At 41.4% G+C, this 284035-nt stretch overlaps 11 protein-coding genes across 18 annotated transcripts; 7 read left to right on the forward strand and 4 right to left on the reverse strand.

The window, feature by feature from the left end:
• The first annotated feature begins 42201 nt into the window (after positions 1–42201).
• Positions 42202–56742, forward strand: b3gat1a (beta-1,3-glucuronyltransferase 1 (glucuronosyltransferase P) a). The gene is made up of 4 exons (XM_061073565.1): positions 42202–42313; positions 44671–45182; positions 50963–51259; positions 56656–56742. The coding sequence occupies exons 1-4, from the start codon at positions 42202–42204 to the stop codon at positions 56740–56742; spliced, it is 1008 nt and encodes a 335-aa protein (XP_060929548.1).
• Positions 56743–60821: 4079 nt separating this feature from the next.
• Positions 60822–85229, reverse strand: LOC133003251 (beta-galactosidase-1-like protein 2). Its single transcript, XM_061072920.1, has 19 exons — positions 84900–85229; positions 81340–81528; positions 80328–80396; positions 79894–79989; positions 78999–79107; positions 78041–78133; positions 77861–77942; positions 76657–76721; positions 75863–75947; positions 71914–72057; positions 71113–71193; positions 68141–68247; positions 65366–65512; positions 65004–65075; positions 64533–64611; positions 64291–64378; positions 63518–63632; positions 63130–63246; positions 60822–62270 (listed from the first exon to the last, which is right to left on the reverse strand). Exons 1-19 carry the CDS (start codon positions 84974–84976, stop codon positions 62187–62189), a joined length of 1899 nt encoding a protein of 632 aa, XP_060928903.1. The 5' UTR covers positions 84977–85229; the 3' UTR covers positions 60822–62186.
• A 1178-nt stretch (positions 85230–86407) lies between these two features.
• LOC133003665 (beta-galactosidase-1-like protein 2) lies at positions 86408–91940 on the forward strand. The gene is made up of 19 exons (XM_061073455.1): positions 86408–86436; positions 86635–86823; positions 86968–87036; positions 87112–87207; positions 87299–87407; positions 87509–87601; positions 87717–87798; positions 87918–87982; positions 88131–88215; positions 88981–89118; positions 89255–89335; positions 89476–89582; positions 90020–90166; positions 90285–90356; positions 90584–90662; positions 91020–91107; positions 91340–91454; positions 91598–91714; positions 91830–91940. Exons 1-19 carry the CDS (start codon positions 86408–86410, stop codon positions 91938–91940), a joined length of 1872 nt encoding a protein of 623 aa, XP_060929438.1.
• Positions 91941–92732: 792 nt separating this feature from the next.
• Positions 92733–101240, forward strand: ilvbl (ilvB (bacterial acetolactate synthase)-like). Its single transcript, XM_061072865.1, has 14 exons — positions 92733–93059; positions 95067–95268; positions 95465–95592; positions 95770–96020; positions 96209–96308; positions 96433–96530; positions 96720–96856; positions 97075–97209; positions 97491–97605; positions 98081–98250; positions 98466–98536; positions 98629–98700; positions 99491–99596; positions 99667–101240. The coding sequence occupies exons 1-14, from the start codon at positions 92955–92957 to the stop codon at positions 99843–99845; spliced, it is 1869 nt and encodes a 622-aa protein (XP_060928848.1). The 5' UTR covers positions 92733–92954; the 3' UTR covers positions 99846–101240.
• Positions 101241–103730: 2490 nt separating this feature from the next.
• fam118b (family with sequence similarity 118 member B) lies at positions 103731–115071 on the forward strand. Its single transcript, XM_061072707.1, has 8 exons — positions 103731–104134; positions 105048–105137; positions 105395–105647; positions 109997–110224; positions 110996–111124; positions 112734–113031; positions 113915–113980; positions 114262–115071. Exons 2-8 carry the CDS (start codon positions 105055–105057, stop codon positions 114273–114275), a joined length of 1071 nt encoding a protein of 356 aa, XP_060928690.1. The 5' UTR covers positions 103731–104134; positions 105048–105054; the 3' UTR covers positions 114276–115071.
• A 150-nt stretch (positions 115072–115221) lies between these two features.
• On the reverse strand, positions 115222–126084 carry srpra (SRP receptor subunit alpha). 2 transcript variants are annotated; one of them, XM_061072706.1, is made up of 15 exons: positions 126011–126084; positions 125747–125884; positions 125398–125481; positions 124577–124740; positions 123856–124016; positions 123606–123768; positions 123044–123203; positions 122810–122928; positions 122589–122710; positions 122409–122495; positions 120870–121042; positions 119743–119956; positions 119412–119575; positions 117105–117203; positions 115222–117019 (listed from the first exon to the last, which is right to left on the reverse strand). In XM_061072706.1, exons 2-15 carry the CDS (start codon positions 125867–125869, stop codon positions 116891–116893), a joined length of 1962 nt encoding a protein of 653 aa, XP_060928689.1. In that variant the 5' UTR covers positions 125870–125884; positions 126011–126084; the 3' UTR covers positions 115222–116890. The 2 variants fall into 2 exon arrangements, with proteins under 2 accessions (XP_060928689.1, XP_060928688.1); XM_061072705.1 differs by having other exon boundaries at positions 123606–123771.
• Positions 126085–127244: 1160 nt separating this feature from the next.
• Positions 127245–128868, forward strand: LOC133003788 (toll/interleukin-1 receptor domain-containing adapter protein-like). Its single transcript, XM_061073602.1, has 3 exons — positions 127245–127343; positions 127674–128243; positions 128573–128868. Exons 1-3 carry the CDS (start codon positions 127268–127270, stop codon positions 128707–128709), a joined length of 783 nt encoding a protein of 260 aa, XP_060929585.1. The 5' UTR covers positions 127245–127267; the 3' UTR covers positions 128710–128868.
• Positions 128869–134830: 5962 nt separating this feature from the next.
• st3gal4 (ST3 beta-galactoside alpha-2,3-sialyltransferase 4) lies at positions 134831–164831 on the forward strand. The gene is made up of 12 exons (XM_061073150.1): positions 134831–135071; positions 141581–141648; positions 146481–146552; positions 148088–148169; positions 148506–148595; positions 149861–149958; positions 150422–150485; positions 152632–152727; positions 154663–154852; positions 155297–155434; positions 163511–163663; positions 163747–164831. Exons 3-12 carry the CDS (start codon positions 146531–146533, stop codon positions 163834–163836), a joined length of 1023 nt encoding a protein of 340 aa, XP_060929133.1. The 5' UTR covers positions 134831–135071; positions 141581–141648; positions 146481–146530; the 3' UTR covers positions 163837–164831.
• A 29787-nt stretch (positions 164832–194618) lies between these two features.
• Positions 194619–210089, reverse strand: kcnj5 (potassium inwardly rectifying channel subfamily J member 5). The gene is made up of 3 exons (XM_061073241.1): positions 210027–210089; positions 207190–208063; positions 194619–195004 (listed from the first exon to the last, which is right to left on the reverse strand). Exons 1-3 carry the CDS (start codon positions 210087–210089, stop codon positions 194619–194621), a joined length of 1323 nt encoding a protein of 440 aa, XP_060929224.1.
• A 24915-nt stretch (positions 210090–235004) lies between these two features.
• kcnj1a.1 (potassium inwardly rectifying channel subfamily J member 1a, tandem duplicate 1) lies at positions 235005–236126 on the forward strand. The gene has a single exon (XM_061073711.1). It carries the CDS (start codon positions 235005–235007, stop codon positions 236124–236126), a length of 1122 nt encoding a protein of 373 aa, XP_060929694.1.
• A 2558-nt stretch (positions 236127–238684) lies between these two features.
• fli1 (Fli-1 proto-oncogene, ETS transcription factor) lies at positions 238685–269325 on the reverse strand. Of its 7 annotated transcripts, none has more exons than XM_061073090.1 (10): positions 269200–269325; positions 267506–267590; positions 258301–258512; positions 257884–258035; positions 257079–257282; positions 249783–249851; positions 242976–243035; positions 242475–242534; positions 242295–242342; positions 238685–242042 (listed from the first exon to the last, which is right to left on the reverse strand). In XM_061073090.1, the coding sequence occupies exons 2-10, from the start codon at positions 267542–267544 to the stop codon at positions 241513–241515; spliced, it is 1374 nt and encodes a 457-aa protein (XP_060929073.1). In that variant the 5' UTR covers positions 267545–267590; positions 269200–269325; the 3' UTR covers positions 238685–241512. The 7 variants fall into 7 exon arrangements, with proteins under 7 accessions (XP_060929073.1, XP_060929072.1, XP_060929071.1 ...); XM_061073089.1 differs by having other exon boundaries at positions 257884–258038; XM_061073088.1 differs by having other exon boundaries at positions 267476–267590.
• Positions 269326–284035: the final 14710 nt, after the last annotated feature.

A 284035-nucleotide genomic window follows, 5' to 3' on the forward strand; every position in this document is an offset into this window, starting at 1 on the left:
TGTCTTTAATTCTGTACACCCACGGAAAGATGGATGGCAGAGTGAAGACAGAAGCCCTCACTCCATTAATCAAAATCAGACAACCTATTTGGGCTTGGTGGCCCCTGTGACAAATGAGGACGAAAGTCCCTGCTGGGTGGGGGGTTAGGGTCTAGGAGCTTTGGGAGAAGTCCCTGCTCGGCCAAACAAGACGGAGACTTCTCATTTTTTTATCTACATGTGCTCCCTGGCTACTTATTATGCGCAGGGATCAATTTTTTTCTTGAGCAATGGATTGCATGACAAATCGCTCCTTGCACTTTAAGCTGGGCTCAATAAGGCCCCAAATTGGTACTTTAAAGTGTGCAGCGAGTATGAGACAGATGCGGCTGAAGCAGGCTGTGGAGACTTCTGTCGACGTAAATCACATTTTGCATTAGGAGCTGAGAGGAGGCAGGCAGCAGGGAGAAAAGGATTCTATTTGAAGCCCCGTATCAACCGAAGGCTTCAATGCATATTGTTAGAAGTCTGTTGAAAAGGGAGGAGAGTGTGTTGGTCGAAGAGGAGAAAAGACACATTAACTTGAGGTGTTGGCAAAGGAAAGCGGAATAATGCACATTCCTTTCAAAACGCTGAGAAAAGACTGCATCTCTAAACAACTTAATTCACCTATTATGTGGATGTTCGCTGGAGGATTACTTATTTAAACTGCAGTGGTCCCTACCTTCAATCAAAAATAATAATAGTATACATATGTGTCTAGACCCTTAGAAGAGAGCGTTCTCCATTGAATTAACTGCTAAAAGCAGTAAAAACGCTTTTCTTCCACCTTTGTGTAAGAGCGTCACAAAGCCTATAACTACATCTGAGGGAAAAAGGCGATCGTTCCAGGGATATTATGGCATTCTTCACTGCCAGACAAAGGTGGCTTCAGAGATTCGAGTGTAGTGTACAGTATAATGGAAGATTTGCAGTAGAAGGAGTTGAGATGTTTCACTTTTCTTATTTCTCCTTTACACCGGAATTAGTGGGTGTACGATAACCCTCAAAGAAAGGCAATCGTTAGGTTAAGGGTCTGACTCTTGGATTCTTTTCTCCGTGAGTCGTGTTCGACGTCACGGACGCAAACTGAGAAGCTCTCTCACCTTGCTGTCTTGCCAGTTAACTAAAAATTAATAATCACCGTTGCACGTTGCTCCCAAGAAAAAATGAGAGTCTACTGCAGGACTGAATGCCAAATGTAATCATTCCCATTACAGAGAAAAGTTTGATGTTTGTGAGTGTTAGTGAGTTTTTTGCCCTGAGGAAAAGGGGCGTTATTGTTTCAAACTACAGAGCTTTGTCCTTCATGGAGAGGCAGGCTGATGGAAAGAATATCACTCACAGCTACTTCGTTTGGTGATCTCATCAGTATTTGAATTACGTACTGAGGGATACAGCAGAATAGAAATAGAGCAACACCTCTCTTCATTATCCTTTGGGTTACATATCATATTCAAGGGCACCTTGGATGTGATTGATGAGGGAGCAGCCTGCTTATTTGTCTTCCTCTGTTATTAGTAGAGATACTGTAAGGTGACATGTTCCCTTTTTCTATTCATGTCTTTACCAAGCGAAGGTTTCCGCTGTTGACTGCTTAACATGCTGCTCTTGTCTGTTGCTTGCTGGTTGTCCTTAAAGGCGTTCCTGACTGCATCTCCATTATGTTCCTGGACAGCTAATCTCTCATCTTACGAACCTGCACCCATGACAGTTATAAGTGTTTCATGTTTCTCATTTTAATCACTCAACTCAGGAAGTCTTTTATTTATAGGAAAGTTGCGGTTGACCTTAGGGATCTGTAGTTACTTTACATCAATCAATGCATATAAGCTTGTAGTTTTCACAGTTCAGCTGTATTCACCAGCTGGTTCATAGCTTTGTCTGATAAATGCAGTTCATAGACTGTATATAAAGATGGACGACATAATAACTCGCTTAAAGGGAAGCCAAAGTTTCTCAATCACCACCTGCTGGCTGGCTGCAGAATAGGTAAATAATCCAGCCTTCGCCATGTTGGTAGAAGGGGCGTCTTGCAGCCAATGAGTTATTGTATTAGCTACAGGGGCTTCTAAGTAGCCTCTAACCTACATAAGAGAGGCTAACAAGCTCAATAGTCCTCCTGTCATATATATAATTACTTTGGCAAAATGAGGAACTATTTTACTCTTTTTATGCCATGTGAATCTTTAAATTGTTGATTATTGTAAAATTTAATTTACATTTAAAAGAGTCAGTATCCTTGCTTAAAAAGTCTGAGTTGACAAACACACACACATCATACTGGCATAATTATGAACTGACCTTGACTCTGACTTTCATTTTGCAGCTTAAACCATCCATGCCCCAAATGCAAAGGAATCCATAAAAACTCTTAACCTTCCCAGGATAATTCGTATCACCAGTGACTGAGAGATGGGTCTCAGAGTACTTCAGAGGACTTTTTTCTCTCGTCTCTGCATTTGTTTTATAAGACTAATTTGAAAAACATGTTTTGTTTGATGTTTGCACATGTTTATTGATTTTTGCTGAGTGCTTAGGGTGCTAATCACAGAGGATATACTGCCTTGATGCATGTTTAGCTTTGTTTACCGAGGCAGAACTGTTAAATCACACTTTGTGCTTGGAGCTCAAAGCCGTGTGGCTCCACATGGAAATGCATTAGTTTTAAGAAATTAGTTTAGTTTAATTTAATTTATTGCTTGGCTTTCGTTGAAAAGGGTTTACATCTACATCATTAAAATGCATTGCACCCCATTTACACCACACAATCTCTCGGAGCATAATTATTCACTTCGCTTTCCAAGTAAAGTGGAACCAATAGCGAACATGATTACTCTGTGAATAAACCTTGGGCCTTAAACATGGTTAGATGTTTACAAAACATTGCAATTTTCAAATTTTCACAGTTTTTAGTGACTATAAACATTCTCAAGTTGTGAGAGTACACTGTTCAGGAATGTTGAATCAGTATAAGAAAGCCAAGGTTTTTTATATGGTATTTTTTAAATACAGCTCCACCCCCGAAAACAAGGAAATTGATGTGTTTCCCAATGCCAATAAAGGGGTTTGCCCTTTGTTTTTTACCCCCTTGGTGAGTGATGTTCAATGCCATGAACATGCTGTAAACAAAAGTGTCAGGAACCAACAAATCTTACGAAGAAAGGTTGCATGTACACGGATGTTTCTGGCTATTTACATGCCATCACATAAAGGTTCAATGTGTGCCATCACTTCAGGCCATGCAGAAAAGGTGCAGCATCAGCGTCTTGACCACCAAAAATAATAAAGGGAGAATTGTTTCCATCACCGCTGAGTAAATTCATTCCCATTGCAGACAAGAGCAAGATGTTAGTGGGCATTAGTGATCAGTGGTAATCATTCTTAAGTGTCTTAAAATTGAATATGATGCAAGTTGTCATCTTCATTTATCAGGTTAACTTTGTCTGCTGGAGGGCAGCAACAAGAAGTCAATGGACATGACTATACATTGGCTGCAGTTAGCAAACACCAAGCAATGACACTATGAAGAGAGGGTGCCTGTGTTAACTGAACGGGAAACTTCAGAAGATATGTCTCATTTGCAGACACATTCATTTCCACTCATGTAGTCTGATATCATCACTATGACTTGCAATCATTTCATTTTGCCGTTGATTCTTCTTTGCACCCAGTCTGGAAACACCCTTGGAAATCTCAGTTTGAAATCTCAATCCACAACTAAGCTAACCTTGCAAATGCCTTGTGTCAACTGCGTTCAAAAACTGTCTAGGCGAAATATTCAAATTAATACAGGAGATAGTGCTGTATTATGTAGGTGGTGATAAATGTTTCTGCATTGTGTGCAGGGACATCAAATGTCAGAAACGCAGGCCCGTACATCACGCTTGAGATGTGTTTACAGAATAAGCCTCGGACCTCTGGACCCTGTTATTCAATGCCAGTCCCACCGAGGCCAGTTTTCCTGTGGTAACACTGTGAAGAATTTTAGACCTCATGCCCACCATTGCATTGCATAGAATCAGACACTATATAAAGCAGTTTTGAGCAAGTGTTACGCATGAGTGAGTGTCCACAGGGAACTGTAGTGTAGTTCCAGTCTCAGTGTGACAGGTTGGTTCCCGAAGTGCTTAAAGTATAGCTCGAAATAAAAACACCAATACACATTTTCAGACACTTTGAGATGACGCTATATACACAGTGGGAAGTGCAGAGCGTACAGGTAATTGGATTCTGCAAGATAATCACAATTGAAATCTCTCCTGTCATTAATCTGTTCAGTGAAACATGAAGATCAGAGGATCTTTCCTTTTTTAAATTGTACACCTCTGAAATACATCCAACACCTTCATTTTTTCTATCCTAGTCAGCAATCAGACCACCATACTCCTTCTAATGTTTGTAATGTGATCTGCTTTGTCGGCATATCCCTCCCTTCATTAGAGCGGTTGTCTCACAACATACACGCAATCAGAACGGGGATCTTCTTCATGGCAGTAAAATCCACCTTGCAAGCGAGACTGAAGCAGTTTCTTCCCCGTGAACCAGGATGACATGTTTCTTCTCTGAAGCAATTAAGTGGAAGGAACAAAGAAACCGATACACAGTCATTTTCCCCTGCAGGCTCCCCAGGAATCTGGCAGAGGAAAGATGCTTTTAGGCGCCAAATGATGGTCTGTGTCGTGGGTTTGATCACTTTGTACTTGGGCTGTGATGGTTCGCCGTCCTGAAATCTCCCATCCAATAAAAACCTTTATGTTGATGCCAAGAGCAAAGGTCTATACTGGCAGTCCCAGGAGTGTATCCAATCAATTAACAGATCTTTCAACAACCACTGCAGGATGCATTTTTATAATTTATTTTAAGGTTTAGCAAGAGTGGAAGCTTTGTTTGGAAATGATAGAATCCATTTGACAGTTTTGCAAAAGGCTTGTTAAAAGACTTTCAGCAACTCGAGTCTGGTGGGAGCATACAATGTGCTGGACTGTGCATTTTAAAAAGTTTCGAGGGTGAAACAGATATTGTTAGCATCTCTCAATGATGAATCAGCTATCAGATAAACTGACCCGTGCTCTGCCTTCAAATCTTTAAGAACCATCACACTCATTCATTCTGCCGAATGTGATGATTTCCCTGCTCCTCCATTAATGGCCAGCAAAATGCGCCCTCAGTCAGTCAAGCGTCTTTTTATCAAATCAAGATGAAACACTGCTGTAATTCTCAGCAACTTCAACTCATCACACCCTCGACTGCAGTCACAGGCCATGGACGCTGCAATGTTGTGACTGGAGGAAGCATGGCGTAATAGCAATGCAGAGGTCAAAATCCCCTTGATCGAATGTGAAGTTTTGCCTGAGAGAGCTCTGAGTGAACCAGACAGAGCTCTGTCAGGCTCGCTGACGGCAGATGGGGGGAGACGTCTCGTCATTTGTCTCCGCTCTGATCAGACCTGTCAGTGGAGATTCATCTAGTGGAAAGTACGCTGTACGCTCATACAGCTTCTGTCACTAAGTGCTAGCTCTGTCTAAAAAACTTAGAATTAATAGAGAGAGAGAGAGAGAGAGAGAGAGAGAGAGAGAGAGAGAGAGAGAGAGAGAGAGAGAGATTATGCCGCTAAGTGTTCAGAAAACTTCAAATTAATATAATCAAAAAGATAGATAGATAGATAGCTTGAGAGGGAGAGCGAGAGAGAGAGAGTGACAGAGAGAGAGAGAGAGAGAGAGAGATATGTTGTGCGGCTAAGTGTTAGGAAAACTTCAAATTAATAATCAAAACGATAGATAGATAGATAGCTTGAGAGGGAGAGAGATAGATAGAGAGAGATAGAGAGATGTTACGCGGCTTAGTGTTATATAAATCCCATCGTTATATTTAAACCTGGTGTAGGAGTCATCATGCTGCTCACACCACTCCTTGTCACACGCTGCCGTGAGGGAACTGTAAACTACGTCTTTATCCGAACGTGGCAGGTTGTCCAAGCTCTGTAGCAGCAGCGATCCAACAAGGACATCCATGTTCTCCTTAGTGCCTCCCCTCTCAATAATATTACTTAAGCCGCCAGTTTTATGGGTAGTGGAGCCCTTCAATTTCCCCAAGCCCTCTGCAATTATGCAGACTGGGTGTACGAACCATGTGATTGTGTTCTACAGCAGAGGGTATATTACCTTTTTTAGGGTGTCAAGGAGAGCACCTCAGGGAGCAACATATAATTGTGTCTCGTGCAGGATTCAATTGTCGGAGCATGTTGGAGGGATTTTCTTATTGTTTGCCTGACTGCACCAGCGGTCACACTGGTGTTCAGACTTCTAGTGTGCTGCCGGGGAGCGAAACATGGAGCTAATATGAAACATGATTAGACGTCAGCTCTAATGCTGAGGCATTCACTGCAGTGCACCGGCCCTGCAGTAGCCAACACATTTGGGGTATTTCATGCACCTGTTAAAATATGCAGAGTTTGGACTGCACTTTTGTGGGGAAAAGGGAAAGTGAAATGTTGTTGAAGTCTTGCAGGCACAACCCAAAACTTTTTTCACTGACTTTGTTTTGCCAGTTTTGACTCTGTGGATGGGAATCTACTGTTGTTTTGTTTAACATTTACATATTCATGGTGACCAGAGGATGAACCCTTAGGACTTAGTGATTATCAGATTTTCCCTAACTCCACCATACGTTTGACATTTGTTGCACTCTGGATTTCTAACCTATCAAATTTACTATTTTCATTTAGAGGTGGGGTTAGGATTTGTGGGGAAACTGAAGTGTTTAAGGGCCAATTTATGCTTTTACGTATTTTGTAAAACGGACAGATAAGACCGCCCTATCCGTCGTGAAACGCCCTCTCCGAGCGCCTCGGAGAGCTTTGCGTACACCTCTGATTTTTCTAACTTCTCCGTGTTTATGTCGGAGAGCCACGGACAGCTCTTGGCTGTGATTGGTCCGCGAACGACATAATTTCCGTATGACGTCATTTACGTACGACGTCATTTCTGTTCGACGTCATTTCCGGCCTCAAACGTCCTGCTTGACAGCTAAGCCAAACACAACTATGATTATACGATTAATGTGACGTGTGTGTTAAGCAAGCGGAGTTGTCCGGCTGACGGTGGCTCGTTAGAGCACTGACGGCATGTGTGCACGGTCACATACGGTTATAACGAGCTTTCAAAACGGCGCTAGCAGGCTAGGCTAGCGGGCTAGCCACCATGCTAACTGCGGTGGTAACAGTGCAAAAACCCGCCGTCACGACTTTAATTCCACTTCTATCATGACACTGTTTCTATAATACCGTCAGGTTAGAAGCAAACACTGGATAGTAGTAGTTGTGCCGGGAGTCCCTGCTGACTGTGTGTGGAAGCTGGGCTTGAAGCTAGCTGGGAGGGGAGCTAGCTAGCTACACGTAGCCTCAAGCAGATTCAAGCTGTGGAATCAGCAACACAGTTCGGAAACAAGACCGGGGAACCGCTGCGCTAAGAAACGATTACATCAGCATTTTGACCCGCTGGGTGTCACTTTATTTAGTTCTGTTAGTTGCCATGGTTCAGTGTGTGGGAGACAAGCTAACATGTAAACAGAGACACGTGGACTTCTTCTTCCCAAATGGGGTAGGCTTCTCTGAGCTCGTCTTCCGTTGCGCCACCTATGGGTTTGGCGGTGAATTTTTTTCGACGTACAGTGGTCGGATTAGTAAAAATCAAAAAGACTCTTCGCCCCCCCTGGAGCCCTCTCCGAGAAACGGAGAAGCTGGCAAAAACACATATTCATTAATCTCTAATGCTTATTAATCTGTTATTAAATGATATATCAAATTAGCAAAGAGCATTACACTAAACACTAAAGTATAGGCTTCAAAGGGTAAGGCAATTTTTTCAGGAGCACTCTAGTTCAATCTCATCTAAATTCTGATAATGTCTAATCAGACTGGGAATTAAGGATCTGGATCAGGCAGTGTCACTGTGAAGGTGCTGGTATTAGCATTTAGCTAAACCTGTGTACACAGAAAGCATCGCTTGGCTGCCTGGATAGACTCTTGGTCTTGTTGCAGCCATGGAAAAGTTATGAAGTATGATTTACCCAGAATCCTTTACTCAAGTGTTATAAGTAGGAGTGATGAATGTAAATACATCATTAAAACATTATTTGTTCATGCTGGTGAGTGACCTGCAGTCCTTTTAGTCTGTATGATGTTTCCAGAGGCGCTGAGGTCAGCAGAGGAACAATATTCACAGAGTGCGATGCTGTGAAAGGACAAGCCAGATGAGATAAAGTGATAAATATTGCAGGCAGCATAAGCTTGTTGTCGGTCTGCAGTGGCTGCCACACTTGTGATTTTAGCAGCTCATAAACATTCAGGGCAGGAGGACGAATGAGCTCAGAGCCTGGTGCATGTCATCACCTTCAAAGTGTCTCAGAACGACCGGGGCCGCCTGCTGCCTCTTGCAACATTCTGCCGTTGTAATGCATCGGACCAAACATCAGAGGCAAAGCGGTAGAGGACAAACAATGGCAGTCAGCTAGCGCCATAGCCCAGAGAAAATGACCTCTCCTCCTTCACTATCTCCCAGGGATCAATTGAGCCCTCGCCGAAGCTGAAAATGACCCGGGAGGTTGAGCGACAGCTGTGCAGATGAAAGCCGTCAATAGTGAAAGGTTGTGACTGCTTCACTTTGGGAGTGAGTGTGCTATTAGTGTAATGATCCTCAAAACATCATCACTGGTCCGTCATATCGGCCACTCCAAGGTTAAAAGACTATGGGGATTCAGTGAAGCACACAGTGGCCACAAGCCACATTTGTGAAGTCACACAAGCTTGGTGAGGGGGTTTGACATTAAAAGCTATTTTTCTTATAAGAAAATGTGAATAAATACATAGAGAACAGAGGTAGCTGTTGGAAGAATTTGAAATCATGTTTTAGATGGTGCTGCGTTCCAACAGGACAGCACCAGCAGCTATTATCTATTTATACCCCAGAGACCAACAGAGATCCTGGCTGTTTCACCCAGCAGCACCTTCAGGCTGCCAGTGTTATTCTTGTACAGCTCCGCAGCTCTGGCTCCGGCTAGAAATTCTTCAGAGGGATCAGTGTATTCCAGAAGTGGTGTGTGTTTGTGTGTGTGTGTGGTTTCTACTTGTTTTTATATCCTGGCGAAGACTTAAGACTGAATACACACCAATCCACAAGGACTCATGTCACTCACAAAATGTAAGGGTCCCTACGGGTCCAGACTGCCAGACTGTTTGTGTGGTTAAATGTTTGTGTGTGTGTGTGTGTGTGTGTGTGTGTGTGTGTGTGTGTGTGTGTGTGTGTGTGGCAGGGGGAAAGAGAGGTAATATTACGGGGGGATTTGCCTGTAATGTCACAACCTTCTCCTGTCCTCTTTCTCTGTCAGAAGTTCTCCCTTAGGGGTTCAGAGGGTAATATCAACGGCAGGCTGTTCTGAAGTATATGCCAAACTACTGGAGAACCATAGAGTCTAAAATAAAAATAGCCTTTTGTATAAAATATCCAAATGGCATCTTTATTATTATGTTATATAGAATAGACAGAGACATTTTTTAATGATCATATTTACTATATTTATAGTAGAAAAATCTTATTTAGCTAATTAAAATAAGTTGACCTCATGTTTCATTTATTGAAATATAGCTATTTTTAAAGGAGATTTTAGCTGTATTTCGTCAACATGGGGAGGGGGTATTCATTGGGGTATGTTGAAAGCCGGTCCAAGTATTTAAGATGCGGTATCGGAAAATGTGCTGACTTCTGGGTCAGTCAATAATTGATGAAAAAGAAGCATGAAAGTTCAGTATTTTTCCTGATGTTGTGGAAATGACTTGGAAACAGCATTTAGGTCAAAGAGTGACAAAAATAAAATAGCCAGAAGACATTTAAGAGGCTATATTGATTTAGTTTTCTGAAGGTATGTGTGTGTGTTACAGGAGACTCAGGCTAGTGACCACAGTACATGAAAATCGTTGCTACGGCCTTGCCATGTGTGTCCATTATTTTATATTTTGGCAGTTGGCAATGCATGATATCACTGTGGCCATTACAGGGCAGGTTGAATAGCTGTGGCTAGGAGCCAGGACATTGAGGCGGTTCGGTTACAGGCGGAGCCACATGGATCGATGCAGCTACAATACTGCTGGTCACAAGGGTGACACCCTGCAACAAGGTCTGATTTTGTCCAAGGAGCTGAAAGAGCCGATATTCAGAGCATTGATATGTATTATTGGCAAAACTATCACTGTGCGTTGGAATCTACACTGGACAACGCCCATTTTTATGGAGTAAGTGGAATATTAAGAATAAGAATGAGTAGCAAAGGAAAGAAGGAAAATATTAATATTAGCTATAACAAAAAAAGTGTGTGGAACAATCTTATGCAGAGATTTGTATTGATTTAATCAATCTGATATTGATAAATAATAAATTGGACAAAATATTTTAAAGCTGCAGTGACTGTTTTTTAAAATTTTGTTATTGTTATAGGTCCCAGTAAGTTCTATACAGAGCGTCTCTTAATACATGTGTTAACATGAGGTCTGACAGTGGGGTAATATAACAGAGATTGGAAAATAACTAGTTCCTCTGATTTATACTGCGCTATGCATTTTCTAACACGCCACCAGTCCCAGCTGCCGTGTGTCGCCATGGTAACCGGTTGTCGTGCTGAGCTCAGCACAGTTGACTTTTCGGTCTTGAAGAAAAAAAACAAAACATAAACAGGGAACAAACCAAGACCGCAATGAGACAACAACGCAGCTCGGCACAGACACCCACAGACAAATCATCCGGGCTTGTGTGACGTCTCCGGTGCCACTATCATCTGCATCTCGTGCTATTTTATGGTGTCAGAGCAGTTAAATTGTATACCTCACGGAATGAGAGTGTCTAGAGATCACAGCTGTAAAATCTTTCAAAAAAATCACCTCGGAGATAATTACATCACATCATCGCCATTAAGCCTCTGACATTTCTTTAAATCCTATATGTGAGTATAATAAAAGGCTAACATTAAACTCAACGTGCTTCTGCCATGCTGATATTTGACTAAATGGATGATTATGATTTAACTGAATGCCATGATTTCTGGGGGCTTGAGGTTGACCTGCACCCCTGAGGACTGTTCTCATAACGAGGCTTCCTGGGCTCATGCAGCTTCACCTTCACTGAGCTGTGGGGGGCTTGTGGGGGAGGATGCACCGCTGTCTGCCTGATAGCCACCTCCACCATCCATGGGATCGATCACTCCCAGAGAAACCCAACCACCACAGCTCCTCCAATTACCGCTGACGGGGCACATCTTCCTGACAGAGCAGGCGTCAGAGCCACACTGCAACTTTCAGAGCCAGGGAGAGAGGGGATGGAGTGGAGTGGAAAAGAGAGAAAGAATGAAAGAACGAGTGAGAAGGGACGTGGTGACAAGCGTGTGCAGCTGGTGAAACCGTCCATGTTGAACTTTGCCAAGACGGATGCTGAACCGCAACCCGCCTGTGCATTATTAATATTGACCACTTACACGAGAATAAAGAAGCATTTACTCACCAACTGACGTGCCTGAATTAATCATTGAGCCATACTCAAAGGCACGATGAAGTCTCTTTCATGACAAACCTGGCAATTTTCACTCAAATGACAGATGTCTTCAGAATGGAAAAGGCCACCAGCTCGGCCATTATCTCTGCTATTATCTGATACAACATCAAAGATTCAGCCGAGGACAGACCTGTGAGGTTTTTACCTCAGCAGGTCATATTCCACATTCAAATACCTTCACAGAGGACTATCACTATTACACACAGTGTAAACGGGATGTATGAGAGGAGAGATGGGATTATTGTGTGTCTGAGGAATTTCTGCAAAGGTGTAACACTCCAAGGATATTTAAGAAAGCAGTTACCATAGTGAATTGTGCAGAAATAAGCAGGAGGTTGCCTTTCTTGCTCTGGGCAATGAGCCTGCATGTTATATTGCTGTGGCATATAGTTAAAGTGTGTGAGCGTGTGTGTGTGTGTGTGTGTGTGTGTGTTATACTTGTGCCTTGGACATTGAATTTGGCAGGTGGAAAGAGAATTAGAAAGAATTATTCCTATGAGGCTCAAATAGCTTCTCAGCTTCTCCTCAAATATTATAAAAACATAAAAGCCCACGCAGCAGTCAGTATATATAGGGTTAGGATTTAATGAATCATATAATGGAAGAAATGTTTATATATAATCCCACCTGACATTATGAATTGTGGGCAACACCCTGGACAGGAGAGGAGACCAGCCAACATTAAAGGAGCAACCAGTAACCACCGTGGTCCGAGTCCTTTATTAAGCTCAATCAGAACACAACGCAGAGTAAAGAAGAGTTAATGGATGTGCACACTGCACACATTCAGCCAACACACTATTTAAGACATGCACACATTCCTTCACACAGAGAGAATGTGTGAAAGTGAGTCCAACTCTATATGTGATGTCTTATATTCGCAGGTTTCAAGTGAATCAATATTCACACCAGCCTGTCTCCTCTCTCTCTCCATACAGTCCTCGGGCTTCTTCGTGTTTTATCCTCCATCCGTCTCTGTCAGATGCACAGACTGCCGTGGTCAACCTCCGTTAGAGTCAGCACAGCCCGCTGCACAGTGTGAGCTTGTTGAAAAGTGTGTGAAATTGTGTCTACACCTACGCACATACACCAGATAGGCAGTTGAACATTGTTGGAGACAGCAACCGTTATGTAGGGGATTGTGCCGTTCCTCCATCGAGTCCTAAGGGAGTTTGTTGGGAGTGTGATGCAGTCGTTAATAACACAGGAAATGCATCACTCTGTTGCTAGGTGACCTTATTTGGAACGCAATCTTTCCAAGACCTAGGAACACCACTGATTTATACACTACACTCCTGGTGAAGGACAGTCAACAGATCTTTTAAATTTGACTTAACAATGCATTCTTCATGCAAAGTGTCCACAGTGTTTTGTGGTTGGGCTCACTAACAAAGTGAGCAATTGAAAACAAAGTTATTTGATGCACATTAACATTAAAGAGTAATTGTAAAGAAGCACACAGCAGTGAGTGTATGTAATCAACAGCCCTGAACCTCCTTTCAGTCAGAGGTTGTGTTTTTTTTTTACTTTAATCCCAGAATTTACATAAACATTGCAGCTGCCAAATCACCGTTGCAAAAACACTTACATGGTTACTTTAAAGGGTATTTAAGAAAATTTGATTTGCTTTCACCTTGGGTGATGAATTTAGTTATTTTCATGATTTACTTTCCTTTTAGATAAATGTGTTTCCATCAGCCATTGTTATCAATAAAAGGGGGTTTGGACACCAAATCTGTCCAATCCAATAACAGTTAGAACTCATGAACAATGATGTCCTATGAATGAACATCAAACAGTATGTGTAGCATAGCAGAGAATTAGTCCTGTAGTTACTAAGGAGATGTCCAAAAACCACTTATATGACTTGTATGACATGAGTCTTTCTTGAAACCCTTTGCTCTTACTATGTCCCTCCTGAGCAGACAGATTATATTCAGTGTAGTAACCAAACAGCTACACAACTATCGCATAAAAGACATATTTTGGGTTTTATCTCTGAGCTTTTAACCCCCTCTGAGCACTGGCACAGCTTGAGCCCCTCTGCCTCCTTTGGTCACTACAGTCTAGAGGCTGACAGTTATTCCAGTTTGAGCTTTTCCCATCAGTCTGCACAGAATGACTTGCTGGGCAACTCTGTGTCAAAAAATAAAAACAAATGTTTTGAGTCTTTTTAGAGTCAAAAGACTCAAGCACTGTTCTATTTACATCTTACATACATTCATCATAGCTCTTTTTTACTTATTTCATACGTTCTTGCTCTGTTGTATTCAGTTTTTTAATTTTTACCACATTATTATTCATCCTATACATCTTCAAAACTCTTTTTAACATGATGTAGTTGTGGGGTTGTAAAATTGATGATACATGAACACTTCCGCCATGAGACCTTGAGACTTGAATCACAACATGCAATAGCACTGGTGTTAGCGTGTAGGTTTGAACAGGTCTTTCAATCTACATCATGTCAAAGTAGAACAAGACAGTGTGATGGAGGAGGGTGCATCTGTGTGTGTGTGTGTGTGTGTGTGCGTGCGAGCGTGCTTGTGTGTGTGTGTGTGTGTGTGTGTGTGTGTGTGTGTGTGTGTGTGTGTGTTTGTGTGTGTGTGTGTGTGTGTCTTTCAACCTTTCTACAGTAATAAATTGGACTAGAAACCTATAAGCTAGGATAATAATGTGGATACAGCAGTGGTTTTAGAATTATATATCCAAATGAACATGAAGGATATGGTGCAGTATTCATGGGGACTGTTGTGCCCTGGCAGAGCTATGCACTCCACTGGGTGCAACTGTGTCTAAATTTGACATTTGGCCATTTCTTCCAGAATGCCCTTTAAAATTACAGTAGCTATATTTTCAATTAGACGTGTAATACCTAATACCCACGCTGACATTTGAGATATATTTCAAGATCATCTGAGTATAATTTACATATTAAGATATATATATATATATATATATATATATATATATATATATATATATATATATATATATATATATATATATATATATATAATATTATATAATATTTCAAACAGCATATTATGTTTGGTTATTAAAAATGTTGGTTTTGCTCTGAATTTAGCATTAATTAAGAATATAGGGGATACATCAACATTATACATGTTACAGGAGCAATTTATTTGACATGGATACAGTGCATTCAGAATAAGCACAGTTTGTAGCACATAGCCTCTTGCCTGTTTTTGGAAAGACACCTATTGTTTAAGATTGTAAAATACCTGGATATAAACTGGGTTTTTTATAAACACAAATCTCATTAGAGAGGGCATAGCGTTAGACTGGACGGTTGTAATGGGAGTATGCAAAGCTGCATGTAAGAATATTGATCTTCCATATGTAAACAGCTTAGTAGAAGTACTTTCCTTCTCAGAGCAAGGGCAAAAACTAGAATACCTTGAGCATGTAATCATATAGTGCATTTTCCCGGCTAGGTTGTGTTATTGTTGTTTGGCACCACAGAGCATGTTTTAAATCCTACGGCTCAGGTTGACAATCTGCGAGTCAGCTGGATCTACAGAGGCGTCCATTCCCCATGGATTTGAGATAATTACTTTCTTTCCATAGGACAACCCTATTGAATTTAGATTGGCCAATAACCTGCCACGCTGCGTGCCCTCTGCATCGCTCCTTGTCAATAGGCTGTTAATGTGCCCGACCTGTGTCTCATTTTTCCTTGCGTGGCATCAGCTGGTCCCTCTCCAAAACCGCCCCGGCTGCCCACAGGCCAGTACGACCGGCACTGTGGCATATGAGGCACACAGAGGAAGTCTCATCAATAATGGAGAGTTGTAGCTGCGGGAGTCGTGCAAAGGAATTGTGGTGGAGTGAGTGAGAAGAGCAGCTGGTGTGTTTGTTCTTCTTCTTCTTCTTCCTTTGAATGGACATTTTGAAATGATGCCCCCCGGAAGGCATACGTATGAGGGAGATGGCTATTAATAGCTGTGAGGCTGAATAAGTTGTCAAACTGCTGCCATATTTTAGCATTTAAGCACATTTTTCTTCAATGTCAGTTCGTCCCTAGGGAGCCGGACGAAAACACTAATTAATAATAAAATAAAATATATAAATATATATTTTATTTTTAGAATTTTAAAGGCCGAGCAGGTGGTTGTCAACTGTATGATGAAAATATGAAATCAACTCTCCAGCTGACTTCACCCTGGGTGTAGTCCTATAAGGCACACCCTGAAAAGGGCAAAAATAAATACCTCATCAATTTCCTGTCTGTCAAGCAGCATTAGACTTCACCTCACTGTGCTCAGAGGAATAGATTCACATGATGATTGTGTCTCTTGACAACTGTCCAGATGTAAACACAAATTCCATCACCAAGGCACACAGAATGACCCAGAGGCTGTCATAGAATGGCAGCGTCTCCTCCCAGCTGCCATGCTGCTCATTCCCTTTCTTCAATGCCCCTCATTGTGTCAGGAAGAGGAGGCTCATTCTTTCACTCACATCTCTCGTGCTCTTGTTTCTCCAGGGGCTGAGCCTGAGGACGTGAAACTTGTTTGGAGAGTTGGGATGCCACCAGCGACGCTGTATTCGCATTTTTGACCACCTCGAGTCGCACGTGTCTCAGCCCTCCAGACGGGCGCCAAAGAGTTGTGACCGTACACGACAACACAGACGCAAAAAAGGAATACACTGGAGGCGGGGCCTGCGCTTGCTGCAGACGAGCAGAGGACTGCTTGTGAGTATCCTATTGTTCTCATTGTTGTTGAGGGGAAAACATTTCCATACAACTGACCAGTGTGATGCTACACATTCTCATACCTAGTTTTGCAGAACGACAAATAAGAAAGTCCAGAACTGGAAGGGAGGATAAAACCTGTGTTATGAGCAGTATATTTCTATACCCAGAGATAGTTTAATGTATATATCTGGTTACATTTTAAACTGAAAACACTAAACTGACAGCTGGGATGACCTCGATGGCCTTGCTTCGTTTGTTTCTCTTTAACTGACAACGTCACTGAGCCAACACTCCGCCTTATTCATATATTTTTTTACACGGCAGCTAAATATATAACTCCCCCGAGCATCAAAGGACGCGGTTAGAGGTAAAAGTAGGATGCTGGTGATATAGCACCTCCGCCCACCATCTATCCCAGCTCCTCTCTGTCTCCCTCCATCACGGCTGCCTTCCTGCTCTCTGTCCAACGGTCGTTCAATTTTCACCAGGAAATTCCAGCAGAGGAATTAGACGGAGGACAGGTGCAAAATGATCTGACACATCCACTTAACCGTGCTGTCTGTGAACCCCCTGGCCTCTGATAGGATTGGAGGTTGATATATCTATATATATAAAGATATCTATAAATGATGAGATACTGTGGTGGGGGGAGATCAGAGAAATTGCTTTAGAGATCAAAGACTCAAGGTTCCCGAATTAAAAATCCTATTAATTTCGTAAAAGAGATCATGATTATTGGCCATACTATTTTAACCATCCAAGGTAGATTTACCACCTTTAGTGACCAGGACAAGAGTCTGAAGGTGACACTCACTACAACAAGGATAAATTCAAGAGGAAGTGTGCTGGAAGTCCCTGGGAAGGGATCATTTACAATGCTTAATGGGATATGTAGTTCCTTGACTATTCAAATATATAACATACGTACACAGTTTTGTCTTTATGCTCCGAACCAGAGTTCTGGTCCTGAATCATCTCGTAGCTGGTCAACCTGAATCCAGACCTAAAACTCTTTCTGAAATGTCAATGGAGAAACTGTTACTCTCTATAGGCTATATTGTATCCTCACTAAATCCTCACTGAATCTTCAATCTACCAAAACTGATAAAGGTTAGGACGCAGCTCTACACGACTTACATAAACCACACTGCACATGGATGACATCACCGCTTCAACTTTTGAATGCCCACGCCTGTTATTCACATGAATGATACCATTCTAAATAGAGATATTCACTCTCGGAAAAGGATTAATAATATGTAGACTCCCATGTTCGAAGACATGTTCAAAATGTTGTGACATTATATTACATTTCCTGAATTAGATTCACGGTTATTTCATGCAATATACTTACAGTCAGCTGTGGGTTGGAAAGGCATGATATTTACAGTCTCACCACCAAGCTCCCAGCACGGAGCATATGTTATGTAAAGATTTATATAGCACCACCAACATCTTTAATTGGCGTGAGCTGAATTAACACCGACTAATCAACATAGCGGCGTCTCATCATAGATTTATAGACAGCCAGGATCGCTGTCAGGGTGAAATTAACTCTTTCAGGGTCTTGGCAAATGTTGAAAGATGGCTGGCTGAAACACACTCACCCTGTCACACAAATACACACACACACACACCCACACATACACACGTATATGCAGATGAGACTTGTCTGTTCCCTCAGGCAGTCTCTGCAGAGCTGTCACACATGCTGCGTCTTGGAGCACCGGGAGACCGGGGTTGACTTGAATTAAACTGAGAGGATGTCCTTTCCAGATCTGCAGAGGGCCACAGAGACACATCCGCCCCCAGAGAGATCCAGTCAAAAAGACAGAGAGAGAGAGAGAGAGAGAGAGAGAGAGAGAGAGAGAGAGAGAGAGAGAGAGAGAGAGAGAGAGAGGACAAATAAAAGAGGTTGGAGTTGGGGTGGAGAAGAATTTTCTGTGAGAAAGAGGGATGAAAGATGGGATGAGGAAGGAGGGGGACATGATAATAAGAGGTAGAGAGGGATATAAAATTGTATGTGTGTGTGTGCGCGCGTATGTGTGGGTGCGTGTGACACAGTTTGACAGAGAAAAAAGAGGGAGGATAAGAGAGAAAGCTCAGAGACCACCAGACACACCTAGACAATAATTCCTCTCTTTCCTTCTGCTCTCAGAGGGAAAGAGAGTCATACAGATAATATATATATACATCCCTTATCTATACGCTTATCCTCACAGGGTGGTGAGAAAGGTTTAATACATGTGTTCAAAATTATTAGTGCTTTGAATTACAATGTAAATACTATATTATGTCATCATTTGAGAAAGGTGTTGCTGTGAGGCCAAATCTTTTCAAAATTAAACTGATAAATGAGAAATGTTTTGAATTCATACAAACCTAAATAAATGAAGCAATCAAGAAATTGTCAAACAATCAATTTTGAATTTTTGTTATACTTAATGATTAACATTGTGATGAAATGAAATACAAAATAAATTTTCCTGTTGTTACCTAATGCTATAGGAAATGTGAATAACTATTTCAATGTTTCTATATTGCACAAGACAAGTAAAGAATCAGTTCATTTGAATTACAAAAATAATAAACACATTATTATAAATAATGAATCAATTAAGAAAAATAATACTCACTTAGATGAAAATGACCTGCAATGATATCATATGGTTCTAGCAGGGTAAATTATAGGATTTAAACTATTTTTAGCTTATTATTGTCTGTATTTTTCATATTTAGTTTTATTTTTTAACACTTTGGTTTCCATAGGTATCAGCTATGTTTTATCTGCAGGCGGACTGTGATGCACACGACTCCTTCACTATAGGCTACAGTTATTAGCACATAATACAATTACAGGGATTTGTTCAATAGTTTGAGGAAAGAAAAATGAAGTAACAACACAACTTGGTGTTAATTTGCCTCAGTCTTTCTTATCCGTAGCCTTCAGACTATAGCACCCATTAAACAGCCATGCACATACAATGCAGTGCATATTTAAAACAGATTACAGTCATGTATATCCTGACCTGAGGCTGTTGAGCAGATTTAGAATAGACCACTGTTTTCTCAATCCCACCTACAGGCATTGTTATGAACAATAAGTGCATTCACCATGCTGTTCTCGCACAGCGTGCCTCTCTCTTGCCCTCAATGATAAACATACTCAAGACTTAGGATTTTGTAGAACACGAAACTGGAACATAAATTATTAAGTGAGAATCCGCCTCCCCCCCAAAAAACTACCATTTTATTTTCCCTTTATGCCTGTAAACTTAGGTAATCCTTGAACTTCCCTGCCTGGATATCAGCTCTTTCTTTAGCATCTCTGTCACACAAGCTCTTTGTTCTGTAATGACACAAACCTGCGATGCAGAAATTCTACTGGCGGAGAAGTTATCTCATTTCAATTTCAGGGCATTAGCTGCTGAATCATTCTCAGATGATGAAATTCCAAGCATTACGCATAATGATTGTGTATGATTACTTACACAGAGGGGAAATGAGCAGTTCAAAGATAATGCACACATTTGGTGGTTTTAGGAAGCGCTTCAAAGCATCAGTATTTACTTTTTTTTTTCATCTACACTATAATTACATTTGTGCCCCTAGTAGTTTTCTGTGGTAATCCTCAAACGCAAGCAAGCATAAAAAACGCTGAGCTAAATGTCTGTGGTGAAAAAGTGGATGCCATGTAAGTGTTTCATGATTGAGTTGTTATGCCCAGTCATTTCTGAATGGTTTTCAGACCAAGGCAGACCTTTGAACTTGTAATTAAACCAACTACTGACTTGTAACATAGAAAACCATCTGCTACGATGTGAAGATGTGAACAAAAACATGGACATTTAGCCATTTCAGTTATTTTGAACCCTCTTAAAAGAGCTGATGAAATATACTGTGCAACACCAGCTCTGAGCTGGGATGCAAAATCCAGGGCCACTGTGCAAGGGCAGATATTTCTCGGACATGGATATTTTCATATTTGTATGGTTAAAAGAGAAAAGGTGTTGTGCCATGATGCAACAGTTTGCAATCAAAAAAATGCCGAGTTGAAGTTGAATTATTCAGTGCGCAGCAACCTGGTTTTGGAGTGTAAACCATTCACAGAGGAGTTGTATGGCACATTTACTGTAACAAACACACCAGACGCAGGATGTATGCAGACAGTTTGCCAAATCATGTTGGGAAAAACAACTCTTTTTTTAGCACACAAAAAACAAAATCAGCCGATCATTGAAAGTTCAGTGTTTGAACAATTCCATGACCCAAATAAGTGGATCAGTCTCACAGACATTTTGGGATTTATCCATGTGCCAGCTGGCTGCAGCGCCTTATGGTACCTGCACACACTGAGCTCCTGCAGAATTAGATAACTAGGACTTCTCTCAGACTCAGCCAGGTCCTGGGGAATTGTGAAAAAGTTGGCGTTGAAATCTGATGAAACCTCCACAAGCACAGGCAACACGCAGCCATATAGTGTGCACACAAAAACAAAAGCAACACGAAGGAAAGCACACACACTACATAAACTGAGAGTTCCTGAAGGCTTTTAAAGAACTGAGATTACCCCTGAAGCCCATCAGAGCACATCAGTGTGCGAACGTGCGTACATGTGTGTCATTGAACAGCCCTTGGCCAGCCACAAGTAGCACCAGTTAACAGCCCCAGATTTGCACCAAGTCCACTGGGAGGGGAAGAGGGATACGCCAATGCTGTCTTGCCCTGGAGCGATACAGCCCCAGCAAACCCCTGTGAGGCAATCCTGGTGCTCCACTTTGCAGCCGAGCATATGGCAACTGTGTATAATGTTTATAAAGTTTCAGAGACAAAAACACATTTCTTTCTTTCAATCCCCATGATTGTGTCGAGCTGTACGTGCAATAGTCTGTTGAAATCGGAAGCAGAATTATGTGTAACAGTATGAAGCAGATGATGAACGTTGTCACCTTATTAACTGCTTTATTTCGATGAGTCGTTGTTAATATCAAACTGCAAGGACTAAACTTTAGAAACAAATACATCAGTATTGCTGGTGGCAAAGTAAAAGCACAATATAATGTTTATCAGTGAAATCCAAACTGGTGGTTCAATTAATCAATCAAATTTTTGATGGCCCATATTAACAAGCATTTGTCCCATAGAGGTTTACAAAGTGCGACATCCTCTGCCCTTAACCCTCAACAAGAGTAAGGAAAAACTACAGCAAAGAACTATTAACAGGGGAAAACGTAAAAAACCTCAGGAAGAGCCGCATGTGGGGGATCCCTCTCTCAGGACGGACAGAAGTGCAATAGATGCCGCCTGTAATAAGTATATTTTGTCAGGTAGTCCTCAACACTATCGGGATCCATCATTGTGATCCATGATCGGCTGCTAACACGATACAGGATTATAAATCGGATCCCGATCGGTTGAGGTCGGGGAGCTGGATGAGGTGATGATGGTTCTGCTGAAGACTGGAGGAGAATTGGGTGGAGAACGGTTATGCGCGTCATTGAATGACGGCTGACTGCGGAGGAGAGGAAAGGGGATTTAAAGTTGGACGACTGCTGAATGATTGGCTGAAAGAGACCGTGGCAGATCTGATTGGCCATTTAGGAACGGCCACAATCAGCTGATCAATGAGCAGGCTATGTCTTCCTCACTGAACTTACGCTGAGCTTCATCACAACAGACTTGTTTCACACATCCAGCCATGGGCCTCACCTCTGGGGACACCAGGGGAGCGAGCCAGTGGGAGAGCTGGGTCCTCTGATGTGAGAAGCTTCACTTTCAACAGCAGCCTTTTTGCAACAGATACAAACATTTTCAGATAGTTTCTGTATGCGAAAAATCTCTTGCTAATTTGTCGTCCTGGTAATATTCACCATTCAAAAGAGAATCTGAATAAAAGTGAAAACATGAACCATTTCTAATGTGGTGAAATTGAGTTGTCAGTTATAAATGTTTATCCTTTCACTGCCTCTAAAGAGTTTGCCACGCGACCCTAGGCTTACTGAAAGCTAAGACTTGTTTCCATGGTAACAATCAGTGACCTGCTGACCAGTGGCAGCAATGATTTAGTTCAAAGTTTGTACTTTGCGCGAGCATGTTAGAAATATGATGCAATCTTTCAAAAGCTGTATTTGCATTTGCGTCACAGGGGCACGATAAGTCCCATTTCGAAGTCTCCTTTAAAATGCATCCATCCATCGCTGAGCAACAAAGGCTCCAGTGTTTGGATTCCTTTTAGGCCAAACTGTTTCATTGATGAACTGGTTTTCAAAGAGATACAGCGGCGATAAGACCAAAAAGTCAGACATCTACACTTTTAAATCAGGCTTGAACTCAAACAAACTGCTACATATACAAATGTTAAAAACAAGGGGCGCTGGAACTTTCTTGTTGTGGCCAATTGAACCACAATAAGGGTGGCACCAGCTGGTGATGCAGGACCAGACCATTTCATTTTGGTTTGGCCTTGACTGTCTATGCGGCCCACGAAGCTGTGTCCCTGCATTATTGGGACACAGCTTTCACTTTTTGTAAACATATAGTGGATGTAGTAAAGCACCTCTTTTCTTTCAGAGGAAATTGACGCCCTGTTGTTTTCTCGTCACAGTCACTGTCTCAGTGAAGGAGGAACTTTTCAGGCATCTATAGCCAACAAAAATGAATGAAAACTGTGTGTTGATCCTGTTAATCAGAAATTGTGGTAAGGTTTTGTGATGCTTAATTGTACTCAAGGAGCTTGATTTCTGTTCCTGGCAGCATCCAACATTCATCCACCAGGTGTAGTGCTTCTGGCAACGAAACAAACCAAGTAGTAGATGAAGATTAGTAGTTGTTCTCTGATTTCATCCTAGAACATGAGCAAAGCAGCGGGCCTGATAATGAAGAGCATGATTTCAAGGTTCCGAACTCGCCAACTGTGACAACACACACGCGTGAACACACTCGCCTGCTTTGTGGAGTGGTTAAGATATACACAGGCACACACACTTACCCCTGATATGTGTTGAAGGAGACTGTATGGAGCTGCCTCCTCATGGAGGATTACCATCTGGATGCAGGGATGTGCTGTGCCAGCTGCCCTGAGTTCTCGGATCTGCCTCGACTCAAAGCTGCATGAAAATGTATCTGCCTTGGCCTGAATTGGACCCAAAGGCTAATCGATAGTGAGTAGGTGAAAATCCTCTCTACATGCTCAGCAAGAGGTTATTCCATAATGCAGCAGCGTTAGACAGAGAAGGGGTCATTTCCCTGCCCACTGGCTTCTTTAAATGCTCAAGACAAATTGAGCATGGTAAAAGCAAGGAAAGCTCAGAATCTAACTGAAGCTCTTTCTACAAAATTTGCAAAAGAGGACATGATGCATTTCTGTGAAAGATGCTGTTGCCACAACGTTGGCCTAGCACCAAAAAGTGATGTATCACATTTGAGAAAATTTCCCTCTCCAAAATTTTCACTCTAAAGATATAATACGTTTGGCCTGGCCAAGAATGTTGGGAGCAGACACATACTGCATTTGAAATAAAGTAATTGCAGTCTGTATAAAATAAAGGGTCTGACAAACATCATAGCGATGCCAAAACAAAAACTGTGCTTTCAACTTTTATATTCTGCACTGAATATCAACTTTCCATATGCAATACCACAGTACATAAGCAATAACTCAGCCTTGTGAGATTTAATATTTAAACTTCTACTAGTAGTGGCTTTCCAAAAAAAGGGAAATTAAAATACAATAAAAGAATACATCTGTTAATCAGTAATTTAGAGTTATAATAATTTATTCTAAAAGCATTAGTTCACCAGACATACATGAACAAAATATACTCTGAAAACCACTTGGTTGCACAGTTGTTTGGACTTACCATCAGCGTGTTAGAGATATCTTAGCCAAAGCTCAGCAGTCACCTTTTTCTAGGACCCCTTGTCCACCTGGCTACATAGGTGTCAATTCTTCATTTGATATCTAAAATAAGCCAGACCTGTGTTACATATTTTGTTAGCCTGTGTACTTTCATTATCCAATATGTTGCCAACAATGTTCAAACTCAGAGAAATCCCCATTTTTATTCAAAGAAATAGGACATTTAATTCTGGTCACTTGTAAATTGCGTCACATCTGCTTTAACCTGTGGCTTTGCTCGTTTGCTAAAACATCCGGGGGCAAATACATTGGAAGAAACACACACTGCTTGTCAATAGGCCAGTCAGCTGTTCCTTCCTTCCACTGTTGGTAGTGGTGACTTGTAATGGATCCACTTATTCTTCGTTGTTTGCTGCATAACGTGAATAAAACGTACACATTACCTCATCATGGACATGATTTGCGTTTGAGTCCCATCAGCTCTATTTTCATCGGCAATGGTGGCAAAGAAAGTTACTCTCAAAATCACGTAGCAAATTTGTTAGGTTTTGATTGAGAGACAAAATAATAAGCTAATGATTTTTTAATGATCAATCATGTGTGGGAGTTATTATCAATGAATGCTGGAAACCCACTTTTCTAAGCAAACGCAAATGAGAAGCCACAGTAGCTGTTATATGTCAAATCCTGGTGGAAATGTGGCGACATCATTAGACATGATTACAGCTAGATGAATGGTTGTGTTACACCAATGACCTTTCATCGTGCTTAACATTCATACTCCATCCATCCAAATAGAAATCCTTGTGCCACGTTAAAGGTCAAAGGGCTCAGTCAAACATCGGGGGTACATTCATCAAACTCACGATGATGCATCACCTCTAACGGTTCATACAAACATGCCAGTTGTTTAGTAGTTACAGACCAAGAGGGATTTGATCAAAATTTCTGTCCAGTGGAAGTGACGAACAGGAACAAGGCTTCCTTTGAGCCTGATTATGATGCTCAGATTGAGACGTACATAGACTTAACATTAAGATGCACAATATGACAGCTTTCCAAAAGAGATGTCAAATCACCTTGTCCATCCCTGCTGGCTGGCTGCAGTACGGCTGGTAAACCCTGCTTCCTACATGTGAGTAGATGGGACATGGAGCAAACTAAAATGTCAAAGGACATGTTCAATAATTGTTTTCAAAGATGGTTTCAGTCATTTTAGTTTGTTCTTATCGCAATGATTGTACAAGTTGTTATTTCTCCAGTAACAAATTTGATGTTATAAAAAAGTTGCGATTGGTTGTGGCCGTTTTAGTGGTACCTTACCTTGATCACTACTAAGACTATGTAGCAAACTGCGACTGCAATGGTTCTGGATCCAAAGGACATCAAAGTGCAACATCTGAATCCAGAATATTGGCATCTGATGTATGTGGTATCACTGTGCTTTAAAATGAGAAGCTGTTTGGCAGATTTGTTGGGTCTTGAAACTGGATGTTATGTGTGGGTAAAAGTAGTGCAAAGACTCACAGATTTGGAACAGTGTGACTGATTGCAGCTCTGATAGCACCTGATTGTTGCTCAGTCCCATCCACCACCACCACCCCTCTAACTTTGTTATAGTCCAGCTCTCCCTTCCTGTAGACTGTTTGCAGCTGGGTGGCCTAATTGGAGCCATTTTCACATATAACGTGGCTCCCCCATGGGGGCTCATTACAGATACATGGCCGACAGACCCCAGCTACTCTTCAGCCACCAGCTCAGCAGGTTCCCATGGCTCCATCCTGTGACAGATATAGTAGGATTTGAATCAGCCTCAAGGCTATTGATCAACATCATGTGTTTGTGAGAGTGTGTTAGTGTGTGTCTGTGTCACTAGGGCCACAGGACTGGGAACTGTAGGAATGGTTCACCCATCATGAGTCTAAACTAAGGGGAACTTCATAATGGGCTGTTGCAGCGGCCGATGAACAAGGATTGTAGGAAAAATATCTGAGATGTTGATTCAGAAACTATGAAAATTGGAAAATTATGAGAGCATCGGCAAATCCTTCACATCTACCACACACACATATGGATGGTATCTCCCTTTTTTATTTTTAATGTTTGACAAGAAATTAAATAATTATTTGCCCTAAATGTTTTTCCCCATTGAGTTGTTGCTGTGAGAATGAGAGCATGGACCTTTGGGTATTATTATGACGTGTGATTAGACGCACTGTTGGTGCATTGAAGTTAATGGTGCAGTATTTCTCAGTTATACTAAGGGGGGTATTATTAAGGTAGTAATATGTGCATACATAGGCCGGTGCACAACACACACACTGACACACACACACACACAGATGGTCAGCTTGAACACTGTCACTTCATGCATGAGCAGATCGGTTTCACCGGCAGAGGAGCTGTAACACTTACCAAACTAATCTGTCCTTCATCAGCAATCTGCCTATGTGTAAGCACACCTGGCTTTTAAAGTGAGTGGGACTCTGGTTCATTGCATGTTGCGTACTTGAGCCATGTGCCTGAAACAGTTTCCTTTTGTTCTGCAGTTAAAGTAGCAAAAGGGTATTTTAGGACACACCATGAATACACTTGCGACATGTCATTTAGACCATGTGTAAGATGATTAGAGCAGAGCCGTTAATCTTGTTAGATAAAAACATGTCAGTTTAGTCTCATAATGAAAGTGTCTGACGTTAATAGTGGTTTTGATGTATCCAAAGTCCTTGTCCCTTATTATTATAATCACTATGTCATGGTACAGCTATTGCTTCACGGACTCTTGCACAGTATCCACGGAGATGAAAACCGAGTATAGAATCTGTGACAGCCGTGTCTGTGAAGACGTGCCGTCAGTCAACACCGCTCTCTTTATCTCAGCAAAGTCATCGGTCTGTTGAGCCAGCGACACCTCTGTAATGTCGGATCAGCATAAACACAGTAGCTGTGTCAACACTGTTCTGTTGGTGTCCTCTCGCTGTTCTCCGTGAGGGCTCTTTGAATGAGTCCGTGCACAGCTGCATCCTTGCAAAGTAGACGGACAAATAATAATAGAACGTGATAAGCGATGAACTCTGAGGCCGACAGAGAGCAGATTATGGAGGCTTAGATGCAAATGTCAAAGGGGCCATGTTTATACACGGAGCCGGAAACCGTGCTGAACTTCATAAGTCCTGCATTCAAAATCATCACCCATTTGACATTTTATCACAGATCTTTAAATGTCACAGATTTAATGGTGGTTTTCAAGAAATATCGTTTCTGTAAATGTGGAGTAAGCTAATCCCTATTTGAATTAGCATGTTTAACACATTTCATATGTGGAAACAGATACTGACAGTATTTATCTGAAAACATTTTAAAATGCTAGCTGCTATCACATGTAACGTCTTAACAAATTTGGGCATGTTCGTCATGTGCAATGTTTTCATTTAGCTGACGCTGTTAGCTGTCTGACGTGAATTAGTTAATATTTTGTGGCCTCTGGGGTGTAGACAGCAGATATCCGGGCCAAGACTCCGTATTCTGCTCGTCATACAGTGTTTACAATCCAGCTAGTTTATTTAATCACACGATTCAAATATTTGCCCACACAAAATACGGACTGCGATACTTTTTGTAGCTGTCTTAGATCCAGACCAACTTTAGTCTTAGTTCTATTAACAGCTAACTGCATATCAATGCAGACAAATGAAAACGTTGATGGCTGATGCATTTTGGTCAACTGTTTACCTGCAGGCAACCAAAATCTGCTCAAACGTGATTGGTCAATATACAAACTAAAACCAGAAACTTCCTGCCCCCAAAATCATGTTCCTCCCCTTTAGATTCTCCATATGCACATGTAGAACCTGTTTATGGAGATTTCATCATCTGTGACATAAAGTGTTGGCCTGTTAGGATATCATTTGGTCATCAAATACACTGTGTCAGGCATTAGCAAAGGGCGTGACTCACACATGAAGGAAGCATGGCAAATAATAATAGCAATGATGATTTATCCACTAATTACAAAAGCCATTAAATCAGGCTCTATACCACAAATTACTTGTCTCCTGAGTGTCGTGTTTTACTGGCAGGTTCAGAGCTAATGACAGGGAGGGAAATCACATACACCAACACTCTGACTAATTATGTAATTAGGAGAACACCAGAGATGGACATAAGCAAACTGATATCTGTGTTGAGTCTGTAATTGTTACATGTCAAGCTCACCTGCCTTTATCCTAGAGCCTCCACTTATCCAGGGGAAGGCTGTGCACGCTGTCCACTATAGCACGTGCCTGCTCACACTCACACATGTTGCTACAGTATATGAACACTTGACACCTCAGAGCCATGCAGGTTCTCTGGTCACTGCGCTCTGCTTCCTTTCGCCCGCTGGCTTCTCTCTCCAGCTGGAGGCTAGCTCTGTCCTCGTTTGTCATTTTTCATATCATCATCATTTTTATCCCACAAATCTCACTTTATCTTCTTCTGTGTGCACATGATCACGTCTCATTATTTGAACTGACTTCATTCACTTGTGATTTAAATGTCTTGAGTTCCCTCTTTAGCTCGATGCATCTGATTCAGCGTCAAACAAGCAGTCACTTTTCTTGACAGGTACTCTCCTTAAGGAAAGCCTTCACTTATCTTGTGATTTCTCATCTCTATTTACACCAATTATATCCCAGCCCAAACAAAATTCTCAGCTGCAGTGTCACTGCATCAGGACAAATCCCCCAGGCTTAATTAGCGATGATCAGATTCATAATTATATATATTTTCCCTTCACAAGGGCAGATAATTGGGGGACGCATGGGGGAATCTTTCATAGGAGAAATCCATGGTCTGACCTTCATTAAGGAACTCAGAACTCAGCTATAGCGAGAAGTCTGAGAGCGAGGAGGTGCAGCAGCGAGTCGAACACCTTAACTCCCACTCAGGAAGAGGCCTCTAATTAGCTAATGAATCTGGCGACCTTTGACCTCACACTAGGCCATGTGTGTTTAAGATGTGAGGTATGTCACATGCGGCCGAAATCAATGCCCTCTGCTCCAAAACCACATTTTATGCCATAAACGCTGTCCTGTCCATTTAATGGTGAGATGGCATTTAAGTACCAATTCATTAATCAGAGAGACTCTCCAAAGGTTGTAGTGTATTGATTTAGTGTCATTGGCAACAAAAGCCGAAGCATCAAGATTGATGTTGTTCATCATGTTGATGGCACACAAAGGATTCAGAGACATCTCATAATATACTATAGCCATGATGCCTCTGATGGTCGTAGTGAGAAAAAATATAAACCATGAGCGTGTCATTGATATCCATGTCGCTACAGGATAATTATCTTGGTGACCAGACTATTTCAGAGTAGTTATCCAGAAAATGACCGATTCTCAACAACCAACAGGCATCAGTCTAAATGGGCAGAAACATAGTGACTTAACATAACCACACAGCGGAATTATATCTGTCATGGTAGATAGGTTCACATCGAGTGTCCTGTTCTAGGCCCCACATTAGTTGCATCCAATGATTAAGAAAGTCGGTTGTGTTTATATCATTTTCCATGTCCTTCATGGTTCCCCTGTTTCTGACAAACTCCTGTGGTCTGACAAACTGTTTTTACCTCCACCAATAGGTTATATTTGAGTCTGTCAGTGAATTGGATTTTTGAAAAACAACTCAACAGATTTTACTGAAACATACTAGGGTATGTGCCAAGGAAGAACAAAGTAACCTCTGGTGCGGAACTGGGTAAAAGGGGCAGAGACAGGAATTATTTTAATCACTTTTTTAACGTTCCAAGATAATTCTTTTTTCTCAGAAACTATTTATGGATCTTGATTGTTATTTCCAAGTATATGAAATTTGCTGGAGATCCAAATAAAAATCTGGATCTAGTGAATTTAAATGTGGTTAAATAAGGAGACGGTTGGGCCTTGGAGAACGTATAAGCTCTACTGAGTGCCATTTCAGTTGTGCTTTATGTTTATTGGATTGTCCCTATCTTCTCTGCCTGTTTTTGATAAAATATAAATTTTTAGTTTTTCTTAAAGCAGAAATTATTTAGACAGGGCTGTGAAGTTTATCAATATCAAAGTGAGGGGTCTGCTGCATGGTGTCATCCGAAAAAAACTTCAGAAAGAAAAATGAATGGAGGAATTTCAAGACAATTTTAACCTTATCTTTAACCACAGTGCCTCTTGGGAAGAATATGCAAATAAGCTGCCATTGTATCTAAATATCTTGATCCATGAACTTAGTTTATAATTATTTTCAGTCAAGTAACAAAACAAATGAGCAACACAGTTTCTACCACCTGCTCAGCAGTGCACACAGTGACACACGCCAATTGACACAAGGGAAATAGTTTGGAGGCCTATTTTGTGTGTATAACATGACCCCCACTACATAGAGTGGAGCTGTTTATAATGTGTGCACAACATGTGGTCACACACAGAGTCTGTGGTGCTATATTTGGCTTACTGCTCACACTCACTTGTCAAAAGCACAGAGGCCTGACGATTTGTCATAGGTTTTGATGTTAGTAAGGCCAGAAAATGAAGAGATATCCTGAGTATATGTGGTATTTGCTTCGTAGAACAGGCCTCAGCTATCCATTTAACTGTGCTTCATGTGTTTGTGTATTCTGGTGTCACAGTCGGAAAGATTTGTGTGACAGCAGCAGCACTTTGACGGACCGTCTGTGGAGAGAAGCAGTAGTTTAGCTTATCAGGCAGCTGGAGTTGAACCAGCAACTTCCTCCATCCTCCCCTTTTCCACCAACCTACTGCCTAGTCAACTCCCTTGATTAGTAGAAAGATTAATATAATAACTACTAAGAGGAATGGTAGTGAGCAAATGAGTGAATTACACTGTAAAATATCAACCTGCTGTCTATGTATGTTGAAGGTGGACAAGTATGTTTGGCATCTGAGAGCAGTGAGAGAAAGTTTTAGTGATTTTTGCAGTTTATTTTCAGACACAAAGACTGAACTTCTAGATCTGCTCCAGTCACCAGTCTCACCATCACACACCTACTCTCTCTCTCTGTCTTCCTCTCACTCCCTCTCTTTCGCCCACTCACTACACAGACAACTTCTGCCCTGAATTATTGCTTAAAGCAGCTGCACAACTTGGGTAACATTATTCGTCTCAAACTTCTCAATCTTACTGCAGATCTATGAATCAGAGTGTAATTTATTACTTTGCTCAGTCTTTGTCTTGTATGCGAACAATAAACATGAACACAAGAGCATAAATATAAATGGCTGGGGGATATGGCCAGACATTTAATGAAAACACACACATTTGATTTCAGTTCATATTTAGACAAATTATTACACAAAAATATTATAATTGTTAGACATTATTATTATTACAAGCTCAAAGACAGATATTTTCTTTTCTTTTTTCTCTCCAAAGTGAAGGTTGTGCTTTCAAACTTATTCATGAGCAGGGAATGAAACTTGATAAACAACACAAAATTTCCAAATCTGAGTGGGAACATTAAACCAATTATGTACTTTACCGCATCAATGTGTTAATGCAATGCACAAACCATATATTGATAGAGTTAGGAATTTTGTTATATTGCTATTGATGAAAATTATATTCTGATAAGTATTGATATTGTTTTATTGCCCAGAAAATCTGGAGGTGTCATGGCAGGAGCTGATTGAATTAACAAAAATGTTGTAATCTATAATTTACAGGTGCTATGTTAATGATGGTCAGGCATCAGAGCCAAAAACTAAAGTCCCGATATTTTATAATTTTCCACATTTTATTTTATTTTCATTTATTTACTTTATGTCGATCTATTTTCCTTCAGCTAGTTCTATTCTCTCTTAGTACGTCTGTATGTTTGTCTTTGGTAAGTTTCTGTACACGAGGCAGATTCAGAAGGAGGTTACCACAGTCCACTGTGGCCTTTACATTCATCTGTAGCAGTATCCATGGTAACCAAGTTTTCCACAAGGCCCCCTTATAGACAATAAATGTATGTGATGTTCCTATAGGGAACAATTGGAACGTAAGACCCCTAAGACATCCTTCGTCTCCTGACAACTCATTTCTCCTGCTCATAAGATTTCCTTTTCTTAATCGACCCTCCCTGTGTACTTGTCCTTTGGGGTGCCCATGAGAGCATGAGTGTACCAGGACTGGTCTCCCTAGCCAATCACAACCAAGTTAGTTATTGCATGTCAACTGGACTAATGCTATAGCCTGCAAGAGTGAGTACGTAAATCAACCACTCATTGCCGCCACAATGAGGAGAAACTATCGGCCGGTGCTACTATTACATCTCCCTAAGTTGACATTTCCCTTGAATCCAATCTGGTTAGAGCCGAGCTGATGCGCTGACCCAGGTTTCAGTGGCAGGCGCTCTCCGAAATCCTGGCAGAGCTGCTTCAGTCGGCTCAGCCGGCTGTGAGAGGCTACATCGTGTATTGGAAATGTGCCCAGGGTGAGCCCTACCATAAATTAGTCAGGAGAAGTTAAGGGCAGGCTGTGCTGGGCTATCCCCTGCGGTTATCAACAGAGAAGAACCTGCCTGAAGGTTGGTGCTCTTAAATCTTTGATCATTGCTGAGGCAGCCTGATCGTGGCATGGACCAGGGCCATCAATCAGGGCCAATGCTCACAGCTAATGGCTTATTCAAGTTTTGCAGGAAATAAAACAGCTTTCCTCATCGAAATCAAGCATGACGAATTACACTTGCATAAAAACATTTACCACGATTGTCCTAAATAGTGCAGCAAAGAGGGAAAACAGGTTAGAGTGCACTGTGATTATATGATACTGCATTAATTATTATCATTAGTCATTTCCAGACGGCATAATTTAAGGTAAGCTTATGCACATGACTTGATTGTAAACAGCATAGCTTTCTTTAATTTTGTAGGGGCAGTATTCATGCAGAGGCTGCTGCCTTCCCTGCATTGCTATTATTAGCTTGACTCGGAGCAGGCGCTCGTTTCATGAGGAGAGGATCAAATTTTGAAGAGACTTGGTGCATGGCAGGTGTGAATTGGATTGATGGGACAAGTAACACAAAACTAGCAACCTTTCATTGAACTCAAGCCTTGAATCTGAATAGTGTAGCTCATCGAGGCACATGCAGGCGCAGAACTGGAATATATTCATATCTGTATTATATAAAGGAAGAGAAAAGGCCACCCCCCCACCTCACCCCCCATCTGCACAAGGCAAATGAAGATCCTTGATAGTTTCCTAACTGTTTTAATGCCAGGATTTTAGAACACATTGAAAAGTTAAATAATTGCCTGCTCTGCTCAAGATTGCATATTAATATTGGACAGCATCTCGTCGGTTCCTCCTCTGCCCACAGGTGAGTGTAATTAGTTTGTGAGGAAAAGAAGATCCAAACTGATTCAAGCCTCGGTGCACCCCCCTCATTAAGAATCCTCTTGAGGACGCCAACGAAGGAGCGTCTGTTTTTTTGTCGGAGCAGAAAGAGAAGTAATAAATTGAGCGTATAATAAAGATGGAGTTATTAAAGTGTAACTTCCCCCCCTTAGTCTCGGGTGAAGTGTCTCCCCCTGGAAAATGTACTTTATAACCACTGCAGGGAGCAGCCCCCCCCACCACACACTTTTGCCACAGAAATAATGTTTGAAGTCCTGAGCCGATGGAACGACAGACAACCGGGGCTAAACAGGGTCGGGGGAGTATGGTGGTCCCGAGCGGTTCAAAAAGCGTGTATGAGGGAGACACATGGAAAATGAGTGTGGTTTTCCACGTTGCCACTCACGGCGGTGGGCTGCCCACCTTTGAGGGGTGTTAACTGACGTCTATTCTGAAAAAAAAACACAATCCTGTGTGCAGTGTCTCTCTTAGTTCTTCAGAGTGACAGGTATGTCATCTGCGATTTAGTACAAACGTATTGTCGACAACTTGTGATTTCCTATTTTTCAGTATCGTACCTTATGATTTCACAGTGTGGTTCCCTGTAGGTTTATTAAACTTGTTTGACGATGCTGTGCCGTGACTCTGTGAGCAGTGAAACATCAGAGAAAGCATAGACCACCCACTCTTTAATGACACCTCTAAGTGAAGCGTTTTTTTTCAGCGGGTAGTGACAGTAACATCAATAATGATCTATTTCAGGGACTTGTCATCTTAGCTTCCCCACATATCCCTGGAAGGTGTTTTCCCAGCCCTTACCAAGTCAGTCTAAGTCCGATGAAATCGTTAACGAAAAGCGAACGATTGGACATACAAGGACATACTATCTCCACAGTGCCTATCTCTTCCCTGCTGACCGTAGAGTTCATCAAAATGATTCCCCAGAAAAGCAAGCAAGGAAGAGTTGATGTTATTATTGGTCGTCTGGAAATAGGAGCTGGTCAGGGCCAAGGGAGCTCAAAAGTCAGAAGCAAGACTCGATTACAAACTAGGACACCTGCCCCAGTTTCGTCTTCCAAAACTCTGCTTAAAAAAATATGTGTAAGGAGAAAGAGGGAGAGTGTGCGACAGCAGTGCTCACCCGCTGTCTCTGAAATAACAGTCCCAACAGCAACTAAGTCGTAAATTATCAAAGTTTACTGGCTGAGGCCTATTAAGTATTTTATAGCCCAAATAACACTGAGGTACTATTTCAAGATCAAGTTTGTATTTAACAAATTGTATGTTAAAATGCAAAATAGCAAGTATCTCTGGAGACTGATGATAAATGTAGGCTAAATGTTTTCTAAAACATTTTCTGGCCAGTGCTTTCGGTAACATATTGTGCTCTTCATCAGCAGATTATGTTCTGTTATCGTCTCATAGCCTAAATCAGTCATTGAAGGCGATAATAGTAAAGTTGGCCATCGTGTGAAACCCCATAGTGGACAACTGAGCTGTTTCCATGACAACAAAGCAAACTGCAGAGGAGGACTATGAAGTGTAGTTGAAGGTCCTGGAAAAAAGAAGTGATTTATTTTGGTATTTTGGCTACAACCCCTTTCAGTGGCATCATGCATGGTGAAAATTCTGTAAAATCAATCTAAAGGTTTATTAAAAAATAAAAGTTACAGTTCAAAACAGAGAAAGGTTTGGGTCGATTGAAAGAAAAGTTAAACAAGGCTCTGTGTAGCCTCATGTAGGGTTTTTATTGTTTTAAAACTGATGCTAATTCAGGTTAAAATCATCTTGTTTTACGAATTCACGATCTTTAGAATTTTAGATGTTGAAATTTAAACTACAGAATTACTGATGCATGCAAAAGCTGTCATCCAGTTTCATTACAAAACTTCCAACTCCTGAGAAAGACTATGAGTTACGGTTGTGAGAGATCTGAGGAAATAAAACCATACAGGCCCTATACAGAAAAAATATGGGAACAATTACCATCTGAGCTCAGTAAAAGTGTCCATGAATAGGCTGCTGAGATGATAATCATAAAATCAATGTCCATAAAAAGAGGCAGACTGCTGCATGATGTAAAACATGAGTGAGATCATTAGAAATATAGTGTTGTCACATTTCATGTCGTTCAGCAGCAGACAAACTCAAACCTACTCGCAAAACGCACATCGCGTTCACCTTTTCGGGGGGGTAATGGTGTTATCTCAACAATCAGCACAATCCTTTCCACACGTGGCTTTGTTGCTGTGATTCTTTATTAACCAGCGGCAGGTGTTTCCTTCACAGCTGGTTAACTCCTGCTGATGGGAAAGGCTGTCGCGCTTCATTGTTTGCCATTGGCTGCTGCAGTGTGCGGTGTGCCCCTCACTCTCTGTATTCTTGCCACATCGCACAGTGGAAGTGCCGCAGACAAACAGGCCACCTGGGTGCTGGTGGGGACAGAGGCCTCGGCACCAGTCCCTCCGCACACATCTGCTGCTCTCACCAATTTGTTACAAATACACCACCGATGGCAGAAGAGAGGAAACACTGTCTCACATTAGTGGGACAAAGTGGAGTAAAGTTTAATTATAACAAAATAGAAATCAAAATATGGTTTTGATTGTTATCATCCAAATTTGAAAACTCTACAGCCACGCAGCTCTGAGAGGCATGAGCAAAGAACTGCCAAATGCTCATGTTAGCATGGCAGCAAGCTCACAATAAAAATTCAAAGGAATATTTCAACATTTTTGGATATGTTTAGTTGCTTTCTTGCCAATACAAGAAGACAAAGTTTGACTCCATTTCTTATGGATATGCTTGTATGATCTTTGGTTTACCTTAGCGGAACATGCAGAGTTTGCTAAATAGGACTGAACAGGGAGTGAAGCAGAATCTGATGGAACTAATGTCTTAAATTTACAGTGCAGTACTGCTGCTAGCATGAAACCAGAAAGTTAAATACTTTAAATATTACCGTATACAGTTATCGTGCAAAGGGGCAATCAGAATGATTTGGCTTCACTTTTGGGGAGCAGGCATGTCTTTGATCTCTGATACAGTCAATGGCTCATAGCTAATTGAGTGCTTGAGAGCTAAATGCTAATTCTAATATGTCAGCAGGCGCACAATATAATGTGTTGGGTTTTGTTCATTTTTGGAATTGTGCTAATTGAGTTTCTTGCCATAAGTTAGACGAGGATTGACTCCACAGTTATGAATCTATCCAGCTGTTTAGTCTGTGTAATGTTTACCAGTTTTACCCTCATTTAATCTTAGCATGCCATGTTAATTTCAGTAATAAGTGCTAAACATTAAATGCAACGGAGGTTAATGGGAATGTCGTTAAATTTGCAATTCAGTCCAAATGCTGCGAGCATAAAAATGAAAGTAGATGAATATTCTCAAGTGAACAATTTCTTTAAATAAATTACCTCTGTAATTCTTGCATGGATTAATTCACTTGAACATTAAGATGATGAAGATCAAGACTTTTAATAAATTCCCTCATATTAAAAACCACAACTTTTCAGTTGTACCTGTTCTACATCATTCTAGCTTCTCTCAGCACTTAAAGGTTTTAAAGAAGTGCTGAGACTTTACATCGGCCTGTTGGGGGCTCTGGGATTTTGTCGGCTGGTTGTACAACACAGTTTTCTTGTGTTTAGCTCCATCACAGTGTGTAGTAGAGAGGAGGTTGTTCTGCAGAAATCAAAGTGACACTCTGTCATTGCACGCTTGCAAGCACGACAGTACCAGGAAGCAATTGTAAAGCCGTTCTATCTTTGTTGTTTAGTCATTTTTTGGGGTCACAGTTCCTGCTTTTTGCTGTCATAAAACAGCCAATACAGCAGACACAGCACTAACCCATCAAGATGGTTTCTTGTGTTCATCGTTTATATATTTTTCCACACAACTGACGTCAACCCTCAGAAGCACAATCCCTCAGTTTGAGAAATTCTACGGCGAGTCAGGGCAAATCTGAAAATAGATTGTTCTTAAATTTTGTGCACATCAAGCGCAACCAGCCCACCTGCATTACTGGGTCACTGTAAATTTGCCTTTTTATACAACCGCGTGCCTGGCTAAAAAAAGATTCTGGGACTCCTGCTGTTCATTCCCTAAAACATACACAGCTGCAGTTTATATGATTTTTCTATCACAAAGACCCTTAAAAACTGTCTTATATCATCCAGTTCTGGAGATGATGCAGCATGCAGACATCACTCGCTGACTGAAGCATAAGCCTGCATAGAAGCAACCTTCCCTCAGATGTATTTGAATAAGAGATGATGCCAGTTTATTTTTGTAACACCCCCCACCCCAGACTGTTGGCAGGCGGTGGAGTTGTGACTAACCCTCTTCCAGTTTCCACATTAGACATAAAAAACTGAATTTGTCTGTGTGCACTTCAGATTGTTGACAATTAGATAGAATCACATGAATTGAAATGAACATTTCACATGTGAACAGAATTGTACGATACGATACAGCAGTGGTATAACAGCAGGAGAGGGAGTCCTGCTGTGAATGTGAATGATGTGCATCCAAATTAAAGTTATTTACAATATGCCAACGCACTTCTGCTCCGCTGCACTTTGAGGCCCAGCTCTCTGATGTTAAATAATGGATAGACGTCACACACAGCCTCACCCCTAATGAAGGAGTCTGTGGCCAAGAACTGACTCTTAGACCCTGCGCCAACCGCTATGTTAAAAACCTGGCAGTTTGTCCTTGAATCCCACACGCTGGTTAGCGTTAGAGTGAGTGTATTTTTGTTCCTGTACTTATATCTTTGTGAGGACCATTTTAAGCATATACCCAACGAGTGAGAACATTTTTGGAAAGTGAGATTTGGAATGGACCTCGCTTTTTAAATGGACTGTTTGAGGGTTAACACTTGGTTTTAGGGTGAAAATTAGGTTGAAATTAGAGTTAGGGTTAGGCTTTTAGTTTGGATGGTTAAAGTTAGGGTAAGGGGCTAGGGAATGTATTATGTCAATTAGTGTCCTCTCTATGATAGAAGTACAAACGGGTCTGTGTGTGCGCGTGGAGGAGGGGGGCACACAATTAAAGCACTCACAATCTCTCATCACTGAATCATATAAGCTGTAACGTCCTTATCTTACAGGTCTGGACCTGAGGTTACCTGTCAGGAAGACGTACAGGAAATGGCCGGCTGACATGGAGGACGCCACTGCTACGACACTCGTCCAGTTCATAGTGTGGCCTTCCGTGCTGCGCATCAGTGGCACCAGTGGTGCCAAGATCCAGTTATAACTGTGGGTAAGCTTGCAAAGATATTTTTTCACTAATATCGTTGTATTAATCATCAGGAAGCAGTGTTGTTAAAGGGACATTCCACTGACTTCAGAACCAGTTCAGTGGTCACAAAGAGAATGTTACAAACTGGAGCTCAGACGTTTACTCGACAGGGAGGGCCTAACAAATAGATGCATTATGGGAAATGTCGGTCCTGCATTTATGTAGCAGATGATTTAGCTGTTCTTAAGTGCAAGACAAAAATCTTTGAGGAGGCAGGTTATAGCTTTTATGTTCCAAGCCACTTGTAAGGGAATCACATCAGCAAATCCAAAACTGGATTTAGATTAAGTATTTGAACATCATTTTATTGCATATATGGTTTCAATTTTATTCAATATAATCTGTCTGTTACTGTTATTTGTACAAGCGTTTCTATGGCATTTCATTGACTGTTATTTGTGAAAATCGGGGAAATTACTATGGGCTCAAAATTGAAGTATGTATAATCCTGCCTGTGTAAACGACATGTATTTCTAAGTTCAAACAAAGAACATACATTATGTTTTTCCTGTGGTGCTGGAAGATGTATGGACCTTTCAAAAACGTGACTCAAAGGAAGATAACTGTGTTTATCACTGACATTTCCATACCATTAATTCAAGAACTTGGCCTATGGGTAACGTCACTGTATTTCCACAAAAGCAAGCAGGGTTATATTTTCCACAATAATTTCTCTCTGCTTAGAAAAACATAAACACTTCAAAATTCTGGAGAACAAATGTCATTATCAGCAGAAACCACTCTGGTGTATGGAGGGTTTGTGTCACAACTATTCACACTTAAGCCATTCTCACCTGATGGCATAGGAATTAATGGTGTATTTATTTTCAAAGCCTAATAAACATAATTGGCGTGCAGAATTATATTAAGCCTCGAAATATTCTGCCACCTTCCAAAGCAGTGGGAGCAGCATCACTGAGGGGAGCGTAATGACTCGCTTGCTCAGGTGTAAAGCTGAAATGAATACGCCAAACATCTGTGCTCACATTATGTCTGTTTTTTTACTTCCTTTGTTTGAGCTGATCAGTTAATAACTGCATTTTCTTTCAATGAGGGCTCAGCATAATTTATTAAAAATGAGCAACAGCACATTTGAAATGTTAAGTGAAATTGTTAAACACGCTATAAAAATGTTGTGATAATGTCGTTGTGTGCTTATTTATTTAATATCTTAACATGAAGATAATCATAAACTATTAGCTGTATAATCTCTTTGAATTGGTTATAATAATTGTAATATATTTACCCTGTTAAGCTCTTGTGTTTTCATCAGCATTTATTTATTTGAAGAATTACGCAAAACTACTGAGATGATTTCCATGAAACATGTTGCATTAAAAACTGTATGAGTCAAGGAAGAGCCCATTCAATGGGCAGATCATTGCTACAGTGCAAGACTTTTCAGAATTTATGATTGTGTAATATATGGTGGTTTCATAAGGAGACTGGCAGAGGTACACATCACTGAGTTACAACTGGTTGTTATATATTTTCTATATTTCTTGATTTGTACATTTTTCATCCAACCAAATATATTTGAGTACAGTATGTTGGTTAAACAAATGTACTTTTTATAGATATAAACATATTGACATAATTGCAGTATATACATGTCTACACCATTCAGATTATTAGAAAACAACACACATGTAAAATGCAATTGTTTAATGATATTGCGAAATGTTTGCTGGACCTAAAAAACTCAATGCACTCAATATTAAAAACGTGACTGGTGCAAAAGTGGATTACATCAGTTAAACCAAATCTAAACATAACACGAAGAAGAGCTGGTTTATAAGAGGCTGAAGAGTCATGCCATTCCAGTTAATGCCTGCCCTGGCTAATTTCTGTCATGCTGTAATTTAATTTTTCAAAGGGATACAAAGCTGAACCAAGTGATCTGGACTCAGAGGGACGGGCACATTTGCCAAATAGTCAACCCGCAGTCTGGTGACATTGTTTCCTGTTATTTGGCTGATGAACAGTTTCTGCACTGGGCATGAAGTCACGTCCCTGTCCTCTGGGATGGCACCGATGAGCTCACTGGGTTGGCAGAGTGAACTAGCTCCTGCTCTGTGGCCTCCTCCAGTGGCTTTGACCTTCCTTGTGTTGGCTGACATGCTTAGTTACGGCTTTAAACCAAAGCTTTTTTTCATTTAACCTCTAGCTAAAGGTGTAACTTTCACCTGCTCCATTGTATCGTTCATTTAATTTGGTGAGGCTATAATGCATCTGCCTCTGTGAAGGTATAATACTTTATTTTATTTCAACGTCAGAGAGTAGAATGTTGTGTCACAGGTGGTGTGTTATTTCACTCTCATTGCCAGGAGGTCCGAATATGATGTTTCTGAGGCAGTTAATGATGAGTAAGGGCATGAGAATTAGCTTCCCATTATAAGTTTATTGAGATGAGATTCAGTGACACACTGCAACTCTGTGCCTCAGCAAGTTTAAAGAGTTACTTAAACCCTAAAACACTTTTCAGCTGGAAACATATTCAGGTATTTAGTGATATTGGTTGATTCAGGTTTAAATCTTGCCAATTTAGTGTAGAGTGTGTGGATTCAACACTTGTGTGGTAAAAAGCATAAGGACTGCCCTCTACTGGTTTAAACCCAGTTATTGAATTTGCTATTGGCTCATCTGGAAGAAGGTTACGTCACCAACTATAACTTCATCGTATATATACCCACATCTCTGCAGAATGTTGACTTTGAGATTTTATGCAGTGGCTGCAAATCGATTTATGGTTATTACAAGGCTTTACAATTTATCCAAGCAATCGCTAACATTAGTCTTCTTATGAACATTACATTAACCACTTGCACTGCCTCTGCTACTAGAGCTCTGGCTTTGGATGTGACTGGAGCTACAGTCTCGAGCTGATGTGGCTTGGTACCACAATGGTACTCCACACTAATGACCATTCTGACGATTCTGCAGGGGAAAAAGTCCTCCACCTCAGAAGAGCTCCATGTGGATGGATTCATTGTGCTTTGGTGATGCACTGAATTGTACACATGAGCCTCTGTAGACTGGTCTCATTTTGGTTCTTCCCAAAAAGGAGGAAAGCTTCATGGGCCAAGTAGACTGCATAATCTGAAGGAGGCAGCCCCTAAATTGGGACAGTGCTACTCAGTCCCCTGCCCAGTTTTGAGTATTTTCAAAATCATGCAGTGGGTGGAGTTAGGCTAAGACCTGGGGGTGATGTTAACACTTAAAGGATTATGGTCATTATCTTGAAGTCCTGTTTATTATGAAATGCAGAATGATAATAAATTGTTTTTTGTTTTTTCTCTAGGTAATGCCGAGCCAAATAACCAATCCTGGAGATGCCGAAGAGAAGAGATATTCTTGCCATCGTGTTGATCGTTTTACCCTGGACTCTGCTCATCACTGTTTGGCACCAAAGCGCTATAGGCCCTCTCCTCGCCATCCGCAAGGGTACGCAGTGCATCGCACTTCACTGGCAATGTCAAACATAAAGTGGGTCCTCGAACCTTAACACTCCACTTCAGGTTGAGACAACAGGTGGTTAATTTAGAGGCACTCGCTGGCTGTTATCAGCAGCTGTGTCGGCTCTCAATAGCACTTGTCCAGTCATTGCATACCTCATCAGTGTGGACTGTTTAGAATTTACCATCACATACACTCTTTCATATTCTAAGAGGCTGATTCTATATATCATATTCATTCATTAAAGTCATTTGAATTGAACTGTATTCCTTTTGCTGAAAAAAGGGTTATAAATTACCTTCGATATGAATGTGTCTGCTCGATTAGCTTCATGGAATATCTTCGCATCCACTCATGTTTACACACCAGTCATTAATATGCACTTATGAGACCTTCCTCTTATCCCCCAGGACCAAAAACACACGGAATGAAATGTCAAGTATGCTGCAGAGTAAACAAACCAACATCAGAGCGACAGCAAATCAATAGAGTTGTCTAATGCCGTGAGTGCACATACAGGGGTTAACAAACCAAACTGGTTCACAAAAATCACCCTGTGCTTAGTCTGGACTCCTGATCGTTTCCAAATAGTTAAAATAATAATTTCAATAATAATAATAATAATAATATTAAAATAATTTTGTTTTGCAGGTCGTCCAAACACTTAAAATAGTATCTGCTCAGCATCATTCAAATGCACACTGCTCACTGCATATCTAAATTGTATTGGGGAAAGGTTTCTCCAATTAAATGGAGAAAGTCATTTTATATTCTTGTGGTTACAGTAAAATTAAAAAAACATGCTTTTGTGTGCTCTCAAAAGAGAGGCTGGAGGTTTTTTGGCAGCCGGCTCACTGGCAGCCTTTGTTGAACATCTGGCCATCAGCGGATTGTGTTAATCTATGAGCTGCAGAAAGATCCTCTTTTATGTTGGAGGTACAAATGGCGCTTTGGGCAGTAGTTGTGGCAAAAAGAAAGGAAGTTAAGAATATTAATTATTCTATTATAATTGTATATTCATTTAGGACCAAACTACATTGGCCAAATATTATATCTCAAAGAAACTGAAAAGGTTTTAATCACTAGAGTCAATTTAAGTACTTTTCAAAAAGGGCCTTATCCTTTTGTATAAGGAAAAACAAAGTCATGCACAACATTTATCACAATAGAGCCACAGGTGCTGGTGTCTTTCCTCCTGTTCAGTGGCTAAGGCAACATCCATAATAATATTTTTGGAAACGCATCAACTCTGCCACACTTCTTGCCCCGTTTTATTGTAAATGTGGCGTTTTAGTGTGGATGGGTAGAAACAGAGATGTTTGAAAACTCGACATAGACCCTCACATCCTCTTGCTGATTGGGTCGTTTGATCAGGACGTAGCCTTTGCTGATTCATCAGGCTCCTATCACATGACCCCTCTTCAGAAGGAAACAACCAGCCATACAACTAGTAGTATGGATGAGCATCTCTATTAGGCTGCATGGTTTTACGATTTAGGGTTTTTGGAAAATCTACACTTTGGAGGGCGTTTGTTAAATTCTCTCTCATAGTGACTTAAAACGTTGTTTCCGTGTGAAGGAGTGTTATGTTTCGCAAAATATCTGAATTAGTTTGGACAGAGCACAGGTCTGGTGTTCAGTTTTATCTTGAAACAAGATAAGCCGTAAAAGGAAAATAAAGTTGGTGTAGGCCCTGAACCACACACATACTTTATGCAAATGCATGCCCTTGCCTGGAAAAACAACAACAACTTTATGTTAATGCTTCTTCATTACATACGCTTTCATACAGCTAGACCCAGCTCACAGCAATCAGAGCAGTTTCATTCATGCTGAGGCATCTCCGAACCAGAATGCATGGCTATGTTTCCGCAGTAAATTAACACAGCATGTTGTTGAAGTGTTGCGGCAAAGCAGGTATGAGGGAGTCTGAAGTGTGGGGGTCTATACATAAAAAGAGGGCACTTCTACTGGATCCACATACCCACATTTCTTTTTCTTTATAAAGAAAAACCCGAAGGCAACACTGGGGGAATAGCTCATCTCATCTCATCCCTCCTTCATCATACGCTCTCTCTCTCTCTCTCTCTCTCTCTCTCTCTCTCTCTCTCTCTCTCTGTCCATCAGCTGTGTTTCCCTCTCACGGTGCTTGCTTTCACTTTTTGCAGCCTGTCACCACCTAGTAAAAGAGATCTTTATCATTCCAGAGAGGCTTGCAGTCCGCCACCACCGGCTCTCAGGTACACTTTACCCCCATTGGGTTTAAGTCACCTGAGGCAAATATACAAAGGGCGGCAAAGGTTTGCACTAATACCTTACATATGCTCTTATCTCCGAATCTGCAGATGATGGAGTCGAGGGGAAGAGGGAGGCAGGTGGCCAGGGGCAGGACTCCAAAGAATACTGTGCTTCAGATAAGGACATAGTGGAGGTGGTAAGGACAGAATATGTCTATACACGGCCTCCACCCTGGTCCGATGTGCTGCCTACTATCCACATCATCACCCCTACATACAGTCGGCCGGTGCAGAAAGCGGAGCTGACGCGGCTGGCGAACACCTTCCTCCATGTTGCCAACCTGCACTGGATCCTGGTGGAGGACTCGCAAAGGAGAACAACTCTTGTTACGAGGCTCCTTCGAGAAACAGGGCTGAACTACACCCACCTCAATGTAGAGACGCCCAGGAACTATAAGCTGCGGGGTGACACCCGGGACCCCAGAATACCGCGAGGGACAATGCAAAGGAATCTGGCCCTGCGGTGGCTGAGGGAGACATTTAACGCCAACAGTAGTCAAGCTGGAATCGTCTACTTTGCTGATGATGACAACACATACAGCCTGGAGCTGTTTGAGGAGGTTTGTGCTGATATACAACATCACTGCTGCTGCTCTATCAGTCATGTTCATTTCATAAACTATCATTAATCACAGTATAGTATTATTTTCACTAGTAACCAAGACAATTATTGGTAAACATGAAGGGCACTTGGAGAGCACATAGCTCAGCCAAGGCTAACGACCCCTATTTCACCATGTTAAAGAAAAGGAAAAAGAAATCCTTGATCCGCTATGGACACTTTATAGAGATGGATGACATGACAGCTCCCTAAAGTGATTCAAAGTTTGTTGATAGCAACCTGGTGGCTGGCTGCAGTATACGTGATAACTCACGCCTAGTCCATGTTGATGCATGGAAAATGGATCCAAACTATCCAAAAAAAATTGGGTGTTGTGATTAACAGCTAAGACTTATAATTTGTTCAGTGCGTGTATCGACAGGCATTTCGCTACCTTGCCTCTTCCCCCGATCGCTTCTGCACAGACTCTGATGTCACAAGTATCCAGAATATTTTAGCTTCATTTCTGGATAGTGGGAGGAAGTGGAGAAGTGTCCTCCATCTTTATAAACTGACGATGGGATCCACCAATTTATCCAGATTTATTCCCGAATGTAATGGGTTCTTTCTTGGGTCATGCCCCACCCTCCCTTATTTATGGAAATCAGTTCTGTAGTTTCTGAGTAATCCTGCTGACAAACATACAAATATACAACCTATCAATATATCTATCTATCTATCCATCTATCCATGTATCCATCTATCCATCTATCTATCTATCTATCTATCTATCTATCTATCTATCTATCTATCTATCTATCTATCTATCTATCTATCTATCTATCTATCTATCTATCTATCTATCTATCTATCTATCTATCTATCTATCTATCTATCTATCTATCTATCTATCTATCTATCTATCTATCTATCTATCTATCTATCTATCTATCTATCTATCTATCTATCTATCTATCTATCTATCTATCTATCTATCTATCTATCTATCTATCTATCTATCTATCTATCTATCTATCTATCTATCTATCTATCTATCTATCTATCTATCTATCTATCTATCTATCCATCTATCTAGATTTTTGCCTTAATCCAATCAGCTCGCACCTTAAAATGTGCAGGGCAAACTGTAATTAATTAAGAAGCTTTGGGAGGTTGAACCATTTCCCATTTGAGACACTAAGACCTGCTTGTTCTGCCTGTTTGGAAAGCTTGAAAGATCAGCAGCCATTCGTCTTACAGAGGATTGATTAGCATTGACAAATAAACAGGCAAGGATAGGATACATAGAGTAGGGGTCGACAAAATGATGTGTTTTATAAATGTTTTCTTGTGGATCCATCCCTATAAATTAAGTTCTATGTGAAGATACATAGGAGGTGCAATATACCGTATATTACAAGATATAACAAGGCTCTCTACCAGGTAATGTTGAAAAAAATTCTCTGATCGTTTTTTTTAGCTCTTAACAAGCATAGTCGGTGATTTGAAGCAGGAGAGAAGTTTGGGCATGTAATCAGTACAACTCAGGCCATCCATCTTGACATCGCTTGAATTACCTGAGAGGACACGGTCTGGGTCCTCTGAGTATTAGCCTCAAGTCTTGTTAGTAGGGCAGACATGGGCTGTAGTAAACGGAGCGCTGGGTATTGACGCGGCCTGTCATTAACTTTCTCTGGGAATCAGCCGAAGTGCTTCATCTCCCTCAGAGGCCCTCCATCACCTCCAACAGGACTATTTATGGGCTAGTAACAGCCCTGAGGGGGGAGTGAGAGTGAGGGAGAGAGAGCGGGAGATAGAAGGGGAGAGGGAGTGATGGAAAAAGAATGAGAAAAAAGGTAAAGGTGACAGCAAAGTAGATAGAAAGCTGACTGCAACTACAGTATAGTTTGCTGATACCACTGTAGAAATCCAATAGTTTGCTGACACGCTGAACATTCAGAGCAGCCCCATGGCTCGAGAACAGATAGGCGTAGAAGTGATTCCTTCAGTGGAGAGGTACAGGTGAAAGATTGATGCGCACCACTCCAGGTGTTACAAACAGGGTTATAATTTTCTCCAGGTGAATCGAACGTGAGATATGTCTTTGATAAATGTGTCATTATAATGTATTTTCAAATCTTAGTAGATCGTTTCAGCTGCAAACATAATTAACTCACTCTATTTGCTAGAGGAATACTTTGTGTTTATTGGTGTATTTACCACGCTCCACTAGATCTGCCTTGTATATCGTGTATGTGTTCAACCCACCATCTACTGTCTACTATTTGGTCTATCTGTACGCTGTGTACACAAATAGACAATGCTCATCCAAATTACATTGTTACTAAGATCGAAGGACTATAAAAGATAAATGGATTTTTGGAAACATTCTTCTTTTTCTACAATAAGAAAATAGTGAGTATGCTTTTCTTTAAGGGAAAACAGGCAATTTTTGTTTAGTAGTATTGTTTTCATAGACTGAAAGTAATATAAAGTTAAATAAAAAACGTCAAATTTAAGCTTATCCATCAAATAATAACTCATTGTTCACAGTGCAGCTCACAGCCTGTGATAACTGACAATAATGAAGAGATGTACTAAAAGTGTAAAAACAGTTTATATCACTTTCATTTAACAGACTTACAACCGTGTGATATCACCAGCATGTAGTGTAGCACACATAAGGTGATTGCATATATCTAATTCCTATACGAACAACATTGAAAAATCGTAAAAATATTATATATTATACTTACAACCTCTATAATAAGTTTGACGATGATGTTTTATTTTTTCCACCGACACACTAATTAAGCCTGAAAGTGGGCTGCATTATAAAGACTTAATCACTGAGCGTGCTCATCTACAGTTCTTTCAGGACAGCAGCAGTGGTTCACTTAAGTTGTCACAGCCTGACACCAACACAATACATTTCATCTGACAGTTCACATAATAGTTTGCTGCTAAAATAATATTAATTAATGTTGAAATGGAACTTACAACACATTTGGGTACCCGAGACTGTGGAGACTGTAGAGAGGATGTTGCTAGTCATACTTAGAGTGTTTCACAGTCTTTGATTCATTCCAAACAAACTATCTGTGATTTTTATCTTTTTAATAAATACACATTTAAAGTCTGGTAATTTAGATACAGTCCTGTAAAGTAGTATAGGAATTACTGACTCCTCATAAGAAATCTTTCAAAAGCCTAATTAATCAAATTAATTAAATTAAAGTTTTTAAGCTATATCGCAAAAAGTATGACTATCAAAAAGAGTGAATATAATGGAAGGTGAACTGAATGGTTAAGAAAAGTGTTTTCATTATTGATGATTTTTGTATCAATAATCTAATGACTTTTCTGTGATACCTTGACGACGCTGAAACACGGTCACCCTGTCTCTGTAGTCCTCTCTATATAGTAGCAGGAAAAAGAGCTTAACTGGCGCACCGGCATATACCAGAACAATCTGAAGCAACAGGGTACAATAAAATCTCCACACAAACACATCATAGTCCTCAGAATTGGACAAGCGTAACTTTGCTTTGTGTCCGTTTGTTTGGCTGCCAGCAGGAGGAGGCATTTGTGTAGTTTGACTCAGGCTGATTTTCCCTCCTGACTCAACAGGGAGAATCCTAATTTTTCCCATTTTCAGTATAGATGGGAAAGTGACAACACTCTTGACACTGCCTGTGAGGGGCCTGATTTATTTTGATTTAAGTCAAGCCTGTGCGACTAAAAACAACAATACATTTCCAATTCACCTCCAGCTCGCATTGCAAAATGTATAAACTCTTGCAGTCATGATTTCATCCATAGTTTTTTTGGTTTTTCGCTGCAAAATGGAACACACGACATCGGTCCTCATCCATGTTTGTGTTTATTCTGAAGTCACGTACAATCACGCAAGGGTTCCACACTCCAGTTCAGAAGGTGGCGGTAATTCACCTAACAGTTGTTTGCCAACCGCCATTAAAAAATGGAAGAAGATATTTTGTCCTTTTGTTTCTGTGGGATTTCAAGTCTCGGGAATAGCCACTGTGAAATTGTTTGTGTGGTCTGACTTTCTGGCTAAATCAGTTAAATCTGTCATTATGTCTGTGGTCTCCCACGTTTTTAAAATCGGTCAAGAGTTGGAAATCCTCTTGTCTGCAGCAGCCCTTAGAGAAACTCATCCAATTGCAGTTTTTTGAACTAAACCCAAATGTTGATGTATAAAACTTATCAGAAAGAAACTAGAAATATCGTACTGCCGTTGTATGACTCCACCAACCAGGGCAAACTGAAGGCACAGTTACACATATACGCCAATGCCTCCCAATCACTTACAATCCAAGCACGCAAGGAGGCAAATACAACATATGCTTACTGTGGAGCAACAAATTTGACCCACAATATTTGCTTTGCATTTGTGTGTAGTGTGACCGTGTCCTTAATCAAATCAAGTTTTCTCCAGACTCACATGAGGTCGACGTGACCTTTACCTTGACTACTGAAGTCTGTTCATTTTTAAATCCAAGGGAAGCTGGTTTGAAGAAATTCCCTCAATGTGTTCTTGAGATATTGTTATACTATATGTACCAACCTAAATATAAACAGACCTCCCAAAAAAATCTAATGCCTAAGGCAAGTGTCTGTCCAATGTATAAAAACATGTGCTGGGAAAAAGACTGTGATTTGAGATTGTGTTAGCAACAAAAAAAAAAAACAGGGAAAAAAAACACATAGCTGTACAATCTCATGGCCACATGCATATAATCACTTAATCTATTTTCCATTCCATTAACACCCAGCACTTATTAAGATCTACCTTCCTGCCAAATGTTATCTGGATGCCGGGCCCAGTGGTTTTCGCTAACGCTCAAATTTATGGATTCTCATAAGCCCCGATGCAGTCTACCTCCTGCTGCTCCAACTCTGCTCCTCTCTGATCCCCTGAACTGACCACACAGCAGCTTATCAGATCACACACCACTCTTACTCTGCAGCTCATATTCAAAGGGTTATTTGCATTTGATTTGCACAAAAAAATGTGTGATAAACAAATACACGTATGTAAACCAGGGTGCATTTAGATGTAGAAATGTCCTGTTTGCATGCTCCCTATGCATATGAGTACTCTACTTTAGACACGCTGGATACCGCACATTCACTTGCACACGCCTATATTTATAGAAGACCTTCCACCAGAGAGGCACTAGCAACTTATTTCCTTTGCACTGCTCAATTAAATGACTGCTGTTTCTAAACTTTACCCTTCCCTCATTATAAAACTTGGCTTTTATGGCTGCAGCGGCTCTTGAAAATGCCAATCACTTAGAAGCACACGAAGAGTAGGGTTGCAGGATCGTTTGATGCTGGAAGATTAAAGGACAAAAAAAATAGAGGATGGCAGTGCTCTACCTTGAAGAATCTCCTCAGCCAACCAGCAACCAGAGCCACTTGCTCTAATGGTTTGGCTCCTTCAAACCCTCATGGCGCTGTTCGTGTTTACTCCCTTTAAAGGTGGTTGAGTGTAGTATCTCATTGTAGGGCAGCTGTTTAATGGTGTCTGTGGTTGAGATCTGCCTACGTCCAGCAGTGTTTCAGCCACACATGGTGCAATGGCTCAGTCAACATTCACTGTATTCAAAAGGAATGATAGCAGCATCTCTAAAAACCCTCCGTCCGTGCTCTGCTGTAACGCTGGCAGCTGATGCTCAAACACTGTGTCTCACTGTCATGTCATTTTTTCAGATGACTAATCTGCCCTCTTGCCTCCCCCCTCATTTCTCTTCTTGACTCTCCTCTCGCCAGATGAGATCGACTCGGAAAGTTTCAGTGTGGCCTGTGGCCTTTGTGGGCGGCTTGCGGTATGAGTCCCCCAAGGTCAATGCAGCTGGAAAGGTCTACGGCTGGAAGACAGTGTTCGACCCCCATCGGCCCTTTGCCATCGACATGGCCGGCTTTGCCATCAACCTGAGACTCATCCTCTTCAAGCCACAGGCATATTTTAAGCTTCGTGGGGTGAAGGGAGGCTACCAGGAGAGCAGTTTGCTCCGGGAACTAGTCACACTCAACGACCTGGAGCCTAAAGCAGCCAATTGCACTAAGGTAATTTACTTTTTATATTAAATCCTGTTAAGCAGCCTGATTGGAGCAATTTCTAGCTCAGTGACATACTAAACTGTTTGTGTGAATGGTAAGAGTTGGTTTTGAAGGAATCAATCCTTCTGCAGCGACAGATGGAGAAATATTCAGGTACAAATATCAATCGAAGCCCGTCAAGACTTTACAATGGACACAATAACTGATTATTACACAGGACATTATTAGACAGCTCCTGATGGATTGATGCCTCTACATCAATGTATTATAATCATTTAGGAGCTTATTTAAACCTCTTTATATACAATTAAATGGAGGGACACCTGCGAGCTAGTTCAGGCAGCCAACTCGAGCTGCGCTGCGCCAATCATTTGACATACATCATGTGACAAACCTCACTCTCAACAACCATCTATAATACACACCCAACTTATCAGGTGGTCTATTTAAGCAGAGAGAATTTTCCCATCATCCCCTTTGCTCGCACAGCTGCTGCAGTATTGCTACAAGTTGCTTCAACCTCCACCACCCCAGCATCCACCTGTAGGCTCCAATGGGCGGTTACAAGTATTTGCTCATCACTCCCATCATTCCTGTGGAATCATATCTGGGAGTTATAAGTTGGAGCCTGGACTCCAAACACTAAACCTGTTCTACTGCTGCAATAAACGTTTGAACGTGAGTTGTCTGACTGAACTATATTAGTCCAGCGGTGTCCAACCCAAGAAGGAAATGATAAAGGAAAAGTAGCAAAAACAAAGTTCTGATGCACAAATCAGATTTCATTTGTTAGACTTTTCTCTAATCTTGAGTGTTTCTGTCAAAAACATGTTAATTTCACATAATGTTCAGTTTGTACATTACAAACATCTGATGGGTTCTGAAGAAAAATGCAAAGAAGCCACAGTCCTCTGAGATGTCACAAGGAGCCAGATCTAGTCTTTGCTTTTTGTAAGAGGTCACACAGCAGGTTGGGAACCACAGGTTTAATCTAACATAGGTTGTATTTTAGAGTGGCTCAAAATTGCACTTGCACAAAGTAGTCTACTTAGTAAACATACTTACAGTAGTTCCTTTCCACCACCACCTTAAGCATACTAATGACATGACCTGCCTGCCAGGGGATATAATAACCTTGAAAACATCTTGTTGGATATGTTGTAGTTATAAGTGTTGAACCAACTTGTTCAACAGTACACAACCCCATTGATTCAGTAGCAAAGGAAATAAAGTGAAAAGAAACCTGCAGACTATTTTTGCAGAATTTTGAAATCTAGAGGACTAGCTACACCATTTTTTTTTCATTTAATGTTTTGTTTTAGTTTTTCCTGCTAATTTTGTAAAGCAGAATTTTACACTAAGCAACAGAGATAATTATCATGTTTTCATAAGTTATATAATAGAAAGCACGGTGCCTTGCTGATGCAAGAAAGAGAATGACTTGAAATTGTTGTAAAAACGGACTTCCCATGAACAAATAAACCAAGAAAAAGGGAAAACGACTTCCTTCAATTACACACACTTAAGTTGCTAGTTTGGAAATTTTAGATCTGACAGCTGATTCCGTTCGTTTCGAAATTCTGACTGCATCGTCCCACTCACTGAAGTAAAACATGGCTGAGTGGGGGATATTCCTCCAGATCCTTGGGTTCTCAAACCATATATGCTATCTCAGTAAAAAAAAATGTCAATTTGTGTTTGGAATTCTTGATATTTCACAAGTTTTCCTGGTGGATATAAGAGTGAAACACTGGTTTTAAATGAGTCTATCTAACTGATCTACAGTTTGGCATTACTCCTGAACTTGCTGGGCCGGATTCCGGCAGTTTAAGCCAATGACTATTGGCACTGCTGGCACTTCTTGTGAAAAACTGCACCCACCCACAGTTACAAGATCCAAGAACAGGCAATCTGGAAGCGGTGTGGGAATGAAAAAGGCTTATTTCTCCCCATTTAAAGTCAGTGCTCCCTTACCATTACTTCAAGCTATAAAGTAGTTTAACAGGAAGGCAGCATGAAATAGTTCATTTTGTGTTTGTTAAAAGCAATGGTTCTTTCCTTTGGTCACTGGTAAGGTAAACAGGGCACCTTGTAATTTGCCTCAAACTTGATTAAGCTTCAACAGATTTGTGAGGCTACTGGTTTGCACATTCTCACCTGTGATTGTCCTTAACATACACAAAGTGAAAAATCTATTGAAAACACATGGGTGGAGAAAATGAGCCTGGGAATTCTTGATACATTGTCGCAGCCAACAGGTATGATACCGTACAACGGCCTGTTTCTGGTCCTGAACAGGATAGTTTGATGATTGATGTCATTGCTATGTGGACTATGCCCTTGTCTCAAGTGAAGAGCTTGTTGAGCCACACAGAATTGCATGAGACAACAAGCCAATGCACTTTAATGGTGGTAGGTGATATGTTGTTGAGGCTCAATCGCCAGACTCACAAGAGTGTCTCAAACACCGCAGGAGAGTACGAACAGGAATGGGCTATACTGAGGAGGCAGCAGCAATTAGCCCTGCATGTCAAAGCTTAATGCTCAGTCTCTCCAATTATCCAGAACTGCCATTTTATTGGGTCCACCAGATAAACGTCCTAATTGACCAGCCAGGAAGGTTAAGAGCAAGTTTGGAACCATTGCTCCATCCTAAAATACACATCTGATGACCATGCGGCCAATATGCCCAACCAGGTGGACTGTGTGGAAGTCTTATAATAGCACTACCTTGTGATAGGGCTTTATGAGGTGGCATTCCAGCAAAGTAGGACTATGTTAGGCCTCACACTTGCCACTACCGTAATTAAGGAGCTGGAATGCCAAAACTGTCCCTGGTATGTAGGCTGCGGTCGATGCTGTGCATTCTGCTCATTAAGGAAAGAGAAATGATGAGACCTACCTTGCATGTATGATAATGTTGCAACATTGGTTGACTCCACTGGAACCCTTACTCGAGATGACATATTCAAGATACCTAGATGGCAAACAAGTGGATTACATAAGGGCCTTAGTTCTTTGTTAAGAACAGCACCCTGAGCTGAGTAGCTGAGGTCCTCAGTGGCTGCATTGTACAGACAGGGGTTATTTGGTCCGTAGTTCGGTTTTTCATTGAAGTATTTTTTCTGCTTGTAAAACGTTACCTACCTAGAGCTTCATGTTCTTGTAAAATCAGATCATAGAGACATATTTAATGTATACCCAAATGTACAGGAAAAAATTATTAAAGGGTAAATTTATATGAAAATCAAGTATGGACAATGAATGCATGCTCATTGTGGAACCAGTTGAGTTTTTCCATCATTTTGGACCTAACAATGTAAAGTCCCTCAAGATATTGCATGTTTTGATTTGAAACTATAAAAGCAAAAATCTAATTGAAGTACCAAGTACATACACGTTCTAATTAGGTAAACTACACCCATGGTATGCCATTTGTACTTACTGGCCATTCTTGGCATTGCTAGTTAAACATAAACAAAAACTGTGTATAAAACTGGATATCACTGATTATAATATTTCTCATCCTGCCCACACACATTAGCACATTAACTGAGATACACACAAATACACACAAGAGGCTTTCAGCTGTACCATCGTTCTTCTCCATGCCCACTCCACCATTCCTGCGTACAGCCCTTCGTCTGGGTCAATTCACTAAGCCTCTCTCTGGGCAAAGAGGAGTCAGCCAGAGGACTTTGGCTTGTCAGTATCCACACTGCGATAACCCCGACTCACAAACACACATACACAAACACACACACACAGGGAGAGAGCGAGACACTTTCAGCCAGCTTTTTCTCCTGCCCTCCCCTAGCCATTCAGATGGGTAAATGAAAAGAGGGGATTCAGAGAATGGCCAAGGGAGCGGAATTGGAGGCGTTTTTTTGCATGGGGGTGAGTGGGTGGGGGTTAGGGACGTCACACTGATTACAGATGAGTGCAGGGATGGAGAGAAGGGGCAGCAGGGAAAGAGAGGAAATAAAATGGAAAGTCGTGCATGGGCATCTTTCTTCTTTATAATCCACCTCTTCAGATGTCAGCGTGACTATTGACCTCCCCCAACACCTGAGCAAATGGGGAGTGGGCTCCTGGCACATCTCAAACACGCCCTATGCATAATTCATGAACGTCGCTATGGAGAGATGAAAGGAAAGAGGGTTCCAATGCAAAGAAGAGAGGGGAAATGAGCTTGACTCTTGGGTTTCCCCCCTCCCTCCCCTGTATCCCTTGCTGTCCTTTTCCTGGATGTTTGTCTGGTCTTTGGGGCCAAATCAACTCAGTGTGATAGCTTGATGGCACTAGCATACCAAGAAGAACTCTGTAAAAAACTTAATTGCTACTGCAAAAGGCAAAAGTTCATACATACTGTTCTGAAATATTTTCTACTGGCTGTCATTGAAGGAAACTATTATCCTATGACCAGGAGAGGACTTCAGACAGGCTAAAGAGGATTGTGTCATACTATATATAAGATAACACACTCCTGTTTCCATTCTCCCTCGCGCATAGACTCAAGAGCTGTCTTCACAAGGGATGGTGGAATTCAAGTGATTCACCTCAGTTGACAATGAAATAAAAAATGTGTGCTGCAACATTAATGTAAAATATGATTTAATTACATATAATTATTAGTAGAGGCCCTATAGCTTTATTATTTAGAATTATGCCGAATATTTTGACCTCCCCCAAAGTTGATTTATTTTTGCACGTGTCCATTTGTTGGTCGGTTTGTTTCTTTGACTTTCAACATGATTACACAAAAAATACATAACAGATTTCCATGAAGCTCGTGGGAGTTTCCCTATCCTTGAAAATATAACAATGAGCAAATTCATGTTTATTCACTCTCACAGACGGATCCGGTCCCCGTCTCATTCAGATCAATTTCCATCCATCCTGAAGTTGGTCAGGACAACCACAATCATTCATCTAAAATGGGGAGGGTTTGAGAAAATGACAGAAAAGTCCCAGAAGGAGCAGTACTGATGTTTTTTCATTAACCACCAAGATGGCTGTCGCAGATGTGGAGAAGTCGTCTGACTTCACAGTAAAGACAAACTGGAAAAAATATATTCCTAAATATGCGATCCACGTTCTGTTGCTCTGATTGGCTATCAGAGCAACCAATGCTTCAAATGCATCTTTAAAATCAGACCAGTGGCGATGCTTCGAGATGTGTATCCCATCAGCCTCAGTGATGCACATCCCAAACCTACAAATAGAACACAGGCCCCGGGGTCTTTGTGGTGTATGTAATATTGGATCTTTGTCTATAATTGAAGGATTTGAAGAACATGAAGCAGAGCTCAAAGGGAGAGAGCACTGAATGAGTGCATTACGGGAAACGCATTTGCTAATGTTCCTGTTGTTTGTGTTCCCATATGTTTTTTTCCCACCAGATACTTGTTTGGCACACGAGAACGGAGAAACCGGTCCTTGTGAACGAGGGGAAAAAAGGATTCACAGACCCCAATGTGGAGATCTGACTGTTTTCCTTCAGTAAACCATGGTAAATAATTATGATTTCAAAGGTTCCATTACTGAGCTCAATTTCATTCTCAAAAGAAACTAGTCTTATTTTGAAAAGAGGAAATGTTTGGAATATTTCCTAATATTCTGTTTCGTGTGAACACAGCAGATGTTGTCCGTTAATAAATTACGGCAATAAACTGAACAGGTTGGCCATAAATGAAGCCTTTGCCCTCTTTCTCAGCATATCTTAATCCTTTCTGTTGCAGGTGGCTGGCCTTGGACTTACAGAGATGGGAAACGTCAGAGTCTCTTGATAAGTGCAACCAGTGTTCACCTCTTAATCACCAGGAAATTAAAGGAAGTGGGGGCCTTTGAAGGGGGATTTAATCCTCTTTACTGAGACATTCTTTAGAATAAGGACTAAGTCAGTAAAACTGTATCATATCAAAGCACAGATGAGTAGGAGGTGGCAGATGTTTGTCAGGACTGAAGAGCAGAGGACGTAAAAAGGACGCCTCACGGGGGACGGCGTGGACAGTCGTGACCTGCACCTTACGCTGAGGACAACCTAACAAATGAGACAGCACAACGTGAAAAGAAAACAACCAGCGGAAAAAAACAGGTTAAAGAAAATCCTTCAACTCAATAAAAGAAAACATTAAGAAAATGAAACACTTATTGTCTGGATCTGCACATGGTACAGAAGAGAAAATCCTCTTGGATGTACGGACCTGGCCGACGTCATCAGCCTGGATAAAGACTCACCTCCAAGGACAAATGTGTCTCCTGTGGATTTTCCTTTGAGCAAATACAAACATGGAAAGGGAAGGAATGTTCTTTTGATAAATATGAAATGTTTGCTTTAATTTAATTTAATTTAATTTAATTGGACTTGGTGTTTTCCAAACACTTGACTTACTCGCTAGTTCAATACTACTGACTCTTACCGACATTTACTCTTGTGTTGTCATTGTTCATTTATAGTGTCATTAAAACTCATGCATTTAAGCCACCCGTACACTTGAAGAGAGACTGAGACAGTAATGTCAAACAATCCTAACATCCTTCTGAGCAAAAAAACAAGAAGAATAATACAAAGACAATGTTCCTTTTGAATGACGGCATATTACGGCCATTGTAAGTAAAAAGAAAAAAAACAAGACAAAGCCAAGGGAGATGTAATTTTAGGTGATAAACACTTCCATCCCTAAAGTAAAAAATGTACGATAACGTAAAGATATACTTTAAGTCATTAATTTACAAAAATATAAATAGTGTCAACCCTAACCCTTCTGTTGAGGAACGGCCTGCAAAGTAGCAATATGAATTACTCTTGATATTAACCCATGATGTGTCACGTTTGGTTGAATCTGCCAGGCTGTAAAGAGGGAAAGGGACGGAGCCGAAGAAGGCTAGGCTGTGAGCTGGGGATCAGACTGACGAGACAGGGGGTTGAGTGAAGCTGGAAAGTGTCCTGAAGTGTCCCGAAGTGTCATGTACAACGACCACCAAGATTATCCAAAATATTGGTGATTTTTGTTGTAATTTCCAACTTTACTGTCGGATTTCCTTTCCCCTCCGCCTCCCTTGGCTCTGTAATTGATCTCAATTCATTTAATCTTTTACCATATTTAACAATGGCCTTAACGCGCTGTTGTACCTTTGTGGCAACATGTGTAAATAGTAATTAAAAAGGAGAACAACCGCAGGATTAAGGACAAATTTTGGCCGAACCATTGTACTGTATTTATATGTTAAGAAAAGAAGGGGAAAAAAGGTCTCTCCTCTCTCGCCCCGGTGAATTTCTCACAATGATGCACGACAAGGCACAGGTTCACTCTAGGTTCAATGCATGGGAAGAGTAATAGCACATCACCTCTTTCATTTGGTAATAGAAGCTCCAGGTTGTGACACATTCATAAAGCATAGACAAGATCATCCAATCAGCTACACCAGAGGCTCGTGGAACGATGACCTGATCCTCATGATATCTCTAGGATTCAGTGTCATTTGTGATATTGTAGGGAGCCAGTGTGTCCTTTTAGTGAGTTAGTGTTTCTCCTCTTCTATGCACGATCGCATAAGTACACGAGCCACACGATAACAAGGGTCAACAAAAGTCAGGCAGGTGCAATTATTAGAAAGTGCAGGAGCATCAAAGCTCCGACAAATTGGTTTAACACAGTTTTGTCAGTCCCCCTCCTCTCTGAAAAATACACTTAGAACTGTACGTGTAGACACTCAGGATACATCTGCTGACTTTCGACACAACTCACCTTGCAGCAGCTGGTGTAAGTTGCTGATAACTGATATCAATTATTGACCACAATATTTTGTTTTTCATAAAAACTTGAAATTATCAAATTAGATGCTTCTCTGGAGTGACCGCAGAAAAATAAAAGCACAACTAAAGTAGAAATCCTATTATTCCCCCCACGATTTGCCATCTTCAGTATTACAGAGCGTTATCTCCTGGGTTTTTTTTGTGTTAGAATACATCTTTAGTTGCATTAACTGGATCAATGGAACTTGCCGCAGCACTAACGATAGAAATCAGCATGATGCCGTACACGCCCCAGCACTGTAACAAAGTTATTCTACACCTCAAAAAATAGAATCTCTCCTCTACTTGATAAATCGTACGAGTGGTGCAATACACGATGCACAGCGGCTCTTATCTAGCGTTGCCTGGCAGAAGTAGCTGGAGATAACTCAAACGCTGAGCCTCTACTGGTGCCAGATTATCTCCGTGTACCCCCCCCCCCCCCAACCCCCACTTCGACACACACACACACACACACACACAAACTCACACACACTGCTGCGGCATAAAAACGTACAAAGACGTTAACAGCCTCTTGGGCTCATCAGCCAGAGAAACCGTGTTGTTCAGATTTCACTCGGAATACGATAACAAACACATCCAGACAATGGCTGCATGTTATCTCTATCATCAAGCTGGCGGTTTTCATTGACTGCATGATATTACACTGCGCCTTCGGCCACGGAGATCACGCACTATCTTCGGATGAGTTCTATCCTTCAACCCGCCTCCCGTTATTTATTAAAGATCAAATTTTATATATTTATGTATTTATTTCAAGGGTGGATGTGCAATTTAAGACAAGCAGTGTTCGCCCTTATTTTTCCAGCTGCTCGCTACAACAGCATGTGCATCTACATCCCACTGTTCAGATTATCACATAGATCAGTAAAAGGTTCGCACCACCGACAGGCAGATACACACACACACACACACACCATTATAGCACTGCTGTAGATCCAAGTTCTGTTCGAGTGGATATAATCTTCTTTTAATCTAAATGAATGATGAATCCTCCTAAATTGTTCTTCACCCTGAAACAAAGAGATGTAGTCTGAGAGGGGAAAGTACCAATGTGTAAACAACTTAGTGTATAATTTACTTTTAAAGTCAAACTAAATCCCGCTCTCCTCTGTTCCTGAGTGTTGCTTTGCAGGTAAACAAACGTCATGCAGTTTACAGATGAACATGTGTTTGCATTGGTTAAATCACATTCAGAGAGTTTCTCTGGTATATCCCAAAGCAGAACATCAAGTCAGGGCTCAACCTTAAGGGTGATGCTGTTACATTGCAATTTGAAATATCAAGCAATATCTAATTAGTTTAGTAGAACCATCCTACCTTTACATCAGCAGTGCATTTTTATCCAATATTTAATGTCATCTAATGACCATTACCCACTGAGGGCTTCTCTAAGGCACAATACACTTTACACACACACACACGTCCTCTCTTCTTTCCTCATCCCCACTGTCATCTTCCAGCCTCATGTGATTCACATTTTATGCATGTGACTGTTAAGGTTGTTTATTTGCCACAGCAGTTCTGTCTCAGAGAAAGATGTTAGTTGAATCAAGAGAAATAAACAACTGAGATAAAAACAACCTCACACGGTCCAGACTTTTCTGTCCAGTTGAAGTATTTACACTTTGTGTTGTATGATGTATGTCTGCAAACTGAGATCTGACACATTTGGCCTGTGGAGCCAAGTGTCTCACACAAATGCATGATGTACACTGTTTTTGCAACTACATAAAAATGGGAGACAAATTGAACAATTCAACAAATTTAATAAAAATAATAATAACACTCAACAATTACAAAATTGATCCATTTGTACAATTAATTGACAGTTTCTTGCAGTTGTTAAACTTTAAGTAGATGGAACGGATGGATAGATCATACATTCAAAAATTCTTTGTGACAACTAGCTATTTTAACCCTGGGGATTTACAAAATAAGGTTGCAGCATAACCAAATAAGAAATAGCTTATAAATGGAGTGATTTGGCAACAAAAAAAAAATACCCAGCCACCAAGCTACAAAGATTTAAAAACATCAGCTTCAGGAAAAAAAAATATATTAAACCGAAGTGCAAAACCTTTGTTTATACTTTAAACGAGTAAGCCTTGCTTCAGCGTTTGTTGTATTCATGCAGTTAACATGCATATTACTGATGTTTTATAATTTATGTTAAATTTCATTTGAAGTCAGTACATTGTATTTAACAGCATTTCATCACGTGTCAGGTCAGACATGTGGACTGTATATTATTTTTTATAGTATAAGTTACAAGGGCTTTAATTTAACAAGCTTATACTTAAAGATGAGGATAAAGATGGATGACTGCTCCCAAAGGTGAAGCCAAAGTGTCTCAATTGATGAAATCCACTCTAGGATTTCAGCAGCATGGGAAACCTGACCACCTCTTAAATTGTAATTACTCATACATATCATTTCATTAGCCTGCACTGATTAGTTGTCAAATGTGACAGCACAGTATCACCATGGCATCAATCATCAGAGAAAACATTTGCGGCGGTATCCGGGCTGGTAAGAGCCACACACAACAGATGAGAATTCAAAAAAAGATTTCAAACTTGACTCCTCTGCATGAGCTCACAGCATATAATAAGAAAGTAAATTTGAAAAAGCAAACAGGCTCACAGTATGTGGGATAAATAAAGCAGTTCACAGGCTTGGTTGGCCTTGACTGCTGACACAGAGGTCACACCAGTCTTTATTCACACATTCTTTGCATACACTCTGGATGATATGTATAAAATAGGTCTGAGAAAGGAGGAGAGTTTCTAACACTTCATTACAATCGAGATCGTTTCGTGTCCCAGTCCCTTGGTCTCAAATTATGGAGTGTGTAAGTGGACGTTAGTGATACTGTTGCTAAATTGAATAGAAATTATTCAACGGAGTGTCATGAGTAAAGCCTCTAAAATGAGAAGTTGATGTGAGGAAGCCGATTATGGAGATGCGTCTTCTGGCAGAACACCAAATGTCTCGTTTACCGACGTGTCACTTATGGGTGATGCTGGTCTCGGCCAGGTGTCGGGGGCCCGTCCTGACCTTCCCAGCTACTCTCCCATCCTCCTCCTCTCCCCATCTGCCCTCCCGTCCATACTAGACATCGACAGACATGCCATAGTCAGGGGTGCTGGTGAACTGGATCTTACCATCTGTTTCCTGCTCTTCAAACACGAGGACCTGTGATGAAGCAAAAAAAGAAAATGTTAACCAAAGTCGTGAGAGGACAGTGAGAGTGGGTGGTGGAGCACTAATGTCAATATATGAACACTCACAGAAAGACAATCTAAGAAAAGGCAAGAGTGGGGGGGGAAATACAGAATGTTTTAGCTCCAGGTCTTCTGCAGAGGTCAGCAACATTAAAGCTATAGTGTGATGAATATCAGTAGCTATAATACTGTAACTGCTGATCTGAAGAGCTACATAACATGTTAACTTTATTTTTTAATGATACAAAATATAACCAGATGGAACCAGAAGGTTCAATAATAGTCTATTGCCAGTAAGTTAAACCGGCTTTGATTTTGTTCACTGATAAATCATCCAAGTCTTTAATCACACAAACAAAGAGGTGATGTGAATACTTCGTCATGTTTTACTATATCTCACTGCATTTTGGGATTTTAGACTATATATAAGACAAAACTGGACATTTTCAAGATGTCACAATTTGCTCTGTGAAACAGAAACATGCTTATTTAATTATTGTATGACATGTAACTGTCAAAACCCCCAATAGACAACAAATGAATCAATACAAATGTTCATGAGATTAATCTATTATAGATAATAATCATTAGTTGGAGCCTTCATTTTTTATCGTTATTATAAAAAATGTCTTGAGGACTTTGGCGACCATTTTTTTATGGTGAGTCAGGATTGGATTGCCAAACAAATTTGTACAAATCTACATTAGATTATATCTGCACGCTAACATGGGCAGGACCTATATAAATAAAATACTTAATAATGCTACAGTGACTGATTGAAGTATCACTCGAAGGGTAACCACCTGCAGGTTTAGATAATACAGAAGTACCTGGTTGTCTCCCTTGTGAAGCCAGGGACCTGGGACGTAGAGCGTCTGCTGAGGACCGATGGACCAGTAGCGTCCAAGATTCTTGCCGTTGATGAAGATGACTCCTTTACTCCATCCCTGTAAACATAAACAGTCACTGTTTATCATAACGGACTGGTAAGGCCAATTTAATGTAGAAACTGAGAAACACGTTGATAACTATCTCCTACACAAGAAAGTCTTTACTTCAAATGTGATTTGCATCTTGTGACTAATACACACTGACTTGTTGTTAATTACAACTCCTTAGCAGAAAATGTGAGAAAAAAATAACTGCTAATGTAACACTTTGGAAATGATCAATCATGAAGTACATATTTACATAATATTGTCAAAATATATGACTTACAGGGAGTTTGATGAAGGTGTCTTTAGGAGAACGGTTCACATAGAACTTGCCCTGGAAAAACCCTGGGAAGGACAGCGGCTCTCGCATAGACTTCCAGTTGGCCGGATTGGCGATTCTGTAAAATGACAAAGAAAATTGAAGAATACAATCCTTACAGATTTCACCTTTCACAATGAGTTCCATTCTATGAAGCTCAAAGGTCCCTTGTCTTGACTTATAGGAGGCCTGTTATTCATCATGTCAGTCCTACCGTATTCTGGCTACAGTAAATATCAATGTGTCAAATGGGAAAGTTTGGACATGGATAGTACTTGGAAATATTCAGATTCTTTGTTTTATAATTTCAGCAATAGGTTATACTTTCCCTTGAAGTAAATACAAAAGGTTGCCATGATATAAGACAAGATAGTTTCCATCATAGACGCCTTCGAGCCTTGACATTTTCAGGACGGGGATAAACTAAAAGAAATTGAAAATTTGGGTTGCACCTTTCTTCAAGTGGTGTTCTATTGTATTCAGAAAGGTGCAGTGCAGCTCTTGAATGACTCCAGCCCTGTAGTCTACCCACTGTACTGCTTATAATTCAAGATGTTAACCATGGGACACTGAATTGGGAGACTGTGTTCTGACTCCTCAGTTTTCCCATCATATTACCACTGTAATTGTGTTATGCAGGGAGATAATCAGCTGGATTGGATCAGAGGCAAGCGGCTTTAATGACAGAGAAACACAAACATGGAGGGAAAGTGGACCATAATGGAAATGACACAAACCTGTTAAGGAAGCTTGGCTTCATATCCAGACTATGAATAATGAAGTCTCGGAGGAGCTGCTTGTTTAACTCGATATCTCCGACCAGACCTGAAAGGTGAGTCAGAGCGGCTTTTAGCTTTCTAATACATCTTAAGACGCTTAGCTTCACGAATGGTCTCCAATGAAAAAAAAGATCATTTAAAAGGGGACTCAAGCTGACTGAAACATTTAAAAAGTCATCAGTTTGTGAAGCAATTTGTACCTTTGCGCTGCTCATCCAGAGTTTGTCCATAATTCACTCTTCCACAGTTCTCCACCAGTAAACCTAGTGTTCTTCTTCCCTTCAGTAGGAGAATCGCAGTCAGAATCAGCAACTACACTACAAGTCAAGAATGAACTAAATACAAACAGAGGTGGATAATTCTTTCAACTAGTCTGACTTGAGTGAGTGATCAGGGCTGTTCTGTGTCTGAACTGTAAAGCTGAATTTAACTGATGTTAACATAAACTGTTATATTAATACTGAGACCTTGTTGCCAAAGAACATCTAACTGCACCATCTGAAGTTTTAACATGCTGCACATTGTTAAATATTAACAACTTTATCCTCTTTACATAAACAGGAAGATAACTGGTTCTGTGCCAATTAATGAGTGACACCCCCACCCACACCCACACCCACACCCACACTCACACTCACACACACACACTCACACTCACACTCACACAATACCTTCCCATCAGGAAGTGCCAGCTCTAGTGTTTTATAATCCAGGACACCAACAAAATGTTTGTCCACAAAAACCTGGGAAGAAAAAATAAAACTGTATGTAGAAAATCAAAGAATGAACTTGAAACCACCAAAGAAATTTTTTTGTATTTCAACTTTTGAGAATTGTCTGAAAATTGTGTGACGTTAATACCAGAGCAACTGGTCTCAGCCTGAGCTTGTTAATTGCCTTCCACAAGTACAGCGTGTTATTTCTAACAAGCAGATTACAGCTTTCTGGGTGCAAACGTTCACACAAAGGAAAGTGTAAATTGTTAAATGTGATTGTAAAAGCATCACGTCGCTGGGTGTCTTCCTCTCCTTACCAGCGCTCTGTCTCTGACGTTGTTCTTTGAGTTGAGGAGTCCTCCGCTGGTGATGATGGTCTCATACAGCGTGTAGCCGTACGACTGACCATTGTTACGGTTGACAGGGAGATTCTCCATGTTTATCGGCTTCGCTGACTTCAATGGCTAAAAGTAGGAAAAAGATGACCGATGTTTAGGGTTGTTCACATAAAGACCGACTGAAAACAGGTATTGAAGGACGCATTTGTCAGTTTGGTCTTCAAGTTCAGACTATGAAGGTTGCAGCCTCTGACTCAATATGCAGCTAATGTTCTGAGATTATAAATCGGTGAATGCCTTTTGTGTGATCTGGCCTTAAAACAAGGTTTCCAAGATGTATCGTTGTACTAAATGAGACATATTCTGCTCAAATTCCGGTTCATACTTTTAATTTGTGTTAATACTTGAAAATGTTTACATGCTCTAGGGTTCATAAAATACATCACTCTCCTCATATTTTCCATTGCTGCAGCTCCTCTTTTCAGCCTCTGTCTGAAATACTTTAAGCTTTTTAAGTTTTGCACCTGTCTCTTTAAGCCCCCCCTCCTCCTGGCAAGGCTTTTCAGAAGCAATGAGGGAGTGGAGCACCTTTAACAAAGACTTTTTGGAGACCTTTTACATACACACAAAACAAAACTATATAGAACCCACAAGAGGAAAGGGAAATCTCAAAAAGCATTATATGTTTTTGTGAATTTACAGCAAAAACCAACAATCTCACAACCGTTCTCAGAACAGACTTCACAATCTTCTCCTTACAGAACGTGATGCTCTTTTAAACCTAATGAGGCTCGCATGTGTGGCAGTCAGAGCAATCCTTTCATTCAGCCACATTGTTTCTGCATCCCCTTGGGAGGGGCATTACGCACTCTTCACAAGACAATAAACACTCTCTGCTAGGACACGATTAACCATCTTCCCCCTAAACATGCAAATACAATATCAAACTCAGATGTTGTGCTCTGTCAGTCTGAAGCCGCTGAAGAGAGAATGCTCTTTTTAAACAAGGGTGTTTGGCTGGTCAGGGGCAAAGCAATTGTCATCCTATCTAAGAGAGAAGCAAATTGTTGCAACAGGAGGTGAATAATTAATGTTGTCAGCAACTGTCAAATGTGAAACATCTGGTATGAATATCAATGCCACTGGAGAGCTTGGTGTAAATGGCTAAACTACACTGGTGGACATGACAGTAATAAATACAAGATGACACCTCCTGTGCATTTTCTTGAACTTGTCTTATTGTTTGTTTCGTGTTTGCCAAGGGGAGATTTTCTGTGAAAACTTTACACTGAACACAGGGGCACACATGTGATTACTTGTTGTCTGTGAATGGGCCACTGGTGCAATGCTGAGAGAGTGAGAGAACATGGCCTTTGAGCTGCTTTCAGACATGCACTGAAATCCAGACATTTTCCTGAAACCTTCCAGAGTACATAAGAAGCCAAATGTGTGATTCAGATGCCTGGAAATCCTCCTGCCAGCCCCCAAATAAAATGTCAGTGAGCCGGTATGAGAATACATCAGGAAAACGTTAAGAAAATTCACTCCTAACAAGTGGGCTTGTTGCTGGCATTTTGTAACACATGACAGATGGAAATCTAAACAAATAAAAACAATACAAATATCTAAGGATGAAAAAGAGGTGCCATAAACATAGAAGACACCGACAGCAATAGCATTTTCTGCAGCGGGCTTCATGTCCTGCCTCCTGCATCCATCACTCAGGTGCCACTGCTCCTGTTCCTGTTGTTGGTCAACACGTCTGAACCAAACCTCTCCTACTGCGCTCTCCGCATTTGTGAAAGGCAAACTTTAGAAAGAGAACAGACCTAAATGTCTGGACTTTGTGCCTGACAAGAGCGTTACTCAGAGAATTAATCATACTTACTTCTGTTTTGATTTAAGACTGGAGATTATATTACATGAAATGTCTGTTCAAACTCCAGATATGTTCTAGTGCACTGATGATGACGGTGTGGAATGGCTGTTTACTTTTCATACCTAAAAGTTGGCTACCTTTCTAAATCTAGGAAAAAACATCAGTGTGGTTTATATCCTTTGTGTTGTCATTGATGTTGCCATTCTGATTTATGGTTTCTATGATTCTTTTTGTACCTTTTCTGTTACTTAATAATGGTGTCTTGTAAGCCTGTTTAGGCTGCATGTGCACATAATGTGCACGAGACAATAAAAAAACAAAACAATAAATCAATCAGTGAGAATAGGGGTAATGAGTGATGGTGACGACAGAGTTATTATTTGTGCTGGAGTTGTTTTCATCGTTTGCTAATGTTGATTGTTTAAAAAAACTACAACTAGCTACAATAGCTGGAATAATAGCTACTTAGCTGATTTAATATATGATAATAAAGGCAAGCAGAAATTCAGCGGTGAGTAGACAGATGTGATGAAGAAGCTTGTGCTACTGTAACCATGGGTAGAGTAAATATGTCTGTCCTCAGTCTTAGTAAATCACAGCTGGAATCCACATATTTAATATTAGGTTTGCTTAAAAATGACACTACATTTTAAAGCGTACACAGAACACAAGAGCCTTCACATCCACATAATTAACCACTGATTTTCATTGAGGGTAAATGTTGGGATTTTACAAATGGTAATGAATGATGTTTTTTTTTATGAATTACTGATTGTAAACAACTTTGCAGTGAAATGAGCAATGCTACTCAGCTAATGATGTTTTGTCATTTTTGTGCCAAGAATTTCGGCCCTCTCTCTGCGTCTGTTGCTTACCTTGTCAGCGAAATGCAGAGTGTCCCACAGAGACAGGTGCTGCTGGATGACAACAAGCTGGTACGCTCTCCTCTCCTGGGAAGGAGGCAGTTCAGGGAGAGGGTTGCCTGAAAAACCAGGAGGAAACTTTAGGCTAGATAGCAGTTTTTCTGACTATATATCAATTTATGCTCATTTTATCTAACCGCAATTAGGACCCCAAACTAACCTTCCATGTATACAACATTAAGACCCTGAGAATACATGGAAAAAACACATCTTAAAATATACACCTTTGTTGTTCAACACGCTTTCACACCTATCTTGTTTGGTTCAGGCCTTCAGACATTTCATTTTAATCCAAACCTGAATAGCAGGGGTGAAAGGTTCCTCGGAGCATGGTTCGGACCAACTCTCCGACACTTATCCAACCAAAAGAGGTTGTTTCGTCCGGATCAAACTGAAACACGGCTCTTTTCATTTTGCAGCGTAAAAAACACTTTTGTGGATAGATTGGACCAATTGCAACAAGTTAAAACAGCTTTAAAAAAAATTGGGTAAAGAAACAGATGCAGAAGAAGGCTTGCATAGTGCTTGCTGTCTTCCACTTTACTGTATCACCTTTGATGACAGATCATTTGATTCAAATTTGGATACTCATTTGGTGCATTTAAACTAGTTTTGAATACTGCACCTGAAGTTGGTGATATTGATGACGATGTTACAGCAGCAACAAAATTAACAAAATTAACCAGTTCAATTATAGTTGATCCTGCAACACATTTTTCTGAGCTCTTGGTGGAGCCTTTTACCCTCCACAGCAGCATCCAGTTTGTGCTCTATGTTGCAAAAAGTCTCTTTACAGTGGTTACCAGTAGTTGCCCATGCCCCCTAACTGCTTTTAAAAGGTGTTAAAGGGACTCTTACCTTTGTTGCATTTTTACACTTTTTTTGGATAAGGTTAAATTGGTATTAATAAGGTAATGACACTCTAAAATGCAAGACAGACCCACCAGGAGTAAAAACAAACAATTATTTCACTCTCATAATATTTAGTGAAAACTTCAACCAATAAAATTCTTCGGACCGAAGGACCTTATTGGCCGACAGACCTGTCTGTTTGCTGCATGGACATGCAGGTTTTCCGTCTGCTTCTTGTGGCGCATTCGGGCCCGCGTCATCAAGGCATGTGAATGTAAATGTATATAACTTACCGAATCCATTGCTTTGGTAAACAAAAACTCACGTGCGTGCGCGGAGGCAGTAATTGTAAGTCTGCTTGTAAATAAAGTTTCTTCAAAAAAACACCGCGGATTGGAACGAGGGGGTGGGGCATTGGAGGAAGGCGGGATGATTTGAATGTGCTGTAATTCTCAAATGCAACAAAGGTAAGAGTCCCTTTAAGGCATGCAGTCACACCAGTTCTCCCTCTGGAAAAAGGCTTGACAGCATTTCTGTATCACCAAGTGCTAACAGCTGAAACACTTGGGGAAAGCTTGGAGGATAACGGCCAACACCTTTCACCTAGATGGCTTTTTAAATGCTAAAAAGCCAATGCCTTCATAATGTGTGAAAATTTAACAGAGTAAACGTGCAATGAAACACTTACATGGAGTTATGTCACGAATTTGGAATTTTTCCCAGAATAATGCAATATTATCCCAAATTACCCATTCAGTTCTCAGCAGGAGAGACAGTGGCAATGTGATGCAGGGAAGAAGAAACTCGTGCTGCTTTCAGACATGAATGGCACATGACCAAAATGACTTTGCTTTTTTCACATATGAAGAACACAGCAGGGGATTGTCCAGGTCAGAAAAGTTCAGGTGAGGGGTGGTGTCTGGATGGAGCACACAGGAGGCAAGACATAACTTACCCCTTTTCTACACCTAAATAAGCAGATATACACACATTTAAATCTTGTTAAACCCACAACAAGCTGCTGGTTGGGTTTTTTGACCAGTAGAAAAGGGGCTTTTTAAATTCTGTTGCGGAAATAACGTGTTTTAGTTAACAACACACACTGGCGTGGATCCTTACTGTCGACAGTTCTCGAATCTCATTGTCTTTCTAGGTTTACATTCTCTGCTTCATCTACGTGAATGACCCCTCTGTTCTTTTTTTCCAGTTTTGTGTCCTCAAATTTTCCTGCTGTTACATGAGTTCACTCCTGTAAAATGTCAGGAGCAACTGACATAGACATGTCAGAAGATAGTCTGATTATAAGTATATATATTTTTCAATGCTTAAGTACTTCAGGATGAACTGTCATTATTTGCAAGGTTGCTTAATGTTAAGATGCTTGTGCAGCACGTTATATTACAAATGGCAATTTCTGACATATTTGAAATTACAAGAAAACCCCAAAGCATGTAGGACCCAAGTCTATTTTAAGAACCTTGTTGACAAATACAAGTGTTAGACCTTTGACAGATCAGTGTGAATCCTCGCCAAGATATGTAGAAACAACACCGCAGGGCAAAGAGTGCCCTGACACGATGTACATGATTTGGCAACCAAAGAATAATGAACTATCAATCTGATCTAATAAAAAAATTGGGTCATGTGGTAGCTATAGAAACCAGCCTGGCTCTCATATGCAGGCCACTGCTCATTGTTCAGCAGACTACAAAACATAAAGATGAATCACGGACAGGGAGCCTTTCAAACTCATCTTCAATCGCCACAATGCTGGAGGAATCATTATTTTGTTGTGATGGATTCAAACCCAGTTTGCCAAAAAAAAAATCAAAATGTCCTCAATTTAGCAAATAGAGGAAATTGCATGAGGCATACAAATGATAAAAAGCTTAGGATGTCATTTTCGCACTGGTCTGAGACTGAGGGTCTATGACTTTGACAAATCTCACAAAGCCCCCATAAACCCCATGCTTGTAATTATATGCAAAGTTAGGGGGGTTGGTGAAAAGAAATGGACAGAAAGAGAGGTGGAAGGTGTGGGGCCCATCACAGCAACAACATACAACACTCACTGTGGTATTGGCTGAATAAATTCCTCAGAAGATGGTACTTGGTGGTGTAATCCCCAGCCTCGGATAATGGAGCATCGTAATCTGCAAGATAATGCGCTATCAGAACAGCAGGCTCAGGAGCCAGCGAGAGGCAGGCATGCCTCTCACCGTGGCAGATGATTTCACCGTGCTCCCCTATCGAACATTTCAAGACAGCAGCTGGCCGAGACACATTTTGGGTTATCTTGACAGAAATTGGTGCCGTTTTTGAGGTGAAAAGGTAAAAAGGCATTCAGAAGAGTAAACACAAGTGTAAAGAGCGGTCAAAGAAGGCTGTCCCTCCTGTCGAGCACTTTGCAGATTTCAGGTCTTTACTGAAGAATGAGGTTATTGCAATGTTAAGTACCCTAGAGGAGGATATAAAACCCATTGTACCATCTTTAATATACATTCCCAATGCAGTTTATTGTGTAATGAATTAATTAATGTGCACTGCATATTCAAATGTCCAAGCAGCCAAAGGTTAGAGGCTGTGTGTATAGATAGTGCCATCTATGGATAGTTAAAGTGTCCTCATCATGCTTTCATCTTCACATTTCTTTTATTTGGTACATTGCACACTTGCACGTGCAGCATCAGTGGAGTTTACAGATAAGAATTAACACCAGTATAAGTGGCAGTGATCGTAAAAATGTACCTGGCTCTTAAAATGCAGTAATGCGTTAAATATTTGGGGCATAATTCTAGATAAACCCTGAACAATCAACTTTTGTTTAATCATATGTTGCAAACGCTGATTAAAACCAGATTGATCACACGTACCGTAGCTCGTTACCATAGGTTTGGGTGCCGGGATTCCAACAGCAAATGCTCCACTCATGAAGCCAAAATTTGTCCCACCATGGAACATGTAGAGATTGATGGACATGTCCTTTTCAAGGATCTCTGTGACCACAGGTATCATGTCTGAAAGAGAAGAGAAAAAAAGTTAAACAAACAAGTCCAATTTAAAGTTTCAAAACAGCTAATAACTCACCAGTCTGCAATAAACTTTATGAGCTTAGCAACAAACATATTCCTTTACTCACAAAGAGTTTTTCCCTTGGTTTGATTATCTTTCTATCACTGTTATTTTTATAAATTGGATGCATGCTACCAAGCTACCTTCATCCCATCTCATAATACCACTATGCAATGGGGAGACATTGTAGTGTCCAGATCAAGGGAGGATAAAGACAAAGCCGGACAATGCGTCTCCTCTTTCTACCACTATCCTGATATGAAGTAAAAATATTCTTGATAGTAGCGCTGCCAAATTGCATATTTGGAGCCAGAGTCTGCGTAGTAGTGATGGGAATGAAGCAGCAGTAGCAAAGTCCTGCCAATACTCAGTCTCAGCTGTGAATCATGACATTTCACCCCATTTTTATAGCAACAAATAATTAATTAAAACCAAACTTACAGGGGAAAATAACAACACTTGAACAAACATCAGTGTGAGAAGAATTAAAATGACAGACAAGAATGTTACGCATAATTTGTGTGTTAGTTTGGTCCATGTCCCATCTGCTAAAATGGAGGAGACAGTGTATAAACTATACTGCAGCGAGCCACCAGGTAGCAATCCAAATGTTTTGGTTCACTTTTGGGTAAGGGGTCTATTCATCCATGTATATATTCTGTCTATGGTAGCTCTTCTGTGAGGGCACATTATAAAAATCTAATCTTGTAACAGCACAAACTCCCTAAGCTCTAGACAAGTGATGCTTACCATCACCTGCCAGCAACCAGCACGTTTGTTGAAAGAGCAAAGTGACATATAGTACCTTTAAACCATGATGTTTATAAATGACTTAATTATTTAGGTTTGAACAGTGAGCAAAGTTGAACATAATAGAAATAAAGCTACACATTTACACCCATGAGTAACAGGAGGGGGAAAATCCATTTGACTACAGAGCCACTGTTTCAATAATCCTATTGCCCTCAATTCCACTTCAATTAAAACATGGACCGACCTCAGCCACACTTCCTATTACAGGTTATTATAATTCATCACGGGGCTATACTCACACCTACAAAAAAACGGCCAACCTCCCTGTACGAGTTAGCTACCTGTATTTTGAGGGGAACATGGCAGAGCAAATAATTAAGAGTTCAAATTAGACGTTAGCAGACAAATTAAACTGACTTCAATTATTTGAATCAAGGGCATGCGAGTCTTGGTGAATAACAATCTTGCAGGGTGATTGACAGAGCCCGACTCGGCTGGTTTCACGGTGGTGTCGCCGGCTGTGACCGAGTGCCGGGTGTGTGCTGCAGTCTGCAGAGCACTGAACTGTCAAGGACACGAGGCCCCGCTGAATATTCCAGCGTTCATTTCATAGCCATGACACTTCCTGCATGGTGAGGTTCTTTTCTTTCTCCTCGACGAGGAGAAAATAAATAAGTGACGCTGCTGGCCCTTTCATTTATTTTCTTTCTGATGCTGTGAGATGGCTTCAGGCTCTGCACGGTGTGCTCGAAATGAGACGTTTCTGAGAGCACTCCAGATGATGATAGCAGGGTGTGTGGATGCCATTAATCTTTACAATTGCGAAACAGGTGCTATCGCTTATGTCATGACAGTACATTATATTATGAATATCACCCTCCTGGCTGTAGCCTTTGGACCATGTCATATTGCAGAGTACATTTGTGTTAACCACTGGTTACTTTACATGAAGGAGGCTTCATGCTAAAATGCTCAAAATCCGCTGCAGCTTCTTAAAACGAAATAAAATGAAAACATTGGGCGCTAATTTTCCTCCCACGGTAAATATGATTTGATTATGAACAAACAAGCATTCACTCTGCACTCTGGGATATTGTAAAATCATTTTTTGAAGAGTAATTTATTAATAAAGTAATGTTAAAATTCAAGTGTTCAATAGCACTGTCCTCACAAAGTGAACTAATCTACGGTACATCTATGGAAATGTTAAAACTGTGTATTCAGGCTGCTGTATCCTCGTGGCCACCGGGGGCACCATGCCACAATGTTTTAATAGTAGATCCCTGTTTTGTGAGCATATATGAACAAAGATGCCTCATGGACAATGATGGAACCTTTTTAAAAAGGTAAATTGCAGATACTTTACTTAAGTACTTACGGTTTATGCTATTTGATACTTCCGTTCCTCTTCATTTATTTAACAGCTGTAGTTGCTAGTTACGGTAATAATTAAGATTATAAAAAGGTCTCTGTAATCAACTTTTAAATTAAATCTCCTCATTATATTATTACAGTTTATAATTGAGTGAGTTGAGTTTTAACCCTCAATTTGTCCTTATTCAAGAGGGACGACACACGTTGTAGTTCTGGTTTATAGATATGGTAAGTTCTTTATGTGCTTAATTGTAATAAATAAATAATTTGATGCTGTATGGATTCAATTATGGCCAGAATTGTCTTTGGAGACAATACATAAAGTGGTTAAAACATGCTCCACCACATGGACAGGTATCAAAAGTAATATGTTACACATTGATACATCAATAATAATACAATAATACAATACCAATACAGTAAATGATACTTTTAAAACCCTTTTTGCTGAAAATACATTTATTTTGACATGGGTAAGTTTTTGAAATCCAGGACTCCTAATGTTATTTTATTACTTGGTTTATTCACTTGGTTTGAATATTGTTTCTCTCACTGGTGGTGTTATATGCAATCCTGCCAATGGTTTCACACTACTGCACTAATCAACAGTTGGTGCAACATGGAGCCAAGAAATGTAGCAGTGCTCTAACAAAACTGGGAAGAACAAGACTGCTAGCGAGCAATGATGTAACAATGTTGGTGTCAGGAACATGGTGTATAACCTCCGCTTCAACAAAACTCCTCTGGCTTATCTTAAATGTATTTTGTCATGCCAAATGCTCTAGTGCAGGTGGTTAGATACTGCAGTACACATGCAGCCTGTGACTGTAGCATGAGTACATGTAACTAATGGGAAAGCTCACAACTGACAATCATAGTGTGTAGCTGTGTGTGTAGCTGTAGCAGAAAGAGCATGAGATGAATGTGACTCCTACAAAGCACAACCCTTCACACCTGAGTTTAGTACAGTCAGTGAGAATCGTCGGAGAGCATCTTTGAACAATCCTGTACAAGGAAGTGTTTGAAAAACGTGGCTTTTCAACTTCAAATACGGCCAACAGACAAAGTAAAGAGGATGGGACACACGCGCTCTGCTTTGTGGAACTTGGCTCTGAACCTGCTGCCCATGAAAAGTATATAAATCTCTGACAAAGCCACAAAAACAAGGAGGAAATGACCATATGCTAAGCTGTACATCCCCAGCTGCACCCACTGGGCTCCGTGCCGTCTGTATAGGAACCATAGTGTTAGAGCGACTGTTTTACACTCAGCATGAAGAATTTATTTTTTGTCCTTATCCAGCTTTTCCCTGGCAGAGACTATTTTATTCCCAGACCAAAAAAAAAACACGTCTTAAGCCTTTTTCACCCTGAGGCTCGAGAGCTCTGTCTTGCCCTCAAGTCTGTTCTACCTTGAGAAATTCGGTATTGTCTCCATGCACAAAACCTGTCTCACTCCAGTCTGAAATTGGACAGTATTATCAAGACAGAAAGATAGGGCCAAAACAAAGAATCCATCGATAGAAATTCCGTCTTACCCTCATGTGAACACCTATTTTACTCTTATCAGGAATCCAGTTATTCTCGATTTAAAAAATGATTTTAATCCTTCTCAGAGTCTTACCCTCAGCTGTAAACACGTGATGTAGGCCCCCCCAAAGATCGAACCATCCCGACCAGTACTCCATCACCATTTTAGGCCTCTGAGGCTACAAGGGAATAAAGAAATTAAGTGGTGTTACAAAAGTCTTTTGTGTGGATAGTACATTATTGCACAGGCAAAAGATATTTTTCAGGTTAACAACTCCAAAATACACTATATGGAGAGACTTTGTATTGGAAAGAGCAAAGGCTCATAATGATGTGTAGTTTGATTAGATCATAAAACCGGTAATGACTGATACACAAAACAACACATCACTGGAAACACTGGTCCCCATCAAGGACATCTACCCTCAGCGGTGTCTGTGGAGGGCACACAGCATGCAGACGATATTCTACTGTAGACGCAGGGCTTTCATCACAAGGCAGTCAAGTTTCTTAAGTCATAGTCAATTCATGTCCAACAAGCCTCTGACTATCTGTTTATCTGCTGGAAAATGTACAATAACTTATACATACATATTCCATACAGTTCAAAGTTGTCACTACATTTGCATCCTCGAATGTTGCACTGCATCTTTGAATGTATTAAGCTTTTAGTGTATTGGTTTAAGTTTTGTATTTGCCTTTTCTTTTCTTTTTAAATCGAGCTCTAGCTACTTTGCTTTTATTTAATTTAATCATTGCACTAAGTGCACGCCTGAGCTGACCCGTTTCTTCTCATCCAAGTTTTCATTGTGCTGTTGACCTTGTGATAATTTGCACGGGACAAATAAAACTTAAAATCATGTAACGGTGAAAACTATTAAGACTTACCTGTATTTTTTCCAAATACTTAATGTCTTTCAGGTTCAGTTTCTGAAAATTGATGGTTTCAAGGGCTGAAGACAAAAAAAGTTAAATATTATCATCATGTCATATATAATATAAAAATATAAATTACTTTACAGGTTTTTTTGTTGGCTGTATAAAACTATATTGTTTTTTTTATTTTTTTTAATAAATCATTCAAACCTATTCTTCTGTACAAGTTCCATATCACAGCTGTGGTGTCTTTATTCACAAATGTAATTTTCTGTAAATTATTTCAGAGACACATTTAAACATTTTATGAATCCCAAAAGGACTGTTTACTTGATATAAAGAGAATTAAGCCCTGGTGGAGTCTGCACTGTGAATCATGTGAGACATGAGTGTTTGACCTTAAATTGTATTATAGGGCAATTGTGTTTTGTTTTTTTAAACAAAGGCTATTAAGATATATGCATTAAAAGTACACAGGGAGAAAATTAATCAGATATTCTTTTCTCACATCAAAATATCTGTGTCTCAATTCAGGGTACACATCCTTCGGAGGCTGTATTTGACGACCGATTGTGCCACGGTGACACGACTAAACTGTTCCAATTTAAAGGTTTCCTCAAATGAAGCTGACAAACACGTCCTTTCATCCCCTATCAAAGACGGCTCCAACGGATGGATCCCTCTCAGGCAAACCTATCCCACCATTCATTGCACCTCACTGTTTTTGGCCAGCAAGCGACGAGGACAAAATCTCAGACGCTTACGTTAAATGAAAGTATCAGACTCAACTAAACATGTAAAAAAATAAGGGGACATTAAAACTTTCTTGTCTTGTCCAATTGCAGCTCAGTTGCTAGGCAACAGCGGTAAGGGCGGGACAAGTAGGTGACACAAATCATGAAAATTCTCATTTCCAGTTAGGCCTTCGTGGTCAACACAGTCGTAAAAGACCTCCTCCTTCGTGGGCCGTGTTGGCCACGTCTCCTGTATTGGGACACAGCTACAGTTTCTGTTTATGACAGAGTGTGTTCAAAAAGAGACACGTCCTGGTTCTACAGTACACAGACTCCTTTGTGTAAGGAATCTGAACTGCAGCTGCCTGACACTGGGTCACTCTTGGCTCAGAACTGTTGTTGTGTGAAAAAATACACACCAACCACCATATTGAAAGTGTGTGTTTGTTGTCTTGTTTGTCTGATAGCCAATCTGACAATACCTCCTTTCACTCCTCCAAGCTTTAGTCCTTCCTTGTTGTCAGAGGTCATCAGCAGCTCTGTGATGCCCCTTGACAATAACGCCTGGAGAGAAGGGAGATTATGGAGGCAAGGTGTATTCGTGCGCTCTTATCAATGAACATCCAGTTCTAATTAAAAGAATTTACATTTCCGTTTCTTACCTCTTTGATGAATGGCATGTATTCTTTATCCTTAGCATAGGAGCCGTATTCATTCTCCACTTGAACTGCGATAATGGGGCCATCTTTGGAGAACTGTGCATTAAATTAACCAGAAGATAGAGGACACACATTAGGGCTTGGCACCAGCTCTTGATCGTTCCTACCCTGCCCTCAATGCTGTTGACGTTTTAAAAGCCGTGAAATTAAAGTCAGAGCTTGTACAATGATGATAAGTAGACAATAAGGTTGATAGGAAACAATTTGTACAATTGGAGTCAGTACAGTGCATTTTCTTGCTATCACTGATCATATGGTCAGCGGCAGCTAATAATTGCACAATATTTTAGGAGGTGGTAAACTATTCCAAATGAGAAACAATTTGATATGAACAGATGCGAGGATTCAGTCATGAAAATAGTTTTACCACACTGCTATTTGGATTACATTACAACTGCATGAATTATAGTTGCTGAAAATATGAATAGACTATAATGGCACTTAGTAGAGCACATACCTCCGCAGAGGCCCAACAGTCTCCTTTAATACAATCAAACCACTAGATATGCCTGTTTCTTCACCAAGAACAATGAATTATTCCCTGTAAAATTAGTGAAAATGTTCAAAAAGTGATGAAGAATCCTGAATTTTCCTCAGAATTTAAGGAGTTCTTCCTGGGCCCATGTCCCACCATTTCTTTAACCAAGTTTCAAGAAAATCAGTTCAGTCGTATTTGGACCATCTTAGTTAGAGCCAAACAGCATTGCAAACATAACCCACTTGGAGGAATAAAGAGAATCTGTGTGGACAAAACAATAAAAGCTCAAGGGGCTTTAATTAAAATGGCTTTGTACATATTTCATAGTTTTATTTTATATCTTTATTCTACATTTTTTATATTATGTGCTTCAGCTCCAATTATACTTTTTTTTCACTTTGATGGTGCTCAAATGAAGAGTACCTGGTGTGGAACGACTTTGGCAATGAGTTGATCGAAGAAGGAGTTGACTGCGTTGGTGAATCCACGGTATGTCGTTCTCAGTTTCATGTTTTCATCCCGTAGCAACCAGCTGAAAAGAGATCACAACAAAAACCATTGGAATATCCAAAAATGCTACTTATCCAACAAGTTCCTCAAAGTGTTGTGAACTCCTTTAAAAGCATCAAAAGATCAACACACCGCACTTAGCATGATTATCATGAAGTGCTGTGGCAAGGCAGTCATGCTTTGCTGCGTTCCCCTCGAAGCGCTGTTTTGATGATTATCAAATAAATATGACCTCAAACTCACATTCCCTGAAGGCAAAACTACACCGAAAATACCCACTTCCAGTCTTTTTCCACCTCAACAAATCCCAGCCGTGTCCGAAACTATTTAGTTTGAAGATATATGCAATTTATTCTTTCAGGGTCAGATTTTTATTTTGATTCTGTGTAATAAAACAACCGTGACTTTCATCTGGTTAACAGTGGTATTAAATTAATATGATATATCCTTTAAACATAATATGTTTTCTAATGTACGTGAATATGTTAAACTCGAATTATAAAAAGAGCAAATCTTTGCACAATAAGCAGCACATGTATTGAAACTGGCCAAATAGATGACAGCACACTTCAAAATAATTCACATAAGTAGCCCATGAATTATTTCCCATCCTTTAATAGATTTCGCCTGCAGCAAAGATACCGTCAGCTAACAGATTACCTGACCTAACAATTCATTTCAGAGCCGTTTATAAGATTAACTCAGCGCACTACTTTTTAAATAAAGCTTTACAATGTGACTGTGGCTGCGGAACAGGCCCAACATAATCTGTAAAGGTAACGCAGAATCATGGCTCTGTGGTTTTTACCTGGGTAGTCCCCCTAAGTCCCACTCAGCACAGATGTAGGGCCCTGGGCGCAGAATCACCCAGAGGTCAAGGCTGGATGCGAGGCGGAGGAAGGCTCTGAGAGAAGGGGACAAAATGTGAAAAATGGTCTATAGTCTCATCAGGGTCTATTAATCATCTGTATAGCAGATATAAAGCTGTGGCTTATAATAGTTTTCAACTCGAAAAATTCAGCATAGTAAATCACCAATATCATTCAGTTTAAAATACTTTACTTTTATATTACTGCAAAACATATTCATCAGGAGCATTTCGTAAAGGTACACAACCTGTGGTATCAAATTATTCAAGACAGTGGACAGCTCAGGCTCTTTGCAGTGCAACAGTGCCATCTGCTGGAGGTGATCTGACCTCAAACATATACCCTGCATGTTTTACCCTCTATAGATTCTTACTCCAAATCCAGCTGATCCTCAAAGTTGAACAACCCTTGCTCAGGCTCATGGAGGTTCCATGGCACATATCTGGAAAAAAGGACACACAACTTCAATTATATTTTGTGTGGTTTTAGTATTCTAATTTCCTTATGTTTTCTTACATTTAGTTTATAATAATATGACTGTTGTGAGTATTGTGTGCTCTACTCATAATCTAAAAGCAAAGTCAGAGTGTAGTGCTCTGAAGTAGGGCTGGGCAACAAAAACAATATTGCAACATAGTTTTCATCGATAGCAATATATCAAAAGACTTATACGCATATCGATATAAAGCTTTGTTCAAACACAGTGAGAAGGTTAAAGAAATAGCTGATCTACCTCAGATATATATTCACTTGTTTAGCAAGTGTCCTTCTCTCCACAGAAGGAAGCATTTAAAACCACAACCTTCACGCAGGTGCAAAAATCAGCCTTTAAACTTTATCAATGTTGACTGGCATGGAATTATATCTGATATAAAGGGATGAAACGGTTTCAAGGTATACCTTGATAAGATTCCAGACAGTTAGGAGTACCGTTTTAATCATTAATTACCATGGTAATTTAGTTGATCATCAACCAAAGTTATCGATTCTCCAAGACGTTGTCACAGCAATCAACCTGCATTTGTGTATTGTAAAAACATGGTGGAAGGAGCCGCCGACTGTGTCAGAGCTAGAGATTTATTTCAGCTGCTTAACTGAACCAAGTCAGACATGTGACTCAGAGGAGCAGGTGGAGTGGTGGTGTTATACGGCTCTTCTATTTTAAATAGATTTATTGTTTTTACATTACATTTTGCAGATTTTCAACACATTTTATAATGTGAAAATACTGATCTGATATTGTATTGATAATTTCTATCACAATAATCTAGAAACAAAATGTTAACACCATCTTGTCTTACATGATACAGTCTTTGGCCTCGTCACCCAGCCCTACTCTGATGCTCAGTACATTCAACCAGTGATTATTTGCAGTGGGAGCCTACGTTGTGAGGGTGTTGAGGCCACAAGACTTCAGCTTCAGCAGTCTGTCCTTCCAGTAGGCTCTTGGGACACGGAAGTAGTGGATGGAGCCCCCCAAGATGCGGAAGGGGTTTCCCTCCAGAGTGAACTGGGACGTGTTGGCTCTCAGACCCGGCCCCCTGCTAATTCTCTTGATTTCAACAGGGTGTTTCCTAAGGGGGAAATTTATTTTATTTCACAGCCAAAAAGAAGAACTTGACTAAAGGGAATGGAGGAAAGACAATTAAAACACACATTTTCCCCTTGAGGCAAGTCTAGCCAGGAATTACACTATTTAATTGTATTTGTATTGTACCAAATCACAACATATATTATTGAGGCCAAGACCTGAACAAGTTAAAGAGAAACCCAACATTTTCCACTACTCCTTTTTAACGGGAACAAAACCTTGAACAGGACCAGACTCAATGTGAGCAGCTATCTGACTTGCCCGGTTGGGGTGAGAGGGGAAAAAAGGAGTAGAGGAGAGGGTAGGGCAGGAACAGTTATGAAAAATTACTGCCAGACTCGTTAAAATAAAAACAATGAATTTATGTTGGAAAAAGGTGGCGGATATGCTGGGTGATCCTCTCAAAGTGTTTTCACAGTGTTTGAATGAATCGACCTTGCAACAGTGGGATGTGTGAGCCTTCTGGGTAGGGTTGGTCTCCTCTGCTGCACAAACCTGCAGTATGTACATACATCTGCATTGAGCCCAGGCACATGCACAGATGGACCACAGGGGGTGCTAAAGCACCTGCCCATTTGGCCTCTAATAAAGTAATCATGCTTATTTGAGACTTTATTTTCGTCTTCTCAATCCATATCTCAGTTTTTTAACTATGGCCCATGATTGCTTCAATTTTCCATTAAATGCACGTTTGACACCACACAAGCCCCTGTCTGTCCCTCTTTGACTTCACTTGTCACAACCACAACAGTTTACACATGTGATTTGAGAACCCTGCGGATTGGCATCAAGGCTGTTTCCCTGACTTGCCCTCGTTGGTGACTACCAGGTAATGACAGTGTTTGAAAAAGGTAAATTTTCATATCCTGCCGTACAGTGTACTACGTATATCTACCTACTAATTCCTCAAACTGTCATTCTGCATGTGGAACGCATGTCTTGCTAACCATCCACTTCACATCTGGCATGTCTATTGTAAATCGCCTGAGAAAGTGCAGTGCCAAGGTTTGTGGGACTTGGACACGAGATATGCTCAATATTGATAAGAAATGCAATAAACAGGCGACCAGCGGTCTGAAGCAGTCAGTAGGGGCGGGGCATTGTGCCAACAGTCAGTCTGAGGGCCAAGTGTCACATTCAGAATCAGAATTGTTTTTTATTGCAAAGCAGGTTTACAGATACAAAGAAATTGCTCTGATGTATTTGGGGAAATATAAATACAAAAAAACTGGCAATAAAATATAAAAATTACCGTAGGTGGGAGGGATTGTGCAATACCAGCAATATGTTGTAAGAAAGCACTAGTGACTGGATTGTGCAAAGTGCAGTTGGTCGGTTATTTACCACGGGAAGTTAAAGTGTCACGGTCACAGGCATGTTGTCCGGGACATCAGTGTAGTCCAAGTCCCAGGCCTTGTTGCTGAGGCCATCAGCAGTCGGGGGAAAAACTGTTTTTTTGACGCAAGGTTTTGGTCCTGAAGGCCCACAGCCTCGTGCCAGAGGGGAGTGGCTCTTAAAGTCCATGTCTGACATTTCTTCTCCGACTACAACCACGTGGTGCTGATCTCAATCAGGACAACAACATTCATCGAATCGCTTCCGCTTCAGCAATTAGTCTTCAAAGCCAAAGCACAATGTTTGCTCTGTTGCTGCGATGCCTTATATAAAACAGAATTTGTTGTGACTTTGTTCTGATTGTGCCAGCTGCTGAAAAGACATCTGAAATAGTAGTCTTGCAACATATTCAGGAAATCCTTCGTACTTACATACAAGTCACACACGAGAACAGCAATAAGGCAAATTCAGTCAAATTTTATGAAAGACATTTACAGAAAGACTTCTAACTTCACTCTGCACCATTAACTCTATATAGAAAAAGCTCAGCACATGACTTCCCTCAGAATTAGGTCAAACCCTAAAAAACATGAGTTGATGGCTTTCCAGTTGCACAGGAAAAACATTTACTTTAGCCAGCTATCCATTGTTAGCAAAACCAGTTTTAAAAAAAAACAAGTTACACAGCAGTCACACATACCAACATGGTAGTAACACGCCCCAGGCAGTGATTGGATAGCACTATATGTAAGACAAATATAAAGACAGAAGTGCCAATAAACAGAACAAACTACAGCTTCGACTACTGTGTTGATACACTGAGCGGCCATCTTGGATTCTGTATTTGGGGGTTGTGCGGTTTCTCCGACCTTCCGAGTCAAAATTCCGACTTGGGGAGGCCTTCCAGTTCCAACTTCCAACTGGCGAAGCTTGGGTTGGTAATTTCGAGCTCGGAGGTGTCATGGAACAAGGCCTAACACAGGCCAAGGAAACCGGCAGGCTCACAACTGTATCAAGCAAAGAATCAAGTATCCTAATGTGTTTATGAGGACAGGACTCATAGAAATAATTGTGTAATTAAAAGATGCACTACTACCTGCAGCTTTATCTTTATGAATAACATGAATAATTACAGGAGTGCCCTTTTTTCCCCATGTGACAATCTGCCCCCCAAAGAGTCTGTGCACGGCCCTGTTCTCTCTGGTCTGATCTCGAAATGCTCCTGAACAGCAAACAAAAGTGATGTCGAACAAATTGATGATTGGTGTGGTTAGAGTTCTCGACCCCCAGTCAACAGGTGAGCCTGGGGAAAGTTCCCATGCCAGGGTTCATACACATTTAGACAGATGGATTTCCATGACTTTTCCATGACTTTTCAATACATTAAACCAAATTTCCATGACCAAACATTTAGTGAAATCCCGGTGTGTACATGAAAAACTGACAAAATGTAGTATTTAAGCTGACAATGAGAATTCCAAAGCATACATTATACCTTTAAATACACAAATGAATGAGAGATAATAGTTTGACTGAGGTCTTTGTCTGTTGGCATGTACTTTTCCATTTGTAGCCAAGCATGGTTAAATCGACACTTCCCTGGCATAGTTCATTATCCCACCCTAGGCCCCCAAACTTTTCAATTAGTATGAGAGGTTAATTAGTATGATAGAGTATGCCTGCTTCCTAAAAAAATCACCGTAAATGAACGAATATGAATATAACACATTTCCATGACTTCTCCAAAACTTTTGGGATTCAATTTTTTTCAAGCACTTTTCCAGGCCTGGAAATAAACACTTTACAATTCCATGACTTTTCCAGGTTTTTCATGACCGTAGGAACCCTGCCATGCAGCTTTCTCCACAATAAACCAAACGGGAGACAGCAACCCGACCAAGCAAATACAGAAATACACTCAGACCTACAGTAAGTCCAGAGAGGGGACCTTTCTGTGGGGGCTTCACACAGACCTCCACATTGACGGCTCACATATAGAAACACCGCCAGCTGCCTTACCTGGTGAACTTGTGATAAGTGAAGATGGCTCCCACAGCCATGCAGAGCAGCAGACAGTATCTCTGCTTCAGGGACATAACTGGACGCGTCTCCTCCAGACCACACGAAGTGAATCACTCCTCCTCCTGTCTGTCTTCCTGTCGGATCGACCCTCTTAACTTCAGCCTGTCGAGCGTGTCCCACAGGTTCGTGCTACCTGTCAAAACTCTCGACTCGAGCTACCCCATGTTTACACAGCGCCACACTGCTACAACTTCCGGGATTAACGTTCAGGGACGGACGGGAATGAAGGGACTTTCCTGTCGCGGTGTCTCATGTACTCGGCGTGACCACAACTGGGCCAACACTGCGGGTGGGGAGGATGTGCCAAAGTACTTACCACTCTGAGGAGGCGCGTCCACCTAGCAGCGGGAGCGCGCACGCACACCTGAGCGTCATTGTTCTGCAACTACTACCCGCGTTTAGGGACCGTCATCGAGTGAACGCTGCTTAAATAAAACGCAGGAAGTGTAAACTTGTCGTGGACTCTTACTGATGTGTAAATCCGTTTTCAGACATGATCTCCAAACTTTGGAATCCAAAGCACGTCCGGAGAATCGGGTCCGGACTTTGTACCGGAGGGTTACATTTACACATGCACTCCTACACAACCTTTATCCTGATGATGTTTTCCTCTACACTTGACATCTTTGCATTTCTGTCCATCCTGGGAGTGGGATCCATCACATGTGGCTCTCTCTGATGTTTCTACGTATTTTTACCCTGTTAAAAGGGTTTTTAGTAGTTTTTCCTTACTCTTGCTGAGGGTTAAGGACAGAGGATGTCACACCATGTTAGGTTATATACCCCGGGGGGGGGGGAAATCTTAAAAAATGGTTATTTACAGTTTGGGTAGTTCTACACTGATGTATATTCACATTTCTATTAGTTTGACCTTAATTTGATAACACTAAAATGGGGTGACATGTCATGATTGACAGCTGAGATTGACTCGTGCTAGTGTGTATTGGCAAGACATCAAAAGCACAATATGGCGGCATCCTTGCAAATCCTTGCTGACAACACGGAGGAAAGGGGGAGTTGTGGCTGAAGTGAGGTCAGAGGTATGGCAAAAAGGCTTTGTTTTGGTCTGAGAAGCTGGTACTAGTGTGACATCTAATACAGATACACTCTAGTACAAATAGTTAATGTAAATTGTAGAATATATAAGCTGTACGCTACAGTCGCACACGTCCCTTATCTGTAGACTGTGACTTGACCCACTAGATGGCATTAGTACATTATGCAGGAGTTGTATACTATGCCATGAAGCCAACATATAATGCAATACAGTATAATGCAATGTGATGCCTGACTGCCACACAGAGAGAGAGAGAGAGAGCGAGAGAGAGAGAGACAGACAAAGCACTATTATATTTTTGTTCTGAAACAACAATAGTTTCCCTTATCTGTAGAGTTTGAGGCCTCCCAGCACCGTCCTCCTCTACAATGGTACAGCTGTGACAGTAATGCATCTGGACTTTCATGATAACCCTGGGTAAGGCTTTGCTTTCATTTTGCTTCATTTATTTTGTACAATCTTTATACATTTGTATGTACAATATGACAGATTAATGATTGACTGATTGTAAAGATTTACTACATATAGGTTTAAATGTTAAATACTTTACACTTTTGAATATAATCATCTAACTCAGACTTTTTTCAAAGACTGGACCTCTATTTTCTAAAACAGTTTCCATCACCACCCTGAAGTGAGGAGAATGAGTCGTGAGGGTCTGAGAGCGAATTCGGATCAGTTCACTCTGGAGGGAGAGCCCTTTCGCATCCTGGGAGGCTCCATCCATTATTTCCGTGTGCCCAGAGCGTACTGGGGGGACCGGCTGCTGAAGATGAAGGCTTGTGGCCTCAACACTCTCACAACGTAGGCTTCCACTGTATCATGACTCACACAGCAGGATTTTAACTGTTTCAACACAGATCAGATGAAATCGAATGTGTTCGTATTCTAAAATGAAATAGAAACTTTGGCAAAATCAGGATTTTAGACGTTGTTTTTCTTTTTTAGATATGTGCCATGGAACCTGCACGAGCCTGAGAAAGGAACATTCAACTTCCAGGAACAGCTGGATCTCAGGTAACTTACCCTCTATCTTTGTTTATCTCCTCCTTGTATTCAGAATGAAGCAGAGGTTTTCTCTTCTCTTCTCAGGGCCTACATCAGTCTAGCAGCAGAGATGGGTCTCTGGGTCATTCTGCGTCCTGGACCCTATATCTGCGCTGAATGGGACTTGGGTGGGTTGCCTAGGTAACACCATCTGGTCATTATCTAAAAATGCAGCCACATACTGTATGAGCCGTATGCCACTAGAGTTGTTCTCATGTTTGTTTGTTTTCAGCTGGTTGTTGCAAGATAAAGATATGAAGCTGAGGACAACTTACCCTGGATTTGTAGATGCTGTCAAACTCTACTTCGACAAGCTTGTCTCAATTATCAAACCTCTGATGGTAAGTCCATGTGACTGCTTTCCTTATGTTCTTTTTTTTTAATAACCATCCATTTTCATCAATGGTGCAGCAAAATACTTTTCCTTGATTTTGTTTTTAAGTTTGAAGATGGAGGACCAATCATCGCGGTGCAAGTTGAGAATGAGTATGGATCATATGCAAAAGATGAAGAATACATGTCATTTATAATGAATGTGAGTCCATTCATTTCAATTTCTTTGCTGATAAAATGTTTATGTTGATACATAATTCTGCATATATTTTAGCATCCCTCTTGTGTGTGACGTTTTTTTCTTCCTCTGACGGCAGTGTCTCAAGACCAGAGGAATCCGTGAGCTCCTGCTGACATCAGACAACTGGGAGGGCTTGAGATATGGAGGAGTGGAAGGAGGTAGAAGTAACCGTTGACCTACATAAAAAAAAACACCTAATTGCAACATCTAACTTTGAAGCTTTTTAATGTTTATTCCATGAAACTGAACTATGTATTTTACATCTTTCTCATTTCAGTTTTAAAAACAGTAAACCTTCAGAGACTGTCATTCGGAGCAATCCAGCACTTGGCTGAAATGCAGGTAAATGACATTTATTGGTTATTTCTGCTTTTGCATATTTAGATATATCTTCCCATAGAGAAAATAGTCCATTTTGTATTTTTGTGAAAGCCTCTGATAGATGAGTATAATATGTATGTAATGAAGACATGTGTTCTGTTTTTTTTAGCCGCAGAAGCCTCTGATGGTGATGGAGTACTGGTCTGGGTGGTTTGATGTGTGGGGAGAGCATCACCATGTGTTCAATGCTGAGGGTACAGAAACACTTCAATCATCAATAATCACAATAAAGTAATATATAAGTCATTCATAACTGCACATGGCTCTTTGGCCCAGCCTGTATATTACTATATGCTTTGCTTCATTAATTACACCATAATAATTACAAAAGTTGTAAGTTTACTTAAAAAGGTGACTAAATATAAATATTTGTATTAAGTTGTTAACTTTGTATCTACTTGTTAAGTTTATGTAAAACTATTTACCTATTTTTCTCAAGTTTTTTCAACTTAAAAATGGCAAGAGACATTAACTTGCACTGTGTAAGTAAAACAATTTTATCTGACTAAAGTCAGTTGTGAGTATATCTAAATTAGAAATATTCAGACTAAGCAATTAGCTCAACGTTTTAATCTGCAGATAGTCTCTCTATGATGAAAGTAGCTTCCAGTGTAATTTAGTGAGAGATTAAAATTCCAAACAGTCAGTGATCAGAGGTGATTTATCAATTTAATGGGCAGAAACCTTCTCAGTTACTTTTAACTACCTATTTTTCATCTTACTAACTGTGCATAGCTTTACTTAAGTTGAGTTCAAAACTATAGATGCATTCAGACATGCACTGAACTCTGGAGATCCACCGGATTGTCTCCGGAGCGGCTGTATGCATGAACACAAATGTCTGAGCCTCCGGACTTTCTGCAGGCTTTCTCAGAAAACGGGGTTGAGTAAGCAAAGGTATTACATTTCACAGTGAATAGGATAGAACCTATTGGGTGAGTTGTGCTCCCTCTTCACAGACATGCTGGCTGTGGTGTCAGAGATCCTGGAGAGAGGTGTTTCCATCAACCTCTACATGTTTCATGGTGGAACCAGCTTCGGCTTCATGAATGGAGCGATGGACCTCGGTGCTTACAAACCCCAGGTCACCAGTTATGGTCGGTATAGACATAACCCTTTCCCACGACAGCTCTGAGACTGGAGAGCAAAGGCTCACAGATCTCAAAGGCTTACTGATCTCCCCCCAATAAATACATAGCCCTTATACTGTTTTTGTGAATATTTTCCCTCCAGATTATGACGCTCCCTTATCCGAGGCTGGAGATTGCACCCTGAAATATCAGCTGTTGAGGAATTTATTCAGCCAGTACCACTGTAAGCTGAAGCATCCACATGCTCTGATTGAAAGCCGTGTACACCTAGCAATTCAACTTATGAATTCACTACTCTGAGCATCTGAGTCTGTCATAATCAGACTTAATTACTGCAAATGTTTTTGTCAACTCGTGTTCCAGCTGAGCCTCTTTCTGAAGTGCCATCCCCGCGGCGAAGGAGAGCGTACGACTCTGCTGTCATCCAGCAGCACCTGTCACTGTGGGACAGCCTGCACTGCACTGACAAGGTGGGCTGCAGATATACCGAGCAGCTGTCAGGTGTGACAGTTGATTCTATAGTCCACAGGATGGGAAATGTGTTATCCAATCTCCACCACACTGCCCCTGCTGGGATGAGAGCAAGGAGTTGTGGTGAGGCTCAGACAGACAGGATGCTGTTGTTATCAGCCTGTTTGTCCGCTGCTGTGTGTATTTCAAGAGATCTGGCAACCTCCTGCTTGTCTGCTCAGATAATGTCTACTTTTGTGAACACACCAGCTTTTTTTTAAGTTGGTGCACATATGCTGTTTAGACAACTGATTTAATTCCACGTACATTTTAGTGTCATGCATGCATGTACAATTCTGTGAAATTTTAACACAAACAGGTACTTGCCCCACCTGTAAATGACACAAACACGCCGTTATTTCCAGAGGCTAATGTGTTGCACTGTTTGACTGTGCAGCCTCACAGGTCAGAGAGGCCGGTGAACATGGAGAATCTACCTGTCAACAATAACAACGGTCAGTCGTACGGCTACACGCTGTACGAAACCACCATCAGCAATGGAGGTGTCCTCAACTCCAGGAACAACATCAGAGACAGAGCGCTGGTGAGGGCCTGCAGATCAACCCCAGAAACACATACTGTACACAAATAATATAGTTACAAAATATCTACGTAACGTGGTTATAATTAATCCGGTCACTGTGACTGTTAATGTTTTCTAGGTTTTTGTGGACAGACAATTTGTTGGTAATTTGGACTGTAAGACCCATGAGCTGACACTTCCTGATGGAAAGGTAATAATTTTGTCTCATTAAGGACTCTAAGATCCTAGGTACCCAACAGAAGAAGGCTTCGATAGATGATGCAAAACTAGCATGAACTGGGTAAACATCAGTGGTGGAGGAAGCACTTAGTTTTTTACTTTTAAGTAAAAGTAAAAATAAATGAACAAAAATGTACTCAAGTTAAAGTGGTAATAATGTTTATCTTCTTAAATGTCTCTCGGTTTTGTGCAACAAAGCGAGAGAGAACGTTGAGTTTTCTTGTGGAGAACTGTGGACGGGTGAACTATGGGAAAGCTCTGGATGAACAGCGCAAAGGTATTCCACCTTCAATCATGTGCCATGTTAACGCTTTCACACCATTTCTACCATCTGAATCTGCCATTAACCACCGTGCACCTCTGATGTAGTACGGACACAAGTATTATGGCAAAGAAAACATCATAACAGACTAGATGTTGCCTGGACATCGAATTCTCTTATATAAGCTCAAACATGAATAATTACTAATTAGTGTAACTCTCTTGTGTGTAGGCTTTCGTCCTTCCTTTTTCATGTTTTGTTTTATAAGATGCCCATGCAGTACCTTCTATATGTCAGATAGAGCACACACAAATGTGCACAGTGTATCTTCCGCTTGTTTACACTTCCTATGTTTTACCTCATTCTTTACAGGTATTGTGGGAGAAATTCTGTTGAATCATCTCCCTCTGAGAGGATTTACCATCTTCTGTTTGGATATGAAGCCAGACTTTATCAAAAGGTTGGTCAACTGAATTTGAAAGGACAGATTCACCCTAAAACACTTCACAATCTTTTTACTCAGAAACAGGTTATATAGCTTTGACCTTTGACTTTTAAGTGCTGTGCTTATAAATCTATCTTAGTGCAAAGTATACTCAGTTATTTCCCAATTTCTATCATGATTTGTTAAATCTTACCAGATGATGTCCAGATTTATTTTAGTTTCAATTGATTGTTTGATTGTGTTTCAGATTAATAAACTCAGGTTATTGGAAGACTGACTTCAAGTCGCCCTGCATCCCAGGGTTTTTCCAGGCCAGCCTCTTTGTGACTGGGCCTCCCACAGACACCTTTGTCACACTCCCTGTGAGTCAAACCACAATATTTTATAGTTAACTACATATATCGGAAATGGGAATTGTTGTAGTATTAATATGCTATGATGCTTGGTGATGGTGTTGATACTTTTCAAACACACATTCTAATCATTATAGTGCAATAATCCACAGGGTTGGGGTAAAGGACTTGTGTTTGTCAACGGGCAGAACCTCGGACGCCACTGGCTCATCGGTCCTCAGCATTTCCTCTACCTTCCAGGAACGTGGCTCAGAAGTGGAGAGAATCAGGTAAACCTGATCCGATGCAACATTAGGGTGTTTGTCCATTTCTGATTTCTGTTTTGCTGTAATCTGTGACAGATAATGTTCACCCAAAATCAAGCATAATTTTGCTCTCTTTCAGATAATTGTTTTCGAGGAACAAAAACCAGACGACAAAATACTGTTCGCCGAACAACCTGACCATGGAAAGACAATTGATGTTTACAAACTCCCCTTTTGCACACTGCTGTGAAGATAGGGATAACAAACGTGCTATTCACACACACACACACACACACACACAATCACACAATCACACAATCACACACACACACACACACACACACACACACACACACACACACACACACACACACACACACACACACACACACACACACACACACAAACACACACACACACACACACACACACACACACACACACGTAGGGAGTACACTTTATTACCATTTGCCTGTACAATTAATCATTCACCATGACATTCTTGAACAATCTTTCAGTTACAGAAAGTTTTTTTCTCTACAAAGGTTTTGTGAAGTGTTACATTAATTCCGCCTCTTGTTTCCCACAAACCATAACATAAAATAAAAAAGTATTCTCTTCTTTATCTTGTTTTCTCAGTGTGAAGTTTGCTCTGAATCAATGTGACAGTGTGAACTGGTAACAGCATGACCACGCCCCCTCCGGTTTCTGAATGGACAAAGGGCCTGTCCGTCACATTAGATTTCCCATACACTGATTTGTCAATGACAACTGAGATACGCCCAGTAACCGGAAATAAGCTCGTCTTTTTCTTCACAATATAACACCAGGATTTATTATACCGGATAATCTTGACTAAATTCGCAGTCGGTAAAATCTAGGAAGTAGTCACATATTATTTTCTTTGTGAATACATAAATATGGATGCATATGGTCTCTATTGTCGCATGTTTAATGGAGCTGGGGCTTTTATTTTGAAGTTGCACATGTGGTCACCGTGAGCTTCACTAGTGAAGGTTTCCAGTGATGTTCCTGTGTTAACGGTATAAAAAGGTCAAAGCAGCACTCACGGAAGTAGAGTCTTTGCTGAAGAGTCTCCCGGAACTCTTCTACGGGCAAACTGACCTTTCAGTGACAGGGACGGCTTCTAAAAATGGCCGTGTAGCAGTTGTTAGGAGCAGCGTTAGTACCTTAGCTTAGCCTGAATCCTGAAGTGGATGAGTTGAGAGCAGGTTCGAATATCCAGTGAAGCTCAGGTGACAACATGGAGAGCCTGAGCTCCGTCCTCGGGTGCTGTGCTGGCGTCGCGGTGTGTGCCCTCCTGTTGGCAGCCTACAAACTGGGTTTAGTCTACCAGCTGTTCCACAAGGTAGGTCTCCACCCCCTGCTGAACATTACCTGGCTGTTAGCGAGATGTTGTCGGAATTCAGTTCTGTGTCCCCAGCCGCGCGTGACAGGTGGTCACAGGTGAAAGGTGAGACATTGTGCACGAGCATGACCTTTCACCAGCTCTGTGGATTTTATTGCACAAAGGCCAAACTATCAGGGGGATTGCACAAAGGCTGACAATATGGGGTTATTGTGAAATATGAATGACCGGGGGGGGCGAGGAGATAGGGTGTGATAGGCTTTAGACAGGGGCCAGGGGCGTTGCAACAGGCTAGGCAAAGTGGGCAATTTTCCAGGGGGCCCTTTAAAACAACTGATAAAAGGCTGTTTTCAGACATGCACTGAACTCCAGAGACCCCTCGGACATTCTCCAGAGAGGCTGGATGTGTGAACCCAGATGTCCAACTGAGAAGCCCTGGATCTTCTTTCTCTAGCTGGCTCCCTGGTTGAGAGTCCAAAGGAGCTGCAGGCCCGATAGACGCCTGGTTCTTATGTGGCTCTTATGATCCAATAACAAGTGGACAGCTCTGAGTCTGTGCGTTCACACCTGATATTAAAATGTGGCCCAACATGTTTCTCGTGATGGGATCTCACCTCCCTGCTCTATACAAACAAACACGCACATAATTTAGGGAAAGTATCAATCATTATTTTATGATCAGTGTTGATATTGTGGTGGTGAACACACACAAACCAACGAGAAGAGAAATAATGTGTCCGATTCTTAGTGAAACTGCAGCTGGTCAGAGGATGTCAGCTGAGTAGGCGGTCCTTCACATGGGTCCCAGACCACCTCCGAATGTAGTCTGGCGTGATCGTGCGTTCACACCTGTGCTTGGAGCTGTCCACTTGAGATCAGATCACTAAAACCACATGTGAATACCAGATGTGAATGGGGCTGATGTGGGAAAGCAGCAGGAGATCCTCTAGAGCAGAGGTCTTCAACAGGGGGTCCACGGAGGTACTGCAGGGGGGGTCGGGAAATCTTTGGTGATTAGACAATTTTTTAAATTTATTTTCGAACCAATTTTTTTCCCACAAATTTAAATGTCTTTAAATACACATTAACATGCACCCAACATATTGTGAGGCTGATTTGACCCTCTGCCTGACAACCTCCATCCGTCCAAGATTAGATAAGTTGTGTGCTACCATCAGGGTCCGACATCTAACTAATGTGGGAGTATGTGTGCCATCCACAGATGGCTTGAGGATTCACTCTCTCGTCTACATCTATGTTTAAAATAAAAACGTGAATCTGTGAATTACTTGAATAGCTCAGTGTTGTATGCAAGATGTATGTTTATAAATGGCAGTGGCATGGCCACCCTGTATCTTGCACATGTTTAAATTAAAAACATGAATATATGAACCCGTGTAATATATTGAATAGCTTAGTATTGAATGCACAATAACAGGGTAGTTATGTTTATACATGGCACTAGGCCCAGTTTAATATAAAACACAATTTTATACAATATATATATAGTAGGGGGTCCCTGCTCCATCTCTCCACCAGTTTGGGGGTTCTTGGCCTGAAAAACGTTGAAGACCCCTGCTCTAGAAGATTCACCGCAATCGAGTAGGTGTGGTGATGACATTTCTACCATGCAACACCAAAACGAAGCAACAGAAAGAAAACATGTGGATGGAAAAGCAGAGATATGCATGTGGAAGACACCAACAACGATGTCAAGAGGGTTTTTGGTCTAGGCACTATCTACTTGATTTTTTTATAAACTGCACATGCCTGTAACCAGGAAAACATCAGACTCAGTCGGGTTCTTAATATAATGAGAACCAACTTAAATTCTATGATCGGTTATGTGAAATGCTGCTGGAGGGGGCCATACCTTGCATTGTCAGATATTTAACCATGACAAAAGCTATGTTTTTTTTCTGGTTTTCAAAATTGTTAAATAAGTGAAGCATTATCTAAATATTGGGTTTTATCTTAACCTTTCTTCTGTCCCCTGTTGCATTTCAGACTGAAACACAGAGTCCACGACATGGAGGCGAGAGCGTGGCAGAGGTGCTCCGCAGCCACGGGATCAAGTTTGTTTTCACTCTTGTGGGTGGACACATCTCTCCTATCCTGGTGGCTTGCGAGAAGCTCGGCATCCGCATCGTGGACACCAGGCACGAAGCCACCGCTGTCTTTGCTGCCGATGCCGTGGCAAGACTGTCAGGTGCGGTTTTATGTTACAGGGATAAATGTGTTCAAACATCATGATGCGGTTGCGGAGCATAAAATAATTGTCCTGCAGCAGACTTTGGGACGTGTAATCAACAGCATTACTAGAGGCTTGTAGGTGTTTTGGCTGAGACTAGCATAACACTGTTCAGTCGGACTTGTTACTGAGTTATTTTGACTCTTTCCACCAGGCACTGTTGGTGTAGCTGCTGTCACTGCTGGCCCAGGTCTCACTAACACAGTGACGGCGGTGAAGAATGCTCAGATGGCTGAATCCCCATTGCTTCTCATAGGCGGAGCTGCTGGTACACTTCTTCAGGTGAAATACATTTAAACACTGATGCAACTGTGATGAAGGTGACATATAATTGTTTTCATTTTAGGGCATTGTGTTCAGCTCTGGTCAGTCACAGTGTATGACCTAAAACTCAATGACAAATGTACGTGTTCTCAGCTGAAACGTCTAACCTCTCCGTCAACTGTGTTTGTGGAACAGGGCCGAGGAGCGCTGCAAGATATTGACCAGATGTCTCTGTTCAAGCCGCTGTGTAAGTTCTGTGCATCCATCAGGACGATCCGAGAGATCGTACCTACGATGAGGAAGGCCCTGGCCATCGCCCAGTCTGGAACTCCTGGTCCTGTTTTCATAGAGTTCCCCATCGACACGCTGTACCCCTACCACCTGGTATCCAAAGAGTTTGGGGTTAAGAACCCTCCCAAGGGCTTGATGGGAAAAATTGTCTCATGGTATGTTATCAGCTTGTCCTGTCTTGTTGACACTGAACATGTATTGTAAAAAAAGATACATACAATGTGAGAATATAAATTTGACTTCAAAATAATATACAAATACACTTCTACCCATTACAAGAATCAGCAACTTTATTGTTACGAAGACAAACATTTTGCAAGTGCATGATGTGATTTCTCCTCAGGTACCTCAATAACCACCTGATAAACCTGTTTGCTGGAGCCTGGGAGACTAGAGATGCGTCTCCACTTCCTGTTGACATCCCACATGCCACAGAGGATCAGGTACAATTGCTCTTTAATATTGAGATTTTTTATTGTTAGCTAAATACTGTATCTTGTTTGCAGGGTCCGAAGCCAGAGTTTTAAATGTTGTTTTGCCCTTTTAATTATTTTCATTACAATTCAGGTTCAAAGGTGCATAGAGCTAGTGAGTCGAGCCAAGAAACCTGTTATTCTGCTCGGTAGCCAAGCAACACTACCCCCAACGCCGGCTGATGACATTAGGTAAAGGACAAGATCTCACATTGCCCTCCTCTCTACTTTTCTATCCTGTATCTTACTGAATTAGAAGGTTTAGTGGTTGAAGAAGGGCTACTCAAGTTTTTCCTTCAGTCTTCCTATAGCATTTCAAATTTGTTTCATAATGTTTCTCAGCAACACTCATCTGGTCAAAAATGTTTTCCTGCTTTACAGGAAGGCATTGGAGGACCTGGGCATCCCATGCTTCCTTGGGGGCATGTCTCGTGGCATGCTGGGTAAAAACAGTCCCATCCACATTCGTCAGAACAGGAGAGATGCTCTGAAGGACGCTGACTTGGTGCTTTTAGCAGGTCTGGAAAATGGAAAAAAAGAATGGATAGTATTTAAATACATTTTTATTAGGTTTCAAAGAAAAGAAAAGCTGTTTTGGGCTGAAATGACAAACTCAGAAAGATGTTTTATAGTTTTAGTTGATCAGCAGAAGTTGAACTGTATATAAAGTAGCCAGCAGAGTCACAGACTATTCAGAGTTCCTAAAGAAATGTGTTGCTGTTTGTCGTGTTCTCAGGCACCGTGTGTGACTTCCGCCTGAGCTACGGCAGAGTTCTCAACAGACGGAGCAAGATCATCGCCGTCAACAGAGATAAATCACAGCTGCTGAAAAACTCTGATATGTTCTGGAAACCAACTATAGCAATTCAGGGTATGTTCACAAGCCGCCATCATCATCATCATCTTCATCACACAGGTTTATATTTTACAAGTTACTGTGTCGTTCTAAATATGCCATATAAAAGAAAAGAAAACTTTTTCACTGGCTCCGGTGTCTACACTTTACAGCCTTTATCAAATAAGTAGTTTGAGTTGTTTGAGCCTTGTGGCTTTAAACTTGCACTTAAAATATTGATTTGTAGTCTCTAAGGTTGTGACAGATGTGTTCATTAAACGCTACATGTCTAAAATGTAAATTTTGGTGTATTTCAGGTGACGCTGGTTCATTCTTAGTGCAGCTTTCTAAAGGGCTGAAGGGTCACCGCTGTCCAGAAGAATGGCCTCAGAGCCTCAAAACAGGAGATTTGACCAAAGAAAATACAAATCGGTAAGAAGAGGTGAAGATCTCTGGTCTCTGCGTTGCAGTATGTTTTAATAGAAATGTGCCGATTAGTGAGTGATCTTAAAAAAGGGAAAAGAAACAAAATGTCTCTATCACATAATCCTGTTAACGGTATAAAAGTGAAGCCAAAGCATCTTGATCCGGGGGCTGGCTGCATTATAGATCATAAACCCCATCTCCTTGGACCAAACTAAAAAGTAAAAGTACACATCAAGTGCTTTGGTTTCATATTTCCAGTAAATTTGTGTGAAATTAGTTGTTTGGTGTTATCAAAGTAAGGTAGAAACGTCATGACTGACAGCTGAGACTGACTTGAGATTTGTTGATCCTTGTTACGTCAGGCTTTCGCTACTGCACAGAATCTGGCACCTGAGCAAGATGAAGATGGGAGGAAGTGGAGATTTCTTTATACAGTCTATGCATAAAAGAGGTTTATTCTTTTTTCATTCTTTCATTCCAGAGCTAAAGCTGATGAGAAGACAGACCGCCACTTGAATCCACTGAAAGTCCTGCACTGTGTGGATGAGCTGATGTCAGAGGACAGCATCATTGTTGCCGATGGGGGAGATTTTGTTGGAAGTGCTGCTTACATTATGAGACCAAGAGGGCCTATGCGCTGGCTAGATCCAGGTAAGATCCTGTACACGATGTGTGTGTTTGTGAAAACACTTATGTGATTGAAATATTAAATATTATTCCGCAATAATAAATAATCTTTTCAAAATGGCAGTGTTCTGCCTATTTGTCTGCATATAAAGAGGTTGCAGGAGTGCACAAAAAACTACATGTTAATATGATTAGATCTGAGGTCAATAACCCTAGTGTAATGATTTGTAATTGTGTAGGAGCCTTTGGAACGCTGGGAGTTGGAGGAGGATTTGCACTGGGAGCTAAACTGTGCCGGCCGGACTCTGAGGTACAGTCACCATTGAAAGTATTGATCTGATCCTCTGTTGATCAGTGTTGACCTTTTTATAATTTAGATGCTACTTCCTGTGTGCTTTTCAGGTGTGGATAGTGTATGGTGACGGCTCCTTAGGATACAGTGTTGCAGAGTTTGACACGTTTACGAGACACAAGGTAAAGTCACCTACATTTTTATAAGGGACCGTTTGATCCATAAACTATGATTATATTATTTTTATGTTTTTCTTAAGCGTGATATCTTAAGATCCGCTTGAGGGAATCTCTTCAAATTTGCTACGAACATTCACCCACATGCTAACAAGGGTCTGCTTATCCATTAACTCTTTTTTTAATTTGTAAAACCGTATAACAGTTTACACTTGGACACAGAATTGAACTGATTGATTTTGGTAGTCGAAGATCACAAAAGGTCAAGGTCAAAGCAATATATCAGATATCGTTATCAGACATCTGGCACTAAAGTGTGAAGGTTTACGGTCAACGACACTGTGATCTCTCAAGACACATGTTTTTGGCCTCTTGAATGTGATATCTCAAAACCGCTTTGAGGGAGTTTCTGTAACTTTCGATCAGTTGTCACTTGGACTGAAAGATGAACTGATTAGATTTTGAGTGGTCAAAGGCTACAGTGACCTTATATGAATCTGGAAATGTATACATGTATGATAGAAACTGCACTAGTTGGCTGAGGCTTACAACCAGATTGTATAAGTAGCAACTTCTGTCTCGATCACTTTTAATATTAAGTAGTCACAAATTTAAAATACTCATAGTAGCTTTAATGATAAATAAACTTTGATATGTAATGATACCCGCCAAAGGCTTTAAAGGCCTCAGCACAAGATTAACGGAACTGGGCATTTTTTTTGTAGAAGTAACGTGCACAATTCAGTATTTTCTTTTTTCTAATATTCCACATTTTTCTCATTCTTCTCCCCTCCAGACTCCAGTTATTGCTGTGGTGGGAAATGACGCGTGTTGGAGTCAGATCTCTAGAGAGCAGGTTCCCATCCTCGGCAGCAACGTTGCATGTGGCCTTGCATTTACAGGTAAGATGTTCCATGGTTTTTGCATATTTTATGGCTATTGCTAACTGATAAACCTCTTCTTTTTTTGCAGATTATCACACAGTGGCAGACGGTTATGGCGGTAAGGGCTACCTTGTAGGGCGTGAGGATGAGGACAGGCTGAGCGACATCATCAGACGGGTTCAGAAGGAGACCGCGGAGGGCAGGGCCACACTTCTCAATGTTCTGATCGGGAAGACCAACTTTAGAGAGGGCTCGATCTCTGTTTAGAGCTGCACCGCTAGGGCTGAGTTGTACTGTCAGGCTCTGTGACGGATTTTCAGCAAAAGGGAAGGTATTGTTTAGCCAAGCCCTGACCAGACCTCTGCTATTCCTGTGTGCCCTTAAAGCCATATTCCACACATATTTCCACAGTATGCTGCTCTCTCATAACAGCTCAGTTAGTAACACATGAATATTATTATCATGTTACTCTCCATAACCACTTGATTTATGACTATATATTTGCTGCAGATATTAACTGCCAAGTTCTACATAGCCTCAGATCAAATGGAAAATGTCATATTTCGTTGTGTGAGCTACTTTCAGGGCTATGTTGTGCTCTTTGAAGACAACCGATGTATTTCAAGAAGGGAAAGAGAAAAGTAAGAACAACTTGTTTTTACCTGCTCAGGAGCTCTGGGGGTGGGTTGGGGGCGTCAGATTATTTTTGCTCTTCAACCAGCCTGTTATCACTTGGAAAGCAAAACAAATAATTCAGTCACATATAATAAACCAGCAGATAATCCGGTGACAGAAAATCTTTCTGCTCGAGAGAGACCATCGTCTTAAGTCATCAAATATGAAGAATATGCCTTTTCCTGTTTGTTTTTTTACAAGGGTCTGTGGAATCTTTCAGCTGTGATATTTTTTTGTGGGTTTGGATGAAAATGTGTTTAATGGGAAATATTTTTTGAATATTGAAGACTGACAAATGGTATGCCTTTAAATGTCTGATTGTATCTCTGAATACATTGATATGTATCGATTGAAAATATGTTGGTGTTTGAAATTAGTGGTGGACCGATGTGTTTTTTTTAATGGCCAGTGCTGAGGCTAATATTTAGAGAGAGTGGTTGATTGACGATATACAATGTTTTTATTTTTTGCATCTGATAAAAAATAATTATTTAAGACCTCTGGTACAAAATTGTTGAACTTAAATAATCATTTATTTATCACAAATATATTATTCAAAAAACATCTGCATTATCTATTTGTTTTAGCAGATATGCACTCTACTTCTAAATTTCAAAAGACTTCATAGATAAAAGAAAGTGTAACAAAGTGTTTGCAGACACTTATTGACCTTTGCTAGTCCAGGCACCAACACGTGTTTATCTAATATGATATTGCCCTGATCAATCGGCCGACCAATCAATCCGTATGTCACTAATTCAAATTATATTTAATACTAACTTGTATGCAGTGATGCTTGTTAAAATGATGCCTATACATAATATGTATTGCACTATAATTATAACTTATTTACACAGCAGGTGAACATGTATGTGTTCTGTGTTATTTGGTGCTTTGAGGGTTTGTCAACAGTTTGATCATGAAATCTTCATTTTGATTAATTGTCAAATAAATTGAGAAGAAAGTGGTAATCACTGAGCATTCAAAGGGTTATTGCTACTTGTTTGATTTTACATATCCCAAGATATTCACTATTTATCTTTTCTTGTAACATTCAATCATCACAATGAAATCTACCTTTTTATTTGTCATGAGGGACTGTGACCTTTGCCCTTAATACTTCAGAGTGCAGTTCTCATTTTGAACAGGAGGTGACAGGCCAGTCCAGCAAGTACTTTTGACTGAAGTTCTTTATGCTGACGTGTTTCTTTTTAGCACAAGTTATGAGAGAAACCCAAGAACACACATTGGGAGAAAACAAATTATGTTGGAAAGTTTCTGAAACTACCAACTTAACAACAACGATTTGTGAGATTCAAATCTAAATACTATTTGTAGTTTCACTCAGAATTAAGAAAGCTATGATTTGACCAAGTTTCTGATACATTATAACACATACTATGATGATATCAGGCCTTGGGCACAAAGGCAGAGTGTTTAGTTTCTCTGATATATATATTATATAAAACATTTGACTCCACAGTCTTTTGAAACGCTACAATATAATGTGCAACGTGCTTTCTGCTGCAATCTGATCAACCATTTCATAGATTCAACAGCGAGATGTTATGATGTAAACACATTCAGTGTTGACACTGACGGTATATAAACCTATACCTCTCTGACGTCAGACAGCCAGAAAGGATCTGGGTGTTGCTGCATTCGAGTGCACTTTGTAAATCTTAGTTTCGAAATTGTAAAAAATAGTGATTTGTTGTCTAAAACAAAAATATATTATAGTTTTGATAATTGTTGATGCAATGAGTGCAATGAGAAAAACTGTAACTTTACAATGACTGTATCCTGGATATAAAATGCTTAATAGCCCAAGACTTCTTGCAGCTTAACATAGACAAGACCGAGGTCATGACTATCAGGCCTGACACACTCAAGATTCTCTGGCCCAAGGGTAAAAATGTAAAAAAATTCAACTTTAACAATGGCCTCATCTAAAATAATTATGTCAACACAGTTGTCCAGTAGTGTTTTCTGAAGCTCAGGAAACTTGCGAAGATCAGCATGTTTCTAACCAGAAGTAACATAGAGAGATTGTCTTACAGGGCTTTATTTCCTGTCGTTTTGAATTACTGCAATTCTCTCTTGAAATGACTGAGCAAACAGAATCCACAAAAAATATAGCTCGTCCAAAACGCAGCAGCCAGACACCTCTCCAAATCTGCTAAAAGAGAACAAGTGACCAAGACTTTAGCTTCTCTTCATAAGCTTCACAAGATTTTGAGGTGATATTGCAGACTATTAAGATATGTTCTGTACTTATTGCATTAACTTGAAAAAAAAAAAAAGGTCAGTTTTTCTGAGATAATTATCTTGGAAATTCTGAGATAAGTTTTCATTAAAAAAAGACAACAAATTTTGTATTTATTTTTTACTCTGTAAAATAAAGTCCTGCCCTAAGGTTATTAATGTGTGTCCTCTGTATATGGATGTACCTTCACATCAAGTGGAAGTTGTTTATTTGATCTGTTAACAATTTATAAAAAGATTCAGTACCAAAAGTATTCAACAATCTTAATCTGACTAATAAATCAAGTCGATCAAAACAAATCTTTGTACAGTCCCTAAGCTAAAAACAACACATTTTATGTTTATTTCTTGTACTTCATAAAAGTATTACAATTTAAAATCTTTGAATGATTTTATAATGTTGTGTTTTATCTTGTCGTTACCCTTTTCTCATCAGTACATTTTTTTATACCGGCATATCTGCTGCTGTGTGCTCTTCAAAAAAAAGTGGATTATTTAGAATTAAATTAAATCGTTTTTTTTGTTTGCTTTTTAACAGTTTCCTGTGTGTTTTATAAAGCACCTTGTAACTGTGCCGCACACTACTAATAAAAACAATAATACTAATAACAGCAATGATACCATCTAAACAAGGTAACAAAATGCTACACAAAATCCATTGCAAAAAACCTAAATAAAAGTTATTTAATTGAGTTCAATGCCAAATCACAACAGAATAAGGTCAAGACCTTAACCCTTATAGAGAAACCCAACAGTTAACACAAACGCAGGGCCGGGTCTAGACAGGCATGTATGAGGGGGCAGCCACAAATCTTGAGGGGGCATTGTGCTTTATTATATTATTATTATTATAAATTGGGATTTAGTTTGAGGGGGCACAACATTTATTTGAGGGGGCCAGGCCCCCTCTTGCCCCTGCCTAGACCCGGCCCTGCACAAAAGTAGATTGTATCGTCATGATTATTATTTATGATGGATATATTGCGTAGGTTTAATGTATGTGTAATCTTCATCATGGTATCTCAGAATGACTCACACCAAATAACCTTGCTTATATCTATATCAGTGTTTAGTTTTTCTCATGTGGGCCTCACGCAGAACAAAAGAACACTGAGGCCAGTTATGCGGACGGCACCTGAAGGCATCATGGGACCGGGCGCACACACACACACACACACACACACACACACACACTGCAGGCGGTGACTTTAATGTCTGAGTTGAAAACTTCCCAGCACACACACAGCAGCAGCGATGTTCACACGGGTCCACAGGAGTGCGTGGTGAGCAGCTGGGTTCAGGACACAGCAGCACTGTTAGCTAACATCCTGCAGCTACTCCAGAATGAGCAGTGCACCGCTAACTTAGCCCAGAGCCTCGGACTAACTCTTCGCTAGCTTACCGCTAAAGGTGTTAGTGAACGCTAGCTGTGCGTCGTGTCCCGGTGTGGATCCGCCCGGGGGACAGCTGTCCTCAACACCGTCTGGAAGAGACTGTAAGTGGACCTCCAGGAGAATACACGTGGTTCTCCTGAGCATTACGTAGATTTTAGTTGATTTTGAATCCAAGGAATTTCTGCTGGATTAGAAATACGCGTCGCACTCACCTACATCAAGGTAAGAACACGGTGGTGATGTTTGTTAACTTTAGCTTAGAAGTAACTGGTAGTTGTCTACTTTTAAATAATTGTTATTACATGTTACACCGGCCTCAAGCACCAAGTTCCTGTCTATGTATTGCTGTTGTTGCTAGGGAACATTACGGGTTCTTTTTTTTTTTTTTTTTTTGTTTCTTCAGCTGTATATATATATATATATATATATTTAGATATATATATTTTATTTTCTATTTTATACTATTTTATTCAAATTTTGTTTTTGTTTTTTGGTCGTAATTACTTGAGCATTGCTAGAAGAGAGCCTGTGACTCAAGCATTTCATTGCCAGCGACTGTTTAAGGTTATTGTTGTGCACTTGATAATACAATCTTGAATCTGAAGGAAACTGGTAAGGCTGTTTGTCTGCAAAATAAAAGCAAATGGTAGTTGTCTACAAATGAATTCATGTAAATATTGATACATTTACGAGGTTACAGTAACACTCATATCCTGTATATGTAATGCAGGTGTAGCTGTTAGACATTGATTCAACTTGAAGCCAAGAGTTAGGAAAAACAAATATCATAAGCGGTTGAACTATAAATCAACCAGGTGTGTTCAAGTTTCCTGGAACAGCAGCCTCCTTTTCCTGTTTATAGTGGCTACCAGTATGTTATAATCAGACTTCCTGTTTGTGAAGTGATGAGGATGTTGCTAGGCAAGACAACTTTTCAATTGAAATTAGACCTTTTTTTACCTGACACATTATTACTAAATATAATCCCTTGTTTGACATGATTCCAGTGTGATCAGGGTTTAAAGAGTTATTGCTAACTTGGGAGGAATGCTGTGTTGCCTTTTGTTTGCTAAATTAGTCAACATTGAACCTGTATTGCTAAGGTAGCATGTGTTGCATCATCTTTGTGTCTCAGGAGCTGAATGGCCTCTGTTGTAGCAGTGAAAACTGAGAAGCGACCTGCAGTTGATTCTCAGGATGCAGACTCCAATGCCAAAAAGCCCAGGTAAGCTGAATTGCTGCATCGAAGCCAGCTGTACATTATTGTGACCATTCAGTCCTAGGTTTTGTCCACCGGGCTGATTGAAGCCTTTTTTCTGTTTTTTTTCGAATTTCTATTTGTGTCAGCACATCTAAATCAAGGCAAGTTTTAGTTTCACACTGCATGCTAGTATGCTTGACATGGTTTAACCCTCATGCTGTTGGAAGGATTAGGAAAGCTCCTTCTTTGGAATCCTCACTCGATCTCTCCCTGGCCCTTAGGAAACTGCTGCCCAGCCTGAAGACCAAGCGGGCCCCCGAGCTGGTCCTGGTGATTGGCACAGGGGTGAGCTCTGCAGTGGCCCCTCAGGTCCCTGCACTCCGCTCCTGGAAGGGCCTCATCCAGGCCTTGCTCGATGCAGCCAATGACTTCGACCTACTAGAGGAAGAGGAAAGTCGCCGTTTCCAGAAACACATGCAGGAAGACAAGAATTTGGTGCATGTGGCCCATGACCTCATTCAGAAACTTTCCCCGGTAAGACTGCCTGAGCCTTTTTCCACATCAACTTGTTGAAAATGTACCAAGACCTGCTAGACAGACTGGCTGTGCTTTCCTCAGCCAGGGACATTTTGTTTCAACTTGCATGGAATGAGATAAGACATCTTAGTCTTATCTCATTAAAAGCCCTATAGCAAATGACACACGGCTTGTTTGTAGGCTTTGTTCTCAGAAATGTTGGTCAATACAGACTACAGGTTTGGTCAGTGAATATTGAGTTGATCACAAATGCAGAAAGGTCTCTGTTTTCGGTTTCTCATTATCAAGTGTTCATAATCACCGTTGCTGTCTTCAGGGCATCTTGGGAAACATTCACCCTGATAAAGTCAGGCAAGCTGAGCTGAGCCTACTTAGTTTTTATTTTTCCTTTTTTTATTCTCCCTTGCCTTTTTTAATCAAGACTGATTAGATATATTTCCAGCATATGTACAAGCCTATATTCCACTGGTTTGATTCGTGCCAAAACAGTTGCACATGAGCTGCCATTATTGGTAAGTTGGTGAGTCGGGCCAGTGATGTTTCAATTTCATAAACAAACCATAGCCTATTTTGGTAAGAGCTTCCTGAAACTGTATTCAGTGAAGCACTTCCATCTTTAGATGTTACTGTGAATAAGTCGGGTCTTTACTTTGTTCCTTTCATCTGGTGTCAGCAGTAACTTCAGCACCATAACTCAATTGACATTTGTGAGTTTCCAAGTAGAAAGGACAAGCATTTGTTTACATTTGAAATACACTCAACTGGAAGCCACAAACTAGATCTCTCAGGCCTGAAACAGAGGGACTTTGTAGTGTGGACATCCCGTGAATTTGCAGTAATCACCTAAGGTTGCATACTTTATCATATTAAATAGCAGTTAATCATACCCCTCTTCGAATCTATACATATTTGTACAACAAAGGGAACCGTTCCATCACACAGAGGACTTTTTGAGACTGTTTTGCACCATGTGACCCGAAAGAGGCATGAAATAAAAAATAAAAAGTATTTGTAACCTGAGAGACACTAACGCAGTTAAAATAATATAAACAACAAGCACAATAAAGATGATCCAGAATCAAACAAATCTTGCCGCTGGTGGGAAGGAAAAGAAATAGAATTTCTTCAATTCGAATTTGGATAATATAATTTTTGGTTTTCCCAGATGACCCGTGTCTCTTTTAGTGGACAGGTCTGTTCTGGAGCAGGGCTGCCAGATGGGAGCCTTATTACAGTTTGCCTCCTGTGTTAGTCATGTCTCATCGCACCTTTGACATTGATAAAACACTCTTTGTTTCAGGCCTCAGCCTGTTGTCACAAAGGGAACAAACAGCGCTTTTATGGCTTTATCCATCGTGTTTATTTCAATCCACAGTCGTGCAGACACCAGCCCACTGCTGTTGGCTACAGACACAGCAGGATCTAGCATGCAGAGGAAAAAAAACAACCCCCCCCCCCCCACACCAGATTTTCCATTCAGACAGAGTTAACACACCACCCCAACAGCAAGCATATTGCAAGTTGCTGCGAGGTCATGTGCTTGTAGCTGCTATATTCACCCATCTGCAAAAATATTTCCCTCATTGCAGTTAAGCACGCATCTTAGCACGAGACCTGACCTGGTCCTACAAAAAGGATTGTACTAATGTGTTAATCATCCATGATGATATTATTCAAGGTGCGGTGCCGGCCCTAACGTCAAAATACCCTCAGGAAAAAAACGAGTCGTATGAGGTTGTGAGAGACCTGCCCTCAGCTCCACTCAGTTCCCCTAACGGTGAGGTTTTCACCAACACTTCATGGAATTGTGTATCACATGGATTTTGGTAGTCTGCAGCTACACAGTGTCAGGTAATGAGGGTAATCTGAAGTTAAAACTCCAAAGCAAATTAATTTTGTCGTAAATCCTCTCACACCTTTGACCTCAGCAAAACCCCCGCTAATTAATTAAAGCCTGCTGATTAGTTTATTAATCGAGCGAGAAAAATCTAAACGGGGTCAGTGGAGGAAATGGGAAATGAGCCATAACTGTGTGCGTATAAAGATCAAGCGTTCAGGGCGTTATAACAGGAAACTATTGGGATTTTCCTGCAAAAACAGATTTGTGAAAAATTGTTAAGTATATATTTTTTGGGAAAAACATAAATAATTTAAATTAATATTTTAACCAGAGTTGTTTACTGGAACTCCATTTGGTTATAACATAGGTCCTGAAACAGTCCAAGGACACAGTGATCAGGATTGGTGCTGTAGACACTAGATGTGGATAATGAGCTTCTTCCTGTGGAAAGGACTTCTACCGTTAAGCCCGTTAGAGCCCTAATCTCTGGAACTCAGCGGAGCCTTTCCCTATGCAAGGATCACCTTGGTCACTGCATCTAGTGCCACTACTCTGTACTATTCTTGGCTTACCGTCCCTTCCTGCCTTTCTTTCGCCCACATCTTTTCAAAACCCCTCACATGCATTGTCATGGAGAGATTCAGCAGAAACAAACCAGAATGAATCTCGTCATCAAAAGTAGACTTAGACTGTGAGACTTTTTCTCAGAAGTTCAGCATCAGAGGACAAGGTATGACAGGATAGAAAATATTTAAGGACTCGTCGTGGTGTCTGCTTTAATCTGTGAATGATCTTGTACTAACTCTGTCATAGCTTATTTATATTTGCTTATTGCACAGAAAGACTTTTGCTATCGACTGCATTAGACTCTGTCACATTGTTGTTGTTCTTGAGCAGATTTAAAAGCTGACCCACTTGAAGTCTTACTTCAGAGTAAATTAAATAATTTAGGATGCCGAGTAAATAAATCCTGCAAAGGGCTCTGCGAAAGAAAATTAGCATCTTAAAACAGAAATAAAGGTCTAAGATCTAAAAGTCAGATTTCTGTTGTACATGAGTATGTGAGTCGTTTATCAAGCTTTGGGTCTAAGTTCCTGATTAAGCATAAGCAGAGGCCTAATTAATGGGTCTAGAAATGGGAGCACTGATTGGACTTTAGAATGATTCATACTCTTGTATTAACAAAATAAAAACTCACTACTACTACTACTACTACAATAAACAATATGAACAACCTGGGTTCAAATTAGAACCTGACCAGATTTTGGGGGACTGATGCTGAAAAATAGTAAAATATTTCATATATATATATATATATATAATTTATAATATTCTTTGTCAATCCCTTATGAAAAAGGAGTAAAGTAATTGAGGTTTAACATGTTGCTTTTTGAATCAACATAAACTTATGTCAATAACTAAATATGGAAAGAAAATACAACCAGTTAAATAGAACTTGAATTAGTTAAATAATTTGTCCTTTTTTTTAAATATCAAATGTAAACCAATGCTTGTATTTTCTGCATTGTTTATTCGACAAACGATATAAAAGTACCTATTGGCTGATTAACTTGTCAGGCTCTAATTAAAATGCACATTTTAATTAGAGCCTGACAAGCCTGATCATGTGTAAATCGCTTGATTTACACATGATCAGATCACACGATATACTGTCAGTGAAACTGCTCTCAAGACGGTTTGATCCAATTAAAAGGCTGCTTGATAGTGGTTTGTGAAAGTGTAATCCTCATCACAGTTTCTGTAATTTGTCAATGGTTAACTGATACTTTAATTTTTAACACAAGATACTTCCTCAAAAGTAATAAAGTGCTCATGTTCAAGCAAGTTAAACCAGTGAATGAGGAAACACTGACATGAGTCAAATGATCACTCATCAAAAATACACTCAGGGCACATAAAACAAGGAACATATTATTCTTCACACGTGGTGTTTTTTGCTCAAGGAGTCTTTACTTAGCAACTTAGGTTGGACATGTTTTAGCAATATTGAAATCAATTAAAAAAAATTAGGAGAGTTTAATTTTCTATCACATCAGTGTGGGCATTCTGCTGGGAAGAGTTCACCAAGCCTACCAGTTCAGTTCAGTGGTCAGCGCTGTGGCCTCACAGCTAGAAGGGGCCGGGTTCAAACCTGCCAGCTGACCAGGGTTTCTGTGTGTGGAGTCTGCGTGATCTCTTCGTTGCTCTGCGTGATCCTCCACATTCTCTGCCTTCCTTCCAGAGTCCAAAGACAAGTATAATTGATTAATTGGCGATTTTAAATTTGTTGTTGGTGTGACATGTGAGCATGGATGTCTGTCTCCCATGTGTCAGCCCTGTTAGACTGGCGACCTGTCCAAAGTGTGGCTTGCCCAATTTCTGAAGGAATATCACAGGGAATTTAGGTGATTTTGGTATATGCACTTACAAAACAGCAAAAATTGTTCCGTTCTTCAACACAAAACATTATTCCCACAGTCTTCTCTGTTTTGTTTTTGTTGGACAGAGAACGGGCAATGTGCGATCCACATTTTTCAAGGACTGTCTGTACGAGGTATTCGACGACTTGGAGTGCAAGATGGAGCATGCGGGGAAACATCTGCTGCGCTCGGTGCTGCAGCTGATGGAGAGCGGCGCGCTGGTCCTCACCACCAACTTCGACAACCTGCTGGAGATCTACGCCGCTCACCAGGGCACCAAGCTGGAGTCTTTGGACCTGACGGATGAGAAGAAGGTAAACAGATGCTGTTTAGGTGATTGATTGATTTTTTCCTGATCACAAGTCGGCTTTTTCTTTCAAATGAGTGCAAAGGTCTGAAAGCAAGCGCTAAAGCGAGTACCTTATGTTTGACTATGGTCAGATTGTAGGAGGGTTTTTTTTTCAATTCAGGGTGCATCGTAACAATTCTTTGGGTTATGAATCAACCTGAATATTCTCTTGTGCTCTGAGTATTTAGTTGAACTGACTTCCTCCACAGGATTTACATACCTTCTCTTTCAGTGAAGTTCCTGTTTGGTCTGTTTTGGAGAAAAATGACAAAACTCTGGCCTGAAAGAGCCTTTTGTCTCAGACAGGTGGAGGAAGGTTAAAGTTCCAGCGATTACTCAGCCGCTGTTGAATTTTATAGATTGAACAATATTTGCTTGGGTTAAGACTGGGGTGGAGAGCAAGTGTGTTTTTCCCAAGTAAACATAGATTTGTTTCTCAACTCATCCATTCGTGTCACTTATGTCCTGCTTGATTTTAAAAAGTAAGTTTGTTTATTTGTTAGATAAAAAACTAAATTCGAATCGATTGAGTTCTTTGAGAGGCCGGTCGCTGTGCCTCTCAGTCCTGGTATTTATGCCTCGTCTCCATCAGGGCTAATATCCTCTCACTGCTGTTCAGTGATTTTTACACGCTTCCCAGCCAGAACAGGATTGTGAGCAGTGGACTGTGATATATATGTGTGTGTGTGTGTGTGTCTGTGTGTCTGTGTGTCTGTGTGTCTGTGCGCATGTCTAGGTGTTGGAGTGGGCTCAAGAGAAACGGAGGTTAAGTGTGCTGCATATCCACGGTGTTTACACCAACCCCTGTGGGATCGTGCTGCACCCTGCTGGCTACCAGAATGTACTGAGGAACACTGAGGTCATGGTGAGTGCTGAAATCTTTGTCATGTTGGTTTGTTGACGTGAGTCGACGTGATATTTAAATGGTACAACCTTACGGATCACCTATAAAGGACCCTGTGATTCAGCCCCCTGCTACACTGCTGTATTACTGCTCTCCTCAGAGCAGGAGTGCAGCCTCAGATCCTCGGGCAGGGCTCTGCTCGCTGCTCCTGAGTTGTGGAAAACCAGCAGGTTTGTGCGGTCAAGGCTCCTCAGCTCTGGACCTCCCTGCCCAAGGACCTAAGGATATAGAATAAGAGAGATATTTTAAATCACTTCAAGAACATGTCTTTAACCCTTTAACTCTTTTTAATCCTAGAACACCATCTGATGACTTACATGTGTTGTCCATTTTATTATTATTTTATTGCCTCACTTTATTTGCCTCAGTCCTGAAATGTTTTCATCCTGTTAAAACATGTAAAACATTTTGTAACAATGTTTTGAAAAGTGCTGCAAAGGTTCAGTTTATTGCTATTGTTAATTTACTATATTGACTTACAATTTGCACAAATTAGGAAAGGCTGTCTGCACCAAATTGTATCTATTCCTGAACTGGGCAATTTGTAAAATGAAATATAAGGGCCATATTGAAGAAAAATAGGGGAATTATGTAGTAATATTACAAGAATAAAGTTGTAATATTATGAGAATAATGTAGGAATTCAATGAGAACAAAGTTTACAAGAAAAAAGGCAGCACAGATTCTCCAGATCCATGTGGTTCTTTCTTCAGAACAGTTTCTTGCACAATCTGTTATTTTTCCCGATACTATGATAATGTGGCGCTGATGAGCCCAAATTCACTCACACTACTCCGCTCCTCTGCCCAGTGGCTGCCCGTGTCCGTTTCACAACATTAATACTTGTGTACCGTGCTGCGAACGGATCAGGTCCAGTCAACATCAAGGACATGGTCAAACCTTTCACCCCAGCCTTTTCACTATGCTCTGTTCGGCCAATCGGCTTGCTGCTCCCTCACCGCTAGCTAAACACTCAAAGGAATCACGACTGTTTGCTGTCCTGGCTCCTAAATGGTTGAATGAGCTCCCCATTGACATCAGGACAGCAGAAAGTCGTCACATCTTTCGCCACAAACTAAAAACACACCTCTTCAGACTATACCTTGAATAAAAGTTTAAACTAACAATTTAGTAGCACTTAAATGGCACTTACTTACAGCACGTTGTAGTTTGGTTTTCTTGAAGAAATAGTATTTCTTAATTCTTGTCTTTGGGTTTGTAACTTCATGGTTGAATGCACTTATTGTAGGTTGCTTTGGATAAAAGCGTCAGCTAAACGTAATGTAATGTTATTTGTGAAACCTACAGGCAAAGGAAAACTTAACAAGATCCTCATTCTCGTTCCACATTCCTCAATTTAACACAGGCAACAGCCTGATCATCTGATTATCCTCCTAGAATTACGACTGTATTTTCAGAATATTGGATTTAAGCTGTAAACGTTACAATTTTATACTTGTAATATCATGACTTTATACTTTAATTTTAGTTTTTTCTTTCCTAGTGACTCATACTTTTGAAAAAGTAGCATGTCTAAAGAGAACACATGTATTACCCCTTGTTTCAACAGCGTGAGATCCAGAAACTATACGAGACCAAGTCCTTTGTGTTTCTTGGCTGTGGGCGCACAGTGGACGACACCACCTTCCAGGCTCTGTTTCTGGAGGCAGTCAAGCACAAGTCGGACCTGGAGCACTTCATGCTGGTGCGGCGCGAAGACGTGGGCGAGTTCAAGAAGCTGCGCGACAACATGCTGGACAAGGGAATCAAAGTCATCTCCTATGGAGACGAGTATGCCGACCTGCCCGAGTACTTCGAGAGGCTGGCAAATGAGATCTGCAACCGGGACGTGTCCACCAATGGCTGGGGTGAGGAGGATGAAAGCTGGGAACTCTTCACTTTGTGTGACTGAGTTCAAGCTGCCTTGTCTTTTAGAGATCAGTCAATATGTTTGGAAGGAAACTTATTAGCAAACAGATTACGTTTTCTATTGTAAATTTACACATTTGGTAAGTCTCAAAAGTCACAATCGGTTCACAGACGACATATTTGTTTCCGATATAACCACAGCATAACTAAAGTGTTTGGTTTTGTTTGGACTCTTGCAGTTAGCGAAAGTGTGGTCTGGTTTAGCACTGATAATATTGAGGGACGGCAGACACAGTGTGTCCAAATGAGGTTGAAGAATCTTACTTTTTCTTAATTTGCTATGCTCATCAGGTACTCTTTTAAAAATGTTACTAATTAATAAGTGTCATACAGAGAGGGAGTTAAGCAGGACTTAAAACTAAAGAGAAAATTCACTCATCTAGTCATCCCTATGCAAATTGGGGGATGAAATGTTTGAATCCACAAACACTTTTGGAGTTTAGTCCAAACATCATTAACCCCACGTTTCAAATCTAACCACAAGTGGCTAAGCTAGCGTACATTAGCAGTCCCTGAAAGCACCTCATCGGAAGCAAACATTTCCAGTGTGTCCCGACTTGGTTGGAGTTGAATATGAACGTCGGGGCTTGCCGTCACTTCGATGACACCACAGGAGCAGTGTGGAGGCATGTTATGGTTTTTCTGTTTTATTATGTCTGGAGAAGGACTCACCACTGACTTCACTTGTGCTTTAGGGACAAAGCTTTGAAGAGAGCGATGATGGGAGGGGGTGGGGTGTATCACTTCCAACCTGACTTTTAAGTGACCTGCTGAGAGGAATTAAGTTGAGCCTGAATTTTTCTTTCTTATCGCCCTCTACAGGATCCCCCTCCCAAAATGGGGAAGAGCAGCAGAATGGTTTCAACACACAGAAAAGCCTCCTTCAAGGTTAGGACTCAATGCTTCTCTTTGACTTCAGGCAGTGGCCGCTTGCAGGAGACGTGCTCCACAATAATAAAGCCCTGTCTGACACTTGTTTTCTTACTGCATGCTGGATAGACAACCCAGCGAAGGCTTTTCTTGATTTTCAGTATGAAAAGACCTGCTGGTACTTTAAAATACAGAGATACAGCTGACCACAGTATTGCATGCATGGCAGACAGTGACATGTTGCTGCTCCTTGTTATTCAGCTGCTCACCCGAGTCCATTCCTTCTCTTTTTACCCCAGACTTTCATTCCTGACAGGCTCACGGTCGGGATCGCTATCAGTCATTTTCCTCCACAGCTCTGTCGTGAGAGATCGATGTATTTCGAGTAGTGCTCGATTCTGATTTCACTCGGTGGATTTAGGAATCCCTGGAACACTGTGGGCCATAAGAGACCTAAAAACTGTTGTCACTATTTTTGCAGAATGTCCAGGGTTTCCCTTTTTTATTAGTTTTTATTTTTAAAAGGGAAAGGCGAAATTTAAGGTCACAGCCCCTACTATACTACGCCTAAATATTACTGAACCCCTCAACATTTGGATGAACTCCAGTTTTTATGTTGGCAGATGATGCAATGCTAAGCTGCTTCCATTTGGACAAACATTAAACAATAAAACAAATTGCCTCCTCTTGACCTTGGCTGGCCAGATATGAGCGGCTTCAGGTGCAAGCTGTAACGCACATCACATGCTCTTAACTGAAAAAGAAAAAAAAGTCTTGATATGTAAGATATGATTGTATCTGTCATGCTCAACCCTGAAACCAGGAACACTTGATTTGCACATTACTGGATGGGGGAATGGGAATGATGGAAATAATTCTCCGTCATGGATAGTTACAACAATGTAATGGGTCTGTCCTCAGATGTAAATTCAGGAGAGTATCTTTTCTTAGCAGAGAATCTCTGCCAGTTGCAATCACTTTGCCACTCCTGTGCTGAAAATAAAAAAAATGTTCTTTGTAAGCCTTTTTTTGTATTTTTAATACTTGCATGTGTTTTCTGACAGTATTTATAAGTACTATTTTCAAAATAAAGCTTTTGGTATCCCATTTGTCCGTCGTGTTTCATGGTGAAATACACTTATTGTAAGTTGCTTTGGATTAAAGCGTCAGCTAAATGTAATGTAATGTGATACTGAGGTGCTACAGAGCATGTGCCTCTGCAACATATGACAGAACAAGTTCCACTTTACAGGCCGTCGTAGCATATAGAAGCTTTATTTAGAAATGTTTACATTCTCATAAATTAGCTCAAATCTTCTGTATAACTCCTGATTCTCTCATATTGCTCTACCGTATATTAAAGGGGGGAGTAGAGATATTTGAAACGTACATTTCTTCATATGAATCATGAGTGAAAACATAAATATAAAGGCCAAGGAGTCTAAGATCTGACTGGTAAGAAATAAAAAGTTTGTCTGCTTTTAATGAAACTGAGGGAGTCTTTTTCCTCTTTCATAAAACCAGGGGATCAAGTTGTCCATTTTGTGATGAAAATGTTTTCTCAGTGCGATATTTAGGTGGGGAGCTCTGGGAGATAATCCATCTGAAACTAGTACCACAGTTGTTGGTGTGTTTAGCTGTAATTAAACTAATGAGGTTCAGTCTTCCAACTGGTCTTTACCTTTTTTTTTTAACAAGAGAATTACAACATCCACGGACTTGATACTTGATGGATTCTATGGCTACATCCACACTACTACGTTTTAAAATGCCATTATAAAACCAAAGCAATCTCCATCCACACCGGCCTTTGGGCTATCAGTTTTAGTCCCTGTCCAAACTAATACACCAAAACGCATATCACCCAACGCTTATGTGCACTGGGCATACGTTATCCAGTGTGCACAGGAAGCAGATAGTTTACTCTGCAGTCAGTTGTTAGTTGCAGAAAGAGGTTACACACATGATGCAAAAAGTAAGAGCAGGGATTTCTTTTGTTAATAGACAGACAATCAGGTGGAACTGTTACTGGAGTATTAAGCAGCCATGGAAGCAGACAAACACAAGACTGGGAGTCATTGCAAAACAAATACAGCGGAGCGGTATTGAGATTACTCGCCAACAATTTAGCAAAGGCTAAAAGACTCAATCTGCAGGCTGTTAAGTGTCTACTTCATTGTTTCCAAACTTCTTTAGCCCCAGAGTTTTCCAAAATAAAACGGGGACAACAGCGTCTCCAAACTTCTGTATTTTTAAGATCTCTGAATTCAACAGCAGCAGTGCCGTGGTTAAAAAACGCAGCAGTGTGAATGTAGCAAGATTCATACACCTTCACTGGATGAGGAGTGGTTTCCCACCTGAACTGTCTTGGTACTCTTGATGGAAAAACCACCTATGTAGTGACAGTGTTAACTGATAGGACAGGAGACAGATAGGCACTATGGTCACTAAGCTTTCCTCAGACACCGGCAGCTGCTGAAATGTCACATCCAGCCAGCCTTCATGACCTGACCTCATTTACACAAAAAGGGGGAAAAGTGACTGACAAAATGCCAGGTGTGGACTTTGTTGTCAAAGTCTTTTACTGAGTGAACCAGTAAACTAATGACATTTACAGCCTAGATCCATGTAGCAAAAATGTCATTTGGATGCGACTTCATTGATGGAGGTACTTTTCAGTTTGGCCCAATTATTTAACGGTAGGTTCCCGGGGCTTTGATTTGCAAAATGACCAGCTTGGTCAAAGTGCTCACTCGTCCTTTACTGGGAGGATAGAAGTTCTGGTCGTGACACGAGTTCTTCATTGGATGCAAAGTAGAGCAGGGGGGACAGAAGGATGAGAGACAAGGGCTTGCAGGGCTGGAACGTCTCAGGGCAGTGTGACCACATTGTTTGAGACGTTGAACTTACAGCGGCACATGCGGCCGCTCAAGCCTTCATCAGGGCACTGACCACAGCGCGGGCATTGAGGCTGCGCAGGTCGCTGTAGGTCTGCCCCGTGCCCACGAACACAATGGGCTGGCCCGTGATGTAGGTCATGGAGATGGCAGCACCAACCTGTAAAAGATGCAGTGGTGTCAGCTTTCTGCTAATCGGTCATAACTCAGGAAACGGCCTCAAACACTGGAAAACGTGATTGTACCTTGTCGTCGATGGTGTCAAACTTGGTCAGAACAATTCCATCAATGAGCCGAGGCCTGTCAGACATGGAGTGGTCGGCCAGAGCCTGGTTGAACTTCACCTGAGGACACAAGTAAGAGAGGGGACTCAGTAGGGGCTTAATTTGTACAGTGCTGACTTTCACATCTCCCTATTTAGGGGAGCAGGAGTAAAACACCATCTGTACAAGAAAGAGTGCAGAGGTAACTGGAGCAACACTGACCCCTGCTGGAGAGTTTCCTTCACAGAAAACCTTTTTAAATCATACAGCATTTTCTTATTTAATACTGTTAACCCATTAAGATGTCAAATAAAATGCATTCTAAAAACGAAGCACCATTTAAAAACCACCACCTTAAACATGAGTGTTTTCTGAAGAGTTGACAGAAAAGCCAGCGTTTACAAAAACTTTGATTTCTCAGCCTTTGAATCAGAGACAAGCAGCAAATTTCTTTTTGAAAGCTCAAACATTCGGCTTTCATCGTAAATCCGCCTCATCCCTGAACTTTGTGGTCAGTGGTTCAGCAGGAACATCGTCTGGGTCTAACTCTTAATTGTCATTTTCATTGTTATTTGAAAACCTGCTGTCAAATCAAAATCAATCAAATATACTTTATTGTCCCATGGAGGACATTTGTCTTGGGCCAAAGTGCTCCAGCAGCTGCAGAACAGGACAGTATACAACAAACAATGACAGACTGTACACAAGGACATATAATGAAGACCCTGAATAGTAATGCAGTACAAAAGTTAGTTAAACAGTGCATCTGCCCTAAAAACACTTATAATGATAAAACACTAAAAGGATATAACAAGGTGAACAAGATGAATCCAAGAACTGGGATAAAAACTTCAAACCAAAGTGTCAATGTGCCAGACACAGTGCAAAGGTTTTTGAGATACCTGACCGAATGAACACGTCTCCTTATTGAGTCTTGTGATAGACGGGATGAATGAGAGCTTGAGCCGGTTGGTTTTACACTTCTAGGCTCTGTAACGTCTGCCTGATGGTGAACCGTACGTGTGACGGGTCATTGAGGATCCTGTGTGACAGGTCTGACCTCAGAACCTCCGGAGATGGTCTGAAGGGAAGGATAATCCATTTTACCCGTCACCTTCATAGCCGTTTTTTACCATGCTCTCAATTTTTTTATTTTAGCTGCACTGTGAGAGTGCTGAACCATGCGCATATCTAATTATGCTTTCAAGTGGCGTTAAATATCCACATGACGTTGGTGCTCTCACCGAACAGTCGAGTCTGTGTAGGAAGTGCAGCCTTTGAGCTCGCTTCCCACACAGAAAGTCTACATGGGCATTCCGTTTCAGATTACAGTCCAGCTGTGAGCCCAGATAATTCAAAGTGCTCAATAACTTTGTCACAGATTATCCCCTCTCTGTGGTCGAATATCATCTCCTTCCTTTTATTGATGTTACAAATTAGATTGGGACTATCACCCCAGTCTTTAAAAGGTGTCAATCTCATAAGTATCACCAGGGAATTTGATCATGTAATTATTTGGCCAGCAGCTCCTGCAAACGTTGGTGTGCAGCGTGGAGAGGAGAGGAGAGCACACGCAGCCTTGTGGTTCACCTGTGCTACAGTATTTGACCTTGGAAAGTGAGCTATTTACCTTCAGCTGATGGGACCTGTTGTTTAGTAAAGATTCAAACCATTCTGTGATACAAGGGTTTACATGCATGTTGATTTACAGCTGGACCAGTAGGTAAGGTTGGATAGTGTTAAAAGATGAAGTGAAGTCTACAAATAGGACCCGGGTGTAAGTCTTGGGGTTCTCTAGATGCGTCACACTTGGGACCGCATTCTCTGTACTCCGCCCATGTCTGTAGGCAAATTGGAGGGGGGGGTGTCTAAACTTCCACCTGAGGATGGCAGGCAGGCCCTCAGGACCTGTAGATTTCTGGTAACAGACTCTGCTAAAGACACACTGTACTTGCTGTGGTTCAATTATCAGACATTGGGAAGCATTACAGGCGGTTATAGTGTCTAAGGCCTCAGTCCCTTTCTGAGGGAGGTCCTGAGCTTTAAACCTGAGGGAGAAGTTGTTGAGTTCATCAGCTCTGCCTTGATCGTCGATAGTTGAGAGCTGTATCCTATTCGTCAGACCTTTGTATGAAATGCTACTTTAAAATCTTTTTTGCAACACATTTCCTAGAAAACTTGTATTCACGTTACTGAGTCAGAAGATTTCTCCTCAGCGTTACTTTCCTGTTAGTACGTGATGTATCCCAACATAAAGAAAAAGACTGAGTTTGTCAGTGATCGTCCTACCAGCTGGTCGACCGCCTCGTTGCCCACCAGCGCCTCCCCAACAAACAGCACCAGGTCAGGCATGTTGATTGCGATGAGTTTGGCCAGGGCTTGCATTAGGGGGGCGTTGTCCTGCATACGCCCAGCAGTGTCCACCAGCACCACGTCAAAGCCCTGGTTGCGAGCTGGAGTGGAAGAATGACAAAACAGAGAAAACTCATCACTTATCACAGCAGCGTTATGGGTTAAATGAACCAGTTCCAAATCTCTGGATCTCTGAGGTATACACGTGGCATCAACAAGAAAACATTCTTCTTCAAATAATTAGTCGGCTAGAGAGAAAATGTCTTACCAAAGGCAATGGCCTCCATGGCAATTCCAGCCGCATCCTTCCCGTAGCCCTTCTCATAGAGCTGCACTACGGGCCTTCCTCCATGCTTCTCCTGGGGATGCAGGGAGTTCAGGCGCCTCTCGTGAGTGCGGAGCTGCTCCACTGCCCCGGCACGAAAAGTGTCACAGGCTGCGATCAGCACGGTGAAGCCATTCTCTATCAGCCAGTAGGAGATCTGGACCGAGACAGACACATCTAGTTCATAACAACTGACATTTTAAAAGTTACACTCCAAGGTAAGATATCAACAAGTAGTACTGAGCAGATACTGAGTATAGTTCATTATTTTTTTATATTCAAAAATAAATAAAAGCTGTATTTGTTCATGCCGGCACAGTGGGACACCTGGATAGAACAGAGTCGTCTATTCAATATATGAAACATATATAATATTTAGTGGTAATAAAGGATTTGTTTTGGTAACAAAAACATCAAATCATAAGATATTTTATTATTCATAACTTATGTAATATTGTAAAATGTTCTTAATGCTAAAATAATAATTTCCTCCACCAGGTTCTTTGTTGCCCAACCCTTACACTAACTCAATTATTTGACAACTGAACCATCAGCAAGGTAACAATATAACAACAGTTCAGGGTATATCTCACATGCAGGCAGGGTAAGAGGCAGAATGAAAAATTGTTTTTTAATTTTGTACCTCAGTGTTTTTAATTTTTGAAATAGTTTCTTCGACTTCAGGAGGAGAAATAAGTCCCTGAACTTGAAGAAAATTTAAATAATTTGAAATGCATAGTAATAATTAGCTGTATCAACTGATTGAACATTTTATTGTGTTCATGTTGCCCAGTCGTGTTTAATGGTGAAACAAGTTTAGAATATGCATTTCACTTCACTCTAAAACATTGCCCTCAGTGCGGACATTTTAACACAGGAAGCCCGAGAGTGAATTCTATCTCAGAGTTATAACTGACCACAATCTCATAAAACAAGGCCAAACACATTGAGTATGGCCCGAAACTAGGAGTGCCTTCCTGTGTGGAGGAACAGTTCCAAACCACAGGAACTATGCTGGAACTCGCAGGAAAGTGGTAGGATTTTTTGTCCCTCCCCACTCAACACCTCACCTTGGCCAGGTTGGTGGACTTTCCGACCCCATTGACACCACAAAATGTGATGACAAAGGGCCTTCGCTGGCTCTGCGCATCTATGACATCTCTCAGAATATCCACCCTTCGCTTGGGCTGCAGGATCTGCACCAGCGAGTCCTGTAGGGCCTGCTTCACTGTAGAGGCCACAGCTACAAACACACACAAACACACAGGTTTCATGAACATGACGCTAACTTCAATGGTGTCCAGTCTTCAGATCTGAATCAAGAAGCACACCTTTGTGATGTGGTGCAACAGGACATTGGCAGCACGAATGTGCGGCTGAAAGATCTGCAGATCTAAAAAGAAGTTTTCAAAATATTTTGGAATCAATGTCACAGAGAACTGAGGCTGATGGAGGCCAAACGCAATATATGTATATATGTATATGTTTATGTATACAATATTCATAATAAAGTGCTTGCTGAGTGTGAGTTGTAAAAGCTGTATCTGGTCTTTGAAATATATACAATATACGTATGTTGGATGTTTCAGAGTTATTATATCCAAAGGCTGAAAATTCCACATTGTGAATCACATCCTGTGTATAAGATACCAAGGGGGGGGATCATATTCTTACTCATAACTTACTGTAGTAATCATACAAAACCACTTTGGGGAAAATTCATTATGATAATGACATTACTGTTCTTAGTGTGAAAACTGAGCTATCACAGGCGGACAAGTGAAGTCAGAGAAGATCGCTGCATTGCAAGGAATCTCGGCATCGGAAGAAAAAATAAATAAAAAAGGGGGGGGTGAAGATCTTTGTTCTTTAATTAAATTAGTGAAGTGTCTGTTGCTTGTTTGTCCTGTGTTAATGCTCTGGAGCCAATTCAGGATTATTCCTGGTTATAAGCGAGTCCTTCTCAAACAGTTGTATAATATACTTTACATTTTTATTGTTAGTGTGATGTAGTTGTGTGCAGTCTTTGATGCAGAGTGAAGTTAGAAAACTGTTCATCCTACCTGGTTTATCTGCAGTGAAGATTTTATAGTCAATGTTTTTAGCAAAGTGAAACGGTATTTTCTTTATTACTGTTTACATGTGTGGTATATTTACTGATCATTACATGTCTCTTATTTCAGAGGTCTGTTAAGCAGCCAACACAATCTTCAGATCAGAGTTCACAACTTTTCTATCAATATAAAGCATTGCCGCAAAAAAAACAAATGTTGTGGTTTAACTTTGGTGAAATAAAAAATATAAAATTATAAGAGTTATCAGGCGGCTATTTTTGCTTGCCGACTATTTACCATCAACTTCTGTGATTTATCTGAGGACGCAGAAGAAGAAGACTGGTTCAACTCGGTCCACGGACTAACTGTCCCCCTGCCCCCACTGACGGCAAGCCACTCTTCACTATTTATTCAAAATGCGTAATATCCGAATCACGCCACATTTGACACGACAAGCCGACTATATGAACGGTTCTCAAGATATGCGAGTCACATACAGACAGACATTTGCAGGATTGGTAGATAGAGAGAAGATAAATGGTAAAAGTTACTTACTGGTGAATGTGCCCATGACTTTCCCCTCCAGTTTTTTGGCTATGGAGTCACAGAGCTTGGAGGCAATTTCGGCTGCTACATTCTTTGCTACAGGATGATAAAGGAGAAGAATGAATTGCAGAGAATTCCCTCTCACATCTAGCAGACAAGACAGTGGGAGAGGGAGATGTGATATCATACTGATGAGGTGATCCTTCATCTTCTCCAGCACTGGCTCCATGTCATCACTGCTCAGGCTCTTGGAGCCCACCAGGCCCTTCAGCATCCCGAACATGCCCCCAAAGCTGCCACCCTTTTTGGAGCTGAGGAGAACATGCAAAGTTTGGTACTTGGTCAGAGTACAACTGATATTGGAGTAACATTTAAGTTATAAAGTTAAAATATGCTGAACACTTTCTTACCTTGGCTTGCTTGTTCCACTGACAACCACTCTCTCATCCTCTTCCTCAATCTCCCCATCGTCACTGGACTCGTAGTCCACAGGCGGCAGCTCTCCCTCCATGGAGCTCACCTGCATGTCCTGAAACACACCCAGCACATTGAGAACTTCAATTGAGTTGTTATTGATGTGACTATCACTGATGACTCTTTAGCTAGAAACCTCCTAGGGAGCGGAGAGGAGGTGGTGTACATACTGGGTCCATTTTGGTTTCCAGGCTCTGGTCGACACCGTTAGTGGAGCCGTCTCCTTTACTTTTGCTGAAATCGAGCTCCTTGGTGCTAATGCCACCATTGTCCCAAACACGCATTTGTTTCTCTCTTGGTTTCTGGGGCTTTGGAGACTTACTACTACTACTACAAGAGAGAATGATAGAATTAAGCTTTTTTGAAATAAGCAATCAGACATTTACACCAGGAGACTTACAAACCTCAGAGCAATTCTAAAAACACATGTGATCATTTAAATATATATTTCTAGTAATTCTGTTGAAAAACACATAACTACTAAAACTATGGTTCTAACTCTAATAGGGACAAACGACACAATCACATCATAATATGCATTCATTGTAAAATCATTCAGTTTCTGCCCTTAACGCTTTTTAACATCAGGCAATTTCTGCTGAGGATCTACTTGGGGATCTAAACGTTGCAGATGGCTGAAATGTAATTTAACAGTGATGCTTGACAGTGGGACTATGCTGCTGCTGGCGAGATGCACTTTCTTTAAACATATATTACTCTCTTTTCTCTTACACGGGTTTTTCAGTAGTTCCCCCAGTGCGTTTGCGAAAGAATTCCTCTCTCTTCTTCTGCATGTCCTCCTCAGGAGTCAAGCCCTGGTTACCATTCTCAACCGTCTTCTGCCCAGAGGATGTGACCTTGCCCTTGTCACCTTTGGCAGGCTCAGCTGCAGGAGCTGCTGAGGTTGAGAACATCACATCAAGTCAGGATTGAGACTGAAATTAAGTTACATTTTCGAAGAACCACCTCAAAGTGCACATACCCTCCTTTTTGGTATTTTTATTCTTCTTGCCACCCTGTTCCTTGCTTTTGTCCCCACCCTTTGTCTCAATCATGGACTTCACAGTTTTTTGGGATTTCTCGGACTCCTTGAAGGACCGCATGGGGGCGTTGCTCCGAGCTTTGCTGCTCTCTTCCGCCTCTCTGGTGGTAGACATTTGATATGAGCCAGCATGAACAGGACATAAAGGTTTGGTCAGTGAAGAAAGGTTTAAATATGGTCAACGTCCAAATTATCTTAATGTACTTAAAGGGATAGTTCAACAAAATTTGAAATTCTCCTCATTATCTACTCACCAGAAGGCCGATAGGGGGGGTGGGTGAAGTGTTTGAGTCCATAAAACACTTCTGGAGTCTCAGCAGTAAACCATGTTGCACCAGAATCCAATACAACTGAAGTCAATGGTGTCCTCTTCTTCAGACGTAATAAAACAACAGAAAAACCACAATATGCCTCCATACTGCTTGTGTGGTGTCATCCAACTGGCCAAAGCCTTGGAAGAGGACACACCATTGACTTCAATTGCATGGCATTGCTGTTTACCCCTGAGACTCCAGAAGTGTTTTGTGGACTCAAAGACTTCCCCCTCCCCTCCATCGGCACAGTGTAGAGAGTAGATGATGAGACAGTTTCAGTTTACTGAGCTAGTGATGACTGGTTCAATCAAAAGTAAGGCATACAGTGTGATCCTGTCTGTTTTTACCTTAGAAGCATGGTGAAGTCGTCTTGGAACTCAAAGGTATTGTTAAGGAGCTTCAGCGCACTCTTCTGCTCCAGCTCATTCTTATAACGATCTCTAAAGTGAAGCTGAACATCATCTATGAACTTGTCCACATATGTCAGCGTCAGGATCTTTTGAAAACCCACCTAGAGTAATGATCATTTACAAAAACAAATAATTATCAAAAACAACATAAGCAATGAACAGTTTCAACCATTTTAAAATAGGGTTATTCCATGTCAAAATCATCAGACCTTTGGGCTTTGCTGTCTTCATTCTTCAATGTAAATGTTGCACATTTAATATGGCGTGGTGCTACATTATTATTTTGATTGAATATATTATTTGACAGTTTAACGTGGTGAAATCACTTCAGCTGATACTTATTCAGTGTTTTAACAGTACTGCGTTGATGCTGACACTCATTCATACACATATATATCTGTGCAATTCATCGTCTAATATGCAAACTGGGAATATTCTTTAGGTTCTGTTTACACCACAGCATTTATATTCTATTTGTATTTTGACATTTCCTTGTGTATTTCAAGATGACTTATCTATTTATTTCTTTAATGTTGCCTAGGTTTGGACTTCCTCTTTGCAGGTGCCACATAGCCGCTGTTCCTGTTGTGGGACTAAGATTATGTTGTGTGTATTGTGTCGTGATAAAACATGTTCACATCGTTTCATCTCTATTTGAGACACATACCATTTCTTGTTGTATATGTTTGTCTTGTGCCTAAACTGTGATGATCTGACAGGGAATGAGACGTCATTGAGTTTGTAGGTGAGAGACTTACCACGAATATGAGCTCGAACTCATTGTCGAGTTTGTATTTAAGACTCAGGGCCTCGTGAGAGTAGGAATTATTCCCACTTCGCTCCTGTAACAACACACACGTTGGTGACATGTCAGATGGACACACACAACACACACAAGACACACAACACATACAAGACAGGATTTAGTTTCTACATCAACACATTGTGACTTCAGGTTGCTTCACTCTCTAGAAGTTTCTACTGTAGTCCACTGTCGTTGCGCAGTTAGCTTCCAGCTACTACCTGTTAGCTACCAGCTGCTACCTGTTAGCTGTAGCTGCTAACTGAGAGTTAGCCCAACAGCAGGCAGCGGTGGTCGTGTCTCACCTGGAGGATGACGGAGCGGATCAACGCGTTGACGGGCCCCGCGAAGGACTCACTGACCCCGGCTCCCTGGAAGCACCACAGCACTATCCCCCCTTTGCTGAAGATGGTGAAGAAGTCCAGCATCTTGCCCCCACGTATCTGGATTAAAAGCACACAGAGGGGTTGTGAGGGGGGGACAGAGTGAACCGGAAGCACCGAGGATCGTGTCCGGTCCGGGGAATGTGTGCAACACCGGTGACACCTGCTCACACGGTTCACACTTACCAGGTAATTCTTAAAAGATGATAAAATCCACCACCAGTGCGAAACTGCTTCAGACCATAGGCTTTAGACACGTCAGACGCCGAGCCAGGAAGTGACGTACACTTCCGGGGATAGTTTTTCTCAGCTTCGCGCTTGCGCAGTTTGATTCTATAACTTTATTTTATTATTTTGTAAGTCTTTCCTGATTCTAAAGCTTTAATTGTTTTGTCGTTCGTTTATTTTGTTATGAAATATTTAAAAGCTTTTTTATGATTATTTTTGTCAGTCTTTTATTTAGTTATTAAAGATTCCCGAAGCTTTTCTCAAATTAAATTATTGTCTGTCTTTTATTTTGTTATAACAGATCCTCAAGCTTTTTATATTTTCGGTCCTTTTATTTTTTCATATTGTACTATGAGAATAAAGTGAGAATATTGAGATTAAAATACATTTTTAGTTACAGAGAATAAAGCCAAAATGTCAAGAATAAAGTTGAAAACGTCAAGAACAAAGGATTACTTACTTACTCAGAGGAATTTTGTTGTTAAGGCAGCCATTAGTAATTTGTTATAGCCTATTATCAAAAGTTCATTCATGATATTCAAATCATAATTAAGTCATTCTCATTTTTTTCCCCTTAATTCTGGCCCCATACTCTTATACTTTCAGCTGAATTAAAATGAGATAAGATTTAAAAGTACATAACATACAATCATATAGAAGAGTGTTCCATATCTAATGCATAGATCAAACTTACTAAAAAAAAATTCTGGTGTATAATCCACAGTTTTCTGTGCAGGAACAAGATCAGAAAAGTCCTTAAGGAAATTAATTGCCTCTGTTGTTTTTTAAAGGGCTTACTGGCATCAGGTGGGAAGATTCAAATGCATTGTTGTGACATGACACGATGAATAAATGTAGATCCAATTATAACAGTTCTCCAGCTGGCTCCTCTTCACTTCGGTTAACTTCAGTCATAATACCATCCAGATAAGAAAGCAGCAGTGTTCAAGGCTGTGAATGTCCTTTTTATTGAGAAACACCAGTACTAGGTATTAAGGTTAATTTATTTGTCCATATGTTTCCTTTTGACAAAGGGTTAACTGCCTGCTCCATAAACTGTGACAAATGCGTCACTTTGCATGTGAATTCATGCAGAGTTCCTTCCTTATTTTTTTCTGGTGATGTCACTAACGCTCGATAGACTTTTCACTTCGTCTTTGATACTTTCAGTTAGGGAAGACTGTTGCACAGTTCTTAGTTCAGCTACCACGTTTTATGATTTATTTGATATTTTTAGCCAGAAGGATTTTGGAGAGAAGACAGAGGCATGACGATGTTAACAACATGCATGGTAAGTTGTGGTTTCAGACATTTGCACTCATGTGATTTTAACCATCGGGTTCTTTTGTTCAAATGTATTGGGTCATTATCTTTTAACCAGCCTGTCTTCCTTTGTTAACTTGTCATTAAGCATGATAGTGGGGTTGGTTTTTCAATTTAATTTCCAGCAAAAACAAAGAATAATTTGTTTTCACCTCAGTTGTACTGTAGCCACTTTAGCTACTAGCTCATTAGTATTATCTGGTGCTGCTGTTTAACAGATAACGCAGAGCTGATTGTGTTTTGTGTTTAGAGAAGTGTAATTAAGTTAGTAATATGCAGTTAGTCTTTCTCGTTTCAGGTTGGTTCCGAAAACTCTTGAAATCAAGAATATCGTCGGCATCCCAAAATGAAGAAAAAGCTAGCAAGACATTAACATCATTTTCATATACATCAACATCATTGTCATCATCATCATCTGAACCCCAAAATCCGCCGTCTGCTCTGAGCTCACACCTGAGATGGAGACGAAAATATGACTTGCTCGTGTGCCACAGTCTCGCCGACAGTGACATTGAGGAGGCCAAGGACCTGGTCTCTTTCCTGGAGGCTTCGCCACGCAGCCTCAGGTGTTTCCTCTGGCAAAGGGACACCTGTCCAGGGAGTCCAATTTTCACAGAATTCTGCCAGGCTATGCAGGAGAGCCACTTGCAGGCTCTGCTCATCACTCCTGATTTCCTGCAGGAAGAGTGGTGCATGTACATGATGCACCAGGCTCTGGCGGAGGGGCCCATGTCCAAGCGACTGATTCCTCTGATACAGAACCTATCCCACGATAAGTACCCTCAGGAAATCAAGTTCTTCTTCTACATTAACCTGAGCAGGAACATTGACCAAGGATATAGTCTCATCAACAGCACGGTGCTCAACTGTGAGTAATGGTCGAGCTCCGTGCACAAGCTTTCATTCATGATCATATTTTCTTTCTTTTTCTGTCAAGCCCCAAAAGTCACCTGATGAAACCAGAGTCACAAGATCTGGATTTTTATTTGGAACTGCATCAAATTGCACTCACTCACAAATATCAGCTCCCTTAATATGCCTGATTTCTTAAAAATCGTTTTTGCAAAATACTGTTAGCAAACAAACAAATGCAAATGAAAGCATATAAGAATTGTGGTTTATTAAATCTGCAAGAGAAGCAGGCCGATCTAGAGGAGAATCCATGTTTAATACCATCCTCTCATTTTTCCTCTCCAGACCTAGAAGACCAGGTTAAAAATGAGAGGACACAGGACTCCAATGTGGACAGCTCTCACAACGGACTGAGCTGGGAGGGCAGCTCACAAGGAGACGAGCTGATCTCAAACAACGAGCCTACTGAGACTTCACTCTGAAAGTGACGCAGAAAAGAATTGACAGATTTAATGATGTTGGCTGAAATAATCCTCAACAGTAATTTAAGCACACGATGAAGGACAAGAGGCTCAGAGTGATAGAAAACACTGCTGCTGTTGGCTTTAGTTGTGTCTTAATCACATCGTGTTAAGGAAAGTATTGAGTGTCTATAGTGTTTTTTTCTTTGTGTTATATGTAAAGATGTATAATATGTAACAATTCTTCATTAAAATATCTAAAAGTGACTGGACCTGTGTTACATGTTTTCTTTGATGTAATGATACAAAATGTTTCCAACAATCGTTAAACCCAGAAAAATCCCCAACTTATCAGGACGTTTCATTTTGGTCTCCTTTATATTGCGTAATATCTGCTTTACCTGCATTCACATCTCTGCCATAACCTTAAACCACGTATGACAAAGGAAGGTACCTTAATTCCTTAATTGGTTCCTCTTAATGCATCATGATTATTTATCATTGTTTTCTGTGTAACGTAAATCAAACTTTTAAACATTACCTGTTCCTAAATAACCTTTCTTTCCAAAACTCTCGAGTGAGCTATCTTTAATCAATTCTCCTCCTATCTTCACCATAATAACCTCCGTGGCCCTCATCTGTCTGGTTTCAAGGCAGGCCACAGTGCCACTCAACTGAGACTGCCCTCCTTTCTGTCTCTGCGCAGCTTCACACTGCTAGAGCAGCCTCTCTCTCCTCTGTCCTCATCCTTCTAGACCTCCTTGCTGCATTTGACACAGTGAACCACCAGATCCTTATTTCCTCCCTTCTGGCCCTGGGTGTCTCAGGCTCTGCTCTCTCCCTGCTCTCATCCTACCTCAACGACCGTACTTACCGGGTATCTTCGGGAGGAACTGTGTCTGAACCTTGTCCTCTCACTACTGCTCCGTCCTGAGTCCCATCCTCTTCTCTCTTGTCTCAGCTCTGTCATTCACTCACATGGCTTTTTGCTGATGACACACAACTTATCCTCTCTTTTCCCCAATCTGAAAGCAGCACGAATCTCTGCCTGTCTGTCTGATATCTCTAAGTGGATGTCTGCACACCACCTGGAAATTAACCTTGACCAGACTGAACTACTTCTCCTTCCAGGGAAAGGCTCTCCCACCCACGACCTGATTATTACAAATTAAAAAAATAACAAATTTGTGTGTTACAAAATGAATTATATTTTTCAAATTGGATCAACAGTTTTCTGGGTTGCTACTTCTGAAATTAGCTTTTTTTTCTCTCTCTTTTATAGCATAATCAACACTGGATGTGTGGCAAGGATGTTCTAACAGGAATTGTTTTATTTATGGCAGCACTAGCTGGTTTCCCATATCAGCTCTAGAGAAGTAGTTTGCAATTGCAAACGGGAATTGTTGAGAAATGGGAAGTAGAACGCTGTACATGCATGTGATTCTCCTTTTAAAGGTGATATTTGAAAGTGTTACAGATCAAGTTAACCACTAGGTGGTGTATTTACCAGTAAAATTGAATTGAGAGTGTTTACAGTAAGATGCCAGGACCTAAATCCGCACACATTCACATTATGGGAAATTGTCTTTCTGATGGGGACAAAAAAACAGAAAGTAGCTCATCAACCGATAAATACATTATTTTCAAGGTTAGGTTTAGGTTAAGAGAAAGGTTTGGGTGAGTAATAATTACGGTTAAGGTTAGAGAAGTCTCCAAAAAATATATGTAAGTCTATGCAATGTCCTATTGTCATGGAGAAACAACTGTGCATGTGTGTGTATGTATGTGTCTGTTTGTGTGTGTGTCTGTGTGTGTGTGTGTGTGTGTGTGTGTGTGTGTGTGTGTGTGTGTGTGTGTGTGTCTGTGTCTGTGTCTGTGTGTGAGTGGTTGTGTGTGAGAGAGGGAGAAAGTTAAAGGGAAGTCCCCCTCCACCCATGACAAACGGCTGACAGTGATATAACCTTTTACTGAACTGGACTTAAAGAACCAGAGGAGATGATATTTATTGAGACAATTCACTCCTTTGACACAGCTAAATGTGAGACGTCTGCTGGTTGTAATATTTTCCTAGTTCTGAGTGTTGTAAGCACAGCTGGTTGGAACAACGTCTGAACATGCTGAAGAATTCACCTCCGACCAATGAAAAGAAAACCTACAGTTGTGTTAGGTATGGGTTAATGTCCTTGGCAGTACTTTACCCTTTTAATCAAGCTTCCTGGCAGCGCTTCATCTCAGATAGTTGGCATTCGGACCACTCTGTGCACAATATCAGGTGTTCATTCGAATCAACTGGAAAACAACAGTTGTGATCCTTTCATTTTATTATTTTTTTGATGGAAGTTTTTTTCATGAGGCACCATCTGCCTCCAAGAAGTGCTACATGTTCTCTTTTTTCTGACTTTCATTAATGCTGTATCATCCTCCCACTTTACCATCCCCCTTAAACACCAGCAGACATTAAGGACCACAATAAAAGACCCTTGATAATCGCCTCTTTAGTGGCAAGCCAACATTGTAACATACAAATGTAGACTAATCTCTAAAAGGCACAGATGTTCTGCTAGGCTTTTGTTGTTATCATAACAAATCCTCCTCCAGATGACACCGGAACACACACACACACACACACACACACACACACACACACACACACACACTCACACACACACACACACACACACACACACACACAAACACACACACACACACATTCACACACACACACACTCACCACTCACACACACACACACACACACACTCACCACTCACACACACACACACGCACACACACACGCACACACACACACACACACACACACACACACACACACACACACACACTCAAGCGCGATTTTCACATCAAGACGCATTTCACCATTAATAAACAGCTGCTCATATAATGACAATGCATTATATGTACATATAGACAAAATAGAACATTCATTCATGGAAAAAATTGTGCTGAAATATCGACAACCGTCTGTTACTATATCTACAAATAACATTGTTGTTAGGGGAGACTGGCTCTCTCTTACATTCTAAGAGGACAACAATTATACGGTAGCCCTGAAATCCAAATCACAATGACTAATAGGGGAAAACACAACAAAAATATCACAAAACACTACAGCTAATAAGAAGTAAAAAAACAAATTACAAAACACAAATAACAAGACACAATGACAATTCTTGTCGACAAGAATTTTCACTGATTGGACGAACGCACTGTCTGTCTTTGTAACTAGGTGATCAAAGATGGTCACATTTACATCCAGATATTTATTTCAGTTTGCGTGACACCGCACTTTACTGCTGAACGCTGTTTCTCCAGAGTTGCAGTCTTTATGCTAAACTAAGCTAACCAGCTTGACATGAGTGTGTAGGAAAGGCAAAATAAGATAATTAACACATTTCCCAAAATGCTGAACTATTTCTTCAAGTTACAGGTGAACTTCAAACTAAGTGGTGTACAGTTTTGGTCTTTAAATCTTGTATGTGAAAGTCAGTTCCCCAGGCAAAAAAGGATGAAGTCGACTAAATATGACTTAAACACAAATGCAGACTTTTAGGATTAGGACTAAGATTAAATAGCTGACAGAATTAAATTAGTTGAGTCTTGGAAATCCCCCTGAGCAGAAATGCTGTGTCAGCATTCCAGCAATTTGAAAAATAAAATAAAGCAAGCAGTGAAAGAAAAGAAGAGAGAGAGAGAGAGAGAGAGAGAGAGAGAGAGAGAGAGAGAGAGAGAGAGAGAGAGAGAGAGAGAGAGAGAGAGAGAGAGAGAGCGAGCACTGGCCACAGGATGGTGTGCTCGGACCACCAACACTATGGAAAAGCACTTAGCTGTTAGTAGGCACGGTGGTCTCTGGTGGCCGCGGTGGTACTGACCTGGACGTTTCTATCTGTGGTGAGTGAAGTCAGCTCTCATGAAGCTGCAGCGAAACACCAGCTGGGTTAATTAAAGGCGAGTGGCAGATCCAAACATTTTATTGGGTTCCCGGTGAATGTAGGTCAAATGAGACATGAGAGGACTGCATGTTGAAAGCCAGCGCACAATTTTACATACAAAATGGAAGACGAGTGCTCAACCCATGTACGTACACTTACACCAAAACTATGCCATCTAAAACATAACCAAAGAATCCCCTAAAATGGTTTTAATTGTTCGCGACCATGTTCTGCATTTTGTTGAGTCAGACATGCATTTACATGGACGCCACAGCTTGATAATGCTGCTGCATGCATGCTTCAGGCTCTCGTGTTATTTACAGAACCCCAACACTGTCCTTGATCCAGAGCCATGCAAACATTTGTTCAATCTTCATGTTTGAATTTGAGCAAAACAATGTCGTTACCAGCAGATACATTAGAGGAGATATTTAAAAAAACGTGCATTGGAAATAATTTAAAAAATAGTTGTCAATAAAGACAAGATTTAGCATTTCTCTGGTAAATACGTCCTCTGTGTGCAGCGTTATCATGATAGAGGCTCATGTTTAAGCTGTCCCTAGGCTACACATTGTTATCTCCTTTACAAACAGAAATTTACAAAATCACAGCCAACAGGAACGAGGCTCTGCAGATGTCATAAATTATCAGGGGATCACTGACACGGTAAAGTTCATTAACCTGTGTGAGCTTCAACCGTGACTGTCAGCCCCAGGGCTATGGAACTGCGGTATTCGGATGTGTCTGGAACTGCCTGAGCAAAGTTCATTAGATTTAACTTTTGATGCAATAACCACATTACAGCTCAAACCTTTTTCAATCTTGTGGTTAAGGTGTTCTCTACAGCCCACTCAGCGCAATCATGTGACTCCTCCCGGCCAACCAGACCAAGTACTCACAGACTGGGCCTTATATAGGCACATAGCTGGGTAACAACGGGCAACAAGTTTTCAGTGTGAGAGTGAAGACTAGTGAATAATAGTTCGAATTTTAGTCATTTACTTAAACTTAAATAATTTACTGCATTCATCTTTTTGTTTAAAATACACCATTTCTGCCACATGAACAAAACGTCTCAAAATGGCCACATTAGGTGAATATTCCAAAATATTCAACAAAGTCAAATAAAAGCCAAAAACAGGATGGCAGAAGCTGCAGTTAACCCATGTGGTGGAAACTATAGGTACATCTACTAAGTATAGTTTTGAAGTACTTTCCACCAGTAATTACTTTTAAAGCCTCATACTTCTACTCAATTCAAGACTCAAACATTCTTACGTATGTATACTTATATATACAAAATAATAATAATCTGAATATATTATTAAAAATTAAACTGGCCAGGAGTAGTGGAAATAAACCCCCATCTTTCGCTGAAAATTTAGTGATGTTCCTTCTTCCAATACAGTTTATGCTTGTCTCATTGGTCTAACAGTTGCATCCTTGAATGTATAAAGTCTTATAGTATAGTATGGGACTTTCTTTATTGAGCTCTTTTTACTTTGCTTATATCAGGAGATTCTGCCCAATGAGAATTTCTATTTTTGGTCTGTTTTTGATATTCTAATCATATATTTTCAAACTAAACACACATGTCTGCACTTGTACTTTTTTGTACTATATTTACACTTTTATTGTGGGGCCTTTGTCAAGATCTGAGCAGTGTACTTCTTCGACTCCTGTGTTTCACAATGAACAGTCATGTCAAGGCTTAAAAGGAAAAAAAAATCCCAGCCAACATCTAAGCTTTCCAGATGTTGTCCCCTCTGCAATAAAACTCGGACTGAAGACGCATGTATGGGCCAAATAATTACAGATAAGAAGCTGGAGGTCCCATGGTGCACATGTCCCATAACATGCTTTCCTCTCCACTAACACCACCAGCGCACGCACACACACACACACACACACACACACACACACACACACACACACACACACACACACACACACACACACACACACACACACACACACACACACACACACACACACACACACACACACACACACACACACATACATACATATAAACATACAGTACATTCTCTTACAGCTATGGTATTTGGATCAGCCAACGGAGGTGCACCCACTTGCGCATGCGTCCCTGCACCAGGCGGAAAAAGGGGGGACGCGTTGCAACAGGAAAGTGAGGCGGAGGAGCCGCTGCGTGTGCGCGATGACTCGGTGCCACTCACACGCACGCTGAGCCAGCCTGGGGTGCGGGCGTGCGCTGCTGTTTCCGCTGGAGGTCGATGCCCTCCGCAATCGCATCACTGCCTTTTCCTGTGGTGCGCGCACAATTTGTCCTTTTTTTTGTGTGTTTCCCCACGTCGTGAATGTCACCAGCAGCGAGGCGAACTTGGTTTTGCAGCAGCAGCATCGGTACAGTGCTGTGGGCACACGGGATCCGGATCTGCTCCTCCGCGCTGCTGGTGAGTGGAAGACTGTTAGAAACCCCCGTGGAGTGAACATGGAGCTGCCAGCCCTGTGTGTGTGTCAGGAGTTGTGTTGGACATGCTTTGCAGTGAGAGGCATAAAAAACACAGCAACTGATCAGTGGTAACTGGATCACAAGACGCCAATTGGATTTGGCTGGAACATGTCTTTGATTTGTGTGTCTTTAGGTCAGTATGATTGCTTTAGATAGGGGGTTAGATAGGCTTCAGCATGGGAGAAGACAACATGGGATAATGACATACTTTGACTTTATTCAACCACAGACCGTTATTATGTTCTCTGAGATCACAGGCACTAGGAAGTGGAATTCAAGTAAGAGTCTGGCTGTAAACCTCTGGGCTTTAAATGTCCCCTTTCCTCTGTAATAATCAGGAAATTATACAGTGGGAAATGTTTCGGGCTTATAGTTCAGAGCCCACCAGCGGGAAACTGTCTCATTGTTAACATCAGTAATGTCTTATCACTAGGAAATCTAAATATATACCTATATATTGTGCTATTCTTGCTCGTTCTTTGCAAAAAGACATGTAGATCGAACATTTAACTTAAACGTTTGCACCGCATTCATTGATTTACAGCAGTTTTTATTGTCCCTGATATGCCGTCATGATATATCTTTCACATTGAATCTATCTGACAGACCATGTTTTTCCCCCTGTGCAGTATTGATTCTGCTCTGAAACACCCGTCCTTGAACCAGTGGATCAGTTGCATTCTGGCACAAAAAGATGTGATAGCCGAGTCGAACATGCCCTCTGAACAGTCATTTGGGGCAAACACAGTTGTCACTTTGTGCATTTGTGCAACCAGCACATACAAGGACAGCTTAACAAGCAGACAATGCAAAGGAGGCTTCATTTTACACTCATACCTGTGTCAACCTCATAGGTAGCAATTTCTTAAATATATCAAGTTAATCTAAGAGCCCAGGACCTGAAGAAGATCTCAGACTGCTCATATGAGTCATGTGACAACTACAGTACAGATGGCTTTTAGTGAAGTCCCTCTCATATGATGAAATCCTTCTTGCTTTCTGGCCCTGTACCACTGATGTTCACAGCTGGATCCGGCACAAAAACACACTCCACCAAAGTGGAAGCGGTGGGAAGCAGATCTCGGGTTAAACTCGTTCGTTGGAGTTGTGTCTATGGTTGTTGGGAAATCGGCCTTGTTGACGTTTGCCACGAGACCAGAGGGTACAGAAAATGTGATTAGATGGATAGAGATAATGAATTCCTTTCTTTTATATCTGCCAGGCTGCTGTACACAGCCTCTCTAGCAGCAGCTACAAAAGAGAGGGTATTTTAATCCTCAGACAGTGCATTCAATGGTGCTTAGAGATATTTAGCATAGGGCAACTTATACCAAATCAGATAAAACACCATGATATACCCTCTGCAGCATGAATCAGTCAATGACTTAAAAAAAAAGAAAAGATGAGCACACATCTGACCTCCAAACATTCAGGCAAATGTAATTATACGTTGGTGCACTGGTGTCTGTTAGTGCACAGTGAAATGCCCACGGGCTCCATGGAGAGTCCCTGACCAGGGTGTTTACTGATTTATCAAATTAAAACGATATTAGAGATGTTGGACTAAAGTTGTTGGTCAAATTAAATAACTATCAGAGGACAGAATATGCAAATGTACCACAACTTCAGTCCAAAGGGTTACTTTGCCTCAAGGTCCTGATTTGTAGAATGGTCCTTTGTGAAAAATATATTTACATATTATAATTGTTTAAGTTAATCACTTGGCTCACATTTGATCACAAGGTTCCCTAAATGGGTAAATCCATCAATTAGTCAAACTTTCTCATCTTCACATTTAGTGGTTAGAATATCCTTACATGTGGTTCTTGGTATATTAACCAAACGAAAGCCAAAAGAGGTTTAAAAGAAGCCTCTGCTTTATATACATTTCATGGAGACTTGACTCTTTCTTAGTTCCCCTTTCACTTCTCATATTTTGGACCCTTTGCTTCTTTCCACTAAGATTAAACAGCTCAGATCTCAAACACTGCGCGACATCCCAAGGTCAACACTAAAAACAAACCCTGCTTGCTGTTAGAACGCCTTTCCTGAGGAAATTCAGTGCCTGCCTTCTTCATGCAAGTCTGTTACCATGTTAACAAGGAAGTAATACTGTAAACAGCAAAATCGACCCAAACTAACTGTCAGATTTGATTTCAACTATATTTGTGATTTCGACTGTGTCTATATGGGTTCACATCACAGTGTTTATTTAACTATTTGGAGAGTTAGTACTGGAACACCACTTAAGTGTTATTATTGACTCTTTTTGGACTTAAAATGTAAGACTTCTTCACTCTAACCAGAGTTAGTTTTTCTCAACACTCGTATGTAGAGTTAGACATTAACTCTCATATGGGATCATTTGTTAACTAAACAAGTGTAAACCTCCTATTAACTCTCATAGGTGTAAAGATAGTTCTTATTAATTACTAAAATCAATGAAAAAATAAAGCTCACAGAAATAAAGAGGTCATGTTTGGTTAACACATTTATTTTCAAACTTCAGTTTTCACAAGTCAAGGATTCTGTCTGTCTCTGCTTCAGTCTGTGTGTGTCTGTGTAGGTTCAGAGTTCAGAGTGGAAAGTAAAGAGTTAATGTTATTACATTTACACTTCGAGATTTGATTCAAATACACTTCATTTTGACCCTCTGTTTTGACACCAACTCTTTGCCAACTTAGAGTTAAATATAAGAGTTTGGACTCTGTCTAGAGTATAATTAACTCAAATTTGACCAACACTGAAAATATCTCATGAATTTGCTGTGTATTTACTTACAGTAAGTGAAGGATGCACAGAACCAACTTTAACCGACACTAATACCTGGTATTGGGGTATCAACTGATACAGAGAACTGATCCAATACCAGTGTCTAATTAATAAGCTGTATGCCTCACTGTGTTGATGAAGCTACCATTGTTTGAATTATTTGCAGCAGAAATGTGCAATACCCCTAAGCTGCTGACTCTTTGTTTTTAGTTATCTCCTCGCAATGTTAGCTAGCATAGGGGGAGCTTCTGTGAATGTCATCTAAACAAGATGGAGATATAAAGTACCTCGGTATATATGATTTCATCACACGGTGTGACCGTGGCGTGGGGTGACATTTTGATGATTCGCCAAAAAAGAGGGATTTATTATAAATCCTCTGTGCATTGTTCTTTCAGCCTCAAACCTCATTCACACATTCACAGTCCCACCCTGATCAGATCCATGTTAATATTGACTCATCATTACAGCACCACCTGCTGGCTTCAGGAAGTGACATGTTTTAAACTGCTCTTGGCTGCTTTACAATATACAGCTCAAATGAGCTTCAAAACACTTCAAAGGATTCATTAAGCACATAGTTATTTGTTGTCAGTTTGCTTTGATGTCACGGTGTCACTGGTGTTAGATTCCTCTGATGTCTTAGATGCAAAGATGAAATATTTATACAATCTGAAGAGAGAAAAGAGTGATAGCGATAGCAACACCTACTGCCAAAGGAGGTAAGCCTCGTTTTCATACTTAATTCGATTAAGATAAAGTTTTCACTATGGGGTCTTACTTGATCAGGTGGACCGTAATGCTTGATTAGTGAGTGTGGTCCAGCGGTCCATGACAGACGCAGGAAGTGAAGTGTTTATCCTTACCGCAGTGCCCTAAATGCATGCAATGCGGAGATATGCTTTGTCATTGATCGTTCTCTCCACTAACCGCAACAGGCTTCAAAATGCGTGTGATCGGGCCCGTCAGTGCTACAACGCAGCCCTAGTTTGTGTTGTTATTTATTATTTGTTATTACAAAGTTAACCATTTATCTAACGTTAGCCTTTGCGTCCACCTTTTCCCTAATATAAACTATTTTTGATGAGCTTATGCTGTCTTTAGAATTGTTACAGCGAGAGTAAAATCAGAATCAGAATTCTTTTATTTGCCAAGTATATTTGCACGTACAGGAAATTGCCATGGTGTGGTTGGTGCACTGTACATAAAACAACAATATATACAGTAAGACAACAATATATACAGTAAGAAACAATAAGTTATGGGCACGTGCGGTGCTAAGGTGCAGTGATTGGTTTCGGATAAATCATGTGTGATTCAGGGGGCTTGTTTGTGAGCCCCACTGCCATGGGGAAAAAACTGTTCAGGTGGCACAAGGTTTTAGTCCTGATAGCCCGGAACCTTTGTCCTTGGCAATGGAGGCAGCGAACCAGAGGTGATTGATGCAGTGAGGATGGACTCAATGATGGCTGTGTAGAACTCAACCATCACTTTATGTGGCATGCTGAATTTCTTCAGTTGCCGCAGGAAGAACATCCTCTGCTGGGCCTTCTTGATGGTTGAGGTGATGTTCTCCGCCCACCTCAGGTCCTGTGCAATGATAGTCCTCAGGAAAGTTTCAGGTAGTTCTGGCTGCACCAGGAAGCCAGGCTGTCAACTTCCTCTCTGTAGGCGGCATCGTCCCCATTGGAGATTAATCCAATTAGGGTTGTGTCGTCGGCAAATAGAGAACAAAGTAAAGTAGCTTAGCAAACGATGGGTCTGTATATGGAAGTGTTTAAAGATGTAAATGCTTTCTGGAGGGGAAACTAATAACAAGTAGTCTAAAATCTAGGAATGTGGAAGTTGACAAAGAGGATCAGGATACGGGAGAAACAAGCCACAAAATTGCCCTCACCATGAGCGCCAAAAAAAGAAGAAGAAACACTCTAAAGGGAATCACTACATCTACATCTCATCTTCACACTCTCTTTACATACTTTACTTATGTCTCCCTGAAGGTGCCTTTTCAAATGCTGGCGTATAGGAAGCAGAAGTGTAGGTAATAGCCTGCAATTTCTTTAAAAGCCTCTCTTCATAAAAGCGGTCAAAACGATACAAATGGGCTCCAGATTTAGCTCTTCTGACTGGATTAAATTGTGGGATTATGTGTTTTAGAAGTGTTTTTCTATTGTGAGCCTGACACACATGTGATTTCCTTTTACAGAGCGTGTCTGTGGTTGAGAGGAATCAGCTGGTATAGGTAAAAGGGATTTAGAGAAGGTCATTTCGAGCCATTATTTGAACGCAGTGCAAGGATTTTGGCTTTACCCGTTCAGCAGCAAACTAATAAATCTCCTGATAAATCTGTTGGGTCTTCAGAGAAGACTAAAGGTGCGACGACCTGATCTCATAGCAGTGTCTGTGCGTGTGTGTGATGACATAGTCTCACTAATCATAAATAATTGAATCTGTAATATTGATTATTGATGTCAATAATGATTTGCCTGCATCCTTGATGAAACCTACTGTAACACAATAATAACTGAAATACAGAGCTCATATTCAATACATCTATTAATGCCAGATACCTTCAGTATCCTTCTCTGCCCTCACCTTCCTCAGGAATTTGGGAGGAAGGAGTTTCAACCAATAAATCACTAACAACATTTTCCCATGGAGCTTCTTCACCGGAATTACTTCCACTGCGATTCTGTGGTAGCAGCCTGACTCATCTTTAATCACTACAGTGTGCGACTAAGCTCTTAAAGTGGTCTGTCTGCGTTTCCTATGTGATCTGTGCTTCGACTTGCTGCAGCGTTTTCACAACATCTGTGGCGAAGGGTACCTCTGTCTGACTGTGTTAAATCTCACCCTGCTAGCACTCCGTATAGGTCCCTCTTGATGACCTGTCACCGGTGTATGTTAGCCAGGGCCCAGCGTGCCCACCACACACACACACACACACACACACACACACACACACACACACACACACACACACACACACACACACACACACACACACACACACACACACACACAGTATCATACATAGTCAGCCATTGTACTGCTCTGCTCTTGTGTTGCCTGTGGTGTCTATGAGGAGGTCCTCTGCTCTCCGAGTCTTCTGTGCGTGAGTCACGCTCCCAGGAGCTACAACACGTCCAGATGTTGCAGCTCTTTCAATCTTGCCCCAAAGGTGAAAGAGTGTGGATGGAAGTCCAAATAACTTTTTATAAGTGTTCGAAGAAATCCATGGCGGGATGGCGTCCCATTTATTTGCCCTTACAACCAACCTAACTAGATCCATTTATGATTATACAAAGCCATTCTTAACAGATACAGTTATTATTATTTGATCATTATTATTATTATTATGCTTGTCAATTAATCCATACAACTAATTTTGTACTATAAGCATTCGTAACAAATGAGATTATATATTACTATATCTCAACATGGCATGTCTGTATCATGAAATGCATCTTTAGTCCTGCTGTATCTGGTCACAACTGTATTGGAGTTACACAATAATCTCTGAAATGCATGTTTCCTGTTCAGGGATGACTATGTGATCAGAGCTGCAGTATCATTTTTTCAGTTCCCTCATGTGCAGCGATGATAAGAAAATGAAGAATAACAAAATAATAAATAGTTTTTGCTTATATGATCATTTTTGTGGTTTTTACTTTACAGGAAGAAGCCAATAACCAATAACACCAGAAGCACTGAGTCTGCAGTCTTTGAAATGAAAGAGGGAAAAGGTAAGGTGATCTGGAGAATTTGTTTTCTTTGACAGTTGGTGGCAGCTCTCTCACTTGTCAGTTATTTATAACGAAACCGTTTGGTTTGTAGTACTCACCCCTTAGGGATTTTTTTCTTTTTCAGTTAAATTTTTTTTTAATAATTTTGGCTATGTTAATGCATACACAATTACATTTGCCAAGGGTTTGTTTTATTTGTGGAATAAGTGTAAATATTCCCTTTCAGCACCTTTGGGACAAAATGTGGTCTACACTTGATGGCATGGACTGTAATGCGTGATTAGTGGGCATGGTCCAACGCCGCGTGACGGACTCAGGAAGTGACATGTTTATCCTTCCTGCGATGCACAAAACGCACCCAATACGGAGCCGTTTCGCCCGTTTCCTGTTCGCCCTCCCCCGAGGTCCTGAGATCGCAAGTGCTCGGCCTGCACAGTGCTGCTCGCAGCCCTTGTCATAGTATTATTGTATTAGTTTTGATTTTCAATGATCATTTTCAAACTGTGCGCAGCTCTGCATGTGTATCGTGAGCATTAAGATTTTTGAAAAATATTTTGCTTACTTTTACAGTTAAATATTAGAAAATAAATATCTGTCAATATGTCTTAGTATTGTGGCTTGTTGCCACTAATCAATCAATATGTGAAACACTGTATGAAACTACAGTAGGAATCGCTTAGGTAAAAATGAATGTCCACAAGGGGCATAAATATTTTGTTTTGTGGCACATTCCTATAAGTGTAACGAGAAATTGGCTAGTGCAAACAGACATGAAAAAAGCTGTCTCACCATCATAAAACGCCATAAGGAAAGAGCATTGGTTAACATTATTCTGTGTTATGTGCATTTCTGAGGACCTTCTCAACCGACGCACCAACATTAGGCAGCCATGACGCTGTACGCATAGTTAAAAGCAAGTATACCTCTGGCCTTCCTTTCATGCATGACAATAGACCTATGACCCCCTGCTGCATAACTGCTGTAGATGAATTGCAAATGCCACCACTTTGTTATTGCAATATGCTAAAACCATAAATTAACTACTAGTCTACAACGATACACAGCGTCAACTAGTCTGTGAAACCCATCATTTTCCAGGTGCAATATGCACATGTATGGTAGGGGCAGTGTGGAGCACAGTCGCTGCTGTAACTGTTTCTGCTGTGATCTTAGATTTAACAAAATAGAAACATCCTCCAGTTTTACTTTGTTTATATTGCTCATTATGCAAATCCAGATGTGCCACCTGGTCTGAGGTCTCGGGTTGGCCCTCTAAAGGTATCCGATAGCAACACGTTTATGTTAGCATGTTTGTGAGCAAAGACGTTTAACACGCTACCTGTAGTACAAATGCATGGTTAATTGGCAAGTGTAGCTCCTTCTTTTTAAGCTTTTAGCCGTGTCAGCAAGAGTAGCTGAGGATGAGATTATACTGTTTGGTTACATCACAGTCAAATTAAAGGGGAATCTGCAAGTTGAAGATGGCAAACTTAAAGTCTTATGAAAGCGGTCCAGTCAACCAAATCCTATTATCTGACTAGACAACATAGGGCGGAAGTCTCAACCTGTTATTACTAGTCTACAGTGCAAACCACGAAGCTGAGACAACTCCCAGTAGATGCAATCAAAAGCTCACACTTCTAAAGGAGAACTATAATTGCCCATAAACTAAGGTCCCATGATCGTGAGAGTTGTGTCTCCTCAGTCATCTAGTTTTTTACTAAGATACATGTGAGAGTGTCAGCAACCTGTGTGTGCTGTTGCTGGGACTGAAGAGGAAACACAAAACTGCAGCAAACACAACATCTAAAGATGAAGTGAAATTAACTTAATAAATAACAAAACTGTCAGGAGGGGAAGTGGAGATTGTGCTGTTGAGGTTGTCTAAGAATCATAATTCAAAATCTGGAGGTTTCAGAAAGGGACATTGAAAGGACTCGGTTTTATGTCAAAACATAATTGGGTATTTGCATGCGACATGTACACAATGGTCATACTTTGCACCATGTGCACGTATGGAGGGGGTGAATGAGAACTTGAGGCTGAATTCAAACGACGCCGTCCACCCTACAGACGTTTGGACTGAGCCATCGCAGACTTCACTCGTACCTGTTCACCATCATCACATCAAAGTCTCTCAGGGCAGGAGGCTTAATGAGTGGAGTCTGTTTCCCTTGTTGCTGTGGAATCATTAGAAACAACCATAGACTGCATATATAAAAGAATCCCTTCATGACTAAAACAATATAACCGTCATATTGCACATATTGCTGTATCATGATGTGGTTGAATGTTACTTCTAGTCAATACAATACAAGTAAAATTCTGTCTACGTAATTGCTTAACACTTATATTATAACAAAAATATTTTTTTTATTGCTGGTAGAAAAAACTACAGCGTCATATGTATTGCATTGAATTATGGGGATATTAAATCAGTAAAGGCTGCCTCCCAGGACGTCTGTCTTGGCCATTGGATGAATGTGGCTCAGGACTCAAAGACTTGCCCGGAATGCGGCTGAAAAGTCAGCGACAAGTGTAGAAAAGTCGCAACATTTGGATTCGGCCTGACAATCAACTTCAAATCATGTAAAGTCGAACCAGATATTTCTTTGAGAGCCAGACAGCTGGCCTCAATGTTGTATCCCAACCAACTACTGCACATATCACACACATTCTACTGGATAGAACATAGCCTCCAGCGCTGACTGAACTTTCGGATTGATTTACTCATGCGGGCGATGGGATCGAACACACAGACCCCTCCCCCACCCAGGGAGCAGGGCCAACCACTGAGCCTCGCAGGTATTTCACATATGCACATATTACAGGTTCACATTTTGCTGGAGAAAATAATCCACTATAAAGCAGTGCTTTTATGGCCTCAGGTTTTTACATTTTCAGCTGCAGAGAGCAGCTGCACATGAAAATACATTGAATGTTTAGGCACTGTTAAAATCAAATGAGGATTTGTGAGATGAAGGCGAGGAATGAGTCAGCCTGCAGTTGCTATGACAATACTTTATATTAGTTAAGCTTTTCACTTCTGAGTTTTACAAAAATGTGTGCCAGTAGATATAAGCACTTTAGATTTGTTTTTCTTCCTGGTGTAGAAAGATCACATCTCCATACTGATTACCCGAGTCAGTAGGGCTGTAACAGAAGTCACTTTTGATTTAAATAGAAAATGCAAAGCGTTTAAGAGGTTGTAACTGTACTTATATCAGAGTAGCATTCTCTGAAATGTAGGACATGTTTTAGAAGAGATACCTCAAATTATACTGTTTCAAAATATACATGAATTTGCAGTTATAAACAGAAATACTAAAAGTAACAACACACATCCTGTTAATGATCTTGCCTGCTTAAATAAATTATATTGTTATTAAAACAGTTTAGGATTTCAGTTTGTGAATGGGTTAAAGACCCACTCCAGGAGCTTATTATACCTCCACTATTTTTTGGGCGTCTAAATTAGGTTTATTTATACTGGGGAGGGCCTGCTTGCTCAACTTGTGATACGGAGGGTTGGTTTCGACTCAGCCCTTTGCCTCCTCTCTTACACATTCTCTTTCCCCATTTCCCGCTTGAACAGTCCTGTCAATGATGGCAAAATGCCCTAGAAAATAAACACAATAAGGTTTTTGAACTGACTTTTGTTGACTGTAGGGTTAACGTTGATATATGTTTTTTATCACATAAAAAGGCGTAAAGGGGACATGTTAACATCAACAGTTAAAATCTTGATTTTCATTGGAGGTCGACTTAAACTAATGAACATACATTATTCAGCACTATGATGAATACAAGATCAGCACAGTTGGATTCAGTGTTGAGGGAAGAGGGAGGAATCTCATCTTGCTTATATCATTAGAAGAAAAAGAGTATAATTTATAGTTATCTGCTTTCCACATTCTTTCGAGCTTCCGTAATTTCCTGAACAATAACAGAGGAAACAATCACTGGCCTTGCCACACTGTGTGGCTCCGGATGAAGGATGAGGATGAGGCAGCGGTGTCATGTCATCGTTCATGTTGTGAAATGACTGTTGTGTTTTACAGGGAGGGGCCTCAGTGTTCACATACTGTGGAGTAAAATCCATGTGGTGGTGCTAATCGATCCTGTGGTTTCAACCCCTCGACTGTCTCCAAGTTAAGGCTTGCATGATTTAGATGTGGATTTACAGCAGTATTGCGTTACCGTTGTTGCAATGTTGCAAGTACATGTGCATGCACGCACATCTTTAAATAGACGCTCAGCTGTGCGCTCCTTCAGCTAGGTATCGACTTTCAGTGACGTGTTTGTTCTGGAGCAGAGTCAGGCATGTTCGTAGCGACCGTTAGCTCGTGTGCGAGGCTCTGATCTGCACGTTGTGAATCAGGAAGATTTAGGAGACAGGATGTGCATTGTGCATTAAATAGTCAGATGTGCGTAGCGCCAAATGCCTTTTAATCTGACATAATCTGTAATCTGAACACTCCCAAGTCTGCAGTGGAGGCGAGCGCACATTGCTGAAGTTGATTTGACGCTGTTTGATTGCATATGCACTTCACTTCAGGGACAAAGTGTTAGTCTATAGTGATCCTCTTATCTTCTTTGTATATATTGTTTAGCTTTGCCTTGGCAACTTATTTGTGTGTGCGTGTGCGTGTGCGTGTGTGTTTGTGTGTGTGTGTGTGTGCGTGTGCGTGTGTGCGAGCTTGCGTGCGAGCTTGCGTGCGTGCGTGTGTTTGTGTTAATTTTATTCAGACTAGTTCCCCATTCAAACACCTCGGAAGGTGGGGGGTGTTCCTCAGTTTGAAGGAGGTGACAATGATTTTGTTTTCCTCCAGAATAACCTCCTGCCCAGTGAAGACATGAGAGCACCGTGGAGCACGTGAAGATGTCCCAGAAGGCAACGAAAAGTACGTCTTTATTTGTATTTTTGTGATTTTTTTGTCAATGCACACTAGAAGTAGAGACATTTCATTCATCAATGTGAGGATTCAGCCTGCAGAAATTCACCAGTCGAAATAGAGCTGTGTCTGAATTCAGGGGCTGCATCCTCGCACCTTACCTCCTGTAGCGACAAATCAACACATTTAGACTTTTTCATGTATTACACAAACTAGACAGACACATATACACGTGTTGTTATCTTAGAATGGGAGCCATGCTAGCTGTTTTCCATGTTGAGGTCTCAATTTTACATGTCTCTTGAAAGGAAAGTGTTCTTAAACCTTCCTTCATTAGCATTATTATTATTGTTATTGTTACTGTTGTTTGTATAATCTCTGTCTTGCTGTAGATGGAAAGGTTGAAGAGAAGCTTTCATTATTTCATCACACATAGACAGTATAGCTGTTTTCAGACTTGAACTTATGAAATTGTCTACAAAATTGTGTCAGGTCATTTTCCAGGACGTTCCTTTTACGTATGAAAAACGCAACAGGTGTGTCCAACATGTTCACAATAACAATTGTGCAGCGCGATTATCACCCAAAGATTAAGCATTGTTTTTCATCCTCCTCCTCTTATGCCTCATTCATCTCCTCCAATCTCCTCTCAGCCACGAACCCTCCTGTAATATGTCCATCCTTATTGTCAAAAGCTCTCGAATCTCATCATCTTCTAAAGATAAAAAGTTTGTCTGTGTATTCTATCTGTGTGGCACCTCTTTTTCATCCCAAGGTGTTATAATTTTTGTACTTTTCACTTTAACCTCCAGCATGGATTAGAAACATCAACATTAGCCCGCTCTCTTATTGTGAATTTGCTCACTCGGACGTTCACTGGATATTTTATTTCAGGGCTGGGAAGAAAAGTTCCACAAAATTACTGTAGCAACTGACTGAAAACAGTCGAATTGAATGACGTTTTTTTCATGAAGGTCTGTCATATTCAGAATCCACCCTCTGAAGCTATAGTCTCTTGTCCCAGGACAGAAAACGTATCATGGTATGAATGAAAACAAAACAAACAGAAGATGAGTGTCTTGTCTTGAGGATAATTTAATGAAGATAATGTTATATTGCCTGGCTTCATCTCTGCAGGACTCATCCACTTACTCACTGTCAGATGTACCTTTACTCACATGAGTCATGTTTGAAGAGGGGAACTTCTGAATATTCTGTAGGTTTCACGCTCTTCTATCTGAAACCATGAAAGATGCACGCTTCCTGTTCATCTGTGCAGTGGTCTTTGAAAAGCAAGTGTCACTGTTAGCACGCTGCTTCGTTTCAGTTTTCAGTTTCAGTTTCAGGACTGATACCACACCTGCGTCGAATAAAAAGTTATTTTTTAAAATGCACATTTCTTATTAAAATGAGTATTATTTACATAACATCCATGAAAACTTTGAGTCTCACTGAAGCCAGCATATGTTTTACATATGTGAAATTTAAATATTGTCCTTTAAAAATTTGTGTACATTTGTGTTTTTTGTCTTTGTTGACTCAAGCATGGTGCCTAAGGCTTCTCCCAGTTCTCCTCTTCTTCATCTCTTTTGTCACGTACTACTGTTCCAATGCCATACTTCAGAGGTAAACACACACGCACAAAAACACAAACACACACAGATAAAATAGTCTTTCTTTCTTCTTTCTGTCTCCATTGCCCCAGTATTGTGGTCACATAATAGCAGAAATGCCCATTTCTGGTAAAACATAAGCTCCTGAGGTCCGAGAATGTGCTGAGTCACTAAAAGTTGAGAAGACATTTGGATCATCCAGTGGTCAGAGCTGACGATCAATTTTGGCCCTTCACACATGCGCATTACGGCACAATTCTTGAGTGCTCTGGACCCAGTTCCTGGCACGTCGTGTATTTATGGATTCAGCAGTCCTCATGCCAAATGTGGTGATGTGTCTGTGTTTCAGCTACGGCGGCACCAGCAAGCCTCTGAACAGTAGCAAGACACTGTGTAGCAGCTGGGTAACCCAGAAGAAGTGGGAGAGTCTTAACTTTAAGTAAGTAATAGCATGTCTGTTTTGTTTTTTTTACACAAACTGGAGGGAGTTGATGGCTTATTAAGGGAGGGATGTGTGCCAACATTTTATTTGAACATTAGGTCTTTATGAAGGAAAAGTAAACGTTAGTGAGAAAGAGCAGGGTTTGATTTATAAAAAAATATTTTTCCATCTAAATCATTACATCAAGTTTCAGTAACTCAAGCGTAATGTCCTGAAATGGTTGAATATATGAGAGTCCGTATAAAACCCAGTATAAGAATAAGAAAGAGCTCTTGATAAAGATATTAACTTGTTTGTCCTCCTCAGGTTCTGCTCTGTTAAGTACAATCATTGTTCATAATCCTCTTCCTCTATTATCAGTTTATCCAGCTGTACATTTACTGGTGTTTTCTATGGGCTCCCCCCCTCTCTTACCTAACAGCGATATGGTCTCCATCTGTGGCTTGTCCCAACCTCCTCCAGGGTCACAGTTTATTTCTCCAGCCCAGCAGACCTTCCGCTGCCCCTTAACCCCCAGAACACTCCACATTCATAATCCCCTCTGTTTACTCCTGCAACAGAACATGATTTGCATGATAGGCTGCTGCTGGGTTGCACTTGGATTTTCACATCAGTCATTACAGTTGCAGCGAGGCCTTCTAGGCAATCACAGTGACATTTCTCTAATTAAACCCGTCCCTGGAGTTTAATCCTGATCCCCTGCGGAGAGCGAGCTGGCACACATGGGTAATAAATGTCTCGGAGACTCACTGTCAAACACAGTGGGTCATAAACAGCTGTAGTCTGAAGCCAGCGGACACAGAGAGGCGATTGTTTCACATATAACAACCTGCCACATTTCCACAGTCCACGGGCTCTGTGAGTGTTTTTGTTTTCCTTTTCCCTCTCCTCAGCTCAGAATCGCCAGCAGAGGGTTTTTAACGAGGAAAATGTCAGTCCAGTGACATCATATAAATGGCTGCTTTGCTTGTAATGAGTCTGGTTTACCTGCTTAATAGATACCAGAGCGTTTGGCAAAGTTAAAGCACCACTCAAGCACATCAGGCAGTTTTCCTGTTTGGCAGCACAGTTGGTATTATCCATTGTGCAGCTCGATTATCGCCAACAAAATAAGCAGTGCTCCTCATCCTCATCCTCTGACGCCTCGTTCATCTGCTCCAATCCCCTCTCAGCCACAAACCCTCCTGTAATATGACCATGCACTGGAACCCTGGGCGCTGCAGTTTGATGTTGTAATGGCTGCTCTGACATTTCTCATGCAGCATTAGCCGACAGACGCAGCTCTTTCTGAAACTGGAGGATTTCTTCTGGCGGGAGCATCTGTCTGAGCTGGCTTTACCATATGGCGTTAAGGGCAGTGGTATGTCGACTTCACATTAACCACAGCACAGCGTTCACTCAGCACAATGTCTAACATATATGTATTATATTTATTTTTATACTCTTTATCCACACATTTCCACTCCTGAATAGTTGCCGTGTAGAAATATGAACAGCACACCAGCTTTAACTTCAATTCAGATGGATACCTATTTTTACCCCCAAACAAATCTGTGAATACTTGAATAAAAATACTTTCAAATTGAATCCATGGCCACACTTGACAATGAAACCTTTGATGCTTTATGTCATAAAACCACAAGGCATAAGAAGGTCGCAAAAATCCTCAATTGTGGATTTTTAATACCGTATCTAGCTGTAATCAGGACCATAGATTGGCCTGGTACTTTCCGCCCTCACAACACTGCACCTCTTGTTTGTGAATTGCAGTTTTGAGAGAACCCACACCTTTTCAGCAGCTGTTTTCTCACTTTCCCTTCCAGAGCTGCTGCTGCTGAAAGTTCTTGCTGTAACTGCTAATTATCAGGTGCCAGCCAACATTGAAAAGTAAGTGTGAGCATACATTAGCCCCTTTTCCACAACTGCTAAAGATGTGTTTTATTGCACCAACCAAGGTTTTGCTTTATTAATAAGCCATTTGTATCTTTTATTTGACTTACTTCCTCTATTGAGCTGTACTACATACATTTGTTTGTCCTACATGACTTCTTTACTCTCATTATGGGTACTTGGATGAAGCCACATTTAACAAGCTGGTTCCTCAATATGAACAAACCACAAAGCACAATCAGGTTTTGCTCAAATAATGAATAAGATAAAATGTGCTTTCGTGGATTATAGGTTTTGGTGTAAATGGTCAGTAATGTATCAGAGAGTTTTCTTTCTAATTGTATGGTCAGTGTCTGAAATTGAGGATGTAGTTGAAACTATTGTGGAATAATAAAATAATTAGTTTCAATATATAAGTCGCTAAGTCCTGCTCATGCAGTTGCTAAATGTTAAGAGGATGTTACACGCTGATTAGCATATTCCTGATATCATTGCCGTTTGTACACAGAGGACAGGTCTAGTACTAAGTTAGTGGATTTATTTGATGGTCCACCCAAACTCTTTGGTTGTATGCTAAATCCTGATATGTTACCTCTTTTAAGTTTATCCAACTTTTCCTTTTTTTCTTCTGTTCACTTATTGCAAGTTAGATGAACAAGTTGGTTTTTGTTTGTAAGCAAGATTAAGCAAAAATTACTGGATACATTATCATGAAACTTGGTGGAATGATGCAGTCTCGGTCAGGATCATGGATCTTAATGGATCTTAATAATACTCTACAGAGTTATAGTCTAGTTGACTGCGTTTAAATAATTTTTTCTCTATCCAGTTTAAATTCTGTGTTTTAGGAATGAGTGCAGATTTTTCAAAATGTATTATTATGTCAAGCTTTATCCCTCATGGCAGCTTTTGCTGTCCTGCCAGTAGTCACAATAAGCTTTGGACTGCATTCCTCAATACGACCCTGGTGACTCAAGTGCATTACATAAGATGGTCACAGCCAGCGTTTGAAGAACAGACCTCTATTCATTATGGATTTCATTGTTTACCTTGTACGGTCAGACACGTAATGCTGTTGTGCATATCTAAAAAAAACTATAGAGGAGTGTAATTCGATTAAATGTTGAAACATCTTGCCATATCCAAACAAACAGCCAATCAAAAGTCATAGTCAGTAAACCAAATGTCTAATCAAATGAAAACAGACGCAAGCCTCAGATTAGGCTCCAAAGTCTCAAATGTCAAGTCACTGTTAAGTAGAGTTGTGAGCACGTAGGTTTGGTCACAGCCCCTGTCTGGCAACAACACGATGGTGCAGATGCAGCAGAAATGTTTTTGTACCAATCCGCTGATTAGCCACAGCTCCTTGAGTGATCTGTCTTGAGTGCTGTGATAAACCGTTTATTGGAAGAGGCAGTTTTCTTGAAATGCATCCGGGTCAACAGCAAATTTGTGGGACCAATTACTGCGAAACACGATGAAGATTAGCTTCTGCTTGGTCTTCTGGCATCCCATAACAAATTAAGCTCCTTGTGTCTTCCAGGCTGCACAGTGAATCCCCTCTGAAATAATTAGCTTTTGAAGGGCAGCCAAAATATTGTATAAATTTCAACCAGACGCTCTGTTTTTAGAATAAGGACGGTTCCCATGTGTCCGCTGATCAGGACAGTTTCCAGATTTTGTCTCAGTTTACCTTCATCAAGTAGATTTTGTTAAGTAAAGGACAAAGCAGAGCTAAGGCAAGAAAAATGTATCAAAACACCACAAACAATAAGTTGGAAAGAAAAAGCATAAACCAGCACATGGAACTTATTTGAAGAACACTGATGTTGCAATGAGATAAAATGACACAACATTTTTTTGTAGGGTATGAGGATGTTAGTTTACTGTTCTGTGCACTCCTTGCACATGCATGGATTTTATATTAAACACCATTGTTTATTTATGATAACTACTTCTCAGATTTTACAATATAAAAATAGTTTTTCCTGCATTCTCGAACTGAACAAACAAAGGTTAACTATACTTTTTTCAATTTGTAATCAAAAAGTAACGTTTTACATTACTAGGACTAACTCACTTAGAAAGTTGCAGAGGCCTCACAACTTGACTGTGTGTATGTTTGTGTGGTGTTTCTCCTCAGGCTTGAATGCAGAACCTGTGTAGTCATTGGCAATGGCTTTGCTATTAAAAACAGCTCATTGGGAAGCATCATCAACAAATACGACGTCGTCATTCGGTATGAAGCAACCACACCACATGACAGTATTTTGTGCCATCACACTCATTCTGTGAAGAGGAAATAGAGATGAGTTATATAAAATAGCATATGGGTAAGCATGTCTTACTGGGGGGACTGTACCATATTGTCATACAGTTACAAACAGGCACACTCAAAATAAGAATAGTAAACAACAGGAAGCAGTAAAATCTCTCCACAACTACGGTACCTTCATGTCTGAGGATACATGGTTAAATTGAAAACACATTTTACCTTCAAAAGTGAATGTGTTGTTCCCCACTACACAAGCACAAGCACAAACACACAAGTCAATGGAGTTTATCAATTAATTTGGGGGTGAACAGTATCTATGTGTCTGCCTGACCTTCTGACCATCTGACCCTGACTTTGCGCCATTCTTGCCGGCAATTAGCAAACTTCTGGGTCAAATCGAGTTCTTTAAAAGGAGGGAGGAAAGCATCTAGTTTACTCAAGGACAAAGGCACTGTCGAGCATCTGACTCTGCAGACTTGGAATGAACACATGCATTCTGAGTTTTTATAAGCCTCTTTCAAACACTCCAGAATTTGGCCTGGCCACAATGCATTTTTCTTCCCCCCTCTACCGCCCTCCTCCTCGTCCTCCCTCACATCTCTCCCTTCTCTTCTCGGGAGCAAATCGTTCCCCGGCCATGTGGTTATTGACATCCAGGGTTCAATACATGCCTGAGACTTTAACGTCAGCGGGCTGCTCCAGTCATAGAGAAACAGCTAGACTCTGATAGACCCTGCTGAGACACAAGTTTCCAAAATGCAGTCTAATCATTTAACCAAAGAAGCTCAGTCTGAGCAACTGTGTTAATTATTGTTCGAGGAATGAGTTATGATGTGGTTGTGTCAAGAATTTGTTCACAGTAATAAAGCCAAAGTGTTTCCAGAATGAAGCACATTCAGTATCTAGTTTTAAGAACTCAACAGTCGCACAAAGTGTCTGAGAACAATTTCTTTACATTATCTCTTTAAAGTTGCAGTGTGTAGCATTTAGTGACAAAGTGATGAAGTTGCATGTGGCACTTGAACACCCGTCACATCAGCTTCCCCTTCCGAACTTCCGAAACTAAACACCCATTTTTTTTTTAATGAAAACTGAAGGTTACCACAAGTTCTCTGTCATGTTTGGAAGGGGAAGATGATGTGAAGGGGTCTTCAACTGCCACATGTAACTTCATCACTTTCTGTCACTAAATGCTACACACTGCAACTTTAAAGAGATAATGTAAAGATACTTTGTGCGACTGTTGAGTTCTTAAAACTAGATATTGAACGTGCTTCATTCTGGAAGCACTTTGGCTTTATTACTGTGAACAAATTCTGGACAGAACCACATCATGCTCAGGACACTAAACATAGCTGGCTTTCATGCTAATGTAACATGCTAGCTATCAATGCAAAGCTCAAGAGAAGTACTTTAGAGAGAAGAAATTAAATTCACAATCGGTGACATACCAGGTTCAACAGATACATTCCACCCCCCTTTTACATTAACGGGAGGATGATTGATGATGATTGGCTAACACCTTTGCTTGAGTGTTTGCTTGAACATGAGTGGATTAGCTGGTGCCTCCATAACTATCCAATTAAAACTTTTGTTGTTACAAATGTCAAAGGGTTTGGATTTCTGTTTTGATGTTTACTTTCCAGGGATAAGTATAATGTTAAAATTATTGCACAAATTTGTAAAGCTAAAGGAGGCTCACACTGATAATTACGTTGGTTAGCAAGAGTCCTGTTTCCAGAATCCCAACAAAAGAGGTGGGAAGTGCAAAGTTAGCATGGTCCATGAGCCAATTGTGAAGTTGTTTCAAATTTCAGGATGATTTCAAAAATGGAAATACTTCATAAAACAACCATGAATACGGTTGTCGCTGAATGTAGTGTCATGTCCCTGCCTCAGGTTGAACGATTCCCCGGTGAGAGGATATGAGGAGGACGTGGGGAACAAGACCACCATGAGGTTCTTCTATCCCGAGTCAGCCTCCTATAACCCTGGCCTGCACAACGAGCCCGGCACACTCATGGTCCTGGTGCCTTTCAAACAGCAAGACCTGCGATGGCTCAAAGAAATCCTCTATAATGAGAAGAGGGTACAGGATATGTGTGAGAATGCACTCTCTCTCTCACACAGACACACTCACAAACTTGTTTCACTGTCTCTTCCTCACATAACCACAGTCCTCTCCTTGCCAGCCATCCATATCAGGAACAAATACTTGAGAGGTTTGACTTCAGCGATGCTCTGTCCTTTGGAGTTAAATGTAGTTTCCACTGCAGACTCTGTTGCTCCAGGTGCCTCCAGGCTCCTGCTGCTAATAGTTGCAGGGTCATTACCTGCTAATTTGCACATCAATTCCGTTGCCTTGAGACATGAGGGAGTCATAGGTTTAATTGCATCTCTGTTTGTCTAAACAGAGTCAGTGGACTGACCCAGAATAGGGATATTTTCCTCTCTCTCTGTCCTTTTGTTCATTTCATGTGACACAACATCCTGCCTCTTATTTTTGCTCTATTGTTAATGTGAACATTCCCAGGTCAGGAAAGGGTTTTGGAAGCCCCCTCCCCAAATCTGGTTGGGCGACATCAGTAAAATCCGAGTGCTGGACCCGGACTTTCTGCACCAGACTGCAGAGAGACTGCTTCAGATCCCCCTGCATCCCAAGACTAAGCAGGTGAGAGATTGTTTCAATGTCTCCTTTATGACAATCATGCCCCTGCAGAAGTTTAGATTTTATTTATTTCAATCAAATCTCCAACTTCATCAGTCCAGAACATATGATCCCAAACTGAGGTGGTGATGCTTCTGTCTCTGTTGCAGCTCATTTACTTTGACCATTTCTGTCATCCACGTCTGCAGTTTTCCCACCAGCAGCCTCTCTCTTGTTTGTTCCCTTTCTCACTCTTTTTTCCTTTCGCCCCTCGTTGCTTCCCACATGAATGTTAACAAGGCGGGACGGAGCGTCCACTGATTAGCCACAGCTCCTTGAGTGATATGTGATAAACAGTTTACTGGAAGAGGCAGTTTTCTTGAAATCTATCCAGGTCAACTGCGAATTTGTGGGTCCAATTACCGTGCAAAACACGATGAAGATTAGCTTCTGCTTGGTATTCTGGCATCCCATTACAAGATAAGCTCCTCGTGTCTTCCAGGCTGCACAGTGAATCCCCTCTGAAATAATTGGCTTTTGAAGGGCAGCCAAAATATTGTATAAATTTCAACCCAACGCTCTGTTTTTAGAATAAGGACGGTTCCCAGTGTTCCCTCTAGGCAGAGCTGATCAGGACAGTGTCCAAATTTTGTCTCGGTTTATCTTCATCCAGTAGACACTCAGTTAAATACAAAAATTAGAGCAAAGACGAGAAAAATATCCAAAAAAACAACAAACCGTCAGTGGACAAGCTTGAATGTAAACCAGCACTCAATTTGATTGAAGAACTGTGAAAATGTCACATGATTAATTACCATGACAAGTTCCCATGCCAATTTCAAATATTAAATGACTGTAAATTTCTAGACAACTTGTATTTGTGTGAAATGTGTGTGTTGATCTTCATTGTGTACATTTTGTGACTTAATTAAATTAAAATGGAAGTAAATACAAGAAACTTAAATCCAAACACAACAAAGCACAAGAAACATCCGCACACAGAACTTAATGATGGAGCAGCGATTGTGCAATGAGAAAACATGACGCATTATTTGTTTTTCTTTGCAGTGTACTATTGATGTGTTTTTGTTACACAGGCGTTAGGATTTTGAAACGCCCTGGGATTTTGACTTGGAGCATTACTCATGTAGAATGGAGTTTTTATTGGCTCATTGCGTCCCATCTGCCAAGTGGGGCTTGTTGTGTGTTTGGTGGGGAACATCTCTGACGTGATCCTGAGCCTGAGTGTTGTTTTTGGTTCTGCTTGTTCCCCCTTCTCTTGAGCCCTTTTTGTCAAGGAGTCAAGGGGAGGAGGAGGTGTTTTACCCTTTTTGGAGCACAGTACAAACAATTGGCTGCTGCGTTAGAGGAGCAAGCAGTGGGAAGGCGGTGATCCGACAGAGAACCAGCGGGCTCGCCCCACTGGAGCTCTGCACCATCTGCACAGGCTGTATGAAAGGAAGGGGTCAGGGGAAGAGCAAAGTGGGCAGGAGGAGATGAAAGATGGAGCAACAGGCAGTCAAATTCTGCTTGTTTAATAAGTGTTAAAACATCTGAAGCTGCAGTCAGGGCTGAACATATGTATTGTCTTTTTTATACAACTGTGAATTAACATGTTGAACACATTAGAAAAGCTAGATTTGCCTTATCTCATCATCATCTCATCATCAGTCCCCTTCGTGACTCTGGGTTGAACATTTAGGAGGTTGAGGTCAAATAATTCCTATATAATTGTTTCTTACCAATGAATAATCATCCAATATTCTTCAGACAAAAGGTTATTCTGTCTTTGTGCGACAATTTAAATTGAATTGAGAAAACCAACCACTTTATCATGGTGTACAACAGCTGATATTTTCTATTCAGGTTGACATATGGTTATTAGGGGGTCGTACAGGCTGGTTTTGATTATTAGGGAGAAGACAGACCTAAGAAGTGTGATTTAATTTGGATAATTCATATGTTCAATATTAATCATATTTGGGCGCGTTAAGGGTAACGGGCACATTCAGGACCACTGCTCCTCCAGGTCTGTGTGAGTCGAGCCTCACTTAACTGGAATAAACCGTTGAACAGCTCTTTGTGCAGCAGCGGTGGTGCAGCTTCCAGGTTCTGTGGTCTGAGTCCTTCAGCAGCTCTTTAGTCACCGCAGCTCAATTACAGCAGGTCACTTTTACAGTTTCAGAAAGAAAACTGTGACCAACATCTACCACAGGCAGAGCAAACAGCCCATTCCAAACCAAAAGGTTTAGATCGGGCACTGCAGCAGTCCACGGAGCACCAGCTAAGGTCCCGGCTGTAGAAGCTCTGCGCCCTCCTTTAGATAAAAGCCCATCCAGATCAACAAGGAACAACCTTTCCCTTTCCTTCCCTTCATTGTCTCACACAAACACACATAGATATAATGCTCTTATGTTCACACTTGTCTCCCCAAACACATTCTTGTCCTGAGCTCTTGTGGGTCTGGCTTTGCAGCGGTGACAGCACGCAGCTGGCCCTCGCCCCTCTCTCACCAAGGCTCCGAGGGCCTGCGTCCAAACTATGCACCGGGCTGGCTCGAGGCTCACATGTTCACCCGTGTGCTGGTGACCACATGGGGTTAATACACACAGAATGTCAGCTGGGTCCCAGAGCGGGTAGCCCATCAGTTTCTGAGTTCAAGTAAAAAAGACAGTAGTGCTCAGTGCAAGAGCAAGTCAAAGGGATCTGTATCACTACAGCGCCTTCTTTCATGCATCTCTTATCAGACATGTCTAGACTTAACAGGAGTCCGCCCTCATCTTTGAAATCCCTCAGACTCGATGTCTTTCAAAGTGGACATCTTCGTTAGTGTCTACCAAGTATTATTATATATTTGTATCCCTTTCCTTTTTTTATTTCAGTTTTGTGTCCATCACATGTTAGAAACATCATCCACCCGCTTGCTGTGAGTTTTCCAACACTTTCCTGCTGTATTCTCACTTGAGATTTGCGTTCTCACATAAAGACCTACAACATTTAAAGGAACATGTCCTGAATTCGGTTCATTTCTGAAAGCAGCTTTGAAGACACTGTACTCTGATGCAGGTCTTCCAAGTTTGGCCTAATAGTTGTAGTTTGCCTGAACATGGAGGTTATTTTGGCAGCTGTACAAAAGCAGACACAAATAGGTGCATGTGGCCCTAAGAACAGGGAACACCCATGCCCTCATAAGCACAAGATAACCTGTTGTGCAGGAATTCATTTTCAAAACAACAAAAACAAGGGATGTGATCTGAGGGGGACCTCAGAACAGCCAGATCCAGACTCCAAGATAACTGGAGCAGATTCAAAATGCAGTCCAGCTAAACAGAGAGATAACCGACAGCAACAGTTTAATTAACAAACACATGTGAAATCTGACCCTGCAACATAATGATGCTGTTTTATGAACAAATGTTTAAAGTCATTAAAATAATTGACTCATATATAATTATGATTATTAGACCTATTGCAACACAAGTTCAGTTTGATGAATCTTACGATGACACAAAGGGTTGAGGGCAATCATTTTCGTTTCCCTTTGAACATTTAATTCATAGCCCTTTTCAAACCGGCATGACACCTTAAGGCCAATTTATGCTTCTACGTCTTTTCTATTACGGACAGATAAGACCGCACTATCCGCCGTGGAACGCCCTTTCCGAGCGCCTCAGAGAGCTTTTCGTACACCTCTGATTTTTCTAACTGTCCGTGTTTATGTCGGAGAGCCCACGGACAGACCTTGGCTGTGATTGGTCCGCGAACGACATCATTTCCCTACGACGTCATTTCCGGATTTCACATTTCTGGACCTTAAACGTCCTGCTTGACAATAAACCCAAACACAACTACGATTCTACGATTAATGAGACGTGTGTGTTAAGCCAGCAGAGTTGTCCGGCTGACGGTGGCTCGTTAGAGCACTGACGGCATGCGTGCACAGTCACAGACGGTTATAACGAGCTTTCAAAACGGTGCTAGCGGGCTAGGCTAGCGGGCTAGCCACCATGCTAACTGCGGTGGTAACAGAGCAAAAACCCGCTGTCACGACTTTAATTCCACTTCTACCATGACACTGTTTCTATAATACTGCCAGGTTAGAAGCAAACACTGGATAGTAGATGTTAGTGCCGGGAGTCCCTGCTGACTGTGTGTGGAAGCTGGAAGGGGAGCTAGCTTGAAGCTACACGGAGCTTCAAGCTGTGGAATCAGCAACACAGTTCGGAAACAAGACCGGGGAACCGCTGCGCTAAGAAACGATTACATCAGCATTTTGACCTGCTGGGTGTCACTTTATTTAGTTCTGTTAGTTGCCATGGTTCAGTGTGTGGGAGGCAAGCTAACAGAGGTAAACAGACAAACGTGGACTTCTTCTTCCCAAATGGGGTAGGCTTCTCTGAGCTCGTCTTCCGTTGCGCCACCTATGGGTTTGGCGGTGAATTTTTTTCGACGTACAGTGGTCGGAGAGCTAAAAATCAAAAAGACTCTTTGCCCACTGTGGAGCCCTCTCCCAGAAACGGATACGTAGAAGCATAATGCAGCACCTCAGGACATTACAAAGAATTTCTATGTTTCTAAATCAAAACTAGACGAAAAAAATTAAGGCAAAATAAATAGGTTTAAAAAAATCTAATTGATAGCAAAAGAATGAGAACCGGGGCACCCCCACCCCTGTCCAATCAATAAAGGCAAACATGCTCAAAAACAATATTATTACAAATTATTTTCTTTTTTTCCATAATTGTATCCAAATCTCTGTTAAATTGACAAAGGACCTTTAGTTTTGTTAACAGTAGAAAGTTTAGGCAAACAGTAAGCACTTAAGCTGGAGGAATATTCAAAGTAAGTTCTTGTAAACACAGGCACATGCACCAGTGATAAAAGTGGAAAGTAGAAATGTTCTCTGGGCAGGAGTAGAGGAAACATGATGATAACATGAAGAGCTGCAGAGGAGAGAGATACGAAGAGGCTGTTGCTGAAAGTGAACAGCAGGACGGAGAGAGAGAACGGCTCCTCTATCTCCAGGTCATGTAGAAGTGATTCTCTTGCCTCTGTGAACATGGATAATCATTGACAGTCATATGTGGAACGTGAGGCACCACCGGGGTCAGTGCACACTGTGCAAGAGCCCACCAGGCAACACAACCTTATTGGTTGTGTCGTCCCTGGCGACACAACCAACACGTCTCAGCCCATTAATCCTCACATGCACAGTGCCGTTTCTTGTTTCTTTCCCAAAACAAGCGAAAAGATGAGGGTCTGATAACGTCCGTTTAATTTTGTTTTTTGTTTTCCAGAACGGCTGATCACACATGACAAGCAGGAAAACTTGTAAAAGATGCGTTTGAGCTCTTTTAGGGCAAAAGTTAGTTTTATGTCGAACTACTCGGGACGCTGTCATTTTCTCTTAAAAAAGAAAACAAGCCTTTTGAAATAGAGGCAGAAAAAAAACAATCATTTGTCCTTTTTGTCTTTGGAGCACCAGTCCACCTGGATGCTATGAGATCTGGAAACCTAAGTGCTGAATCGTGGTGAACTCTAGTTTTTATGTCTTTCTCCTTTTACGTCTCTAGAGCTCTCATTATTTCTAAGAACCACCTTCAATGTCCATAGACCATCAAGATGGTCTCCACTTACTCCCACTATCCAAGCTACTGATAAAAACATAACTTTATCAGAAATGACAGAAACCATCTTTGAATTTGTTTTTACTTATTTTCACTTTTTAGTCCAACAATCATGAATATATATATATATTTTAGTGTTACAATTCCCCCGCCAAGAAAAACAAAACCTGGTCCACAGAGGCCGCTGTTGGGGACATTAACAAAACAATAAGCACCGCAAGAAAAATAGCTAAATGGGTCCTTGGGTTCTAAAAGGTAATTAATATAGTTCCCCACCGTCACCCACTTATCTATCAAAAGGATAGAATAACAGAAGAATTGGACCTAAACCAAAAGATAGTGGGAGTCACAGAGATGATAAACTCTTACAATTAGCAAACCAGCAACACAAACCAACTGAAAGTGTTGATCCTCTGACAGCAAACAACCAAATCCATGATGAAACCAAACCACCTTATAAACCCTCCCAGCATCCCAGGTGCTCCTGGTGAGCTGGGGAACCCGTGACCTAGTTTGTGATCTCCATATGATACATATACATATACATATATCTTATTTATTCACTCATACTGTTGATAAAAGTGATTGATAAAATACTTCCAAGATCTGCACCAAGATGTGATAGGTTCAGTACTTTTTGTGTACTCCTGCTTACAAAGAGACAGACTAACAGAAACACCTCCTCGTTGGATGTCATGATAAATATTCAACCCCTTCTTAGACTGCTGCATTTTTATTCTCCACATCTGAATTCGCCTCACACATCCATAAATCATTACTTTTTTTTGGAATATGAAAAGTTGAATCCAGAATAAGGAGAGAAAGGGTCACAATCCAGATGTGCAGTTCTCTCAACACCAATCCAACGTATTTGGAGTCCCACACTTCTTCTTAATCCTATAATACTGCTTATACCTGAAGTATGTGAACAAATTGATTATTTTCTGTTTTAGAGATTCATCAGGAGGTATTCTCCAGTGATAAAGGATGGATACATTTAATATCCAACAGATGCAGCGTCATTGTGGACTTCATTTCTGGAAAGATGGAATCACTCAACTGATTGTATCACTGTTTAGGACTCACACTTTCAGTGTCTGGGCTCTGAATGAATTGGAAAAAAGGTGCCTTGAAACCGATTCTGTCGCTTACAGGCGGCCAACACATGCACACAATTCCTTTTGTCTGATAAATTACAGAAAGGCCTAAAAATGTATTGAAGAATTCCAGTTTACGTTGCTTTTTACTGCTGTAAGTGGATAATCGTCAGTAGTGGGATGACAGGAAACGGAGGGGAAGGAAGGTGGATCGAGTTTCTATAAATGGATTTGAACTTGGGATGTTGTGGTTCACGGCCGACACCTTAAACCCTCAAGGCCAAAGGGACATTAGATTATGTTTTACTGGCATCCAGAGTCTGTTCTCAATCACTAACATCCACTTTCATTGAGCACTTTACCTCTGTGCTCTTACGTTTTTCAGAGGACATATTTCAGCTGAAGGTGAACTGTCTTCTTGAGTGTTTTGCCTAAAGATTTTGAGTGCAAAACTGGTCTGACGTTATAACTGGCATCCCGAGTGATTTCCTTCAGCAGAGTGTGCACTCAGGTAGTGATGAAGCTGCTCTCACACACCCATGTTGGGCAGTGAGATGATGCTGCAGTTCTGTTCTGTTCACCAGCTCACATGAACTTGGATTTTTTCCACATCACTCAGCTTGATGGAGAAGTAGATGTCTGCAGGAACTGTAAAAACCACGCAACTTATCAATGAGCAGAGACAGGAGTGCACTTGGAGGACGTTGTGTTGATGAAGTTCATGTGTAGTTCAGCAAGTCACTGTTGCCCTTTACTGCCATCTAGTGGTGAAATGAAAGGCTAGTTGAAAAGGCTATAATACCCCAATTCTAGCTGACACTACATAGCAGATGCACATTTCTTTTTACATTACATCACATATACCACTGCAAGATTATAATTTTCTCTGAATTTACTCTGTGTAGGTGTGTGTCAAACAAAATGTTCATTATATCCCAGACACTGGAATGAAATGGCCACACATGTAGAAAGGCAGATATAAGACAAATCTGGAGGGAAGCAGGAACTGCTAATTTCATAACCTCTTTTATAAGCCTCACAGTTTCATGTTAAGTGAATGTTCATTCCACCACCACTTTTATTTAACACCACAATATACTTAATATCAAACCCGTTAAAAGAGTAGCTTAATTCAACGTGTTATTCCATTTTAATTTCTTTGTAGAAATATGACAACATATCCAGTTGGTTTGGATTAATTTCCAGTCTTTGTGATTCTGTCGGCTCATTCTTTGCGTCTATTAGTCCCCCAGCGTCTTGTTTTAATGCCACCATTACTGTGGGATTTTCAAATCGTGCACATAGAGGCTTTAGCAGGTTGTTCTGGTGACACAGATTGTGCGCAGTGAGCTGTCATTGAGTTTCGTGTGTTACAGAACCCGGTGCATCCGACCACGGGCATCCTTGCCGTGTTTGTCGCACTCAACTACTGTGATGTGGTCCACATTGCTGGCTTTGGATACCCTAAGTCAAACAGCCAGAAGCAGCCCATCCACTACTACGGATACGACACCATGAGGTCTATGAAGGTGGGTAATCTGTCATCTATCATTTTGGTGAAACATGCTGTCAGTTCTTAACTTTGTGACGCTGCTCTTTCTCTACACTGCAGAATTCTTACCATGACCTCAATCACGAAGCTGACGCCTTAAAACGACTGGAGGATTCAGGAGCTGTTTTATACCTGCACCCACATTTATGATACACACACACACACAGTTTGATTTAATCAAAAAAAAGTAATTTCATGTGGCATCTGGGATCCTGATGTGCCTTGTACAGAGGGACACTGGTGCATTAAAGATGCTGCAGTGTAACAAAATGGGCTGTTTGTCCACCTCAAGGTTAATACACTAAAAGTGCTCGTTTTTGCCATTGACAGGTTCAGATTGTTTTTGTTATAAGTGTCTGACAACATCATAGATAAGATTCTAGACCTTTTTGTGACATCCTCATGTGACCAGAGACGGCCAATATATGGATCAAAGCCACCAGACGCCTTCCCCAAAAGTAGTACTTGTACGTCGCAGAGCACAGGAGTTGGTGGTCTATGGCTATGTGAAGTATTTGAGTACTTCTATCACCACTGCACGTCACACAGCAATGTCTGATTACATTGGATGTTGGATAATTCCAGTGCTTTTCATGTTTTAAGGGCCACATGATCTCATGGAAAGGTTGTTTTCAAGATTTTTATAAATGTCACAGCGAAGAAATTGAGCTTCAAGCATTTCAGATCTACATCTCAGATGGGAAGAGGTGTGGGAGGTGGGTGGTGGTTTCCTGTATCTTGCACATCAGTGAGCTGTAAAACGACACAGATGACTTTTATACTGTGTTTTAGTTTCATATTTAATTTTATCACATGAGACATTTTCTTTCTCCTGAGCTCACACTCATCTTACTGATGAAAAACAAAAAGCAAAAAATGGGTGTGTTTGAATCTAAGGGGTTATTCTTGTTGTGAACTTTTTCAATGTACATTTTAGTTGAGGTGGAAATGAAACCTGCTCAAATCTGATTCACACAATGACGTGGATGTAATTCATGTGACTTTCTCTGACTGGAAATACAATTTGTATTTTTTACAATTATTAGATTAGAAATCCTTGGTTTTATTTATGAAGAAATTTCCAGATGCAAATAACTGGATTTTTGTATTGTAAATAATGAAATAAATTTTAATTAATAGAAAAATCCATGTGAATGTCATTATTTGCAGTCCATCTAGAATGGCCCAACCCATATTATGTCTGTCAACATATTTATGTTCATGTGAATTATTGAACGCGCTCATGGATCTGCTGTATGGGAAGCACTGCACTTTAATGAGTTGACCTGAGAGCCTGCATTGAGCTGTTATTTGTTTGGCAATAACACTGTCCACCACTAGATGGCAGAGAGTCTCTGTTGCATTGATGCTGTGCAGCCAGTGCGTTACTGCACTGCACATGGTGCAGTCATGCAGCAACCCATCTCAAAGGGCCTGGGGTGATGGTAACAGCAAAACCAGCACCAGCACATGTGCAAGGAAATACAAGGAACATCTGGAGGTTCAGAACATTTCACAATGCTTATAATGAGACTGACTGACATACACTTGCCACTTAGTGACAGATGTTAATGATGGTTTCTAGCTTGTGCACACACAACTCTTTGTGATTAGTGGTGACGTGAATGGAGTTGTGCCCTTGGCATTTAAAACTCAGGCTTACTCATGTGATGGCGCACCATCATCATCAGCCGAGATCACAGTGACAGTCGACATTTGTTGTGCTTGCAACCATATTTCTCACAGTAAAAGGTGTAATACAACAACAACAACAACTCCCACTTCATCTGTTCCTTATTGTAGCACATTCCTGGTATTGTGGTTTGAGTGTGTACACATAAAACATCAAGGGATGCACTTCAGTGCAGTGTGGTATGTGTTGAATAGGGAGGTAGACCTTCTGCTCAAGGTCAGACTACAAGAACAGATACTTGTAATAGCAGTACTCATAAAGGGAGGTTTTTAATGCCGTCTACTACTTTTGCTGAGGTACATTTGCTCAGCTGCATGATCGTTCTGTCTAAATCTGTTTGTTTTTCCTGCGTGTGGCTGATACGGAGAGCTATCCTCTTTGCAGCAGAGACCACCACGCCTGCCCTCTTGTTCAGTTCACTGGAGTTGTCAGTTGTTGGCGCTAACTGATTTCACCACAGAGAGCCAGGCTGACAGCAAACACAAGATCCTTTTCAGCCCACTTAGAGCTCATCAACTCAGCTCGGAGAGCCATTCATTATGTGTGGAGGGGGATGTTGTCTGTAAGTGTGAAACCATCCTTATTCAAGCCCTCCTCATGCTTTCAGACATGATTAAAGAGAAGCCTACAAGCTTAAATAAGTCATTCACATTAAGACGATTAGACACGTACAGTTTGTTCACATGATTCTAATCAAGCTGCTTTCACAGATGCACCAAACTCCAGACATTTTCCTAAAATTCTCTGAAAGGCTGTATGTGAAAATGCAAATGTCCATAGGAGGTGTTTGGATGTTTTCTGGAACTCCTCCTGCCAGACCCCCTAGTAAAATGTAGGAAATGTGAGAATAGAGATGGAAAATGTTCAGAAAATTCAGAGCGAGCGCGAGATGCTGATCACATTTCTGATATGCAATGGATGCAAAAAATAACCCAAAAAGAATAGAAATAGCTCAGGATGAAAAAGAGGTGCAATACAAAAGCTCCGATGAAGATGTCAACTTGGAATGTATACGTCATGTCCTGCACGCTCGACTCAGGCACCACCCCTCGCCTGAAAGTTTTCCCTGTTGTAAATGCATCTGACCCGGACCATCTCCTACGGTTTTTATGTAAAAAGCAAAACTGGAGTTTATGTCTGAAAACTGCTTCAGATGCACAAACTCTGAACTTTTGGTATTTCTCCAAAAGATGTCTCTGACCTTTTTTTAAAAATCAAAACTATCCGTACTGTTGATATTCATTTGTTTTCCCAACAAATCAAGGGAAGTGTCGTCTTGTCATGCTTGATGGCCCGTGCACACGTTCCATTACATAACAGGGAGTTACATAGCGGCCTGTTTGTGTGAAAACTGAGAAACCAGGTCAGACTTTTCAGGAGAGCCAGCATAGCATTGAACCCCCTGTATAGTCCGGAGCGTGCATGAGTGTGTGCTGTAGGACGTACTGTACAGTGCTCTGAACCCAAGCATCTTATAGAGCCATGAGTGCATTCACTTTCAGCACGGGTAGCTCCTGTGTGAATTAAACCGCTAACCCCCGTGATCACGCTGTGTCGTACCAACTGAGCCATGAACACAGGCTCTTCTAGCCATGTTGATGTGGCCATATGAGCCCATGTAGCTGCTCTGAACAATGCTATTCATTTGGAATGCATAGCTTTGATCTTTCAGGCAGACCCCTGCAAAAACTGTGACTCCACCATGCTCTGGTTTCGATTTTACAAATCAGCAATTTCAAAGAAAACTGCATGGACCGTGATGATTGCAGTTCCACTGTGTAAGAGCGGCCACAGCTCCACGGCGTCATACAGTATATCTCATTACACCATCTGCTCTCCTCACAGTGCCACTGCAGCGTCCTGCTTTGAAGCAGTTGTTTCCTACTTTGGAAGTGATGATCCTCTGTTAGATTACCAGATTCATTTGCATAGGCTGCACGCTAACTTTGGAATATTAAATCAAATGCAGATTAAATAATAATCAAATAAAAAGGCAACGTACTTATGCCGCTGAATTTTGAACCAAAGGGATGAGGAGCTAGAACACTTTCTTTTAAGGTGCCACAAGCCAAAAAAGCAACAGAGGTTAGTTTTCTCCCTGAAGTCATTGACCTGTGAGGAACACAGAGATCCGGTGAAGACACCTCAGGCCTCTTTTATTCTCAACACCCTAAAAAATAAATAAAGACAACATGCGATGTGGCTCTACGGTGCGACTGTGTCAGGAGCCCAGTGGATGCTTTGTGTGGGAAGAGGTACAGTACGGACCCGGCTACCCAGAGAGAGGGCATCTGGCTTGGCTCACTGATAACTCCCCCACAGCCCCAAGAGCTGCCGTGAGTCAGGTGCTCATGCAAACACAACATTGCCATGGGAACGAGGGGGGGAGAATGAGTGCGAAATAGGAAGAGTGAGGGCGAAAGACGAAGAAAAAAAGATAAGCCGCTTTTCTCCAGTGTGAGTTTTGCTAGTTCTGCTTTTCCCTTCATAAAGCCCCTTTCCCTGACTCTCATGTGGGCGCCGCCTCCATGTGACGTTGGATGCTTGTGTATGATTTCCTCTCCACACACACAGGCTTTGGGGTAAAGGGGGAAAAAAAGAGCCTGATGCACAGTTTTCTTGAAAAGCGACAGCTGTCGACAGAATGAAAAAAGTAGAAAGACAAATTCAAAACACTTTATGCTAAGTGGTTCCGTGTTACTCTTGCACAATCCAAAAGGTCAGCCAGCTCAGCTGATTTAAAGGCTAACACGCCGTCATTGTTTCAGGCGGCCAGAGGAGCATTTTATCTCAGCTGGGTGTTTGCTGCTGCTGTGAACTCATTAAAAATGAGACATTATAATTTCAGCTGCTAACAAGTAAATTAGGGTTAGAATGAATGTTTTAGTATGCTTTATATAAATTGTCACTACTTTTAAAGTTGATATTGAATGATTGCAGAGTAAAACCATAAGGAAACAGAGACCTGTTTTGAGTTCAAATTTGAGCCACATGTTAACGTTTCAAATCTTAAAATACAAGAGACCATCAAAGAGACAGTGAAACAACCGGATTTCAACATTGTCTCTCAAAGCTGCTTTTTATAGTGTCATTTTTTCACATTTGTTTATGCATTTTCCTTTTTTTAAAGTAGTGACAATTTCTATTATGTTTTTAAAGTTGAGCATCATGAAAATAGGGTCCAAACTTATAAATAAATACATAGATAAATACATGCAGGAGGACATCATTTATACATAAATAACTAGAAGTAGGTGTAGTTATTTAATTACTTGTTCATTACATGTATTCATGCATTTATTTGCATGTATATCTTTATATATTTGTATATCTTAACATAATTATATGTATTTCCCTCTGTCCTGTGAGAAACACGAAATTGTCACTTTCTAACACTACTGGCAATAAATGGTTTTCAAGCTTTTTACAATGCGCTTGAATTATTTTCAAGATATATTCAACAATGTGTGGCTTTACTAAAAGCTATAGACTTAGCAGAAAACAAGAAATGACTTAAATGTTCACCTCACTGAAACATGAATTGTGCGTTAATGTTGGACAGATACTTGGCCCCCTTATGGCCCCTGATTTAGAGAAATCTTACATCCGCCACTGGTCACTGCGGAGATGACTAGCAGCGCTGAATAAATATGTGTCAGCTTTTCTCTAGCTGCGGAGATTGTGAACCAAAGGTGGCAGATGGATGAGTCATTCACAATGACTACATTCTTATGTACATTATTTCTTCTTGATGCAAAATCCTCTCCAAGACTTATGCCGTGGTGAGAGTCAAGCAAAATAAACCTGGAAGCCAAGTCAGTATTTAGCTAAGCACGGCCCGTACCATCGAAGAATCGGAGGCTTTAGGTCAGAGAATAGACCAGGAGCTGTTTACCTAACTGCTGAAGTCGCCCCTCTCCAAATGCCCCTCAGCTGCAGTGCTGAATACAAATCGCACCTCTCTATGTTTAGTGTGTGTGGATGTGGTGATTTGTTCTGCCTCTGTGTGCAGATCCCCAGGTTGTTTGTAGCTCTAAGCCGCATAAGACAGTTATCCCTTTCTACACGTGCAGTGTGACCCTGTCCTCCCCTCTGTTGTGCCAAAGGGGGCGGAGTCTCCTCCGGGCACCACTGTGTCTCTGTCAGTCCGTCTGCACGTCCTCGAGGACTGGATGTACTGTACTTCTATAACACATGACCCACTATTTTACTTTTATGTTTGTGTTGCTGGAGATGGCAGACGGCCGAACGGCCTGTACAAATGCTGCAGCAGGCGACTTCCCACTATATGTGTGTGTGTATGTGTGTGTGTGTGTGTGTGTGTGTGTGTGTGTGTGTGTGTGTGTGTGTGTGTGTGTGTGTGTGTGTGTGTGTGTGTGTGTGTGTGTGTATTTGTCCTGCTGTCCTTGTGACTTATGGTTCAATTAAGGATGTAGGTTGAGGTTTCGCAAGGAAATTAATTTTTCTATTGATACTTAGTTTGAACACTAAGACAGAACACCTCCTGGTGGCTGGTTGCAGTATAGGTCATAAATCCTGAATTAAATTATCAGGGGATAAACACACATATTACATATTTAGAGAGTTGAAAATTCCACCATCCACTCCTTCACGCTAATGAATTCTGCTTTATTGGAACTAACCAGTAAACTCCAATACAGTGAGCTGATTTTATTCAAATGTTGCTATAATGTTGCATTTACTTTTCTCCAACTTTTTCAATAACCAAAGAAACACACTCATGTAACACGAACTTTGCCAGAAACTCTGCAAGAAGCTTGGGGAGCGAGTTGGTTTTCAAGGTCTTTTGTAAAATGCTCATGACCAGGAGTAAAAATAATGAGTTAGGTTCGTTAGTTAGTTAGGTAGTACCATGCAAATGAAAAGGGAAGAATCTGAATCAGGAATGCACAAATTAACAATTCTATAACTTGCATTTGATTGCCCTTCAGACCACACTAATGAGCGGTAATATACATTTTTTCTGGGTCAGGGTTAGTATAATCTCTCATTTACTAAAAGTGACTTCATAGAGCAAGACTTCTTCTATACGCAGCACAGAGACAACATATTTACCTCAATGAAACCAAACATAACGGTAGCGGATCCAAGACTTCAGCTGTAATAGTCTGAAGTCTTATTCCACATCCCAAACATTCAACGCTCAGACCCTCCACCTCCACAAAAGTCAATAAAAGCTTAGCATGTGAGGTACTGGAGTGCATTATGAGTTATTGCAGGACAGACACTGCCTCCTCCTCACCACGGAAAAAGAAGAGATGCAATGAGAGAGAGAGAGAGAGAGAGAAAGAGAGAGAGAGAGAGAGAAAGAGAGAGAGAGAGAGAGAGAGAGAGAGAGAGAGAGAGAGAGAGAGAGAGAGAGAGAGAAAGAGAAAGAGGGAGAGATGGATATATGGTCTGATTTGAACTCATTATCATTCTTTATCTAGCTAATTTAGTCTTTAGTTTTTCACTGCAGCTCAAATAGCCATCAAAACAGTCATCCCTTATTAAGTCATGTCTTCTAATCCTACGTTGTGTTGTAAACATACTCTACATTAACACGTCACTGATGTTATGACACTATTGTTCCACAACAGAGACAGTCCCTTATGTTTCCTGTTCCACTATGGCACACTATGGGAGTATTTGTTCAATAGAAAGTGTTTGCTGACACACGGGAGCACCTCACTTATCAAGTCGTGTTGACTGTAAATCCACACGAACGGTGATGATGATGGGACCTGTCATGCTGCACGGCATCTTACTGTTATTGTTATATACAGATAAATAAAAGTCTGTGTGTGTGTTAATGCGGTCAGCTTGACGAAACTTTTTCCGAGTCTCGACTCTTCTGCTGAATACTCAAAATAATTGGACGGTAGATAGCACTCTCATGGGAATTTTTTTAAGGGCCTCGTAATGTGCATTTACATAATAATGTGTTGTCACTTTTTTCTGTATCCAATCCACTTTTTTTTGGGAGCGAGCGGAAGCCTTTTGCACCTGTCAACCACCTCTCGAAGTGGTGATGCCCACCCACGTTATCAAGAGGTCAATTCTCTCTCTCTTTCTCTCTCGCCCGCTCCCTGTCTGCTGGTAATACAGAGGCTTGAATAATGACCGCACAGAATTATGTAAAAATACTGCCAGAAGTGTATGGTTTCATAATACCTCAAAATTATATATTTCTTTCCCGTCTATATGCTATTCATAAGCGAGTGGTGCAAAACAGCCTTACAGAATCCACTCGTCAGCGCTGTCACAGTAATGGGAGCGTCTATTTTGTATACAGGTTTTATGCTGTTTTGGGGATCGACTGTGCAAATGTCACAAGACTGTTTTTTTCTTCTTCTTTTAAATGATCCTTTGGTCTAATAGATGACACACTGGGTGATAGGGGAATGAATAAAGCGTGCCCCAGATAGCAGAAACGGTCCTGCCACTGAGTGTATGCCTAATATTGTTCAACATCCAAAATGCTCTTTAATTCTATTTCTATTTCTGTGTGCTCATTTTCCATATTTCTGCTTCAGATTTTCTGCGTACACATGGAGAACAAGACTCCCACTGTACTGTAGTCAGTAGCTCAGTTTCTGACATTTGGGGCTAACTTGAGACTGATTCAAGCTTTCTTCTCCCTGAGCCCATAAATGACAGTGATAGATGATGCTGTCATTAGAAGCAGTGGAGCTCATCTACTGGCCCTATTTGCTGATTTCTGTGAACTTCACCGCCTTTTTTTAGCCTGCTCCATTAAAGGCACAGACAGAAACTTCCATATCCCCCCTGAGTTACAGTAGCTCTGTAGTCCTTCTGTATGTTATAGCAGGTATGAAGATCATAATCTGAGCTGAAGTAGATATACATGTGAATAATTCAATTATTTAGGTTTAACACTTTTTAATTGGTTTTCTTTGGGTAATCAATACAATTATACAATTACACATCACAAATTGATGGATATACCCCTAGCCACAGTAAGACCCACCCACCCCCAGCCAGCCTACCCCATGCAGCAGAAGTACATACATTAAGAGAGACTTTAGAATGTATGTATATATGTATATAGGCATATTGGATTATTACAATACAATTACATACAACACTGCTGCAAGACAAAGAAAAGAAAAAAGAAAGAGGAAAATAAAATTGAAATAAATAAAAAAGTAAATAGGTAAATAATTTTTTTTTTTTTTTTTAAATAAAGGAGGGAGAGGGGAGGGGTGGTTGCCATCTAAACTTTCTCTTGTAATGGGCTTTGTATGCTCTCATAGTACGACAAGAAAGCGGTCCGGGTTCTCTCAAAGCTTTGTATGGTAACCCTAACAGTAACAAAGGGAGAACATGGAAACTTCATCTAACACGAACCAGGATCTGTACCTTCTAACCACTGCACCACCATGCCGGCCATACACATTATCTACACACATATATATATTTTTTCCTCTGTATATGATTAGGCAGGAATCAGAGGGATGGTAGAAGAAGCCACACATGATTAAACAAGGGCTAGGGTCCAGGGAGAAACATCAATATGCTCAGCACAGAGTGGGCCACACATGCTTGGCTCGGACAAGTAACCAATTCTCCTTGGAGTGTTGTTATTTTTCAACTGGAGACCCTTTCTGACACACCTGAAGTAATTTCATCCTGTTCAAGAGGGAGAAAAAACCGTGCAACAGTAAAGATGTGAGGGACAGGGCCTTGATTAGCTGGGGCTAGGCTATAGCCGCCTCGTGGCAATGAAAGGGACCTCGGTGAGAAATTGTCTGTGTTTATGGTTTTAGTGAGTGTGAAGCTCTACACATGGATGTGGGTGGGGGAGGGGGGCATTGTTTTATGTCAATAAAGCACCTTGGATTGAACTGAATTGAATTCAGATTAAGTAAGTAGGAGGGGGGGGGGGGGGTGCAGGAAGGTCAATCTACAGTACATACCTTCTTATCTCGAGGCAAAACAATTTGAATAAAGCCTTAGGCCAGCGCTTCTTTACATCTCAGCAGCTTTAAAAAGAAACCTAAACATCTAAAGGAATTCTTATCTAATGCAGTGTGCTGTGCTCCTAACTATCACTACAAGATAGAGGCCACACAATGCGTGTTGAATGGTGAGAAAAATAGCATAGAATAGCTGGGCGTCGTCAGCAAATATCCGTTTGGCAGGGGAAGCCATGAGAGCATATCAAAACAGCGAGCATCCTTTAAACCTTCCGTTAGAACTTAGAGCCTCCGACACCCAAACCCTACAGGGGCTCATTCATACTCAACGTTACAGACGTACATGTACGTGGAAACTGACGGAGCCTTCTTTCCATACTCTGTGTTCATTTTGTCGGTATTCGTGCACATCAACTGAAAGTTTACGGTTACGGAACAAAACTGACTGTAGCAGCACCACCAAAAAATGTGGGGGGGCAGTGTAGCCAGTAGTTCAAGCGAAGCCACCATGAGACACAAGGAAGACATTTCAACAAGGACAGATGTTTTTGAGGTGAAACTTTGTGAGTTGGGAAGAATCGACTTCTCTATGATGTTACTTCCCGGCAATGATACAGTTGCTTTTGCTTCTTTCTTTACATGTAGGCTACATTATCACATCCTTGTCCGACATCGCTATTTTTATAGTTAGAAACTCTGAACTCTGCGCTGCCATCCAGTGGATGTATTGCTGAACCACTATGGCTACAAAAAGGAGGCATGTGAGCAGTGATTGTTATGCGTTTGAAACAGATGTATCTCTTTTCCTACAGATTACCCACTCAAGCAACACTTTTTAAAAGCCAAGACACCATATCCCAAGAAACTGAGAGTAAAGTGGGAGAGTTTCCACAACACAGACACCCACATACAGGATGTACAATCACAGGATGTGCAGGACAGGCAAGGCTAGGCCTTTGTATGACCCTTAAGTCTAGGATACAGTTTTAAATCAGTTAACCAAGTCTAATGTAAATCTAATACGGAATATAATATCAAGAATTATTGCTCTCGTATTACTGTCGAAACACATATTACAGTGTCATAGAAGTGTTGTGCAATAGTAGATCAACTGTACTTTACCTTGACGCTCAGCAAAAACAAATTAAATCCCTGCTAATTTATTTGCACATTATACAATATTTCTTTATGTGAAGTGAGTGCTTTTTAGTCGTCAGAATAACATTTATTTTCCAGCGAGGACATGTCTGAAAGAAGATGGACCACGCTTATCAATGCACAACACCTGAGTCAGTTTTTCAGAAGTCAACCCTTTTTCCAAGGGGGTTGCTCCATATGACATACACAGATCAGGTTTTAGCTTCAATGCTACAAGATCACCAAGATCAAATTGGAAAGATTTCTCTGAACTGATTCTACTCTCAGATACAGTGCTCTCCTCGGAGAGCAGTGAGATTGGTTTCGTGTCTGTGCACTTAATGTACCTCAGATGTAACAACGTTTTTATACATGATCTATTGTATTCTGACATAAAATCTGGAACATCCCATTGGGCAACAATTACATTCAGTTGCTTATCTTGTCCTGTAGAGCCCCAAGGTCAAAGTTAGTTATTGATCATGTGTATCTGGAGTGTCTAGTGCAGTTTTGTATTCAGTATAAAGCCGCCATTGTTTCCCAGGGGCTGTTGTCTCAATACGATTCTGACAGCAAGTTGAATGTACTGTGTGCAGCTGCAAATGTCACATTTAGCTCCCATTTAGCCTCCTCTAAACTCTATCTGTCTCAACCTCTTTTCTTCTCTCTCTGACACCCTCTTTATTTTTCTCCATTTCTTCTCTGAGTATGTGTGTGTGTGTATTTTATGTGTGTATGCGTGTGTGTGTTTGTGTGTGTGTGTGTGTGCATGTGAAAGTGTGCGTGTTGGTCTCAGAGGAGTGAGCTGACCCAGGGGTACAGAGGCGGGCAAGAGCAGCTGGCGATCCACTCTCCCTTGGTTCGTGTCCCAATTAATTAGCATGGACGTAACCACACAAACACATACACACACACACACACACACGCACACACACACACACACACACACACACACACACACACACACACACACACACACACACACACACACACACACACACATACACATACGCACAATCTGATTCTTGGGATTTTAAAGTCACATTTCTCAACTTCAGGGCAGAGCAGCTTGTCAAACAGCTGTATCATTGCTTACATAGACAGCATGAGTTTACTTTCTCTGACTCTGAAAACCACATTAGTGAGGTTAATCTGGACAATTCAATCAGCCTTTTCTCAGACAGAATTGGTCAATTTAAAACTCATAGCTCTTGCCCATTGTTTTGCTGCTTTAAGGGCTGAGCAGTCTTACTTTCTTAATTAAAGAAATGTCTCTGATATATGGTCTTCTTTTATGCTCTGCTGCCCCCAGGACAGTTCTCCGCGCCTTGATCTCATTTATTCCTCAACCAATCCAAAGAAACATTACTTTATCACTCCTATCTTGGCCTCCTTTCACTGGCAACTTATTAATTTTAGATCTTTTTTTTATGTGTATCACCCTCAAGGCAAAGCTAGGCCTGGCCCGAAGCTATGTAACCAAGGCGTGAAATTCCTGTGGATGGGGGGTGGGGTAGAGAGATTACAACCTAAAGCTAAAAGAAAGGTGTACCCTCATGGTTGGATGCACTTGGTGTAAATCGCTTTGGATAAAAGTGTCAGCTAAATGATATGTAATGTAAAATTGTCCCAACCCACCTGCCAACACTATGTTTTAGAATGTAAAGATTAGGTGATTAATTTACAAGAGACAAGAGTCAGAGATGTGTCACTACCCACCCACAGATGTTAGCTAAATTCTGACATATATCAATAACGGTCCAGTTGCCAACTTAAAACGTTTTAGTGTGTATGTGTACTTGTACTTATTTAGGGTTAGAGTAAGGGCAATCTCAGAGTCAATCTGCTATTGAATGATGATGAATTAACCTCTGGGAACAATGGTCAATATTTTAGGACTTTCATTTCCATTCCCGAAACACTGTTTACTGTCTGTAAAGTTTCTTTTATCACACAAGTCAAACGCTTCTTCACACAAAACACAAAGTTATAATTTGTAATATACTAAAAAATTATAGTAATAAAATTATAGTAATATAATTTTTTATAGGTTTGTTCCACCCACTTTTGCTCTCCACACTGAATGTTTACCTTCCGGCAAATAAAGTCTGTTCAAACAGGATTGGTCAAACTTGAAACGGAAGCCCCAAAAGATTCTACATATTCTCATGCAGTATGGGTATGTGTGTCAGTGTGTACAACCCACTGCTCGTTTGCTAGCTAGTTTCCCAGTCACTCACCCACAGTGAGCTATGCTCTCTCTGGATTTCCCTGGTTTTATATTTCAAGTTCCTACAAGAAATTCGAAAAAGCTAGATTTGCCTGTTTGACAAGTCACAGCCACATACCACACATGTGCACTAGGAAACTTTGTAGCGACTACCTGACAGCAGGGAGAATAACTATGAAGAACAATATGAAAACAAAAATACAAACAACAACCTAGGACTGAAAATGAGAAACACTAGTACATATACTGTATGCTGTGCAGGGAATGAGCATCGAGTGTATTTGTCAGGATCGTGTGCAGTCAGAGCGTTTGCACTGCCGAGAGTTTGCATGGAGAGGTAGCATGGATTGAAATTCTCGGCAGTATGTGGACATCCACATTAGCATAAGTATAGTAATCTAATAAGCACTCTGTGTACTGTTTGATGCTAATACATGGGCAATGGCATTGGCATGCTGTGAATCTTTGTGCAGCATATGGCTACCAGCTTGGTAAGTAGTACAGGAAGTGTCAAGGGCAGCGTGCATGAAGTAGACTATATTAAATAGTAAACAGTAACATGCAATACTTAAGTGCAAGGATAATAATACTTTTCTATACTATACTATACTATACCATATATATACTGTATATATCATCATTGCCCTATCATCATCAGGGGCAATTTGGGTATCACTATCTTGCCCAAGGACACTTGGTGGACAACCCATGCTACCTCCTGTGCCACAGCTGCCCCAGTCAAAGTCCCCTTCCAGTTTTAAACATTTTAAAATGTGCCCCTTTGTGCCTTTTATACGGTAAAATACATATTTTGAGTAACAACAGTATTTGCACCTTTAAACTGCAGCAAATTAATGCCAGTCTGAAAAACAACGGATTCAAACTGGAGTTGCGATGTCCCAAATATAAGGAACCAATCCTGTCAACTTGTGGGTGGGGCTCACTAACTGGAGAAGGCTCCTCAGCTGCAGGTGAGCTGTGATTAGACAGGGAGCAGGGGTGGGACCATATTAGGAATATTCATATATCCCAGTCAGAATATGAGTAAGTGTACAGTTAAATTTAAGCAGTTTCAAGGCCATGAAGGTATTTTTTCATTAAAACCTTTTGAATATGTAATTGTGGGAAGGATTTTAGGAGTGGTAATAAGTACTGGAGTGGGACTTCCAAATTGGATCACTTTTATTCAAAAATCAGACTATATTCAAATGTAGTAATATTTAATATGCTATCCAACGTGAAAACTGTCACTGCCTGGTACTGTAGTACCTTGCAGCAACTTCACAACCCCTTCTGATGCTATATTGTAGATGCAAGAATACACAGAATCTAACCTTAATAATACAGCAACATTTTCTTCACACCACCTGTGTATTTGTCTATGGAGCAGCATCGGACGTCATTAGTAGCAGTAACTCAGTACCAGCTCCAGAGCATGGCTCATTAAAGGAGCATTGCCTGAATTAATGACCATCTTGTCACGTGCCATCCCCATCAAATAAGTGTACCTTCTTTTTTTCCTGCCACTGATTTTGCATTGTATCCCATTGGTTTTTTTTCTCTTGGCAGCTTCCTGAGGTGTCTGCCCTCATTTAAGTTATTTTCAGCATGTTGGCAAGCACACAAGAATCAGTGCAAAAACACACACAGAGCTGAGAGAATCAGCAGGTAGGTCTGACCAAGCTTTAACATTGACAAATTATTACTGCGGGAAAACATGATTTTAATTTTACACTTGGCTCCCATTGCAGATGAGGAACCAAACAAGTATATTTTAGAAAGCTTTTATACAAATCAACAATGTGCCTGAAAAGGTTTGCAGAAAATAACTATCGATGATATTTTTAATTTAGACTGGTGCATAATAGTCAGACGGAATTAATGATATCGAATACATTTGCAGTTATGTTAGACAGTTGCAATGTGTCGGAAATAAGTTTTTGGAGCTGTTTCTTAAGACTTCAAATGCTTGTTCTTTTTCACTGACTCACCCACCAGCCTGCAATTACTTTTCAGTTTAATACCTTCAGAGGTACCCAACTGTAACTGATGGGAGGAACTGGCATTTATGCATTTCAGATATTTTGTTTTGGCTCAAAATAAGCTCCCGTCCGTCTGCATGAGATTGACAGCTGTCAGGGAGAAGGAAACTACAGCGTGAGAGAATTAAATGGTAGATGAATGGAGAGAAACTCCACTCATTATCTACTCACCACTATGCCAATGGAGGGGTGAGTGAAGTTTTGGAGTCTCAGGGGTGAACAGGGTTTTTTCATTAATCATATCTCCTCCATGTAAGTGGATGGGACATGGACCACCTAAAAAGTCCAAGTGCACCTCAATAAATTGTTAGTCATTTTAGGTAATTCTTATTCCAATGTAATTTTTTTTTAATTTTCACGGATTTTTCAGGGAATAATTGATGGGCCTTGTTGAAAAAAATCTGGAATATGAAGAAGACTGGTTTCTTTTTATGTGTAACTTGCTAGAGATTGATTGAATTTAATAATAGTCCCCATTGGGCCTTGGCGGAAGTGCATGCTTTAGTCTACTGAGCTCCTTTCTATTTAGTTACTTGATGCTATAAAAACAGGGTGCAGTTAAGATTGCAGTGTTTCTATTCAGGATATTTGACTATATGCTCTAATAGTAGGAGGAGGTAGGAACACATCGTCCATCTTTATATACAGTCTATGGTCTGCACCTTAAGAAGACTTCAAGGTGGCTATTTATATATATATAAAAATATAAACATAGTGTCTGAAGGCTGTCTGTGGGCTTGTTTCCTTAGGGAGTACAATTGAGGCTGAAGCTCATTTTGCCCCGTTGCAGGGCTAAAGGAGCTCAAAAACAGTGGTTAATAAAATCTCAGCCACTCTGGCATTTTATGTTCTGATAGCCCTATAGAATGCCTGCTGTCAGCTTGAGCTAGTTTACCTATTAATTTGGAATGGGAGGACCCCAGTTTAAAAAAATGGAGATAGGCTGTCATATTGTTTGGCCAATTGACTTTGTTAGAGGGGATGGTGGTGCCAAAAGATTTGCTGACTAATATGTGAATGAGTCAAGGCTCTTGGGCGGCGATTCATATAATGATAGTGTCGCTGGGAGGCTAGCCTTTTCTGTGCCACATTGCATCAGAGGGTTTGCTGGATGGGAAGTAAACAGACAATTATGTTTTCAAAATGAGGCAACAGCTCCTTAATGGGGGTAAACTACATATTGTTAATTTGCTGAGAAGGCAATTCCTCTTCATTATTAAAAACATTTCCAATGTCCAGTGAGGCAAGCAGAGCTGTCAGGCTGAGCAGAGGAGGGGAAGTTACAGTGAACTAAAGAGGATTGGAGTGACCTACACAAGACTGACTGTAACTGTCAGTAGACACCTGATGAAATTGCTCTCCTTACTTTCTCCTGTAATTTTGTAGAAATTCCTCGAGAAGAGATGGGTATCACACTGTCCCTATAGTTGGGAGAAAAAGTACTTTGAGGGTTTCATGATTTATTCCTGTACTGTAAATCCATTCTTTTTGATGAGCTGTCTGTCCTGCGATAATACTGTATGTGCTGCACCATAACAGGCTGTGAAGAATCAGATGGCCAGATACAGACAATCTGCAGTAAAACAGCACAAACCAGGCAGATGTTTTGTGATGTTTTAACTGAGCCGCTTCTGCTTCATTAATCTTTGCTGTATTGCTCTTTCTTACAGTTATGTATGGTTTTTGGTTTGGCTGTCCCTTGGATCTGTGCAACCTACGCCTCATGTACACCCACTGAAAAGCCGTGATAAGCCAATTTGTAATCAAAGGCTCAGATTTAAGCCTACACAGTGTCAGGCTGACAACACATGATCATTCATCATGTTCGTTTATGTTGCTTGGTTAATGTTGTGAAAATCTACAAACTGTCATTTAAATCTGGTGGTCAGAACTTTTGTCTCCCCCTTCTGGCAATAAGAGCAATACAAAAATACTCACTGTTGAATATTGAGAAAGACTGCAATTCCAAGACTAATTAATAATAAATTAATAGAAAATGAATCATAACTCATGTACAGTGAATTTTATCGGCACATCGCCCACTCCAAGATTTTACAAACCAACCTTCTGCTCTGTCTCTGTCTGTGGATTCTCTGTTTCCTCTCTGGCAAACCAATCATTGCTACTTGACGTGAAATGCGTCACTAACACTGGGCAGCGTAGGCAGGTTTCAATAAACATCGGCTTTAAAACTCTGGTACACTAGGAAATAAGAAAAGATAAACAGCCTTAATCAACATTGTGCAAAATCGTTTGGCCATGGCTTAGATGTGATGGACGCTCATTTAAGTCCTGCAATCACTGCAGTTTATAAGAAAGAAAAAAATTCACACATTTAATTTGTATCTTTATTTTATGTTTTATGTTCACCAAAACAAAACCCACAGGTACAAGCTTTGTATCATGTTTTCAGGCAGTTGTTAAAAAAGATTTTTATGCCCACATCACCTTTGTCTGTCTTATTGCTTATCTGTCAGAAGGATGAAATAAAAAGCAATTAAGTGATATCCACCCAACTTGGCAGAGGCATGTGACCTGGATCAGGAAAAGATTCATTTAATTTCAGGGCAGATTCAGAATTTTTTTCAATCACAGACGTTGACATTACAAAATTCCGTTTCTCAGAATATTATCCAAGGATCCTGATGTAAATAATATTGCGAAAATTATCAGTCAACTTAATTTTCTATTCGATTTTCTGTTAAATGTGACAGATGTAGAATGTTTTGGCCTTGGAGAACATATTTACTTAACTGCTTTACTGAATGCTGGTATAGTTTATGAACAAATGTATGAATGGACTTGATTGCAAGTGAAAGCCTTGCTTGTAGGTTGTGCGTTATGCACAACCTACAAGGTTGTGCACAAAGGTTGTGCATAAAGCTAACATGTTTACTAATATATTGAAATAAAATGTTGGGAGAAATCAGAAGATTGAATGAATTTTGTCCTCTAAAGCATTTTCCTGTAGTAACATGCCCTTTGGTGAATGATCAAATCATTTGGTGTAAATTTCTCTTTGAGTCAAGTCGTACTGTGTCACAAAACAGTGTCACAAACATCCAACGTGCCAAACAACGTGACACATGTGCTCATCAAGTCACATGACATTTTCCTGATGATTCTGACAAACCACAGATGGCTGACAGCCCCTTCACCCTTAACATGTACCCAGCGGGAATATGAACGGATAAAGAATGACATTATCAAGAGCCATCAAGAGGCATTTGTCAGATGCAGCGTTGGTGTCTCGCAAATTGCAGAATCATTCGACACCATCGTTGCTTTGTCAGCATCCTGAATGCTGACTTGATGGAGAACCGAGGCTGCAGAACATTATCTGCGAGACATTGTCTTTTCATTGGAGATTAATTAAAAAAGTTCTAGATGAATGGACACAAGATCGTTCCAGTTGCATATCATATGACAACAGAGGAAAATATGAGGCCTTTTGCACTTTGATGAATAAACAGAAAGATTGAATAAATCTTAATTGAAAAGCAGCTCTCAATTTCAAGATTAGGAGCACTTGTCCCATAGGGGGACTGCCTGATTAATAGCTGAGAATAGCCAGAATACAAGGAGACACCCAACTCTAATTAAAGACCTTTTACAGCTGAGGCCTCGCATGAATACACACACACACTGACACACACATTGGAGAAGCCATACAAGACAGACATAAAACACACACACACTTAAGAGGAACATATCTCCACAGACAAAAAAGAAAAAGTACTTAAAGAACTTTTCTTTCTCCAATCTAACATGCTCTCAAGAACTTCAATGAATGGAGTGGGTTTCTGTTTCCAGGAGAGTACTCGTCACCTCACACTCTCTCAAAAAGTGGCAGCTATTGTGCTTCTATCCCACAATCTCTACCTCTTTTAAATGTTCTATCCTTCTTTTGAAGAACTGAAATTTTGTGACATATGCTTTTTTGCTTTCTTTCTGAGATGTCGACAAGAAAAAATGACACCTAATTCCCACACAGTGAAATTATTTGGGCCCAGATTTGGCTTACGCTGTCAGACTGCTACACTGTCATCCGGCCCACATACCGGGTGGAATGATGGCACCTGGCCGGTCCACTCCTGTTTGCCAGATCTGGGCCACAAGTAAGCCTGCAGTAATAATACTGCATCTCAACCAAAGAAGCCAAAGGTGGCCTGAATTTGTATTGTGCAATCTGGGCCATAGTCACTATTTACCACATGGGCCACTTAATATCAAGATTACACCTTGTCTAGAGCACTGCATGTTTGCAAAAAATGCCCACATTGGGATATATGGGCCACATTCATTATTTTATAAGCGGGCCAATTTTTACAAGAAGGTCAGAATTGCCTGAAGTGGCCCACATCCATGTGCTATCTTGGTTTGCATGATAATTAAACATGTCACCAGCATCTAGTTAACTTAGCTTAGTTATACTCAGACCAACTCCCGCAAAGCTCAATCACTTGTTGTGAGAAAATCATCCCAATTTCCTCAAAAAGTCGAAAATTACACATTGTGGTCTACTGGCTGTTTCCTGTCTTTGTGCTAATTTGACAGAGTTTGTATTGTGTGATTCCACTTGCCTTGTGGGTATTATTAGCTCAAGGGCACCCTCTCTTAGAGGTAGTCGGTAAATTACATTGGCTGTAGGTAGACCATATAGTCTATGATTGAGACACTGTTTATAAGTAACTTGGCTGAGGATGTGTGTACTAATGATGTGTATTAATGTGTCAATGTCCACTATGTGAACATATGTGCACTGTAAGTCATAGAAGAGTGGGTCACTGTGCATTTCAAGCGCGGAAATGTTCAAATATCGACAGGCTCCACTTTCTTCCTTCCTCTCTTCTAAAACAACTGCTTTAATAGTTTGTTGCGTGTGAACTGCTAATTGCGATCCAATTGCATGACTGACCTGTTCACACACGATAAATGGTAAACTGCAGTTTTGCCATTTACATTTACATCAGGAATTGTTTGAACTGGCCAGTTTTAGCGGTTACACTTAGCTAAGGTAAACAGCTAATGAGTAAAGCTGTTGTTTGAATTTTTAACAAGAAAGCCAAAAGCCGTTTTTTTCAAAATTTCATATTTCCCATTCAAAGCATCTGATTAATTTATTTGCAGTCTTTGTAGTTGGGTGTCAACAGCAGTGTTTGCTATATTGTGAGATTGTTTGAGACGTGCTGATGAGAGGAGAAAAAAAAATCACTGCTTCAGCTTTAGGATATAAGTAAAAATTATTATTCTGTCGGAAAACATTGAATATTTTAGATTGTTCTTTGCTTCATCTACTTTGTCAATCTGTACTCGAGGCGACATACAAAAATTCAAAGCGACATAAGAAACTCAAAGCGTCATAAAATGACATCCTGAGAGGCAAAAGAGCTGGTTTTAGAGCCCCTCACAGCTTTAGCTGCATGCTGATAAAGGGCACATCAGTCAGGCTGAAGGATTCACCAAACATTATTCATCATCTGCGGTGAGCCATCGTGAGATTGCTATCAAGGGATTTTTGCTTGATTAGATGGTGTGGAGTGTGGGCACAGGGGAAGTAAGGGATGAGGATTCATTATGCATCCAATGTGAAAACTTGGACACACATGACTTGATGGGTCCACACATATCTCAATCTGCTCAGCCGCCAGGAAATGGCCCTTGGAGATCATTGATATTCAGGATTACAATCAATAGCCGAGATTTCACCCCCGAGGAAATATTTATTTCTCTGATATCACATAAACTCCACTTTAATTGATTTAGTGACCTTAACCCATCACATTTTATGGACTATTTTAAAGACATTGCTGATGCTTTTATTCTTGACCATTGTTCTTGCCCATGTCTGCTCTTGTCTCTTGTTTAAAAAGAAATTGAAAACAGCCCTGAAAATAAGATTCATTATTTTTAGATGAAACAAGAAACAACTTCTTGAAGATTTCTGAGGACTTAAGTTTTATTAATTATTTTGTGCACCTCATTGATTTTCAGGATAATAAATTGCACAACAACACCCTATGACAAAATTGAAGCAATCAGATTGCAACTCCAGACAATCAATAGCAGAGATTTCCTCCCCTGATGCAAAAACTAATCTCTGAAATTGCATACATCCCAAACTGGGATCTCTCAAAGAGCATCACTGAAAAGCCCTGTCACCTTACAGGATGGAATAATATGTAAGTAGGAAACTGCTTACATTCAGGACCAAGGTGAAAAATGAATAGGCAAAGATTTGAATTCACAGATGTCCTCAAAATCCAGCTAGGAAACAGTTAACAGGAAGACGGGACTTGTGAAAATCTTTGAAAAGCTTTCTTTGTGAAAATGGCTTTTTTTTATTTTTCCTTGAACCTCAGTGTTTCACATGGCCTCAGGTGTCTCAAGTATTATTCCTTCAAACAAAGCTTTGAGCCAGTGAAGGTTGGCTGCATTATGCTTGACACCGATGTGCTCCAGTGAAAGCTTATTCCTTTCATTCACACAAGATGAACAACAAGTGGTGTGATCACAATTTACACCTTTCTGAGGAGGTGTTGGTGGAAATATTGTTTCAAACTAAAAGAAGTGTTCGGCTACGACCAGCCAGACACACGTTGACTTGTTACTACATCACACATTAGTATAATAAACATGAATTGGGTGACTAAAAATAGTTTATTTGTAAGTAAATATGGAAGCTGCTGAATTCAACTTTAATGTTCAAAACCAAATTCAACAAAACTTAATGTGTCCTGTCACGTAAATTGATTGATCTATTAACCTGGAATAGATCAGACTAAGCTGCCTGCAGTTACTTTCCCAGAAGATGCATTTAAATCACAAACCGCTGCATTTTTATTCATCCTTATTTGTTTTGTCCAGTTAATTAATAAGATAAATAATTGTCACCTTTTATTGTATAATTACTTCTGGACTTTTAAAACTCGCTCTTTCCCAAGATTCCTATTTTCGGACCAACCCACATGCTTAAAGATAATTGATTCCAGAGGTTTAAAAGCTCAAGACTGAAAATAACTTTAATTGATTTGAGGAATACTGTGAGTTTACCCTATAACGTTTTTATGTAAGATTTTAATGACGTTGTTCTTTTATTTTTGACTATTGTCTGCTCTTGTCCCTTGCCTAGAAAGGAGTTGACAACTGCCCTGAAAATAAGGTTGATTATTTTTAGATTAGAACAAGAAAATATTTCAGCTGTGACTTTCTTGCACTCCCCCCCACCCCCCCCCCCCCCACACACACACTAATGAAGGATTACTTGAAAGAGACATGACTTAATCACCTGATATAAATCAAGAAATCAGCATAAAAAGGTACATGAGCATGAGAATCATTCACCAGTGCAGTCCTGACAGGGGACTCATCTTTTATCTCTGTTTGAGAGTCCTGTCAGTGTCAAATTAAGCCAACAATAAACCTGAGAACTCCCCTCACCCATATCCATGAGAACCAACCTTATGTTATGCAACTCGGTAAGCATTTTTTAACAATAGGATCACAATAAAGTGAAGAAAAAATAGAAGCTGAGAGGGAAAAAAAAACAGGGATTTGGAGTGAAGATTATGGATCTGGCAGAGCATGTGTTGGAGGCTGTCAGATATGCCTTCCAGAAGCTAGGTGCTCATTAGCATACTTCATTTGTCTAAATATAGGCCTAATCCAATGCTGAAGGGCAAACAAACAAATCACAGCATGTGTGAGTGAGTGTGCGTGTGTGTGTGTGAGAGTGTGTGTGTGTGGGGGGGGCATATTACTGATTCTTCACCCATGTTATATTCCGTCATGACAACAACATGCACAATGTGTATACAAATCATCAAATGCCTCTGATGCTTTGACATACAGTTTGTGACTCCTTTTGGAAACGTTTACTATGCTGCATGTGACAGAGCAAACTGCAAATGACTGCAGGCCGCGGTGACGCCAGGGGAATCTGCTGAAAGGTCACAGGCAAAACAACTAGCTGGGCTGCAGGGGGGGGGACATGCAGTGACACGGAGGCACATTTTGAAGATGCGTAAAGCTCCTGCGACTCCGCGAGTCTTTGAGACACATCGGCTTAGTTTGCATAAAGGAAGCGAGGACCCGGGGAAGCGTTTTCCCTCTGTGCACTCCGAGTGGCCTGCTGTGAATGCATGCGAGGCGGCGGCGATGTATGTGTAGAGCTGTCTATGCTTGACGTGATTATAGCATGACTCATAAAGGAGCGCTGCCATATGCATGCAGTGTTACAGTACGAGGTAGTACAGATGCATGTAAATGCCAGAGCCCAAAGGAGAGACCACAGCGTCTGGTGGAGAATACTTTATTTCAGCGCAATTCAACGCAAGCATAGTTACGTCACGTCTATAAATATTTGTTCGTTTCTCTCCAAACCCAAACAGCCCACAGAATTTGAAGTGAGGCAGCGTTCGTACTGTACAAGCCATGTGAGTCCGTGGTATGAGGAATAAATTAGCATGTCTTTAAAGAGCCATGGGTTAGGCCGGCGGTACACCCACTCCGACAGCTGGCAGAGGGCTGTATTTTGTTGCACCGACTTGTGCAGAAGCATTGAAAAGGAGCTGCTTTGGAGACTGTGGAGAAAATTTGGAAAAAAATTGCAATTTTTTCCCATGGCCTCACACAAAGGGAAGCAATTGTACAGCAGTTTTTGCTGTATGGCAAAGTGAAGGGCAGCTGATAGCTTGTTGACGATCCCTCTTTTTTTAGATTGCTCTCTCGCTCGTGAAACTTTTAGATATCTTTTAAAAAACGGTGGTATGATACATTTTAAATTGAGGGTGTGGGTGTACGTTTTTTTCTTTTTTCGATGGTGTCCGTGCTTGTGTGTGTGCTGCTGTGATTTTCTCTGTCCTGAAAGCAGGTAGCAGGTAGCTGAGAGCCGGACAGCGCTCTTTCCTGTTCTAGTATTGTTTTGGTGCGTAGGAGGGAGAGGAGTCATGAGGGTATACTCGATGAGAGAAGGATGGAGAGAGCCAGAGAGAGAGAGAGGAGGGGAGAAAGATAGAAATGAAAAGATAAATTTAGAGGATACTAACTTATCTCTGCGTGAGGTAATTTGTTTTTCACACAGCTGCCTCTCACAGACAATCTGGTAAACTCCACAGTGTAAACAGTCGCAGGCCAATTCATGTGACGTAAAGTGCAGGTTTCCTGGGAAGGCTACACAGTGTCATCTCTATTAAATACACATAAAACCACTTATATTGTATCAGATCTGATCTGATGATATCCTTAAATAAACCCTTAGTTAGTTTATTCTACAGCTACAATATTACACATTACCCTCCCTGCAGGGAATAATAAAAACACGATTTTCACAGAGAAGGAAGCCTCTTCATCGACTTCTGTATTGATTCCGACACTGGTAGATTCTGGTTTACCTAAATAAATAAATACTGAAAGCACCTAATGGCTTTTATTACCTGGCCATATTGTCTACAGTTTTACACTCTCATGGCCGCACAGGAAATGCTGCATCTCTCCTCATTGGCAGTTTAAATATTGCTGCTAAAACCTTCCACACAGAGCTGGCTCTAAAAATCCTGTTAGAACAAAGTGCCTCTTAGAGATGAAGCTCCCAGACAAAGCGAACCAATGCCTTTATTCTGGGCTATTGTGTGGTGCTATTGATTTATCTCTATAATTGATGTGGGATCTCTCACATCTCACAAACTTCTCTTGCTTTTTCTCCTACACACTCAAAGGTTCTCAAGTGGGTTTAAATCCCACAGTTCAAAGCCGCGGATCAGTGTCACCCTTTTCTCTACATTTACCAGTGCAATATTTAGACCTAAGACACTCAGAGAAGTGTTTTATGTCATTACTGGTTAGAAAAGTGGAGGGGAGTAAATAATGTGCTCAAGATGGTACAGTAATGAATCGTTTCAAAATGAAGCTGTGTGATAACCACTGGGCCACTTGTCTAAATACATGCTCTATGATTCAGACATGCACTGAAGCCTGGACATTCTCTGAAATTGGGGCTATGTGTGAAAATGCAAATGTTAGTTGTTCCAGACATTTTCCCGAACTTTTCCTGCGAGCCCTCAAATAAAAAGTTTGGTAATGTCAGAGTGAGACCATGTGAGCCATCAGCAAGAAAATGCAAAGCCAGTGAGCGGGTGTGTTGTTTACATTTCTTACTAGCAAATCTAATATAAATGATGTAGAAGATGTCAACTTTGAAAAATAACAAGATTCGAGGGCTATTGGCGATAAGAGCAGATGACAGTGTCCATGTGGTGTAAACAAAAGCACAATGCTTTCTGCAGAAGAATTTATACGTCAGGTCATGCATCCTAAATCCTCTCCCCAGGGCGCCACCCCTTACCTGAATATTCGGAAAACTGTCTGAGAACAGACGAGGGGAAAATATAGAAACATTGAGTCAACAATAAAATGTAGAAATCTCCATTTGCAGTGCAGTATGTTTTTTATTTGAAAGCCTATAAATGAGGAAGTCATCTTCCCACGTGCCATCTGGATATTTTATCCTGTCCTAACCCTGTTCTCACTAAAAATTCACACACTCATATTGTTTGTCGATTCAAGCACATTCAGTATTAAGAAAAAAGTAAATAAACCATAAACAAACTTAATCACTCAGCATTTTAGGAAACCCCAAGTCTCACAACATCCTGTGTTTGCTGCATTGCCCTGTGCCACGATGATGAGTCAGGGAGATTCTGAAGTTGCCGTGGACCTCCTCACTCAACCTCATGCAGAGCCTCTACATTCAGTTCATGTTTCACTGCAGCATTAATGTAGAAGTAATGGTTGACGATGATGCTAAAAGGTCAGTGTTAATTAATCCAACTCTCCATGCTCTATTGGCTCATACAGTTTAAACAAAGCCTGGGGTGACAACACAATTTCCTCACAGAGCATTAAAAACATTACTGCTCCGGAAGGCAAATTATTTAATTTTCTCTCCAATTCCTTTTTGGTTCGCCTTTTAGGTTAGGGCCATGCTTCCCGAGTGTAAGATGAGATGACACACACGCCAAGGTTCATATGTTTGTTAGATTGTTTAAAGGTAGTTTCTGTTTCAAATTGCAATTTGTCATGCAAAACTTTTGTATGACATACAAATGTACGACAATGATGAAACGTTTAACTTTTGTTTGCCTCGTGACCACTGTACTATCATCAATAGCCTCTTTAGGCACAGAACTAGATGGTTCAAATGCGCAAATGAACGTCCACTTTTGGTCGGACTAGATTTTGGTCCATTGTTCTGAGGCCCCTTTCACACCTGTTCTCTTGGATTGGACTGAATGAAAAAGCCCAAATAACCAAACAAACTCGCTGGGACAGTGGACATAGTAGATGGATTTTGTTATCTTCAGACGGAGTTAGGCTGTTTCCTCCTTTTATCAGTTCTCATGCTTAGCTAAACTAAAGCTATCACTTTTAAGTAGCTTAACCTAGAGTTGTATCAATCCTATCATTACGCTTCCCATTTCATTTTCATGAATACATTCGCTAAAGACAATCCAACTAATGCTAACTTTGGCTCTGACTAGATCCTTGAAATGTTCTGCCTGTGTACTTCTCAGCAGGTGAAGCTCAGCCTGCTCAATTTAAAGCCACCGCCACTGTGCAGCCATAGAAATCCTCTTCAAAGGCTGCCATCGTCCAGGCACATCAAAGGACAGACCTCTGTCTCCTGGCTGGGGAAAGGCAAAGGTTTTTCTCTCTCTGTGTGCATCTGTCTGCCTGCTCCATTCAAAACTCACGACAGAGAATCTTTTTCAAGCTTTTTACTCACAAACTGACAGACTCTGTTGTCAACGTTGGTGGTTTGATAACGACTTGCGGTGAGGCTTTATATTGTTGTATGCTACGATGCAAACTTGCTCCTGCTTCTCCAGTTATACGTATGTTTTTGACATTTTTCTGTATTAAATGCCTGGAACTGTTAAACTGACCTGATCCACACACCTTTCTACTATGAACAAACAGCAGAGAGCAGAAACAACGTCACCTCAGAGCATTTTCTTCTGCTTTATGTGAAGCAGCGTTGCAAGAGGTTGTTGTAACATGTTCACTGCTGGATTCTGGAAGCCTACATCTTTTGTTAACAGTGCAGAGGAAGATTCCCAAGAGACCCAGCAGATCTTGTGGGTTTGACATAGAGCGGCACATGGCGATGCATGTGCAAAAGGTGTATGTTTATGCTCCAGTTCTTTTCAAGTGGTGATTAAATTACAAGCTTCAAAAAGAGAAAGTAAGAAATAGCGTATGTAAATTCTTCTTTTATCAGGGAGTGGAAAGGTTATGAAGACAGGGGGACTATTACAGTAAGAGGAGATGTGAATGTTTAATAAGATATAATTGCAGCAGGGTGTCACAGTTACTAAAGAAAGGACAATGGGTTTTAGGAGCTTTCCATTTAGCCTGGTGGAAGAAAAAACGTTCCAGGCATTCTGTGTAAAGACACTGAAAAGTACTCGTTCACTTCAGTCTGCGTGATTGGGTCTGTGTCAGTCAGTGTGTGTGCATTCCCTCTGTGTGGGAGTTGTTTGAAAGGGTCAGCTTGTTTGTGACAGCGAAGTCAGGGGAGTCCAAGCTGGATGGAGCAAGGATGTGGAAAGAGCTAATACGAGTGTGGTGAACCAGAGAAAAAATCCTCCCACTTGCATTGGTTTTTATCCTAGGACTGTAATTGTCTTTCTTATGCAAGATGTTTTATTCTGACTACACAGTTGTTAATGGCCTGTATGCTTCCTCCTTCGTCACAAGCATGCATTATTTAAAGGAGAAGGGAAGAGTATTAGCTCGCTGTGGAAAGAGGAAGAACAACAGCTAGTTATTCTGTTGGTCCGGTGCCATTAGTCAGCTTTAGCCATCTTATTTGTTTTTATTCTCTTTCTCTCATAATTTCCTCGCTGCAAAAAAGACATGTTTTCCTTGGCAAAATCCTCAATAGATAATTTTGTGTTTTGTTTTGTTGTGTGTTGTCATGGTGTGTACATTGTGCTGTTGGCTTGGGGATGTGTTGACTGATTATGTTTCTCCGCCTCTCTTTTTCTCTCTATCGCTCTCGAACACACATACACACCCATCTTTGCCCACATGCACCTAACCTGGGTACCTATTTCAATGCACCGTTCAATGGGCGCATTATATTCATCATCGTACATTATTCAGATTTGAATCAGGGTCTGTCAGGCTTGATGACGATCCAGAATTTAATAGCTCCGACAGGAATAGACTTGACAGCGCAGCCCACCGCTGTGATCCAGTGAGTTTCTATGACACGCTGGACCCCCGTTGGACTCTCTAGATTCTGAGCGAATTCGTGATTAAGTCTGTAACTCCAGCAGGGTTTTCTCTGTCACTGCTTAATAGCTGTGGTGGCTTTCTTAATCAATCTGCCAGCTGAGTGTGTGTGTGTGTGTGTGTGTGTGAGAGAGATTGTAATTGCAGTGTACTGGCACAAAAACGCTGACTCAGGGATGCCACAATCATGTTACACCATGAGAAACCATCGGTTATTTTCCTTTATAATAGGCTTATGAAAATATTGTCAGTTTTCAGCAGGGTCAGAGTTTGGGTTTCTGCTGTGATGAATCAAGACTTTGCTGCTGTATAATTTAAATTTAGTCATTCACAAATGGAGAGCAGGGGCTTGATAAAGTTCCCGATGTTATCCTTCATGCAGCACTTGTCTCCTTAGCGTGCATTAAGCAGTATTTGCCTCAAGCTTGAGTGCAAGTAAAGATTGTTATGTGTTGATAATTGCAGGTTGCCACAGTCTCCGTTTCATGATCTGCTGCACAGCTAATCCAGTTTTCAGGTAGACGCTGTGTAAAACACAGTTGTTTTACCCAGAGCCATGGGATAAATCTGTCATTCGTCACACCACTGCTGATAGAGTGCAGCCTCACACATGGCAGATTAAGGTTTTAAAGCCTTATTTGGAAAGTAACTACACGCTCTCACATACACACTCATGCATGCACACATTATCTAACAAAAACATGTTGTTCTTTTGGCCATATTATGTTTATTCCCATGAGAACACAAAGAAAACAGATGACATTCCAGCAATGAAATGAAATGAATACATAGTAAGATGCTCTAGTGTCACAATGAAAAGAAACACATTGATTGGACAAGCATCTGTAAAAAAAACATTAAATTATGGGATGGGAGATTTTTAAGTATCAGGAATTTTTCTTTCAACAAATGATAATTCATACATTATCTGGTAATATATTGTAAAAATATCATAATTTACATGCCTAAAAAATACCCTGTATTTCTTACTGTATTAAACTTACTCATGCATGCAAGCTCCTACGTGTCCTTTCCAAGAAAAGTCAAAAAATACTGTGGGGCACGGCCGTCACTGGACAAGAGTCCAAACAGTGGAGTCACAATGGGCCATAAACTATGTCGAGGAAAAGACCCAGGGCCGGTTTGTGGAAGAAAAATGGCAAAAGTGCAGATTGAACAGAGTGTGGGTGGAAAAAGAAAAACTTCAAATCATGAGGTTAGAGCCAAAGGTGAAGGTTACAGAAAATAGTTACAAAGACAATCCAATACTGCAAGGTGTTGAGCTGGCCAGATACTAGACTCATGAAAGAAATGCTGCTCCTATCATCGTTAGCTTTTTTGTGCCACAACAGAAAAGAATGCTTCAAATGTCTTTTGAATATTTAAAACAAGAATAAAACAAACATTAAAAGGATACATGGAGCATTTCATTTTGCTTGTGGAGCGTCTGAAATATTCATACGTGTGGTGTAAAAAAAATCAAGAACATTTCAAATAGCAGTTGAGCGTAAATATTTCATATAAATATGTGTGTCACTTTTAACTAGGACTGACATGCATCAGCCGGTAGCAGTGGCTAGGTGGGTGGTTAGGTCAGCATGGAGTCACTTCATGGGAAATTGTGCTTTACGTACCAAGAAAAAGGGCTTGGAATTAATGTTTTAGTTCCTGCTGCAGGAATGGGAATTTAATCTTCAACCAGCCAAGAACAGTTCTTGTAATAGTCAGTCAGCATAAAGCTACTACCACTATTAACTAGTCCTTTTTTTGTACATTTCAAACCCTGAAAATTAGTATAAAATGAGGTACAAGCTGGCTTCTTTTGGGTCAAGGCTCCCAGTGTGTTGGGGAGACAATCAGACACACACAGCATGTTTTTACGATGAGGAAGATGTGAACAAAGAAAACAACCGGGTTGTGGTTCCCGGTACAAGTTGCCTTTTATAGATCAGTTTCCTACATCTTCTGTTGCATATGCAAACTAGAGGCCTTGTACATTTCCTCCTCGGTGAATGGGGGTTTCAGACACAGAGTAATAACAACAAGACAGAGAGAGGAAATAATCATCCTCCCAATTTATTTTTTGAAATGAAAAGTAACAACACTTCCATTTGCACAGAGAAGCTGCTGTCAAACACATTAGTTGAGTAATGAGACTTATTCTCTGCTTAAATGAAGGTGAATAAACACACTCTAGATTGAGAATATTGGAGTATTCATAATAAGCCCATGGTACTCATCGTCATGGCTACCAGTTGAGGCTCAAGTTAAAGTTATACAAATTGAGCTGATATAGCAGTAAGTGGTCATTACGATTATAAAAAGACAACCTGAACCACCAACCTTTAAGTGTAGATATAGATATTGTACATGTGTGTTTGTGTACTGTATGTGTACATACATGTCTACAAAACCAATCTATACTATAGATTGACACCCTATTATAGGAGTATTGCATGAGTCAGGGGATGGAGATGGATGTCTTGTATCTCCACGTACTGCAAAGGAACAAGCTGGCCATAGGCTAAATGAAGGATTACACTGTCCTGTCCTCTTGTCAAAGTCTTTCCTGGATTTTCAGCTGAAGTGGCCAATCAGTCAGGTAGTCCATCAGCGAGGGGAATATCCTCTACAGCAGCAGCTAAGCCATTGGTCTCTCCTCTGTCACCCCCTGAATCTCTCTCCTCCATGTCCTCGTCCTGGCTGAGTGGGTCCTGTTTGGACAGGCGGTTTAGGGGGTCAAAAGTATGAGTTTTAGGCTCAGGGCTGCGGAGTGAAAGCTGAGGCAATAGCGGATCCTCCCGGAACTTAGCGGATAGCTCCTTGGCGCTGCAGGCGGGAGTGTTGGTCTCGTAGACTTCGTGGAAGTTGTTGTAGTCTACCTCATAGAAGCCCTTCTCCAACGAGAGAACTGGTGTGAAACGGTAGCCCCAAAGCACCTCTGTGTCCAGGTAGGAGCTCCGTGCCTGACATGTCATCCCTGTCAGAGGTATGGACGGGTGTTCGTGTCCACATGCACACAAACATACAACAACAACAACATTACACACAGGGAGTGAGAGGAGACAGAAGAGGACACACAGACAGAGTGGACAGGCAAACAAACACACAGAGATGGAAAGAGATGTTGGGAGAAAGAGAGACAGCATCAGTAAATTATTCATGGTTATTCAGGAACTTAACACAGAAAGGGTCAAGACCTACTTCTGCTTAACTTCCATTAGGTTTTTGAAAGCAATAATGTTGGTAGCCTAACCCACTGATCTGAACAGAATTACTAGAAAGGGGAGAAAGGCTTGGTCAAAATCAAGTATTCTAAAGGAAAGGTTTTCACCATAAGTTGCAATTCATTAATTGTATCAGCTGTGTCAAATATAAATGTTGACAGATTTTTGGAAAGGTATTCGTTTGAATGATTTGATATATAGCGGTGAAATCAGCATTGCAGACCTAACGGCTAAATTAGCTGACTACTCATCAGCTTCAATTAGCAAAACCATACAAATGTAAACACAATGCAGTCATTATTCCTGCCATTAATCACACCGATGCCGCAGAAAAAGACGAATTAACAAATAGGAATAACCAAACATGCAATTAATCACAAATAAGATAGTTCATTGTTAATGTCCTGTAAGGTATGAATCTTAGGATGAGTGAAACCAAGAAACGCGCTCATTAGCAGTTAAGCTAGGCAGAGCGTTTTCTCATGGGAATTCAGGATTAGCATAAATTTTGTAGATAAATGTTAAGAACATTGTGTAATCGCACTGTAACGCTTCATCAAACCCATGTCTGAATTGGTGGTGATGATAATTTTGAAAAAACTTGGCCAACATCACTTTATCTCACCTTAGAAACTTCTTGTTTCACTAAATGTTACTCTGCTTTTCAATCTTTCCATCTGCTTTACAACTAAATAGGAAAATGGTCACAAGCTAATGAAGGCAACAACATATTACTGCCACTTTTACAATTTTTTTAAAGGAGATAATTTGATGCACAGGAGACAGATTTTGGAGTTTAAACTGAAAACATCTAGCTTGCCATAGATGACTTGCTCACGTTACCTAATGTGCTGTGTGCCTTATACATAATAACACCCATAACACCAAGCATGTGCTCAAAAATAGACAAAGATGCCACATTTGATATGGTGTCTAATGCCATTGTGAGAGGAGGGGCTTCTGCACCTTTTATTCTGCTTCCCCTGTGGATATGAGTGGCCTAGTTTCCACTTTTAACTTGTGAAATGTTTATTTCTGTGACTGATTCCTCAAAGACAATGTGAAGCATTTCTATACTGTCTGTTAAGGGGTTTGGCACATTGTTTGATGTGGTGGTTTTGAATCTTAGTTTAGCTACTTTGCTGTCTAAATACATTATATCCTGAAGATCTATTAACATCTTGTCACAGTAGCCTTTTGCTGATTGCACTTTTATCATTCTTATGAAAGCTCCATCTCAAGTCAAAAGTTCAGTTGCCTTTGACTCGATACTTCTAAATGCAGGATGGAAGACAGAGAGTATTTATCTGATGAACTGGTGTAAACAAATTTTAAGAGCAGTTATTTCCTGAGGGATTATAACTAAATGAACCATTTTATTCATGTGCCTGAGTCAATTCACAAATAGGATAACATGAAAAGCCCCGAAGATTCATACTTGGCTTGCAGACAATATCATAAACTTACGTAGACGACTATACTCATACACAAACACTTCTATGCCGTTTTATGTGCACACTATTTCTTCCTTTTAGTGACCATCTTACACTCATACACAAATAGCTATACCACATACTATACTACTACCATGCTACTGCAGCGTCTTATATCTAGGCTAAAATCATGTTTTATTTTATACTATCATCCGGTACACTTACTATATGCCTGCATGATAGTCTATATAACTATGTAAAACAAAGGTTCAATATGTGTCAGAGATATTTATATTATAGGTTATTTGACACATTATAATAACATGTAAGAGAATTAAATAACACATGGTGTGAAGTAATGTAATGTAAGTGAATGTAAGTCTGAATAATACAACAGATGGTTTCAACAGATACACATTCATCGTGTTGCCTGTTTTCTCACAGCACATTTATTTCCAGTCTCTCCTGTGCCATAGTGCTGAAGGTTAACTTAAAGGCTGTGAAGCTGTGAAGCTCCCCTCAGAGTGAAACAAGGGATTCACTTACAAAATATCTGCTTGCCTGTAAAATGTCAAAGTTCTGTTATTGGAAACTTTTATGAAACAGTGGCTACGGTGCCCATAATTCTCCCCACTGTATCCCTGTTTGAAGGACAAATTCAACATTTTCCATGCTATGTTTTGAGTCTCACAGCCTCAGCACGCTCATCTTGCTTTATAGATAACAGCCATATTTACTTCAGCTTTTTCATTACATCTGGGAAATAAAAAAAAGGACTGAGCAGCATTTCTGGATGCGCACTATATCATACGCAACGGAAAAGAAGAAAACTATTGACCAACAATGACTTTTTTATACCATTACTTGTGAAAATATAGACGATAAAATGATGTTCACTTTACGTTTGGAATAATATATAAACATATATATACATAGATATTTATAATTCTTATCATATTAGTTGTTGACAGACAGCTCCCCCCCTATGGGAGTACTCAAACACACACACACACACACACACACACAGTCTTTTCTGGTGCATTTGGAAGGGTATGAATGTTTTTAAGAATGTATTATTGTGCATCATGTGAGGGAATATTGTAATTGTATTAAAGTTAATCAAATTAAGTATGATTGTACATGTGAGCAGTAACAGTGGAGTATAGTATGTGTGACATTATGATGTTAGGTTTGAAACCAAATGAAATAAAGTTTTTCAAGGGGCCTCTTGTAGGTTTTTGCCACAACAGACATCTTGACTCTTCATACAATACACGTGTGTCATTTCCATTGAGGTGTGTCAGTTTCAGGGTACTGGTGCTGTGCGTGCTGGATGACAGGAACATCAAAAATAAGAAGGGCCATCACTGATGTTATTAGTTGCACCTTTGCTTGAACAATGTTGACATGTCACAGTGTCACAATGTCATTGCAGGTGTAACGGCTGCAATCACATGCTGCCGCTGCTGCTTTTCATCAGGGCTCATTACCCGTGTCCACGTGTAGACGCTGACTAGATTGCCTCCGAGGGTTGCTCAATATATTTTTGCAGGCGGAGAAACAGTCAGAGCTGCTGCAAAGAAATATTTTCTTTTAGTATTATTCTGCTTACAAGACTTAAGTAGGCTTTAGATACAATAGTTAACTCTCTGTTGCTGTGGATGTTGTAAATATGTGTAACCAGGGGCGTCGTTAGGCCTGTTTTAGGGGGGCTGAAGCCATCCTAAAATGTTCTTCAGCCCCCCCAAATAATTATTGGGATTTTATTTTTTTTTGGGAGTGAGGCGGATATGAAAACTAGTATATCCGTCTTTCCTTTACAAGCAGCAAATTATTTCTCTCTATTTGAGAAAAGTTCATATTGTGTTGTCAAATTTCACAATGACCCTGAAATTCTGTCTCTTCTGTTATCTTATACCGAATGAATGCAAGCAAAGATACAGAGAAAAATCACACTCTTTCTGATTGAACCAATCTATTAACTGTCTGAAACAATGGATATCCGCAGCCCCAAATGAGCCCAAAAAAAATTGGCGCGTGCTGCGCGCGCAAACATTCAGCATCCTTAGGGGCTAAGCCCCCCCTTCCTTTCAATCCTAGAAACGCCCCTGCGTGTAACAACCAGTTCAAAATGTGAAGGATTTAGCAAAAGATGCTAAGAATAGAAACAGATCAATACACCACAAATAGGCAAGCAGAGTCAAGAGAGTCACAGTATGAAGCAACGATTTCTCCATGATAACCTGCAGGAATACTATGTTTGCAGAGAACATAGCCTTACGTGATGCCTGACACACTGTGGAAGTATGAATGGTGAATGGCTGTAGGAGAGTTTATTTGATAGGTGTAAGCTCCAGATGGCTTTAGGGATAACTGGTCCTAATGAAGAAAATCCAACCTACGCTTCCAGATAAATGAGTGGGTAGATACTTTAGGAATATGTCCTAAATCTTTTCCTGCATATCGCTTGCATTTGATGGAATCTGCTTTACAGACCAGAGAGTTGGAAATGCCAAAAAAAAATAGGGAGAGCAACACTAATAATATTGTGTCATTGACAATCAATGACACAGCGCCAAGGCAAGCCCACCCTGGAGATTCTGCGAACGGTATTGAACATTGTTACTCTCTGTTGAGCAAAGCAGGAATGGGAAGGCTACACTCACTATCCACAAATGTCTAATAAATATCGAGCAGATGAGTCAGGTCTGGTGAAGAAGCAGATGACTTCTCCCTCTTTCTTGCTGCTGCCAGAGAGTTGCACATGATGAAAGGCTTTTGGCTGCATCTACACTCCTATGTTCTAGCTTTAAACAGTTCAACTCTGCTAAGGATATGTCTGGCGTCCACACTACCCAGACTAGTTTCAGAAGAGATAAGATTGGAAGCTCTGCTGGCCCCGTTTGAAAACTGACAACTGTTTAATTTTGTTGCACAGTAATGGAGATGTTTGGAAACAATGACGTAGACACTCACCACCCCTTGCTTATTGAGTCACAAAGTAGCCACAGCTGATATGTCAGGTTCCTATCACATGACCCCCTTCTGGAAGAAAACAACCGGCATCAGCCTTGGCTGCCATTGTAGAACTCAACATGGAAAAGCAACAGCTGTTGTGCATTTCATTATGCTGCTTACATGCGTAGGAGAGCTATAGCTAAAGCTATAGTGTGGAGGTGGATTTAAACTGATACAGAGCCAAAATGCTTATGTGGACAGAATTCAATCAGTATGTATGGATGTAGCTTCAGAGTTTCTCACTTAGGAAGGGGCAACATAGAAGAAAGAATATCAAAATGTCGACTAAGGTCTCATAATGAGAAGAAAAAGAGAGGGCATGTCAAGAAAGCTCCAAATCTTGTCATTTACCCTATGAATGTGGTAAATCAATACTCAATTAGTTTGGTGTGTGAGGCAGCATTTACTTTCACTGAACCTAGAGCCAATAGTCTACAAAAAAAACACTGACTGATTTCTTATTTTGTGATGCAAAAATAGCCATCACAGCCTGTGTACAAAGCTGCAGTGATTTTTCCCAGGTTGTTCACTGTGTACAAGGTAATACAAAATCCTTGGGTTCATTCAGAGGTTCATAATGGTGTTGGACACCAATCCTGAACTAAAAGGAGACTATGACAACCTCTTAACTGTTCAAACAATTCTACAAAAGTTTAAAATGTCTGTAGACCTTGGATTGGAACACAACAATAAATAATACAACGGATTCACACAAGAGCCAAGCTTTCTCCTAAAGCAGTGCTTCAGAGAAGAATAAATTCACAATTGTTGCAAAAACAGGTGATTGGGCAACACTAGAACCCTGCATCACAAATTATTGTTGCACAAAATATGTGGTTCAAATAATTGATCAACTATTAAGGCAATGGAGGAAATTGGCTACATGCATATACTGTCAAACATTCAGCATGTTGCTGAAACATCTCCGGCCTGTGCATCATTGATCTCTGCTAGATGAGGACAGTCATTTGGCCGAATCATTTTTGAAAATCATGTGTGGGTTTAACTGTAAGCAAATTTTATTCAGCCCAGAGGAGTGTACTTTACCTATTCAAGTGTTTTGACACAGTAAATTGTTCAAGATCAATAAGTCATGGCCACGTGTAGATGTGTCAGTGACAGATGGTTAATTAAGAACCTATTGGATATCATGAACAGATGCCAATTAGTGAGAGAGGCTGTAAAAGACTTTCCAACACAATTGATAACAAACCTTGGTGATGAGCTGTACACTGTAAAATCTGCTCCGCTTTCCAGAGTGACAACCAAAGTTAATGCAATTAGCTGCCTACATGTATATGACAGCACTCACATCAGAAAGCAACTGAAGGGTGTGATTCAATCTCAACCTGTAGCTCAAGTTGTGTAGCTTCAAACCACCAGTTCATGTACGTTTCCTGTTTATTGAAAATCCAGGCTGTTCAAATGAATGTCGACTTGTTCAAGATTTACAGGCCATTACTATCATAGCAGTACCTGCAGCTCTTATTGTGCCAGCTACCATTTAGATTCTTAGTTCATTTCCACCTACCGGAACGCAACATACAGTCATGCCTTTGTCTTCATCATTTCCTAGAATCCTCTGCATCCAGGAAGCCATTATGTATTATCATTTAATGTTAATGGTAAACAACATAAATGGGCCATGCTAGTCCATCTGAGGAAGAGCACCTTCCTACAGTATGCAGATGACTTGCTGGTAGCTTGTCTACATTGGAATCTTGTCTTACTAACTCTATTTTGCGGCTGCAAAGACTGACCGAATGTGGTCATAGAGCCAAGCCTTAGTTTTACATGACACTTATGCTAAATATTGTTTAGTCATTTGTGTTTTTTGATAGTGGTGGTCTATATACCATAGGGATTCTTAAAATTGAAATTACACGCTGAGCACTACTTGACAAAGCAGCTTTCTGACTGTAATAAAATACTTAAAGAAGCATTATAGATTTAATTACATGAAATACAAGGCATCTCAGTCATCAATAGAATTGTATTTGTATAGCCGATATTCACAAATCACAATTTGTCTTATAGGGCTCAACAAGGTACGACATCCTCTGTCCTTAACCCTCAACAAGTGTAAGTAAAACTACCCAAAAAAACTATTAACAGCTGAAAAAAACATAGAAACCTCAGAGAAAGCCACATGTGTGGAATCCCTCTCCCAGGGGGGACAGAAGCACAATAGATGCAACACGTAACTGAACACATCAACAAAGCTACAATATTTTCAAAATTGATTAGCAGAAACATATGAAAATGTCTGACAGAGATGAAGGGACCAGCAACGACAAATCAATTGACGAGTTATTGTCAGTAATCGTATGTGAGTAGGAGTATTGCATATCAAGCAGTCTTGTTGTAATCATAGTCAACTGTCAGCTGCCACGACGATATGTGCAGATGGCACCAATGCAAACTACTTTATCAGCTTAGGATGTGAGGCCCTGTACAAATAAGATAGCCATAACACAGGTACATTAGTTGGAGTTGATGCCGTAGGCCTGCCGCCTGTACCACAGTTTATCAATCCCACTCATGCTCCATCAGATCAGCCTTTGATGGCAGCATTCATGAATAGCAAGGGGCCACCCGCGAACGAGTTTGCAGACTCCTGCTGCTTGACCTGCTCCCATTCGATAATGTGTCCGGTCAGGGGTTTACTCATGTAGCACAAGAGCTAACCCATTGTGCTGTCCAGAGTACTGAAGCAGCCCACGGATATGGAGCCTCTTCTTTAAGTTTTGCCTTTGATCTGCAATATTCTCTAACCTCAGATCTATATTACATTAACACTCTGTAACAAAGCATTTTTGGGGAAGTATGACTCCAAATATAGTTTTTACTATATATGTTGGATGTCATTGTATTTTACATGTTCATTAAAAAAAGTGGCTTCAATAAACAGTCGATAAGAATATGGATTACAGCCATAAATTGGTGAAATGTAACAGTAGAAGTACAAACATCACAGATGTCCTGCAGCAGGTGAACTGGGTCGGATTAAGACCATAGATACGGCTCAATTGCATGTTATTGTTGGACTTGGGTCTCAAAAGATGTCAGTAGTGAAAAACCTTCACCCTGCGTTACATTAGTTGTCTTCACAATCAAAAAATAGGGATCTCTGAAGGATTTCGTTTAACCTCTCCAGGTCTTTTGGTTGCATTATGGGTAAAATACTTGTACGTGGGCCTTAGAAACAATAGTAAACTGTCTGTCTCTAGCATAGCAGTGAATGTACTGATAGGGCCCAGTGGCCATTGCCATAGCAACCAAGGTTGTAGCACAGACTCCATGCTCATAGCAGGTATGATAAAGCAAGTCTCTGGTTGAGGGAGTAAACAATCATAACACAGGTGCTTTCCAGGGTCACGGGGAACACAGTCTTTACCCAGAGATGATGGAAGCATTATACATGATGGATTGTTGTAGTTTATGTCAAATACAAATATGATCTGAGAAAAGATAACAGGGTCTTTATTGAATGAAAAAGGACACGTGCATCGATTTTTTTATTTATTTGCATTCATATGTAAATTTATGCCAGAATATCGTCTGGCTGATCTCTATTTTACACCCAGAAAAACCTCACTGTTTTTGGTCTGTGTGGAGAAACGTTTGACTTGTGTGCACTCGTCAAACTGTAAACAGTGTTTGGTTAATGGAAGACTGAGTCTTCTCCCGGATAATTGCTATCTACACACAAGCCCTAAATATATTGGTCTTGGCCCCCAGACACTAATTTGTCAACAGATGACAGCCGATGGGCTCCGAGATTGATGTTCATTTGTTCATGCATTTTGTCCCAGTTGTAGTTTGCCATTGTGTTTGTGGTGAATTGTGGTTTTCCGCTCTTCATGAAAACATCTTGTGCTGATTAAGTTTAGAATTGACATGTTATTTATATTCTGGCAGTCTATGAGGACAGGGGCCAATGTTAATAAGAAATGTGAAATCATCTTGATATTTCGCTGAAAAATATGCTTTAGGGAACAAACCTTATTCTTCAGTTGTAAATTATAAAATATCAGTTGCAAAAAGGGAAACAATGGCACTTATAACCATGACTGTATCTGAAGTCACTGCTGTTTTTACTTTCATTGCTAGTAGGTAGTGTAGCCATCTGGAGGATCAAAACATCCTGAAATAATTACTGGATATTGATAAGTGCCTAGTTTGTCATATTTTATTTGAAAAGACTTTCATTATATGCATATTGGTAACTAAGATCTTAAGATTGACACAGACATAATATAGTGATAACCACGTTTGTCTTTCGGGAAACCACAAAAACTTCAACCAACTATAAAGTGTAAAACAAAAAATCCCACTGAAGACTCGATGTAAGATGCTGTCTGTATTCTAAGAGATGACAAACAGCAGGTCGTATTTTATATATAAATAACCAACTATGAAGGAAATGGGACACAGAGCAGCGACTCGCTATCTTCTGAGCTACTTCAATGATGAAAACAAGGATTGTTGGCGGCAACATGAACAAATATGACTGGGTCTCTGGCACAGCGGAGCAGTTACCGCAGACTTAACAATAAACTTCACCACTGAGTATAGCTTAGTATTATGTTCAACTTTATACCCAATATAATCCTTTCAAGTAGTATGCAAAAATTACTACATGTGAAGTATATTGCAGTGTACATAAACGTCTGAAGTCTAGAGATCTCTGTTATTTGTGTTAACAGATAACTTAGCTTGGTTGTTAACTGACTATTCAGTTGTTCATATCCAAAATGCATTACCTTTTGAAATGGAAGTTACATTGTTTCTGCTGTTTGGGACAAACTGATCCACTCGGCACCAAAGTGCACGAGTGCGAAAAAGAATAACTGAGGCTTTCTATTATGTGCCTGTCTTGCATTAAAAGGATATTGGTAATAAAACCAAACGTTCAGATGGATCGGTCAATTTAATGTGAGAGAAAAGTAAAATAACGTATTGCATTCTGTGTAATCTGAAACTACAACGCCAGCAAACACAGTGGTGGTAGGAAAAACAATTTATCTACAGTTTTATTTGAATATCCTTCAAACATTGAAACCTACTACTTAGGTTACTTTGAATTTGATATTTGTAAATATATTTTGTTTATGTATTTTTAGTTGAAGATAATGGATTTTAGAATATTGCAGGGCTTATTCTGTTTTTTTTAGCATCTATGGTGAATTGCACTATGTAGTTAAATGCTTTGGGAATGCCTGAGAAACGAATGTCTATCAAATAATTCCTTGCTTGATGTTCTCCAGCTTTTTCATTATATAGAAAACATTTAATAGATATACTGTGTATTTCCCCTGGTAATGAGAGTATTAAAATGATTTCCTGCTGGATCAGATATTTGCATACCACTGTATGGGCCAGCCATTCATTGATACACAACTACACTGGCAGCAGATTCATCACTTTAAATTAATGAAGTGCGAGTGCTTAGTCAGCTATATATTTAAATGCTTCTGACCTTGGAGCCTTATACCTCAATTAGAAATACATAATTATCATAAATTAGTAGCCTGACTGCACTGATTAGTTGCCACATGTCCTTTTCAACAGCTCAACGTTTTTTTAAATCACTGTGATATCTCATTACTTCCCCTTATTATATGAGGATTGCTTATAAACATGAGATTGAATTTTGATTTCTGTTTAAGTACTCAAATGCTCTCTCGTCGTGATATGACAATACATATTCATGCAGCACAAAATTAAATATATGTTTGTTCATGCATAGCCCATAAAGAAAATACAAGCTGGAATAATTTCTCATTTCGTCACTTCTAAATCAAATGTGCACTACGTGGTTAAGTAAGGGCCGGTCAACTTTTATGCATCTTACTAAGTTCAAAAGAAAGTTCTTATAGTACATTTTTGTAATTGTATTTTGACAGTCAATAGAACCACAACCGATAAAGAAGTAAAGCCAATGTAAACAATACAGAGGTACTAATCAAACCGTGATAAGTTTAGGGCCCAATGTTTTCTGGTTGGTTCAGTCACATTTCGACTTATCACTCAAATGCAGTGCTGGTAGTGTTTGGTTTAATTGGTCTCAGGAGGGTTAGCAGGGTAAAGGGAGGGGGGGGGGGCTACTGGATGGTATGATTGGTCTGTTGCCAAGTGGTCAAGGACAGTGACGACATAAACCCTGCATGATGCCACGGTCTGTGCCGGTGAAGCGAAAGGTGATTTAATGCCTGAGTCAAGTATCCAGCAGCGTGAGCAGGAAGCATGATGACTACTTGTGCTTTGGAGGGAAAAAAAATTAATAAATTAAAGAAATCAAATATGAAATAGAGCAGAAATGCTCAGATGCATGCAAAGCCATGCCTGATTGCATGAGGGAGCTTGAGCATTTTGTACGAGGTTGTAAAACGACAGTTGTGAGCAAAGACTAAACGCGAATGATCAACCGGTGTGCCTCATTTATCGATGCAAACAAACGATGGTATCCAATAAAATAAATTAGTAATATGTATAATGCATTACATTTCAAATTAGTGGATTATAATTAGTGTTTGAACAACGGCCAATAAACAACGCAGTTTAGTCCTATAAACAATAAGTGGTTTAGGCAATGCCCCACAGAAAACCTGCTGGAAGAGCAAATTAACAGCTCGTTGTGGGCCAGGCTCTAAAGGTTTCTTTATTTATCCTGCAGTGGTGACTAAAAAAGGGATTGGTGCTTAAGGTGTGATTTCTGAGTAGATGAGGCTACGTGTTTCCTCACACTGGGAAATCTGAGCTTTATGGAACTTTACTGATCCACCTGGTCAGGTCTGCTTCATAAATGTAACCAGCAAGGAGTGCTTTCTCAGGACAGCTTGGCCTTTACCCAAAACACAGACCAGCAGTGTGGGTAGTAACACTTCCTTCATTTTGAAATAAACAATATCAAAGACATAACATTGAAGTAGCAACAAAGGACATGTGGTCTGCAATTGAGTACAGGCAAACATTTGATCGCCTTTCATCATTTGTCTCACTTCCAGTAACAGATACCAGGAGATGTGTATAAAATAATTTGATGAAGATAGAACTACTCTAAAAGAACGAAAGAAACAGTTGCCTAATTCCTCCATAAAAGGCACATTATTAAAATTAATGAATATATTATCATTAAAATCCATACCATTATGTTTTAACTGAGACTTTGAGTTTATGATCTGTTAATGTTCGTGATCTGTCTTTCCGTCCATTCTAATATTATCTCTATTGCAAATGCAGCACTTACAGGTACTCACTCCTGCTCCTCTCTTTGAAGCAGTGCAACTTTCCATGTGAGCCTCTTCTGCCTTTCCATCCATTTATCCATCCCCCCATTCCACCCACTCAGCTCACTTCCTGCATCCAACAGTTCATCAATCTCTGTCTCTCCATCATCTATATGTCATCACATATCTTCCCATTTCAACCTTTATTTGTCTTTATCCCTTTGACCCCCCTCCCCACCACACCCTCTTGCATACCTGTGGCCTCCACCATTCCCTCAAGGATAACCACGATCTCAAACTCCTCCTTCTCCATTTGCGCCAGCGACATCTCCCAGAAGGGGCTCCTCTCGTTGATTTCGTGGGAGATGATGAGAGGTGACACCAGGAACAGCCGATCGTCTCCCGTGTCAAAGCCGATGTTGATGTCAGTCTGGTTGAGCGGGATGAACTCTCCTTCCTTGGTCTGCTGCGAGCGTATCAGCTTCGCTCGGATCGAGGCCTCGACGATGTGAGAGTTCCTCAGGTCCCCAACCCGAAACATCAGGCACATCTTGTTGTCTCGCACCGAAATAACAGCTTTGTGTGAGAACATGAGGGTCTCTGCGCGGTTCTTTGGCTGTGAGATCTTGACAAACATGCAGCCCACCATCATGGCGTTAACAATGGAGCCCAAGATGGCCTGCACCAAAAGCAGTATGATACCTTCGGGGCATTTTTCTGTGATCACACGATAACCATACCCGATGGTGGTCTCTGTTTCAATGGAGAAGAGGAAGGCAGAGACAAAACTGTTAAGGTTCTCGACGCATGGCGTCCAGCCCTCCTCGTCGCCGTGCACCAGATCGCCACGGATGAGCGCTATCAACCACCACAGAAAGCCAAAGAAAAGCCAGTTGACAATATAGACCAATGTGAAAATGAAGAGACTTAGACGCCAGCGTAGATCCACCAGGGTGGTGAACAAGTCACTGAGGTAACGGTAGGTCTCTTGCACATTTCCATGATGGACGTTGCACTTGCCGTCCTTCTGAACGTATCGTTGACGTGGCTTCTTCGGCGGGTCAGAAATCAGGTGGGTTCGCTCAGTTGAGATCTGCGCATCCCGCAGGTGTTTGGGAAGCTTCTTCACCTACGTGGAACAGGAAAGATACAGAGGGAGAAAAGCAAAATAAGGATAAAGAGCTGGACGATTATGTGCAAGCAGAGGAAGAAAGAGGAGATAGGAGCAAGAAATTAGCAGTTTTGGCTTCTCTACATGTGTGTGTGTCCTTTACAGTAGCCTCACTGATTTCTTACCTAGGCTATATAGAATTTAGAGCAGAGAATTCACATGTTTGATGGGATTTTACTTCAGCCTTTCTTAAAACCACACTGCCCTGTGCTGTTGGCTAGAAGGCAAATAAAAGTGGGGGCCGGTATAAAGTCACTGCTCTGTGCTACTCAGTGTCCTTGTATCTATGTATTGGGAGAAATTGAAACAGAGAGTAAGGACATAACAAGAACACAACGACACCCAGGTCTTTGTCGATGCTGGCCCACCTCCAGATAGACGATCTGGCTCCACAGCTGTGCCCTGTCTCTCTCCCTGTCCCCTGTGCTCCCTCCCCTCACACCCTATGGGACATTGGCAAGCCTGGATATGAACAGATCTTCCATCTTTCCCCAACAGACCCTTATGGCATCATTAAAAAGAGTGGCATATGCCTAGGTTCATTAGTTACACCATTTACAAACTAGGTTTCATACACATACAAGAATAAATTCCCATATTATTTGCTTCACGTGATTTAACAACATTATAGGACTAATAAAAACAAAGAGATATTACTGCAGAGGCTCTGTGGAATCCGTTCAAATGCTTGGTCCATGCAAGCATACAAAAAGACGAAGGTGTAAGGCACCTTTAAAGTAGACGGAGGACACTTGGCAGCACACTGACACTTTCCAATCTGAGCTGATAATTGAAAGGCACAGTGTTGAAGCAAGGAAACAGCTCATAATCGGACATCTGGGGTCCATCTAGAGTCGTGCTCACATCACACGGAAACCTATGTCCTATTGTGCACACACTAAGTTCTCCTCTGCTCTATCACAAAGGCGATCACCCTCACAGTGCAGCTGGAGACGGACATAATCTAATGTACTACAATATCCTTCCATTTCCTTCTTTTCTTGCAGCCTTGGCCACAGCCTGCATAATAAAATCTGCCAGGGAGGTTTATTCAGGGGTTTTATTGAGATGTCAGTTGCTGTTTCTCCACTGTCAGGTGTATGTGCACATGCAGTCAGGCCTGCATGTATTGAGTTTACATATATTGATTTGACGTTATCCCACTTTTGACAAAGAACAATTGAAAGGCAATGCATACTGACCCGCATTGTAACTAGCGGCTTGATGACAACGCACCAAATGTCAATGGGCTGCCTTATTACCAGCTCTAATGAATCAAATATGTCACTGATGGTCTGATGCTTTTTGGAGTCAAACTTTCCTTTGACAAGCTCAGTTCATGTACACATCTGTGCGAAGCTTTTGTTAATCAGCACTACGCCTCTTGTAAACTTCAAAATATAGGCCCATTCATTTGCAAACTATGGGCTTGGGTTAATTGATTGATAGATGAAGCTGTCGCAAGCAGTGCCGCCCAATCTTTGGCCTTTGTAGTCAATACTGTCCCTAGGGGTGATGGTCCATAAACAAATTCATTAGTTCTCACTGCGTGGCAGTGGTAATTGGTGGGTGTTTTCTCTCATTGAGCGTCTCTGGCCGTGCTTGGATGACAGTATAGGTTCCAACCAGCAGATATATCAGGACAGATAACCAGTAACTGCCCCACCCATTATTTGGAGCGAGGAGGGTGGGGATTTATCTAATAGCCTTTTTTAGTCTCTTGTTCTCAAAATTCTTGGCAGCCATCAGTCTGGTTTTCTTTCTCAAACACATACATAATCTGCTCCTGTCTTCTCCATCACTTGAGACACACCACCTTCATCTCAAATACAGTATATCATGTCTCCCACTTTTTTTCCCCATTGTGGAAATATGGCAGGGCTGAGTACAGCGCTGGACTGGTAGTGGCTGTGCAGTTTACCTGTGCTGGCGTGACTCCTATCTCCATGTTGTGGTCCATGAGGACTCTAGAATCCCCTGCCATTCTCAGCTGAAGCTCAACACCTACAGGACACAAGACAAGAAATAAGTGAAAATAAATATTTAATGAGCTTTATTACTTTCAAATTAGAGACAAAGGTGAATGACACTGTTTAAACAGAGAAAACACATGTCAGCTGAATGCTGATAATAATAATAATAATAACGAGCACATGCGTTTTGCCTAAAAAAAATAAATAAAGACTTAGGAAATATTGATACATAGAGCTGTTCGGGCTTGGACTCTGATCATGAGACACAAGTTTGGTGGTGATAGGACAATGCAAAGTGGAGTTATGACAACATCGTCTCCTTTGGCGAAGGATGAATCTACGCCGTACCTCAATGTTTACACGGTTTGAGGAATTGTCCCAATTCTGAGAGAGAGAGAGAGAGGTGACTCCTTTGCAAGACAAAGATTTCTTTGATCTTTGACCATTGTCACTGCAGGAGTGGAGTTTGTTTGTTTACGGCTCAGCATCAAAGGATTCATGGTCCATGTATGTCCACGATACACAACATCCTGTTTTATTGGCATGTAATCAAACTTTGACATCACGCCACGGACGCACCGTGCGACGAAAAATTGATCTTTGAATAACTTTTTATCTCCATCACGTTGTGATGACACTCATCTCAATTTGAAGTTGATATGATGTAAGCCCTGGTACAAGTACCTCAAAGTAAAAATGTGGAATATGGCCAAAATGGCCACTAAATGCAAAATAGCAGGCTTCCTGTGGCGTTTTTCCAATTGCAACTAAAGACTCTTTTGTTTCTCTGGTCATGATACAGCTGTGTATCAATTTTTGTGAAGTTCTGGGGGTCTCGGAGGGCACGTTTGAGCCAGCAACGCCCATTGATAATTCCTTCAGAATACGTACATTTTCACCACTTTCTAACTTTCTGCAAATTTTGGTAAGAATTTGAGCATGGTAAAGCCCTCAAAAAGCCAATTCATTTCCCTGTACAATTTCAATAGGGCCTCACCTGACCTTTGATGTCAGTGCTCGGGCCCTAAAAATATGCGATATAAAACATACATATTCAAATTGTGTTGCCATTTTCTTGACAGAAGCAGAAAGAGATTCAGCTCATTCATCATCGACATTTAAATGAACGAATACAACAGAGAATAAAGGTCAAAGCTGCAGTGGCCTCGGACCAGAATGTACAAGCTTCTTCCATTAGGCCTTTCAACCTTTCAACCCTTGGCAATCTAAATTATACATCTTCTCTGACAAGTACATACATTATGTCGACACTAACATCACTAACTAAACATGTTTTGTTGATATTCAGTGCAAACCCCTAAGGCACAATATTTTTCACCTGTCATTTCAATTGTTTAAATTTGTCAATATGTCAATATTTGCCAGCTTGTGTAATTAGAACCTCTGGAAACCACAAGGTCGGTTTGAGCTATGAGCTTTAAAAGGTCAGATCTCCAGCAGAATATGATGTTTGCATTTATATCGGTTTTAATATTTTGTCTTTCTAGTTTGTGTGAAGGTTTTGTTATAGTTGCTTTTTCAGCAAAATCTGTGGAAACTATGAGTATCGCATTGTGTATAGTATTATGTGTGAAAATTTGAAGTGGTAAATCTTTTTTTCCTCTACTTAGAAATAATACCACTTTTGCAGTTTTTCTGTTCTCTGAATTAATTGGGAAATTCACCATGGTGCATGACTTCATTAGCATATGAATTGCAATAATGCAAGACTATTTAATCTGAAAATGAATGGTAGCTGCAGCTACTACACAGCTTTTACATCCATAATGTGGAGGCCAGTACAAAAACAGGGAGGCTGTTCCTCCCAAAGCCCATATTACAACAAAATTATAACTAGCGCTGATAATGATCCATATTTAAATCTATCATCCATCAGAAGGTACCACTGCTAAATTCGTGTGAAACTGTCATGCTTTTACTGAGATGTGTTTAGTTCAACGCCGCTGCTGCAGTTATAACAGTGTCACCAAATAAAAGTCTGCAGTCACTTTGGTTTGTGTTCACATAAAGTTCAGTGAAAGATTTTTAACAGGCATTCATGGTCCCAAGAGGATGAAGCCTCCTGAATAAGGCTTCGTGTTTTGAATTTGTTTCATGCATAAATGGTCCTCAGACCCTAACCCTAACCCTATTAGACAAATCTGTTATTTGAATACTACAACTATACTATTGCTCTAACTAAAAGGGGGAACACTGCAAATATTTCACTAGCTTTTCAATCAACTATTAGCATTGCAACTGAGAGCATACCAGCATGCTGATGTTAGCATTTAGCTCCAATCTCTGCTCTGCAAAAGAACCCAGTCAAACTTGTCAAGTCAATGAATATGTCTGCATAATGCTCACAGACCACACAGATTGCAGTTTCCCAACAATATGACACTTCCAATTCAAAATCTGCTGGCAGCAGCTGACGACACGCATTAATATTTTTAATGGTTATGTTTAGACTTCCACAGCTCCAGTTAGAATGAGGGAACATATGTGGTCAACACTGACTCACGAGACAGAACATGTGCTTTGTTGCCTAAACTTAACCACACACGGGACTGAGGTCATGAAAACTTGCACGTCCTGCAAAAATAAGAAGCAGGTCCAGGAAATATGTTTCCCTGGAAATGTGTCTGGTAAAACAAATCAGTTGTAGTTTTTTTTCTTTTTTTTTTCGGCTCAACATATTCATGAAAACAACACCTGAAAAAACAGTAATGAGAGATGCACTGGCGGCTCACAAAAACATGCCCATATTGAAAAAGGATAATGAGCACATGCTAAATTTGAAGCATAGGGCACCTACAATGATTCATCAATGATTTCTCAAGAATGACATCCAATTGCAGGGTAATCCGTAAATATGACAACAAATATAATAACACAGGGTATTAAGGGATCTGCACTGTCACAGCTGGACGACTAAAGTAAGGGATTAGCTGTTGACATCACATGGGAGATGACCAAGTGTCCACAGTTGGCTAATGTGCTTGTACAATGAAGCGGGCTCAGCTGCAGCAGTCTTAACCGCATCATTTTCCCAAAGAGCAGGCTTGTTATTGGCAGCCTCAGCCGCATGTGACCACATGCAGACAAATGCATGCACACGCAGAGAGAGACACACAAAGCTCCACGTGCAAACACACTGCTCCCATACTCCCCTGCACCACCGTGGCCACATTGTCCCTCGGATCAGAGACAGCAATTGCTTCTCAATGAGCTCGAGACAAGGGGAATAAATACTCCCTTTCACAGAAAAACCCACTCGCCTCTTTTACTTTGAATTCAATCCAATATCAAATGACTGCAGGTATCATCTCTGTGGTTGTTTTTAGCTCCACTGGATCCACAGTGAGGTGCTGACAGCGTGCGATACGTGTGATGTGATTTCTCTACTCCTGCGTTGTATTTCAAGCCAGGTATTTTTAAAGATCTGTTATGAGAGGTCCAGAGAGACAGGAGAAGTAGAAAAAGCACACTTTCAATGTCTCCCGAATGATGTGGGATTAATAACAGCCACTGCTCTTGTTATAGAGGAGAGTGTGTGTGTGTGTTTGTGTGTGTGTGGTGGAACCTCTGATAAAGCCACAATTTTTTCAGCAATCTTACAACACCTTTGGAGCTGAACGAGAGGTAATTAACTTATGGAGCCCGAGGGTGTTGTTTGAAAATCAACGGCTCTTAATTTACAAAAAAAAAACAAGGTATACACAGGGCTTGTGACCGGGCGAGTTCAAAGAACGTGGGTGACTTTATTTTTGCTGCGTGGCCGTGACAGCATCTGACATTCCTTCGTCATCTGTCTTTGATGCTCTATTTGATCGCTGCGCAAGCAAGGAGAGGGAGAGCAAAAGTGAGCGAGTGCGGGGGGGGGGGGGGAAGGACCACGTCACAAATCAGATCCACACAGGAATGTAGTGTTGACATTGATGGTCTAAAGCAAAGGGCAGAGTGACGTGACAGGCATCTGAGCAGGGCTGATACAGACAGGCGGACAGCAGAGGTGCGACACACACACACACACACACACACACACACACACACACACACACACACACACACACACACACACACACACACGCATATCCTCTGGAAAACCTCGCCGTATACATTGGAGGGGTTGCAAGGTCGCGCTTTCTGAATCATTTTAGGTTCTCTCATGAATTAAACATGGCTCCCCTGGAGATTTGTGAACTCCAGAGCTGTGTGTGTGTGTCTCCGGCAAGGCTGTGATTGCGTTGTCTGTTTTCACGGCAGCAGACTCAACAAGCCCAAATGAGAGGTGTCTGAACATGCATAACAGCTGGCGTGTTTTATCTTGGTACTTTAAGAGGGTAACAAGCATTTATCTTGTTAATGGGAGAGTGACTGGATGCTTTGGCTGAACTGTGTTTGTGTCCTGATAACAAGAGCACTCATATGTTGTGCTCGAAGCCAAAGGGATACTAGGGAACTTGCTTCCCGAGGGGATTTCTACGGTACATATATTTTCCTTATTTGCTGACGCTGCACACTGTAAACAATAATCTGTACAGGGCACAGCGAAATGTGGGAAGATCTATAATCCCCCCCCCACACACACACACTGAACTTGCTCTGTGATTTATTCTCAACAATTTCAGAACTTGAGAGAGTTCGTCAGCTGCAGTTCTGGAGTGGCCTGGAGCGGAGCCAAGAGAGCGTTTTTTATCAATACTAATCACTGCCCCGATAAAGAGCTCGCAACAGATTAATTACCTGAATTATAATCCCCACTTGATCAACATAATTGTAAACCACTTCATTCTCTAAATGACTTTCCTTTTTTAAATTTCCCATTATAAGGAGGTAATCAATTTAGTTTTTTTCTAGTCTGTGGAGAAACTCTTTCCTGCGAGAAATGTGTGCTTGTTTTTGCAAATGCTGAGAGCGCTGCTTGCTGCAGTCGGGTACAAACTCAGTGGCTTCTAATGACTTCACTTTCAGGAATAAGAGAATATGCAGTGTTTTTAAATATACATCTAACATATGCGTTTCAGTGACCCTTCTACGCTCTCAACTGACAATTGTGCTTATGCTTTCGCTCTTCATCCTTCCCTCCTCTTCCTCAGGTTGTAACCCCACCGCTGAGCATGACTGGGCTACAAATGGACGCAAAATACTGCAAACTCAGCACTATCCCTATGGATTGCAATACAAATTTGACTATTATTGGGCACGCATCCATGAAGATTGAGGTCATAGCTTGCAGTTTTCTGTTGGTTCATCAAATACTATGCTGACACTGGATAGACATAGACGAAGAGGCAGGAGAGAAAGAAGAGAGAGCCTTGAAGAGTATGGAAACAGCAGCTATTCGCACAGAATCACTGCATCAGATAGATATCTGCACTGGTAGAATCCTTCCAGCTTATCTGCTGTCTCTGTTCTTTGGCTATGGAAGCGACTCCAACTTTGTATTTCCTTGGTCCCTCACCCTGCTTCACTCCGCCCTCTCGAGTGAAAGCAAAGAGTCACGGTTACTGGACCTGTCATGATTATGTCCCGGGCTGAGATTGGCCCATAGAATAACATGGCTTCATCCCTATCTCTTCTCACTTATGACACTTTGAGGTCGAGCGGGTCAAATGACTAAAAACGGCCCCAGCTAGTTTGGCTCCAGGCAAAGCAAACACACACAACACTCATGCACGCACAAACACACACACACACACACACACACACACACAGACACGCACACACACACACACACATACAGACACGCACACACACACACAAAGTTCATGCCATCCCTACCTCCCCATTTTCCCATTATGCCCGATAGTGAGCTGAGTGTATCCAGTTGTGTCCTTCTCATAGATGACCTTCTCTGGAGTGACACTGCTGCACCGAGACGTTCGACTCACACTCGAGAAACAATTTCCCTAATGATATGTCCAACTCTCTCTCTCTCTCTCACACACACAAATCACTCTGTCTATCTCTGTGTCCTGCCTGCCTCTGTCCTCTCCCTCTCACAGGACATTTTGCGCACATCCTTGGATGAAGAAAAAAGTACGGTTCTTCAAACCCCTGAATAGCTTTGGATCTGCTTCACTCTTCCACTAAAATGAGTGCGTGAAAAAAAAAAGAAAAAAGAGAGTGACAACCCAGATTCCACATCGCTGTTGAAGTGAAAGTGGATGGGATTAAAACCCAACACCTACTGGAGCTGGAAATAACACCCTCTTCAACTCTACTGGTCTGAGGCGTGAGAGATGTGATGGAGAGAGACATAAGATGTCAGAGGCTGAGTGGGTGGGTGGGTGGACATGCTCGCTGGCACCTTGTTTCGTCTCTTTTATCAGGCGTCTCTGTTGTTGCTGTGATTTATGGCTTTAGATCCCAGATATCCTCTGCCACGCTCTGTTGTGATGGCTAAGCAAAGGAACAAACCGTAATGAGAACGATCTAGGGTCAAGAAATACAGGGATTTCACATTACACAACCAAGGGAATATGTCGATTGTACATAAATGAAACTGATTTATATCCTCTGCATCAAATCTGACAGTTCTTTACATCATGTAGTTGGTGAATCGCCCGCCTCACCTCTCTGCAGAGGACGGGGGGGAGGCCATTAGCAGGGTGGGCTGGGCTGCACACGAATGCTTTGGAGGACCCAAAGGTCAAATGGTCTCAATTGGAATTCCTGATATGCTTCACTGTGTCCCCCATGCTCGTCCCTTCGAGGAGCCTTCTTCTCTTTAGTCAGCACATACCGAGTCAGGATAGAATGAGATTATGACCCTGCATGTTGCATGTCAGAACTCCTCAGACCCAATCGTCCACGGCAAAGCGGGTGAGTAACGTACCCCCTTGCTCAGTGCGTCCTCTGACAAAGTATCTTTCTGTGACAAGCTTAAACCGCCGCCGGCACCGCTGACAGCGGGTGATGCAGTGCGAAGGAATTTTAGCCGTTGGAATGTGAAGCTGAAGTTGGTGTCGCAGAAATGCGCTGGGCAATCACAACATTTTCAAAAAATCTCTATTTTAAACAAACAAGACAAACAAACAACAAAAAGAAAACACCGTGGCAAATAATAATTCCATGCTGCCAGTCAGGCCTTATTAACACACATGGAACGACATCTCCCTCTACCATGTGTGTTAATGAGCTGCAAATGTAAATGTACATGTGCTTCCCCTGGGTGATGAATGCTCACATCCCTCCGAGATGCTTGTGTAGAAACCCTACAGATGTAGAGTAGAGCTGAATACTGCTGTAGCAGTGTTACACTGGCCAATTAGGGACTGTGGTTGTAGTGTTTTCAAATGACATGAAAAACTAAACGAAACAACATCCAAATCTATTGGCATGTATGAGGTGTGATATTTACGGGAGTGTGTCCTGTAAGGCAATACAAAATGAACCCACATGTGATTTAGTTAAACTGACCTGAATGCTTATTAGCTTGACTGGAGACAGTGTTACACATCTCTGTGCCATTGTCTGTCATGCTTAACAAAGGAGTCCTCATGAATAGAGTGAGGGATCCTTCATTAAACTAAGGCCAGATAACGCCGGGTCTAGCCGCAGCGGCTGGGTCAGGAGCAGGAGATCCTGTAAACCTTCCATTTCATTCTACATAACCTGCCGTCGGCCGATAAGAACACGAGCCGATTTATGAGCCGGTTAACCTGGAAGGCATTTCACAAATCTGTGACAGATTACACCCTACAGTTTTTTTCCTACATATATGTTATTCCTTCCAAAACTTCCAGCTGAACAGTGTGAACATGGTTACAGATGAGCTCACTAAGGTCAAGACGACCTGACTCAAGGAGACACTTTTACAGAGATAGAATTCAGCTCCATGGAAAAGAACCTGTATTTTCTGCAAATAGCTTTTGTCCATGGAAGGTGACGCAGGATATTTGTGAATTTATTTTTATTTAGCTTTATTCCCCAGGGTTGAGTATGCATGTTCTCTCTGCATATGTTTGAGTTCTTTGACTGTAGCTGTGAATTTGTTTTTTCTCTAGCATGCCGCTCACTCAATGTCAGCTGATATTGGCTCCATCAGCCCCCCCCCCCTTATTCGACCCTCAAAGGATAAACTGACTGGTTGATGGGATGAATGGCGTGATGGATGGATGGATATTTTATTTGGGCTTTTGCTCTCCTTGTGTCTGCATGGGTTTTCTGCTGGTGATCTGACTTCCTCCAACTGTCCAAAGACATTAAGATAGGGGGTTAATTGGAGACTCACCAACACCCACTAACATCTAGCTTTTGTCTTTTCGACTGATAGTGATGAAAACATGACACCAGGTTGAACGAGCCAATCATGTAAGACAACGAGGTGAGATTAGACTGTTTGTGATGATGTAAATAGGTATAAATTGACCTTGAGAGTGAATGTAAGTGTGAATGGTTTGTTTGTTTCTTAATGTTGGCCCTGTGATAAGCTGGCAAACCTATTCAAGCTGTACTCAGCCTCTCCCCCAAATGTCAGCAGGGATTGGCTTTAGCTCCCCCTGTGACCCTCAAAGGATAAGTGGTAAACGTAATGGATAGATGGAATATTTATTTGTACATAAAAGACCATGTACAATAAAATGATGCATCTTAGCAGAGTTAGCCTGAGGCTAATTTTCATCTGCAGTGCAGTGACACGTCACAATTAAAACCTCCACATGGTGTCAGGACAGCACTAGGCAGGCAACACGAAACACATAAAACAAATGACACACAGTGACACAAACACATAATTTGAATTTATTCAGAATGATAAAGGTGACTAGGATGTGCACTGACACTTATACACATATATGTTCATACGTGTGGCGGGCGAACGGAGAACAAAGATGAGATCCCTGAAGGAGTCGTCTCTCTGGCAAACAGAGGGGGGGAGGTTAGATTGCGTGTAGGCTGAAGCAGCGGCTCCATGTACTGTATCAACTTTATGTGCGACAAGACTATGGGAGAAATACAAGCGTTGAGTAGTCGTTGCCTAATCAGCGGGGGGGCCGTACCGTAAATCTGGCATCGTAGGTGACACTTTGAAACACAGTAGACACACAGGCTCGAATTTGCATTATTTGCAGATTTACGAGGGCATAAACAGAGCGATTTTCCTTCGGAAGTATGACAAGATTGTGCTTAAAATTTGATGCAGCTTATTTGTTTCATTGCAACGTCAAGAGATTGGATTGTATTAATGAACTATGCATGAAGTGTGCGACTTTTTAATTAAATTATAAAGTTATTTTTCTGAGAGCCAAGTGTACAAACTAGAGCTGGAGGTGGATAAATACATAATAACTCAGTAGCATAGATACATCATCTGCATATTGGTCTATCAAAAGCCCCAACAACTAAATACAGTATTTTAATGCAGTTGTCTGACATGCACACACATTTTTCAGTGCACTAAATAGGAAAGGAAAAAAAAAGTCTTCACGCCTGGCTAAGCTCTTGACACAAATGTGCCGCTGCGGTATTAGAGAATGTGGATCTGCTTGAAGAACAGAGCATTTCCCCCCACATCCCCTAGAGACACAGTCTTGACTAAATAAACAGATCCAATTAATTATTCACAGTGTCTTCTCTTTAGAGAGACTCCTCAGATCCTGCTGAGCATTACATCAACCCTTTGGCCTCTTTTGTCCTCTTGTTAGGGAGATCGGGACAAGGATAATAACCTGAGCAGGAGGGGACTGAGGTACACGCGTGCTGAGTTGCAGCTACAATAATAGCGGTGATAATAAGGTCAGAAGGCCATCCATCAAAAACCATTACATCTAAGCAGGTTTCACTTCCCTTTGCAGTCTCTGAATAGATGATCACTGTTCCACCAGCTGCATGCAGGGTGGAGTTGGATGAAACCTTTGCAGACATGAACTCCTTGAGGATGTCCACAAAATTGTGTCGGGACTTTCTCCGGAGATTGCCTCTCACAAATGAAGAACCTAGCAGGAGAATCTGCGCTCACAACAACACAGAAGTCTCTGGTGCGTTCAGGCGAGGGTTGGTGCAGGATGGAACGTATTCATTCTGCTGCGGAAATCACGTGTTTTTGTTTACCTCACATCGACACAAGCGTTTGGCCCTTGTCACCAAAATCTTCCTCTGCGAATATATTATCACTCATGCAGAGATGTATTTTTATTGTTTTTTTTTAAATTTATGCATCTGTCATGTGTGAAAAACGTCATTAGCACGCCCTCTTGCTTGCAGCAAATCCCCTAGAGGATCTCCTGCTGTATTCTAACTTGGGCGTATTCAGACATTATACATAGTTTTTATGGGGGTCTCACTGGGACATTTTGTGTTCTCACGTACAGCCCCTTCAGAGAATCAGTGCCAATGTCTGAAAGCAGCTATACTGGGATAGAAGTAACGGCAAATTTGGCAAATGGGCTGGTTTAGTTGTAAAAAAAACAGTATTAACCAATCACTTTCAGACTCAGTTGTCTGATCCTTCTGCTCCAAAGGGCTTGAGTTAAATGTCCCACATGTAGAATTGTGGTTAATGACGACAGCAGAGATGGCCTACGCTTAGTGGCCTCTCCACTGTGAGCCCGTAAACACATATTAAAAAATTGGGATGAGTCCACGGGCTACCATGACACTGTCTTGACATTTCCGGATGATGACAACACAAGGGAGGACAGGGGGCTTTGGGGAGAACCTGCACTCGATTAACGCAGCCGCTTAGCCCGCTGCATTGTCAAAGTTTTACAGCTACAACTCAGTGCGGAGGGCACCGAACTGGAGCAGTACATCTGAGGAAAAGAAATAAGATCATCAGGCGTTAAAGCCAGCAGCCGTAATCCTCAGCCCAGAGAGTGTTTCATATAGGGAATCAATATGAACGATTTTTCTCTCAATGTCTCTGGTGTAGCTTACAATATTCATGAGAAAAACTGCCGGCAGCTATCACTACACCACACGCCCGTTGCTTTATCTTTATCCAACGTATGAAAAGGAGTGAGAGCTGGAACATGCTGCGCTGTGTGACAGCAGTGTAAAGACCCCCCTCCTCCACACACACTTTCTGTACTGATGCACTTTCACTCCGGGTTCGCTCCTGTTCCTACCACGGCCACCGCTGCTGCTGCGCTTGTAAAAACTCCTGCATTGCACTGAGAGAACTACAGCACGCCACACGAGTGTAGGCACCAACAGCGGGAGTGTTGTCAGGCTTTGCTCCGCTTGCGTCAGAGAGATCCATGGGCTTTCTGAGTACCCTGCCCCCACTACAGTATCAGGGGCAAGGAGATGGATGGCAATGATCTGTGTGTCTCTGCAATGACATAATATGAAAGATACGTACTGTAAGATGAGCGGAGGAAAGAGTTCCTGCTCTCTGGCTCTTTGGAGAGTCTTGCATTGTCTCACATCCTCTTTTTGCTGTGACTGTTTTCATCTATCTGGCTCTCACAGTGTTTGGTCTCTCCCACCCTTTATTTTTTATTAGGCAACCTACTCCAGATTGGATTTGTGGCTGCGCAATGAAAGACATAATGCAATCACAGCATGCGATGCCATCCACAGACAAATTGAGCGGAGGCAGCCTGGATGTGGAGCCACAGTCGTATCATGCATCAGCAGCTTTTAAACCCTCCCTCTCCTCTGTTTTTGTATGCCTTAACCATGCTATCTCTTTCTCTGCTTTTTTCCCTTTCTCCTCTCCATCAGTGGTGCACGAGGCTTACCTTCAGGTCTCTGCAGGAGTCGCTGGCAGGCTCCCTTCCAGGCATTTCACAGCTGCTCCTCTCCCCAGGACTGCGCACTCCTTTCCTGGCTTTGTTCAATCAGCAGCAGACCTCCTGCTTCACTCCTGCCACCCAGCTCCTTCTGCTCTCGCTCTCTATCTACTCCTGTGTGAAAGGGGGCTCTGCCTGTGCATCCATGTGTGTGTGTGTGTGTTTGTGTGTGTGTGTATGTGTGAGAGAGAGAGAAAGACAGAGAGAGAGAGAGAGAGAGAGAGAGAGAGAGAGAGAGAGAGAGAGAGAGAGAGAGAGAGAGAGAGAGAGAGAGAGAGGAGATGGCAAGGATGTTAATATGTGTGCCTTTGTCTTGGATGCTCCTCTCCTCTCACTTCCACACAGACATTCTACCTTGCCTCTCGGGATTTGTTATTTTTTTAAGTGCGTGTTGAGTTAAGTGTGTGTTTATGGCTTTTTGTACACAGCCTCAGCATCACTGCATGTGTAGGTGTGTGTGTGTGTTTATGTGTGTGTCTACACCACATGGTCCTCTTTCCACTGCTGGAAAGGCAGAGAGAAATATTATGGAAAAGCAAGTACAGTGGTACAGTGAGAGGTGGGAATAGAGAGATGAGAGTATGTGTAAGTGTGTGTGTGTGTGTGTGTGTGTGTTGTAGGATGCAGACAGGGGAAGAGCGATGGTGAAGAGGGGTGTGCTGTAATCAATTGCTCCAAAACTGCAGTTGAAAAATAACCCCCATGGGATTGAGAGTGATATAAAGTGGAAGCAGAGAAAAATAGTCTTAGGAAAAGATAGAGCGAAAAGAAAGAGAAGAAGCAGAAGACAGTGAAGAAGTCGTCTGAGAGAAAAAAGGATGAAGTAGAGGCAGATATATATTGACAGGGATATTTGGACCGGGTGTTTTCTCTTTCAGAATTCCACAACCAATAAGATTTGGTTTCACTTCCATTGATTTCCGTCCGGTATTCCTCAACGTACAGTTAATGCCAAAGACAAAGTGGTTTGACCTCGGCTTGGCCACATTACCATTCCATCAACCAGGATGATGAGCAGTGCGGTCAGAAGGCGATGTTCACTCGTAAAGTCAAGTCAAAGAGATCAGCCACAGAACGGAGTCTGTGGGCCCATTTATTCCTCATATTTTACATGTTACCTCCAGTAACTGCTGTGGGCAAGAGTGTGGCAGAGCTAGAGACAGACAGATCGATGGATAGTGGACTTTGAGTCATTATTGCACAGAGGAAAAAATGAATGCACACTCGACATAGCGGAGGAGGAGCAACGACACTGAGAGCAGAGAGCGAGAGCGAGAGAGCAAAAGAGAGAGAGGGGTAAGGAGATGATGACAAGAGGGGGGAGGAGCAAAATGGGGAAGCTATCACCAGGAAGCCTCCTCATGTGCTTCCTGTGTTGGGTTTGGGTGATTTATGACAGCAGCTTCCCTTTTTCCCCTGCATGCACACTCTCCCTCCCGAACCTTCCCCCAGCAAGTCGCAGGGGTGCCGTGAGATGACTGGGAGATACACCCCCCCCCCCTCAGCCACTGCCCGGCTGAGGAGCCAATAACAGCAGATTATGGAGCATCAATGAGGGGGAGGGGGGGGGGACGATGCCGCAATAACGAGAAGCCTGGGATTTGGCTGAGGGATACGACCTCTGGGCCGGGCTCGCTCCAGGTGTACAGGTGCCGGTTACTAGATAGACCCCAGTGGTTCAGGCCATGTGTAATTATTTGCCCTTCTGCCGTTACCCTTTTATTGATCAAAGATAAGCCCCCCCCCCCTTCCACCTTATTGCCTCCACCGTTCATCCTGCCGGGAAATCCAATCAGTTGACTGCACTGACTCACATTAATCACGCATTAATAAAGCTTCTTCCCACATCCATTATTACCAGAGCTCGCTGGAAACTTGTGTACGTTGTGGAGCCATTTGCATAAAGATAAAAGGGATTGCAGGTAACACAACAGAGCAGGCTTTTCATTGGCACTTTACTAGACGTTCCATTAGCCGTATCAAACTGTGGATTACGTTGCTAAGATGAACTGCAGAATGAAGACACACAACACAAACAACACAGTGTCATGCATGTCCGGAGTCTGAGTAAATATTCTTCAAAATAGGCATTTCCGTATGAACTAAAGTGAGCTGTGTCTCCTCCATGTTCAGTATGTGCTACTCCTGGTCTCCTTCCTGCAGACTGGTAAACAATTGACGAGGCTTGATTCTGCATGCAATTGTTGAGAATTTTTAAAGTCATCAACGTCATGTAAATATTTGCCCATTCTGCTGAGACAGTTCTGAAGGGATCGTGGGTCAGTGTGGTCTCCGGCCTGTCCACAGAAGCCCCACAGCCAGGAAGTCAGTCCGGCCATCGAGTGGAGAAACGATTATTTCAGCGGCCATAGGGAAGACGAATTAGTTCTTCCCCTGTGTGGAGTGAAGAGGCGTCGTCGTTATTCTTAATCCTCTCTCTGCTCCATTGGCTCTACTATTCTTTGTCCTCCAGCAAACCCTGCAACCCCCCCACCCCACCCCATCTACACTCTCCCATTCACTGCCCTTTGGCTCCATCCCTCCTCGATTTCTCTCACCTCCTCCCAGGCTTCATTAGCTCTGATTGATCCGTGTTGTCGAGGTTTATGGCACCGCGATGAACTGCATTGTTATTAGTGGCCCTGAACAAACAAAAGGACAAACACAACAAACATATGACTGCAAGGGCATGAATGGACAGAGAATTGTGTCTGAGATACATTCCTGCAATGATTTGTCACCCGTGAGTAGCATAGACTGTGTGTAAAGATGGCCGCCATGGCAACCCCCCAAATGTGAATTCAAAGCATCTCAATCACCATCTAGTGGCTGGTTGCAGTATAGGTCATATATCCCACCTCCGCCATGTGAGTGGATGGGACATGGACCCAACTAAAAAGTCACGGTATACATCAAATACATTTTAGCTGCTTCTTACTTCTTTTCCCAATCGCTACTCCGCAGACTCTGGTGCCAAATGTGCAAGATTGTGGCGTTCGTCTCCAGAATATTTTTGTTAAAATTTCTGGATTGTACAGATGGAGATGCAATGTCCATCTTTATGTACAGTAGAGTCTATGGTTAGGACTGACGAAATGAGAAGTTGTAGTTAAAGCTGCTCTTGCTAATGGTAATATCTTAAATATTTAACTGTTCAACCAAATGCAAATGTTTTACACAAAGAGCAGAGATGTAGGCCAGACTTTAACAAAAGAACTGGGGAATGCATGGAGCGGCAAGGTATGTTTGCAATGGAAAATGTGTAAATTATTAAACATCCATCTGAGCAAGCTGGTGTAGCTTTAACAAATTCATCAGTGTCAATATGTTGGTAAAATAAATAATTTTATATATATTTATAAAAACACTAACAAGGAGCTTCCATACTCCTTATCTATATGGTACCTTTTCAACGGAAGCTTAGCTTTAGGGAATGAGTACATCTTATAGTATTTAAATTATGAATAATGTGAGTGTGAAGATCTATAGCGCAGCACCATGCTTGTTATATGTGAATACATTATTTAGAGACACCGTAGCGTGTTTTTATCTTGTGCAGAGAATGCTCAAGTATCCACAGAGGAGGTCCTATGCAATTCTACTGTATATCTGATGACCACTACACTTTTGTCAAAAACAACTACATTCAGATGTTGCTTTATACTGAAATAAAAGGTCTAAACCGTTTCTCACAGGCTCATTGGAGTAGAGTGTTGAGAGCCAAGGGGGATTATTTTAATACATGGATAGAAAGATGAGGAATCTTCCCAGATGCATTTTTACATGTGTGTTAATACTATAGTCCTTATATAACAAATGTGTTTTTCCTTTTATTGAAGATGAAGATTTCCCTCAAAATGTAAACACTATAAATGAGTATTATGCTATGCAAAGATCACTGTTCGCAATTAGCCATGAATGATCTGGAGCTCTTGTATGTTTAGCAATGAATGAACAGAATGAGACTGGTCTGAGCACCACTATCCATGCACAGTGACACACTGTGGACAGAAGATGTATAGAAGAGAGCAGTGGTTTGACTAAGAATTAGAGCTACTCTTGCATATCCCATATCTGTGACATTTTAGAATTTTTATCAAATACATAAGAGATGTAACAGATGAAACCGTGGATTGGTATTGATTGCTGGTCCTAATCCATCAGAGACAGACAGTCTGAAGCCTAGTGCAGCTGCAGCTCTGATGGATGCATTCAGACTTGTACTTAGCGCTGAACACTTGTGGATGGATTATAATACCTGTTCTGAACATGCTCCCTGTGTGCTCCTTTTCTGCAGGAGCGACAAGAATTAAGTAGTTGATAGAAATGGTGGACAGATTTTCAGCTTAGAAACCTTCCATGACATCAAGAGCGCAATTCAAAATAAACTACAGGTTTAAGTTCTTGTTGATGTCCTTCCAAAGACCACAAGGGGGACTTAAATACCTTTTCTATTTAAACTCTATAGTTATTAGTAATATTTGGAGAATCATTCAAAGACCTGATAGATATAAGTCTTTAGAAGTAAATCCCAATTTATGTACCAAAATAGTCATTGTCCAATGGCCATAGTCATTGTCCAAAGGTCAGCCAAAGGTTTGGCATCCATGCTTTACAAAAGTCTACTCCTCTATTGGTTGTGTGTTGAAGAAGTACTTGATTCTTCTGGGAACTACTGTCATGCTGAGCTCTTATTGAGTGGCAAAGGCTCTTGAGCATTCCTGCAGGCGGGAGGATTGTTGAGATCTCAGGCACCTTCCTGCTTCCAACATATAACTGGAGGGGTTAATAGACAAGTTAGAGAGAGACACCTTCTCTTCCAACAGGGCTGTGTCTCAATACACAGGGAAGCGCTGGCAGACTGTCATTATAACCACTGCAAAGCAGAGATAAGTGTTTGTAACCACAGGCTCGTATTAGAGAATATGAAACGACCCTTTGAGATACCAAAAAAGAATCATAATAATATTAGGTCGCCATAGAAGAAGGATAAAGGACTGTGAAAATATATGACATGTAATACAGTGGTTGTGTAGTTGTATCCACAACTGAGAAAAGGTATAATCCTTCAAATGGAACAATAGGTCAGTGTTGTCATGTGGATTTTGTCGCCAGGTGTCACATTACATCGTACAATTGAATTGAATTCATGCTCTTTACCCACATGCCATGACTGACGTGCCTCCGATGAGAAGTGTGTGTCTGCGTGTGTGCGTGGTGGGCTTTGTGGCTTCCTATTCAGCCTTTGAGTGGTGGGAATACCACGGGAAACAGGGTTTTAATGAGGATATTGAGTGTTTGATGAAAATAATGCGATATTCAGCAGGCGAAGAGGAACTCCCCAAAGACCCTTTATAACATTGTACAAACCGGAAAAACGTCAGTAGCTATATCCCAACCTAAGTGGGAATAGTTAAAAGAACATACATCTATACAACTGTGTTCAATCTCTGTCCACATGAGTGTTTTGGTTCTGTATCAGTTTTAATCCCTCTCCAATACTAACTTGTCTAAAAAATGACAGCTGGAATAACTACTCATCTCCTACGCATGTAAGCATTTTTATTATTGTATAAACAGCTGTGAGCAAAGACAACACGTTCAGCAAAGCTTGTAATTGATTGTCCCTGTTGTGTTCTCTGGAAGTCGAGGTGGAAGCCAGTTGTTTTCTTCCAGAAGGGGGTCAGTTGATAGGAGCCTGACAAATGCAGCCTCGGAATTTTCAAACTAAAAGCTTTACAAATTTTTTAACATCTCTGGAATTCTGGATATCAGGTGATTAAGAGTTTATGTGAACCACAGAGCAACTCAGGAGATGATGTATTATCATAGTAACAACATAGGGGATTCCATTAGTTTTTGATGAAGCCCACTGTTTTTTTGTGTATATTTGGTGGACAATCAATCAACGTCTTACTCCTGCGGTGGAAAATCCCCAAAAACCCTGTTGGCCAAGCTGCTCCTCTGGGTTGTCATTCAGCCTTGACAGCCAAAGCCCTCGTCTGCAGGCTCCTATTGATATGCACACTGCACCCAAAGGCAACAATTCTGTATGCATAGATCCTAAGATCATTACAATCACAACAGCTTGCTGTTTTACTGCATGCCTAAATCTCTGAATTCCACAAACAAGATGAACAGGCTTGTATGATCACAATCAGCAATTGCTTTTTAAGCAAAAGATTGCACAGCTTGTGTTTGCAAAGCTTGGCATTTAACACTTTGCCATTTTTACTCTGAGAAAGATGGATGAGGAATAAGAATGCTCACTGACATGATGACCCAGCAAAATGGCTGCCACCAGTGTACAGTCCCCCCCAACCCTAGTATTGTTTCCATTCACACAAACCCACGGACGCCCACACACAATCATGCACAACCTCAGTCAAGCAGATCTTAAAATATGAAGCTACATAATGAATGCTTTAACGATTTGTGTGTGTTGCCAAGGCACGTCTGTATCACAAATGAAAAAGGAGAAACGCACAAAGGCTTAATTTCTAGTCACAAGGACACTAATTAAAAGATTTTATTAATTTATTTTCTGCCTGCAATAGATTTTTTTCTCTGATTCCCAACTAAGAAAAAGATTCATCAAAATGTTAAAAGTATCACAAGCACTGGGTTGAAACCGAAGTTAAATCCTCAAAAGTCCAGTCTGCGGGATGTAGGGGGATCTATTGGTAGAAATGTAACATATCATTAGGACCTGAAACTAACACTCGATGTTGTTTTGTTACTTTCAAACAGGCACTGAACTCCGTAGTTCCTCCATATATTCATGCTGGAGAACGTGCATGTGTGACCACAAATGTCTGAGTGACACGCGCCACAGTTTCTGCTGACGTTCTCCGCCTGGCCTCCTAGACAAATGACCGTAGAAATCCAGGAATCCGATGTGTGATCACAGTAAGGGAGTCCCCGCTGGATTTACCATGAGCGACTTGGGGGGTTGATGACGATTGTGAACGTGCGACAGATGCAACAATGAAGAAAACTAAAGGCCGATATATGCTTCTCCGTTTTGACTGACACAGACTGACACGGACAGAGGAACCTCTGAGAGCTTTTCGTGTACCTCTCATTTTTCTAACTATCCGTTGGCATTTCACGGAGCCTAGGGACAGCCCTTGGCTGTGATTGGTCCGCTACGGCATTATTTCCGCACAACGTCATTTTCGGAAACTCACATTTTCGGACCTCAAACTTCCTCTTCATTCCCTATCAGAATAATGCCACTTTAAAACCCAAACACAACTACGATTTGAATATGGACAACAACATTGAAGAGCGCCTAGTGGAAGAGGTTCGGAGTGTGTGAGGAAAGCTGGGAGGAGGTAAATAAACAAACCTGGACTTCTTCAGACTTCATGAGGTAGGCTCCTCTAAGCTCATCTTCCGTTGCGCCACCTACTGTTCTGGCGGTGAATTGTTTTCAGCACCCACAGTCTTTTGGAGAACTATAAATCAAAAAGTGTCCGTCGGATCCGTCCGTCCGTAACGGATTCGGAGAAGCATACTGGAGCCTTAATACCTCCAGTGACACACAAATTTGTGTGTTAAAAGAGGTTGTGGAGATAAGAGCTGACGTCCAAGTGTCAAGTAAACCACGTGATCTCCACAGCTGATTTATTACTTCACCTTCACCTATCTGCTGCACCCGGCCGCTCCACCTCTCGCCTGAATAATGTGAAGGATTCAATGTATTGGAAGGATTCTACACACAGGTCATGTCTGAAAAAGGCTTTAGAATCATCCCTTTATATTCAGCCACGCATTTCACATATAAAGAACGCTGCAGAAGATTGTACAGGTCAGACAACAACAGGAACATTAAGGCGAGGGTGGCGTTTGGGTAAAGCATGCAGGAGACATGACATGCCAACTTAATTCCGCTGTGTAAAGCAGCCAAAAGCTCTTGAATCTCATTGTCTTTTCAAGTTGACATGTATGGCTCCTTCATTTTATCCAGAGATATTCGTTTTCTTCCAATTTCTTGACATTTAGCTCAGGTGCTCAGAGGAAAAGGTCGGGCAAATAGGTCGGAAACGAGTGACCTGGATGTTTGTGTTGTCACAAACAGCCCCTTTGGTAAGTTTCCGGAAAATATCTCAACTTCAGGGCATGTCTGAAAACAACTGTTATTATCGAAGCAGAAGGTACTTTTCCACAAAGCCTGCTTTGTGTTTACACTGACACTCTGAATGCTGTGGGCCTTTTGCATTTTAACATTGTGTTTGTTGCCATATGCAACGTCAACACTAGCCGCCACTGAATCCTACATACTAGTCCCTTAAAGGAGAATGCCTCTCACTCTCACTGTCAAATGCTCACTTTGCAATACAACCCTGAACTTGATTGGAGGAGCTGTAAATGTGAATGTAAAGCTGCCAGATCCCTAATTTAACATCTGAGTAATGTCCGATTGAGCCCATGTGTGAACAGAGCCAGTCATTGTCCAGAGAACACACAGCGAGTGAGTGGACATTTTTTAATTCCTTAATTCTTAAACTGATTCTACAAACATTGGGAAAAGAGCTCAGGTTAATCAAGGTGATCAAAACTGGGGCTAAAAATGAAGATATTAATTAATTTGTTTGTATTGAGTGTAGCAAGTTTTAAACATTTAATTGCAGACTACTTTCACCAGTAATTACAAGTATTTTAAACTTGGCAATTAATTGCACTTGAGTGAGAAACGTGTCACATACATATTTAGAGGTCAGGAGCAACATGTAGGGCCAGATTTCCATTTGAACTTAATGCTACACTCCTTATCACCTCATGAATAGTGAAGGGTTAGCAGGTAATTTGCTGCCACCCTCCTGTCTTTACAGTTGATTGACAGAAACTGACACAGAAACCAACACTTTTCCTCTGAGTGCTCCAATTGATGCGGAGAGAAACTGCCATTGTTTACTGTCCCCACAGAACATCTAGTTATCAAAGGAACTTAAGTGCTGCAACGAGTAGTTCTATTCAGAGTGGGCTCACGGTGACGGTGTTGTGTTTGTGTACTAATCAGCTTATCATAAATGCAACGGTAAACATGCATGTCTGTTGACATAAACCAGAGGGCCTGTCACCAGAGGTTGCAACAGTGAATAGAAATAAGAAATTAGTTTACTGTCTAATGCACTGTATGATATTAATAATATCATTAAATATTATCCCTGTACTCTTCATTTATAAATTTGTGCAGTAATCTCCTTCAATAATGCAATTATTGAACTGACAATTCTTATTAAATTGACAGTTTGATTTATTGCATTTAAGCCATTTCATAGGTTTTGACCTACAATAATTTTATTATTATTAAGAAATGCAATAAAAACCCATAACAATGTCAGAAATGTTATATTTAGCATCCACACCTATCAACAACTAACCAAACCCCTGTTTTGTGTTGTTCTTACAATCATTACAGTCACAGAGCCACTAAAACTCACCATCTGGAGTTTGGTGAAACGAGCACGTGTAAGATCTTGGAGATCAGTTCCATTGATTGCACTATATTACCGTAGTTTTCTTATCATGTATGGAAACAGGCTTATCTGTTATAGAGTGGTTTTTAACTGTCTCCGATTGCAATGCTGTCAATCAAACGTGGCCTCTGCAGCTCTTAAGCTGCTGAACCAGTCCGACAATCAGTGCGCATAGTGGGGTGGCTATTCGCCAGCCTATTGTCTGATATGAAAGGGATGAAAACAAGGGAGTTGATTAAACAAACAGGCACAACACCTCTTGGATAAAAGAAAACCCTTAAATACAAAAAGCTTTATTTTTTTAACAAAAGCACGCCTTTAGAAAAAATAAAGCAGACAAGTCTAATCTTGTTGTGTGTCAACTACGTATTGTGGTTGTCAAAAGTGTACCCAATCTGCTGCATGTAAGTGAATACTGCAGCCTTCTCTGTCACTTTCATGGGGAACAATGGAGTTGAAAAATGACTCCCATCCCAATTCACAACCTTTCTCTTCTCGGCATTCAGAACTTCCTGGGCTCATGAACTGATTCGGTTCCTGTCTGGCCCTGGAGAGCTATCTCTTTGGATCTGGAGCGTCGCCTTTTTAATCACTCCAGTTTTGTTGTCCCACTCCATCACCTATATACGAAGCTCGGTCCTGATACTTCATCATTCTTTAGTTGTTGCTCGGAGCCGAATGACGGTGCTGTTCCCAGCTGTGAAGTGCTGATGTATGATAAAAAGCAACACTACAAAGCCTAACATGCTTTTTATAAATTCGAAATCAGTTACATTCTCCTTTTTTTCAATGAACAAATTATTATTATAACAACATATGAATGTCATGTGAGAAGAAGCACACTCTGCAAACATCCTCAGACGTTTGCTTGTCAAACTCTGGCATCCACTGAGAAGAATGCATCTCCCCCAAAACAGTGCCAATAAAAATATTTTTACAGTAAATAATGTCTCACAAGCTGAGCACCAGAAAGATAAACTTAACCTTAAATGAAAACAAAGATCACAAACCAGAAACAACTGTTAAAGTCTGCAGCATGAAGCAAACTGGGAGTGTGGCTGGTAGAGGTCAGCTCGGCCCTTGGTGTCAGGCATCTGTGGAGTAATCACAACTTAATGGAGCGGTTGGGGGGGGGGGGTATGAATGTGAGTGTATGCGTGTGGGGGGGCACCCGATGTCTCTGTGGGCGTAAACATCACCTGGTTGATTCCAGCACAGAGACCTGAGACCTGAGGACAGTATAAAACCACACCGGTGCTGGTGATCAGGCACAAGAGGTGAGAGGACACACCTATCACCTGTGTCTCAGTCAGTTGTTAAGGGAGGAGGAGAAAGACACAGACGGAGACGGGACAAGGCAAAGCTGGAGAAAAGGCCGTTCATGACACTTTGGAAGTGCATCAAATCGATTTTCACTCCATATTGTAGAGGTGAGTTGGGCTGACGGAACTTCAGCTTATTTTTTTCTATTATCTGTCCATTATTGAAGTAATATTGTGATTATATCTTGGCTTGATTTCATTGGTATGCAGGATTGCCTCTGTGACTGATAAGCCATTAAGGATCTTTCCTTAATGTTTTATTTCTACAAATACATGGACTGATTCATTTTATTTTTATATATGATGAATCCTTTTTTGAATTATTTGCTTTGTTAAATGAATGTCTTGTGAAGAAGGAACAGATGAGATGAGATCATTCTTCTTGCTGCTTCTTTTCATTCAAGATTTGGGATTTTGTATTTGCATTTAAATTGTTTTGTTTGGTTGGTGATTGAATTAAACGTATAAAAACATTTTTTTTTAAAGTTGGCTTGTGTCGAATTGAGGAAATATTTTCTACAAACAAAGCACAGAGGCTACCTGGGGATATGTGAAGTAGGTTGAATTAAAGTAATAGGGATCCTCATGGGAGTTCATACAACAATAGCAACACTGTTAACAAACTACAACCAAATTTAAGTTTTCTCCATTTTCATAATTTTTAGATAAAGGAAAACATTATCAGTATCCAATAATAAGAATAATAAGAAAAATAATCAAATAATAATAACAGTTAGTTTCTTGGTATAAATTTGATAAATGTAAGGATAGAACAGTCTAAAACATTTTAACCTGAAACAGCATATTAGTATAGGACTCTGTATGTTGACCACAATGTAAGATCGTAATCACAGTTGAAAATATTTGATACAGCCAATCCATGACATGCAGTAAAGACACATTTAAATGGCCTGTGTAGTGAAACCAGTCTCTTGAAAAATACCTGGAAAATAATTAAAAGAGTAGATATAAGTGATTTTTTTTGTCTGTGCTTGATTTATTACATCCAAACCATTTTAACTCTGGTCAATCTTGAGGTCAGGAATGCTTTGAGTCTGATTGATGAAAGTTAAAAGAAAGAATCCTACATTTAAAGCTGCGTGGTAATGAGCTCCTCACAAGGCTAATGACCATTTGTAACAACGGCTCTTTTGCAGTCCAAAATAATAGTTTAGAATTACTTGTCATACACTTAATTTAAATACCTATGAGCATATTTATTGTTACAGCATGAAAACATGCTGACCTAATGATAAGGTTTCACTTCCAAAATGATAAAAGCCTGCACACACGCTACATTGTGTGATTATCAGATTTCGTTTTGGCAAAATGACTGGATGTGAGCTCTGAGGGCCAAAAACAAAAACACAAAGTCACCCACTGATCGTTTTGCCCTATTTCACACTCTCTAACAAGCACGCCACGATCCAAATGGCTAGTTTCGAGACTTGGCAAGAACAGAGGCCGTACTTATTTGGAAACCTCTGCGCAGCCAATACTGCCGACCATCCATCAAGCTCCAGACTTAGGAGAACCCAGAGCCTGACTAAAGTCAAAGATTACAATCTCTGCGAGTAGATGGACTTTTTTGCCCAAATTGTTTCAATGCAGCGCTAACGTTTGCTGTGTCAAAATCCAGCGAACAAAGGTGATCATTGAGTTTAGACACTTGCTCTGGGAAAAAAATAATTAGCCTTACTTAGAGCTGTTATGTGCTATGCCTCAGTGGAAACTTTGGTTTTCTCATTGACTTCAGGTCTTTTACTTTTCAACCATTGCAGTCAGGATTAAAGATGCAGTCAGAAACAGCAGGTAGGAGTAAATGAGACTGTACATGAACATAGAGAGACCAGAGAGAGTAAAAACGTTGGAGGAGAGCAATACAAACAGTTTGAGAATTAGCTGTTCAATAGAACCTATCATGAGGTTTTAATATTTCATGCTTAAATACCACAAACAATATTTTATTTAATAGCATTTAACAGTATCCGTTGCTTATTATATATAATCATGCTACATATGTAGCAATTATATTATATTCATCCTTGGCACAGTATGGAATGGCATTTCATCTTTCTTTCACCTCCCTTTCAGCGCCTGACCACCAGTGTCACTGTGACATTTTTATTTGATTGCAGTGAATTATAGTATTTATGGATGACTGACAGTTTAAGAAGGTCTGTGAATGCCTGACTGGTTAAATGATAGGTGGTGGCGGATCTCTTTCAAGTATATTGCTAGCTTCATTTTTTAACGCTGAGTTTTATTACTCGCATTTAAGAGATTTCTTTTGTGATGGGTATCTAATTTGTACTCATATGGTTTCTGCATATTTATTCTTCATTATTGTCTTATAGGTCGTGGACTTTGAGAAAATGTTTGAAACCTTGAACAAACGTATCCAGGAAACTCTAGTGGAGCGAAAGAGCCGCAGGAACAGACTAGTGACCAAAGATGGTCGCTGCAACATTGAATATGGAAACATCAAGAACATCAGACACTTTGGCTTCCTGGCTGACTTCTGGATCACGTTTGTGGAAATCCGTTGGCGTTTTGTTCTCTTCTTCTTCATTGCCTCTTTCACCCTCAGCTGGTTCATCTTCGGCCTGCTGTGGTACTGGATTGCCCGCAACAATGGAGACCTGACGTGGCAAAACCCCCCAGCGAACCACATTCCATGTGTTGACAATGTTTTAGGTCTCTGCACAGCGTTCCTCTATTCCCTAGAAACCCAGACAACTATCGGGTATGGTGGACGTGCACTCACCCCTCTCTGTCCCGGTGCTGTGGCACTTCTCATCATCCAGTCCCTCTGTGGAGCCATTATCAACTGCTTCATGTGTGGAATCATCCTGTCCAAAATCTCTTCGCCTAAAAAGAGAGCAAAGACCATCACCTTCAGTGACATGGCTGTTATCGGCCCCAGAAAGGGGGCTCTCTGCCTCTCAATCAGAGTGGCCAACCTGCGCAAGACCCTGATGATAGGAAGCCAGATCTACGGCAAGCTGCTGAGAACGACATACACACCAGACGGGGAGACGATCATCATGGACCAAGTGGACATCAACTTCACGGTGGATGCTGGGAAGGATAACCTCTTCTTCGTATGCCCCCTCACGCTCTACCACATCATTGACAAGAGCAGCCCTTTCTTCGAGATGGCGGTGGACACACTCCACCAAAAAGATTTTGAGCTGGTCGTCTTCCTCGACGGCACAGCTGAGTCCACCAGCTCCTCCTGCCAAGTGCGGACCTCGTTTATTCCTCCGGAGATCATGTGGGGCTATAACTTCTTGCCCATCATTTCCAGAAGCAAGGAGGGAAAGTACAGAGTCGATTTCTCCAACTTCTCTAAAGTGGTGCCCATAGCGACTGCACACTGTGCCTATTGTTTCCACAATATCAAGGGTCATCACCACCACTCCAGAGATGGATTTGACAACTTGGGCTTTGAGGCGATTAATATCGATGACCCCCCAAATGTCACAAAGTTGTAAAATGGTATTGACAATGACCATTGCAAATCTCAAGAGAAAGACTTAAATACTCTGAAACAAACAGGTGCTAAGGGCTAGTAGGGCAACCTAACCCCAGACAGTGCATTGTGTATCATTTAAATGTGACGTAAAGACAACCTACTTATTCATCTTATATGGTTGTGTTTTACAGAGATAAGGAATCTGTCAGAACGGTTATTGTTGAGAATTTGTTTGTAAAACAACGCCTGCCACTGTTTGCCTGACCAAAACCCTGTTTTCTAAAGGGAAACCAAATCATGCAAGATGGTGAAGCTACAGTTCAAGAACAAAGAGAGACAAACGTTTTTTCCAAGTAAACATGTGCTCTTTGACCTTGTACATCTCTTTGACCTTGTACATCTGGTTTACCAAGTATCTAGAGGCAGAAAAAACTAAGAAAATGTTTAATCCTGGATATACATCTAGTACTTGAAAAACCTGTGTCTTGGGGGTCGTACTTATAATACAACGATGATGTAGTTCAATAGTTCATGTAAATGTAGGCTGTCATGCCTAAAGAGACACCTGCACTTGAACCATCAGAGATTGCTTTAACTATTCAGACACAGAGGCACTACCAAGGGGTTGGGGTATGGGGACAGTCTTTTTGAACAGGGTGTGACGTAGTTGTACTTTTTTTGAGTAAAGACACTGGGAGAGAACAAAGCTCTCAGGAAATGTGTAGAGATATGGCTGCAAGCAGCACTGACTGTACTGTAAGAATCAATTTTGTCTTTTTTGTATTTGATACAAGGTGGAGAATAAACAGAGCCCCTCTGATGACATTTGGGAAAAAACTATTGTGTAGCCACGACACACTGACATAAAGGCTTTTTTTGCATTCAAAAAACATGTCTCTGCTGTGTAATTATTATTTGCTGTTTAACTTGACCTTAACTTTATATAAGGCCCTGCGATCAAAAAGGTCAAAGCAACAAAATGACAGGTGCCCACCCCTATCAAGGCTTTCCATCTATAAACAAAGCAAAGTTGTGACAGCAAACAGGGATCCATACACGACAGAGTGGTGGTGTTTGTGAGATGAAAGCCGTTGCTTGATGCCCATTATTTTGCCTGCATGTTCTGAACATGAAACCAGAACTCTCCATTTATGGCTAAATAACAGCGCATACTGTCTGCTAGCATGGAGCTTTGACAGGTTCTGTTCAGGCCACTCCACTCTGACCTCTCTGATTAACTGCATATGCTAAGAGTCATAGGTGTGTGTGTGTACCTGCGTGCCAGGACGCCGCTTGTTCAATTTGAAGAGTAATAAGCAATGTGAACAGATTCTGAATATTGATAAGTTAGCAAGCAGATTAAAGATGCTAATCGTTTGCAGGCATATTTCAATAATAAAAATTAAAAGTCCACAACTGTGTTTCAAGTGCTATTCCCTTCGATCATGATAGGCTGCATATTTCTACATGCAAACTAAACTAAAAGAGCATTTTGCAAGACTTAAGCTGTAATTTCCTTGAAAAAACAAGCATACACACTAATTGTGATATTAGCAAAACCTGTGATTGAGAACAATGTGAATGAATAAGTAACTCATATAGCATGTTTGTATTAGGGTAAATACTGAGGAGACATACATATTGATACATTGAAACCAGACTAAAATATTTAACACATCATTTGTTAAACAACTATAACCTGCATTAGCAGTTTGCTTTTAAAAACAATCAGTTGGCATGTGGCATTTACTTAGTGCATCAGAACAGAAGCACCTATAGAGTTCGAAAATATATATACTTGGTGTGGATTCAGGATTCATCTGTCGCATTGATGTTTTTATAATTTAGAGACAACACAATCAGTCCCTGAACATATCACAGTGGATCCAGTAAACTGACCTTAGTGAAGGAACCTGTATTTTAAAAGACCGATAAGGGTGATGGGGGTTAAAATATGAACAATTAGCTGCAAGTAACATTGTATATATTGATGATCTATCCACATAAGAAGGTGCAGGTCTCTAATGGTTCAACTAATTTGTATTATTATTTTTGTTCATTCTAGACAGAAGCTGCATATCTGGGTCTTTATCTTTTTAGAAACAAAGAAAAGTGCAATTCCCTCACTCACAGCTTTTGGCCTTGATATGTTGATTCAATACTTGATTGAACCGTAAAGAGTAAAAAAACAATTTATCATTATTTTTACAATGACAAAATGTTACTTCGGATTGTAATGGCAAAAAGCTGGATGCCATGTAGAAAAGTACACCTATTTATATATATATATATAAAACATATTTAAATTGAGATGAAACCCCCTTCATTTTTAGTATTAAATGTACATTTGTTGGAATACATGTATGCTCTTGTTTCTTAATGCAGATGCAATTTTACAATAAAACTCTCTCAACTAAAAGTTTCTTATCCCTCCAATCCTCTGCAGATGTAAATACATAATATATATACTGCGAAATACAAGAATACATAGTTGTGCATTTTTCAAACGCCCTGGTGGAAAATGCAGAGATGTTGTGTTCATCTCTGGTGAAGCCACAAACAAGCATTCAGAAAAGAAACGAGAGGTAAAATTTTATTTTGTCACATTTTCCTATACAAAAGACCTTTTCCAAAAGGTATTCATACATTTCAGGAATGACAATAATAATAATACATTGGTTAATTGTAAAATTACACAACACAGACACAGACACACTCGCACAGAAACATACGCACCAACACACACATATATATATTTATATTTGATATCCAAAATACATTGCATATACGAAGTAGCACAGATCCCTTTTCGTTGATAATGCTTGTGAAACATGGAAGTTAAGGGTACATTACAATAATGTCTTTATGCTACAAATTACATGTTCCCTTTTTATTTCTTCTTTTAAAGCTATAAGTCTTCAGGAGAAGCTGGTGGTGGTATTAATACTGAAGGTATTATTTTGCATAAAATACCTGAAATTCTTAAATGTACAGGAAAGGGCTACCTGGCAGAAAAAAAGTGTTTCGAAATGGAAAGAAACCATCTTAATAATTACATGTTGCATATAGAGATAAAGAAATCCCGGGATATTGGATTAGTATTCAAGCAGGCATTTATGGTTCTGGGAATACAAGAAAATATCTTGTGCACTTAAAGGCATTAAAGATGTTACAACCGAATTTCAGAAACAATAACAATTACAAGAAAACAAAAAATGTTAAAATGTATTGCCAAATGTACAGATATAAAAAACGCTTACATGCTTAACAAACTACTTAGCAGAAATGGACTTAAAAGGTTTTGCATTTTTGACCGAGGTCAACTCGTATTAATTCTCTTGACTTATTTTAATACTGTGTCACATATGAAAATAACTCTGCATAATTTATACAGTAAGTTGCTTTAATGCCTAGTTGACTGATGCTTATAAAATAATACAAAATAGGTCTGACAAACGCACAGCGTTTGCGAATCTGAGGATTTCTTTGTTTCATCTCGTCATACTTTATTGATTTTGTTCTTTGATAAACTACTCAGTCCCAAGTAATTTATTTTCAAGTGTCCACTCTCAGTTACTCTGAAGGAATACTTTTGCTATGAACAGCTTTGAACACCTAAAGACGGATATGTTTCGACGTGATACTGTCACAGGATGATGATGATGAAATCCAGACTTGAGATTCATGTGCATTTTGCTGGGCTCTAGATCAGTGAGAAACTAACATTCAAACACACATGCTGCTCTCAAACTAGGATCCAGCCCTGGTAAAAGAATACGACTTGATTGTCTTTGTAATATGACTCGCTGCAAAGCCACTACTCTGTGCTCACCTACACGGTCCTGACTGGCCTACATAGGAAAGAGGAAGGAGACACCGCGGCAGCCGTTATAGTCAGAGTGCACTTCAAAATCAAAAATTGTCAGATTTGTGGTCAGACATGGAAATGATTTGTAAATGTCACAATACATTTAAACGCGTAATGCTGTTCCATCATTAATGAATAGAAAATATATGGCACAAAACAGCAGTTAAGGCATGGCACTCACTCTTTGACTGTGAGAGTTTTGGGTCTCATTAAGGCACATAGGAAACCACCTCAGAGTAAAAGTAAATGCACTCATGGCACCGTAAGGTACTTTGGATTAGAAAAAACAAGCAAACAATTAATAAAAAAAAGCCACTTATCAACATATAGTCTTGAGCTTTGGTATGTTGTCATAATCATCTCTCATGTTTTAGATTAGTCAGGTGCAGGAATCGTGGTCTATCATCAAAAGAGGAATTAATTTCTCCATTCCTTTTTTTACAAATGAAAACATCTGACAAATTTTGATTTTGCTGCGGGGTATCCCTTTTTACGTGTTTCACAATCATTCACATTAATACTGACATGGTCGAGCAACAAAACATCTGGAAATGGCATGGCTGAAAGGCAACAACATGGCAAACATTTAGTAGCCTAGTGTGTGGGCCCCTGAAAACATCTGACCTGGGTTGAATTATTGTTGCAAATTACTTCTATTACATCTTGACTCGGCTTCCCCTGCACAAACGAGTCAACTGTACACATCGCCAACCTTGAACTCCACACACAACACGCAAACAAGCATTTTAAGTAACTGAGTTGACCCAGGTCAGCAAAACATACAGCGCTTCCCTCTGCGACATTTAACTCTTCTCTAGCCTTCCAGTTTGGAGGATAAATTAAATTGTGAATGGCATATTCCAGTTGCCAAATTTCATTCAGTGCTGAGAAAAGTCCATCTCTTTGAGAGCTCCTCCTTATCCAGCAAATTCCAGGAGACTCTCCACACATAAAACGATGCAGATGGACAGATGAGCAGATAGAGCCAGTGGAAACAAAAGGGTAGTTGCGGTGGGAATAGGAAACCCCAACAAAGCTGAAGACGAGCGGAAATGGAAGATGCTTTAAAGCGTACTGTGCATAATGTACTGAGGAGGTTGTAGATTGAGACCCATAAACAATAGGCCCATGTCTGGTACTATAGCGGGAAGCGGAGGGAGACGGACTCAGGTTGTTTCTCCTGTCTTCTGGCTTTGGTTTGGGAAGGTTTTTCGGGAAGGGCAGCTGTCAGTGCAGCTTTCAGAAGGATGGGAAACAGGAAGGCACAGGAAACTAAAACAGACTAAAACAGTTGCTAGTCTTGTAAAGTTAAGTAGTATTCCATTTTGGAGCGTAGCATCCAGTTGTTTATAAATTCTTACATATATATATAAAACTTCAATTGAATCATCCTTTATTTCCTTCAGAGGTCAAATGCCTCTATCAATTCAGTCTTCATCGGTTTGGCATCACTGGGAGTGCAGGTCAGCAATTGTGGACTCTGTTGTGGGGAAAGGGGAGGTTTTAAGAGGATGGTGGATGGATAGAAAGGGGTCCTTTAATAGTAACTGCCCAGGTGGGAAGGCACATGGGTGTTAGGGTGGCGGGGGACATTTGGGTTGGGGTAGATGCCTGCAGTTGGTGAGCTCCAGTACGGAGCAGTGGGTCCAAAGAAGTTGGAGGAGCTGACAGGCATGGATGGAGGGTGTGGGGATACGAAGTTGACCTTCTGCTGGTGGGCATGGTAGGAAGGCACATAGGCCAGGTCCGAGGGGTACTTGTACATGGAAGACTCAGTTGGGTGTGGCTGCAGCGCTTGGGCAATACCATGGAAGTCGAACTTGTAGGCATAGCGCTTGCCGTGCACCTTGGTCATGATATTTTTGTCGTAGTAGTAGCGTAGAGCACGGCTCAGCTTGTCGTAGTTCATGTTGGGCTTGCTCTTGCGCTCGCCCCAGCGTCGTGCCACCTCATCGGGGTCCGTCATCTTGAACTCGCCGTTGGTGCCCTCCCAGGTGATGCAGCCAGCGTTAGCACTGTCGGACAGGAGCTCCAGCAGGAATTGCCACAGTTGGATTTGACCTGAACCTGATGGTGGACACAAAAACAAACAGAGGTCAGAGGGACATCCAGCCTTATTTAGTGTCAATAAATGTAAATTTCCCAAGGGACGCAAGATGATGAACGCAACCAAAAAGCAGTTTGGCAACGACATTCGAAGGGAATGAGCAGCATTTCAGTTAAAGTCTCCGACGCATGCATCAGAGTCCTGTATAAGGAACATCTGCCTATATTTACAGCGGCTGCTTTATAAAAACTTGGACTTGCACAAACTCTTACCTGGATTTGCAAGGCGACTGCTGGTGGGACCCAGAATCTGGTAAGGATCTGTGAACAAAAGGAGAGATTTGTTGATAATACAGATTATTATGAAAACTGGCACAAAGTGAATCAAATAGGTGTAATAACAAATTGTTGTAAAGTCTGTGCTTAAGATAAACAAAGTGGCAGGTAAGTTACCTGGCTGAGGTCTGGGCTGCTCAGTGGACTTGGTCACATTCTGAGTAACCACTGGTGAGCCTGCAGGGAGTGAAACAGTCAGGAAACACAGACAGAGAGAGACATAAAGAAACATCAGCAGGGTTCTACAGATAACCAAGTTACACGTTGCGATGGCAAGTCAGCAGAGGTCCAAATGAAATAAGGCCGTAACTGATTGCTGAGCTGATTTCTTCTGATTGTGTGCTCAGGTTCTGACAACACAGTTTGTAATCTCCAGGAGTCTGACCCACAGACTGTGTGAATGCTGGAACTTCCACTGCCGTGACACAGACTTTTGTTAAACACTATTTCCAAACTACCTGGTTGTTTTGACCTGCACAACAAATCACATGATAAAGTTCACCACACCAGGTGATCACTCCCTCACTCAGAAGTTTGCCTCCACCCATAGCGACTGTACCCATATTATCCAATCAAAAATGGGGATCTTTTCTGTTGATGATTTGTGTATGTTCTCACCTTTTCCGCTGTGCATGTTGTTTGACCATCCTGTCCGTCGTACAGCATCATATGAAGGTTCTGAAGAAGACAGAAGAAAAGAAGACAACGTTTTTGTGTATTTTAAAAAGGTAGAAGATGGTGAGAAATATGAAGAACTCATAAAAGATCAATACATGCACTTAAGTAAGTGACTATATCATTATGTGCTAGCCAGGAGGACCCAGGAATGTACACTAGTGCCAAATGACATAAATACATCTATTAAAACATGGTTCAAGGTGCAACACTCTGACCACGAATAAAAGCTCTGATGCCAATTAACGTACAAGTTACACACACACACACACACACACACACACACAAACACTCTCTTTCCCAAACACAAGCTAATTTCATGAAACCTTGACAAGCAGCCAAACTGGCCCAGTTCGCGCAGGTTCTACCTGCCGTGTGTCTGCGGTTCAAACCTATGAAGCTGAGTTGTATGAAGGTGGACGGCTTCCAGTAGCAATCCGTCACTCCGACACAAGCAGATAAAACACAGGATGTATTGTTCCCTTGGGGATATCTCAAAAAACACCCTGGTATCCCCGCGGCACACCTGGCTACAGCACCCTGGATGGTTTATATTGCCGAGGGCTGGGACTGTTGCCAACATAAAGGGAAATATGAAGCATACCGTGGCCAGATATGTGTGGTGTACAACACGCAGCTCCACACTTTTATCATGATCTGTAAATCTTTTATGTCAGCAGCATTTCACCTAGAGGCCAACGGATAGTGTGCATCTAATGGTGATGACAGATGTGTCCGACTGTAACAATTGATAGTTTGTAGGCATTAATTGGAAAAGTTGAAAACACAGATGAAGAATGAGCAAGTGTTGATCGTGTTGCAATAAAGTGCAGTGAAAATCCTGTACACATAAGAAGAAGAAGAAGAAGAAGAAGAAGAAGAAGAAGAAGAAGAAGAAGAACAAGAAGAAGAAGAAGAAGAAGAAGAAGAAGAAGAAGAAGAAGAAGAAGAAGAAGAAGAAGAAGAAGAAGAAGAAGAAGAACATTCGTGACATGACATGGAGACAGGGAGCTAGGTTTAAATCCATGATTGCAATCATTCACTTTTACGGTAGTACATTAATTGAGTTTTTGCATATGAGGTTTGCCCTCATCTCATTAGAGTAAATACTTTATTCATCATTGGAGGAATTATAAGAAAAAGGGAGATTAAGGTATGATGAAATATATACAATAAAAAATGGATATATTAACATATGTAGGCTACATTATTCAAAATAAATTTATATGGAAATAAAATGTGGCTGGCAGGGTTGCGTTTATACAGAATATGCATGATTAATCTTTAATCTTAATAGGTTGGATCATTAGAATAATATGGTTTGACATCTCAGATGTTATCCATTGTTCTGTTGCCATTTGTGTGTTGTCACTGTTTGTTTTATTTAGACATGAATATTTATCTATCTTCAGATTAGTCTCATCATGTTTTATGTTGTGCATATACACAAGTCACAACATTATTCAGTCATTAATCATTTAATAAACTGTAATATTATATTAACCATGTTTTATATAATAATTCCCCATATTTATCTATGTTTTATATAGAAAGGCCCCTTGATTTAGTACACAAGACAAATGTAATATAGAAAGCTTTTCATTATTGATACGTCTGAAACAAATTAAAGTGGCCGTCTTCATAACAACAATACATTTGGGGTTTGCGTGTCATCTAGAACCATATTATCTCATACAGCTACACCAGAGAGACATCCAGTAGCATACAATATATCATCAGTAGCCACTGCATGTTTCTAAACACTGTACAATGCTGCCCTCCTGTGGATCTCAACACATTGACGTATTGGTTCCCCTAAATAAACATCAAATAATAAAGTAATCGGAGTCAAATTTATTTTTCCTTTCAGAACAGTTGATCTCTAGATTCCATTCTCACTACAACTATGAAAACAACGTTTGGCTGGTAAGATACAGTAAGATAAGATTAGTCCCACAATGGGAAAACCCACCACACAAGTGTTTTATTGTTTAACTCATTTCATAACATACCACTGAAAATCTAAAACGACTTCAAATCCAACGTGTCTACTTTCAAAGGATGTTTTCCCTTTCCTCACTACATCAGAATATCCCCAAATGGCAAAAGTTCCTGTTGCTCGGGATCGTTTGATCTCTTCATTAGTTTCAAACATTTCAACTTCTAACCCCTGATATTTCAATAAATTATATTTCCGTAAATGATTCTCTCCTTTCTGCACAGACGACAAGAGGGTCTCAGAGCACTGTTACTGGGACGAGGGATGTTTTTTTGACAGTGGAGGAAGATGTAAAGAGACGATGGAGACGTAAAGGACATGAACTAAGAAATGCATAAATGAGGATGCGATCAAACGAATTAAAGGAATGCAAGTGTAACAGATAGAAAAGACAAAAAGAAGGAGAGGAGGGACAAATAACAAGTGGGGCTGCCGCGGCTCAGCAGGGGCTGTCAGGTTCAATCTGCTGTGGGCCGGCAGGATAGCCAAGGAGCAGTGACTGGGGGAGAGTCCTGGGAGAGTTGCGTTTCCTGCCTGACTCGCCTGCAGACAACCTCTCTTTGTTTTACTGGCCCTTTTTTCCCCTCTACACACCCCCACACAGCCCCCCCACCCCTACTGGCTCACCACCACCACTATGAAGAAAAAAAAAAAAACACACAACGGGGGCCACCTCCCTGTATGTATATCGAGAAGGGGGGTTACAAACAGAAGAGGAGTTGGTTGGGGAGAGGGTATAAGGGGAAGAGGAGGACAAAGTTATTGACAAGCAGACAGATGCAGATGGAGACAGAGCGAGTAAATACACAAAAAAAGCACAGAGAGGAAAAGAGGAGAAGACATTGAAGGGAGGGAGGGAGGAGGAAAAGGATGAAAAAAAGGAGAGTCAGACGAAGCACGACCTTGGAATTTGCAACGAAAACAATGGCAGCAAACTCAGCTACTGTCTGGTATTGGCTGGAGTGGATGCCAAGTAATGTGGGCTCATCCACATCTCTCAGATACCCTCGGTGTGTAGCTGTTGGCAGCAGATTACATGAACAATTTTTTGCAAGTCAGAATAGAGGCAGACAGTGCCACAAAAAAGTGAGAAACCAACACACGCAGCACATTCAAGGTTTTCACCATTACTTCTGTTATAATTTGACGGAGAGAAAACTGGCGGAACTTGTAAGTGAAAGTGCAGGAGGAGGATGAAGCAGCAGATGCAAAACGTACAAAGCCCAGAGTGGTGGGGGGTAGGCTGTTCGAGCTGGCCACGAAAAACGCAGACATAGACCCCTGAATATGTGCACACAAACACACACACACATACACACACACACAGACACACAGAGCCGCCTCAACCCCCCCCACCTCTCCCGCCTTCATTTTTCCAGGCCTCGCTCTGACTGCGACTTGAGCCAGTTTCCACTCCGGTCTGGGGTGTGGTGCATGCTCCTGGGAGACTTTGACTGCAGGACCAGTTAGTCAAAACAAGGCCCGAGAGCTAGACAGAGAGAGGGAGAGGGAGAGGGGGGCAGAGAGACGGAGAGTACAGGACAAAGACAGAGAGGAGATGGAGGGGGAGAAAAAGAAACTGTGCAGAGAGGATGAGACAGACAGAGAGAGAGAGGGAGAGGAAAGAAGAAGATACAAGTTGTGGACTGTTTTTAACCCAGAGTCTGAGCCAAGGAGAGAGACCCAGACAGGATAAACTTTTTTAATACCCGTAATACAGGTGCTTTAAAAGCCATCTGTGTGAGGAAGGAGCCATGAGAGGAGGAGAATGATGGCAAAGTACAGGAGTTACGCACAGAGACGAGACAGTTGGTGCATGAGAGCAGAGAAGCATCACTTAGAAAAGACAAAACATTTCAGCAACGGTGCTGTTTGCTGCACAAACAAACATAAACACAAAAGGGCAAAAAGTTACAGAGGCAACTTTCGCCCACACTCTCATTGTTTCTATTTCAAAGAGAGAATTTCATCTCTCGTTTATTCATTTATTAACTTTCAAAAAGGCAGCCAAGGGGAGCAATTGAAAGCCGTGGATTTTATAAGAGCTTGTGCACATAATGGCACACTTCAAATTGTATTGCCACTCTGACTTGGCAGCAAAATGAATACATTGGCAGAGGTGAATCATCATCTTCCCACATTCACCGAGAAGCGGCGGAGAATATGAGTGTCCTCACTACGAAAACACAAAATCCCCAAATGTCAGAGCAGCAACACAAACAGAATGGAAAACATTCAAAAGGTGCAAAGGCTCAGCAACAAGCACTGTATGGATATAAATGTAACACCCAGATGTACAATATACATATAACAAACAGAACATATGCACCTAAAAGTCATGTAAAAGCATACGTGCTGTACTAAGACATACAGGAATTCACCCACTCACACACATAGCCTATCCACAGGCAAATCGCAGACACAGACTTTAGACACACGCACACACACACACACACACACAGCTGCACACACCCTTTCATAGCTGCTGCATTCCGTGTTTTATATGCTCTCTTTTATTCATAACATTGCATTTTACACCACAGAGTCTGGAGCAGATTAAGGGTTGTCTCCTGCTGTACGCTCGTGCTTACTCTACCCCAAAGAGCCTGAATGGTATTTGACTGTTCTCAAAAGGCAATATGAACCTGAACATCTGGCAATGCTGATCTGTGAAAATGTTAATAAAGGCTTCTGCTGAAGAAACACCGCTTTTTTTATTGTCGAGTCACAATTTCTCAGCTCAGACTTTTGAATGTTTTGTCGGTCTCTCGTTTCACTTTTTCCACACGATTTTGCATTAAAGTTACGCTTTCGCACATTTCTGATCAAAGTGATTGATGCGTGGGGGTCAATCTGATAATATGGTTGTATTTAGTAATTCATGAAAAAGTACCGGTCACAACTAGAAGTACGGTGAGCGACGCAGAGGCCTGTAATAGAAGTCACTTCTTGTGAAAAAGGAAATGCTGCTGCAGGGAGTGACACTCTTTTCCTGCCAGTCCAAATACCTGGCTCTGAGAAGCAGGAAGGCCGGGGTCAGGGGGTGACCGAGCAGAATCTTATCTGGCCTGCCCATAGGTCTATTGGTATTGATGCCGGGGCGTGAACAATTGCGCGGCCTGCTCACGCTCACAACTGGGGCAGACAGAGCGGGGCAGAGGGCATTCTTGGACACTTATCGGACTTAGTGTTTCCTCTCCTTCTGCCTTGAAAGCGCGCCTCATCCTGTGAGCAAGGCTATCATTGTTGTTGCAGTCCTTTCTCCCGTCTCTGGTGGTGACACCATATAGCTGGTTTAAAGGATGTGTAGCTTTTTTTCGAACAGATAGGCCGTGCAGCCGTCGCATAGTTCACGTCGTGTCAGCACAAAATAATGTTTGTAGAGTGAGAAGGAATCGAGAGGAAAGAGACAATCATCCTGCCACAGGGTGTTATTCTCAGGCCGGCTTGTGCGAGACGTTTTACAATTCAACAGGAACAACAATACAACAGTCACATGTCACTGCAGGATTTCTATTTCATCATAAATGATCAGTTTAAACCAAGATTCAGTATTTAAGCTCAGCTCAGAGACAGGGAGGACACAGATTTAAATAGTGCAAAGTATCAGATAGATAAGTAGCTCTAGTGAATTTGTCTTTTAGTCTCCGAATGAACATGATGGATCTCTGGATGAGGTGAGCTAATAGATGTTGTTCCCTTTGAAAAGGAGGTGATGTTTTCATTTGCATTTGTTGGTTTGTGAGTTAACAGTAAGTTACAGTAAGAGTTATGTTCAGATTACCACAAAACTTGGTTGGAGGATAATTTGTAGATGTTGTTTAAAAATGGCTTCACATTGAGGAACTGGTAAGTGTGTGTAATTTGTTGCAGATTGATTCAAATGTAATTGGACAGTTGAGCCTTGGCAGAGGAAAGTGCTCGACTGATTTTGCCATTCTGGTTGCTTTTTGTTTTAAGCAATGTTAATGATAAGAAAGAAGTCTCAACAATATAAAGACCTATAATGAGTAATTATAAAAATTGCATTTGATTATCATGTTTTCTATTAAAGTTGAATTGTGTAGTGAATAAAATTACCCTTCGTATTAAAAAACTGAATAGAATAAGCAGTGTAAGAAACTGTGTATAAAAGTGAATACGTGTTAGGCTCCTACACAGTTTGAATCAGGAGTGTGATTGAAGTTTTGAGGCACTAAATGGGTAAAAGTGCAAAGTGACACACGTCTTTCCACTTCAATCTGGCCTGGAGCAGCAGTACAGCTTCTAACAATTTCCATTCATATTGTTGCTTCAGCTCCTCTCTCTGACGCCTGTCTCTGCGACAAACATCCTCATTCACGTCTAACATCCTGCCTTTTTTCCGTCATGGCTGCATTCACGGTCCTCTCTTGCCCCCGATGCTGTGGACAGAGCTCATCAGCACACGGCTTTTGTCTCAGAGCTGATGTGTTGCTACGGTGTTCGGGTAGAAGGCCTGAATACAACAGTCTGCTGGAGCAGCCTGGCTCATATTATGTTTTACAACACAAAAGGTGCACCTGCCCAGAGCTTTGTTACTGACTGCATGTGCTTTGGGTTTGTGTGAGTGGTGTTGTATTGAATCTGGTTGGCACTGGGAAGCAGACATGACAGATAAGAATTCTCTGAATTCTGTATTCTCTGTATTACACAACTCCAGGTTATTTAAAAAAATAAAAACATATGGACAGATAGACACATGGAGAATAGAGAGAGAAATGTGTTCCTACCCTCTTTGGCAGCCAAGCGTGGGGATGGATCTGTGTGAGATGGTGTATTGTAGGATAATGATGAGCTACCTGTAATAACAGGAAATAATGCATCAAGAGAAATGAATGACACCACAAACAAGCATATAAACACCAGTGTATAAAATGTGCTAATTTAATCAATTCCTAAGAGCATTCAGTTATTAACAGTTTATATTATACACCTAACTTTAACTTTAACTTGTATTTATTTAAAAGGGACATTGTACATTAATTGATATGAGCGAAAAGGTACATATGTACATACATACATTTTTTCGACAAATTTTCATCTGCAGTTCCATGCAGGTATATATATAAATAAATGTAAGTTTAGTATTTGCAGTAAAATAAGTCCTTTGTTATTCCCGCAATCGGGAAAAGTGTGTATGTAGTATGACTATTAATGTTTGGTTTATAGAATAAATTAAGAGTATTTGTAAGAATATATTAATGAATCATGATGAAAGTGAGACATCACTTATCCAGAAACCTGGGTGACAATAAGTTCAAATGGTATAACAATAGCCAGTAGGTGGCAGTAATAAGTTCAGCTCAATTACTGTCAAGCAGCACTAAAGCGCCCTTTTCATTTGTTGAATCGTGTTTCTGTTTTGTCCCTAAAAACCAACTCAGAAGGAAAATAGCTCGTGTCACATATATCCTGTCCCAAATAAAGCACATCCAGCACACAGTCAGTCCTTTAAAGGTAGAGGAACAAAAATGTTGCCTGTCAGCATTTTAACAGCAAACCCTACTCTCGAATAATAAAGTCAGGGAGGCAAGACTGTGCACATGGCTGCCTATTCATTTCACCTTATGGAGCAGAACTCTGCACTGCATTCCTCCACTTACACAGGCACCCTGGGCGGCACCAAAATGCTCCCTTAATTTTAGCTGCCCCCAGGCATAAATCAGCGAGTGGAAAAACAGACCCAAAAATGCACAGAGAAAACACAAGGGCAGCGACTTCATAGGGTGTGTTACGATTTGGGGAGCCGCTGAGCCAGGATGATAACTTTTGTGAATGGGACGGGGAAAAAAGAAACAAAAAAACAGCAGAGCAAAATTTAAATTTGTGATGTGCTGTTCCTTGAGAGAAAACTACATCAAGTAGGTCTCTTACCTAGCTCGCTGTGCGGCTGGTGGTGTAATTGGGGGTGGAGGGGCCCATGGTGGCAGACTAGGGGTCTGTTTTTTTAGGGGGTGGCCGAGAGGGGGGAAAGTGTGGGGTGCTCTGCAAATGTATTCTAACCTCCAAACACCCCTCCCCTGCTCTACCTACTCCACAGCACCCCCAAGGCTCTGGGTCTAGTTTAGAAAACCTGGGGGCCTCCGAACAGGGGAGCCATTGTATGAGGCCGGGTCCCTGCTCGGCAATCAAATGCAGCTCCCCGTACAAAAATAATTCCACACGCCGAGTGTAGGCGCACGGGGGCAAGCAATCCGCCAAAAGCGCCATCTTTGGAATGAGGGAGAAAGTGTAAGAGTGAGATGCACAGACGACTGTCAGAAAAAATTAAGTAAAAGGGGGAGAGAAGGGGGGGAGGAGGAGCAGGAAGGGGCTGTTAACCCTTTTCCTTCTGTGTGCCACCATATGTGGGCTGACCCAGACAGGCAAACAGGCAGCATTGCTGAGAAAACCTCAAACCATCCCACAGACAAATGTAGGACTGCTGTACGAGTGAGAGTGAGAGTAAGGGAGAAAGAGAGAGAGAAAGAGAGAGAGAGAGACCACAGCTGACGGTTCGGTGGAGGGAGTCTTGGCCGGGCTGCCTATTTATTTGGACGGCCTCTTCCTCTCTCAGAAAACAAACATGTCCCGGTAATCTGACAGCACAGTGGGAGGACTGGCCAGTGTTCAGCCTCTGAGACCCTCGGCTTCCCTCTCCTTCCCTCTCCAGTCACATCTGCGCAGAGTCTGTTAGATTGCATAACATCCACGAACAATTTTCATTTCTGCCCTTGACTGATGGCGCTTTTCAAAAGGCCCTGTCCTCCAGTTTGGCACCCCCATCATATCGACAGGAATCTTTCAGGGCTCAGCTCAGCAACGTGACGGACGTGCATCAGGCCTCTGCTGTTTATTCTGTAGCGCTATATGATACCATCGGCTCAAACATGTGGTCTGAGCTTTGTCAATAAACCCCGGGTCCCAGTCACCTAGTTTAAGGCAACTTGCCGCCAAGTGATCTCCAGTTAACAGTTAGTCATCCTTCAACTTTATAGCATGAAGCTGCACTGATATGCCCCGATGTCTCTTAGTGCAATCTTTAACCTGCAACAGGTCCTCCCAAACCACAAAAAAAACCTCTACCATCCGATGACATAGTTGGCCAGTAATTCAATGAATAACTCTAACCATGCCAATGATTGAAAAATTGAAAATTACTAATTTCTTAAGCAGAAAATAATACGTTATATTTATCGTTTCTTTGCTTTCGTTCCTCAGCCATCTGCTCCGTGAAAAGAGCCTTCACACCAACACGCTTATACACCTGCACGACTCATTTTCAGTCCTCCAACACATAGACATAGAAAATTATACACTCTGGTTCCACTAGCTGTCAGCCTGTGCTTTGGAGGTATTTTCTGACCATCAACAGAAAATTTGACATTTGCCCTGAATGCCGGCACCGTAGTGAAGCTACGCTCAAGCACCCTCTTAGCTAACCTTAATTGTTACCTCATTGTTCTGAACATTAGTCCACAATTTATTCTTATTTATAGATTAACATCGTGACATCACAATGATGCAGGAGACTTGGCCGGACCCCTGACATGGTGTTTAGGAGCAGTGTGTCCTGTCTGGGAGAGGAGCTCCCTTTTCTGCAGATTATTGGCTAGATAATGCGAGAAAAGAAAAACTGAAGAAAGCACAATATGTCTCCTTTAGTAATCCGTTACTTAACCTTACTGTTGCAATGCACATATGTTGTGTGAGAAAGAATAACAAATATAAAGATTCTTAACTGGCGATTGGGTTTCTGGTCCAATTATCATGTGCCTCCTAGCAACTAGCTTCAATTACAACTGTCCTCGTCTCAGTGTTTAGGTGAGCAGCAACTGCTTCATATCCACCTCCACTTATGCTAATATGGTGAATGTACAAAAAATGTTGGAGCGCTAAGTGTCTGAACCCCAGCAGTCAAGTGAGCAGCCACAGACTGCGCCGTAATGGTGGCTAACAGCAGACAGCTAACAGTAAAGGGCGCGGAGCCAGGTCGTTGAGCCCCTCTGCACCAGTGATAATCTGCCAATTGAAAGAACTAATGCAAGGGGAGCGCAATAAAAATGTTGTGAGAGGAGAAAGAGGAGAGAGTGTAAGTGAGAGAGAGAGAGCGAGAGAAAGAGAACGAGAGAGCTCTCCAGACCTCCTTTTTCCCTACTCAGCCTTCAAGCCCAGATGTTTATGGTCTGTATAAACTATTGAGGGCTCGAGAATGTCCCCCACTCTGGAGCGAGCAGCAGCAGCCGTGCAGAAGCCCAGACTTATCACTCTCCCTCTCTCTCTCTCCGTCGTGACTCCCTCACTGTAAATCCATCCAGACACACAAGCAATGGCGACAGCTGGGAAACAGAACTATTGCTATTCTCCAAAGGCACTCAATCATGACCACCTCGCACCGTTTCCACACAGTTCTAAAAAATAGTCCACCCGAGACTTTTTTCTTTTCTATCTCACACTCTTAATACGTTCTATAACTGCTTCTCCTCCTCACACCCTCCTGCCCTTGTCCTCAAATAACTACTGTAAAAGCTATCTGTCAAGGATATCTTTTTTTTATCCAATTTTCTTCCATTATGTTTCTTTAGATTTACAGCAGATTTGCTCTCAATTCTCTGTCTCGTTACTTTCCCTCTTGACTCCCTCCTTTTCACTGCTGCCTTCTTCTCTCTCTGTCTCCCCCTCTCTTCTTGCATCTCTGCGTGTTGGAGGATACAGCCTCTCGTTGTCTGAGGTTTTTTGCTCCGCTCCGTTTCCAGCACATGTGGTATCAAACCGACCTACATGGGTGCGATAAAGCAAACAGTCCACAGTCCCTCCCTGACAGACTAATTTGAACAAATTCTCAAATTGCACACAAAATTGAAAGCACATTGGGGTGTGGGCGGCCATCACTTATGAAAATCTGGATAAGTGACCAACAAGACGGCCAAAATAATGCATGGGCAACTACCCTTGTTACTGTAAGCAGCTGGGCTCCCAGACGAATACCCGTGGTTTCACCAGCGTGGGTGTCTGAACAACATTTCTGCACATGACGTGGCAGGAATTTTTCTTTTTGTTATGATATGTCTGTGTGGTGGAGAAGTGCGTCCCTGCCTCATGCACAGTGTACATCCAGGACTTAATGACTCTCAGGAATGTTCATCAGAGGTTCGAAAACCAGAACCCAACGCATCATGCTCACAGATGTGTATGAAATGATTGCAGAACCCCTTGGACCATCCATCTTTTGGACGTAATATAGTAAAGAGTGTTGAATGGGGTTGGTGGAAGCTGTCACATGACCTGTAATCACTAATACTTCCAGGGCTCCGCTTAGCCTCCCCCTCCCTCTTTCTCTTTCTGTATTCTGGGAGCTCGGCCCGGCTCCAGCTCTCGTGAGTGAAGCCAGAGGTCTATTTTCTGGACGGGGTTACTCCTCGTCTATGATTGTGTTTGTTTGTGCTGCGGGGGGAGAAGAGAGAATGGCTTTAGTTTCCAAATCAGCCCTGCAGCGTCTGCATGAACCCTCCTCCTCCTCCACAGCCCTCCTCCTCCAAGTCCTTCTTAATCTTCCTCATACCTTCATTTACAAACATGGTTCCTCTTGCCCTTAGGCTCCCAGTGTCAATAATACATGCTGCTCACTTCTCAGAGAGCTTCCCCAAAACAGGTCAGTCGGTCCAGGCACGGAATGGACGCATTCATCTTTTTTGATTTTCGGGAACGGATCCAAAGCAATTTCAACTGGCAAGTGGAGAGGATTCCCAAGACATCTCTTCTGTCTCCAAAACATACAAGGTCTAAATCAAAAAAAGGACAGCAATGGGCAGAGTCGCGGTGCAGCACGCCTAAGCCGTGGCTAAGTCCCGCAGCCAGTGGCCATAATGAAAACTGCTCTGCGGAGTGTTCCCAGTGGCGGTCAGACAGATCCACCCGCTGCAGCGCTACACAATGAGGCTGTTATACTCATGACAAGCATCTCTCTTTCTGCCCAGACGCTGTGCACAGAGAAAACTGTTGACACCCACAAAATATAGTTCCCATTACATCACACTGAGGCCCATCACACTTTTTTGGGAGTAAAGTTAAATTTAGTCAAGCCGTCAGTCACTCCACCCAGCGCGGTATCGTTATATTGTGCAGAAGCAGCTCGCACTATTTAAAGGTGTAGAACGCAAAGAATTCAAAGATGAGATAAACGACTCTCTGTAGGTCCACCAATCGCATTACACCTGATCTGCTCATTTTTATAGTAAACAGTGGGTCAAAGATATTGCCTGAACTAGTTGTATCACTGTGTATTCAAAGCAATACCCACACCAGATGTTACATCTTGTATTGAAATGCAATTTGCATACTGACTCAGAAGATTGGCTTGGTTTCCCGGCCGAAACATATGAGGCAGGATTCCAGCGAGGAACTCTTCAAAGGTAAGAGGCTCAAATTTAGTTGCCTCCGTTGCAAATTGCAGATCAACTTTCTTTGCTGTGCTGAACACAGGCCTAGCGTGATTCCTGAGGCAATGCACCTGGCCTTCATCTTTCTGTGGACCATGTGGAATAAGGCACTGTAAAGTGTAGTGGGGGGATGCAGTTGATGGTTATCTGGGGCAGGGAAAGAAACCCTCTTGGTTTCCAGAGCTCTGCTTAATGCTGGGTAGACATTACGGAGAAATAAGTTTCCAGTAAAAGCAATTTCATTGTTTATCGACGGTAATATGAATATGGTGCGGTGACAAAAAAAAGTGTCATGTTGTTTGCTTGGGTTTGGTGTTTTCTCACTCTCACTCTCTCGTCTCATTCAAAAGTAGAGAAAAGTATATGAAAGGAGACTTGTGTTTTGAAAGTCAATGTTGACTTTGACTATTCTTTGGCAAAGATGGACGCCAGAACAGCGGAAATACGAGCACAGTGCATCAACATTATTGTCTTAGTATCAGCCTTCTGCTGTCAAATACGATCATCATTTGCTGATAATGTTTTACAATTGAAACGAAGATAACTGCCATCAATGCCTTGCCATCCAAAACACAGCTGTTCAAAAGACAACATTTGCCCATGAGGGGAAACAGGGAAGAGAGGTTCTCCACCACTGACCAGGAGTGGTCAGTTGGACTAAACCCAATGTGGTGGACTTGGCCAGCTGCTTACAGTCCTATCGCATCTTGTCACTACCACCCTGACCTGGTACTCTGGTCCAACACCCTGTGCGTTGTCCTCTTTGTAGAATTGACAGTACCCTGGGAGGATAGTGTTGATGAAGTGAATGAGAGGAAAAGGCTGTGGAAAATGCAGACATGGCATTTGAGGCAAAGCAATAGTTTGCCCTGATGAGGTTGGCTGCAGGGGTTCTATGCAACATCCACCATCAGGTTGCTCAGAGATCTGGGGATCCAAGAACAAGCCCTGTGTCAGCCCATAAAATAAAGATCACACCCAGCAGAAGGCTGAAGCCAATGGTTCTGGATCAGGAGGACAGATGCCAAATGGGCCCCAAGATGTTAGGGACATGCACCCAGATCTGATAAACCTGTGGGCCGGCCTTAGATGAAGGTTTCTTGTGACTAAAAGGCCAAAACACCTGATGACGCAAAGGTATACAACTGAAGATATGTCCCTAACATCCACTGGTGGTCACTAACATCCGCTAAAAATCAACCGGTGGTGATGATGTCTGATCTAGTGAGTGGGCACATGGCTTTAATAGTACTGCCATACAAACTAGTAGCCACACAGATTTTCCTTTAGCCTCAGCGTACCTTCAAGTTGGGCCTGTATCAGTGATTATAGGACAACAACACTTGATGATGCTGAGGTGCACAACTGAAGTTATGTGCCTAACATCCCCTGGGGGCCGCTAACACCTACTAACTCATAACTTGAATTGTGCAGAAGACCTTCAAACCTACAAGAGATATATACCATGTTGTCCTGTATTTTAAAACGAACTTTTATTTGTCCAACAACAGAAGTTTTGTAGTCAAGCATTAGTCCCTGTGTGTCATTAACTTATTATCTGAAAGTGTTCCTTTCGATCTGCCTCTTTTCTTAATTAAGTGTACTTACTTTCCCTGAGGTAATTGAGATGAGAGAGAAGCACTTCGGCGTTGTACATGGTGGTGAGCCGAAGGAAGTCGTCCTTGCTCATCTTGCAGAGGTCTTTGCCGTCTGTGTTCTGAAACATGGCCGTGTCCATCTCCAACAGGCCATACTCCTTAATGGCCCACTCTAGCCACTGGCGCACATGATCCTGGGACCACAACGACGGGTCTGCAGGACGAAAGCAGAATGTTACTTACTTACTTACTTGAGTGTCCTCAAAGTGGTGCTCTTATTATGCTAACAGATGAGAAGCCTTTTGCTTCGGTTTAATGCTAACATTCGCTTAGGCTTTAAAATGGAACATTTACCAAGGATCCGTTAATTGCATGTGCTCATTTTTGGGGAAATCCAATCATTCTCTCCCTTTTACTCTGGTTTATGTGTAAAAACGTAATCAGCTCGTGCAATTTTTTCTAAAGGCTTTGACCGCAAACCTGCACTTGTTGCTCCATGAGCTTTGTTATTTCACACTCTGAGCCAGTGAAGAAATTAAATAAAATATAGTTCTGGCAAACAAACTGACGTCTCTACCTGCACGGACTCAGCCGTACTCATGGGTTATGTAAAACACTGGAACAATGCTTTGCACCTCGAAGTGGGTAAATAAAAATGGTACTCATAAAACTTTTACAGCATTGGCAAAATGACATCAGTAGAGAGGAGCGGTTCTGTGTGTAATCCCAGCTGCGGCGTAGGAGAAACAACTAGAACAATTTGCACGATTATGAAAACACAAGCACCATTATTTCTCTCTTATAGCTACCCTTACCTGCAGGTACAATGACTCTGCGCTCATTGGTGGTCATGTTGGGGGGAGGGGCGTTCTTCTCGTCCATGTAGTTTCCATAGTTCATCTGCGAAGTGTCGTTACCCCCCACCAGCTTATTGCATTTACCCACGCTGCAGTCCACTGGAGACTCCCTGCTACACAAACACACACGGTTATAAAAGTATTGTCAACAGATACATTGGGAGTTGTTCGTTTTCTTTTCCAGTCATTTGCTTTGGCATGCCATGAGATGTTACAGCCCCACACTCGCAGGGATGTAAGGTATATAAGCATAAGGTTAGTTATATACCTTACATCAGTCAAATATGTGTTTATTCAAGACAAGGTCATAATTCACAGAACAAAGAAGAATGTATATGTGAAAACAAAAAACAGGAAGTGGTTGTTATGCCATACCTGGATCCATTCATGTGCTCATATTCTCGCTTGACGTTGACCCGCACCGGCTGGTTGATCCACTCCTGCTGGGGGGGTAAGGGGTTGATCTTGTGGGTCTGGCCGTAGTCCTGTGTGCCAGATGCAGTCATGTCTGTCTTGGGGAGAGGGGCAGCAGCAGCGTACGGAGGCTCAAATAAGGACTGATCTTCACTCACCACTGATAGCGCCTCCTGGAGGGGGAAAGAGCAAATACTTGGTATACATTTCTTGACTCACTTTGCAAATCATAAAGTATATGAGCAAAATCCACACAGGTAGCATATAGACATCCTATCCCACACTTGTTTCACATGACGGAGAGCACTCACAATTATTTCCGTGCGGTAATTAGAGGTGCTTCGAGGCATTTTGTTTCAAATGAGTATAGAGAGCCAGTGCTGCTATATTTTACCTCCATTCCTTGTGCTAAGCTATATTAACTATTGGAGGATACAGTCATCCTATAACAGCGAAAAATGTATATACCCAAAGTTATTAGCAGATACAGCAATAATCTGTCATTTGACAGTACCCAGAAACTTGTGATGTGATTTTTTAGTCTCTGGTGTATTTTTGTTTACAGCAATTATGTGCAGTTATGGGTCATATCACAGTCTGGCATCCTAAGTAGTTTGTGTATACAACTCATGTAGCAACTGTAGTTTCCTGTTGATGTTAGGATGACTTCAATCATGCCCACAGTGGAGTGAGATATAAGATTGGGTGCATCCAACATACTGTTTCACTAACATTATGATCGAGTGCATATGGCTTCTCTACCAGTAATGGCCCATTAAAGGTTTACACATGAAACAAATCTACAAAACTAACCCTAATAAAATTGGGAATCTCACATTCATCCCACTCCTAATGCCGACAGCACAAAACTCTCCTAAACAAATTTCCCTGATTCTCCCAGTCATTTACTCTCGCCCATTATCCTCTTAATGTCACTGAACCCCAAAATCCCCTGTCAGGCCCTGATGTGTCTTCTCTCTCGTCTGGGCCTTGGGCTTCCCTTCACAGCTGAAGACTCAACAGAAGCAGGGGGGATCACAGCTACACTGACCCCTCTGCTGTGGCTCAGCTGGAGCAATGTAAGTTTATTAAAGAAAACAAACGCAGAAAAGAAGGGCCGGCCAAGATATTGGCCGTGTCTTCAACATGCTCCTCGTGCAGTGTCTTCGAAGCGAAGCATGGATTATAATACTTGATGTGTCACTTTTTAACTCAGATCTCACCACTTAGTGTTTGACAATCACTATGTCACCATCTCAGACCTGTGCCAGGCAATAACTCTCAGCTGGCTTAAAGTGCATAAACTGCTTAATAAGTAACTGATGAGTTTTTATAAACAATAAAAGAAACAAAATGAAATAAACAATATGTCAGAATATCGAGTGTAATCATTACTGTCATATGTCCCTGCTGAGGATTAGGCTCTAGTCTGATGCACATCTGGATCTGATAGGATCTGATGGCACAGCTTAGACCGAGACGTGTCTAATCCCCATGGACTGAATTATTTCATTCCAAAATGCCACATATCTGCTCCAGGGGGAAAAATGCTACTTGATATTCATTGATCAATATTTCCAACATGTCTTTTGCATTCTCCAAAATATTGAGTTTATGAAAGTGAAATCCTCCTGATCTCACATGACTTCAGTACCATTCCTTTCTAAGACATGTCATGCGAGTAGAAAGTCTTCACTCGTGCCTATTTGAATGATAAACGTCTCTTTCTGGAGCAAACGTCTGCATCGCATCAAGGAGATGGTGACTGCATACGGCCCAGGCACACACACAATCTCCACCGTGACTATAAATCATAGTGACAAAGAGTTCTGTACAAAACAAAAAAACACTATAAAATGTCCAGTCTTTTATGACATTTATAGTTGCTTTATACATTGTAAACACAGACAAAATGACAAGGTTTTTACCGTGAACTCTGAAATCTGAATTCTCTATCGGGAAACATCAGAGCACTAAATTATTAAGAAAATGATTGTGTTTGATTATTTTTGATATCGAACAGCACTATGCCAAGATTGAATCTAGTTTTTGGAGCATTAAAATTGATTGTCAGAAACTATATTGGTGATTTTCTAAGCTGCTGCTGAATAATTGTATTTGCACCATAGTGCCCTCTATTGTAATGTATGGATCCAGGTTTACAGTGATAGTTAAGTTTTAACCATATTTTGTGAACAATGCACCTTTACTCCTGTATAACAATAAGAGGAAGTGAACCAACCAGTCAAACAAAATTGAGAGAAATCACTGGGAATTAAATGTAATTATTCTTCAGTCACTCAAGGGGTTTCACAAAGTCCTTCTCTACAGGTTAATTGCTTGATAATACAAAGAACTACAAACTCAGAGCCTGTCTTGAAGCATTTAACCATTTCGACAGAATTAGATTTTCCAGTGATTCCATCAGTGGATCCATCACAGTCTGAGCACTGGCAGCAGGACCCACTATCTGAGCAGACCACAGAAGCCAGTCTGTGGATGATAAAGCGTAGAAGAGTGAGGGAATGTCTCATAACTTCTCGATAAGGACTCAGGCGACTATTCCAACTGTTGCACGTTATATTTACAGTGACACATCAGCCTGCACAATTGAAACCATGATTGGCAAGTGGTGTGTGCTCCCATCAAGATTGCAGAGGTTTCTTCTTTTTTTTTTAACTGAAAGCTCACCATGGGCGAGAAGTAGATGACAGAGCAGTGGCAATTTGATGCTCTTTACAGTATCTCTGAGCAACATACACAGATATTGACAGTGAGTGCTACTGTTTTTCCCTATCTCACAATGTCCACAGACAATTTGTGAAATGGTTAAGTGCCACTTTTAATCACTTCCTCGAGGACTTCACCTAAAATCTACAATCACGACAAACTATTTAAACGTTCCATTTTCTGGGGGAAATATGATATTTAAATATGTAAATAAGATCTGAACCACAGTTTTCTACAGAACCACAGACAGGAGAAAGAAAACACTACGCCATAGCTCAGCTGGGAGGATGCAAGGCCCGTTATAAGTATTGTGTGAGTCTGACACCTGCTGGGAGCCACCTCTGTTCTGTTCACATCAGCCAAGTCTATCTCCCCAAGTGCGTCACGACGCGTCTGGAGCAGACTGGGATCTGCAGCTCCACATCCAGACTACACGTGTGTCTGTTTGGCGTTCACACACACACAAACACACACACACACACACACACACAGCCATCTAAGCAGGAGACACCCGTTGAGAGAGAAGGGGGGGCGGGCATTCCTGTCTTTTGTTTAAGGAGGAAGAGGAAACCTGTCAGGAAAAGATTGTGTAGGACGGGAAGCTCTCATGGTTAGATAGCCCTTCCTCTCTTTTAGCGAGCATGAATGCGTCTCATAACCACTCATTTACACCCGAGCGTTCAATCTTGATTGCATTAGTCCACACACGTTTTTTGCCTTGTTGCACGCACCCGGGGTACATGATTGTACCCCCCCCCCCCCCCTGCAGTGTGGCATCCATCCCCAGCGCGCAGCAAACCACTCGCTGCTCTGAGCGAGGAATGACGGGATTTAAGTGACTATATAAGCAGCCTGACATTTTTGTCTGGCCCAACGTTTACACTCCTCCAGGACTCACACCACACCCAGCCGCCACAAACCCGCTACTTTAAATTTCCAAAAAAGAAAACAAGTCCCTGCATCGGTTTTCCGCAGCAGCAACAGCATGAACGCAGATGCTGCATTCTTCTGAGCTTACTTACACTTGTTTTAACCGGAGGACACAGACACACTGAATGCATGCACAGCTTGGGTGAACTAATGGGGACTTGCCATTCAACATCTGGTGGCTGCAGCCATAATACATCTGGAATTTGACTGTCGGGTGGGGGGCCAGTAGCCTAGGTTAATGTGGACCAGCGCTCTCTGACTACCAAGGAACCATTTCAAAATAGTTGAGTAACTATATAAGCGGCAAGCCAAGGTACCATTGTGAAGCCCTGTGGTTAAAAGTGTTGCAAACTATGCAGTTACCGCACGAAGTTGCCAAATGACAGCTCTTCTTACACTTTGACTTAACTCACTGCCCGACAGCGGAGTGAAAGCACTTTCAATAAACAACGGAAACAAATACAGAGACATTATAATTTCTCCCTCTTTCTTTAAAAATCCTAACCATTACAGTTGATGACCGAGGGATCTTCGGACTGCAGCCGGGCGATGTGCCACACCGCTGTTGCGCAGCTCGACACATCGTATCCAGCGGTACATCCAGTCATGGCTATTGCTCAATCCCCGCTTCCCGACAAAAACCCGAACGCTTGAACTCGTGGATAACTTATACCTAAGTGAAGTTACAGTCTACGGCTCGTTGTCTGAGACAAAAAGCAACTCCTTTGTGCCTTTCCAGACGTGCGTAATTGTGCGCCTGGTCCCCCAAATCCAAAACGTGATTCTGATTCAGCCTTAAATCCACACGGTAAAGTATCCTCACAGCCAAACAGCTTCAGGGGGGAAAAGGAAGACAAGGGGATACTTTCAAAGAAAAGAAGAAAAAAGGAGGAAATCTGGTTACCGCTTTCAGACCGAGAGAGAAAAGCCGCTCATCGTCGTCAGATCGGAGGTCCCAGCTCACAGACCGACACAGAGGGGCATTGCAAACCCATGGCTTAGAAAAAAGGAGGCGCAACTCCGAAAAAAGCCAGTCTCCCACAAACCCATACACCCCGTTCTCCACCCTTACCTTAATAGTTCCGTCCATTTTGCGCAAATTTCAGCGGACCCCGACAATATCCCAAACATGACACGCTCCTGAATTAATTCCAGCCCCGGTATGTGGCGGAGAGACAGAGACACTTTTACCGGATTGGGTTTTTTCTCTCCTCTAAATTTGGGAAGTGAAGTCACCGCTGTTGAGAAGGTTGAGAAGGAAGCTGTGTGTCACCGAAAGCCCTGCCTTCAAAAAAGCAGGATACTGTCCCAGAGAGATAAGCAGGGAAAACAATTGACTGGTCGCTCCGCTGTTATGTTTTTCTGCTCGGAAATATTTACAGGATGGCTGCCTGCGTTGCGCAGAGCCATTGCTGCGTATAGCGTGCTGTAGAATGGTGTTGTGTGTTTTGCTTTCCCAGTAGTGGCCCAGATGGTGTGGACGGGTTTACTATTTGTCCGACTAATGAATTATATCTGCACATATTTGACTGAGGCTCTCTGGAAAGACACGGGACCCTCTTCACTTATGTGATGCGATGTTTTAGAGGTTCACGCCTACACATCAGACATGCATCTGGCCATGCCTCCATCCTAAATCATCACACCCGTTATGTTTTATTCTATATTTAACAGTGGAAACGATACATTGAATAAAGTTGATCTTTGACTGTACACGGGCACATGTTTCTCTGCTGCCCGCCTTTAAATCAAAGGAGGAGAGAAAGGTATGGCAGGAGCTGGAGCAGCCTTGTCTTTTCTGCTAGAGCTCTGTGTGAAGTTTCCCTGAGACACCATTAATAAAAAATCCAAGCATTCAGCTCCCGACCGCACTATAGTCTGAGGGTCTGCGCTACACGTGTGCGTCTGCGGCTCAGCGCAGGAGCGAGAGGATGAAACGCAGCCTGCGTCAACACTGGGCTCCAAATTCATCACTTTTATTGTTTTAATTCAGATTATTGTTAATATTTATACTAACCGCATTGACTTTGGCTTTTGTTATTCGGTGGGATCTCTTTGACGCCTGACCCTAAAAAAAGAAATCCTCTATACTCCCCACCCCCACACAGGTATTTTTTTCTCCCTTTTCGTCTACCCTGTGAAATTGCCATCATCAATTCAAACATAACTTTAGTGCAGATGCTCGACATGGAGCTAGAACTGCATGTGAGCAGACCGACAACACGGAAAGAACCGTAGATCGGGTTTTTGTTCTCCAAGAACTTATTGCCACTTTCAGCGTTTCAGTGTTGATGTTTTTACTTATAGCAGAAATAAAACAAGTACATTTTTTAAGTAGGTTATTTAGATATTAAAATACTTTAATACTATTGTATTTGTTTAAGGCACTTTAAACAAGCTTGAGCCCATCTTGGCAATAGAATCGAATCATTCCAATGTATTAAGAAAAAACAAAAAGGTCTGTCCGGACTTTACTAAGGTCAAAGGTGGCTGTAGCTCATGTGGCTGGTTTTAATGTTTTTAGATTTCATTTAGCTGAAGTGATGATGATGGTGGTAATCTGCCTTGTTGAGTGGTCAAACAGAAACTACACCGCTGCCGCGACAACTGACTCCAGGGCCGGCCTGTCTGCGCTTTCGACTTGGGGGTCTGGTGGGGCCATGCATGGGCCCCCACCCTTGGGACCCCCACATCTGGATCCTGCTATGGGTCAAGGCTTCTCCTGCCTGAGGCCAGTTCAGCCTCGTGTAATTAAGGGAGACACCTTGTTTAACTCTTCAGCGACTGGTTCGGTTTCCTTTTTCGTCCACATACACATTCCTGGGTTTTGTGGTTTTCATATAGTCGTTTTCACTGCCGGGAGTCGGTTGATAAAGTGAGGAATTAAAGAGATGCTTCAGCTGTGACCTCCACTTGGTGATTCACCATAGGAGACGGCTTGACCACTAATACAAACACAGAACCGAAACTAACAGATCCTGATGCTGCTTTGAATTGATGTCATCAGTTTCCATAAATAAAAAAAGGTTTCACCTCCACTCCACTGGAGAGGCCAATTAGTGAGTTAGATTAGGCCTTTTGTGCTACACATGGAACAAGCCTGCAAGACAAACAAGATGCTTTCCAAGTGACCACCAGACATTAGCATACCTCATCCCCTGTACTCAAATACCTGCAGCCATAAAGCTGATTAGGAAATACTGGGGGTCCAGGACCCACCAAGACCATAATGAATACAGTGGTAACAAACATTTTGGAAGGCCAATAAACAGATGCAAGTTGGTTTACACAGCGAACCACAGAACATCTGGCTCGACGCTGGAACGAGACAGCCAGACATTTCTTCCTCACACCACGAGCCAGTAGCTCCTCTGTCTCTCCTCCGCGGAGGCAACACGCCAGAGGTGGGCGGACACTCTGGTGCGTTTATGTACGGCAGCCTTTCAATTGTTATAGGCCCATCCTTTCCTCTTAAGCCTATATGAAGCTCATGGAGTTAAATGTCTTCAATGAGAAACACAAGTGCAGTAGAAACGAGTTTATTCATGAGATGGGCTCAACACGTTAAAACCAAAGAAAACAGATTTTAATTGATTTCTCTTGACTGTGCCCTGGTAAGTCGTGCGTCATGACAAGGGACTATTTGTTTCTGAAAAAAATATGACTTCTCAAAACAAGTCATGCACAAGTTCTCCCTTTTTCTTGCTTTACACTCTGTAACAAACCATTTCCGTACACTATAATCTATGTTAATTTATTGTTTTGTATGGCACACGGAAAACTAATTTTGATCATACCTGGAGTGGGAATTATATTTGCTCCTGAGAGTTTGAGAGCAACTGTTCGGTGCGCGAAGGAACAGTCCCAGTGCATGTGAGCTGTTTTATTAGACTGCAGTCCTGTATTCAGATCATTCCTTCTCTCGGGCTAAAAAGGACAGGCCGACTCAAAAAAATACTGAGGGCAAAAAGAAAGTGGTGTCTGCAGCACATATACGCACGAACCGTCTGGCCCCTCGCTCCAGGCCATAATTAATTTGAGATTTATTTTTATTGGAGAGTTCCAGTCTCGCCTGGCCTTAACCAAACAAAACCAAATGCTGGGCCGCGGATTCGCTTGAATGGGGGATATTTCTTTTAATTTTTTTTGTGTGCGCATATTGAGGCGTGCCACATTCTTACCAATATCTCCCCGAGTGAGGAGGTGGGTGCAGCACTTGCACGCAAAAACAAAAAAAAAAAGAAATAAAACGATTACCCCTGACTGCAGGGGGAATAATAATAAAAAAAAGCTTATTGGAGACCGAACAAACAGAACCAGGCTTAATCTAGTCTGCATTTCCACAGCAAATCGAAGAAGCCATGAGATGCGAGAACTGTAAAATTGAAATTTAGCTCTCCTTCCTCCATCTGCTCCTTCACTGGCCTCCTCTCTTCTTTTGAGGGAGCCGGGGAGAGAAAATAAAAACTCATTTGAAAGCATATTTTCTCCTAAAACATTCCTCACCATTCAACTCCCGCACAACAAATCAGGAATTGTTCTGCGCCCTAAACGCCAGAGTCCCTCTCTCTGCAGAGGCACAAACGCTGCGCCTGCATGAAATGAAAAGAGCCCTTTATTCAAAGGGGGAATAAGTCTTCAAAACATTAGCTAGTCGCCCTCGGAAAAATACCTTGATTATGGAGATATTACCATAGCTCGCCTCTGCATAATGGCTCATTTTAATGAGGCACAATCCGTGCAGTCACCCTGTTATGATAGATGTGAGCCAGCGAGCGTCATATAGGCCTATGCAAACTCTCCCAAATTCACACACACAAGTGCACGTTGAACTTGGCATCATAAGCTCACATGCGGTTTTATATCACGGGGACATATTTAATGGTTGCAGTGCCTTTGGACAGGCGATGGGCAGTCGCAGGTATTCACGCTGAGCCATATGTGGCGGGCCCGATGCAGTTTTTTTTTTTTTTTTTTTTATGTGGAAACCAGATGTGCGCTGTTTGCTTTATTTACATTCTCAGGACTGTGGAGGAGAGAGGCAGAGAGAGAGTGGAGGAGAGAGAGAGAGAGAGAGAGATTCATGACGTGAAGCTCGATAATGATCCATAACAGCAGCAGCAGCAGGTTTTGGACTGAAGACAAAGAAATCAGAGACCACAACATGCCCGAGCCACATTTCAACAAACGACGGCAGCGTCAACATTTACGCAGTTCCAACCAGAGGGAAAAATAACAAGGCGCCAATCAAATGCGTGATGCTCCGTAGAGCTGCAGGTGTCTCAGTTATAATGTAATATACTTGTGTGTGTTATATTTGAAGTCATCAGAGCAAAACACTTTATTTCTAATACAAACGAGTATTGGTGAACCGTTCGGGGGGTTGTTTGTGTTATTGGTTTTGTGGGCATGCGCATTTTCTTCCTCACTGAGTTTTAACAATGAAAATTTCCCCACGTGGTCCCTCCAACATTACCTGATTGAAGAGACGGTGGTGGAGTCTTACCTTAACGTAAGACGACGTGTCAGGGACAGTTTGAAACATGTCTACTTGACAGACGGGCCCAGGGGTGCGTGGTGTCCAGTGGGCCCTAACAACAAGAAAACAATCATTATCAGTTAATAACAAGTTATTTACCATATGCTCATTCGTTGCTTTTATGAAAGTCCACACACATGAGGGTCACCACTTCCACCAAAATAAAGGCAAGGTTACTTTTTGCTCAATGCCCACCCCTTGCATGCGCAACTGAAAACATAATGCCTCGATTCATTCACAGTTTTTTTTTCTCTTTCAACAGTGCTCCGTGGTATTATGGCACAGGTAGATTTTTAGTTCCACTTGCCCGCATATAAATGGGAATTACACCGCTATCCTACTAATAAAGTGAATTAATTATACTCCGAGGGGGGAGCTGGGCAGCCAGGAGAAGGAGAAGTGGAGGGCCCCATCCCCACCCCCATCACGTTTTCCCCCTAAAGCTTACCACATATTGAAACACTTTTCGCTTTAATAAGTGCAGCTTACAAAGTCTAGGGTGAAAGGGCACTTAGAGGACGGTGTCTCTAGCCCTTCCCTCCCTGTGCAATTATTAGGAAGGCAGCCGCGGCATACACCATCACAAATGGCTGTTATACGGACTGTGATTAAGCAAATTAACATAAATGGAACAGTGTAATAGCATCCAGGACGCACCATCAGCTCCACGTATCCTAACGAGGCTTGTGCTCATGTATTGCGCTCTGACCTGTCAGCATTATAAATATACAATCATGAACTTTTCCCGACCATGTGTTACAGCATGATAAGTGGTGGACGCAGACCACTTGTGAACTGAAGCCAATACCGGGCAGGGAAATCCAACCAAAAAGAAAAAGAAAGAGAGAGAACACAGGGAGACTTATACCTTCTACTTTTACCTTTTAATAGCGCCACAATTTCTCTTTTTTACTGCGCAATTTCCAATTGGTTCTGCACATTGGACTCCTGCCCCATGATAAATGAACGTGGCACGGTTTGAATACTTTTAGGGGACCATGTCTTTTTTTGTCTTGTCGGCTGCTGCAGGCAAAAAAAAGAGCAAGGGCTCGCCTCATAAAGTTCCCCCAAATGCATCCAATTTTTACGCGGTAAAAAAAAAAAAAAAGAGCGCAGGACCCCGCATCTGTAGCCAATTAAGGCAGGAGGAGGACTGGTGAATAACGGCGTGAACCTTCCTCCGAGACAGCCCCGTGGGCCGGGACCCCTCTAGTGTTACATTTTAAGCATCTTACCTTTGCTGTTATCCATCACCCAAGAGAGAGCCGACTGATTTCAGACTAATACGCATTCCATTTTTTCCCTCCTTAGACTCATCTTAAGTGAGGCTGCGACAAAGTACGCAATGACAAGTTAAGTATTTTTTTCGTTTGTAGAAAACTCATGCCTGATGCAGGAGGACTCAAACATGAACACGGAGGTGAAGGTGGAGGCTGCGCTTTCAATTCACTTTCACTTCACTGTGCGTAATCGTTCCAAAACGTCTGCACTGTTTTGGATCCATCGATGCGCTATGATCTGCTCTTTTCTGTCGCTTTCGATAACAGCGGTTTAACAAGAGGTGGTTTAATGTCCTGCATGCACACACCTATACGCTGCATCCTCTGCAGAACTCTCACCGAACGCAAATCATGTTCCCGTCGTTGTTTTCCTGCACTCACCTGTCGTTACTTTGTGTCGATCGCTCGGCCGCTTGTATACTTTCGTTGTAATCACTCCTCCTCCAATTATAAAATAATTAGTTCCGTCCAGGCAAAGCCGTTTTCCCCCCTCAAATGTTGCCGATGGTGACAGTGAGTAATTTTTTGAAAAGGGGCTGAAAAGGAGAGCCGGGTTGTATGAATGGAAATGTTGCTGAGACGAGGGAGAAAAAGCCGCGACCAATGAGCAGCGAGAGAAAAACCTCCCCTTGCCTGCAGTGTGAGGCCACTGAACCATGAAATAAGGGGGGAAAGCAGGGAGAGAGAGAGAGAGAAGGAGCGTCGTAAATCTGCTACAACAACTTCTTCTGGTGGAGACAAATGTCGATAAATAAACCTAAAATAGAAATGTAAACACAAAATACCTCTGTCATTAGTTTTAATCTTACACGTTGCATCCACCTGCCTGTGGGCAAACTGTTGACACGGGTATTGACACGCAGCAAAAACATCACTGTAAAGACAAGGTGTGACGTCGTGTCTTCTAACAAACTGTAACTCTATGTGATAAATACATAAACAAATAAATAAACCTGAAGGGTAATCATCAAAGGACCGCTAAACATCCAAGGATAAACGGTATCTATATGGACGGGTGGATAGGTGGATAGGTGTGGGGTTGAAGGCGTACACAAACAAATAAAGGAATACATAAATTCATAAACAAACAAATAAAAAATGAAACAAGTATTTAATCTAATATAAATTGTCCTCAAAGTTTAATTAAAGGATTTAGATTGATTAGAGCTCCATTATAACCACCAAGTCATTTTATCAGACTTTTTTATTAACGAGCTAAAAAGGAGATGTGCTAAATCAAAATAATTGTATATAAACTCCAACCCCTTCATTAAGCCGCACATGTATAGACGAATTTATTATTAGGTCTATTCGACACAATGTTGCTGTTGGTGACTGATTATTGAAACATATTCTAGTGATTCGGCGGGGATGGGGGGCTCTCCGTGTCTTTTCCTGCTCAGTTGACCCCGCTCAGTTCACTAACTTCATTTCCTTCACTGTGCTGCCTCTGCCCTCATCTTCGACCAACACATCAGTCCCACCACAAAACGAGAGGATGTGGGGGCAATTCACGGGGAGGAAAGTCGCCCGAGCGTGGCCTTTTACTGCCCCGTCAAGGTCGCTGTTTCACTCCAAGCCACTACAGTGAAACAGAGAAGTCGCCTGTATAACCCCATCGGGCTGTAAGACATGTTATAGATGAGCGTTGGATGCGGGATCTATTTGGGGTCTATTTAATGTGCGCACTGCAGCAAGCATCCATCATCAAATTAGGATGTTCTCGCTCATTATTACTTTACAACATGGGCCGTTTTGTGCCAAACTGTGAACTCTGTAGGTTGATTTATTTTGGCTAATAAATCCACTGAAGACGCCCCGTTATGTTAAATAATCAACAATACAACCTGTAGGAGCAATTTTATATTTTCACAGTTGGGGGTCATCTGGTAAAAGGGTCGCCTTTCATCACCGGCTGGACCCTCTGTTTGTTGCGCTGTTTCCTAATGCAGTGATTAAGAACAACAACATTGATAATGGTGTTCCCAGCACGGAACAATGGACGGAAATCCCAACATCCGTATGACGGGGGAAAATGGCATTCATGCGCCTGCTGTGTTGCCTTCCTCTCAGGATAGCGGAGACGTTTTCTAACACATCTGAACACCAGCTATTACATTTTCAAAAAAGGGCAAGGGAAATATAAGTTTTGTGTTAATGCCAATACAGATATTAATGAAGTCATGCAACTGTCTAGAAACTTGATGTCCAAAATCATAAGGTTCTATCATATTAGGCACATATAAAGTTACATCTCATTTCAGTAGATTGCACCTATAGGGCAATTTGTGATTCAGCACCAGCAAATACAAAAAGGAGCCAAATATTTAGATAAAGAGTTTTTTTTCAAATGACACCTGCTGTTCTATATAATACTTTTTACACTTGAAATTGATATTTGTAATTGGTGTTAGTTTAACTTTAGTCAGCCGTTCACATGTCAGATTTAGAGGTTTGTTGGATTGTCTGCTACTGTCTGTTATACTGCTGTATAACTTTTTGACCCTGATTGTTCGGTCCTATGTAGCAACACCCTCATTTGTGCTTTTTAAGGAGGTGAAAAAAAAAAGACCAGAATAGATTGGCAAACCCTTCAAGTACCCTGGTTGTTTCATCAAGTCTTGCACCACGTACTTCTTGTTTTTGTGCTTTGCCTTGAGCTGTACGGTGATCATGCCTCTTGTGGAGAGCTCGCACAAGGCCCTTGACAGTCTTGATTGTATAACAGGTTTATTTGTTGCATGAACTCTTTCAAAGGGTTGAGAATTAAACCTTATCCCTCTCTGTAGCGAGGTCACACGATGTGCCACCAACAGTTTCCCATTTGCAGTCAGGGACCAGTCTTTCCTCACTGGTATGTTAACATTTCAGAGCTTCTTCTCTTGGGATTCCACCCAAAAAGCTTGTGTATTTGAGACGATGTGGGCAACCTATTCAGACATTTGTGATTACATCGCCTCGAGTAAATGAAGCTCCTTACTCTGAACTGTAATGAGTTATTTATTTAGTTGAAAGGGCTACGGAGAGATGATCTGGAGATGGAGATCGGGCTCATTCCAGCCCCTTTTTCTGGGCTCCTCGGGGACGGAGAAAATGGCAGTGGGGCACCAGGGAATGGAAGGCAGGGCAGAATATCACATCTTTTCACGCAAGCTTCAAGGCACTCGTTGGCCAGGCAAAGAGCAATGGGCAGCATGGAAGCTCAGATCTTACATTCAATCACATGTTGAATTACAGTTTGAAAGATTCAGGAGTTGAATTCCATGGTGTTAGCCCTTAGCAGTAAGGTATGCGTGCTCCGTGAATACATATATACAATAAAGTGAAAGTATAACAAATCCTAAAACTTGGACTATGGGCAGAAAAGGTCTCTGGTTCGTCTCTGGTTCAACTCCACGGAGAAACACAAAAAGACGAACCTGGATTGATCTGTCCAAAAATCCAAGAGGATTCTCCTTACCCTGTCTAGTGCCCCTGAGCAAGGCACCTTACTCCCCCAACATCTGCTCCCCGGGCGCCGTACATGGCTGCTCACTGCTCTGTGTGTCCTGCACCAGATGGGTTAAAAGCAGAGGTTAAATTTCCCTACAATTGCATGAGTGTGCTTGTGCATGTCTGTGCAAGTGTTTGGGACAAATAAATGTCTCTTAATCTTAATCTTAAACTTAATCTTTTTTTGGAAAGAAAAGTTTTAGAAAGTGTTGAGAAGCTTTGCTGGTCGTGCCAGTCTGATATCAAGGCGCTTATCAAAACTAAAACTCACGCTCTGTCTGACCATTTCAAAATTGCTCCCACAGTGCAGACAGCAGCCCACTTGTGTGTGCCGTGATAATTAGCAGGGGGAAGTATTAAATTAAAGCAAGGCAGTCATTTTATGAGGCAAGCATTTATGAAGGTAATAGCATCCCTATAAATTAACGACCTCCCAGTGCCTCCTGATGTGTTGCCACTTATCAGGTCCAGAGCAAAAGCGCTGATACGTCCACTGTATGACCTTATCCGCTCAGTCTTGGTATTCTGGCTCCCCTGGGGGTACAATGCTTAGATGAGGGCTTGAGAGACTGGATGTTTGGGTGGGTGGGGGGGACATATGGTGTCGAGACACAATGCATGTTGTCCTTACATACAATAAGTTCTGGTATGCAGTTAATCATAAAGAAAAGAGGGTGTGTGTGGGTCAGTGTCTGTCTGTGCTACTTTGCTGTATGGACCTACATTGTGTCTCCATATAATTACCATTCACAACACCACAAAATACTGTGAATTTCTCCTCTCTGTGGGTTTGTACAAGGATTTCCCACCACTTGTCTTCTGTCAGTTCAGCTGTAAAGTGCGGACACACCCTGCAGTCTCGTTCCAGACTGGGCATGGGAAACCAAGGTGCTCACTTTACATTTTTAATCAATCTCTTTTGCCAAGGGGGAGAGTCATCCCTATACATGAGCAGCACGAGGCTGAAATAAAGCCCCCCGAAAAATGTCTGCTCTCGTGGAAAAAGCAGGGCGACTGAGAGCAGGAGGCAAGCGTTGCTATTTCGAAAGGTCTAAATCATCCCCCGAACTATAAATCCACTGACCGCTCATCATTCAGCAGCATTTTAAAAAGCCCTTAAAGAAAACACTGAGTGAAATGAATATGCTGTCACCTCTCATTTGAGTCTGGCCCACTGGCTCAATAAGAAAAGTGTTGTTCCCTGGAAGGCTGCTGGCCTGGGCTGAGCTCTCAGGTTTAGGGTTTACCCCTGTCCCGCATTCTCAAGGCTTTCACTTTGAGGCCCGCGTCTCTCTCTTTCCTCCCCCACGTCCCCCCAGACGAGTCTGACAGGCTGAACTCAATGTGGGCTGTTCACCAGACTACAAAAATCATTCATCTGTGCCTTCAGACGGTCAAATCTGGATCTAATAAAGGGAGCTTGCCTATTGATCCTATTCATAGGAAGAGGTAGTGCCTACTCTGGCCACTGGAGGGCTCTCTGGCTCAAGCTAGAGGTGGCTCATTGAGGACTAAAGTACCCCTTTGTTCAGACTGTGAGACATATGAACAAGCGCTGATGATGTTTGTGTGCAAATTACCTCAGGTGAATTGTCATCTTAAAGAAACTTTGTTCTTTTCCACCCACTATTTTAATGATCTTTACTTTAAAAAACAAACTCACGTGTACCTGGGACGTATCCAAGGACAGTTCGCTGTTTACATAGTACCTCGCAGGCTTTACATCTGCAACATAACATTTTGGTTTCTTATTATGAATTATCTGAAGCTTGAGAAAAAGGCTTATGGGGTCATTGAGGCCAAAGACAACCACCACACCCTCCCTGTTTTCACCTGTGGCACAAACAAACCAAAAGGAAACTACACCGCTGTACCTTGAAACAGTGCCAGCCAGATGAGGGGGAGGCCATTGTTTTTCTTTATTTAACACTGGAGTGAAGCACAGAAGGAAAGTACAACACCACAAAACAACACACAAGAAACATCCTGGGCTGGAGAGGCCTCTCCAGTACGAATGAAAGATGACAGAGACAGCGAGAAGGAGAGTGAGTCACAGTCACTTTTAGGGTTGTATTTATGTGTGGATGAGGGCACTACCCCAAACGCCCAGGCAAACCACAACATTCCACGCCAGGTCTTAAAGAGACAGAGCGACGCTGTCATCATGGGTATTTGGGGAGCAAAGTGTTAACATATGGTGAGGGCTATTTGAGACGGCTGCTGGAGACGCACAGAAGCCGGTAGGTGGCCGTGCCAGTTCTCTGACTGCATTCCAGCAGCAGAGGGTACAGACTTATGCGTCAGGTATAGCGTGTAAAGAAGTAGCTCGCAAGATGTTGGTTTAAGTTGTCAAAACAAGAGAAACTGATAAAAGAAATCCCCCCCCCAAAAAAAAATAAGAATAAGTAATATTTCTATTCAGAGGCAAGTAGAATTTTAGTTGGGGTTTATGAGATGAAACTGCTAGAAATGACAGTTGAAGACAGTGTGTCTGCTTTTCAGAAAACCAGTGATAGAGGGCAGAGTTGAGCCGTGAAACAAGTGTGATTGCAGCAGTGTGTTATATCAAGCTTGTGCTGAGAACCTCAAATATAATATCCCCTTGAGTACACCAATGCTACAAAAACTACATATATTTCAAAACTTAAAATTTCAGTATTGTAATAAACATCGATTAAGCTTCTGCAAAATGTAACCATAACTAAAATGCCTATATTTGATTATAATTTTAAATTAAAATGTTCTGCAACTTGATAAAAATCAATACATACAAAGGCCTACACAAAACCAGAGTTAATCAATCTGACCACTGCTGCATCAGGATTTTAGGATTTGCAGCCTTATATGTGCACTTTTGAATGTTTTTGTGATCGCAAACATGACAGGTTATGGTACCACAGGGCAGAGAAGTGCACTGCTGGAATTTGCCTATAGAAACACCGGAGAAGGCGAGCAGTCTGTATGATGACAGGCCCAGACTGCATGTAGGAGTAGTCGGGGTTGAAGAGAAAAGCTCACAGCTAGGAAAACAGGGAGCGAAGATGAAAAAGAGAGAAAATTAGAGGATTGTGTTTGTGGGAGGTGAGAAGTGAGAGTATGGCCATGGTGCCTTGTGTGAACAATTGGGGCGGTTAGAGAGAGGGTGAAGCTACAGTGCATGGTAGAAAGAGAAAGTGTGTTGGTGAGGTGGTGGTGGTGGTGGTGGTGGTGGTGGGGGGGTTACGGAGAAGGAGCTTTGGAGGAGGAAAGAGAGGATGCAGAGAAGGAAATTAAATGGAAGCGAGGGGGGCTAAAAGAGAAACAGCCTGTTTCCTCGCTGAAAATCCATGGCACAAATGTGGACTTAACATCCTTAAACCATCAACTGAGCTCTAAAAATAACTCCCCTTTTTTCTGCACAGTAAGAGGTAGGAGCCGGAGTGAGGGGCGAGCGAGGTGTGGTTGAGTGGGGTCGCCTGGCGGCTGGAAGTGGGCCTTGAGACCAGAGGAGTGAAAAAGTTGGAGGGAAACGAAGAAACACCACCCTGCCAGACAGTGGTGGTGAGAGATGGGTCTGAGTGCATGTGCATGTGAGAGGGAGACAAAGATGGAGAGAGATGGAGAGTGTGGGAGTCGGAGAGTGAAAGTGGAAGAGAGAGAGAGCCTCAATCACACCCCCACAAGCTCACTTATCACAGCACTTCTACTTGGTAAACAATCTTAGTTGCCGGGAAATAGTCTTTTTCTTCTCTTGTATGCTGGATCAAATCCGGCAGTGGCAGAGCGTGATAGTGATGGTCACCTGCTGACAGGCTGGTGAATTAAAAATAATTTCCTGCAGTTACAGTATATTCACTACACTCAATGCTTTTATCTGAGCTCTATAACAACCCCACATTTTTCATAGACAACAAATAATGAGACCATTAAATGTCACATGATTAGCTTTCTCCTTAAATGTGTAGGATATAGGGACAGATATGGAATAGGATATTCATGATTATATTCAATCATTTCAAAACTAAGACTGGTTGTGGTTTTACTACCTTAGAATGAGCCCGCCAGAGCTAAAGATGAAGTACATTCCCTTCTTACAAACAAGCTCTTACCATGAGGAAGACGGTTCAGGTTACCAACAAGAATATCTATCTATCTATCTATCTATCTATCTATCTATCTATCTATCTATCTATCTATCTATCTATCTATCTATCTATCTATCTATCTATCTATCTATCTATCTATCTATCTATCTATCTATCTATCTATCTATCTATCTATCTATCTATCTATCTATCTATCTATCTATCTATCTATCTATCTATCTATCTATCTATCTATCTATCTATCTATCTATCTATCTATCTATCTATCTATCTATCTATCTATCTATCTATCTATCTATCTATCTATCTTGACAATGTTTCCACAGCAGCATGGAAAGGACATATCAAATACTAGAGAGGATCTTTCACATTTTATGTTACCTAAAGGCCACCATAGTTTCACTGCACCCTTGGAAGGGGAGGGTGAGGTGTATTCAGTTGGTTGCAATCAGCAACTTCACCACTAGATGCCGCTAAATTCTACACACTGAACCTTTAAATATAATGCATTGATTACAGTCAGTTACAGGATAATGAACAGTACATTTGATAGAATTGGCTGCACCTCAACACACGTCAACCTTAAAATGCTGCAGTGCATCAGGTGCTGTATATATTACCTGTACTGTATATGTGCAACTTGATGTAACTGAGCTTAGCCAGTTACTATTACATCCTTTATTACATCACGGCTGGATTATTGCAATTCCCTCTACCTCGGCCTCCCCCAATCCTCACTCAGACGTCTACAGCTGGTTCAAAATGCAGCTGCACGTCTTTTAACTGGCACCAAGAGGCGTGAGCACATCACCCCCATTCTGGCCTCCTTGCACTGGCTCCCCATTCATTTTAGGATACAGTTTAAAGTTTTATTATTTGTTTTTAAGGCACTCAATTGGCTGGCCCCAGCCTACATCACTGACCTTGTACAGCCCCAGTCAGTCCAAAGGTCCCTCAGATCCTCTAGCAAAGGTTTTCTGCACGTGCCACGCTCACGGCTCAAGCAGAAAGGTGATAGGGCCTTTGCTGTCGCCGCTCCACGTCTGTGGAACCGGCTCCCTCAGGACATTAGATCCGCCCCCTCCATTTCTGCCTTCAAGTCTAGGCTAAAAACCCACTTTTACTCCCTGGCCTTCCTTTCCCCCTAACTGTTATTGAATGTTATTGCACTTTTTATTGGATATTAGGACTTATGGTCAATTTGTATTGTTATATTGTATTATTTGCCTTTTATTGTCATTGTATAGCACCGTATTGTTATATTGCATTATTTGCCTTTTATTGTCATTGTACAGCACTTTGGTCAGTTTATGCTGTATTTAAATGTGCTCTATAAATAAAACTTACTTACTTACTTACTTACTTACTATGAAACCTGGTTTGTTAAGCAAGATGCTAATTTACAGAGTTATCATTAATACAGTTAGTTCAATATGAAATAAGCTGCTATCTCTCATGATGTTTAAATTGAAACGTGAATAACATGAACTGGATAATATATTTTTCATTTACAGTTACCTTTCCATGTATGCTTAGATCCAATGTAGATCTGTAACTCAGCACGGCGGCTAACTAACTTGTTTCACAATTGCACTTTTCAATGTACCATGGACAGTTTGGCACCATCAAACCAATTTCATTAAGTCACAGTATAAGCATATTAATACAGAGAAAATGCTGCAATGATATTAATTTGCCCCTTTTGTGTCGTTCCGTGAGCTAAAGGCCAATTTACGGTTCTGCGTTTTTGAAAAAACGGACAGATAAGACCGCCCTATCCGTCGTGAAACGCCCTCTCCGAGCGCTACGGAGAGCTTTTCATACACGTCTGATTTTTCTAACTTCTCCGTGTTGTGTCGGAGACCCGACCGACAGCTCTTGGCTGTGATTGGTCCGCGAACGACATCATTTCCGTATGACGTCATTTCTGTACGACGTCATTTCTGTTCGACGTCATTTCCGGACCTGTAACTTCCTGATTCACAATAAACACAACTACGATTCTACGATTAATGTGACGTGTGTGTTAAGCCAGGGGAGTTGTCCGGCTGACGGTGGCTCGTTCGAGCACTGAGGGCATGTGTGCACGGTCACAGACGGTTATAACGAGCTTTCAAAACGGCGCTAGCAGGCTAGGCTAGCGGGCTAGGCTAGCCACCATGCTAACTGCAGTGGTAACAGTGCAAGAACCCGCCGTCACGACTTTAATTCCACTTCTATCATGACACTGTTTCTATAATACCGTCAGGTTAGAAGCAAACACTGGGTAGTAGTTAGTGCCGGGAGTCCCTGCTGACTGTGTGTGGAAGCTGGGAGGGGAGCTAGCTTCAAGCTACACGGAGATTCAAGCTGTGGAATCAGCAACACAGTTCGGAAACAAGACCGGGGAACCGCTGCGCTAAGAAACGATAACATCAGCATCTTGACTTTATTTAGTTCTGTTAGTTGCCATGGTTCAGTGTGTGGGACGCAAGCTAACAGATGTAAACAGAGACACGTGGACTTCTTCTTCCCAAATGGGGTAGGCTTCTCTGAGCTCGTCTTCCGTTGCGCCACCTATGGGTTTGGCGGTGAATTTTTTTCTACGTACAGTGGTCGGATTAGTAAAAATCAAAAAGACTCTTTGCCCCCTGTGGAGCCCTCTCCGAGAAACGGAGAACGTAGAAGTATATAAGAGCCTTAACCTGCCTTGGCTGTATCACTCATGAACCGACAAAGTGGAGTTGACTATTGAGAGGGGGCACACCTACTGCTACCAAACCTAAACTGGACTCATAGCAGGTAGAATCAAACCCTTCACAGACAGCAGATAAAAATATCTATTTTTCAGTAGGTACATGATTAATACATGGCTGTAAAAGAGATACGCTGCCAACATTTGTACAACATTTCTTTCATCGTTGAAGCTCCAGATTAGTTGGGTTTGTTACATCAGTGCAATCTTAAGAAAGTTACGCAATAAACGGAAATTATGTTCTCTAGTTTTATTCAAGCATGTTGCTCAACACCTGTCACCGGTGTGGGTGATACAACAGAGCCTGAAACACATGAAACTTTCAAATATTCTCTGTTCTACCAGTCTGGTGATAGATGAGAGAAGCAGGAGGTGAAATATATAAGACCGTCTACAGGACACAGGGCAGACTCCTGTGAAAACCAGCCACTGACAAGCGGCTCCTTCTTCCCTCTCATCACCCTGATAAGGCCTCCTCTGCAGCCGGAGCCACACCTCATCACCGACTGGGAAAGTGAACGAAGCCGACAGGCACTGATGTTGTTATCAGCGAGAACACAACGCTGATGTAGTAGAGCTAATGATACCTCTTTCTCACAACAAGTGCTCTGGGTAGAAGTCAGACTCAACTCAGCCTCTTCGATACCTCCCACATGGGATGGAGCCAGATTAGGCAACTAAAAATCCCAGGTTGTGTGAGCTAACGGTGTAGTGATGGGGGAAGAGACATGTTAGAGCATATCAGCTGAAACTCTCCGGAGTAGATAGGCCCTCACTCAATTCAGAGAGTTTAGAAGGACGACAAATGTTTTCAGTTTGGCTGTCCTGAATGTCGCCTGTCATTAAATGGTAATGGTAAATGGATTTATATAGCGCTTTTCTAGTCTGATGATGACCACTCAAAGCACTTTACAGTACAGTTTCACATTCACCCATTCACACACACATTCATACAGTGCATCTACTTGCAGCACTTTGTTATTCTATGGGGGGCTATTGAGGGTTCAGCATCTTGCCCAAGGACACTTCGGCATGCAGATGGTTCAGACTGGGGATCGAACCGCCTACCTTCAGGTTGGAGGACGACCACTCCACAACCACTCTACCCCTCAGCCACAGCTGCCCAAAAGAATTAAAGAAGAAGATAACACGGAAATCTGATGACTGCAGGGAAAACGGAGCAAAGGAAATAAAAGGTGATAAAGTGTGCACACTTAAATTATTATTAAGGAGAATACCAGCTGACTGAGGTAAACTGTAATATTTTCGTCCAGACCGAGTGACTGTCATCCACGGTCCCTAATTGGTTGGTGCACTAAAGTCAAAAACCCTCATTTTGTAAGTTTCTGTTTGTCTTGCTGCCCTCAAGACTTCCTTTATTTTTTTCCTGGCCCGTTCTCCCTGTCCCTCAGTCTTTCTCTCTCTACCACGTCTGTCTCACTGATTGCTCTCCCTCGCATGTGCCTCCCCGGCCTGCCTCTCCACCTCTCCCCTCTCTTTCCAGCCTTCCTCTCTCACTTCTCTAATGAGGGAGAGCAAGGCATTCAGAAACCTCCTCGGCTAATTACATGACAAGCATCTCGTTCTGGGACACTAATGAAGAGGAATAGTGAGCTGGAGACGCCACTTGAGTGGTGGCAGTTTGTGTGTGTGTGTGTGTGTGTGTGTGTGTGTGTTTGGTGGAGGGTAGGGGGGTCAAACTGGCCACTGGGTTGGGTGTGTGCATCTGTGTTTACGTGCATGTGTGTACTGGGAGGAAGGGGGGTGTTTGGCGCCAGGCCAGCACCTTATCAACTAGGGCACGTTAGACTCAGCATCTCATTCTCTCACTCTTGCCCTCCCTCCTTGCTTTTTCCTTTCATCCTACTACAAAAAAATGTTTTCTCACAAAAGAGCAGTGTAAGGGCGTCATTATGCCAAATAACATTAACTTTATTTTTGATTAAATCTGGTATAAGCTTTGAAAAGGAACGCTTGTTCTTTGGTCCTTTGAAGAAAATAAATGCAAATCCATGATCTGTTATTTGTGTTGTGCTGGCCCCTTTTTGCAGCGTTGGTTTGGATTGCAGAACGGGTCGTTTGTGGGGACATGGTCTAACAAACACAACACTGACGCCACAGTACATGCACACACTTACAGCTCAGAGATAAACCCACACACAAGGAGAGACAGAGAGAGAGAGAGAGTGCTAGGCAGAAATCCAGCGACTCAGCATGTGATGTGGCGGAACTGGTTCTGTCAAGGGGCACACTCGAACAGAAGATCGCTGTCCCATACCATCCCTCGTGAAACGCTTGAGAAACACAAACCATCTGTAGGCTATAGAGCACACTCTCAACCCATCAAATATTGAGGATGTTTGTCTGATTTACAGAGCCTATTTAGGAGTGTTTGGACAACTTGGCTGAGGGATTGGTTCTTTAATTAAAGATAATATCGAGAGCTAATATTGCCCCCAAGACCTTTTTCTTCACAGTCAACAGTGCAACTTAGTCACGGTTCTCTAGGTGAGGGTGAGAGTCGTAACCACAAACACTTCTAAATGAATCTAGTCAAAGCCTGAGACAAAAGGCTTTTCCATAGTCCTTTAACCTACCTCATATTCACCCCACTTTCATTCCACTTGTGCCAACAGCAACGTAGGCCCTCTCAGGCCCCAACCCACCAGGGTGATGGCATATTGATACTGTCATAAAATATGACATCCTCACTTTATTCATTTAGAACTGGGCTTTAATCTAAAAATATCACGGGCAGGGAACGAAACAGAGTTTTCCGTGGCAGAAAGATCGGGCCTGCACTTCTCTCACTGAGCGCCACAGCTCGGAAACACAGAGGCCCGAAATAGATGTTCTTCTCATAAAGGGCTCCTTCTTTGTAGTCAGCATACAGCAACAACATCTGCAGGGCAGTTTCTATGGGGGGAACAGATTCGGGCAGGCTATCAAAGAGAGAGGCGATCTCCTGTGAGAAGCGGTGGGCGGAGGACTTCCATATTCTCCCTCTCTCTCTCTATCTGTCTTTTTCTTCGTCCTCTCCCTGGCTCTTCCCCTCTTTCTCTTGCTTCCAAAAAGTCTCTAGCTATCAGGACGATGCTAATAAAAGACCATTAATAACACCTGTCAGTGCTATCTTTGGAAGATCCAAAATGAGAAAATGAGACCAAAGGATTCACAGTCTGGAAGCTGCTCGTTGAGACTCAGGGTGCAGGCGGACAGCAGTATGGTTTGTTTGTCATGATTTAAAGAAAGAAAAGAAAGACCTGCGATGACAGAGATCCATCAGAAGTCGTAAAGCAAAGACAACAGAGGAGCTGCAGAACAGTCCCATATTTTATAACTTATGTTGCATCTACAAGACATTTGGTTTTCTTAGCTGAAACATTAGGTTCGTTGCATTTACGTCTCCAAGAATGGTTTGCTAGTTTTAGTCGGACATAAAGCAAACGGTTGCATAGATTTATACATTTTTTTTATTGTTTTCTTGGAGATGTTCCAGTAAAATGATGAACTGGGATTTGGATTCAGCAGGTTAAGGTGGGATTGTCACTTCGGAACAGATGGAAAATATAAGAACATGACCCCTGTGTGACTTCAGGTACTGTATCTTTTACAGACAATGGACCTGCCATGTGAACTCTGTTTCAGGGTTAAAATCATACGGCAAACATTTTAAAGTCTTCATGGTTTAAGATGTGGAATGTGGCACTAAACAGTGTAAGCTATAAAAAAAACAATGATATATGAAGGATAATGAATCAATCCACCCGTCCGTCCATCCATTGGACATACAGCTTTTCCTTGTGTGGTACCATCATTGTGTATAGAAACGGACTCATATCAGTTTAATTCAGAGCTGATGTGGACCTAAGAACACTAAGACTTTACAAGGAGAGTGGTAGTGAGGGCCATAAACCCCTGCAGGTCTTTTGATGGATGGCTTTTACTGGTGGTGATGGCAAGGCGTTCACTATCTGTTTAATGTAAAACATGAGCACGGCCGTGCATAGAGAAGGGGGCTCTGAGCGGAAAAAGGTGGCACCGTAATGGGGAGGTGAAAGGCAGAAGGGGGCAGAGCGTGATGATAGTGACTTCATGCCGAGCCGGAGTGAATCAAGGGCCTTTGCCTTTGAACTGCTGAGCCAGCTAATTGAAACAGCATTGCCGGGGCATCGGCTGAAGATCTGGATCGCATTCATCCTCGCTTTTATTCAATTTGGTCTCATCACAGGGGCGAGTCCCCGTGCTCTTCTCCTCCACATGGCAATAAGTCATACCTCTGCCTTTTGCCCTCGACGTGTTGCCCATCTGTGTCCCCCGGGGGCCGGGGGGGCGCTGAGGCCCACGCTACGCAGAGGGGATTCAGGCAAGGTCTTGAGAAAATACAGGCTGCCTGCCACTGAGCCCCTTATGGTACTTCTTCACGCCTCTCACCTTGGACTTGACCCACCTGCCCCCCCCACCCCATCCCCCAGCTCTTCACTTAAACACACACACGCACACACACACACACACACCTCCTTACCCTGAGACTTTTAGGATTTACTGTTAAGAGCAGCGGCTGTCAGGAGGTTTGAACCGTGCACTTTCTAATTCAAACAAGTGCTGCACTGGGGTCACAGAATTATCATGGAGCCACAAGGTGTTTCAGATGACTCGCAAGTGTTGAGTGTTAAGCTGATAGAGAAAGGGAGAGAGAGAGAGAGAGAGAGAGAAAGAGAGTGGGTGAGAGACAGCGCTGGTAGGTGCAATGCAGCTGATCGCTTGGCAGCTTTTCAGCATGGAAATAAATAAACAAATAAAGCGATAAATAAGCTAAACAGATAAACCTTGACACTGGAACCTGGTTATCGCTAACTCTTATCAGAGCGGGTGCATGTAGATCTTCCTGTTGTACTGTGGGATC

The sequence above is a fragment of the Limanda limanda genome, chromosome 6 (genome assembly GCF_963576545.1).
Source record: "Limanda limanda chromosome 6, fLimLim1.1, whole genome shotgun sequence".
In the NCBI taxonomy this organism is placed as follows: Eukaryota; Metazoa; Chordata; class Actinopteri; order Pleuronectiformes; family Pleuronectidae; genus Limanda; species Limanda limanda.

Coding starts and splice junctions, on each gene's coding strand:
- b3gat1a (XM_061073565.1), top strand. CDS start 42,202: ATGCCGAAGAGAAGAGATATTCTTGCCATCGTGTTGATCGTTTTACCC. Junction 42,314..44,670: donor TCTCCTCGCCATCCGCAAGG/GTACGCAGTGCA, acceptor CCGAATCTGCAG/ATGATGGAGTCGAGGGGAAG. Junction 45,183..50,962: donor GCCTGGAGCTGTTTGAGGAG/GTTTGTGCTGAT, acceptor TCCTCTCGCCAG/ATGAGATCGACTCGGAAAGT.
- LOC133003251 (XM_061072920.1), bottom strand. CDS start 84,976: ATGTCCCTGAAGCAGAGATACTGTCTGCTGCTCTGCATGGCTGTGGGA. Junction 65,513..68,140: donor CTCTGCATTTCGCTGACAAG/GTAAGCAACAGA, acceptor TCCTACTTTTAG/CCATTGAAGTCAGCGAAGCC. Junction 63,633..64,290: donor AAGCCAAGCTTCCTTAACAG/GTTTGTGTCATT, acceptor GTCATTTTACAG/AATCGCCAATCCGGCCAACT.
- LOC133003665 (XM_061073455.1), top strand. CDS start 86,408: ATGCATCTGGACTTTCATGATAACCCTGG. Junction 86,824..86,967: donor GGCCTCAACACTCTCACAAC/GTAGGCTTCCAC, acceptor TTTCTTTTTTAG/ATATGTGCCATGGAACCTGC. Junction 89,583..90,019: donor GCCTGCACTGCACTGACAAG/GTGGGCTGCAGA, acceptor TTGACTGTGCAG/CCTCACAGGTCAGAGAGGCC.
- ilvbl (XM_061072865.1), top strand. CDS start 92,955: ATGGAGAGCCTGAGCTCCGTCCTCGGGTGCTGTGCTGGCGTCGCGGTG. Junction 98,537..98,628: donor TGTGCCGGCCGGACTCTGAG/GTACAGTCACCA, acceptor TGTGCTTTTCAG/GTGTGGATAGTGTATGGTGA. Junction 99,597..99,666: donor ATGTGGCCTTGCATTTACAG/GTAAGATGTTCC, acceptor CTTTTTTTGCAG/ATTATCACACAGTGGCAGAC.
- fam118b (XM_061072707.1), top strand. CDS start 105,055: ATGGCCTCTGTTGTAGCAGTGAAAACTGAGAAGCGACCTGCAGTTGAT. Junction 105,648..109,996: donor TCATTCAGAAACTTTCCCCG/GTAAGACTGCCT, acceptor TTTGTTGGACAG/AGAACGGGCAATGTGCGATC. Junction 113,032..113,914: donor CGTGTCCACCAATGGCTGGG/GTGAGGAGGATG, acceptor CGCCCTCTACAG/GATCCCCCTCCCAAAATGGG.
- srpra (XM_061072705.1), bottom strand. CDS start 125,869: ATGCTGGACTTCTTCACCATCTTCAGCAAAGGGGGGATAGTGCTGTGG. Junction 124,741..125,397: donor AGTTCGAGCTCATATTCGTG/GTAAGTCTCTCA, acceptor TCATTACTCTAG/GTGGGTTTTCAAAAGATCCT. Junction 122,711..122,809: donor AGTGGAACAAGCAAGCCAAG/GTAAGAAAGTGT, acceptor TGTTCTCCTCAG/CTCCAAAAAGGGTGGCAGCT.
- LOC133003788 (XM_061073602.1), top strand. CDS start 127,268: ATGATTTATTTGATATTTTTAGCCAGAAGGATTTTGGAGAGAAGACAG. Junction 127,344..127,673: donor CGATGTTAACAACATGCATG/GTAAGTTGTGGT, acceptor TTCTCGTTTCAG/GTTGGTTCCGAAAACTCTTG. Junction 128,244..128,572: donor CAACAGCACGGTGCTCAACT/GTGAGTAATGGT, acceptor TTTCCTCTCCAG/ACCTAGAAGACCAGGTTAAA.
- st3gal4 (XM_061073150.1), top strand. CDS start 146,531: ATGTCCCAGAAGGCAACGAAAA. Junction 146,553..148,087: donor GTCCCAGAAGGCAACGAAAA/GTACGTCTTTAT, acceptor TGTTGACTCAAG/CATGGTGCCTAAGGCTTCTC. Junction 148,170..148,505: donor TCCAATGCCATACTTCAGAG/GTAAACACACAC, acceptor TCTGTGTTTCAG/CTACGGCGGCACCAGCAAGC.
- kcnj5 (XM_061073241.1), bottom strand. CDS start 210,089: ATGGCAGGGGATTCTAGAGTCCTCATGGACCACAACATGGAGATAGGA. Junction 208,064..210,026: donor TAGGAGTCACGCCAGCACAG/GTAAACTGCACA, acceptor TGTTCCACGTAG/GTGAAGAAGCTTCCCAAACA. Junction 195,005..207,189: donor GGGAATGGTGGAGGCCACAG/GTATGCAAGAGG, acceptor TACCTCTGACAG/GGATGACATGTCAGGCACGG.
- kcnj1a.1 (XM_061073711.1), top strand. CDS start 235,005: ATGTTTGAAACCTTGAACAAACGTATCCAGGAAACTCTAGTGGAGCGA.
- fli1 (XM_061073087.1), bottom strand. CDS start 267,544: ATGTTTCAAACTGTCCCTGACACGTCGTCTTACGTTAAGGTAAGACTC. Junction 258,513..267,475: donor ACCACCGTCTCTTCAATCAG/GTAATGTTGGAG, acceptor TTCCCCCTCCAG/GAGGCGCTATCAGTGGTGAG. Junction 243,036..249,782: donor ACGCTTGGCTGCCAAAGAGG/GTAGGAACACAT, acceptor TGTCTTCTTCAG/AACCTTCATATGATGCTGTA.